The 227384-nt window shown below is 41.0% G+C and overlaps 1 protein-coding gene across 2 annotated transcripts; it reads left to right on the plus strand.

Moving 5' to 3' along the window:
* Window positions 1-7928: 7928 nt before the first annotated feature.
* On the plus strand, window positions 7929-208859 carry rnf180a (ring finger protein 180a). Of its 2 annotated transcripts, XM_063042999.1 has the most exons (9): window positions 7929-8080; window positions 29131-29249; window positions 55035-55159; window positions 57287-57382; window positions 70182-71228; window positions 186365-186590; window positions 192908-193033; window positions 200974-201080; window positions 208447-208859. In XM_063042999.1, exons 5-9 carry the CDS (start codon window positions 70479-70481, stop codon window positions 208684-208686), a joined length of 1449 nt encoding a protein of 482 aa, XP_062899069.1. In that variant the 5' UTR covers window positions 7929-8080; window positions 29131-29249; window positions 55035-55159; window positions 57287-57382; window positions 70182-70478; the 3' UTR covers window positions 208687-208859. The 2 variants fall into 2 exon arrangements, with proteins under 2 accessions (XP_062899069.1, XP_062899070.1); XM_063043000.1 differs by lacking the exon at window positions 70182-71228.
* The last annotated feature ends 18525 nt before the right edge of the window (window positions 208860-227384 follow it).

Raw genomic sequence — 227384 nt, forward strand, 5'->3', positions numbered from 1 at the left:
GCATTGGCCTACATCAACCGTAGTATTGAGTTTAAGAGCCGAGAGATAATGTTGCAGCTATATAGGACCCTGGTTAGATTCTACTTGGAGTACTGTGCTCAGTTCTGGTTGCCTCACTACAGGAAGGACGTGGAAACCATAGAAAGGGTGCAGAGGAGATTTATAAGGATGTTGCTTGGATTGGGGAGCATGCCTTATGAGAATAGGTTGAATGAACTTGGCCTTTTCGCCTTGGAGCAACGGAGGATGAGAGGTGACCTGATAGAGGTGTACAAGATGATGAGAAGCATTGATTGTGTGGATAGTCAGAGGCTTTTTCCCAGGGCTGAAATTGTTAGCACGAGGGCATAATTTTACGGTGCTTGGAAGTAGGTACAGAGGAGATGTCAGGGGTAAGTTTTTTTATGCAGAGTGGTGAGTGCGTGGAATGGGCTGCTGGCGGCGGTGGTGGAGGTAGGAATGATAGGGTCTTTTAAGAGACTCCTGGATAGGTACATGGAGCTCAGAAAAATAGAGGGCTATGGGTAAGCCTAGGTAATTTCTAAAGTAAGGACATGTCCAACATAACTTTGTGGGCTGAAGGGTCTGTATTGTGTTGTAGGGTTTCTGTTTCTATGTTCCATGTTTCCTATGTTCTACATTTCTATAAAAGCATGGATGAAATGCCAAGGCTTTATAAAGCATTGGTCAAGCCGCTCTTGGTGTATTCTGAGCAGTGTCTGAGAAAATGCGTGCTGGATTGGAAAGCGACCAGGGAAGATTCACGAGAATGATCCCGGGAATGTGAGGGTTAAGATTTGAGGAGCATTTGATCACTCTGGGCCTGTAGTTAAGTTTAGAACAATAAGGGGAATCTCATTGAAACCCATCAAATATTGAAAGACCTACAAAAGAGTGGACATGGAGAGGATTTTTCATATAGTGCTGGAGTCTAGGACCAAAAGCCACAGCCTCAGAATAGAAAGATGTCTTTAGAACAGATGAGGAAAATTCATTTAGTCAGAGGGTGTTGATTCTATGGAATTCATTGCCACAGATGCCTGTGGAATCCAAGTCATTGGGTATATTTGAAGCAGATGTTGATTGGTTCTTGATCAGTAAAAGTGTCAAGAATTATGGGGTTGAGAGTAAAAATAAAATCATCCAGAATGGTGTGGTCTTTCATTGATCCTATCATGGTTATTATTCTATTACAGGTTTATTGAGTATGCCCACAAGAAAATGACTCAGGGTTGTATATGGTAACATGGTATATATCTTCCCATTCCATTCCTGTTCATTTTCTCATTAGTGTCACACAATACTGCAACATGCTTTCACTGATGGTGTGGATGTCCATCTGCTTGACAGAGAAGGAGCGACCAATAAACATATGTATGAGTCACACCCAACACTATCTCGCGTGGAGATAGGCTGATTACATGGTTTAGAGTGCAGGGTATCGCTACGGAAGTGCCTTTGACCACAATAATCTCATTTCCTTGCAAAATTTAACCATCCTGTTTTTCATTCTGTCATTCAGTTGAGTCCATTCTGTCACTCAACTGCTCCAGTCGATTGTGGGTGGCATAGGCAAGAGAAGTGATGTTTACACTGTAAAGCTTTCAACAGTTCCAGCATCAACTTGTTTGGAAGGTGTAGGCAGCTGTTATTTGACATCTTCTTGGGGATTCCAAAACTAGGAATAATTCCTATAATTAAAAACTTAGCAACAGCTACAACATCATTTTTGAGTTGGGTAGGCTTTTACCACGAGAAAATAATATACAGTAACCAGCCCATAATTATAGCCCATACATTTAGGTGACTGTATAAACTCCATTTGGAGATATACAAAGGGCTCAGCAGTGGCAGACACCAGTGATGTCTTTCCTCAATTGTGCATTTTTGCAGATGATACAATTTGCTGATACTATTCCTGCTATAGTTGAGGAACCCAAGACGTATTGCTTATCCTCAATTGTACTCATCCCCTTTTACTGACATGCATCAAACTGTGTATAATGTAGGTAAGCCGGGCAAAAAGAGGAGAGCAAAAGAATAACCAGTGGGTTGCGAATAGAGCCGTTGGGAGTCTTGCACACTGTGTTTTAGTCCGTAGAATATTTTCACCCTCTCATACATCACACTGTAATTTTACAAGTTCATCAATAGAATTTTGGAATGGATTGGCTGCCTTGATGCATTGTGCTTATGAGAATCCACTGCTGCCTTGGCAGTGGAATCAGCCCATTTATTACCTTTAGACACTTTGTCATTTCCAAGAGCATGAGCCATACATTTAATGACAGAAACTGCAGAAAGCAACTGAAAGGCATAAAAGAGATCGTCAATTAATTCATCATTCCATACCGGGGTTCCTGAAGAAGAACTCTCAGTCCTAAGGCATAATGTGAGTCTGTGTAAACATAGCACCAGCAATGAGGATGCAAGCCCTGGTCAGACAGACTGACAAATGTCAAATAGGGTGAACATACAGCATATCCACTTAGAACGTTCCATGTTTTAGATCGGAACAAAGACCAAGTCCAGGTTTTGACATGGAATAACCCTAAGATCGGGTTGTGGAAGAGAGGTGCCCTGGAATACTGCCTTGCAGGAGTGCAGCAGGATCCAGTATATGCAAGGATAACTGCCCCAGGGAAAACTGAAAGGATTCCTTTTGCACTGGTGTATATATAGCCTCTGGTGTCCTGGATAAAAGACGATAAACAATTGGTGCCACGTCTTACATTGGGCAGAATCTGAAAAAGTGGATCTGCATCAGGTGGTAACTTTTCACCAATTCCATTTGTCCACTGATTTCCATATCCTATATTCTCTTCCATGTGGCCTTCAGCTCCACCCTAATTCTCCTACACATTGGGGTTAATGTAGAATGGCCAATTCAGCTACCAAATACATTTTAAAAAATTTGGGCAAAAATCAGAAAACCAAGAAATCCAATGGTCATAAGGAGAATGTGTAAACTTCACATAGATTGCATGGGGGTGGTTGGGGGGGGGATGTGTCAGGGTTAAATTTAGGATGACAAAGCAGTGAAACAGCAGCACTACCTGCTGTTTCACCCTTTCTGCCATTAAGCAACATTAAAAGGCATTTTACAATCATCAGCTAATATACCAACAAATCTTTGGGATGCAAGAAGAATCCTGAGCAGCTGAGGTAAACCCACAGTCACAGAGAGAACATGCAAGTTTTTTGTGGACAACACCCAACGACAGGATAAGACCAGGAACCTGGATCAGTGAAACAGCAGCATCAACTGCGATCCCACTATGTTAATAAAAAATAAAAATACATAAAATTAATTAATTAAACCATAATGGATTGAAATAAATAGGCATAAAATATTGAAATGAACTGAATATAAATAAAGTAACCTACAATTTCTTGGCCAATCCTCATCACAAGAATTCCCATTAAGATGAATCGGAACTCTCATTTGGGCTGGTGTAGATTGAAAATATGAACTCCCAAAATAAATGCCAGGTAAAAATTATGCCCCAAGCTCTATAGTTAAACTTTGCTTTTAGAATGGACTAACATACTCGCAGATTGCTCAACCTGCCTCAAACCTATGTAAATCCAGTATTTACATACCTGGGGTGGTTGAGGTAGCTATGTGATGGATATTCATTGTCCTAGGCCAGGGGGCCTTTCTTTTCTTACAAACACAGCTTTCGAAACACTAGCAGCTGACATTTCTAAAGATCAAGGTGTTGTTTCTGAGTAAGTTAAACTTTCAACTAATATTCTTTCTTTAGCTTCTTGTTGCAAACAGGAGCCAGTTTTCAGTTCTTAATGTAACTGGCAAGCATAAATCGGCTTGAAGTTAAAAGGACAATTTTGCAAACAATCACAGTCCATATTGCAGAATTGCTGGCCCACAGCACTGGGCTTATTGCTCAAGAGGTGCAATATAAGACAAAGGATTATTTATGCAAAAACCAGGAATTCTGCAGATGCTGGAAATTCAAGCAACACACGTCAAAGTTGCTGGTGAACGCAGAAGGCCAGGCAGCATCTCTAGGAAGAGGTACAGTCGACATTTCTGGCTGAGACCCTTCGTCAGGACTAACTGAAAGAAGAGCTAGTAAGATTTTTGATGCCTGGCCTACTGCGTTCACCAGCAACTTTGTGTTGCAAAGGGTTATTTAATTGGGTTTGTTTCAAATTAGACAACACTGGCTAAGTTATTTAGTTCAAGGAAACTTGCAGGCCAAATGTAAAATATCGACCTATGTTCATGACACTTCTCACGCTCTTAAACTTTTCGATGATTTTAAGTTCCCTGGCCCCCACCACTTTATTTTCACCATGGATGTCCAGTCCTTATATACTTCCATCCCCCATCAGGAAGGTCTCAAAGCTCTACGCTTCTTTTTGGATTCCAGACCTAATCAGTTCCCCTCTACCACCACTCTGCTCTGTCTAGCGGAATTAGTCCTTACTCTTAATAATTTCTCCTTTTGCTCCTCCCATTTCCTCCACACTAAAGGTGTAGGTATGGGTCCTAGCTATGCCTGCCTTTTTGTTGGGTTTGTGGAACAATCTATGTTCCGTGCCTATTCTGGTATCTGTCCCCCACTTTTCCTTCGCTATATCGACGACTGCATTGGCGCTGCTTCCTGCACGCATGCAGAACTCGTTGACTTTATTAACTTTGCCTCCAACTTTCACCCTGCCCTCAAGTTTACCTGGTCTATTTCCGACACCTCCCTCCCCTTTCTAGATCTTTCTGTCTCTGTCTCTGGAGACAGCTTATCCACTGATGTCTACTATAAGCCTACTGACTCTCACAGCTATCTGGACTATTCCTCTTCTCACCCTGTCTCTTGCAAAAATGCCATCCCCTTCTCGCAATTCCTCCGTCTCCGCCGCATCTGCTCTCAGGATGAGGCTTTTCATTCTAGGACGAGGGAGATGTCTTCATTTTTTAAAGAAAGGGGCTTCCCTTCCTCCACTACCAACTCTGCTCTTAAACGCATCTCCTCCATTTCACGTACATCTGCTCTCACTCCATCCTCCCACCACCCCACTAGGAATAGGGTTCCCTTGGTCCTCACCTACCACCCCACCAGCCTCCGGGTCCAACATATTATTCTCCGTAACTTCCGCCACCTCCAACGGGATCCCACCACTAAGCACATCTTCCCCCCCCCTCTCTGCATTCCGCAGGGATCGCTCCCTACACAACTCCCTTGTCCATTCGTCCCCCCCATCCCTCCCCACTGATCTCCCTCCTGGCACTTATCCGTGTAAGCGGAACAAGTGCTACACATGCCCTTACACTTCCTCCCTTACCACCATTCAGGGCCCCAAACAGTCCTTCCAGGTGAGGCATCACTTCACCTGTGAGTCGACTGGGGTGATATACTGCGTCCGGTGCTCCCGATGTGGCCTTTTATATATTGGTGAGACCCGACGCAGACTGGGAGACCGCTTTGCTGAACATCTACGCTCTGTCCGCCAGAGAAAGCAGGATCTCCCAGTGGCCACACATTTTAATTCCACATCCCATTCCCATTCTGACATGTCTATCCACGGCCTCCTCTACTGTAAAGATGAAGCCACACTCAGGTTGGAGGAACAACACCTTATATTCCGTCTGGGTAGCCTCCAACCTGATGGCATGAACATTGACTTCTCTAACTTCCGCTAGGCCCCACCTCCCCCTCGTACCCCAGCTGTTACTCATTTTTATGCACACATTCTTTCTCTCACTCTCCTTTTTCTCCCTCTGTCCCTCTGAATATACCTCTTGCCCATCCTCTGGGTCACCCCCCCACCCCCCCCATCTTTCTCCCTAGGCCTCCTGTCCCATGATCCTCTTGTATCCCCTTTTGCCTATCACCTGTCCAGCTCTCGGCTCTATCCCTCCCCCTCCTGTCTTCTCCTATCATTTTGCATCTCCCCCTCCCCCTCCAGCTTTCAAATCCCTTACTCACTCTTCCTTCAGTTAGTCCTGACGAAGGGTCTCGGCCTGAAACGTCGACTGCGCCTCTTCCTATAGATGCTGCTTGGCCTGCTGCGTTCACCAGCAACTTTGATGTATGTTGTAAAATATCATGTCGCATATCAAATAGCTGATCTGTCAATGGTTGGAAGGTTTGTACATTCAGTCAGCTTCACAGCATTAATTATGGGAATCTGGAATAGCCTAATTAGCTCTTAGGCTATTTGTGTTCAAATATATCTGAAAGAATATCCTGTGTGAAGACAGTTATGGCTCTTTAGGAATGGTGAAAAACATCAAAAGCATACAGAAACATGAGGTGAACGAGAATCCATTCATTTGCCTTCAATTTCAGCGTCAGTTGACTGGTCTTTTATGTCTTTTTAGTTTATTGAAATTGTGACTGTGTTTTGGAAATACTTTGTTTCAGAAATGGTTCGTAATATGGAAATCATTTATAAGATAGAAATTTTCTGTGAGTTTTAAATATGTTTTAAGAATGTTATTTGGATCTAAATGTGAAAATAAATGAACTGTGTTTAAACTACTTTGTTAGCTGGAAGGATATTCTCTTAGGTGGGGGTGGGCATAGCTCAAATAGTGGGTATTGGCAGGTAAACTTGCCATGGAGGATAAACAGGAAAGTGAACTAGTCTTTGAAGATTGGGTAGTTACAGTATCACTTCCCTTTAGGTGAGGGTACCCATGACTATCTATATCAGATGGTGCTTGAGGTCTTTGTTTGAATTTAGAACTTTGCAGTCAGGAAACCCAATGCCAGGTGAGTGCTGCCAGCTTGTGGGTTTAGAATTCCATTCTGATCTGTTATCATATATTTGGTGATTGCACATTCTCCACATGACCATTTGTCATTTTGCTAATTGCTTTGGTTTCCTCTCGCATCCCAATGTACACTGTTATGGTAATTGGATGCCATAAGTTATCCCTTCATGGGTAAGTGGCAAGTGGATCAAAGGGTTAATGGTCACTTGGGAAGTGATAAGCTGGAGTCATCCGGGGAAATAAGGGAAAATAGGACTGATGGATTTTCTTTGCTAGGAGAATGGTGTGCTTTTGGATTGTAATCAGTAAATAAACTGAATGTCAGAGGTTTCAAGGCAAAAAGAAAAATTTAGCTCAATATTTTTATATGCAGTCAATGTCTCATACATATTCTGCTCTGAAAAGTTATTTAAAAAAATCACAAAACAATGGCCACCTTTAAGTTCAAAGTAAATTTATTATCCAAGTACAAGAATGTCACCATATACAACCCTGAGATTCATTTTCTTGTGGGCATACTCAGTAAATCCTAGAACCATAATAGAATTAAGGAAAGACTACACCCAACAGGACGGACAAACAACCAGAGTGCAAATGGCAACAAACTGCAAGCACAAAGAGAATAATAAATATTAAGAACAAGAGACCTTGAAAGTGAGTGGAAAAAACTCAATAATGGGGCAAGTGAAGTTGAATGAAGTTATCCCCACTGGTTTATGAGCCTGATGGTTGAGGGGTAATAACCGTTCCTGAACTTAGTAGTGTAAAGCCTGAGGCTTCTATACCGTCTTTCCGATGGCAGCAGCGAGAAGAGAACATGACCTAGGACGGTGGGTGCCCCTGAGACGGATATAGTTTATTGCAACAGGAAACTTTTGAGGAATTATTCGAAGCAAAAGATGAGCATATGTTTGTGAAAAAGAATGATGAGAAGTTAAGAAATGCTTGAGCAGAGATGCAGTAAACGTATGTCAGCATTTGTACTGAAAATATTTGTGATGCAAGAACTTTTGTATTAATCGCAGTTTTCCAAAAAGCAAAAAAGAAATGATTTCACACTACTGAAATTAAAAAAAAAAATCTCTTCCTATGTTCCAATGCAATCCAAAGGTTTTTTAAAAAAAATAAATTCACATTATTTTACTGGGTGGAAATGCCAAAAATGTGGTAAGAACGAGAGCTCAGATTCAGGGATGCTTGCTCTGAACAGTGAAGGAGAGGAGAGAAGGAAGTAGAGGTGAAAAAGCTGAAAGGGAAGGAAAGTGAAAACAGCGAAAGGAAGCCAGAGTCGAAGGCGAGGGGAACGCGGGCTCGGGAAACAGGAACCGGAGCTGGACGGTGAGAGGTGTCGGGGTTCGGGAAACGGGAGTCGGAGCGGACGGCGAAAACTGTCGGGCCTTGGGAAAGGGATGCGGACTACGAGGGGTGACGGGGATCGGCGAATGGGAGCCGGGCAACGATGGGTGACGGGGCTCGGGGAATCGGAGCGGGTGCCGGGCGACGAATGGAGCCCGGACTCGGGGCCGCAGACTGTTGATAAGAGGACGGGCCCGAGTGTGGGGAGCGGCTCTGAGCACGGGGATTCCGGGCCCAGTGCGCTGCCCGGTTTCGGAAGCACCACTGTTGCTGACAAGCGAGGGTGTGAGAAGAGCACTGCCCCACTGTCACCCTGTGTGTGTGTGTGTGTGTACCCTCTGCCAAAAACCTGACGGAAGGTGAATGCTGTACACCTGTTATTCTATTACTGTCCTTTCTTCCGGAGGAACATATTTACATTTCCTTGACCTACTTTTGGTCAGCTGTCTTGATAACCCGTGATATGATTTACATTTTGCTAGAGAGCGATGCTCTGGAGTAATTTCATATTTCTTGTAATAGCGTGGTTCAAACGCAGCAAGATGTCATGGTTCCCCACTTACCCATGGATTAACAGACATCCCACCCTGCAGAAACTCATTTCAGGGAGGTAGCATCACCCCCCACGCCCCCTGGACGACCTCCAAGGGTGTATGTATACAGGACATTTGATTATGAAAGAAAACAACAATCTATGCGATCACGTATTGACACTATATATATATATATATATACACACACATACACATATACATACATACACACACACACATTTTTTATATATATATACACACAGACACACACGTATTTCTTGAGTATTTTGTTGGCAGTCTCGATGCTAATATTTAAATGCTAATGCAAATAGCTTTCCTATTTCTTTTGCAAACTTTCCTTGTATTGTGATGTGGCTGGCTTGGCAGATTTGAGCATTTTGCCGGAAGTCTCAACTTCATAGTCTGTGCCAATGAATTTGTTAATTTTGCAAGATATCAGATTCACAAAATTCACAATTGTATATATTATCATGGAGTCTTTTTTTTATTCTATTACAACTTTAAGCAAGTCTACAGGGAGTTTGGCTTCATCACATAGGACATCAATAGAGTAGCTCCTTAGCAGCTAGCCAGCTACTTTAAATAACGTTAGCTATGCTAATGAACGAATGACATCTGTTAAACTCACCTCAACATGTCTTTTGCAGTCATTTAACCCACCATGGGCAATAGAAAAGTCATTGTTGCAAGCAGTGCAGCGAGCAACACTCATTATTTTGACCCCTATTAGGCAGGGGTACACTTTAGTGTAGTCTGGGGTGAAGTACGTTTTATATTTTTTTGGAACACTTTGCCATGGTGCTGCAGGACACTAAACTGAACTGATGGACAATGAAAGAGAGAGAGGGAGGTCAACTGTAAAGCCCGCCCACTGAGAAAACTGATTGGTCTCTCTTTGTGCTAAGTAGACCTATCAGGATTCCCCCTCTCCCCTCTCCCCCTAAAAAATCGGTTTCCGGGATATTGTATATAATTTGTGGGCGTCAGGGTTCCGCTATGGATGTGCGGGAGACTCCCAAAACTTCCGGGAGAGGTGGGATGTCTGGATTAATATGTAATAAGTTGCTCTACTTAACATAAGAACATACGACATAGAAGTAGAATCAGGCCATTCGGCTTATCATGTCTGCTCTACTATTCCATCATGGCTGACTAATTATCCATCTCAATTCTATTCTCCTGCTGTCTCCCTGTAATCTTTGATGCCCTGACTAATCAAGAACCTATCAACCTCCACTTTAAATATACTCAATGATTTCACCCCCAGAGTTGGAATGCAATGAATTCCACAGATTCGCTACTCTCTGCCTAAAGAAATTATTCCTCAACTCTGTTCTAAATGGACGACCCTCTATTCTGAGGTTGTGCCCTCCTGTGGTCGACTCCCCAACAACAGGAAACATCATCTCCACATTCACACTATAATTCAATATACAACAGATTTCAATGAGATCCCTCGTCATTCTATTAAACGCCAGTGAGTAAAAGTCCAGAGCAATCAAATACTCCTCATATGTTAGCCCTTTCATTCCTGGGATCATTCTTATGTACCTCCTCTGGACTCTCTCTATTGCAAGCACATCTTTTCTGAGATAAGGGGTCTAAAACTGTTCACAATACTTCAATTACAGTCTGACCAATGCCTTATAAAGCCTCAGCATTACATCCTTGATTATATATTATAGTTCTCTCGAAATGAATGCTAACATTGCATATACCTTCCTTAACACCAACTTAACCTGTAAGTTAACCTTGACCTCTAATTTTTGAATTTTCTCACGGTTTAGAAAATAGTCTACATTTTTATACCTTGTACCAAAGTGCATGACTATACACACTATTCCATCTGTCACTTCTTTGCCCATTCTCCTAATCTGTCTAAGTCCTTCTGCAGGCTCCCTCATTCCTCAACACTACCAGCCCCTACCTTTGTATCGTCTGCAAAGTAGACCAAAAAGTCATCAATTCTGTCATCCAAATTATTAACACAATAATGTGAGGAAAAAGTGGTCCCAATACCAGCCCCTGCAGAATACCAATAGTCGCTGACAGCCAATTTGAAAAGGCCCATTTTAACATCATTCCTGCCAAACAGCCAATCTTCTATCCATACTAGTATTTTTCCTGTAATACCATGGGCTCTTATATTGTTTAGTGGTCTCATGTATGGCACCTTGTCGAAGGCCTTATGGAAATCCAAGTAACTAACATCCACTGACTCTCCTTTGTCTATCCTGCTTGTTATTTCATCAAAGAATTTCAACAGATTTGTCAGGAAAGATTTCCCCTCAGGAAACCATGCTGACTTTGGCCTATTTTATCATGTGCCTTCAAGTACCCTGAAGCCTCATCCTGAATAATGGACTCCAACATCTTTCCAACCACTGAAGTCAAGCTATTATATGCCCTCTTTTCCTTTTATTTTGTCCTTAACTTCCCTTGTCAGCCACGGATGTGCCATCCTCCTGTTAGAATACTTCTTCTTCGGGATGTGTTTATCTTGCACCTTTTGAATTGCCCCCAGAAATGCCAGCCATTGCTGTTCTGCCATTGTCGCTGCTTGTGTCCCCTTCCAATCAACATTGGTCATCTGCTCTCTCATACCTCTGTAATTCCCTTTACTATAATATTGATACATCAGGAGAGAGCTTCTCCCTCTCAAACTGCAAGGTGAATTCTATCATATTATGATCACTGACTTCTAAGTGTTCTTTTAACTTAAGCTTACTAATCAAATCTGGTTCATTTCACAACACCCAGTCTAGAGTTGCCTTTTCCCCAGTGGCCTCAACCACAAACTGCTCTAAAAAGCCACCTGATAGGCATTCTACAAACTCCCTGTCTTGTGATCCAGCACCAACCTGATTTTCTCAAACTACCTGCATATTGAAATCCCCCATGACCATCATAACATTGCCCTTTTTCATGCTTTTTCTATCTCCTGTTGTAATTTGTACCCCATACTGTTCTTAGGCCTGTGTATAACACCTATCAAGGTCTTTTTTACCCTTGCTGTTTCTTAACTACCCGCAAGGATTCTACATCTTCCAGTCCTGTGAAACCACTTTCTAAGGATTTGATTTCATTTCTTAATCAACAAAACTACCCCACTCCCTGCCTATCTGTCTATCCTTTTGATACAGTGTGTATCCTTAAATGTTAAACTTTGAACTATGATCTTTTTACACCCTCAACTCAGCGATGCTGACATTGTTAAACCTGACGATCTCTAACTGTGCTCCAAGATCATCTGACTTATTCTGTATACTGTGTGCATTTAGATATAACACCTTCAGTCCTGTTCTCATCACCGTTTTCAATTTTGTCTAATATTACACTTCAACTTATCCCACTGAGTGCAATTTTGCCCTATCATCTGCCTGACCTTCCTCACAGTCTCACTACACACTACATCTACTTGTATACAACTGCCTCATCCTCAGCCCTATCACTCTGCTTCCTATCCCCCAGCCAAATTAGTTCAAATCATCCCCAATATCTTTAGCAAACCTGCCCGCAAGGTTATTCATTTCCCTTGAGTTCAGTGTAACTTTTCCTTTGAGTTCGGTGTAACCATTTCTTTTTGTTAAGGTCATACCGTGATCCCAATGATCTTGAAATCTGAGACCCTGCCTCCTACACCAATTCCTCAGCTGCACGTTTATCTGCCTATTCTTATGCTCACTAGCACTTGGCCGACAGGCAGCAATTTAGAGGTTATTATCCCTGAGGTCTACTTTTCAGCTTTCTACCCAACTCCTTATATTCTCTCTTCAGAACCTCATCGCTTTTCCTAACTATGTCATTGGTACCACTATAACATGATTTTCGGCTGTTCATCCTCCTTCTTTAGAATGTTATGGACCCAAACTGAGACATTTGTGACCCTGGCACCTGAGAGGCAACATACCAGCCGGGTGTCTCTCACGTGTACAGAATCTCCTGTCTGCTCCTGTAACTATCACTACTGCACTCCACTTCTCCCTCCTTCCCTTCTGAACCACTGAGCCAGACTCAGAGTATATCAGAAATAAAAATGTAAAAGCTGTAACTCTGAGTTAAAACAGAATCTGCTGGTAATACTCAGTAGGTTGGGCAGCATCTTTGAGTTATTCAGTATGGAAACAGGTCCTTTGGCCCAACTCATCCATACTGACCAAGTTGTCTATCTTAGATGGTTCCTAGGTGTGTGCTTTGTGCTGTGTGTGACTGTTACTGTGTTTTGCACCTTGACCCCAGAGTTTTGTTGTTTCATTTGGCTGTATTCATGAGTAGTCATGTGTGGTCGAATGACAATTAAATTTGAATTTAATTGAATTTGATAGTGGTTGCCAGCGTACATCCACATTTGGTGAGAGAAACCAATTTATCCTTTCAGGTTGATAACTTTTTATCATAACTGGGGAAAATTTGGAAATTAAGCATGTGTTAATCTGCAGAAAAGTGGGAATTAAGAGAGCAGAGGATGGATACAAGTAATAATAGATAGTGCCTATTGGTATCCATTGAGGAAATGTGCCCGAGTTGATCTGCAAGAGGAGTAACATGAGGGGGGCACAGCTTTGATTTTCTCAGTGGGTGACAATTTTACAGGGCACCTGCATTCAGTCTTCAGGAGTGATCCTGAGCTACTGGCCATTCCTAGTCAGGTAATGGTCAGGTTCTGTTTCTAATTTTGTCCATGTCAGAAAATACATAAAAATCACTCAATATGATATCAAATGGCATCAAAAACACAGAAGACTAATCAGAAAGAACATTGCTTAAAGTGGAGAGAGAGAGAGGCAGGAACTAGTTCTGCCATTTATCTTGGATGGTGTGTATGAATGGATGTACATATATCAGACTTTTGAATTTGAAAATATAGGATCTTGTTCAGATATAGGCTTTTCCATATGCTGGGCATTTTAATCCAAGGACAGCCTGTATCACAGTGCCAAAACTGTCTGTCTGCAGCATCCTGCTCTGCTATGATGAGGCCCAATGCAAGCTCGAGGAATAACACCGCATATTCATTGGACATGGAGTCTGATTGGGCTAGAAAACTTCCTCCATCGTAGAGGCATTTGAGGGTAACCAGTAAAATGTTTATCTGAGGAAAACTCCAATAGGCCCGTGCAGTTCATTTACTGACAATGTTTAAAACAGAGATGAATAATTGAATCAAACAAGATGGTGTTAGTGTAGGAAACTGGCAGCGAGGCAGGAAATCAGCTATGATCACACTTAATTGCAGAACAGCCACAAGGGGCCCTTTGGCTAAGTTTCCTTTTCTTAATTTAATCTCTCCTTGACGTATACCTTAAAGCCTAAATTCTATTAAAAGCAATTTTTGTCTGCCACAGTTGCTCTGGAATCTAAGCTGAAATGATTGCAATTTGCCTTTTAAGAGAAGCATAAATTAGATATTTGCTTACTAGCCTATCATTTCAACCCCATCTCTTTCTGAGAAATGACCAGTGCATCGAGACAGAGTTGTACAACAAAGAAAAAAGGCAGCCTTTGGATCTATCGTGTCCATATACAGAAATCCCGCTTGCCCTGATTAGGTCCATATCCATCTATACCTTGCTTCAAGTGTCTGTCTAAATGCAGTGATGGTATCTAATTCCGTCTGCCCTAAGTTTCCAATCTCTCCTGTTCTCTGTGTGAAAATTTAGAAAAAACTTTCCTCTAAAATCCCCTGTAAAACTATTTTCTTTTCCCTTAAACATTACAATTTTGTTACCCCTACCATAACACTGTTTCATTTGGCTGTATTCATGGGTAGTTGAATGACAATGAAAATTAAACTTGAATTTGAATTTGCAAAAGAATTCTGATCCTCTGTCTGATCTATGCCTCTTACATTGCTATATACCTCCATCAGGTCACTCTCCAGCCCCTCTCATTTCAGGGAAAAGAAATCAACATACCCAATCTTCATCTATAGTTAAATTCCTCTGATCCAGGCAACATCCTGGTGAATCTCCTCTCCCCTGCACTCTCTCTAGCAAAACCATATCCCTTCCACACTAAATTTACTTTGCACACAATACTCCAAGTGCAGTTCAACCATGTTTCATGTAAAGTTGTGTCACAGGTAGATAGGGTCATAAAGAAAACTTTAGGCACATTGGCCCTCATAAATATTGAGTGGAGGAGATGGGATGTTATGTTGAAATTGTATAAGACATTAGCGGAGACTTCTGGTAGAGCTCATGGAGTGAAGTCGTGTTCTTGACTCGCTCCATTACCTCTGAGTTTTTCTTATGATCAGCTATATTTTAACTAACCATTAAGGCATCGACTTCTACAATACTTTGAAACAAATTGGGCTCTTTGATAATCGGATGCTTTTAAGGTCTGCTATATCTAAGAATGGAAAAAATGGGAAAGACGGCAAACCTCCGGTTAGACCGATTAAGGTACCGATTTTCCTCCGACTGAACCACCGGTGACTTTGAAAGCTATATCAGATCTAATTCAAAGGGAAATTTCAACCTCTATTACGGAGCTGATTCGTGCGGAAATTTCAATTAATTTCCAGAAAATTGCCGATTCAATCGATAAAATTCAAACATCTATCACGAACATCAGTCGGCTATATCTAATCTTCAAAAATCCACGCAACAAAATGAACTCAAGATGGGAAAAATTGAAGAAACAATTACTATAATGAAGAAAAACTTGACTTTCTGACCTTTAAAAACTCTGACTTAGAATCCAGAATGCGACGGCAGAATCTTCGAATGATTGGTGTGTGTGTTAAGCTGTTGAATCTGACAAGCCTGTGAAGTTTTTTTCTCAACTTTTAAAAGATGCATTTCCTACTGTATTTCCTGACCAACCACTGTTATTGGATCATGTTCACAGAGTTCCATTATACTCGCCTAAGTCAGATAAACCTCGACATGTCATCTTACGTTTTCATTACTTTCAAGACAAGGAGAAACTGTTTCGATTTGTTCAATCTAAAGGTTACATTGATTTTTTTGGATCTTCATTTCGGGTTCGTGGAGGATTTCAGCAAACCAATTCGGGATCAACGGGTTCGTTACAGATCTGTGATGTCGGAACTCTACAAGATGGATTTAAAACCAGCGCTGCTTTACCCAGCACGTCTAAGGATTCGTACGTTGGATGGAGCCCTCCGTTTTTTTTTGAATCTCCATCGGATGCCCAGAGTTATCTGGATCAATTTTCACCTTCAACATCTTAATCGTAATTTTTAACTACCTCCGTTTGATCGGAGGTTGTGAATCTGTCGGCCTTAATTTTTTTTGCCTTGTATGGGCAGAAAAGTTTATTTTTGATTAATTAATATGGTTGCTAATCTTTCTTTCTATCTGCGTCATTCCTTTCTTTTCTGGGTGGTTATTTCCTCAGCGTCATTCTACGTATTTCCTTTGAGGCCTTAAATTTTGTAGTTTTTAAATCTACTTTTTTTGTAAGTTTTCATAACTAGTTTATGTTAATAATTTCATTTCTTTTTTTGTTTATTCATAGGGTCTGGGGTTTGTTGCGGTTTTTATATTTTCTGGCTTTTTCTCTGTTATATTAAGTGTTTGTTTTAATTGATTTACTTTCTTTATTCTTTTACTGTTTTATAACTAGCTGATCTTTTTTATATTTACACTTTTTTTTTAGTGAGCGTCTATCAGAAGTCATGGGGGTAGTTTTAGTGCTTGCTTCTTTCCGGCTGGTCTGTTTTAGATTTAGCCTTGGGATCATGGGGTGAGGTGGTGGGAGGGGCTTCACGTTTTAGTTTTTTTCTTCTTGGGCTATTTACACTATTGAAGTATTGGTTGTGTTCTCCTCCCCGGTATCTCTTGTTTGTTCTGTTCCCTTTCCGGGTTCGTGGGTCGAGCCTATCGTCAATCCTCCTTTTTGCGGGTTGACTTTAGGGTTTATGGAGTCTATTATTAATTTTGTCTCCTGGAATACTAATGGTCTTAACCATCCTATTAAAAGGAAAAAAGTTTTTAAAGTGTTCCGAGACTTAAAACACAAATTCTATTTTTACTAGAGACCCATGTGCGGAGAAGGGACAGACTACGTTTTTTTAAATTCTGGAAGGGACAACAGTTTCATTCGAACTCTAACGCTAAGATTCGAGAGTCTATAAAAATAGAGACGCCCTCAGTTACTTTTATACGACATGATATTATCTCTGATCCGAATGGTAGATTTCTACTGGTTAGTGGTCTACTATTTAATAAAAAGGTAGTTTTGGTTAATGTTTATGCTCCCAATATGGACTGTCTGGAATTTTATAAATCATTATTCAATCAGTTCCCGAATTTTGGGGCGGAGATCTTAATACCTGTTTATCTCCAGCTTTGGACCGTTCGGCTCCTCTACGGACCTTACCTAATAAATCTGCAACTTTGATTAATTCATTCCTCTCTGATTCTGGGTCGACAGACATTTGGCGTTTTTTGCATCCTCAGGAAAAAGATTTTTCTTTTTTTTCACATGTTCACCATTCCTATTCAAGAATTGATTATTTCTTTATTGACTCTCGTCTTATTTCTTCAGTGATTAAATGTGATTATGACTCTATAACCATTTCGGATCATGCTCCACTTAAGCTTTCTATTAAAATTCAGGCCAATACACAAAATAATAGACAATGGCATTTTAATTTGCTGTTGCTTCAGGACTCGGACTTTGTTAACTTTATGAATGAACAGATTGATTTTTTTTTACAATCAACTATACAGAGGATATTTCTGTGAACTTTGGGATACTTTTAAAGCTTATATTCGTGGTCAGATTATCTCGTATTCTGCTGCTTTGAGGAAGAAGCTGAAGCAGGAGGAGTTGGTAATTGTGGACAAGATTAAGGAAATTGATAAGAAATATGTTACAGCTCCCTCTGAGGAGTTATATAAACAAAGAACTGAACTTCAAATGGAACACAGTTTATTACTTTTGTCCTCGATTGTAAACCAATTAAAGAAAACAAGAAGTGAATTTTATGTACACAGTGACAAAATTGGCAAACTGTTGGCTAACCAATTGAAGTCTAATTATGCTAAATCTCGAATTAATCAGATTTATAATCAAAATGATCGACTGATACTTGATCATGCGGGGATTAATCAAACCTTCTTTGATTTTTATTCTTCCTTATATCAATCAGTCTTCCCGAGACTCTAAATATATGAATGATTTTTTAGATAACCTAGATTTCCCTGAGATTTCACAGGATATGTCTTCTATGCTAGATACTCCCATTGCCACTGATGAGATTAAGAATGTTATTTCCTCTATGAACCTGGGGAAAGCTCCTGGCCCTGATGGGTTTACCGCAGAATTTTATAAATGTTTTGCACCTTCATTAATCCCTTGGTTCTGTAGGGTTTTCGAGGCTTCATTGAAACTTGGTAAACTTCCCGAATCTTTCAATAGAGCGTCAATCTCTCTAATATTAAAGAAGGATAAAGATCCTGTTCAATGTGCATCTTATAGACCAATATCTTTATTAAATGTTGATTCTAAAATTTTTTCTAAATTACTAGCAAACAGATTAGAAAAAGTACTTCCTTTTATTATTTCGGAAGACCAAACGGGTTTTATTAAAGGTCGTTACTCTTTTTATAACATTCGCACACTGTTAAATATTGTTTATACCCCCTCACAAAATGTTCCTGAGTGTGATATCTCTTTAGATGCTGAGAAAGCTTTTGATAGAGTAGAATGGCCTTACTTATTTAAGGTGCTTGAAATGTTTAATTTTAGCTCGAAATTTATATCCTGGATCAAACTGTTATATCATTCTCCTGTGGCCTCGGTCCGTACTAACTCTTTAAGCTCACCTTTTTTCCCTCTTTTTCGAGGTACTCGACAAGGTTGTCCTCTTAGTCCTTTATTATTTGATATTGCATTAGAACCTCTTGCAATTGCCATTCGAGAATCTCCAAATATTACTGGGATAACTCGGGGCTTAAAATCCCATAAAATATCACTCTATGCTGATGACTTACTTTTATATATTTCTAATCCTCAAAAATCCATCCCTGCTGTTTTAGATTTATTAGCACAATTTAGTCTTTTTTCAGGTTATAAATTAAATCTTAGTAAGAGTGAACTTTTCCCGATTAATAAACAACTTCCCTTATATCATAACTTTCCGTTTAAATTGATTAATAATTATTTTCATATCTTGGGATTAAAATTACTTGTAAACACAGATTTATTTAAGATTAATTTTTCACCCTTAATTGACCATATTATTCAACTTTCTTCTAAATGGTTTCCATTATATTTAACTTTGATTGGTCGTATTAATGCAGTTAAGATGTTTTTTCTGCCAAAATTTTTATATACATTTCAGGCATTACCGATTTTTGTTCCCAATAAAAACCCGAGACTGGGTAAAATACGTTTACAGAAAGCTAAGAGAGATGGAGGTTTAGCATTACCTAACTTTAGATTCTATTATTGGGCAATTAATATTCGACATATGAAATTTTGGTTACTTGACCAGGATATACTATCCATTCCTAAATGCTAGCAATGGAATTACAATCTGTTCAGGGCTATACACTTGGCTCTATTTTAGGTTCCTCTCTTCCTTTTGATTTGAAACGCCTCAAACAGGTCTCTAACCCGATAGTTAAATATACCTTACGTATTTGGTTTCAATTCAAAAATTTTTTGATCTTAACCAATTTGGGCTAGCGATTCCTATTTTAGGTAACATATTTTTTCCTCCTTCTTTCACAGATCGTGCTTTTCAAATTTGGAAGACTAAGGGTATTTCATGGTTTTTGGATTTATTTTTAGATGGTTCCCTTATGTCTTTTGAACAATTATCTATTAAATATAATTTATCAAGAATACATTTTTTTGGATATCTACAAGTTAGAAATTTCCTAAGTACTATACTTTCTTCCTTTCCAATGCTTCCTCCTACATATATTTTAGATACAATAATTAACCTTAATCCATGTCAGAAAGGTGCATCAGCTATGATTTATAATATTATTATGAAACTTAGGAAAGCTCCATTTGATAAGATTAGGTCAGATTGGGAACAGGAATTGAGTTCTATCATTTCCGAGGATGACTTGGGGCAGATTTTACAATGAGTCAATACTTCCTCTATCTGTGCTAAACATTCCCTAATTCAATTTAAAGTTGTTCATAGAGCACCTATGTCCAAAGATAAATTAGCTCGTTTTTATTCTCATATTAATCCTTTTTGTGATAGATGTCCGGGGCAGATAGCCTCTTTAACTCATATGTTTTGGTCTTGTCCTACTCTGGAAACTTTTTGGAGAGACATTTTTAATATTATCTCAAAGGTATTGAATATAGATATCTCTCCTCACCCTATTACTGCTATCTTTGGATTACCTAAAATTTCCAGTAATCTTTCTCCTTCAGTCCGTAGAATGATTGCATTTCTTACTTTAATGGTGAAAAGATGTATCTTACAACATTGGAAAGAGCTTAATGCTCCAACTACCTTTTTTTGGTTTTCTCAGACGATATTATGCTTGAATTTGGAGAAAATTAGAAGCAATCTCTATGATTCCTCACTTAAATTTGAACAGACCTGGAGATCTTTTATTCAATATTTTCATTTAATGTAATTTTTTTTCTTCTCTTTTTTGCTCCATATTTATATTCCCTTGTTTTTTTTTACTGTTTTTAATGGAGGTCGGGTTTGAGGACGTGATTTTAAGTTCTTTAACTCTACTTGGTTCCAAGTTAGCCCATTGCTTTGCTTTTAGTTTAGTTGCACGGTGTTTTTTTGGGGTTTTTTTTTTCCTTTTCTCTATTGAGATATATATAACCTTATTATGTTATGTTTAAATTACATTGTATCATTTTTTATCTGTATTAATATCTCCTGTAATTTTATTACATTCTAACAGTGTATTAGTGCCTATATGGCTTACCTTTTTGTATACTTATTCAATAAAAAGATTTAAAAAGAAAGAAAGACATTAGCGAGGCCTAATCTGGAGTATTGTGTGCAGTTTTGGTCACCTACCTACAGGAAAAATATAAACAAGGTTGAATCAGTACAGAGAAAATTTACTGGGATGTTGCTGGGTCTAGAGGACCTGAGTTATAAGGAAAGATTGAATAGATTAGGGCTATATTCCTTAGAATGTAGAAGATTGATAGAAGTATACAAAATTGAGGGGTATAGATAGGGTTAACACAAACAGGCTTTTTCCACTGTTGGGTGGTATTAAAACCAGAGCACATGGGTTGAGGGTGAAAGGTGAAGAGTTTAAAGGGAACATGAGGAGAAACTTCTTCACTCAGAGGGTTGTGAGAGTGTAGAAAGAGCTGCCAACACAAGTGATGCAAGTGAGGTTGATTTCAATGTTTAAGAGGTTTGGAAAGCTACATGGATGATAGAGGTATGGAGGGCTATGGTCCTGGTGCAAGCCGATGTGAGTAGGCATGGACTAATGGGCCAAAGGGCCTCTTACTGTGCTGTGCTTCTCTACGATTATGATATCCCAACTTTTTGTGCACGATCGTTGTTGAACTTGAACTTCTATGTTTAATGCTCCAATCTGTGAATGCAAATGTGCCATATGCCGCCTTTACCACCCTATGTTGCTACTTTCCACAAACTATAGACTTGAACCTCAATTAAAAGGAAAAAAATTGTTAGGACCAAAATTGGGCCCTTGAAGACAGAAGCGGGTGAATTCATTATGGGGAACAAGGAGATGGCAGACGAGTTGAACAGGTACTTTGTTTGTATCTTCCCTAGTGAAGGCAGATCCAATCTCCCAGATGTAATAGTGGCCAAAGGACCTAGGGTAATGGATGAATTGAAGGAAATTTATATTAGGCAGGAAATGGTGCTGGATAGGTTGTTGGGTCTGAAGGCTGATAAGTCCCTGGGACCTGGTGGTCTGCATCCCAGGGTACTTAGGGAGGTAGCTTTAGAAATCGTGGACGTATTGGTAATCATTTTCCAATGTTCTATAGATTCAGGATCAGTTCTTGTGGATTGGAGGGTGGCTAATGTTGTCCCTCTCCAAGAAGGGAGGAAGAGAGAAAACAGGGAGTTATAGACCGGTTAGCCTGACATCGGTGGTGGGAAAGATGCTGGAGTCAATTATAAAAGATGAAATTACAACACATCTGGATAGTAGTAATAGGATTGATCTGAGTCAGCTTGGATTTACGAAGGGGAAATTGTGCTTGACTAATCTTCTGGAATTTTTTGAGGATGTAACTATGAAAATGGACAAGGGAGAGCCAGTGGATGTAGTGTACCTGGACTTTCAGAAAGCCTTTGATAAAGTCCCACATAGGAGATTAGTGGGCAAAATTAGCACCCATGGTATTGGGGGCAGAGTACTGACATGGATTGAAAACTGGCTGGCTGACAGAAAACAAAGAGTAGCGATTAATGGGTCCCTTTTAGAATGGCAGGCGGTGACCAGTGGGATACCGCAGGGTTCAGTGCTGGGACCGCAGCTGTTTACAATATGTATTAATGATTTAGATGAGGGAATTAAAAGTAACATTAGCAAATTTGCCGATGACACAAAGCTGGGTGGCAGTGTGAAATGTGAGGAGGATGTTATGAGAATGCAGGGTGACTTGGACAGGCTGGGTGAGTGGGCAGGTGCATGGCACATGCAGTTTAATGTGGATAAATGTGAGGTTATCCACTTTGGTAAGAACAGGAAGGAAGATTAATTATCTAAATGGAGTCAAGTTAGGAAAAGGGGAAGCACAACGAGATCTAGGTGTTCTTGTACATCAGTCACTGAAAGCAAGCATGCAAGTACAGCATGCAGTGAAGAAAGCTAATGGCATGCTGGCCTTCATAACAAAGGGAATTGAACATAAGAGCAAAGAGGTCCTTCTGCAGCTGTACAGGGCCCTGGTGAGACCACACCTGGAGTACTGTGTGCAGTTTTGGTCTCCAAATTTGAAGAAGGACATTTTTGCTGTTGAGGGAGTGCAGCATAGGTTAATTCCCGGGGTGGCGGGACTGTCATATGTCGAAAGCTTGGAGGCACTGGGCTTGTATACTCTGGAATTTAGAAGGCTGAGAGGGGATCTTATTGAAACAGGATTATTAAGGGATTGGACATGCTGGAGGCAGAAAGCATGTTCCCGCTGATGGGTGAGTCCAGAACCAGAGGCCACAGCTTAAGAATTAGGGGTAGGCCATTTAGAACAGAGTTGAGGAAAAACTTTTTCACCCAGAGAGTGGTGGATATATGGAATGCTCTGCCTCAGAAGGCTGTGGAGGCCAAGTCTCTGGATGCTTTCAAAAAAGAGATGGATAGAGCTCTTAAAGATAGCAGAATCAAAGGTTATGGGGATAAGGCAGGAACTAGATACTGATTGTGGATGATCAGCCATGATCAGTGAATGGTGGTGCTGGCTCGAAGGGCTGAATGGCCTACTCCTGCACCTATTGTCTATTGTCTTTCTGCTTATTAACATTCTTGAGTGCCCTACCATTTACCGTGTATAAAGTCACCTTGTCCTTTTCAGGTTTCAATAGTCGCTCTAGACAGCCTTCCTCTGTATCCTTGACATTGCTACCTTTGGCATTAGTTGTAAACTTAATAACAGTACCTCCCACATTCTCTTCCAAGTCACTTAAATTTTACAAATATAATTACAATATATTATAAATTACAAAAGTGGTATAACTCTATTTGGAAACTTCCATCAGAAAAGCATCCTTCCACCATTACCTTTTTCTTCCTATCAACAAACCAATCTTAGATCTAATTAACCAACTGACCTCGGATCCTATGCATCTTAACCTTCTGGACTAGTTTAATATGCAGGACCTAGTCAATTGCCTTACTAAAGTCCATGTTGATAATGCCTATCACATGATATTCATCAGTCTTCATTAGACAGTGAGGTACATCATAGAGTAACCTGGTGCTGCTTGATGTGGAAGGACTAGCAATGTTCAGAAAGCCAGCATTTTAGATTCCTGTTTCTATTCTGGGGTTGTTTGGCCACCTGCTTCCTACATTTTTCAGTTCGCCCAGCCCCTGCTACACCCACCCCCTGTCAACAACTCTGTGCAACTAAATTATTTGAAAATCAGGGCCAATTGAAAATATCAGATGCTGTCTGAAGTTTAGAAGATCATAAGAGTGTTTGATTTATCTGGAAAATTATATACATTAACTTTGACCGGGCTCAGAAGTTTAAGACATCATGAGGTGTAATACCCTGGTTCATATTTTTACTGTTATGCTGTATGTATTTCATTTAGCAGTTCTGTAAGAACAGTCTGTTCTGTTTTCATGCTTGTTCGGATTATTGTTGAAGAAAGAGATGAGGAGAAATGTGTGCCATCCAGTTAGGATGGTCAAGTTAAGTGGAGATTTCCCTGGTGAGGGACACTTAAGGCTTTTGTTTGAGAGGAGATGAAGGAAGATGTAGGAGAGAAGAAGTCGTAGGATTTGACCCGGAGCGGGACCATGATTCGACCAAGCCAGAGGTGTAGACCTCCAGGAGTCCACTTGCAGAATGTGGGGCCACTTGACCTTGTGTTCATGGATTTCCTGTCAATAGAGGCAAATGTCAGCAACATGGGAATGTCTTGGTCATTATGGATCACTACACCAGATTTGCGCAAGCCTTCCCTACCAAGGATCAGAGGATGTCCACTGTGGCCAAAGGGTTATGGGAGAAGTATTTCATTTATAATGGGTTCCCCAGGTGGATACATAGTGATCAGGAACGAGCCCCCACAATGAAACCCCCTGGTTTCCTTGGCTGTGTAGGTGTGGAACCAGGGGATTTCATTGTGGGGACTCGTCCTGAGGTTCCACCTGCATTCTAGGTTCATTTTTCAGCAGCTTTTTGGCTATGGCCATAAATATTTCATTCACGTTCATTGCTGTCTTTGCAGATGTTTCCATGAGTGTGAATGAAATATTTGTGGATGCACAAGCGTATGCAGAAGACAACAGCTTGCCCTTGGTAACATTATATTTTCATTCCTAACTAACATTTAGATGATTACTTCTATGCTAAAATAATTACATTTCTCCAGGAATTTCATGTAAAATCAGAGAGAGCCACTCACCATGTAGATGTAGAACTTGCCAGTTCTTTATCCCACAACGGGTGAGTATACTGCTCTGAAAGAATATTGTTTGGGTGGAGAAGTATGCCAAAGGTTCAAAAGTGTTGGGGCAGGAGTGAGTGAAGTTGCCACTACAAGGGAGGAGGTACTTGAGAAACAAAGATCTGAAGAGAGATAAGTCACCTGGACCAGATGGTCTATGCCCCACCGTTCTGAAGGAGGTAGCAAAATAGATTGTGTAGGCATTAATAATGATCTTTCAAAACTCGATGGATTCTGGCATGGTTTCAGAAACTGGATAATTGCAAATTTTCAAGAAAGGAGAGAGGCAGAAGAAAGGAAATTACAGTCCAGTTAACCTGACCTCAATGATTAGGAAGATGCTGGAGTTGATTGTTAAGGATGTGGTTTTGGAGGCACAAAATAAAATGGGCTGCATTCAGCATAGTTTCTTTGAGGGAAAATTTTGCCTGACATATCAGTTGAAACTCTTTAGAGAAATGACAAGTGGGATGCACAAAGGAGAATCAGTGGATGTTGTGTACTTGGATATTCAAAGGCATTTGATAAGGTATTTCACGTGTGGATGCTTAACAAGTTAAGAGCCCTGATATTACAGGAAAGATACTAGCATGGATAGAGTATTTGCTGATTGACAGGAGGCAAAGAATGGGAATAAAGGGAGCCTTTTTTTCTGGCTGGCTGCCAGTGACTTGTGGTGTTCCACAGGGGTCTGTGTTGGGACCGATTCTTTTTGTATTATGTCAATGATTTGGATGAAGGGATTGACATCTTTGTGGCCAAGTTTGTGGAGGATACAAAGAAAGGTTAAGGGGCAGGTACTGTGGAGGATGGAGAGAGTCTGTAGAAAGACAGATTAGGAGAATGGGCAAAGAAGTGGCAGATGGAATAGAGTGTAGGGAAGTGTATGGTCGTGCACTTTGGTGGTTGGAAATAACATTTTCTAAATGAAGAGAAAATTCAAAAATCTGAGATGCAAAGGTGCTTGAGAATTCTTGTGCAGGGTTCTCTAAAGGTTAATTTGCAGGCGGAGTTAGTGATGAGGAAGGCAAATGCAATGTTAGCATTCATTTTGAGAAGATTAGAATATATTTGCAAGGATGTAATGTTAAGGCTGTGTAAAGCACTGGTGAGGCCTTGTTTGGAGATTTGTGGGCAGTTTTGGGCCCCTTGCTTGAGAAAGGGTGTGCTTATATTGGAGGGGATTTGAGGAGGTTCATGAAAATGATTCTGGGATTGAAAGGCTTATCATCTGAGGAGCACTTGATGGCTTTGAGCTGGTGCTCACTGGAACTCAGAAGAATGAGGGGGATCTCATTGAAACCTGTCGAATGTTGAAAGGCCTTGATGGAGTAGATTTGGAGAGGATGTTTCCTATGGTGGGGGAGTCTAAGACCAGAGGGCACTGCCTCAGATTAGAAGGATGTTCAATGGAGATGATGAGGTATTTCTTTAGCCAAAGAGTGGTGCATCCATGCAGACGGTTGTGGCGACTAAGTCATTGAGTGTATTTAAGGCAGAGGTGGATAGATTCTCGATTAGTCAAGGCATGAAGGGATATGGGGAGATGGCGGGAGATTGCAGTTGAGAGGGAAATGGATCAGTCGTGATGAAATGGCAGAGCAGATTCAATGGGTCAAATGGCCTAGCTCTGCTTTGATATCTTATGGTCCTATGGAAATCTGCCACAAAATAATTCATATCATATTTATGTATATAATGTGCCTTGTATAATTTTGAACTGAAATAATTGCAGGAGTAATTTTGCTATTTTTTAAGAAGCGTGTCAAGTACTCAATATTGGAGAACAAAATTGTGCTACTACAGCTGAGGAGCTAAGTGATAGTAATGTTACAATGTCATACATAAGTATTGAAGCAAACCTTTGGGCAACTGTAAACAGTGCTTTATAAGCCAAAAGTACTTTAATTTATTGGAGATGAGATTTATTCCACAATAATATGACAGCAATCACTGTGAAAAAAATACAGGAGCTGAAATCCTTGACCATGTCACTGTTAGGACTCCTGCATTGGAAGATCGAAGGTGGTCACCCATATTGACAGGCATATAATTTAGAAACCTTGTTGGGGATGAGACAAAGACAGGGCTGAATGCCTGCTGGGAGTCAGAATACAAGTGGTTTAAAAGATTGTTATGCACACAGAATGCTGGAGAAACTCAGCAGGCCAGGCAGTATTGATGGAAAAAAGTACAGTTGATGCTTTCTCCAGTCCTTCTGTAGGGTTTCGGCTGGAAACATCGACTGTACTTTTTTCCCATAGATGCTGCCTGGTCTGCTGAGTTCCTCTAGCATTTTGTGTGTGTTGCTTGGATTTCCAGCATCTGCAGTTTTTCTCTTGTTTGAAAAAGATTGTTATCTTTGTTTTCCACTACAGGGCAAAGTTGCCTTGGGGGTGTCCATATAGACTCAGTTTCAGCTGTACTCCTTTAAGCTTTTTTGGTTATTACTTTCTTAATTACATCCTATTGATTGAGTGCTCAGAAAGCAGGAGCTCTGTAAGTTGCTGGTGGGTGGTTGGGGGAATGTTTTCCCTGGCTCCATTGATGGTTAAAGTGTTCTATGCAATGGGAGGAAATGTAAACAATGAGATAGAGCAGTACAGCACAGTTCAGGCCTTCTGGCTCAGTGTTCTGCCAACTCTTTAACTTATTCTAATACGATGAGTGAATTGTTATTATTTTAGTTGTGTTGGTTGAAGAATAAATATTGGTCAAGGCACTGTAATAATTTCTTACATATATTAAATGTTGCAGGGCCTTTTGTGTCCATCTGAGCAGACAGATAGGATGTCACTGGAAGCAATCCCTCTACATTATTGAAAAACCAGCCAAATGCAGTATGTTAGCTTAGGCTGCAAATTCTTCTAGCAATTGTTAAACAAAATGGACATGTAAGATTTAATTGCAATCAATCATTTGCAGCATTATTTTTGCATGAGAAAAAGTCCCATTACATTAAATGAGCTTGTCACATTTCTTATAAATTATTATTTGTGTATCTTTGAACACAAGACTAGAAGACACAGAAGGAGAATCAGGCCATTCAACCCATTGAGTCTGCTCTGCCATTTGATCATGGCTGATGTATTTTACTTCACAATTTCATTCTCCTGTCTTCTCCCTGTAACCTCTAATGCTCGTACTATTCAAGAATCTATCAGCCTCTGCTTTAAATATACCCATTAACTTGGCCTCCACAACAAACTGTGGCAATGAGTTCCACAGGTTCATCACCCTCCGGTTAAAAAAAATTCCTCCTCATCCCTGTTCTCAAGGGACATCCTTCTATTCAGAGGCTGTATCCTCTGATTCTAGACTCCCCCTCATGTCAGAGAAATAGTCATAGTCATACTTTATTGATCCCCGGGGAAATTGGTTTTCATTACAGTTGCACCATAAATAATTAAGTAGTAATAAAACCATAAATAGTTAAATAGTAACATGTAAATTATGCCCGGAAATAAGTCCAGGACCAGCCTATTGGATCAGGGTGTCTGACCCTCCAAATGCAGCCATTGTGACCATTTAGCATATTTTTCACAATGCAAAAGCAGATTCTAAATTGTACTCAGCTGAATTTCCCACTCACAAATTTTTTCCTCAAGTTTTACAAACAGAAGGCCTCTTATCTTGTATTACCAATTGTTCATAGATCAAGTATTCTCACATATTTACTTAAGTTAGTCTAAGCAACCCTGGAAACTTAAAATAAGAGTCTGTATAAGCTACTATTGGCTACCTACTTTGTATGGGAATGGCAGAAGCATACACACTAGTTAATTTCAGCGTTCACTCTTTTTTCCGCTAATGAAATATTGGATGAATGCCATCTGGCAGATTTATTCATTATTCTTAATAATAAGTTTGTTAACTAAGGCTTTGAAAAGTAGATAATAAAGGGGAAGACAAGTTCTTAAATTATTTGTGTTGGAATACATTTTTTATTGTTAAACATTTTGATAACTTTTAAATGACATCATGTTATAATGGTTTTGAAATGTCCCTAAATATTTAAATTAAATTGGTAGTTTTGACAATCGATAAAGCTGTAGCTTGCACTTTGCCAACTGGCAAAGTTTTCAGGGTCTTTCTAAGGGAGGTCTTCTTCATTCTGGCATTAAAGGCCTTATTAATGCCAAGGTCACTGAATTCCAAGTAGCTTTTGGTTATTAAAATTGTCCCCCTGGATGCAGAACAGGATGCTGTTTCCAGACAGCAGGATCTATTCAGTAAGATTAGTCGTAATGACGAAAAAAGAGGTTGCTATTATTTACATGAATAATAGGTAACAACTTCTTTAAATTGAACATGTACAGCTAACATAGGATTTTGTCATTTCCAGTACATCCACTGATGCCACCACATAACATGTCTCCCTCTCTCCTCAGCTTCAGCTTAAGAAAGGACTGCTCTTCTGACAAAACGGGTCAACCTTCCAATGCAATGACGGAAAATGCCATTTACCTACATACTTCTCACCATCCAGGTCTCCAAGTGAAATTGCCAGGTAAGCTGATGATTTACTTGTACTTCTCATTTATTATACTTTATTTGTTATTTGTGATATAATCTCTTCTGCAATTGGGAGACCAGCTGCAGATTGATTAATTGAAAATGATCTCTATTCAAATCACAGCATAATCTGAAGTTGCCTGTCACTTTAATTCTTTGTTCCTGCTTTCCTGCACTGTTACAGTGAAGTTCAACATATTCTTGATCAGCAGTATTTACTTCATCATTTGAGCAGATTATAGGTTTCCAGACACCACATTTATAATTTTCAGAAAATAATTCTGCTGCTCCCATTCACACCCTTAACATTGATGCTTGTTTTGGCCTTTTGGCATCCTCTTTCATCTTGCAACATCATTCCATTTGAAATTTAATCTATACCACAAACTGCTTTATCACGAAACTGTTGCTCTTTTCTCCTGTTTCCACATTTTCTGTATCTTAAAGCTTGTTTCTGTCTAATCTTTCTTCCTTCTTCCAGCTCTGATTTAAAAAACACACGCACACGCACACGCACACACAGTTTGTCTTCAAAGGACCTGCGTTTTGCCCTAAGCATTTGTAATATTTTCCTACATTCACTCTGCTGTACATTAGTGATTCTGTTGCCCTGATGGCTTAAGGAGTTACAGTTACTTTGTCTTCACACAAGACCTGATTGCTCTGCTGACGGCATCATGCTTTATGGTTTTTGAACCTGCAGAATCCTATTGAAAAGTTATTGTGAACTTTAACAGCATTAGGCCACAATTTCTGATCCATTAGTTAATAATTTTTAGCATTTCCCCTGTATATTGCTTAGAGCAGGCATTTTGCAGTTAAAGAGTATTCCCAGTGTTACCTACAGAATAAAAGCAACATTTGTTGAATCTCTCTCTGAAATCAATAGGTTTCAATCCCTAAAAACCCAGTTACAGGCCTTAGAATGGATAAATTCAATTGCTGAAATTCCCTAATTATCTGAATTGACATATTTTATATAATTGCTAAATACAAGGCTATATACTGTTCACAATTGTCTATGCTCTTAATATGTTAATAATATGCTTTTATAATTGACATTTATAATTTGAGCCATTTGCCCTGTAAAAAAAACTCATGGTAAAGTTGGAAATGTATGAATAGTAATGAACCGTTTATTACATAATAACAACTAAGTTAGCAAGATTGATTAACATGATTATATGGCCCCCCTAAATTGCTTTATCATTAGGCTTAATTAATGTTATATATCTGTTTACCTGTGGACATATTTTTCAGTCTGTGGTCTGACTACATTCAGACAATGGAATAACTTGAAGAATGAAGCGTATTTCATCAAAGTAATTGTTGAAATACTCAGACTCTTGAGAAATACGTTGCTCATGGTTTACAACTCTGCTAAATACATTATGGTTATTTTGCTTTTATATAAATTTAATTCTGGCAAGCATAATAGAATAAGTCCACTATTAAGGAGGCAGCAATGAACATTTAGCATATCATAATATAATCAAGCATTATCAACATGGTTGTACAATACAGAAATTGTGTTTGGGAAAATTGAATAGAGTTATTAGAGGATGTAATGAACAATGTAGATAAAGGTGAACCTGAAGAAGTTGCGTATTTCATTTTTCAGGGTGTAATCACTAAGTTGCCAAATAAAAAGTTACTGCATAAGGTAAGAGATTAGGGCTTTGGTAATGATATACAAGCATGAAAAGATGATTGGTCCTTCCCTTGTTACGTACCCCGTAACTGGGTTGCCAAACCAGCAGAAATGGATCACTCAGTTGGAGTCTGGATTACTAGAACTAAGAAAGTTTTATTAAAGAAACAAGCAACACAGTACTCTAATCAAAAGGATAATAAATGCAACAGTTCAGCCATGATAAACACACATGTACACAGAATTAAGATAACAGGATCAATCAAGCTCTATCATTGTCTAGGGGTAAATAACCAGTTTCAAAGTGACGCAAAGTTCAGTTCAAATTAGTTCAGTTCAGTTCGCAGTAATCGCTGCCGTGGGAGATGGACAGTGGGGGGAAGGAGAGAGAGAGCAAAACGAATGAATATTCAAACGGCTTCCACACAGACCTTCGATATTCTTCGCAGTCAGCTTTAGTGCGAGCCCTTTGTGATGTCATCTGAGGTCACCGACCGTGACCCCTCCGTTTCCAGATACGATCGTTTCTCTGCGGTGAACCTGGCACCCAGGCAAGGGTGGACACACACCAGGTTCCCACCGATCGTACCTTTCCACCCTGTGCGTCTATGGCTTGATCCTGCAACCAGCCGTCCAAAACTTCCCACCGACTTGTGGGAGATGCACCGCTTCCAGGGTCTTGTTACCTCAGGGTGTCGTGTGTGTCTTGCCTTGGCGAACCTGTCCCTTTTTATCCCCCTGTTGGGTTATCGCCTGTCCATCACTTCAAACAGTTCAGGGTTCAAAGGGGGAGCCGATCTTGACAGCTCTCCTTCCGTTAAACTCTCCCATCCCTTCATTAACATCTCCAAATGCTGCTCTATTGTTTTCCTTATCTCTCTCTCTCCTGAAGACAGGTGGCAGACCAACTGCTGATCCCACTGGTGCCAGCACAGGACAGCTAACATCTTAATCTATGTGTATTCTCGTCACACCCTCCACTAGCTTGCAGGTAACTCTTCAGCAACCAGGGTCATGTAAAGCCATGGGAGCAAGTGGTGGTTGGTTGTATGAGCAGCTGGTGCATAGCACAAGACCTGGTTATGCGCCCATTGACGCCGAGCAGACAATCTCTGAAGAGTATTGATAATACCCCTTGTTCTTAAAGGTACTGCCCAGAAGAAGGCAATGGCAAGCTACTTCTGCAGAAAAAATTTCCAAGAACAATCATGGTCATGAGACCATGATTGCCTATGTCATACGACTGGACACAAAATGATGATGATGATGAATATCTAGATAGTATCATGCTACTGGGATCAGTGCTGGGACCTCAACTACTTATAATCTATATAATTGACTTTTCATAGAGTCTACAACACAGCAACAGGCTCTTTGGCCCATCTAGACTGTGCCGAACCATTAATCTGCTTGGAACCATCAACCTGTCCCTGGACCATCGCTCTCCATACCCCTCCCATCCATGTACCTATCCACGTTTCTCTTAAATGTTGAAAGTGAATTCACATCTACCACTTATGCTGGCAGCTCGTTCCTCACTTTCACCACCCTCTGAATGAAGAAGTTCCCCCTCTTGTTCCTTAAGCTTTTCACCTTTCACCCTTAATCCATGACCTCTAGTTCTAGTCTTATCCAACTTCAGTGTGAAAAGCTTACCCTATTTATACCTCTCATTTTTTGTATCTCTATCAAACCTCCCCTCAATCTTCTACATTTTAAAGAATAAACCCTAACCTATTCAACCTTTCTTTATAACTCAGGTCCTCAACACCTGGCAACGTCCTTGTAAATTTTCTCTGCGCTCTTTCAATCTTATTTATATCTTTCCTGTTGGTAGGTGACCAAAACAGCACACAATGCTCCAAATTGGGCCTCTCCAACATCCTGTGCTATTTCAACAGAACATCCCTTCTCCTGTACTCAATACACTGATTTATGACGGCCAATGTACCAAAAACTTCATGACCCTATCAACATGTGACATCGCTTTCAAGGAATTATGGATCCAGTCAGAGAAGCAACCATGTACTGTCAATCTGCAGTTTCTCCCGCGAAGCTTATGTCTAATCTAATTTACTACTTTACGAATGCCAAGCAACTGAACATTCTTCACCAACATCCCATGCAGGAACTTGGTAAGGTTCTTGCTAACATCCATGCAGACAACATTCACTGCCTTGCCTTCATCAACTTTCCTGGTAACTTCCCTCAAAAAACTATAAGATTGATTAGACACGACCTACCATGCACAAAGCCATTTTGACCACCCCTAATCAGTCCCTGTCTATCCAAATGTTTATATATCTCGTCCCTTAGAATACAATACCTTCCAATACTGTAGCCACTAAATTTCTGGCTTATTGTTAGAACCTTTATTAAACAATGGAATAACAGTAGCTATCCTACAATCTTCTGAAACCTTGCACATGGCTAAGGATTTTTAAATATGTCTAAAAAATATATTACAAAAATATATTGGAAAAATGTATTACAAAAATTCCCTCTTCATTTCCTTGGATGCAGCCTAACTTGCTGAATTCCTCAAGCATTTTGTTGCTTTGGATTTCCAGCATTTGCGGAATTTCTTGTGTTTTATACATCTCTGCCACAGACCCTGCAATTTCTGCTGTAGCCTCCCTCAAGGTCCAAGGGAACATATGTCAGGCCCTGGGGAATTATCCATCCTAATTTGCCTCCAGACAGCAAACACCTCCTCCTCTGTAATCCGTACAGGGTCCATAACCTCACTGCTGCTTTGCCTCACTTCTATAGATTCAGAATCAGGTTTATTATCAACGGCATGTGTTATGAAATTTGTTAACTTAGCAGCAGCAGTTCGATGCAATACGTAATATAGAAGATGGAGGAAAGAAAGCAATGATAAAATAATAAATTGGATGTGCGAGGAGAAGAAACTGTTCCTGAATCGCTGAGTGTGTGCCTTGAGGCTTCTGATACCATTAAGGTTGGCCTTTCTCCCATTTAGAATCTTAGTCTGAGGACCTTTTTACCATAATTACCCTGAATTTTTGATGAAAGCACAATGTGTTTTCTGAAATACAAAGGCAGGAATTAAGTAATGAGGAGGCTGCAAAGGGTTTACATGAAGATATGCAAAGGTTAATTGAGTGATCAAAGATCTGGCAACTGGAACATAATGAGAGCAAATGTGAGGATGTCAGGTTTGATGGGATGAATAGAGGTGTTTAACTATAAAGAGGACTCATAATGCTGTTTTCAGAGAAATCTGGATACACTCATAAATAAAACATAAAAAGTTAGCATGCAGATTCATCAGGTTGATTCCTAGTTTGAAGAATACAACACAGGAACAGATCATTTGATCCACAGTGTTGTGCTGAACCAGCTAAAAAGCAAATCAAAAACACCCAAACACTAATCCATCCTACTGACACTATGTCTGTATCCCTCCAGCTTCCTTACATCCATGTGCCTATCCAACATCTTTTAAAAGCCTGTTATGTATTTGCCTCTACCTCCATACGAGGCAGCGCATTCCGGGCATCCACGACTCCCTGAGTAAAAAAACTTACCCCTCACATCCTGCTTGAATCTACCCCTCTCACCTTCGACGCATGCCCTCTGGTATTAGACATTTCAACCATGGGAAACAGATACTCTCTGTCCACTCTATGCCTCTCATAATCTTGTAAACCTCTTTCAGATCTTCCCTCAGCCTCCACTCCAGAGAAAACAACCCAAGTTTATCCAGCCTCTAGTGATAGCATGTGTCCTCTAAACCAAGGGTCCCCAACCTTTTTTGCACTGCGGACCGGTTTAATATTGACAATATTCTTGCGGACTGGCCAACCCCGGGCGGGGGGGTGGGGTGGGTAGGGTTGCCAATGGACAAGAGTAGCAGTCAAATACGTTGTGTTTACTTTGAGAAAGACTACAATGACCATGAAGCCTTGCGCATGCGCCAGTGCGCATGCATATACCTGCCGATTTTTTTTCTACAAATTGTTTTTGACGATTCTGTTCGTGGGGGGGTGGGTGTTGTTAATCATGACTGGAATATAGGTGATAAATGGCTAATAAACTCCATTTCATTTCTAAAAGGGTTTATCTAACAAATTTAATATTAAACACACAGCGCATATTTTCCTCGCATGAATATAGTGATAAGTAAATTAACAGGGGAGGACAGGGGAGCTTGAAGTAGGTGTTGAAGGAACTTCCAGTAGAAGTGGTAGAGGCAGGTTCGATATTATCATTTAAAGAAAAATTGGACGGCTATACAGACAGGAAGGAATGGAGGGTTATGGGCTGAGTGCAGGTCGGTGGGACGAGGTGAGAGTAGCGTTCGGCACGGACTAGAAGGGCTGAGATGGCCTGTTTCCGTGCTGTCATTGTTATATGGTTATATAAGTCAGTAGCATCATAACATTTTAAGTAACATTTGGATATTAAACACACAGCACATATTTTCCCTGTATGAACATATAAAATCATTGCAACACACTAATATCGGTGAATCAGTGGGAGCCCTGGGCTTGTTTCCCTGCAACAAGACGGTCCTATCGAGGGGTGATGGGAGACAGCGATATTCGAAGGGGGTTCCTTATGTTCTGTCTATTCCGCAATTTAGTTTTCGTTGCATTCATTGCAGAGATATGTTGGAAATGGAAGCAATGTTTTCAGTGCTTTCGTGGTTATCTCAGGATATTTAGCCTTGACTTTGATCCGGAATGCCAGCAGAGATGTTATGTCAAACATACTTTTCAGCCCGCCGTCATTTGCAAGCTTGAGGAGTTGATCTCCTTCCCGTGCTGACATGGATGACGTGTGCGTAATGACCTCGCGTGCATTCAAGTTCAACAGTGCGCGTGACAGGGAATGAGGAAAGGTTTCTTCGTGGCCCGGTAGCACATGCTTTGGGGACCGGTACTGGTCCGCGGTCCAGTGGTTGGGGACCGCTGCTCTAAACCAGGCAACATCCTGGTTAACCTCTTCTGCACCCTCTCCAAAACCTTAACATCCTTTCTATAGTGGGGCGGCCAGAACTGTACGCAATACTTCAGATGTGGCCAACCAGAGTTTTATAAAGTTGCAACATAACCTCCAGACTTTTAAACTCATGCCTCGACTAATAAAAGCAAGCATTTCATAAGCCTTCTTAACCACCTTATTGACCTGTGTAGCCACTTTCAAGGAGCTATGAACTTGGAGCCCAAGATCTCTCTGCTCAGCAACACTGTTAAGGACCTTCTAACAGTTTACTGTCTATTTGCATTTGCCCTACCAAGGTGCAACACCTCACATTTATCTAGGTTAAGCTCTATCTGCTGTTTCTCAGCCCATATCTGCAACTGATCTATATCACATTGTATTCTTTCCAGTCTTCTACAGAATTCACAACTCCACCACTCTTGGTATCACCGACAAATTTACGAACCCACCCATCTAAATTTTCATCCAAGTCATTTATACACATCACAAACAGCAGAGGTCTCAGTATAGATCCCTGTGGAACTCCACTAATTGTAGACCTCCAGCATGAATATGTTCCTTCACCTGCTACCCTCTGTCTTCTATGTGCAAGCCAGTTCTGAATCCAGTTGGTTAATTCCCTGCGGATCCCATGCATCTTATCGTCTGGATTAGCCTCCCATGAGGAACTTTGTCAAATTCCTTCTGAAATCCATGTAGACAACATCCACTGTCCTACCCTCATCAACCTCTCTCGTCACCTTGTCTAAAAACTCCAAGTTGGTAAGGCACGATTTGCCACGCTGGCTCTCCCTAATTAGGTCATGAGCTTCCAATTGCTCATATATCCTATCCCTAAGAATTTTCTCCAGCAGTTTTCCTACAACTGACATGAGATTCACGATCTATCGCTCACAGGATTTTCCCTTGTTCCCTTCTTAAATAGAGGGACAACATTAGCCACTCGTCTGTCCTCCAGGACCACGCCTATGAATAGAGAGGACTCAAAGATGCAGGTCAGGGGCCCAGAAATCTCACCTCTTGCCTCCTTCAATAACCTGGGGTAAATCCCATCAGGCCCTGGAGACATACACCTTAAAATTCATTAGGAGGCCCAACACTTCCTCCTCCTTGACACTAAATGCCCTAATGTACGTATACACACAGCATAATTCTCCTGGTCCTCCATATCCTCTTCCTTGGAAAATACTGAAGCAAAATATTCATGAAGTACCTCACTCACGTTCTCTACATCCAACTAAATGTATCCACCCTTTATACTTGTGTGGTTTCACCCTCTCCCTAGTTAGCCTCTTACTCTTGATGTATGTAGAATGCCTTGGGATTCACCTTAATCATACTTGCCAAGGACTTTTCATGCATCCTCCTGGCTTTCCTAATTCCCTTCTTTAGCCCTTTCCTGGCTTCTTTATAGTCCTTGTGTGCTTTGTTTAATCCTAGCTTCCAAACTAATTTAGTCTTCTTGACTAAATTCATCACCACGCTGGATAGCCAAGGTTCGCTTAGCTTTTCATCCCCATCCCTCCTTCTAACAGGAACATACCTTTCCTGTACTCTGTGCAATTGATCTTTAAGCACCCTCCACATGTCTGATGTGGACTTGCCAGAGAAAAAGTGTTCTTAATTAACTCTTCTTAGTTCTTGCCTAATGCCTTGGTAATTTGCTCTACTCCAATTTAAGACTCCCACAAGGACCATACCTATCTTTAGCTATAGCTATCCTGAACGTTACGGAGTTGTGGTCACTGTTCCCTGTTCCCTGTTCACCCACTGAAAGGTCAGTCACCTGGCCAGGCTCATTACCCAAACATCAGCTCCAGTATGGCCCCTCCTCTCATTGGACCATTCACATATTGATTTGAGAAACCTTCCTGGATACCCTTAACAAATTAAGCCCCATCTAACCCCCTTACACTAAGAAGGTCCGAATTTATATTAGGGAAGTTGAAATCCCTAATGACAATAACCCTATATATTTTTACATATTTCCTTAATCTGACTATGTATCTGTTCCTCAATGTCCCAGTGGCTATTACGGGATCTGTAGTTCAATCCCATCTGTGTGATTGCACCCTTCCTATTCCTGAATTCCACCCAATTGGACTCTGTGTCTTAGAATCAGGTTTAATATCACCGGCGTACATTGTGAAATTTTTTTAACTTAGCATCTGTAGTACAATGTCATGCATGATAATATAGACAAATAAGTAAACCAATTATAGTAAATATATATTTTTAAATAGTTAAAAATATTGCAAAAACTGAAATAACAAAAAGTGAGGTAGTGTTCATGGGTTCAATGTCCATTTAGGAATCGGATGGTAGAGGGGAAGAAGCTGTTTCTGAATCACTAAGTGTGTGCCTTCAGGTTTCTGTACCTCCTTTCTGATGGTAACAGTGCGAAAAGGGCATGTCCTGGGTGATGGGGGTCCTTTCTGAGACACTGCACCTTGAAGATATCTTTGATGCTAGGGAGGCATGGGATCACTCTTCCCATGATCCATAAGTTTCGAGGCACTGATTTGTCTACATTGAACACAGTGTGTCCTGGGAGGAAATTATGTTTTATACTTGACCATTTCTGGTGTTCTTGTAGCTGTGTTAAATGCTTCTTGACCCACCATTTCCAAAGCAGGTTTGACATGTATTGGACTTGCTTCTGTCTATAATGAGCGTAAATATCTTCCTTTTGGACTTCTCCTGGTGGGAAGAATGGTTGGGTCTTCTGAAGTAACAGATGGTTGGGTGATGGTACTTCTAAATTATTGGGATTGGAGGATACCTTCGTAATTGGACAACCATTGATAATAGCCTCTGCATCAAGATTCTGTACCTTCATCGTGGAATTGAGGACCATCACACAGATCTGATCAATCTCTCCCATGTCCCTCCATTTTGTGAACAAGCTGGCGGGGGGGGGGTGGGGAGGATTACATTTCACTTAATTCTTTTCTGAAAAAGGACATCAGTAATCTGTGAGTGATTCCACTTCTCAATGGCTCCTCACACCTTGTGCTCAGCTGCAACAATGTTTGACGCATTATCAGAGCACAGTTCACAAACCTGTCCTTGTCTTGCTATAAAGCATCAAAGTGCATTTACAAAGTAATCTGTGTCTAAAGAAGATGCCACTTCAATGTGAACAGCTCGTGTAGCCAGACAGCTAATGACGCTACACCTCTTCACTGTACTCCTTCTACTCTTCACCTCAAAAGGTCCAAAGTAGTCCATGTATAAACGGAGGTTCATCTGGGGTGACCTTGTCCAGAGGTAGATCTGCCATGTGCTGGAATCCTGGAGCTGTGTGCGACTGTCAACAAACCAACAGATTTAGACAGGAGTCTTATAGCTGTACGTGCAGCGAATCTAGTATTTTTGACGCAACCTGGATAGCATATTGTTACGCCCAGCATGTCCCACCTCTTCATCAATCTTTATAGTATTCATTGTAACATTTCTCTTGACTTCCAGATCATCTAGCAGTTCTCCAGAACAATCGGGATTCACAGGCCATTCCTTTTCAGGCTGAAGAAGATAGAGGCCCTGACACTCATGTTTCATTCTTCACCTTCAACCCTCTAGAGGCCACATCTGCTGGATTACTTGAGATGCCTGTGTGATCTTAAGAATTTCTGAAACAAAGGTTCGGAACCTGTGAGTTTAATTTTTGATGTACTTCAGAACAGAAGTACTGTTGGTTCAAAAAACTGTCATGAAACTGCATGTGCAACTCCTTCTTCCACAATGTGTCCATACAGCTTACTATCACAACAGTGGTGAGCTCCATATGAGAGAAGCAAACTGACTTCAACAGAGTTACCACAGAGATCCCCTTGATAAAAGCACTGTGCATCTGAGAGTGTGTGTTGTGCAACATAGGTATGTCACTGCTCCACAGCCATCTTCTCTTGCATTTGTAAAGTGGTGTAACTGAGCAGCACTATCTTCTGCACAATGCAGGGGCTTCAAATGCCTAACAATCTTGAAGTCTTCCAACTGGCAGAGTTCTTTCAGCCAGCTTGTTCAACTCATAGACAACTAATGTTGGTATAGTATCACCTCAGCCAAGCTCTCACTTAGCAGATGGCACCATCGGACTCGAGATGGGACTAACTGTGTAAAGGATCCCCCTTCTGGCAAGTGGTCTATCGTGGATCATGATCTTAAACTTGAAAGTATCAGAATGAATGCACCTTTGGACATTTGTACTCTCTCCACTGAAGGTATATCTTGATCCACATCAAAATTCTCCATGTCTTTCGCTCTTTGCCCTTCTGATATCACAGATAGCACACTATGTCTGTTGCGTATCCACTTTGAGTTGAAAGATGCCTTTAGGACAAATGGGTACAAGGTCATGATAGAGAGACACCACTACTTCCTCAGAGGACACTGACGTAAGTCAGTTATCAACATGGAAGCATTGCAAAACTTTATCCAGCATCTCACAGCTGAATTGCTCTTCATTGCCTTTTGAGCAATTCGTAAGAGTGAAGTTGGCACAGCACGGTGATGAAGTTGCATCAAAGAGATGTACCACCATTCTAAAGTCACCCGTATCTTAGGTGGTTCACCACTGGTTCTTCTCTGATACTGGTTATGACTCCAATTAATAAGCTAGTAAGACTGGTCCCTACAAAATCTGAGCATTAAGTGATATTCCCTGAAAAGTCACTCCACAGTCAAACATAACATGAAGTTTCCCTTTTTATGCGGTGATAAATACCATGATGTGGAATATACCAGACTTCCTCATCACTACGTTCCAGATTCTCTGCTGTCACTCTTTCGGCATAACCTTTGGAGATGACATCCTTCATGAAAGCAGCGCAGTCAGTGTGAAATGACAAATTCTTCTTAAACCTCTTCCTTAGATTTAGAGCATGCTGTTATACAATCTTCCTGTTATTTATCATTCTCAAAGGTAAACTAATCTGGTGGTAGTCTTCAACCAGTTTTGCAGAGTTTGTAACCAGCTCTATGAACCTGTGGTCTTCTCTTGGCAAAACCAGGTTGTTCACCTGACTACATTCAGGGAAGTCTGCATGGAATTGCTGCTGACAAAGCTTCCTCATCTAAGTTCAAAACTGAGATCCTGTTAACTCCCAGCTCAGGCTAAGCACAGAACGCTCCCTTCACCATTATCTCCTTTCAGTGGTCTATTCACAGTCTAACCCAACATTGTTCAGATTACATACGGTCCATTATTAATACTGTGAGTCACTTATAATGGCGCCAATGCTGTAGGCACATTCATCCTAAATTTCTGAATCAACCTTTGGCAAATGGGCATGCTTCAGGTGAGGCCTCCTTGGAGATCCCTCCATCATGGAATGTTCCTTCCAGGGACAGGCAGACTTTCCTGTATACAAATATTAGGTAATTCACAATTTTGTCTAAGCCATCCACTTCCAATCCTGAAACAATGTAACTACTCATGGTGTTCTCTTGACCCTTGGTGTGTAAGAGAATGTGTGTACTTTTTCCTGTGAGGCCCACTGTGCAGAACACTGCTGTACTTCATGAGTAACCACTGTTTTGTTAGCCTTTTTGACTTCATTTGAACTGGAATAATGGGAAGTTTACAACCACGATCGTCATCCCCTGTAAGGCCATTGGATACCAGGGCACTACTCACTGCTGTGTCTGATTCTTTCACTGCTTGTTTTAATTCTGCACCCTTTTTGTCAGAGTGAATATGAAGTATGCTGGGATGCTTGCTACTGCTTACCCTGCATGAAAGATGCTTCCTGCAATCTTTGCTGATGTGTCCAGTACACACGATTTTCTTTTAGAAAGGCAATCTTCGCACTGAGCTCTTTTCTCTAACTGAGGACATAAATCTACTGTGTGTTCACCCTCGCAGAACAGACAAATCCCTTTGGTTTACAAGACCATTTCCCTTCCATTAGTTCCAGGTTCAGTTTTAGCTTTACTTCTCACAACTTAGAATGAAGTTGTGTCTTAGTTTTGTTCATGCCTTTGCTTATTGCAAGTGATGGAGCATCCTGTATATTCGCAAATACTAGATCTGGTGCAATCTTTACTTGCCTTTAAATAAAATCAACAATGTCAGGGAAAATAGTCTTACAGTTATGGTTTTCTTGGAGTTCACAGACCACTGTTCTCCATTTATCCCTAAGCTTGCAGGGAATTTCTTTATGACAATCAACATATTTGCAGGCATGCCCAGCTAACACATATACTGCACTTCTTACATGGCATTACAACAACCTCTAAGATAAAGACTGCAGTCTTGATGAGCTTTGATACCTTCTGATTTGATAGGTACTCAAGAAAAAGACTTTTACATGCAGTTGGATGCAATTTTCTGTTTATTATGAAAATGTTTCTGTAGTAAAGCCTTAGCTCTTTTTTATGTTCAACATGCTAGCAACTTCTGACAAGTTCTCTAGGGCATCCTTTAATGTACTGTTTAAGGAAACAGAGGTAGTCAATATGGCTATCAGTCTTGCCTTCAACACGGTTTTCAAAATCTTTCGTGAATGCATGATGCTATAATGTATCGCCATTAAAGATTTGAATCTCTCTTAGGCAAAGATGAAATGCATTGTTATTGTGCCTTTAAAGTAGTTATTTCATTTTGCTTCCTCATGATATCACGAATACTATTCTGACATTTATTGTCTGAAACAAGAGTGTTTCCATGTTGTAAGTGCATGTCCCTCTGAGCCCCTGAGATAGGTTCAGAATGCCTCATTACAGCAGGCTGAGAATAAACACCCCAAACCACCTCATGGGGATCTTGCTCATGTTTCACAAACATTTGAGGAACAAATAAATCAACATTGACATTGAGTGTGTTTGCTTTTCTCCGTGCCTTTTCAATATAAGAATTGTCACCATCAGACTGTTTTGATAGAGCACTTTTAGCATTTGCCACACATAAAGCCTTTAGCACATTAACTTTGGCTACCTGTGTGACAATTTCTTCCTCTAACTTAAGCTGTTCCCTCCTTCTCTGTAGCTCCATATCAACTAATCATTCCCCTTGCTTCTCCAGCACATGTTTGCCTTCAATAATTGTCGACGTGCCATGAATGAAGCTAAATCAGCCTCTGTTTTAATGCATACAGAGGAGGTAGTAGATACAGAAGATTTTCTTCCTGCAACAGAACTTCAAGCGTCGACATTGGATATACCATCATTCAGTTTCATGTCATCCTGTGGGTCCTCTGCTATATTCGTAGACAAAACATGCCTCAGACTTTGAGAAACATTGTCTGATGGAAAGTGAGACACATATTCACTTGTTGCAGCATCATGACTTTCAATATAACATGTTTAGGACAACCATTGTTTAGCATCCTCTATGAATGCACTACAAAGGCAATCAGTGTTTGGAAAAAAAACATTTGTTCTGTTTTCCCTGCTTGACCTTGGGAAGTAATGAGATTAGTATGTGATGTTGCTTAACTACAGCTTTTCAGAGATTAGTCAAGTCCTCAAGACGAGATTGCACTTGCAAGGCATTTTCTTTATTTCCTGTAAGATCCTTAATTGATGGTATTACGCCTATAATTTTGTTCACATTTGTTTCATGCTCATTTCAAAGACCTTCAATTTGATTAGCCTTATCTTTAGCAAGAAGTTTCACTGCTGTTATGATAGACCCAATTGCAGAGTCACTGACAACAGTTCCATGCTTCAATTTACTCATGTTTCATTTGTTGCAGCACCATGGCCTTCAATGTAACATATTTGGATCAACCACTATTGCGCTACTCGCAATTAACTCTTTATTCTCCCACAGCACATTTGCAAAATGTACCGGTGTATTCCTTTCAATAAACGTAGGCAACAAACAAACTGTTCACACATCTGCAGTGCTTAAACCAGGCCAAGAAACAATATTCAGTTCAAATGTTAGCAATCGGGACAATGCTTCAGCACTCAATAAAACAAACGATGCATTCTCAGGCAAATAGCAACGGTCCCCAATGGACTGGCAGTGCACTATATGAGTCAACAAAAAGCCGTAGATAATCCTACTGCAAACTGCTTGGGCTTCTCAGTGTTGCGATTCCAGTTTCATCAACAGATATGGGGCAATCTTTTGCTGTAAACTGGTGTTTGCTTGGTATAACTTTTTTAATTGACAAAAAAAATGTAGCGGATACTTGACAACAAATCAAACCTGCTGAGAGACTGAATGTGGGAGTTGGCACTATATGAGGCGCTTCCAAAAATACTGAGTCCCAAGTCAAAGTAATGTACATTTGATACTTTATTATGGAACCAGTAAAGACAAATGATCTTTATTAGAAATATTAGAAATAAATGAAATAATGAAATAAGCCTAACTAAGAGAAATTAGTGGTCAACCAAAAAAAGCCCCTTTGGCTCACCCTCCCTTAATTAGACTAAACTGATTAACTAAGACAAAGCGAGAATATGTAACTATACTCATTGCTTCTACTATACCCCAATGCACATGACAAATTATCCATAATAAACGTGCAACACAAAATACAATACAGATAACAGAAAATAGATACATGGCTCTTACAATTTTCTTTCATAGCATTGTGAAGGGAAGGAGTTCCAGAGTTGGGGTTGAATCAGTTCTGAGCATGCTCCTTATGGGGAGGTGCCAAGGAGTCTGAATTTTTCCAGTAGTTATAGGGCTGCTTCAGGGGAGATGACAGAAATAGGAAGAAGCAAAAAAAGTTTGGTGAAATTGACTAATACTGGATTATGAACAAATGTAGTTAGGACAACTGGCAGGAAAATTAGTTAATGGGTTAGTCACTGATACTTAGTTGAAGGAAATTTTTACTGAAGTGCCATAAATCAGAGGTAGCTGAGTTGTCATGGGAAGTGGTGGGGAGACAGGTTGGAGCAAATGTGCATCTTGGCATTCTTGAAGTTATATTAGAGAGGAGGAAAATGAAAGAAGCAAGGATATATCTTTGTGATATAAAAGTAAACATGCAGGATTGAGAAGAAAAGACACAGTGGCTCATCTGGGGTGGTCAGAATTAAAGCAGGTCAGTGCATTTCCACCTACTGGATATTGAACTAAAAGAGGCAGGTAAGATCAAAAATTGATTTTATTATTTCAAAAATCATAGGATCTTTGTTATCATGAAATGGGAGGAACAAAACATCACTGATATAATTAGCTTTTCCAGGCCAGAAAGACTGCTCAGAAATTATTAAAACTTCGTACATTGAAGTGTGACTGAGTTTTAACAGTCAGAAAGGAAATTTCAGGTGTTTTTACAATGAATAATATGCAAAAAGTTAAAGTTCACACTGAATTACTGATTCTATGATTCTGTGTAGATTCAGCCTATGGAAACAGTAGCATCATACCTTGTGGAGGAGCAGACTATCATGGAAAGCAACTTTTGGACTTGTGACATAATGCCACTTTCAGTCTTGCAGAGTAATTATGATGAAAACTTTGATCCAGTATGTTGCTGCCATCTATCACAGATGTATAGGTGGAAAATTTTCCCTGGTCACATGGGGATTATACAGCTGATATAATAAAATCTGTAGATTAATTTCTGCTGTTGAAGTTGTTTAACACAACCAAGTATGAGGACGAGCACTATGGGGATTTGGCATGTGCAACCAAGGGTGAATTTCTGTGCACCGAAGTTTAAATAGTGCATCTTGAATTATTTATATGTTTCAAAGTTTCAAGCTTCATTCATTATCAAAGAAGGTATAAATTATACAACTTTGAGACTTATTTGCTTACAGGCAGCCACAAAAACAAGAAACCCAAAAGAACCCAATTAAAAAAGGAATAAAGACCAACACCCGAAAGGGAAAAAAACACAAATCATGCAAACGTAGAAGTGAACAACAACATTCCAAACCAATATGAGTCCTTAGATTTGTGAACTAGGAGCATAAGAATACATTCTTGGCCCTGAGAAAATTATATCTGAACCCCGTGCCATAAATGATGTTTTGTGCAGTGCCTCAAAACATCATATTAACATGACATAGACCAATTTCACACATTCTTCTATGTAACTTAACAAGATGTATGCTTTTGCAGCATTTACCTTAATGTTATTTCTTTTGGCATTTCCTCACCCAAACGAAGTCAACATCAGTATAACTGCCAAGAAACATAGAACATAGAATAGTACAGCACAGTACAGGCCCTTCGGCCCACAATATTGTGCTGACCTGTCTCGTAGTCTCTTAAACTTCACTAGTGTATCTGCCTCCACCACTGACTCAGGCAGTGCATTCCACACACCAACCACTCTCTGAGTAAAAAACCTTCCTCTAATATCCCTCTTGAACTTCCCACCTCTTAGCTTAAAGCCATGCCCTCTTTTATTGAGCAGTGGTGCCCTGGGGAAGAGGTGCTGGCTATCCACTCTATCTATTTCTCTTATTATCTTGTACACCTCTATCATGTCTCCTCTCATCCTCCTCCTCTCCAAAGAGTAAAGCCCTAGCTCCTAGAAACACACACAAAATGCTGGAGGATCTCAGCAGGCCAGGCAGCATACATGGAAAAGAGTACAGTTGATGTTTCAGGTCGAGACCCCAGCAGGACCTGTCAAAATTGTTTTTTAGCAAGATTTTCAACTGATTCACAATTGGTGCTGTTCAATTGGGGGGGGGGGGTGTGGGGAGGGGGAGAGAGAGAGAGAAGAAGAATGAAAAACAGCCTTTAACCCGACTGAAGGCTCAGTCTGAATGTTAGTTAAATGGTCAAGCACATCTCTCTTGCAGTCACTGGCAGGTGCTATTCAAGATGTTGTCAAAGGTTAATTAGTGTGACCCAGGCTAGGACTTTAGTCACCACACACCCGCAGATTGTTTCAGCAGGTGCCCTCAGAAAGTTAAGTGATTAGAAATGCCTGCAGATATCCTGCCAGAAAAACGAGTTTCTATATTTATCAGATCAGAAATGACTAAAATACTGGAGAAAGACATCTGCCAAAATGTTCCAGTTTCCTCAGTCACAAATCCTCCGTACATTCTGTCTTTCTGACAGAATAGAATTATCAGAGGGAGCACTTCAGTGATTAACCAGTGGGAGGAGGTAGCCATGGGATACCTCAACATTGATCTTGTAAGTCGCTGAAGTCTCATAGCATCAGTTAGACCTCCTCCTGATAGTCATATACTATCCTCCTTCAGCTGATGAAGTAATTCTGGTCCTTATTTAGCACTCATAAGAAGCACTGGAAATAGCAGGAACAGAGAGTGGAGGACTTCCTTATCTTCACTATTTGTGCCACTACTGAGTGAGTTCTGAAGGACGTAACTAGCAGATCAGATTTTTTATTTATTTGGAGATAAGGGGCGGAACAGGCTCTTTCAGCCCAATGAACTGCCGCCTAATCACAGGACAATTTACAATGACCATTTAACCTACAATTGGTATGCCCATGGACTGTGGGAAGAAACTGGAGCATCTGGTGGAAATCCACTCGGTCGCGGGGAGAATGTACAAACTCCTTACAGATGGCGCCAGAATTGAACTCTGAAATCCAACAACCTGAGTGGTAATAGAATTGTGCTAACCGCTATGCTACCATGTCGCCATGGCAACAAAGCGGGCAAACTTACATGACAGCTCAAAGCTGGAGAGTTATGAGGTGCCATTAAGAACAGCAGGAATGTTCTGTATACCAAAGCAATATGTAGGCATAGCATACATCTCAATCTACTACAGCAATCAACGCAGGTGATTAACATCAAGGTAATGTTAGCAGGTGCCTGGGTGCACCATACGGAGGCTTTTCCATCATTACTTGAGAGAAAAAAAGTCACCTGTACTGCACACACATTTGTTAGCAAACAAACATCTGGTTGAACACACACAAAATGCTGGAGGAACTCAGGTCAGGCAGCATCTATGGAAATGCATAAACTGTCGATGTTTTGGGCCGAGATCCTTCATCAGGACTGCTTCAACATCTGGTTTTGTGGTGCTTCAATAACAACCTCACGTTTATTGTTAATAAAACCAAGAAGCTAAATGTTGCCTTCAGAAAGGGGAAGTTGGGTGTCTATGTGCCAACCTTCTTTGTAGGCTCGGAAGCGGAGAGAGTAAGCAGCTTCAAATTCCTGGGTGTTAACATTCGGATGTGCTGTTCTGGGTCCAGCAATCAGATGCAATTAGGAGAAGGCACGCCAGTGCCTCTACTTCCTTCGAAGCTTAAGAGAATTTGGCATATTATCAAATGCTCTCAACAGTTGCACTGTTGAAGGTATTCTGACTGGTTGCATCATCGCCTGGTGCATCAATTCCAGTGCTCAGGAACACAAGCAGCTGCAGACAGTAGTGGACACAGCCTTGCCCATCATGGGCACAGCCCTCTCCATCATTAACAGCATCTATAGGAGGAGCTGTTTCGAGAAGGTGGCATCTATCATCAAGCATCGCAGTCATCGAGGTTATTCCCTCTTCTCACTGCTACTGTCAGGCAGGAGGTACAGAAGCTACTTTACTACAACATATCGGATTCTTGAACTATAAACTCATGTGGTTCTGCAGATGCTGGAAATCCAGAGCAATTCATATGGAGGAACTCAAGATTCAAGATTGTTCAATGTCATTTCCTGAACACGAGTGTAAGAAGAACAAAATAATTGTTACTCCAGATCTGAAGCAGCACAAAATGATACACTAAAGATAAAAAGACAAAAGATAGGGTGCCATGGTATTGTAGTGGTTAGCGTGATGCTATTGCAGCTCAGGATGTTGGAGTTCAGGGTTTAATCCCAAAGTAATCTGTAAGGATTTTGTATGTCCTCCCAATGGGATACATGGGTTTCCTCCCGCTGCTGAAAAGTCTACAGGTTAGTAGGTTAATTGGTCATTGTAAATTGTCCCGTGATTAGGCTAGAGTTAAATAAGGGTTGCTGGCAGTGCAGCTTGAAGGGCCTATTTTGTGCTGTATCTTTAAATAAAAATAAAGAACACAATAATAATAAAAAAACACAAAATAAAAGTACATAAGATAGCTTATATACATTGATTGTATGTCCATAAAGTGACACAAGGCTGTAGATATGCTGACTGACAGGAAATAATAAGGTAGTGGTGGAGTTAGTGGGTGGAGGTGTTGATCATCCTTACTGCTTGGGGAAAGTAACTACTTCTGAGTCTAGTCGTCCTGGTGTGGATGCTACATAGCCTTCCTCCCTGATGGGATTGGGACAAACAGATCATGAGAAAGTTTGTGGGATCCTTCATGATGTTACTGGCCCTTGTCCCGCAGCTTTCCATATATATGTCCTTGATGATGGTGCCGGTGATGGTTTGGGCAGTTTTAACTACTTGTTCTAGGGCCTTCCTGTCCACCACAGTGCAGTTTTCATAGCACTCAGTCATGCAGCTTGTAAGGATGCTCTCCACTCCATATCTGTAGAATGATGTGAGTATGGATGTGCGAAGTCCAGCTCTCTTCAGCCTCCTCAGAAAGAAGAGCTGGTGAGTTTTCCTGACTGTGTGGGATATGTGCTGGGATCATGAAAGGCTGTGTGAGATGTGCACTCCCAGGAGTTTGAAGCTCAGCAGATTAGTCAGCATCAGGGGTATAAACAGTCAACATTTCAGGCTGAGTCCCTTAATCAGGACCGGAAAGCAATGAGGAAGCCAGAACGAACTGACCTGCAGAATGCTAACTCTGCTGAAGCAATGGAACACTACAGACTACCTCTTGCACTATTATGGACTTTTCTCTGATTGTGTTTTTCTTGCATTAATGTCTTTTTTTAAATTACAGTCATTTTTTTCTCTACATTGTCTTGTATATTTAGGTTTCGTGGTGTCTGAACCTATATGCCTGTGAAGTTGCTGAAAGCAAATTTTTATTGTACCTGTACCTCACCGTGTGTGACATGACAATAAACTCGACTTGACTAAGTTGTGCCTGTAGCGTACTGAGAGGTAGAGTCCGAGTCACTATCAGAAATCCTGCTTTAAGATCCTGCTGAGATGTACTGTGTGTGACACTTCTTGTGACTTCTGTAATGCAGCAGTGAGCAGCAAAGCTTTACAGGCAAAGTGGGTAGGGGCATTCAACTCCATTCTTGGGCCCCCTAAAAATGCAGGTATTCATATAAGTGAGCTCATGCCTTCTACAGTCATTTCCTTGGCAACATCCTGCTGTGAGCTGCTGTGAGTTCCTGTGGGAGAAGGAGGCTGCCTCCTTTACATATTGTTCTTCAGCAGACTGTGTGGGTCTCTCTGCCCCTGACAGGGCTCTGCCATTTCTTGCTAAACCCCAAGCAGCTGAAAGAATGGAGATTGTATTATGGCATTACATGTTTAGGACCATCTTGCCAAGATAAGAGCTATGAAGAACGGTGCTATTAATGTGGGAAATTGAACTACTAGCACCTGCTGTTTCTGAAACACAGCAACTTGACACGAGGGATCCAAATAGTGCTGAGTTGGAACTGCCAATAACTAATTTTATCTTTTTTTTTTTAAAGCTTTTGAAACTGTGCCAGGGATATTTGTGAAACCATTATTAACAATGGAAAAATGCTGCAACTGACTAGGTCCAGATTATTAACATAGTAACGATGAATTCATGTATAATAATTGCTCTTTCCATAGACAGATAAATACTGAAAATAATTAAGTTCTGAATTTTATGATACGTTGATGTGTTGGGAATATAATAGAGTTGATAGGGTTGTGGAGTGTATAAGAGTATTATATATTCCATTTTTGTCTTCAAAGTTATTTTGAGCTTATCCCTGACATTATTGTCTTTTAAAAGCCACACTGCTTTAAATAATGGCTTCCCCAGTGATTTTTGACTTCAGTAACATATGTGCATAGGGAACATTGTAGCAAAAGTAAGCCTCGTAATTATAGCAAATCACAAAATATTAATCATAAATATTCTACAAAATATGAATTCCAAGTGTACCATAACTTGTAGTTCGCAATTTTTTTTCACTTTAGATGATGTTATTGGTACGGAAATGTCTCATAAATTCCAACAATATGTATGAGAATTTTTCAGGCATTTCAAATATGTATGTTTTCATCTGGGTTAGAGTAGCCCTGGGAGCAATGAATGACTAAGGGGTAACTCCACTTTCCCCAAAGCTCTGAAAGTCCCCAGTCAGAGCCTCATCACTGGTTGCAGTTTAGAATCATACATCAATAATTTCAGATATGCAGATGACACTGTGTTAATTGCAACTACAGAGGAAGAACTACAAAACTTAATTGATATAATTGTTGAAGAAAGTGCAGAAATGGGTCTATCTATCAATCACAAAAAGACAGAATGTATGGTGATATCCAAAAAGAAGGAGAATCCTATCTGCAGGCTGAAAATAAACGGGAAAACATAAAACAAGTACAGAACTTTTGCTACTTAGGAAGCTGGGTGACATCAGAAGGCAGGTGCGATATAGACATCAAAAGAAGAATAGGGATGGTTAAAGACACCTTTGCGAGAATGAAGAGTATACTGACCAACACTAAACTAGGCATGACAACCTGCCTCAGAGTACTGAAATGTTACGTTTATCCAATTATGTTATATGGATCAGAATGTTGGATGATATCTAGTAATGAGGAAATGAAATGAAGCAGCAGAGATGTGGTTTTTAAGGAGGATGCAAAGAATATCATGGACGAAATGAATATCTAATGAGGATGTCATGAACAGAGCAAGCACAAAAAGAGAAATAATATATGAGATCATGAAAAGGCAACGTAACTTCATTGGACATGTGATTAGGAAAGAGGAGTTAGAATGCATGGTAATTATGGGAAAGATTGAAGGGAAGAAGGCAAGAGGAAGGCAAAGACAAATGATGATGGAGACAGCATCCAGAGAACTGGAAACGAATACCAATGAATTGATCCACTTGACCCGATACAGGAGTGTGTGGGCCATGGCAGTCAAAGCTCAATCTGGGCATGGTACCTGATGATGATGATGATGATGATGATGATGTTTTCATTAAAATTAGTGTTCTGATTTGGTTTAATGCAGTTCAGGATTTTTCATATTTGCAAGTTTCAATTTAAGCTCTGCTCTTTAATTATTTTTAACGACTATTACTTGTATGGTATGGCACAGTAGCGTAATTGTTAGCATAACACTTTAGAGTACCAATGATTAGAAGATCAGAGCTCTGTTCCTGCTGATGTCAGTAAGGGGTTTGTACGTTCTCCCTGTGACTGCTGAGGTTCCTCCGGGTGCTCTAGTTTCCTCCAACATTCTAAAGACATTTGGGTTAGGGTTAGTAAATTGTGGGCATGTTATGTTGGCGCTGGAAGTATGGCAACACTTGTAGGCTGCCCGTAACACGTGCCCGGACTATCTGACCTGAAGATATAGGAGCATAATTCTGCCATTCGGTCCATCGAGTCTGCTTTGTCATACCATCATGGTTGATTTATTATCCCTCTCCACACTATTCTCCTCCCTGTAATCTTTGACACCCTGACTAAGCAAGAGCCTACCAATCTCCACTTTAAATATACCCAATGACTTGGTCTCCACGCCATCTGTGGCATTGACTTCCTCAGCTTCACTACCCTCCTCATCCTCCTTATCTCTATTCAGAGATTTACTCTCTGGTCCTAGATCCTCCCACTATAAGAAACATCCTCTCCATATCCACTTTATCTAGGCATTTCAATATTCAATAGGTTTCAATGAGATCACCCCTTATTTTTCTAAACTCCAGTGAGTACAGGCCCAGGGCTATCAAATGCTTCTCATACATTAACCCTTTAATTCCTGGAATCATATTGGAGAGGACCTCTGGGCCCTCTCCAATGCCAGCACATTTTTTTTTAAATAAGGGCCTAAGTACTCCAAGTACAATACTCCAAGTGCAGTCTGACTAATGCCTTATAAAGCCTCAGCATTACATCCATGCTTTTATATTCTAGTCCTCTTAAAATGGATGCTAACATTGCATTTATTTTCCTTACCACCGACTCAACCTGCAAACTAACCTTTAGGGAATCCTGCACAAGGACACCCAAGTACCTTTGCATCATTGATTTTTGAATTTTCTCCCTGCTTAAAATATAGTCTATGCCTTTATTCCTTTGACCAAAGTGCCTGGCCATACACTTCCCTACACTATATTCCACCTGCCACTTTTTTGCCCATTTTCCCAATCTGTGTAAGTCCTTCTGTAGACTCCCTGCTTCCTCAACACTACCTGCCCCTCCACCTATCTTCGTATCATCCACAGACTTGACCACAAAGTAGTCAGTTCCGTCATCCAAATGATTAATATATAACGTGAAAAGAAGCGGTCCCAACACACACCCTGCAGAGCACCATGTCACCAGCAGCCAATCAGAAAATACCACCTTTATTCGCACTCTTTACCTCTCGCCAGTGAACCAATCTTCTATTCATACCCATTTCTTTCCTGTAATACCATTGGCTCTTGTTAAACAGCCTCTCATGTGTGGCACCTTGTCAAAGGCCTTCTAAATTCCTAGTAAACAATATTCACTGACTCTTCTTTGTCTATCATGCCTGTTATTTCCTCAAAGAATTTGATCAGATTTGTCAGGAAAGATTTCCCCTTCAAGAAACCATGCTGACTTCAGCCTATTTTATCATGTGCCTCCAAGTACCCTGAAACCTCATTCTTAATAATGGATTCCATCATCTTCCCAACCATTGAAGTTATTTCATTGAAACTATAGACTAACTGCCATATTACTTCCTTATCTTCTGCTTCCCACTCTTGTTAAAGAGTGGAGTGACATTTGTAATGCACCAGTCCTCTAGAACCATTCCAGAATCTATTAATTCTTGAAAGATCATTAATAATGCCTCCACAATCTGTTCAGATACCTCCTTCAGTACCCTGGGGTGTAGTCCTTGTGGTCCTGGTGACTTACTTACCTTAAGACCATTCAGCTGCCTAAGCACCTTCTCCTTAGTAATGGCAACTACATACACTTCTGCCCTCTAAAACTCTCGAATTTCTGGCATACCGTTGGTATCTTTCATAGAGAATATTGAAGCAAAATACTTAGTAGGTTCATCCGCCATTTCTTTGTATTTGTTCCCCTAATACTACGTCTCCAGTGTCATTTTTCAGCAGTTCAATATCTACTGTCACCTCTCTTCCGCTCTTTATTTAACTGAAAAAAACTTATGGTAAGATGAAGGGTGTTGGCCCAAAACGTCGACTGTACTCTTCCATAGATGCTGCCTGGCCTGCTGGGTTCCTCCTGCATTTTGCGTGTGTTGCTTGGATTTCCAGCATCTGTAGATTTTCTCTTGTTTGTGATTGGTATCCTTCTTGATATTATTGGCTAGCTTACCTTCATATTTCATCTTTTCTCTCTTTATTGCTTTTTCGTTGCCTGCTGTTGGTTTTTAAAAGTTTCCCAATCCTCTAATTTCCCAATGTTTGTTATATTATATGTGCTCTAATTTCCTTCGTGCTGTTTTTGACTTGCTTCGTCAGCCACGGTTGCATCATCCTCCCTTTAGAATACTTCTTCATCCTTGGGATGTATCTATCCTGACCTTCTGAATTGCCCCCAGAAACTCCAGCCACTGCTGTTCTGCCACACCTCTGCTTGTGTCCCTTTGGCTAGCTCCTCTCAGATGCCTAATTCCCTTTCTCTACATCTTCTTCCTCTCAAACAGCAGGGTGAATTCTATCATATTGTAATCACTGCCTACTAGAGGTTCCTTTGTCTTAAACTCCCTACCCAAATTGGGTTGATTACACAACACCCAATTCAGAATTGCCTTTACCCTAATGGGCTCAACCACAATCTTGTCTAAAAAACCCATCCCTTAAGCGTTCTACAAATTCCCTCTTAGGACCAAGCACGAAATCTACCTTCATTTTGAAATATCTCATGACTATCATAACATTGCCTTCTTTATATGCAATTTCTATCTCCCATTGTAATTTGTATCCCACATCCTTCCTACTGTTTGGGGGCCTGTATATAACTCCCATCAGGGTCTTTTTACCCTGGCAGTTTCTTAACTCTATCCACAAGGATTCTACATCTTCCAGTTGTATGTCACTTCTTTCTGAGGATTTTATATCTTTTTTTTTACCAATTACTGTGTTGGTCGTTAATACAAACGTAACATTTCACTGTATTGTTTTGATATATATGTGACAAATAAGGTTAATCCTTGTTTCATGCACATTCTCTTATAGACATATGAGGATCCACTGAGAATTCAGAAATGGAAGGTATACTACGTTGCTGGAAATGCCGAAGATTTGTATTGAACGCTGATAGTTTGTCCCTTCCACAGGGGATACAAAAATCAAAAATGCAGGTATTGTTCATGTTTGATCATTTTCTTGACATAAATGCTACATTTCTTAATTTTGTGGAATAAACATAGTTCTAGAAACTCAAGTTTCAATGTTGAGCGATTTTTCTACCTTTTTGTACCTCAGCCATTCATTTCACTCAAGCTTGAAATCAGTAGGGTTTTGGATAAAGGCGAATGGAGATAGAACAAGAAAATGCTGTTGAGGTGGGAAATCAGCCACGACCTTGTTGAATATTGAAGCCAATTAAAGAACGAATTGGCCTCCTCCTGCTCTCATTTCTTATGAAGCTGCGTAGGTGCAAGAATTAACAGTGGGTTAGCACCTTTGTGTTTGTTATCAGAATTGAGTTAGATTTAACATAGTTATGGAAGAGGACAGTAATGGGATAAGGGTAATGTTTCTAAATTGGGGTAAGGCCGATTTTATTCACCTAAGAATTGATTTACCAAAAGTAGGTTGAAATCAAATACTTAAAGACAAATTATTCTTGAAGCAATAGGAGATATTCAAGGTGTTTATTCCCACAGAAACAAAGCTCGGGGTTGTCAAATCAAGAGTACCTTGGATGACAAAGTACATTCAAGATACAATTGATCAAAATAGGGAAAGAGCATATCACAAAGCCTGGAAGAGTATTAAAATCATGACAGAGAAATTAGAAAAGCAACAAAACATATTGGAATACATAGGTATTGTCAATGAATCAAACAAGTCCAAAGATCTATTATAAATGCTTAAAGAGCAAGAATAAAACTAAGGAATGAGTAGAACTTGTTAAGGATCTAAAAGGTAACTTAAAAAGACAGAGGTGAAGTACGTGGGTAAGCTTCTTAATGATTTTTTTCTGTCAGAAGAAGGAAGATGATGCCAAAGAATAGGTGTTAAAATATAAGGTAAGATAAACATGGTAAAGAAGTAGGTATTAAAACAAAATTTCATTTTTGAAAGTAGGTAAAATACCAGCGCTGGATTAAATACAGCCCAGGTTGTCTAAAAAAAAGCAGGGAAGTAAGGTGCAAGATACTGGCTACAACTTATCAGATCTGGTGCCAAGCTGGAGAACGCTACTGTTGTACTATTATTCAAAATGGGAGGAAAGGATAAACCAAGTACTTGCAGTCCAAATAATTATAGTTGGGCAGAAAAAATAGCAAATGGAGTTTAATCCACAAAGGCATTTGGCAAGGTGAAAAAAAGCAATTGGATAACATATAAATGGGGAAAAAAACAGAGTGATGTGAGGGAAAAGAGGATTGTTGAATGCTTTATTAAGATTTAAGAAGAGGTTGCTGGGTTGTATCTATGAATGAAGAATGGATAAACTAACATTGTTTCCTTTGGAAGAGAAGAAACCACGGGGAGACATAATTGAGATACATAAAAATTACGAAGGGTCTGGATAGACTAGTATTTCCTTTAACAGAGTGGCACAAAAATAGACAACATAAAGTTAAAATAATTATTAGTAGGATCAGAGATCAGCTGAGAGGGAGTACAAGTAATCCGGAGGACTCTGGGACTGCTGTTTGGGAAAAAAATGATCAAGGATAATTCCTCATTGCATTTAAAAAGTACTTGGATGTGTACTTGAAGATCCATGACCTCCAATCAAAGAACTAAGTGCTTGTATGTGGATTTTGGCTGTTTTACAACAAACATAGATAGTATAGGCTAAGTAGCAGCCTTCCATGATTTAAGATTCTATGTTTAATACCAACTCATCTTGCTGAGTTCCTGGAGTATCTGATTCTTCAGTCCTGCTTTCAGCAGTTTTAGAACTGCTGTCCATTTCTACTCTGTAGCAGACAAGCATTTTCTAATTTCATTTCAATTTCTTCCCTTCCCTCCCTCCCCTATTCACCATGTTAGAACACGTTTTTGTCTTCAAGTTGTTCCTTTTCACATTCGTGGGTTTGCAGCTGTCTCTTTAGTTTTCAAAACCACAGGTGGAGAGGTGAGGAGAGAAAATATTATCAGTTCCAGTCCTAATTACATAACATATGACAGACAGAATATGTTATAGATTCTTAAAACTGCTGTTTGATATGCATTTTCTCCACTTCTTTATTGTGATGTGGCTTGAATGATCTTTATTATTTTATAGATCTAATTGTTCTTTATTTTAGGATGCTGCTGAGGAATCAACCGGACAAATCAACTGTACAGTATGGCATGTAAAGTTAGAGTCTATTCCAGAGTGGATTCAAAAAGAAATAGAAAAGGTAAATAATTCTAGAATGAAAATGGCAAGTGTTGCAAAAGTCACAGAACACTCAGCATTTGGGGAATTGGTTCCTGCTTTGGGCTGAACAATCATCGGAAATGGGTTTGTATACTTCAAAGTAAGGTTGTCATAGCTGGGAGAGGTAGTGGGGATAAGCTCCCACCACCTATTAAATGCTCCCAATAAAGTGCGTTTCAAATAGCCTCTGACAACCAAGTCCAGCTCCTGACCTTCACGTGTAGTTTAACTATGCCCAGTGGAACCGTTTCTATTGACAAGTCAAAGGGCAAAGGCAGGTTACTGGTGCTTTAAAACCAGTTGTTATGGGTAGATGGGGCTCATCAGCTGTGGTTGGCAGCTAATCTAGGAGAAGGAAAACTCTGATCTCAAACCTTTGCTCCCTTCCACCCCTGGGAAAGGCTTCAGGAGTAAACCATGAGGAAAATTCCTGAGCTGGAGTCCCTAAGGCAGTCTTACATTGAACTCAACGCTGACTGGCAACCCCTGTGGTGCTTTTGATGTATCGGCCTGTGTCGAACTGTATTGGTCTCTGTTCTGCCTTTGGATTCATCGGCTGGGTGGAGAGAGGGAGCCTGCTGCATAGGCAACAGCTTGCTCTCCATATCGTACTACCGCAGCTGTGTACTAGCTTGTGTATCACGAAGTCAGCTAGGGCACAACATCCATGGTCAACTCTGACCAATGGAGGGCCTCTCATTGAGTTAAATCTAACAATTCAAGTGCCATTTTTACAAAATTGAAGTAACAAGAAATTGAATAGAGCAAGCAAAATTTCTGAATTTTGTAGTCAGTTTTATTTACTGCTCTACTGTAAAGTGTAAGATATGCATATATGCAAGCACAAGCAAAAGCATATCAACTATTATATTTTGGTTGTATTACACTTCAACTACAATAACACACTAACTATGAATTGAGCGTTTAGAATGCTTTTCAGCTTTAAATTAGAATACGGTCAAATTTACCAGAATTGTACTTGATTCAGCAAAAATGAATTGAAAACAGCTTCTTAAGTAAGAGTAATTTCTGGAGGGCTTGATGAGAATTCAGTCAAATAAGTCCTCAACAAACAGAATCCCAAATCTAGATGCCATGGTTGTTGAGGTACATACAATGTTAGGTTAAGGCAATAAAGAGAGGATAATATACAATTTAGAGAGTTCAAAACTGTGGAAAACATGGAAGAGTCTTGAGCGTGCTGAGGAGAAATTTTAAAGCGATTCTATTAGTATTTGCAGGTGTATAAAGAAAGTGAACAAAAGGATCAGGTTTTATTAGAGATCAAATCAGGAGACAATGTGTGGCTCCAATATAGATGTTTATTTTTAAATAAATGCTTTGCATTCTTTCTTCAGAAAGAGAAAGACGATTATGACATTCATTTTTAAAGAGAAAGAAAATTAATCTAAGTAGTAAACATTATGGAATAATGATTTATTAAGGGTTCCAGGATTTTTAAGAGTGGCTAGGTTGCTAAACCAGTATATAGCATATTCCAAGTTCTTTAAAAGAAGTGGAAAACATTTGGAAGGCTATGTGTAGGATTTTTAAAATCTCTTTGGTTATAATCTTTGTACTGAGGGACTGTTATTTAAAAAGGGAAAAGGCGATGACTTGTTTTCCTTCAGAGTGAGGTCAATAGAATGGTACAGCATAGGAACAGACTCTTCAGCCTACATTAATTTATTAACTAGTAGGAAGATCGGAGGGGTGTTAAGAAATGTTTTCTTCAGCCAAAAAACAGTGAAAGTCTGGCTCCAGACGGAGAAATGTGTGAGACCATAAAGCAATCCATCTGTGTTACTGAAGATATGTACTTCAAAACTAACTGTGCTTCTAGCCATAGATTTCCTTCACAGTAATGTCCACATGACAATTGCTAAGTTACATAAGAGCCACAGAAATAGAACAAATCAGTGCATCCAGTTATCAATTATCAGTCTGTTCTTATTTACCAACAAAATGACAATAGGTGCTGTTGATAGTGCTATTCGGTAACACTACTTGCCAATAACTTGTTCACCAATAACTTGTTCACCAATGCCCAATACAAATTTTCCCAGGACCATTCAGTAGCTGACCTTGCTATAGCTTTAATCCAAACATGTTCGAAAGGGATAAATCTCAGAGTTGATGTGAGATTGATTGCCTGTGAAATTAAGGCAGCGTTTGACAAAGTGTGGTTTCAAGAAATCCTGGTAAAATTGAAATCAATGGGCATAGAAGAGAAAACATTCTAGTCCAAAAATAAATTGCTGTAAATGTCCATAGAGAACTCTCCAAATATTGGAAAGAAATCTTTCAGTTATTGGAGATCAATTATCAAGTCTCAGGACTTATTTTCTGGGGTTCCTCGGGAAGTCTCCTATATTCAGGATATTCAGCAGCTTCAAAGGTGACTTTATATTAAAGGGTTAGAAGTGGGGTTGTCCACTGTTGATTGGATATTGTTCAGTTCCATTCACATTTCCACAAATATCAAGCTGTCTCTAGCTATGTGCCACAAAATCGAGATTTTATTCAGTTATGAGGTAATACAAATGCCACAGAAGTGCCTAGCAATGACCGTCTCAAACAACAGAGAGCCTGATATTCAATGGTATGAGACCCTTTGACTAGAAAGCCAGACAACAGGCGGTTCACCAGAAACAGTGTAATAACTGACTCAACAACAACACCTTGAGGGCAATTAGGGATGAGCAATAAATGCTAATGATACACAAATTGAGAAAAATAACAACTCTACACCTTAATCTGACCTTAGATTGATTTTTAGTTGGCTGACCAGAACGGGCATAAGTGCTGTAAATTTTCATGATTCTAAAACACTGACTTCATCTATTAGTTGCAACAGGCCAAAGGGAGTGATGATAATACAGCTTCAGATGGTACTTTCTCCTTGATTCATTGAAGAACACTGCACTCTGGCATGAAAGAACAATTTAATGATGTTGTCATAATGCAAGATATTAACACAGAATCCTTACTATTATTGCTAGTAATGATATTCATGAACCATACACTTAAAGACTGCCTGAGACTACATGTTGCAGTTCAGCTCAGTTGTGTATCTTTTTATAAATTGTTAATAGTGGCTGACATTTTATTCTGCAGTTAAAATCCTTCACTTGGAATTCTAGAGAACGAATCTCATACTTAATGTTGTGCTTATGTGTATTGAACAATTAAATCCATAGAGTCGTAGAGTTAAGCAATGCAGAAAGTCTCTTTAGTCCACTAAGTCCAACCATCAAGCACCCATTTCCATTAATCCTATGCTTATCCCTTTTTATTCCCTTCAACACTGCCCAGGCATTGCCACTCACCTACATACTAGTGATCATTTACAGTGTCCAATTAGTCCACTAACCATTATGTCTTTGGGATATGGGAGGAAATTGGAACACAGGAAGAACGCGTGTTCTTCACAAAGCACCTGAGGTCAGGATTGAACTGGATTACTGGAACTGTGAGGCAACAGCTCTGCTGGCTGTGTAACTGCAGCAAGATAAAAACAGAATTTAAAAGCATTAAAATTTAAATACCTCAAGTACAGTTTTGCTTATGTTTACAACCACCGAGTTATCCGTTAGATTGATAATTTCAGTTGCAGTTTGGTCATATAAATAAGGCTCTGCCACGTAAGAACTGATGAAGATAGTATTAAATTTAGAATACTATAACACAGAAACAGGCCCTTCAGCCCATCTAGTCCATACCAACTTCATCTGCCTCGTCCCATCGAACTGTACCCGACACTGTATCTAAAAATGTAAAAGAGAGGTGAGGGTGGATATTGGACCACTGAAAAACAACGCTGGAGAGGTGGTAATTGGGGAACCATGAAATAGCCAATGAACTGAATAAGTGCGTGGCATCAGTCTTCACCGTGGAAGACGCTAGCAGAATGGTGTAAGTTCCAGGTGTCAGGGGGCATGAAGTCTGTGAAGTTACCGTAACCAGAGAGAAGGTTCTTGGGAAACTAAAAGGTCTTAAGATAGATAAGTCACCTGGCCAGATGATGTTAACCCCAGAGTTCTGAAAGAAGGTGGCTGAGGAGATCTTCCAAGAATCATTAGATTCTGGAATGGTTCCAGAAGATGGGAAATTTACAAATGTCACTCCAGTCTTCAAGAACCGAGATGGGCAGAAGAAACGACACTATAGGCCAGTTAGTCTGATCTCAGTGGTTGGGAAGATGTTGGAGTCGATTATTAAGGATGAGATCTCAGGGTATTTGTAGACACATGATAAAATAGGCCATAGTGAGCATGGTTTTCTCAAGGGAAAATCTTGCCTGAGAAATCTGTTGAAATTCCTTGAAGTAACAAGCAGGATAGACTAAGGAGAATCGGTTGGTGTTATGTACTTGGATTTTCAAAAGGCCTTTGACAAAGTGCCACACATGAGGCTGCTTAACAAGCTATGAGCCCATGGTATTCCAGGAAAGAGTGGGAATAAAGGGGGCCTTTTCTGACTGGCTGCTGGTGACTAGTGGTGTTCCACAAGGGACTGTGTTGAGACTGATTCTTTTTACATTATATGTCAATGATTTGGATGATGGAATTGATGGCTTTATTGCATAGTTTACAGATGATATGAAGATAGGTGGAGGGGCAAGTAGTTTTGAGGAAGTAGAGAGGCTACTGACTGACAGAATAGGAGAATGGGCAAGGAAATGGCAGATGGAATACAGTGTCAGGAAGTGTATGGTCACACACTTTGATAGAAGAAAGGAAAGGGTTGACTACTTTCTAAATGGAGAGAAAATACAAAAAACTGAGGTGCAAAGGGACTTGGGAGTCATTGTGCAGGATTCCCTAAAGGTTAATTTGCAGGTTGAGTTAGTGGCGGGGGGGAGGGGAGAAGGCAAATGAATGTGCCTTCATTTCCAGAGGACGAGAATATAAAAGCAAGGATGTAATGTTGAAGCTTTATAAACCACCGGTGAGGCCTCATTTAGAGTATCATGAGCAGGTTTGGTTTCCTTATCTTAAAAAGCATGTGCTGAAACTGGAGAAAGTTCAAAGGTTGTTCACAAAAATGATTTTAGGATTGAATGGCTTGTCGTATGAAGAGTGGTTGATGGCTCTGGGCCCAGATTCACTAGAATTCAGAAGAATGGGGGGTGACCTCATTGAAACCTATCAAATGGTGAAAGGCCTTAACAGAGTGGATGTGGAGAGGATGTTTCCTATGGTGACAGAGCCTCAGACTAGAAGGGCATCCTTTTAGAATGGAGATGAGGAGGAATTTCTTTAGCCCGAGAGTGGTGAATCTGTGGAATTCTTTGCCACATGCAGCTGTGGACGCCAAGTCTTTATGCATATTTAAAGCAGAGGTTGATAGGTTCTTGATTGGTCAGGGGATTAAGGGATAAGACTATAAGATATAGGAGCAGAATTTGGTCATTCATCCCATTGAGTCTGCTCTGCCGTTTCATCATGGATGATCCTGGATCCCATTCAACCCCATACACCTGCCTTCTCACCATATCACTTGATGCCTCGCTCAGGAATATATCAAATTTTGCTTGGAATATATCAAATTTTGCTTTGAATATACCCATGTACTTGGCCCCCACCACAGACTGTGGCAGAGCATTCCACAAATTCACCACTCTTTGGCTATCTTTTCTACTTCTGTTCTAAAAGGTCACCCCTCAATTTTGAAGCTGTGCCCTCTAGTTCTGGATACCCCACCAGAGGAAGCATCCTCTCCACATCCACCTTATCTAGTCTGTTCAACATTCAGTAGGTTTCAATGCGATCCCCATATATTCTTCTAAATTCTAGTGAGCACAGTCCCAAGGTTTCCAAACACTCCTCATATGCTAACCCAGAATCATCCTCATGAACCCCCTCTGGAGTCTTTCCAATGACAATACATCCTTTCTGAGATAGGAGGCCCAAAATTGTTGATAATACTCCAAGTGCGGCCTGACTAGTGTCTTATAAAGTTTCAGCATTATCTCCTTGTTCTTATATTCTCTTCCCCTTGAAATAAATGTCAACATCGCATTTTCCTTCTTTACCACAGACTCAAACTGTAAATTACCCTTCTGGGAGTCTTGCACAAGGACTCCAAAGACCTCTGATGTTTGAATTTTCTTCCATCTTAGATCCTAGTCTGCACTATATTTCCTTTTACCAAACCTTATCATACATTTCCCAACACTGTATTCCATCTGCTACATTTTTGCCCATTCTTCCAATTTGTCTAAGTCCTGCTGTAATCAATCACATTGCTTCCTTATCACTTCCTACCCCTCCACTTATCTTAATATCATCCACAACCTTTGCCACAAAGCCATCAATCTGTTATCCAAATCATTGACAAACAATGTGAAAAATAGCAGTCCCTTCTTACCACCTCGAGAATTCTGACAGGTTTGTCAGGCAAGATTTCTCTTTACAGAAACCATGCTGACTTTGACTTATCATTAGGCTCCAAGTACCCTGAAACCTCATCCTTAATAATGGACGCTTATACTTTACCAACCACTGAGGTCAGGGGAGCAGGTCTATTATTTCCTCCTTTGTTTTCCTCCCTTCGTAAAGAGTGGAGTGACATTTGCAATTTTCTAGTCCCCCGGGACCATGCCAGAATCAAGTGATTCTTGAAAGATCAGTATCAGAATCAGGTTTATTATCACCAGCATGTGTTGTGAAATTTATTAACTTAGCAGCAGCAGTTCAATGCAATACATAATATAGAAGAAGAAGAAAAAATTTATTATTATTAAATAAGTAAATCAATTAAAATGTACATATATTGAATAGATTAAAAATTGTGCAAAAACAGAAATAATATATATAAAAAAGTGAGGTGGTGTTTAAGGGTTCAATGTCAATGGCAGAGGGGAAGAAGCTGTTCCTGAATTGCTGAATTTGTGCCTTCAGGTTTCTGTACCTCCTACCTGATGGTAACAGTGAGAAAAGGGCATGCCCTACGTGCTGGAGGTCCTTAATAATAGATGCTGCCTTTCTGAGACACAGCTCCTTGAAGATGTCCTGGCTACTTTGTAGGCTAGTATCCAAGATGGAGCTGACTAAATTTACAACGCTCTGCAGCTTCTTTTGGTCCTGTGCAGTAGCCCCTCCATACCGGACAATGATGCAGCCTGTCAGATTGCTGTCCACAATACAGCTATTGAAGTTCTTGAGTGCAAACACGAGGAAATCTGCAGATGCTGGAAATTCAAGCAACATACATCAAAGGTGCTGGTGAACACAGCAGGCCAGGCATCATCTCTAGGAAGAGGTACAGTTGACGTTTCGGGCCGAGACTCACCAGAAACTTTGATGTGTGTTGCTTGAAGTTTTTGAGTGTATTTGTTGACATACAAAATCTCTTCAAACTCCTAGTGAAGTATAGTCGCTGTTTTGCCTTCTTTATAGCTGCATCGAAATGTTGGGACGAGGTTAGGTCCTCAGAAATCTTGACACCCAGGAACTTGAAACTGCTCACTCTTTCCACTTCTGATCCCTCTATGAGGATTGGTATGTTTTCCTTTGTCTTACCCTTCCTGAAGTCCACAATGAGCTCTTTCGTCTTACTGACATTGAGTATAAGGTTGTTGCTGCGACGCCACTCCACTGGTTGGCATATCTCACTCCTGTATGCCCTCTCGTCTCCATCTGAGATTCTACCTACAATGGTGGTATCATCAGCAAATTTATCGATTATATTTGAGCTATGCCTAGCCACACAGTCATGGGTATATAGAGATTAGACCAGTGGGCTAAGCACACACTCCTGAGGTGCACCAGTGTTGATTGTCAGTGAGGAGGAGATGTTATCACCAATCCGAACTGATTGTGGTCTTCCGATTAGGAAGTTGAGGATCCAATTGCAGAGGGAGGTACAGAGGCCCAGGTTCTGTAACTTCTCAATCAGGACTGTGGGAATGATGGTATTAAATGCTGAGCTATAGTCGATGAACAGCATCCTGACACATGTGTTTGTGTTGTCCAGGTGGACTAAGGCCATGTGAAGAGCCATTGAGATTGCATCTGCCATTGACCTATTGTGGTGATAGATCATGACCAACACATCTGTTAGCTCTTCAGCATCCTCTTGTAGGACTCTGGGATGTAGTCCATCTGGTCCAGGTGACTTATCCACCTTAAGACCTTTCAGTTTGTCTACCACTTTTTCCTTTGTAATAGCAATGACACTCATGAACCTCTGGCAGACTGCTAGTGTCTTCCACAGTGAATACTGAAGCAAAGTACTTATTAAGTTCATCTACCATTTCTTTATCCTCCATTACCACCTCAACAGCATCATTTTCTAGTGGTTCAGTATCAACTCTCACCTTCCTTTTATTCTTTATATAACTGAAAAAAACTTTTAGTATCCTGCTTTATATTATCAGCTAGTTTGCCCTCAAATTTCAGCTTTTCTCTTCTTATAGCTTTTTAGTTGTCTTTTGTAGGATGATAAAAGCTTCCCAATCATCCAACTTCCCCACTCACTTCTGCTTCCTTATATGTCCTTTCTTTGGCTTTTATGCAGTCCTTAACTTCCCTCGTTAGCCATGGTTACCTAGCTCTGCCGTTTGAGAACTGTGACATACAGTATTTGTCTTCTGTGACATACAGTTTTTATCCTGCACCGTGTGAACTATTCCCAGAAGCTTCAGGCACCTCTGTTCTACTGTCATCCCAGTCAGTATCCCACTCCAATCCACCTGGGCAAGCTCCTCTCTCATGCCTCTGTAATTCCCTTTATTCTATTGCCATACTGATACATGGTAGTTATGCTTCTCTCTCTCAAACCTTATTGAATTCAATCATATTGTCATCACTGTCTCCTAGGGGTTCCTTAATATTCAGCTGACTAATAAAATCTGGATTATTACACAACACTTAATCTAAGATAGCCTTTGCCCTAGTAGGCTCAAGCACAAGCTGCTCTAAAAAGTCATCTCATAGGCATTCAACAAACTCCCTCTCTTGTGATCTGACACCAACCAGATTTTCCGAATGGCCATGCATATTGAATACTCCCATTACAAATGTGACATCACCCTTATTACATGCTTTTTCCAGCTCCCTTTGCAATCTCAATCCCACATCTTGGCTGCTATTTAGAGGCCTATATTGATTCCCACAATGGTTTTTTTTTTACCCTTGTGGTCTCTTAACTCTTCCCACAAAGATACAAGGAAAAGGCAGAAGGTTGGGGCTGAGAGGAAAATTGAATCAGCCATGATGAAATGGTGGAGCAGACTCGATGAGCCAAATGGCCTAATTTTGTTCCTATATCTTATGGTCTTATGGAAATCTACTGCAAAATAATTCATACCATATTTATATATATATAATGTGCTTTCCCTCCAAGCCCTCTCATCCATTTACCTATCAAAATTTTTCTTTCTCCTCAGCTTGAGTGAGACTAGACCTAGAGATCATGTGTTAAGGGTGAAAGGTGAAGAGTTTAAGGGGAAGATGAAGGGAAACTTCTTCACTCAGAGGGTCGTGAGAGTGTGGAAGGAGCTACCAGTGCAAGAGGTGCATGCAAGCTCGATTTCAATGCTTAAGCGAAGTTTGCATCAGTACATGTTGGCGGGGGTTTGGACAACTATGGTCTGAGTGCAGGTCCATAGGACTAGGCAACTTAAATGATGTGGCACGAACTAGATGGGCTGAAGGGCCTAGTTTATGTGATGTACTTTTTTATGACTATATGACTTTATCTATGAAGAGGAACCAACGGTCGGCATTTCGGGTGATCATCAGGAGTGGAAAGGAAGGGGACAGAACCCAGAATAAGAAGTTGGGGTGAAGGTGTGGAGGGAAAAGGACACAGCATCTGCAGAATCTCTTGTGTTTATGTCGCAGTGCTGAAGCACAGCGTATGGGGCTGGGGGAGAAAAGTCTCCATTGCTTGTTTCCCAGTATATACACTTTGAGTGCAGAGGCACACCATTGGAGAGGGATTATCTTCCTCAGTAGCCCTGAAAGGGTATTTGGACAGCTTTTTGAACTTAAGTTTGAAACACTTAAGTAGAATCCAGTAAATAAGTAGAGCAGTAGATAAAATCTTGTCTGTTTAATGGTTTTTCGATGCTAAATTTAAAAAAAATAATTTGCAATGTTTAGCAATGAAAATGGACCAGAAAAAGATGTTAATGTATCAGCAGGAGACCACTAAAGTGATTAAATTGCATATTTTAACTGAAGTAGAAAGTACTAATTTTGTTATTCTTAGATTTGCCTTCTTTGTTATGTTTATTTTAGTAACTAAAGAAGGACTCCTAACTTGTAGTTCTGTTCTAACTTTTAGCATTATAGGTTCTTTCATTAACTCTCCACTGAGTACTAATTTCTACAGCAGTAAATAATTATTTTTCTTGACTACCGAACTTTTGCTGTGTTATGTTCAGCATATAATTTGTATAAGAATTTGAACATGTCAGTTGTGTTCTTCCATGACTGAAGAGGTTTCAGCATCTTTAGTCACGGATTAGTTTTTACTTTGCCATGAATTTATTAGCCATAAAAAATTACCTGATCATCTCTTTTATTGCCACAATATGCTAAATGCCAGCCTTTTGATTTTTGACTGAGGTAAGCCCTCTATTTCAATTCATTACCAAAAAATAGTCACCTTACCTTATTTAATGCCTGTTCCATGCAAGCCAGTTAAGATTCTGCTGTAGCCAGATTGCAGATACTCTTGTTCGATTTGATTTTTTTTTAAAGGATGAATCATCTTATTCTACCAGCACATCAGTGAACTTGCATTTGAGAATCCTAGTGAGATCATATGGATAATTAAATGAAATATGCAAGCTCAGTCCTATGCTATGATTTGGCAAAGTGGACTATGTAAACTGCATTAAAAAAACTATCAATGATTTGCTCATCCTTTCTGATATGTGAACTACATTTTGGTAAGGAATCTAGTAAACAGGAGTTGCCTGTTTTTTTTTGTGGAATAAAACAACAAATCTTTTTGGAATATTAAATATTCTATGCCTTTGGACAGAGAGAGTTGACAGGGAAGGACTTGATTTGAGTTGAACCTCAATTTGCCAGATTGACTTGAACTCCTGCCAAACATTGTAACTAATTTAAGACTTAGCAGTGTGTCCTAAACTACTATATTATAAATTACTTCAACTGTTTATTAGCCTGTGCTACTAAGATGAAACAGACAGTTGATTGGAAGCTGCTGAGCACCAATAATTGGCATCTCTCTCTCTCTTACCAGATTCGGCTACCTTATCAGTCTTGTATTGTGGCTGAAGTTAAAACAAAATCTGAAGCTTTTTAAATTTGCTCTTTCTTAGAGTGATTCTCCCCCTCTGGTCTTGAACTTCCTTTTCCTGGACCACAGATGCAATTGCTGACAGGAATTTTTACTGCTTATGTAAATTATCTGGGTTGAGATCTTTGTGAGTTTAGCACAAAGATCACCATTTGATACTCATGAGAAAAAATATAATTCAAATAGTTTTATTATAATAACACTAAAAGTAGAACTAGAGTGAATCAAGGGGCTTCTTGAGTGCTGTATATTCCATTTAATATGATCATGATCATTCTCCAATTATGTATCTTCTCCTGATCCCCATGACAAAAATTAAGCCTTGATTCAAAAAGTCTGTTAATCTTGGACCTGAAGGTACTTGACAGCTATCGTGCTTAGGGATAGAAACTTTCAGAGTCACAAATCGCTGCATGAGGAAATTGCTCCTCATCGTCGTATTAAATGGATGAGACTAAGTTTGTGATTGTATTGTCTTCATGAGTCTTTCACACATTGAGAAATGATGATTATATTCATGTTACATGATGTAACTGGAAGTAGCTATTTCTCTGGTCTTACTCCTTTTACTCCTTCATTCTCCTTTTGTGCACAGTGCCGATACTGTTTTAAAAACAATTGACTGAATTTTCATTTATAATCAAAATGTAATGATTATTGATTTTTAAGTTTCTTGCATTATTTATAACATGAACTCATACTCAATGTTCATTAAATGGTGTTGCTACTCATCACTTTCAGGAGATTATTCACTCCATAAATTGTTTTGTCTTTACTAAACTTGCAATGTGCATTTTAGTAAAACAAATCTGTATAACGGTAAAATTACTATTTAGATTGGAGCAGGATCCAAATTAGAATACTTTAAAATAAGATATGCAGAAAATCTACACCCACTATAATCAAAATATAATTGTTGCCATTTTTAAACAAATAATGACTTTTTTCAGTATGAAATGAATGGAACATAAACTGTTTGCTTTGACTAATTAACAATAATCCTCAAAATGTTTAACATTTTTTCTACTGTATTCTGAAATAGCGATGGAACATCTATTCAGCATTTTAATTTTTGGGTATTTTGAGCTGGAAAACAGCTTCCTTTTTAGTACTCATAGGTTGTGGTTTTGAGATCTTTTTGATAGTTCAGCCATACTTTTATCAGTGGTCTGTGATCATAAAGCTATTTATGTTCTTAACTGTTAAAGGCATTATTATAGATTATGCTTTTTGGCATAAAACAGTGGGAATTTTCAGGCACAACTGAATAATATGTATTTTCTAAAGTCTGCTTCTCTGATGCGCTGTAAACCCACACAATCTGCCAAATCAGGTGCCTCAGCATGCAGTTATGTGGGCTTTTCTGTGTAGTACTAGATTGCACATGACACACAGAAAGAAAAGCTGACCTTATGATTTGTATGAAATAGTTGATGTGGTCACTTTCCCGCTTTTTTTAATTACAATGACCAGTGTTGTTTATTTCTTTTCTATAGTCATGGTGGACAATTGGGAAACTGAACTGCCAGCACTGAGGGGCCCGTCTAGGGGAATTTAATTTTGTTTGCCCTGCCAAATGCCCTTGTGGGCAGACAGTGACTGTTCATATCTGCAAGCGTCGGACTGACTATGAACCGCTACGTTTAATCAGAACCACTGAGTCTGCAGAGGTGAAATCCTTGCAGAAAATACAATATATACACATACTAGAACCTGTGGAGAAGTTGGAGCATGGGTCAAAAAATAGTTTGTTCCACTACAGGCAAAAAGAATTTTTACATCATTTGAAAAAGATGGATCATGAACAAGGGACTGATGCCCTTTGCCTGGAGGCAAGATCACACAACAGAGGAATTGTAGAAGTTGACAGCAACTTCAAAGCAGCTTATCCACAGCCATGCTCTTCTGCTTCACAGCCAGTGAGAGCCAGATGTGCAGTGAAAGGTTTTCACAAAAAGTCTTTCAGTCTGGATTTTAACAGCATAAGCTCAAAGGATGTGTCAGTTAGTTCTGCTGGCATTCATGGATTATGTCCACGATCTTCTTCTTGTGGCCTTATAATGAATCACATAGATGAGGCTTCTAATCCGATACAGCAGATTTCGGTGTCAGAAGATACTAAACTGCAACTGCTTGCAAGAGAAGAATCAAATGGATCTCTCTTTCCTAATCGATACATTAAAGAGTCTGATTTTGTGTTGAACCCTCAGTCATTCCATGATCATCCAGTTGATGAAGAAAACATCGATCCTGGTCCATCTGTGCCAAGACACTGTAGGAACAAAGCTGCTCATGTATCCACCACTGTTAGAGGTTGGTCCCCTGACTCAAGTACTGAAACAAGTGATGCAGAAGAGAGGGGGGAAGGACATGAAGCTGGAACAAACAATCCCTGTGATGATCCTGCGCCGTGCATTCCCTTATTTTCCTCTGTAGATGAGAGACCCTTGAGTAAAAGAGAGAGAAATAAACTTAAGAGTTTGAAGAGGAAACAGCGGAAGTGGCAGCGATGGCATCAGAGCAAATTGAAGGAACAAAAACAGGTCAGTGCTTGAAAGCCTGAGACAGCCTACATACAGTAATGTTAATATCAGAAAGTCAGGTTAAAATTGGGAACTACTCAGTAAAAAATAAGGAATATCATTTAAAATATAATCTGCATTTAAATTAGAATCAAAGAGTCAGTGATTGCTTAAGAAGAGCACAACTTAGGCACCAAAAATCCCAAGTTATAAAACAACAATTGTTTTTAGATCAAAGCAATATTAACAGTGTATTCTTCAGGGTTTCATATTGGAGCTGCTATTATTTATGATATATATTAATGATGGACATTACTGTTAAATAAAATTTGTAGTTTACACAAAATACGTTAGCAATGATGAGGATACTAACTAGAGTTGACATTACAGATGAACTGGTGAAGTGTGAATGCATGTTAATGCAGACAAGTGTGAACTGAAGAAAGGGGGGAAACCAACTAGACTAAATAGTAAAATTGCAGAAACCAACAGGCTTGGGTGCAAATGTATGCAAATATTTGAAGATGGTTGGTCAGATTATGTAAGTGAATAGGAATTGGAATTGCTTTATTATTGTGACGTGTGCCAATATATAGTAAAAAGTTTTTTTCTTGCAAAGTGATCAAATCATTACACAATGCATTGAGGAAGAACAAGGAAATGCAATAACACGATGCAAAACAAAGTGAAACAGCTAAAGAGAAAGTGCAGTGTGGGTAAATAATAAGGTGCGAGTTCATAATGAGGTAGATTGTGTGGTCAAAAGTCCATTTATTACATTAGAGAACTAATTAATTGTTTGAAAAAAAAGGAACTAGTGCTCTCCCAGCTTATATGATGAATAAACTCTTCTCGGGCTTCCAGCCGGGGACAGGTATCGATTTTAACTAACGTTTCAATGACAAACTCTGCCATGGAGTAGAAACTATCTATGAGTCTGGTGGTAAGTGCTTTTATATTTTCTGCCAGATGGAAGGGGGAGATGAAAGAGTATCTGGGGTGGATGAGGTCGTCGTTTATGCTAGCTGCATTACTAAGGCAGTGAGAAGTTATAGGCTAGAGTCTTTGGCGGGAAGGTTGGTTTCCATGATGTGCTGAGCACTGTCCACAACTCTGAAGTTTCTTGTGGTCATGACAGAGTAGTTACTATAATGAGCTATGATATATTTGAATAGGATGCTTACTATGGTGCATTGCTAAAAATTGGTAAAGTTCGATGGGAAAATGCCAAATTTCTTTGGCCTCCTGAGGAAGTGGAGGCATCGCTGTGCTTTGTTGGCTATGACATCTACGTGGTTGGACCAGGACAGACTGTTGGTGATGCTCACTCCTAGGAACTTGAAACTCTCACCCTCTCAACTTCAATGCATAAGGGTTTGGGGTGTCACACACAAAATGCAAAAGTAAAGTGTTATAAGATACTATGAGGACCATAACTAAACTACTTTACATTGGTCATTGGATTTTAGGAAGGATGTCAAGGCCCCTAGAAAGGATTTTCTGAAATGTTTCTGGGTTTGGGTATTTTGGATACAAGGAAAGGGAAGAGAGAATGGTATTTTTTGAAGAGAAGGAGATTTGATAGAAATGTACAAGTTCTTGATAGGATGATTATGGAGAACCTGTTCTCAGTGGACTCCAAAAGGCATAGCAATAAAGTTATTATCAAAATGTCTAGGGTATTAAGGGGAGACTAGAATTTGACACTAAATAACAATAATCTGTTAGTGTAGTAGATGCAGATTGCAGGACAAATATTTGAAGTTTAAAGGGCTATTGAGAAAGAATTGGAAAGTGGAATTGACTAAATTGTTCTGGTATAAGCCAGTATAATTTAGGTGGATTGAATGGTTTGAACTTTACTGCTTCCGTGATTCCAAAACCTATAATAGAAAAATGAAATTGTTTCTTAAAAAAGCTGGATTTTGATGGTGTTAAAACTTAAAATAGTATCTAATTTGCAATGATTAGACAACAATTGAGGGTATATTTAGTGTCTTCACAATTTTTGAAAGTAATTTCTGCTCTTGTAAAATAAACATAAAAATGCTCTATAATTTTAAATGCTGAATATCAGGTAGGTAAAAAAAACAGTGAGGTATATAAAGATAAAAATTCATTTGGTGGAAAAAGGGATGACAGCGAATTCTCCAGTGTCATTCTGAAGGGTTGAATAAATGGCAAAAGCACTTAATGAATTGTGTCCAGCTTCAAACCCAGATTTCAGGAATTCAGATGGCTCCTCTCTGGTAGATCTGGTTCAAGATGGAACTGCTGAAACAGTCTTGTGAACCTTAATGTTATGTTAATGAAACAGAAAAATAGAAACATAGAAACAGAGAAAACCTACAGCACAATACAGGCCTTTCGACCCACAATGCTGTGCCGAACATGTACTTACTTTACAAATTACCTAGGATTACCCATAGCTATTTTCCTAAGCTCCATGTACCTATCCAGGAGTCTCTTAAAAGACTCTGTTGTATCCGCCTCCACCGCTGCCGCCGACAGCCCATTCCATATACTCACCTCTCTCTGTATAAAAAAACTTAGCCCTGACATCTCCTCTGTAACTACTTCCAAGCACCTTAAAACTGTGCCTTCTCGTGTTAGCCATTTCAGCTCTGGGAAAAAGCCTCTGACTAGCCACATGATCAATGCCTCTCATCATCTTATACGCCCCTATCAGGTCACCTCTCATCCTCTGCCACTCCAAAGAGAAAAGGCCAAGTTCACTCAACCTGTTCTCATAAGGCATGCTCCCCAATCCAGGCAACATACTTGTTAATTTCCTCTGCACCCTTTCTACAGTTTCCACATCCTTCCTGTAGTGAAGTGACCAGAACTGAGCACAGTACTCCAAGTGGAATCGGACCAGGGTCCTGTATGGCTGTAACATTACCTCGGCTCTTAAACTCAATTCTTCGGTGGATGAAGGCCGATGCACCATATGCCTTCTTAACCACAGAGTCAACCTGCGCAGCAGCTTTGAGCGTCCTATAGACACAGTCCCCAAGATCCCTCTGATCCTCCACACTGCTAAGAATCTTACCATTAATACTATATTTTTATAAAAACCCGAGACTGGGTAAAATACATTTACAGAAAGCTAAGAGAGATGGAGGCTTAGCATTACCTAATTTTAGATTTTATTATTGGGCAATTAATATTCGACCTATGAAATTCTGGTTACTTGACCAGGATATACTATCCATTCCTAAATGGGTAGCATTGGAATTACAATCTGTTCAGGGTTATACACTTGGCTCTATTTTAGGTTCCTCTCTTCCTTTTGATTTGAAACGCCTTAAACAGGTGTCTAACCCGATAGTTAAATATACCTTACGTATTTGGTTTCAATTCAGAAAGTTTTTTGATCTTAATCAATTTGGGTTAGCGATTCCTATTTTAGGTAACATATTTTTTCCTCCCTCTTTTACGGATCGTGCTTTTCAAATTTGGAAGACTAAGGGTATTTCACGGTTTTTGGATTTATTTTTAGATGGTTCCCTTATGTCTTTTGAACAATTATCTAATAAATATAACTTATCAAGAATACATTTTTTTGGATATCTACAAGTTAGAAATTTCCGAAGTACTATACTTTCTTCCTTTCCAATGCTTCCTCCTACATACATTTTAGATACTGTAATTAACCTTAATCCATGTCAGAAAGGTGCATCGGCTATGATTTATAATATTATTATGAAACTTAGGAAAGCTCCATTTGATAAGATTAGGGTAGATTGGGAACAGGAATTGGGGTTTATCATTTCTGTGGATGACTGGGGGCAGATTTTACAATTAGTCAATACTTCCTCTATCTGTGCTAAACATTCCCTAATTCAATTTAAAGTTGTTCATAGAGCACATATGTCCAAAGATAAATTAGCGCGCTTTTATTCTCATATTAATCCTTTTTGTGATAGATGTCCGGGGCAGATAGCCTCTTTAACTCATATGTTTTGGTCTTGCCCTACTCTGGAAACTTTTTGGAGAGACATTTTTAATATTATCTCCAAGGTATTGAATATAGATATCTCTCCTCACCCTATTACTGCTATCTTTGGACTACCTAAAATTTCCAGTAATCTTTCCCCTTCAGCCCGTAGAATGATTGCATTTCTTACTTTGATGGCGAAAAGATGTATCTTACAACATTGGAAAGAGCTTAATGCTCCATCTACCTTTTTTTGGTTTTCTCAGACGATATTATGCTTGAATTTGGAGAAAATTAGAAGCAATCTTTATGACTCCTCATTTAAATTTGAACGGACCTGGAGATCTTTTATTCAATATTTTCATTTAATGTAATATATACCCTTCTTGTTTTTTTTTACTGTTTTTAATGGAGGTCGGGATTGAGGACGTGATTTTAAGCTTTTTAACTCTGTTTGGTTTCAAGTTAGCCCATTGCTTTGCTTTGCTTTTAGTTAGTTGCACGGTGAGTTTTTTTTGGGGTTTTTTTTTCCTTTTCTCTATTGATATATATATATAAAAATTAGTATACTATTATGTTACCTTGGTATGTTATGTTTAAATTACATTGTTCATAGTATTTTTTTTGTATTAATATCTTCTGTAATTTTATTATATTCTAACAGTGTATTAGTGCCTATATGGCTTACCTTTTTGTATACTTATTCAATAAAAAGATTTAAAAAGAAAGAATACTATATTTTGCCATCATATTTGACCTACCAAAATAAACCACCTCACACTTATCTGGGTTGAATTCTATCTGCCACTTCTCAGCCCAGTTTTGTATGCTATCGATGTCCCGCTGTAACCTCTGACAGCCCTCCACACTATCCACAACACCCCCAACCTTTGTGTCATCAGCAAATTTACGAACCCATCCCTCCACTTCCTCATCCAGGTCATTTATAAAAATCACAAAGAGAAGGGGTCCCAGAACAGATCCCTGAGGCACACCACTGGTCACTGACCTCTATGCAGAATATAACCCACCTATAACCACTCTTTGCCTTCTGTGAGCAAGCCAGTTCTGGATCCACAAAGCAATGTTCCCTTGGATCCCATGCCTCCTTACTTTCTCAATAAGCCTTGCATTGGTTACCTTATCAAATAACTTGCTGAAATCCATATGCACTACATTTCCTGCTCTACTTTCATCAACGTGTTTAGTCACATCATCAAAAAATTCGATCAGGCTCGTAAGGCACAACTTGCCTTTGACAAAACCACGCTGACTATTCCTAATCATATTATGCCTCTCCAAATATTCATGAATCCTGCCTCTCAAGATCTTTTCTGTCAACTTACCAAGCACTGAGTAAGACTCACTGGTCTAGAATTTCCTGGGCTATCTCTACTCCCTTTCTTGAATAAGGGAACAACATCTGCAACCCTCCAATCCTCTGGAACCTCTACCATCTCCATTGACGATGCAAAGATCATTAAAGATCATTGCTAGAGACTCAGCAATCTGCCAGAGGCTCAGCAATCTTGAATGACCTCCAGGTTCCTCTCCAAGTTGCACACTGTCCTTACTTAGAAATATATGAGAAGCATCCCTTTACTTGCTACTTTTATGCCCTGAAACACTCTACTTAACAACACAGTGATGGTAATTTTATTAGAAGGAATGTAGCTTTTCAAGAAGGTGTCACACCATCAGGTTTTCAAAGACAACTAGTTAACACTAGTTTTATCAAGTAATGATTTTACCTGTAAATGAATACTAAATGTAAATGTACATAAATGAAGTGGTGAATACAGCCCAGTCCATCATGGGTAAAGCCCTCCTCTCCATTGAGCACATCTACACAGAGTATTGTTACAGGAAAACAGCATCTATCATCAGGGACTCCCACCACCCAGGTCATGCTTTCTTCTTGCTGCTGCCATCAGGAAGAAGGTACATGAGCCTCAGAACCCACACCACCAGGTTCAGGAACAGTTATTACTCCACAACCATCAGACTCTTGAACCAAAAGGGATAACTTCATTCATCTTCACTTGCCCCATCACTGAACTGTTCCCTCAACCTGTGGACTCACTTTTGTAGACTCTTCATCTCATGTTCTCATTAATTATTGCTTATTTATTTATTATTATTCTTTCTTTCTTTTTGTATTTGCACAGTTGTTATATTTTGCCCACTGATTGAACTCTCAAGGTTGTGCAGTCTTCCACTGATTCTGTTATAATTATTATTCTATTATGGCTTTATTGAGTATGTCTGCAAGAAAATGAATCTTAGTGTTTTATATGTACTTTGATATTAAATTTACTTTGAACTCTGAATAAAAGAAAGCAGAGAAACTTGTTGAAAGGTGAAGCATATCTTTACAGTGAATTGAAGACTATTTAGTTTTGGAAATTAGTTAAGCAGAGCCATGATCTGTAAGTGCTAGAACATATATCAGAGGATGTATTTGGGTTGGCCATTGTTGAGTGAGCAGTGAGGAATGAGCAGAAAGATGTATCCAGGTTGGAATCCAAGTAGAGCCAATGGGATCTGCACCACAGTATTCTGCCGATGAAGACTGAGCTCCGTGACAATAGTGCTAAGCAGGTGAACAATATTGATCTAGGCACTGCTATTGCTGCTGTACTGAGGTGAAGAATAGTTTCTAGTAACCAAATAACCTCACTAGTGCATCTTTGAAATATGTGAGGAAGCTGGAGACCTAGTGGAAACTCTCTAGGCCTTGGGGAGAATGTGTACATCTGACGTCTGAGTAGAACCCATGTCCTTGGAACTATGAGTAGCAAACTCAATTATTGAGCAACCATTCCACCCATTCAGAACCAAGGGGTGAGCACATCACCAAGATCCTAGATGTTGCTTTAGTAATCAGGCCATTAATGTCAATTAACCTCCTAGATAGTCTGGTGGTGACATTTTTGAAGATCAGGGCTGGTGAAGGAGCTTTGGTGGTTGCATCTGATTGTTTCCCACCATGGCATGACAATTTTCCTCAAATGACATAAGATTGTACTTCCGGAAAAGGGTTAGATAACTCATATGGTTGTATACAATAAAGTACAGTGGAAATAAAACAGTTAATAAAAACCACTTGGGAGCCAAGAGAGGGTTACAAGATTGATTAAACGCCGACTGATGCAGGGCTACAACCTATGGAAGCAGATGGTTAACGTGACCAGGGTTTCAGCAGGGGCGGGCTATGACAGTTGGGATTGTGTAGGAATCTGTTCTCATCCCTTGCTGTTTCTGGTATTTAGTGAAGAAATTAAGAGTTAAAAGCAGGGGTCAAGATCTAAAATAGTTAACTCTGTTGATAGTGAGGAAAAAAAGTTATAGAAGAAAATTTTTAAAAAACTCCCGATGCCATTTACTGCATACTTTTCACTTGTATTTGACTTCTGAAAGTGCAACACCTTCACAGTTAACCTGTTTAAACTCTATCTGCCTTTTCTCTGCCCATGTTTCCAATTAATCTATATACTTCTGTGTCCTTTGACATCTCTTTCAATATCGTGAACTCCTCCAATTTATGAGAAACCTGTAACCTTCCAAACCAACCAATCTACATTTATGTCCAAATGAATTGCATGTGTCACACACAACAGACATCCCAGCACTGATCCCTACAGAACAGCACAGGCACAGAGTGCCAGTCAGAATCCATAACAGTGGTTGCTCCTTTATTATTTCACAGCTCTATCCAAAATAATGGGATTGCTCCACTGGGAGACAAAACTGACCAGGAAGCGAAATAACAACTTTCTGTGTCATAGTACATATGTAAGGCAGTAAGGGCCTGGAACTTACTGCCTAGGAGAGTGGTAGACACAAAAGCTCCCACTGCATTTAGCAAATAGTTAGGTTGCATTCTTAAAAACTGTGATCTGCAGGGCCACAACCCAAATCCAGAACCTGTGGACTCACTTTCAAGGCCTCTACAACTCATGTTCTCGGTATTATTTTTTTTTGCATTTGCACAGTTTGTCTTTTTTGCACATTGAATTGTAAGTCTGTGTGTGGTTTTCCATTGATTCTGTTGTATTTTTGTTCTACTGTGAATGTCTGCCATGAAATGAATGTCAGGGTAGGATATGGTGACATATACATTGATAATAAATTTACTTCGAACTTTGAATTTTGACCTTGTTTTGGAAGATGGCATTATTTATGAATAGTGCACACATCAGTGGCAGAATGGCTCCAGAAGTGTTGTATGCTATGACCTGAAGACTTCTGTGATTATCATCTATTAAAAGCCGTTATTTGCTTTTCCAACCTTGGCACTTTACAGCCAATAGTATACTCAGTGTAATTGCTCTTGTAATGTAGAAAACAGCAGTTGGTTTGGATAAGTGAATTGTTAATGACCAAATGACTTGTTTTAGTGGGAGATAACCTTTCCTTATCTACTAAAGAAGCTGTACTTTCATAACAAAAAGGGAAGGGAAAAATAGCAGATAGGGGAGATCAAAAGTAATTCAAACATGTTAACTCTGGTTAACTTAGCTAGTTTTAGTTGGTTTGTATAAGTCCATACAACGATGAACTTTTTTTCTCTTGGTGGCACATGAAACATTACAAATTATTATATATTATTGGAAGTTGCAAAACTTCCCGTGTATGGCAGCATAATGTGAATCATCCGACCATGAAGTACATTGTCTAAATATATGGTAAGTTTAAGAAAGCCAGGCTTTAATTGTGTGTTGATCCCTGCAGTGCTGTATACCATTTTTGTACCCTGCTTCAAACTGCAAAAATACAAATTTCTGTTTGGAAGCAACATGCTGCGAGCTTGCCTTTGCACATGGTTTGATTAGTTATCATCAAATTCGTAATAATGTAAGTATAATGATAGCAATAAAACTAACATGGTACTGTAAGAAAAGAGAGTAGAGAAATGCTAGACATCTGGAATAAAATGCCACTGATAGATTGCACAAGTAAGCATGAAAGAAAAGAAAAATGCAAGTTAGCATTTTACTTATAATCTTTATATCTGAATTTTTTATCCAGAAATAAAGCAAATATTGTGAAGCCTTTTTATTTATATTTGAAATTTACATACAGCCTGTGGTCTGCAACTATGTTTCTAAGGTAAGTAGTATGCTGGCCTTTATTATGAGAGGATTTGAATTAGAACCATTAGGAAATATTTTTGCTTTTATTTAGTGCTTTGGTCACACCACACTTAGGGTTTTGTGTGCAGTGTTAGTTCTAATCCAAGTTCAAGTTTATTGTCATCTGACTGTCCATGTACTGTATACAACCAAACAAAACCTCATTCCTCTGGACCACAGTGCACCCACACAACGTATATCAAGCTGCACTTAAACCAAAATATTTTACTATAAATAAGTCAATAAAATATAATTCAAATATACTGCATGTAGTAAAGTGCAGCACAGGTAAACAGTAAACAGGTCGTTGTTTCAGTGAAGAGACCTTGGTGGTGGCAGGGTGTTCATTAGTCTTACAGCCCGAGGGCAGAAGTTGTTATCTAGTCTGGTAGTCCAAGTCCTGGTGCTTTTTTTTTTAATCTCCTTCCTGATGTTAGTGGATCAAGAGATTGTGGAATGGGTGGTTGGGATCCTCAAAAATGATTTGTGTTATTCATCTGCAATGTTCTCGGTAAATGTCACAAATAGGCGTGGGGGAGACCCCAGTGATCCTCTTGGCTGTTTTTAATGTCCTTGGTAGGGTCTTGTGGTCAGATGCCTTGCAGCTTCCGTACCACATAATGATGCAGCCAAACAGGACACACTTGATGGTGCTTCTGTAAAAAGTTGTTAGAATGGGGATGGGGACAGTTGCATACTGTTGCACACTGTAATATCATCAGTGAACTTGATGCGGTTTGAGCTGAATCAGGCAGTGCATTCGTGAGTCAGTAGCAGGCTGAGCACACAACCCTGGGCAGCACCAATGGTCAGTGTGATGGAGCTTGAGATGTTGCTGCAACTCTGACTGACTGGAGTCTTTCCTTTAAGAAGATCTAGTTATAGAGAGGAGTGCTGAGTCTCAATGAGGACAGCTTACCCATCAGTCTTGGAGTGATGATCATGTTAAACACCAGGCTGAAGTCGATGAACAACTTCCTGGGGTACAAGGCATCGGTTTCTTGGTGGGAGAGGAAGAAGTAGATGGCCAAGGCTATGGCAATATCAGTGGACTGCTTTGAAGGGTAAGCAAACTGGAAGAAGTCCAATGTAGCTGGAATGTGGGAGTTCATACAATCTATTGTCAGCGACTTAAAGCACTTCATGACTGTTAAAGTCATTGCCACTGGGCGGTAATCATTTAGGCCAGTGGTCCTCAACCTCTGGGCCACGAAGCATGCAGGGGTGCAGCGGTAGCCGGAGTGCACCCAGCACATCTTTAAGAAAAAAGCCAAAATAAGCAAGCTAATTAATTAGGTGCCACCCGGCATGTAAATGTTGGCCCAGATCAGAGGCGATTGCCGATTTCACTTGCTCTACGCGATGTTCACTCCTCTTTCCAGGGTGCTGGAGCCTTTAGCTGTTCCATTGTTTGGTCAATTTAAACGCCAGCCCAGACAGGCTGAAAAGACAGGGCTGTCAGGATCGAGGTGACATGTTGAATCTACACAAACTCCTAATAAAGTATAGGCGCTGCCGTGCTTTCTTTGTAATGACAGTTATGTGCTGGTCCCACGACAGATCCTCTGACATTTTTCAGAGAGAGAAACGTTGATCCTTAATGCCGAAGAATTTAAAGTTATTGACCCTCTCCATCTCAGTTCCTCTAATGAAGACTGGCTTCTGGGTGGCACCTAATTAATAAGTTTGTTTATTTCGGCTTTTTTCTTAAGGATGTGCTGGGTGTGCTCCAGCTACTGCTGCACCCCTGCATGCCCCGTGGCCTGGTATCGGTCCGCGGCCCGGAGGTTGGAGACCACTGATTTAGGCCATTTACTGTTGCCCTTCCTGGCACCAAAATGACGGTGGTCATCTTGAAGCCTGTAAGGACAGTGAACTGTTTCACAGAGATATTAAAGATATCCATTCGGACCTCTGTTAATTGGACTGCTCAGTCCCTTAGCACCTGAGCAGATATGTTGTCTGGCCTTGTAGCTTAGCATGCATTTACCATGGCTGATGATGCCATAGCCTCGGCCATCTACTTCAGTTGCAGCCGGATATGGTGCCTGTTCCTCAGGAAGAGAGAGGCTTTCCTTGATGTCACAGTTGTCAATTGGTCAAATCATGCATAGAACGCATTCAGCATATCAGGAACGAAGGATTTTCTGTGTGTGCTCATGCTTTGTTAGTCTCCACACACTGCAGCAAAAAATTTACTTGAAAAGTTCCAGTGATGAATGCTGCATAAAGGAAGATTTAGTGAACAAATCTCTATTCTCTGGAGTTTAGTAGAATGAAAAGAAATCTCATTGAAATTTGCACAATTCTTAGTTTGGAGTGGAGGGATGTGTGGTTATGTTGTTCCCCTAACTGAGGAATCTAGGAACATGGGACAAAGATTCACAATAAAGGGTAGGCTCTTTAGCACTGAGATGAGGAAAACATTCTTTTCTCAAAGGTTAGTGAAAATTTGACTTCTGAGACTCTCTACTCAATAGTGCTGTGGTCTCAGTCATTGTGGACATAAAGGAAATCGAGGGTTATGGGCCTGGTGCTGAAAAATGGTAGGGAGGTAGAAGATCAGCCATGGTCTTGATGAATGACAGACAAGGCTCAAAGGGCCAGATGGACTTCTTCCGTATATGTTTCTTACATATTGTTAGGCTGCTTCCAAACAAAGTGTTTCAGATAGAGTCTGATAATTACAAAAGCTCTAGCATAACTTATCTTTTGTATTCCAAAGAATTCACTGTAGCTGCTTTCAAATTTTAATGATTTGCATTCCTGCATACCCAAATCTTTGCTTCCGTGTTGTTCTGTCATTTTAATGTTTCTTTTGGAATTCCAGACAAATTATTGCACACTTAGACATGTCAAACTCTACCTACCTTGTAAAAAGTGCTTTCCTGGCATAAATGACGAATAAACTCTTTGTAGGCTTCCAGCCGGGTACTGGTATCAATTTTAACCAACATTTCGATGACTATCCCAAATGTCTTCAGCAGGGCTGATACTTGGGCCATCAATGACTTCCTTTACCAAGTGGTCCCAGATAAAGATTGCAGTTTGTCATTGAAATGTCAGTTAAAATCGATACCTGTACCCGGCTGAAAGCTCAAGCAGTGTTTATTCATCTGCCTCCCTTAGCTTGCCACCCTCAAGCAATGGTTCCATTCCCCTTTGCAGCTTCCTACTCTGATATGGGCTGTCATTTTTTCTTTTAACTGAGAATTGTCTATAAAGTTTGAAAATGTTGTAAATAGTGCGGGATGGGGAATCAAGCCACTGTGTACAGTATATCAGGCCAGACAGATTGAATTTCATTCATTAGCAGCTTTAAATTAATTGACGTTCAGTATTTGAAGCTCTTAATAATTTAAGAACTTTTTATCAAATGTTTAACTGACAGAATAATGATGCATTTTATGCTTGATTTTCTATTGCAACATAAACAATGTTCAAAGTCATATTTCAGATGTTACGAATGGTCAAAAAGTTAAATATTTATGTTACATGTAAGATTAGCATAAAGTTTATTACACAACCTTAACAGAGCTTTGATATTCTGTGTGATGGAAAATAATGCTTTACTTATTCATTGTTTTCGGAATCTTAAAATAAAACAATCAGTTTTCTTTTCTTTTCAGATACTTGTAAAATTTGAAAAGCATATTAATAGAGCTTATTCACATCTTTAGGTGCTTTTCTCAGTTTACTTTGAATGGAGACATAAAATCAAAAGTGGTCAATGTGGACTCAAAATAGATAAACCTTCGATCAGAGGAATAGTACAGAACTGAGTATGGCAATAAATTACAAAAAAGTGAGCACATGAACTTCTATTCTTTTTACCATTGCAAAGCTTTGATTCAAGCCACCTTCACTTTTACTCTGCTGAGCAGGAGATAGATGGGAGCTACAAGGAGTTAGTCATCCTGAGGCTGCAGGATTTAGGTAAGTGGGTGACTGTCAGGGAAGGGATGGGAAGAGCTCAGATAGTAGAGAGCACCCCTGTGGCCATCCCCCCAGTAATCGTTATCTCATTGAGCAGGGTGACCTGACACAGGATGGCCACGGCGATCAGGTCTCTGGCACTGAGCCTGGTTCCGTGGTGCAGAAGGGAGAGAAGAAGATGAGGAATGAGGTAGTCATAGAGGATTCCATAGTGAGGGGAACAGATAGGAGATTCTGACAGCCTGATAGAGACACCTGCATGGTGTGTTGTCTCCCAGGTGCCAGGGTGTGGGATGTCTTGGATCGGGTGCAGAGTTTTCTGAAGGGAGAGGATGAACAGCCAGAAGTTTTGGTACACGTTGGTACCAATGACGTAGGTAGAAAAAGGGCGGAGGTCCTGATGAGAGAATTCAGGGAGTTAGGTAGAAAGCTGAAAGGCAGGACCTCTAGGGTAGTAAGCTCAAGATTGCTGCCTGTGCCATGTGCTAGCGAGTGCAAGAATAGCATGATCAGGCGTATTAATGTGTGGCTGAGAGACTGGTGTAGGAGACAGGGTTTCAGATTCCTGGATCACTGAGGCCTCTTCTGAGGGAGGTACGACCTGTACAAAAAGAACAGGTTACACCTGAACCCAAAGGGTCCAATATCCTAGCGGACATATTTAATAGAGCTGTTAGGGAGGGTTTAAACTAATTTGGCAGGGGTTGGGAACCAGAATGATAGGGTTGAGGAAGGGGAAATCAGAAATAAATCAAAGATAGTGTGTAACAGAGATTATAAAAAGAACAGGCAGAAGGTGAGGGTGTTTCTCTATTATGGGCGGTAGGGTTTAAGGGTTGGCACAACATCGTGGGTTGAAGGGCCTGTACTGTGCTGTACTGTTCTATGTTAATCACAGCCAGTGGCATGAGTTACAGGGCAATAGAGGTGTGGTACAGTTAAAACAGAAAGCAACAAATACTGGACTGAAAGTGTTATATTTCAATGCATGCAGCATAAGGAATAAAATGGACAATCTTGAAATTCAGCTACAGATTGGCAATTATGACGTTGTGGCCATCTCTGAAACTTGGCTAAAGGATAGCTGAATGTCCAAGGCTATAGGGTGTTTCGGAAAGATAGGTTAGTAGGCAGAGGGGGTGGTGTGGCTCTGTGTATAAGAAATAATATTAAGTCATTAGAAAGAGATGACATAGGATTGGAAGGTGTAAAGTCACTATGGGTTGAGTCAAGAAATAGCAAGGATAAAAGGACCCCAATGGCAGTTGTATACAGGCCTCCAAACAGCAGCCAGGATGTAGATTACAAATTATGGCAGGAGATAGAAAAGGCATGTCAGAAAGGCAATGTCATGATGATCGTTGGAGATTTTAACATGAAAGTGGATTGGGAAAACCAGGACCTCAAGAGAGAGAATTTGTAGAATGTCTAAGGGATAACTTTTTAGAACAGCTGGTTGTTGAGCCCATTAGGGGATCAGCTGTGCTGGATTGGATGTTGTGCAATGATCCGGAGGTGATAAGAGAACTTGAGGTTAAGGAATCCTTAGGGAACAGTGATCACAATATGATCGAGTTCACATTGAAATTTGAGAGGGAAAAAATAAAATCCAATGTGTTGGTATTTCAATGGAATAAAGGAAACTACAGTGGTACGAGAGGGGAACTGGCCAAAGTTGACTGGAAAGGGATACTAGCAGAAAGGACAGCTGAGCAGCAATGTCTGGAGTTTCTGCGAAAAATGATGGAAGTGCAAGACAGATATATTCCAAATCGGAAGAAATTTTCGAATGGAAGAAGGACACTGCCGAGGCTGACAAGTGAAGTTAAAGCCAAAGTAAAAGCACGATAGGGGGCATACAAGGAAACCAAAGCTAGTGAGAAGTTAGAGGATTGGGAAGCTGTTAAAAACTTGCAGAAGGAAACTAAGAAGGTCATTAGGAAGGAAAAGATGAATTATGAAAGGAAGCTGGTGATGAATATCAAAGAAAATACGAAAAGCTTTTTTAAGTATATAAAGGGTAAAAGAGAGTTGAGGGTAGGTACAGGACCAACAAAAAATGATTCTGGAGATATTGTAATGAGAGACGCAGAGATGGCAGAGGAACTGACTGCATATTTTGCAATAGTCTCCACAGTGGAAGACATCTGCAGTATACCGGACATTCAAGAGTGTCAGGGAAGTGAAGTGTGTGCAGTGAAAATTACGACTGAGAAGGTGAGAAGCTTAGTGGTCTGAGGGTGGATAAATCTCCTGGACCTGATGGAATGCACCCTCGGGTTCTGAAGGAAGTAGCTGGAAAGATTGTGGAGGCACTAACAATGATCTTTCAAGAATGGATAGATTCTGGCATTGTACCAGAAGACTGGAAAATTGCAAATGTTACTCTGCTATTTAAGAAGGGTGGGAGGCAGCAGAAAGGAAGCTATAGACCTGTTAGCCTGACATCAGTGGTTGGGAAGTTGTCAGAATTGATTGTTAGATCACAAGATCACAAGACAAAGGAGCAGAAGTAGGCCATTTGGCCCATCGAATCTGCTCCGCAGCTCCTTCATGAGCTAGACTATTCCCCCACCTAGTTCTAATTTCCGGCTTTTTCCCCATATTCCTTTGATACCCTGCCTAATTAGTTACCTGTCAATCTCCTCCTTAAACACCCTCAATGATCGGGCCTCCACAGCTGCATATGGCAACGAATTCCACAAATCCATGACCCTCTGGCTAAAAAAAATTCTCCTCATCTCTGTTTTAACTGGGTACCCTCTAATTCTAAGACTATGGCCTCTTGTCCTGGACTCACCCACCAAGGGAAACAACCTTTCCACATCTACTCTGTCCAACCCTTTCAACATTCGAAATGTTTCTATTAGATCCCCTTTCATTCTTCTATACTCTAGTGAATACAATCCAAGAGCCGACAAACGCTCCTCATATGTTAGCCCCTGCATTCCAGGAATCATCGTCGTAAATCTTCTCTGAACTCCCTCCAATATCAGTACATCCTTTCTAAGATAGGGGGCCCAAAACTGCACACAGTATTCCAAATGAGGTCTCACTAATGCCCCATAGAGCCTCATCAACACCTCCTTACTCTTATACACTATTCCTCTTGAAATGAGATGCCAACATAGCATTCACTTTCCTTACCGCCGATCCAACTTGGTGGTTAACCTTTAGGGTATCCTGCACGGGACTCCCAAGTCCCTTTGCACTTGCGATTTTTGAATTTTCTCCCCATCTAAATAATAATCTGCCCGATTATTTCTTCTTCCGAAATGTACAACCGTACATTTGTCAAAGTTGTATCTCATCTGCCATTTCTTTGCCCACTCTCCTAAACTGACTAAGTCTCTCTGCAACCTTTCTGTTTCTTCAACATTTCCTGCTCCTCCACCTATCTTGGTGTCATCCGCAAACTTAGCCACAAAACCATTTAATCCATAGTCCAAATCATCGATATACATCGTTAAAAAGAAACGGCCCCAACACTGACCCCTGCGGAACACCACTAGTAACCGGCAACCAATCAGAATAGGATCCCTTTATTCCCACCCTTTGCTTTCTGCCTATCAGCCAATGCTCCACCCATTTCAATATCTTTCCTATAATTCCATGGGCTCTCATCTTATTAAGCAGCCTCATATGCGGTACCTTATCGAAGGCCTTTTGAAAATCCAAATACACAACATCCACAGCCTCTCCCTTGTCAATCTTATTGGAGATTACCTCAAAAAAATTCCAATAGGTTGGTGAGACAGGATCTTCCCTTCATGAAACCATGCTGGCTTCGGCCTATCTTGTCATGCACCTCGAGGTGTTTCATAACCTCGTCCTTGAGGATTGACTCCAATATCTTTCCAACTACCGAAGTCAGACTAATAGGTCTGTAATTTTCTTTTTACTGCCTCCTTCTTTTCTCAAATAACGGAACTACATTTGCGACCTTCCAGTCCTCTGGAACCATGCCAGAGTCTATTGATTCCTGGAAGATCATTTCCAATGCTTTCACAATCTCCAAAGCCACCTCCTTCAGAATCCTTGGGTGCACCTCATCCGGACCGGGAGACTTATCTATTCTTAGTCCACTTAGCTTCCCAAGCACTTTTTCTCTAGTTATCTTGACTGTACCTAATTCTATTCCCTGATACCTCTGGCTATCAGGTATATTGCTCATGTCTTCCACTGTGAAGACTGATGCAAAATACTCATTCAGTTCCTCCGCCATCTCTTTGTTATCCATTATAATTTCTCCAGCATCATGTTCAATCGGTCCCGTATCTACCCTCGTCACTCTTTTACTCTTCATATATTTAAAAAAACCCTTAGTATCCTTTTTTATGTTAATCGCCAACTTCCTTTCATAATTCATCTTTTCTTTCCTAATGACTTTTAGTTTCCTTCTGTAAGTTTTAAAAATTCTTCCAGTCCTCATTTTCCCACTAATTTTTGCTTCCTTGTACGCCGTTTCTTTTGCTTTTATTTTTGCCTTAACCTCTCTCGTTAGCCACATTTGTGCCATTTTTCCATTCATGATTTTCTTTTTTCTTGGAATATATTTTTCCTGCATTTTCCTTATTTCTTGTATGAATTACGTCCAATTCTGCTCTGCCGTCCCTCCATTTAGCTTACTTTTCCAATCGACTTGGGCCAGTTCCTCTCTCATACCACTGTAATTTCCCCTGTTCCACTGAAATATCGATACACCTGATACCAGCTTCTCCTTTTCAAATTTGAAACTGAACTCAATCATATTATGATCACTACTTCCAAGGGGTTCCTTTACCTCCAGCTCCCTAATCGCCTCAGGTTCGTTACACAGCACCCAATCCAAAACAGCCGGTCCCCTGGTGGGCTTCTGGACAAGCGGCTCCAAAAAGCCATCCTGTAGGCATTCTACAAACTCCCTCTAGGATGGGATGAGATTACAGAGGATCTGGAGGTGCATGACAAGATAGGCCAAATGGTTTCCTGAAAGGAAAATCCTGCCTGACTAACCTACTGCAATTTTTTGAGGAAATTACAAGCAGGGTTGACAAAGGAGATGTAGTAGATGTTGTGTACTTGGATTTTCAGAAGGCCTTTGACAAGGTGCCGCACATGAGGCTGCTTAGCAAGATAAGATCCCATGGAATTACAGGAGAGTTACAAGCATGGGTGGAGCATTGGCTGATCGGCAGAAAACAGAGAGTGCAAATAAAGGGATCCTATTCTGGCTGGTTACCAGTGCAGCTCCACAGGGGTCGGTGTCAGGACCACTGCTTTTTATGACGTATGTCAGTGATTTGGACTATGGGATTAATGGATTTGTGGCTAAATTTGCCGATGATACAAAGATAGGTGGAGGAGCGGGTAGTGTTGAGGAAACAGAGAGCCTGCAGAGAGACTAAAGATAGTTTAGGGGAATGGGTAAAGAAGTGGCAAATAAAATACAATGTTGGAAAGTATATGGTCATGCACTTTGGTGGAAGAAATAAATGGGCAGACTATTATTTAGATGGGGAGAGAATTCAAAATGCACAGATGCAAAGGGACTTGGAAGTCCTTGTGCAGGATGCCCTAAAGGTTAACCTCCAGGTTGAGTCGGTGGTGAAGAAGGCAATGTTGGCATTCATTTCTGGAGGTATAGAATATAAGAGCAGGGATGTGATGTTGAGGCTCGTGAAACCACACTTGGAGTATCGTGTGTAGTTTTGGGCTCCTTATTTTAGAAAGGATATACAGACATTGGAGAGGGTTCAGAAAAGATTCATGAGAATGATTCCAGGAATGAAAGGGTTACCGTGTGAGGAACATCCGGCAGTTCTTGGGCTGTATTCCCTAGAGTTCAGGAGAATGAGGGGGGATCTCATAGAAACATAAGGCATTTCTTTGTATTGTGAGTGCCTGCAAGAAAATGAATCTCTATGTTGTATATTGTATGCAGACTTTGATAATAATTTTGAACTTTGATGAATTTCTGTTTCTCCTTTTGATTTTATTGATGTAGTAATTATTTTGTTTCTTCAGACAATAAAGCAGAGGTCTGGTCAGGACCAGGTACATATAGAGGCAGCAACATAACCTTTAGACCTTAATATAATCTATGGTTTTCTAGAAATAGTGGGTCTGTGGTGCTGGTATTGATGTCAGCAGTGTTCTTGATAAATTACTATGATGTGTACTAATACCAAAATGTATTGGTCTCATTATTGTAGGTCAGAAGTCACATAGGCCAGATACACAGGGCTGGGTTTGGTTCAAATAGATTACAATTAATACATAGTAAACCACAGTGCCCTGTCTGAGTTTCTCAACACACAAATTTGTATAAGAGCTATTCATTTAATGCTGGTTTTAAGCAATATCACTGTGAGGCCAGGGCTGGGTTGGACTAAATGTGTTCCTGTTCTGATCCGAGCTAGCTACCAAAATGCTGGAGTGTTATGAGCAAGAGTTTGAGATGAAATTGTGTATTTTCAGGTAGGTGATGCAGCAATTGGTAGGGCTTCAGTCAGTCTAAGTGCACCTGGGGTTTGGGACATAACTCTGGCCGATGGTTATTTCAAGATCAAATATAAAACACCTTTTTTACTGTATATTTCAATGAAATCAACTTTCCTAAACAAAAAATAAATGAAAGCCTACAGAATTTTTAGAGGGACTGACAGGGAAGATGTTTCGAATTGTGAAGGAATCCAGAACTTAAGAGTCACACTCTCAGAATGAGAGTTGCAAATGTAATGAGGGGAAATTTGTCCATTCAGAGGGTAGTGAATCTTTTGAATTATCTACATCAAAGAGGTGTTCTTGCATTCTGAATATTTTTGCAAGTCAAAGGAAGCAGTGAAATGCAGAACATCAGCTGTAATCCCATTGTTAAGTTCATAAATGACAGAACAGAGGTGGGGCTCACCTGCAATGATAAGATGGCCTACAGAGAGGAGGTGGAAGAGCTTGAGGCCTGATACCAAGCAATTAATTTCTTCCTCAATGTCAACAAGACAATGGCGATGGTTATCGACTTCACGAGAACTCCCACCACTCACACCCCTCTTTACATTGGGAGGACAGCAGTGGAAATTGTGAGCAGTTTCAAACTCTTAGGATTGCACAACTCGCACAACCTCTCATGGTCCCAGAACACATTACACACAATCACAAGCACCTCTACTTTCTCAGGAAACTGAAGAGAGTTAGATTATGCAGATCTACACTCATAATTCTGCAGATGCTCAGCAGAGAGCATCCTAACATGCTGCATCACTGCATGGTATGGAAACTGCACTATAGCAACTAGGAAGGCTGTGCAACTGCTAGCCACAACTGCCCAATGCATCACTGGCTTCAGTCTCCCTGCCATCAAGGACATACTGTATATACAGAAAGGTGCCAGTAAAAGGCCAGTAACGTCATGAAGGATCCCACCCACCCTGCTCATCAACTGTTTGTCCCAACCCTATCAGGGAGGAGGGTATGTAGCATCCACACCAGTACCACCAGACTCAAAAACAGTTACTTTCTCCAAGCAATACAGCTGATCAATACCTCCACCCACTAACCCACCCATCCACACTCACCGCCACCACTACCTTATCATCCCCAGTCAGCCACCTTATGTCTAAACACTGCTGTACCTCGTGTTACTTTATGGACAGACAATCAATCCATGTATACAAGCTATCTTATGTAGTTATACTTGTGTTTTTATTACATTTTTTACTATATTGTGTTTTTCTCTGTGCTACATCAGATCTGTAGCACCTCTGGTGGGGGAACATGTCGCGTCCTTTTCAGGGCAGTTAGTCCACCTTTGGTCCCCACCTGGCACTCAGCTCTCACCTGTGGCTCCCCGTAGCTGTTTGCATGCGACAGTGGCAACACCCCGGGCAACGGCTTCGACAAGCCGGCTAAACCAGGTGAGGGTAGCCGATGGGTCTCAAACCCTCGGTGAGATAGGGAGTTGTCTTTCCCAGCATGTGAAGACAGACTCCGGTGGATTGAGCAGACGAGACCTGTGGAAGGTCCAACGGTCAAGAAGGCGGTCTCTGCAAGCGTTGTGGAACGTGTAGAGCAGGACAAGACACAGAAGATGTCCTGGTCATCCACTGCGCCTAGTCCCATCTCCAGCTGTCTAGACTCTGTCTTGCCACTGGATCCAGATGGGAATTGGGAAGAGAGAGTGAGGCTGACGCTGCGCAACTCTCCCTCACTTAAATCCAAATCACGCGCTAGTCTCGACACCATCGTAATGGTGTCGAGGTCCTCATTGACGTCAACGATGGACGAACAACCAACCAACCAACCAACATCAAATCCAGAGTAACAATTATTTTGTTCTCCTTTACACTCGTGTACTGGACATTACATTGAACAATCATAGATGGAGTGGCAGAGCAGGCTTGGGAGACAGAATGGCCTCCACCAGCTCCTAGCTCTTATGGTCATATGTTGCCAGCCTTGCAGCTTATGGGGAAAAGATTTCACTGTATCTGGGCAGTTTTATTCCACTTTAGCTCTCACTAGTTTATTTGATGTTATGTTGCAAACTTTAATGTCACAGAAAAAATGTCAAAAAATTATTATTGAACTTTCTCATTTATAGCTAATCCATGCTCATTAGGATCTCAATTAAAAATCATTTTGGATACGGTGTGAAGACAGTTTTGCCAGGAAGTTACCTTTAAGAAACTTGTTTAAGGCTAATAATGTTTTAATAAAACATACTGGTAATGTAAGTACATTACTTGATTAATAAATTTGTCTGAAATTTGTGTCTTTTACTTTAGGAAACAAATCATGTTTTCCTTTAAATAAGTTTGTATATGTTTAGAGGGGATTGAAAGCAAACATTATTCTTTACAATTGATGTTTGAAAGGAATGGTTTGATGTTAAACTCCATCTTTGAAGAATTAAGTGTTACATGAAATGACAAGCTCTACTGTACAATTACTTGACAGGAATGGGAATCATCATTAATCCCAGAGTACAGACAAGTGAGCATTTACTTCTATCCTAACAGGAATTGCAAGGCTAGAAATGATCGATAATAGTATCAACTGTGAATTTATCAATCACATTCGCAAGTCTGCTCTTCTAATAAAGTTCTTAACTGGAATAAAAAGTCAGAATAATAATAGTGGAAGAATATGAACACATTAAGTAGTTATCCAATAATTTTTTTCATCAGACATTGTTAGCTTTTACCATGAAATAATTGATATCTGTTTTAATAAGGTATGTGCTGTAGAGCACATCAAAAGCATAAGTCCAGGTTCAGGTTTTTGAACGTAGTGTTAGGAAGATTTGTGACCCAGAAACATATCACTATTCCACCTCCTTTACTGGATTTAAATTGTAGAACTCCCTACCCAATTTGCACCATTGGAGAAGCTGTACCAGGACAAAGTGCCGCTCACTCCCACCTTCACCAGGCCAATCTGGGATACTGGCCTTGCCAGTTGCCCAAATCCTGAATAGATGGATAATTTGATATTTCTAAGCATCTATAGTGTGACAGAATAGTAAAACTGCATAGTAAAGTTGTTCACAATGATTTTGCAAAGATCATCAGTGATGCCCATAAACCAAAAAGTCAAACACAGAACCTCATGGTCAAACTGAATTTTGTAATGTGCTTTAGTCATCCTCACACCATGCTGGTGGCTAACAATATCACATTTCCATGGAGAATTAATTTTAATTTCTTTAAATTGCATGACTTTGAGTGATATTCTGGGTCCATCAAGTACACATGGTGAGTTGGAGAATATAGTGTGTTACAACATTTGGAAATGATATCAGCATTGCATTCAGTAAATAGAGCAAATTCTGGTTTTACCTAAAGTTTTTACTGGTGCTAGCTATTGATAATGCTGGTCAATCTTTTATGCATAGAATCAGAAATATTATTGATTCATTTTCTAATGGTTGTGAGTAGACTGATTGGGCAATAATTAGATGCAATGGATTAGTCCTGCCTTTTGTGAACAGAACATATTTGGGTAAATGGCACTGTACGGAAACAACCTAATTGTTGGTGTGGTTTGTACTGGAGCACGAATCTTCAGCACTGCACTGTTGTTAATTCTCATAGCTTTTGTTGTACCTGGTGCTGTCAACTATTTCTTGGTATCACATGGTCATTATGGATATTGATGTTTTTGGAATCTTCTCTTCCTGTTAATTGTCCAATACCATCAACATCTAGATGTGGTCAGACACAGCATTTCATTCTGATCTGTTTGTTATGAGATTCCTTAGCTTTGACTATCATATTTAAATAGGGATCCTCGATCTGAAGCATTGAATTTGTTCGTCTCCCCACAGATGGGTAAAGATGGCTGATTTCCTCCCCTCCAAGGCCATTTCTGAATCCGTTTATATTGCAATCTGATACTTTCATGGTTATTGTTACTGTAGATTTTTTCCAAAATCCAGATTATTGAACTCAATTTAAAATCCACATGTGCCATGTTAAGTTTTGAACACTGGATAGTTAATCCAGGCATCTGAATGTCTAGCCTAGTCTGGTAGGAAATGGTTTAAATAGTTCTTGTTGATTTACAGACTCCCTAATGCTTTAACTTCTAGATCCAGGGAAGAATAGAGTAGCAAAGCTAAACATACACAAAAGCCTTTCCCGAATTCTTAATGAGATTGCAGCTGCTGGTACTCTTCAACACTGGCCCAGACAGGCTATATGAGATCCAAGTGGGTACATTTCATGGTCTCGGAAATTCAGCTACGGGGAGGGCAAGGACAAAGTTGAGATACGAGAAGGATATCCAGGCTTAATGTTCTTCTTGATTTCCTGTAAAAAAATATATATATTCCAAGGGATCCACTGGACTGCCAGAATAATTTGAAGACGTGTTACAATTTCTACATCAGCTCATTCATTCATTGAGCCATTTTAACTCAGCTTGATGAGGTGTGAAACATTATATTGGTTACTTTTTATTGGCTAAATCAAGTGAAGTTTTAGAGAGCAAGCATTTAATAATTTGTTAAAACGTGATACATTTACATTTTAATGTTTAATCAGACTGATCATTTGTTATGCCTTGAATATGTAGGATACATGCAATGAAACATTGGTTCAGCATTACAATTCTGAAGGGTGCTGCTATTGAAGATACAATATGCCTCAGCTGCTGGACAGCTAGAACTAGTTGTGTCGATTATACTGTGCTGATAGCATCTAAATTATTTATTGGTTCTTGCCTGTAAAGTAAATTACAAATGTATTTGCAGTTGGTACCCTGATGGAATGATATTGCAAAGTGCACGGATGAGTAATCCGAGTTATATTATGGTTGTTATTGGTATGCTATTTCCTTTTTCACCCTATGGGACTTAGTTCTTTTGGCTAATACAATACTCTTACACACCAAACAACTGAACATTATCAAAATCCCTTTAGCTAAATGGAATCTAGTTCATAGTATACAGTTCAATTCTGATCCTTGTGACCAGGTAAGGAAAGATGTACCATAATTCATGAGGCTGCCCCTTTTGCAGGACTCTGTCCAGAAAAGCAAGTTTGGAATTTCTAGGTATTGAGCCAACTCTTGTTTATACAAGAAGCATTTAAGAATATTTGTTACTGCAGACCACCATTGTATTTTCATCTGAAGATCAAGCGTTTCTGGAAGCGAGCAATAAAACCCACATGAACTTCTTATTTTGTGCCCTTTCTCAGTTTTAAAGGGACTGTGGAAAACAAGTGTCAGAAATAGAGACCATCCATTCAGAGTAATATATAATCTATTAAATAAATATTTCACATTCTTGCATGCTGATATTCAAACTTAAAGTAAAGCTTGATATTCTTCAAAATTAACTGAGTAGAATTTCTCCCTTTGGGGATCAACTGAAAAAGGTTTATGAAGTCAGTTTTTAGTCTTCACATATTAATAAGAGATCATGGCTGCAAAATTCAGCTCTGTCGCACCTATTATATCACCACGTTATCTGCAGAGTTGCCATATTAGATCCAAATTTTGAAAGGTAGGTTGATGAAGTTGTCAATTAACGCTAAATTAGAAGTCAGTGCTGCAGCTGTACCATAAGACCATAAGATATAGGGGTGGAATTAGATCATTTGGCCTATCAGGTCTGCTCTATCATTTCATCATGGTAATCCATTTTTTCTTCTCAGCCCCAATCTCCTGCTTTCTCCCATATCCCTTCATGCCCTGACCAATCAAGGATCTGTCAACCTCTGCCTTAACTATGCATAAAGTCTGGGCCTCCACATTTGCTTGTGGAAATGGATTCCATATATTTACTAGTGTCTGGCTAAAGAAGTACCTCCTCATCTCAGTTCTAAAAGGACACCGCTCTATTCCAACCTTAGAAAACATCCTCTGCACATCCACTCTATTAAGATCTTTCACCATTCAATATGTTTCAATGAGGGCATCCCTCATTCTTCTGAATTCCAGTGAATACAGGCCCAGAAGCATCAAATGTTCTTAATATGACGACCCGTTTAATCCTGTAATCATTTTTGTGAACCTGCTTTGAACCCTCTCCAGTTTCAGCACATCCTTTCCAAGATAAGGGGCCCAAAACTGCTCACAATACTCCAAGTGAGACCTCACCAGTGCTTTATAAAATCTCAACATTACATATTTGCTTTTGTATTCTAGTCCTCTTGAAATGAATGCTAACATCACATTTGCCTTCCTCACCTCAGACTCAACCTGCAAATTAACATTTAGGGAATCCTGCACAAGGTTTCCCAAATCCCTTTTCATCTCAGATTTTTGTATTTTCTCTCCATTTAGACAATAGTCAACCCTTTCATTTCTTCTAGCAAAGTGAATGACCATACACTTTCCGGCACTGTCTTCCATCAACCATTTCTTTGCCCATTCTCCTAATCTGTCCAAGTCATTCTGTAGCCTCTCTACTTCCTCAAAACTACCTGCCCCTCCACCAATATTAGTATTGTCTGCAAACCTTGCGACAAAGCCATTAATTCCATCATCCAAATAACATAAAAGAGTTGGTCCCAACACAGAACCCTGTGGAACACCACTAGTCATCGGCAGCCAACCGGGAAAAATTCCCTTTATTCCCACTCTCTGCCTCCTACCAATCAACCACTGCTTTATCAATGCCAGAATCTTTCCTATAATACCATAAGCTTGTAGCTTGTTAAGCAGCCTCATGTGTGGCACTTTGTCAAAGACCTTCTGAAAATCCAAATGCACAACATCAACTGATTCTCCTTTGTCTACCCTACTCGTTATTTCTTCAAAGAATTTCAACAGATTTGTTAGGTAAGATTTTCTCTTGAGAAAACTATGCTGACTACAGCCTTTTTTATCATATGCCTCCAAGTAACCCAAAACCAAATCCTGAACAACCAACTCCAACATCTTTCCAACCACCAAGTTCAGACTAACTGGCCTATAGTTCCCTTTCTTCTGCTGCTCTCCCTTCTTGAAGAGTGGCGTGACATTTGCAACTTTCCAGTCTTCTGGAACCATTCTAGAATCTATTGATTCTTGAAAAATCATTACTAATGCCTTCCAAGGCACAAATCCATGGTCTCACGAGACAAATGGATGCCTATATTACTAATGCCTCCACAATCTCTTCAGCCATCTCTTTCAGAACCCTGGGTGTACACTATCTGTTCCAGGTGACTTATCTACCTTCAGACCTTCAGTTTCTTGAGAACCTTCTCCCTAGTAATGGTAAGTTCACACACTTAATGACCCTGACACCTGGAACTTGCAGCATACTGCTCGTGTCTTCCACCGTGAAGACTGATGTGAAAATACTTATTCAGTTCACCTGCCATTTCCTTCTCTCTCATTACTACCTCCCCAGCATCATTTTCCAGCAGACTGATATCTATTCTCACCCCTCTTTTACAAAGAATGTATCTGAAGAAACCTTTGGTATCCTCTTTAATATTATTGGCTAGCTTACTTTTATATTCTGTCTTTACCTTCTTAATGACTTTTTATTTTCCTTCTGTTGGTATTTAAAATCTTCCCAATCCTCTAACTTCCAAAAGCTAGAAACTCCTCCCTTGGAAATAGGCACCAACCTGATTTTACCGATCTACCTGCGCATTGAAGTTCCCCATGACTATTGTAATATTGCCATTTTGGCATGCATTTTCTAATTCCCATTGTAATTTGTAGACCGGGGTCCCTAACCTTTTTCACACTGCGGACCGGTTTCATATTGACAATATTCTTGCGGACTGGCCGACCGGGGGAGGGGAGGGCGGGGTAGGGTTGCCAACGGACAAGAGTAGCAGTCAAATATGTTGGGTTTACCCCAAAAGACTACAATGACCATGAAGCCTCGTGCAGGCACCAGTGCGCATGCGTGACTTTACGTGCTGATTTCCCCCCCCCCCCACAAATCGTTTTTTGGCGATTCTGTTCGGGGAGGGGGTGTTAATCACGACCGGAATATAGGTGATGTGGCTAATACACTCAATTTTGTTTCTAAAAGGGTTTATCTAACGAATTTAATATTAAACACACAGCGCGTATTTTCCTCGCATAAATATAGTGATAAGTCAATTATCAGGGGAGGATAGGGGAGCTTGAAGTAAGTGTTGAACGAACTTCCAGTAGAAGTGGTAGAGGCAGGTTCGAGAAAAATTGGATAGGTATATGGACAGGAAAGGAATGGAGTGTTATGGGCTGAGTGCAGATCGGTGGGATTAGGTGAGAGTAGCGTTCGGCACGGACTAGAAGGGCAGAGATCGCCTGCTTCCGTGTTGTAATTGTTATATGGTTATATAAGTCAATAGCATCATAACATTTTAAGTAACGTTTGGATATTAAACACGCAGCACATATTTTCCCCGTATGAACATATAAAATCATTGCAACGCACCAATATCGCTGAATCAGTGGGAGCCCTGGGCTTGTTTCCCTGCAACACAGTCCCATCGAGGGGTGATGGGAAACAGTGATACTCAAACGGCGTTCCTTATGTCCAGTCTATTCCGCAGTTTAGGTTTCGTTGCATTCTTTGCAGAGATATGTTGGAAATGGAAGCAACGTTTTCAGTGCTTTCGTGGCTATCTCAGGATATTTAGCCTTGATTTTGGTCCAGAATGCCGGCAGAGATGTTAAGTCAAACATACTTTCAGCCCGCAGTCATTTGCAAGTTCGAGGAGTTGATCTTGTTCCCGCGCTGAAATGGATGACGCACGGGTAAAGACCTTGCATGCGTAATGGCTCAACAGTGGGCTTGGCAGGGAATGAGGAAAGGTGCAGCTGACCCATATCGCCAAATTATATCGTTTCCTCGCGGCCCGGTAGCACATGCTTTGCGGCCCGGTACTGGTCCGTGGCCCGGTGGTTGGGGACCGCTGTTGTAGACCACATCCTTACTACTGTTTGGGAGTCTGTATATAACTCCCATCAGGGTCTTTTTATCCTTGCAGTTCCTTTATCCTCAATGATTCCCAGTTCATTGGCTATATTTAAGAGGGAGTTAGATATGGCCCTTGTGGCTACCGGGGTCAGGGGTATGGAGGGAAGGCTGGGGCGGGGTTCTGAGTTGGATGATCGCCATGATCATAATAAATGGCAGTGCAGGCTCGAAGGGCTGAATGGCCTACTCCTGCACCTATTTTCTATGATTCAAACCTTCCGACCCTACATCACCTCTGCCTAATGATTTAACTTCATTTTTACCAGCAGAGCGACGCCACTCCCTCTGCCTTCCTGCCTACCTTTTTGATACAATGTGTGTCCTTGAACATTAAGCTCTTAGCTATAATCTTCTTTCAGCTATGATTCAGTGATGCCTACAACATCATACTTGCCAATCTGTAACTGTCCTATAAGTTCATTGACCTTTTTACCAAACTCTGCGCATTCAAATATAACACCTTTAGTCCTGTATTTGCTCATTTAAATTTTTGTCCGCCTTTTATGTTGCAACATTCTGTTGACTGTAATCTTGCCCTATCATCAGCCTCTCCTTACTAGGAGTCTTGCTGCATGTTGCCTCTGTTTGTAACCCAACTACCTCATCTTCAGCACTATCACTTTGCATCCCATCCCCCTGCCAAATTAGTTTAAACCCACCTGAACAACTCTAGCCAACCTGCCCGTAAAGATATTGGACCCCTCGGATTCAGGTATAACCCATCCCTTTTGTATAGGTCATGCTTTCCCCAGAAGAGATCCCAATGGTCCATAAATCTGAACTCATGCCTCCTGCACCAGTTCTGAGCCAGGCATTCACCTGCCAAACCATCCAGTTCTTACCATCACTGGCACGGGGCACAGGCAGCAATCCAGGTATTACTACCCTGGAGGTCCTGTTTCTCAGCTTTCTACCTAGCTCCCTAAAATCTGTCCTCAGGACCTTCTCACCTTGTCTACCTATGTCATTGGTGCCAATGTGCACCAAGACATCTGGCTGTTCACCCTCGCCCTTGAGAATGCCATGGGCACGATCCGAGACATCCTTGATCCTGGCATCAGGGAGGCAACACACTATCCAGATGTCTCTATCACGTCCACAGAACCTCATCTCTGTTCCTCTGACTAAGGAATCTCCTATCAACACTGCAGTCCTCTTCATCTCTCTGCTCTTCTGAGCCACACACCAGATTCAGTGTCAGAGACCTGGTCACTATGGCTCCCTCTGGTAGGTTGTCCTCCTCAATAGTATCTAAAGTTATACTTGTTATTGAAGGGAGTGGCCTGTGCATTTCTCCTTCTTCCCCGATGTCAGCAAGTTACCTGTCTCCTGCAACCTAGGGGTGCCTATCTCGCTGTAGCTCCTGTCTATCACCTCCTCATTCTCCTGTACGAGTCGAAGGTCATTGAGCTGCAGCTCCTGTTCCTTAATATGTTCTCTCAGGAGCTGTAGCTCAGTACATTAGACACTAGACACTAGAATACTACAGCACAGTACAGGCCCTTCGGCCCTTGATGTTGTGCCAACCCATATATTCCTAAAAAAAAGGTACTAGACCCACACTACCCCGTAACCCTCTATTTTTCTTTCATCCATGTGCCTGTCCAAGAGGCTCTTAAATACCCCTAATGTTTTAGCCTCCACCACCATCCCTGGCAAGTCATTCCAGGCACCCACAGCCCTCTGTGTAAAAAAACTTACCCCTGATGTCTCCCCTAAACTTCCCTCCCTTAACTTTGTAGATATGCCCTCTGGTGTTTGCTATTCGTGCCCTGGGAAACAGTTACTGGCTATCCATCCTACCTATGCCTCTGATAATCTTTTAGACCTCTATCAAGTCCCCTCTCAATCTTCTACACTCCAAAGAGAAAAATCCCAGCTCTGCTAACCTTGCTTCATAAGACTTGTTTTTCAATCCAGGCAAAATCCTGGTAAATCTCCTCTGCACCCTCTCTATAGCTTCCACATCCTTCCTATAATGAGGTGACCAGAACTGAACACAATACTCTAAGTGTGGTCTCACCAGAGATTTGTAGAGGTGGTGCAGATGTGTTTATCTGGGAGACCAGAGGTCTCGCAGACCTCCCACATCTCATATGCGGTTGAAAGTACTGGCCTGGGAGCCATTCTCACTATACTATGCATTAATAGATGAGGAGTGAACAAATATAAACACATAGAGAGTAACTTACAAGACAATCTACCTCTGATCTTATCTGAGCCTGATAAGCCAAAGCCACTCTAAAGGCTGGCACAAACACATTCTTATATTCATATAATTGATTAAACTTTCAGCAACAAGAAAGACCCACATCCCCACCTGCTCTCTTCTGCCCACTAACAATATATCAAATGATCATTTACTGCAGGTTAAGCACCCCTTATCCAAAAATCCAAAACCAAAAACCTTCAAAATCAAAATTTTTTTCAGTGCTGACATGACACCACAAATGGAAAATTCCACAGATTTCTGGGATGGTTCTCATGCAATGAACTGGTCTCTGTGCGCCACACACAGTTCTGAGAAGTGATCTCACACGCTCTGAGTGGGGCCCTACTGGTGCCAGTTTATTTGCAGCAGGTCCTCATAGCCAGACTGTGTATTACTCACGGTGACTACTGTGTGATTTGTACTTATTCTCGGTTCTCTGCTGTGAAGATGATTAAGAATGCCAGAAAGACCTGTAGTTACCCCTATGGGTAATAGTGAAAAGAAGAAGAGGAAGCATTTGTGTTTATTTATAACACAGTAAGTTAAGTTGTTGGAAAAACTTGACAGAGTGTAAATGTGAAGCATCTCACAGAGGAATATGGTCTTGGAATGACCACCATTTATGACCTGAAGAAACAGAAGGACACAAGTATCCAGAAAGTAATGACAGAAATTATTGAAAAATAGAATTCTGCATAAAAGTGAAAAATGAAGATCTTGAATGTGTATTGAGAGAGTGGATTCATCAATGTCAGAGTGAACATATGCCGCCTAGTGGTATACCGATCATGAAGCAAGCAAAGATCTAATACGACAAACTGAAAATTGATTGTAATTGTGAATATTCAGCCGGCTGTTTGCAGATATTTAAGAAAAAGATATGGCATTAAATTTTAAAGATAAAGTGTCTGTTGATCTTGAAGCAGCAGTGAAATGCATTGAGGAGTATGCCAAGGTCATTGCTGACGATGTCAATAATGTAAATGGACTTCATCCTCAACCTGTAATTATATGATTTAAAGTTGCTAAACTTCAGAGTTCTAGTGTAGTAGGTGCTGAGAGACTTCAAAGCTCTGGGTCATGAGCGCAGTAATACAACAAATTTCCCTTGGGCAATGCAACATTAGTGGGAGAATGAGCATTGTGCATGCAGAGCAGTGTCTTGAAGGAAGAAGGAGGCATTTGAGGGGTAGAGGTTTCCCGGGAGGAGGGCATATCTGCCCAGGATGTTCAAAGACAAATTCACTAATGCGTGCCTTTTTGGGAATAATGTCATTGAGTTGTACAGGATGGAAATTGGCTGTTTTTTATGTTATGGATCAAGTGCCTTTCTGACCTAATTCCATTTTTCCAGCGTCTGGTCCATGCTGTTTCAAGTGCTCCTCTAAATACTTACAAAGTGTTGTGAGAGTGGCTGCCTCTGCTACTTCCTCTGGCAGTATGTTCCAGATTTCAACCACTCTCTAAGGTTAAAAAACACCACCTTATGTTCATCAGACAAGAGGGGCTGGCCAGACACGTGACATTTTACAGAAAGCAAACAAAACCTCTAACTATTCTATTAATCATACTTTTTCTGGACTATGATTGCTGCAATCTGCAACCTGTAATTTCCCTTTGGAAGTTGTGCTTTAGAACTGTCTGTGCACCCTGGCACTTTTGCAGTACCCTGAGTGATTCAGAAAACTGGACTCTCAAGAATGCAGGCACAGCCATGGAGACCATTGCTGGAGCGGACTTGGGGCTGGATTGAAACCTCGGGCTAGATCAAAGAGGGGGAGCCCAGACCCGAGAGTAGAAAATGCACTGATGTTTAGCTGATTTAAGTGCCAAGCCAGATTAAAAAGATCAAGGTGTCAAGGCCGAGGGCAAAGGATGAACTAGTGCTCAGCTTACTATTCCAAGAAGCTTTACTCGCCTCTGTGCTGAACCGGCTCCATGGCCAAGGCTTGTAGCTGTTGGACTCCTAGATCAGCTGCAGCACTGCTGTCTCCATGGCTGTGGATTCACTTTCGGGGACACTGCTGTTTATGTTCTGTTATTTGTTCACTGTTTATTGTTTGCATGATTTGTTCTTTTTTTTTGCACATTGGGTGTTGATGGTCTTTAATATATGGTGGTTTATGATGGGCTGTGTCGTGTTTGGTGGCTGCCTGCAAGTAGATGAGTCTCAAAGTTGTATGTGGGACACACACATTGATGATAAAGTGTATTTTGAAAGTTGATCTCTAAAATCTTAAGTTCTTCTGGTCATAAGTTCTTCTGCTAAGGAAAACATTTTTCACGGCCTGTACAAACTACAGTATGTTCCTCGATTTTGTGTATCTCAGTCTGGTCCCCCTCAGTTTTCAACACATGAGAAAACAAACACAGCCTTGCAAGCCTCTCTTCATATCGTAAGCTCTCCATTCCATTCTGCCAAGTCTACTCTGCAGACCTTCAGTGCAATCATACCCTTCCTGAAGTATAATGACTAGAATGTCACATAGTAATCTAACTGTGGCCTAACAAATATCTTTACAAAGTTACACCATAATTTCCCAGCTCTTTTATTCTATACCAAGCTCTTAAGTGGAAATATCCTTTCCTAACCACTAAGGCTTCTCGATTACTCATTACTTCCTTGAGTCCTACCATTCCTTCTGTATATCTTAGCCTAATTAGTCCATTCAAACTGCATCACCTCACGTTGCTCATCTTAACAGTTGATCAATATAATTCCATAGATGAACACTGTCTTCCTCACTACTAATGACACCACCAATTTACAAACTTACTAATTATTACTTTGATACAGTCCTGATCTTTGGTGCTGTTTGTGTGGGGTTGCACATCCTCCCTTTGACCACATGAATTTCCTTTAGATGCTCTAATATCCTCCCACATCCCAAAGACATCCTAACATAATAATTGACTACTGTAAGTAACCTAGATTTGTGGCAGGAGAATTGAAGAGGAAGTTGGGAAGGGGAGAGAGAATAGGCTACAGGGAAGGAAGTGTGGGTGTGAGATCGATGGGAAAGTTGGGATAGACTCAGTGGAGCCGTTGGCCAACTGAATTGTCAAAAAATAGAGGAACAGCCAGGGTCTCAGTGGTAAACCACTGATCATTGGTTTCTAATTACATAACGCAAAATATAGCTATTGATTGCCTCCCGTAACCAAGCCACTTTCAAATCCAGTGTGCCAAGTTGAACTGGATCCCTGGATTCTTACCTTTTCCACCACATTCCCAAGAGGGAGCTTATTGGAGGTGTTAGTGCAACTCATATTGCCATCATTAACCACACTATCCTCAGCAACACACCAGGTCACCCTCTTGAAAAGTTCAATCAAGTTAACTAGACAGGATCTCCCTTCAACAAAGCCAAGTGATTAACCCCGATCAATTCCCAGCTCCGTAGCTTAATCCATGCCTCAGAACTTTTTCCAATAATTTCCCTACTACTAATGCTCACTGACTTGTAATTTCCTGCTCTTTCCCACTGACTTCCTTGATTAAATGACTATATATATACTGCTCTTCGGTTACCTGGCAACTCTGCTGTGACAAAAGATTGGAAAATTTCAGTCTGAATCTCAGAAATCTCCTCCCTTGCCTCCCATAGCAGCCTATGATGTATCTCATCAAGTCCTGGAGATTTATCCACTTTAAAATTCACAAATTCAGCTCATACATCCTCTTTTTCTGTTGCAATTTATTAGAGAATCCCAGGTCCCCTTGCTTGGACTACAATGTCCGCCTCCTTCACAGTGAAGATTCCTGGCTGTCTGCATAGATCATCTCTTTGGTCTCTGATAGGCCATATGTTTTCTCCATTACCCTTAAAATTCATATATTAAAGGTGTGAAATATCTACATTTCTGTAAGAAGTTTCTCAGAGAAATAGAAGGAAGCCACCTGCTCCAATCCTTCCTCTCAACTTTGCCATTAATTCAGTTCAGTGTGGCCATGGTGCAGCAAGTTGAGTGAGAAATATAGCATTTCTAATAATGCAGCAATTTCATGGTTGAAAAATTTTCACTTGACAAAGCAATTAAAAGTTACAGAACAAAGATAGGTGGATTTAAGAAACTGATCACTGAACAGCTTGACAGCCAATTGGATTGTTCATATGTTCTTAAACTATTGTTACATATCCTTTATCTAAAGGTTAACTTGCAGGCTGAGTCAGTGGTGAGGAAGGCAAATGCCATGTTAGTATTAATTTGAAGACGTGTAGAATACAAGAGCAAGGATGTGATGCTGAGGGTTTATAAGGCATTGGTGAGGCCTCACCTTGAGTATTGTGAACAGTTTTGGGCCCTTCATCTTAGAAAAGATGTGCTGGCATTGGAGAGATTCAGAGGAGGTTCACAAGGGGGATTCCAGGAATGAAAGGGTTATCATATGAGGAATGTTTGATGGCTCTGGGTCTGTACTCACTGGAATTCAGAAGGATGACAGGGGATCTCACTGAAACCTTTTGAATGTTGAAAGGCCTAGACAGAGTAGATGTGGAAAGAAAGTTCCCCATGGTGGGGGAGTCTAGGACAAGAGGGCACAGCCTCAGGATAGAGGGGTGCCCTTTCAAAACAGAGATGCAGAGAAATTTCTTTAACCAAAGGGTGGTAAATTTGTGGAATTTGTTGCCACATGCAGCAGTGGAGGCCAGGTCGTTGGGTATATATAAGACAGAGATTGATAGGTTCTTGATTGGACATGTCATCAAAGGTTACAGGGAGAAGGCTGGGAACTGGGGTTAAGGAAGAGAAGCAAAAAGGTTCAGCCATGATTGAATGGTGGAGCAGACTAGATGGGTCAGATGGCCCAATTCTGCTCCTGTGTCTTATGGTCTTTAGAGGTCAAACACAAGTCATTTTTAAATTGTATGAAGCATAACTTTCATCATGGTTTGTTTACATCTGGTCACAAAACCACTGTGATACTACCTTTTGATACAAAAGAGTGTCATAACTTGAATTAAGTTCACTAATGTATGAATATATTTGCCTGAGCACATGAACTTCACCTTGCAACCAAAAGCCAGTAGATAGATTTCAGCTGCACAGCATGATCACTTCAAGAATGTCCAGTACTTCTTTAAAATAAATAATACGTTCAGTGTCTTTGGAGTTTATTGCTGGCTGATGATGTTTGCTTGTCATGAACATTATCTTCACAGTACATTACCTTCTACAGTGCTTCCTAAAAAGTTGAATACACAATTTAGGTGTATTCACTAATGCAGCACTAAAGGGAATGTTGTTGGGAGAAAATACATACATAGCTTATTTAGTTTAAAAAAAAGATAAAGTTTGGGATATTTTACTTTGCACTCTAATGGAAGTTCTTTTAATTCAGTAATCAGTTGGTTGAATCAAACTGCACCACCAGAAATAAGCAAGTGTTTTATTGTTTTAGTTCGAAGGACTGCAATTAATCACATGTCCAGTAATAGTCTTTTTTAAATTATTCCAATCATATGACAGGGAACAAAAATGGAAAATTTGCTGCAGTGATACTTTGGGAAATAAATCAGTCTGATTTTTATTTTTCTGTGCTGTATTTGTGGAAGTACTTTATCACAAGTTAGAAACATCTGTGTTTAAATATAAACAATTGATAAAAACCTAATATCCAAATTAACTCTATAATAGTCTCCCTAAATATTTAATAAAGTTCATCAAAAGCTGAAAGAAGTTGTGCCATCGCCTTGAACAAACTGGTGAACTGCATCAAAAGTGTGAATTTCAGCTAGGATTCTATTTTACATTGTTAATGCAATATTAGCTATCTCCCTATAACCATGGATAATTTGAGAAAATTCCTGCAATTGTTTTTCTTTTATTTATTTTTTCACAGGATATAGACATTGTTGACAATGCCAACATTTTTGCCTATCCCTGATTTCCCCTCATCCGATGAGACATTTAAGAGTCAGCCATGTTGGTGGCTCTGGAGTCATACATAGACCGGGTAAGGATAGTGTGACAAGAATACACATAAATTAAGATGTTTGCTGGCCTGGGATAGCACCAGTGGCATCAGCAGTTGGTCTGCCACCTGTCCTCAGGGGAGGGAGAGATAAGGAACACAATGAAGCAGCATTTGGAGATGTTAATGAAGGAGCCATCAGTCTGGGTATTGTCAAGATCGGCTCCCCCTTTGAACCCTGAACTGTTTGAAGTGATGGACAGGCGATCTGGAGATGTGTAATGAAGGGACGGGAGAGAGAGCTGTCTAGAGCGGCTCTCCCTTTGAACCCTGAACTGTTTGAAGTGATGGATAGGTAATACCCCAGCAGGGGGATAAAAAGGGACAGGCTCGCTAAGGCGGGACACACACACGACACCCTGAGGTAACGAGACCCTGGAAGCGGTGTGCCTCTCACAAGTCTGTGGGAAGCTCTTAGACGGCTGATCGCGGGATCAGCCTTAGACGCACAGGGTGGAAAGGTACGATCAGCGGGAACCTGGTGTGTGTCCGCCCTTGCTTGGGTGCTGGGTTCACTGCAGAGGATCGACCGCATCTGGAGGAGGGGTCACAGTCGGTGACCTCAGGTGACATCACAAAGGACCCGCCCGAAAGCTGCTTGTGAGCAATATCGCAGGTCTGTGAGTGGAAGCCGTTTCGAATGATCAGTCGTTTACCCAGTTACGGGGTACGTAACAATAGCAAACTTCCTTCCCTGATGCAAAGTAGTTTTTTTTAAAATGACAGTCCAGGAACATCAATGTCATAATTTCTGATGGTAGCTTTTTGCTTCAGATGTATTTAATTACTTAAATTTAAACTCTTCAGCTGTTTTGGTGAGATCTGAATTTGTTTCTCAGGATCACTGATGCAAGCATCTCTATGCTAATTGAACCACAATGATACAGCACCCTGCATCTCCTTGTTCAAAACTCTTTTGAAGTATGAAATTATAAAGAAGTTTAAAATTGTATTGCAAAGATATAAATAATTAGAACCCATGTGGCACAGATGAAGAAGAATGAGGGGAGACCTCACAGAAACATTTCGAATGTTAAAAGGCATGGACAGAGTGGATGTGGCAAAGTTGTTTCCCATGATAGGGGAGTCTAGTACGAGAGGGCACGGCTTAAGGGTTGAAGGGCGCCCATTCAGAACAGAAATGCGAAGAAATTTTTTTAGTCAGAGGGTGGTGAATCTATGGAATTTGTTGCCACGGGCAACAGTGGAGGCCAAGTCATTGGGTGTATTTAAGGCAGAGATTGATAGGTATCTGAGTAGCCAGGGCATCAAAGGTTATGGTGAGAAGGCGAGGGAGTGGGACTAAATAGGAGAAAATGGATCAGCTCATGATAAAATAGCGGAGCAGACACGATGGGCCGAATGGCCTACTTCTGCCCCTCTGTCTTATGGTCTTATGGTCTAATATTTAATATATATTAATATAATTTAGACAAAATTAAACATCATTAGTGTGCATCTTAATTAATGGCTGCACAACTATAGTTGTAAAATGCTTTCTATTGAACAGCAACTATTTTCACAACTATTTCTAGACGTGTATTTGTTAAACAAAGGAAACACAATAAGCTGATTTAGGTACAAAAAGCAGGCACCATTGCATGTAAGTGCTCAGTAAAATCTAAAAGCCATTGAAAAATACCATCTGTTTGATTGATCTTCAATTTTTAAAGGATATACCTAACAGATTATACTAACAAACCAATTGATGCATGTTACATTAGTTTTGGACTCTTGGGATTGCAGTTGAAATAATGAACTATGAACTGGCTGTGGACAAAAACAAAATATGAATAAATGTCTCTTTTATAGATAGCAAGGTGCAATTAGTGAAGTTCTGCAAGAATCGATTTTTGGGTTCAACTATTTGCAATCTGTATCAATGATTAGGAAGAGAAGGCCAATTTAATGTATCTAAAGCTACTCATGTTATAAAACTGCTGTGAACATAAAAAGACTGTAAAGAGAAGTAAAATCATACTGATTAGGCAAGGTGGTATATGGACTAAACCTACTTTGTTAGAATGAGTAATAAAGCAGAGTAGCTTTTAAAAGATGAGACACTAATAAATGCTTCTGTCCTTGTACAGTACATGAGTCACATGCAGGTGCAGCATGTTCATTAAGAATTAATTAACAATTAGGAAGATAAATGGAACATTTGCCTGTAGCGTATGAGACTTGGAGGTTAAGAATAAGGAAGCCTTGCCACAAATAGGCTTTAATGGGACCACACTTGAGGAAAAAAATTAGTCTCTTTATACGTTTGTACTAGTAAGGATGTATTAGTCTTAGAATCCACCTCACTAGATTACGGGTATCCCATGTGACCCAACCTTCCAGATCAGCCTCCTATGCAGGACTTTGTCAAAGGCATTACCAAAGAGTGTATAGACAACATCCCTAACTTCATCTATCCGATAGTTACTGCTTCAAAAAATTCCAAAACATTCATCAGACATATTTCCCACACACAAAATCATGCAATTTCTGATCAGCCCTTAAGTATCCAAGTGATGGTAGATCTTATCCCCCTGAATTCCCTCCAGTAACTTGCTACAACTGAAGTCAGGCTCACAGCCTATAGTTACCTTGCTACCCTTCTTGAACAATGCAACAAAATTAGCCACCCTCCAGTCTTCTAGAACTTCACCTGTGGCTAATGATAAAGCAAATATCTCTACAAGGATGTCCAAAAATTCTTTCCTGACCTCACAACTTACCACCCACATTTCTATGGCATCCATGATATTTTCTTCAGTAAACACAGAGGAGAAATAGACATCAAAAATCTCAGCTATCCCCTGCAGATCCAGACATGGACGGCTTTGATGACTTAGTCTGCCCCTAGTCACCCAGGAGAATGCCACAATTTCTGCCGTCATTTGTCTTTTGATTATTTTAAATTAAATTAAAACCTAGGTATCACATTAAGCACTATTTTACTTTCAACGCTCCCCAACATAATCCAAAGAAGTTGTCTCTAACTTTACTAGTAAACTATAAAAGCAGTGAAAATATTCATCTGTTTCTATTTACCAATCGGTTGCTTCTCCTATCATACTTTGGATGGTGAGATCTGTCACAGTTCTGTTTCTGGTCTCTGAGGTTAGTTGGCTCCATCCCTGGTTCACTGCTGCTGGGCCATGCTGCTGTTCTCACTGCCTTTCACCTTGGCTGCTTTCTGCTCCCCTCGTAGCTCCTTTTCCCCTTACTGCATTCACTTTAACACTTTGAGATTGTTGGACAGGCTAAATGCTGAGATTTTCAATTTACCCTTCCTAAAACCGAAAAATTCTCAAATAAAGGAGCATAAAAGGTTGGGCATTTATGGCTAGGATGAGGAGAACTCAGGAACCTTTGAAGTTTTCTGTCTGAGAGGCATGAGGATATAAGTTTGAAAGCATATTTATAATGAAGATTATTACATTTTTGGGGTCTTAAAAGAAATTGTGGTAAGGAACGAAAATTGAGTTATTGTAGAAAAATTAGTGTAATAGTTTCCTGAGCTTTTATTGAATACAGTGTTAGTCTGATGGACATTATGATCAATTCCTGTGTTTGTTTTAAATATTTGTACTGCTTATTATTTAACAACTCAAGGTAGAACAAGAAAACCTTTTGGACTTCAGATTGTTGCTTCCTAATTTATAATTCATTAGATAATTAGACAGCTTTTAAGACATTTTTATAGCTGGAGAAGGTGAAAATTGAAAAGGTTAAGGTTTTAATCCATTGCAGTAAGTTGTGAAAAAACCAATTATACGAGAAAACAGTACAATGAGACAGCTTTGGCACAATTAAAAAAACAAGCAAGAAAAAGCTTCCGTGTCAATAATTTAGAACTGATGAGAGACCAGAGATGAAAACCTCATCAGCAAAGTTGATGTATTTGGAATTAAGGAGATAACACTGGTGAGGATACATATTTTGACTGAACAGACAGAGAATGATGTCAAATGATTGTTTTTCAGACGGGGGAAGCATATTGCTATCTTCAAGGTTTGAAAATGATAAGTTTTATTCATGTGGTCATTGCTGGCAAGTCAAGCAGTGGATTGAAATAACTGCTGTTCTTGAGACCTAGTGCAGCCCCATATTGCGGTCTGAAGTCATGTATAGCTAGATAGATATCATTTTCTGAAGAATATTAACCAGATGGATCACCAAACCCAGATTATTATTGTAAATTTCAGATATATTGAATAAATTGTATTTAAATTTCCCAGCTGACTATATGGGATTTAAATGTGCCTAAACTTCTTAGTCTACGTCGCTTGGTAACTAATGCAGTAATGTGACCATTGTTATCATACAACATGATATGAAAAAAATTGCAGGTGCTGAAAATCTAGAATAAAAACAAAATGTGTTAGAAATATTCAGCAAGTCAGAACTCATCTATGGAGAGAGAAACATTATTGACATGTGAGATCAAAGTGTGCAATTGGCTTTCCTCTTTGCAGATATAGATTGATATGCTAAGTACTTCTAGTATTGCATGTCTTTATTCCATTATATTAAACTCAGAAATCAAACAACCTAATCGAGCTTAGGGGAGTGAGATGTGATCTTATAGAGGTGCATTGAATTATGAAAGGCCAATCTGAGTTTATGGTCATATGCATGGGTACAGTACATGTGTACAGTACATAGGTGCAGTGAAAGTAGATTGTAGAGCAGGGAACTAAGCATGAAGCATTGAGATGCCCCTGGTTGATGGTCAGCAAGGAGGAGATGTTGTTACCATTCCCTACTATTTGAGGTCTGCTGATGAGGACTACAGAGGGAAGTACGGAGGGCCAGATCTTAAAGCTTGATAATAAGTTTGGATGGGATGAAATTTACTAGAAATCACCAAGCTTAGGCAGCTAGAATTACTGTATGTGTTGAAACTGAAAGAGCTTGATCTTCACAGAGCACAAAAGGTTAAGAAGAGATTTCATGGAGTTACTTCAAACCATTAATGATTTTACAAAATTAAGTATGGAGAAATAATTTTATATAGTTAATTGCTGTGATCTGGTATGCACAGCCTTGAATAATGGTGGGAGCAGATTCAAAATAATATTGGATAAAAGCTTGAAAGGAAAGATGAATCAGCAGATTCTTTCAAAGGTTGAAGGAAACTGCTATACTGCTTTCTTCAAAGCTCGTAGGTAAACACAGGACTCAGAGACTTAATAAACATTGAAGGGACCGGTGAAGTGGGAAATACAATGGAAGAAAAATGAATGTAGAAACTTAACAAGCATGAGGAAATCTGCAGATGCTGGAATTTCAAGCAACACACATAAAAGTTGCTGGTGAACGCAGCAGGCCACGCAGCATCTCCAGGAAGAGGTACAGTCGATGTTTCGGGCCGAGACCCTTCGTCAGGACTAACTGAAAGAAGAGCTAGTAAGAGATTTGAAAGTGGGAGGGGGAGGGGGAGATCCAAAATGATAGGAGAAGACAGGAGCGGGAGGGATGGAGCCAAGAGCTGGACAGGTGATTGGCAAAAGGGATATGAGAGGATCATGGGACAGGAGGCCTAGGGAGAAAGAAAGGGGGAGGGGTAAAGTCCAGAGGATGGGCAAGGAGTATAGTGAGAGGGACAGAGGGAGAAAAAGGAGAGAGAGAAAAAAAGAATATATATATATAAAATAAATAAATAACAGATGGGGTACAACAAGCATATCAATGCAAGTAGATTCCATCAATATTAGACCATTCTATAATTCCAAGAATGAAGCAAAATAACAAAAGACAAAAACTGTAGCAAAAGGGAGGCTGAGGAAGATTGGAAGCTCAAAGGTAAAATCAAATAAAAGCTGTCAAGCACTGCACTAAAATTTGTAAAGGATAAAGAGAAATGTGATAGGAATCTCTCAGAAATATAGAAGTCTTGTTCATACTTGGGATTTACAGTGCATTGAGCTAATTAACATTGTGGTGAAATGGTACATTTGTAAACTGCTGTGTTCTATATTCTAACACACTTTTCACCAAATGTGGTTGAGGTGTCAGAATTGACAGTTCAAAAATCTTTATGCCATTTTTAAAATGCTGTCTCTATCTTTCCATATCAGTTAAATTAGCTGCAGTGGGATGTTTCTGGAAGATTAATCACCATGGTTGTTTTATGGTGCAGAGTGTAGCTATGCTCCATGACTTCATTTTTACATCAAGGAAAATATTAAGTTATTGTTTATTCACATTGATAGATGGGCTGTTGTGTTATTTCAGAATCTGTCTAAATTCTAGTGCCTTAAATAAAATGGGCTGGCTTGAATGTCATGAAATTTTCAATTTAAAAGGAAATATTTTTACAAACTTGCTTGCTTGTCCTAGAAATCAACCATTCCACATAGAATTGTTTACCATTCTGTTTACTGTTAGCATTTGGCTTTAATGAGGTCACATCAGAATAATGAAAAAAAGACGTAAAATTTGTTGCTGGAACAGTGTTGATAAAGTGAAACTAAAGAAATCTCAGCCATGTAAATTATATCATAACTTTAAAGAGGAAAAAATGTTTCATTTCAAACCATTACTTACAAGTAATATCAGTATGATATTAAAGAATTCCCATGTTTATGCCAAACATGTCATTTATCTCATGCTAATGTTGCAAATAAATAGGTTAGATTACTTGGAACATAGAACAAAGAACAATACAGCACAGTACGGGCCCTTAGGCCCATGATGTTGTGCTGACCTATTTAAACCTACTCTATGATAAATCTAACCCTTCCCTCCCTCACAGCCTGTAACCCTCCATTTCATGTACCCATCTAATAGTCTCTTAAATGTGTCAGCCTCAACCATCTTCCCTGACACTGCATTCTTGGGACTTTCCACTCTCCCTGTAAAAAAAAAACTACCTCTAACTTATCCCCTAAACATTCTTCTACTCTCGTTGAAAGGATGTCCATTGGTATTATCCATTGTTACCCGGGGGAAAGGCGCTAGTTGTCCACTCTATCTATGCTGCTTATAATCTGATACGCATCAATCAAGTTGCCTCTCATCCACATTCACTCCTTAAAAGAAAGCCCTACCTTGCTCAAGCTTTCCGTATAGGACTTGTTCTCTAATCCTGCAGCATCCTGGTAAATCTCCTCTACACCCTCTCTCAAGCTTTCGTATCTTTCTGATAATGAGGCAACCAAAACTGAACACAATAATTGAAGTGTGGTCTAAGCAGAGCTTTATAGAGCTTCAAGATTACAGCTGTTGAACTAAATCACCTGATTAATGAAGGCCAACACACCATACACCTTACCCAGCTACTAGCTTGCAGGGTAACTTTGAGGTACCTATGGACGTCGACTGCAAGATCTTTCTGTTCCTCCACACTGTTAAGAATCCCGCCATTAACCATGTACTCTGCCTTCAAGTTTGACCGTACAAAATGAAACACTTGTCCAAATTGAACTCCATCAGTCACTTCTCAACCAAGTTCTGCATCCTTTGTGTGTCTTGTATCCTACCGCAACCTTCTACACTGCTCACAAACTACCCAGGAGCACCCTACCAAATTTCATGTCATCTGCAAACTTGCTAACACACCTTTCTACTTCCTCATCAAAATGATTTACAAAAAATCACAAAGAACACAGTTCCTGGAACAGATCCTTGAGGAACACTAGTCACAGACCTCCATGCAGAATATGCTCCACCTATGACCATCCACTGGGCTAGCCAATTTCAAATCCTCTATAAACAATGGTTTCACATGACTTGGATACTTTTTCCAACGGTCTAAATATTTTAAAGTCCTAAGACTGGAGAAATTGATGGTTAGCACAACGCTATTACAGCTCAAAGTTTGGAGTTCAATCCCGGCATCATCTGTAAGTAGTTTCTGTATGTCCTACCTGTAGACTGCTACCGTTTGCCCCAGGTGCTCCTGGTTTCTCCCGTAGGCCAAAGTAGTACTGGGTAGGTTAGTGGTCATTGGAAATTGTCCCATGATTGGGTGAGGGTTAAACTGGGGTTGTCAGGTGTTGCTGGATAGTGTGGTTTGAATGACCACAACTGCCTATTCCACGCTGTATCTCTAAATAAATGAATGAATAAATAAATAAGTATTCCTGCCAAAGGGTTTCAGCCCGTATCATCAACAGTACTCTTTTCCACAGATGCTACCAGGCCTGCTGAGTCCCTCCAGCATTTTGTGTGTGTTGCTTAAATAAACATTACCGAGTTTTTATAAGTTAAAAAGAAAATAGTACACATTTTAGGTAAATGTTGCAAAATCAGACTGCAAAGTGGGATTAGTAATTCGCTCTCACCTTCTCTTTGCATTCTGCAGTGTTACTGCATTCACTTTTACCTTGGAGTGTTTACCCCATTATTCTTCACACTGGCTGTCAACGCTGTGATGATCAGCAGGATGTGTCCTTCTGCTAAGCAGAATATTTCTTTGCTACACAATTCCATTCCTATCTTGTGGCAACAACAATTTGACACAAAGAAGAAAGCACTGACTTTTTTTTAAAATTCAAGAGTAGTATTGTGTCACTAATATTAATGGTAAAAAAAACCTTATATTTCACATTTAGTGAAATTTATTCTGTTGAATGAAATCCATTCAATATGTTGCCTCTTGATGCCCTAGTTCAACAATGCATGTATGCATAGTTCAAAGTAGTGTCACAACACAGCATCCTTCATAATTTAAGAGAAGCCTTTGCACTCTCCATGTAGTATGAGAATTTTTAACTCTGGGGACTCCATTAATTTTTGCTGCAATTGTGTTGAAAACTAGCAGAATCACAGGATTCAGTAGCTACAGCTATGGAAACTGGGCAACATATTAGAAGCAAATCAAATGAACAGATCACATACAACATTACAGCACAGTACAGCCCCTCGGCCCATGATGTCTTTTAATGTCTATAAAATATGTTTTTTAATGTCTATAACGTCAATCTAACCCTTTCCTCCAGCAGAGCCTCCCACTTTACTATCACCAATGTGCCTATCAAAGACATTCTTAAATGTCCCTAATGTATCTGCCCCTTCCACAACCCCTGAAGGGTGTTTCATGCAATCACCACTTTCTGTGTTAAAAAAATAAATTACCTCTGATATGCCCTCTTTACTTTTCTCCATGCACCTTAAAATTATGCCCCTCTGTATTGGCCACTTCCACCCTGGGAAGAAATCTCTGACTATCCACTCAATCTATGCTTTTCTCCAGCTTGCACAATCTTTCCTCATAAAACATGCTCCCTAATCCAGACAGCAGGCTGGTGAATCTCCTTCACACTCTCTCTAACACCTGTACATTCTTTCTATAATGAGGCAACCAGAACTGAACACAAAATTCCAAGTGTGGTCTAACTGGGATTTTATAGAGCTGCAACATTCCCTTTCAATCCTGGAATTCTTCTTGTGAATCTTCTCTGGGCCCTCTCCAAAGCCAACACATCTTTTCTTAGATAAGGGGCCCAAAACTGCTCGCAATACTCCAAATACATTCTGAACAATACCTTATAAAGTCTTAGCATCACACTCTTGCTCTTATATTCTAGTCTTCTCGAAATGAATGCTTACATTGCATTTGCCTTCCTCACCACCAACTCAACCTGCAAGTTAACCTTTAGGGAATCCTGCACGGAACACTCCCAAGTCCTTTGTACCTCAGATTTTTGAATTTTCTTCCTATTTAGGAAATAGTCTAAGCCTTTATTTCTTCTTGCAAAGTGCGTAAACATACACTTCCATACACTATATTCCATCTGCCACTTTGTCGATGATCGTGCCTAAAGCTTAGTATTTCAGCAGGAACAGATTCTACTACTGAGATCTTGTTATATTTTAGTTGCGATATGGCCTTTGTGATATCCTATTGGTTAGAAACAACAGTGAAATGGGCCCAGGAAGGTTGCTGTGGGATAGAGTCATTGGTGCTTAAAATAAGGGTTAACAACTTTACAGTAGAACTGGTTTTGATGATCAATGTGTGTGGAATGGGCTGCCGGTGACGGTGCTGGAGGCGGGTGTGATAGGGTCTTTTAAGAGACTCCTGGATAGGTACATAGAGGGCTATGGGTAACCCTAGGTAATTTCTGTGACATGTTCGTCACAGCTTTGTGGGTTGGAGGGCCATATTGTGCTGTAGGTTTTCTATGTTTCTATGAAATGCTACCTTTCTTCTTTGTTCTATATCATCTGCCTGATCCAATTAAAATTTCCAGCATGTTCTGCTTTTATTTTGGGTGTACAGTGTTTATACTTTATATCTATTTTGAGATACAAACCCTTCCAGTCCAATGACTTGTGCTGCCCAATTACATTCATGTGACCAATTCACCTACTAGCCCATACATATTTGAAATGTGGGAGGAAACCAGAGAACCCAGAGAAAACCCACACAGTCGCAGGAAAAACGTTCCAACTCCTTATAGATAGTGGCAGGAATTGAACCCAAGTTGCTGGTGGTGTAATAACATAGTGCAAACCACTATATTACCATGCCCCTCATTACAGTTTTCTGTGTTCTTTTCCAATTGAAATCCAATGGTTTTGAATTGCCCCATTATTAGTATTGTCATCAACTGGAAGTACATCTTCACAATGAATATTTACTTTAGAAAGGGTTCAGAGGAGATTTACAAGGATGTTGTCTGGATTGGGGAGCATGCCTTATGAGAATAGGTTGAGGGAATTTGGCCTTTTCTCCTTGGAGTGACGGAGGATGAAAGGTGACCTGATAGAGGTGTATAAGATGATGAGAGGCATTGATCATATGGATAGTCAGAGGCTTTTTCCCAGGGCTGAAATGGCTAGCATGAGAGGGCACAGTTTTAAGGTGCTTGGAAGTAGATACAGAGGAGACGTCAGGGGTAAGTTTTTTTACGCAGAGAGTGGTGAATGCATGGAATGGGCTGCCGGCAATGATGGTGGAGATGGATACGATAGGGTCTTTTAAGAGACTCCTGGATAGGTACATGGAGCTTAGAAAAATAGTGGACTATGTGTAACCCTCGGTAATTTCTAAATTAAGTACATGTTTGGCATAGCTTTGTGGGCCAAAGGGCTTTTATTGTGCTGTAGTTTTTCTTTTTTTTGGCGTGTGCCTGCGTGCATGCAAGTCTGCGCGTGTGTCTGTGCGTGTGTGTGCGTGTGTCTGCATCTGCGTGTGCGTCGGTGCGTGTGCGTCTGTGCGTGTGCATCTGCGTGTGCATCTGCGTGTGCATCTGTGCGTGCATCTGTGCGTGTGCGTCTGCATGTGCGTCTGTGCGTGTGCATCTGCATGTGCGTCTGTGCGTGTGCGTCTGCATGTGCGCCTGTGCGTGTGCGTCTGTGCGTGTGCGTCTGCGTGTGCCTGCGTGTGCGTCTGTGCGTGTGCATCTGCATGTGCGTCTGTGCGTGCGTCTGTGCGTGCGCATCTGTGCGTGCGCGTCTGTGCGTGTGTGTGCGTGTGTGTCTGCATCTGCGTGTGCGTCTGTGTGTGTGCGTGTGCATCTGTGTGTGCGTCTGTGCGTGCACATCTGCATGTGCGTGTGCGTCTGTGCGTGTGCATCTGCGTGTGCGTCTGTGCGTGTGCGTCTGTGCGTGTGCATCTGCATGTGTGTCTGTGCGTGTGCATCTGCGTGTGCGTCTGCATGTGCGTCTGTGCGTGTGTCTGTGTGTGCGTGTGCGTCTGCATCTGCATGTGCGTCTGTGCATGTGCGTCTGCATGTGCGTCTGTGCGTGTGTCTGTGCGTGTGTGTGCGTGTGCATCTGCATGTGCGTCTGTGCGTGTGTGTCTGTGCGTGTGCATGTGCGTCTGTGCGTGCGCGTCTGTGCGTGTGCGTCTGTGCGTGTGCATCTGTGCATCTGCATGTGCGTCTGTGCATGTGCGTCTGCGTGTGCGTCTGTGCGTGTGCGTCTGCGCATGTGCATCTGCATGTGCGTCTGCGTGTGCATCTGCGTGTGCGTCTGTGCGTGTGCGTCTGTGCATGTGCATCTGCATGTGCATCTGCATGTGCGTCTGTGCAAGTGCGTCTGTGCGTGCATCTGCGTGTGCGTGTGTGCGTCTGCGTGTGCGTCTGTGCGTGTGCGTCTGTGCATGTGCATCTGCATGTGCGTCTGTGCATGTGCATCTGTGCAAGTGCGTCTGTGCGTGCATCTGCATGTGCGTCTGTGCATGTGCATCTGTGCAAGTGCGTCTGTGCGTGCATCTGCATGTGCGTCTGTGCGTGTGTGTGCGTGTGCATCTGCATGTGCGTCTGTGCGTGTCTGTGCGTGTGCGTCTGCATCTGCATGTGCGTCTGTGCGTGTGCATCTGCGTGTGCGTCTGTGCATGTGCATCTGCATGTGCGTCTGTGCGTGTGTGTACGTGTGCGTCTGCATCTGCATGTGCGTCTGTGCGTGTGCATCTGCGTGTGCGTCTGTGCATGTGCGTCTGTGCATGTGCGTCTGTGCAAGTGCGTCTGTGCGTGCATCTGCGTGAGCGTCTGTGCATGTGCGTCTGTGCATGTGCATCTGCGTGTGCGTCTGTGCGTGTGCGTCTGTGCATGTGCATCTGCATGTGCGTCTGTGCGTGCATCTGCATGTGCGTCTGTGCGTGTGTGTACGTGTGCGTCTGCATGTGCGTCTGTGCGTGTGCATCTGCGTGTGCGTCTGTGCATGTGCGTCTGTGCATGTGCGTCTGTGCAAGTGCGTCTGTGCGTGCATCTGCGTGAGCGTCTGTGCATGTGCGTCTGTGCATGTGCATCTGCGTGTGCGTCTGTGCGTGTGCGTCTGTGCATGTGCATCTGCATGTGCGTCTGTGCGTGCATCTGCATGTGCGTCTGTGCGTGTGCGTGCGTGTGCATCTGCATGTGCGTCTGCGTGTGCGTCTGTGCGTGTCTGTGCGTGTGTGTGCGTCTGCATCTGCATGTGCGTCTGCATGTGCGTCTGTGCGTGTGCATCTGCGTGTGTGTCTGTGTGCGTCTGCATCTGCGTGTGCGTCTGTGCGTGTCTGTGCGTGTGTGTGCAGGTGCGTCTGCATCTGCATGTGCGTCTGTGCATGTGCGTCTGTGCGTGTGCATCTGCATGTGCGTCTGTGCGTGTGCGTCTGTGCGTGCATCTGCATGTGCGTCTGTGCGTGCATCTGCATGTGCGTCTGTGCGTGTGCATCTGCACGTGTGTGCGTGTGTGTGCATGTGCGTCTGCATCTGCGTGTGCGTCTGTGCGTGTGCGTCTGCAGGTGCGTCTGCGCATGTGTCTGTGCGTGGGCGTCTGCATCTGTGCGTGTGCGTATCTGCGTGTGCGTCTGTGTGTCTGCATCTGCGTGTGCGTCTGTGCGTGTGCATCTGTGCGTGTGCATCTGCGCGTGTGTGTGTGTGCGTGTGCGTCTGCATCTGCATGTGCGTCTGCGTGTGCGTCTGTGCGTGTCTGTGCGTGTGTGTGCGTCTGCATCTGCATGTGCGTGTGCGTCTGCATGTGCGTCTGTGCGTGTGCATCTGCGTGTGTGTCTGTGTGCGTCTGCATCTGCGTGTGCGTCTGTGCGTGTCTGTGCGTGTGTGTGCAGGTGCGTCTGCATCTGCATGTGCGTCTGTGCATGTGCGTCTGTGCGTGTGCATCTGCATGTGCGTCTGTGCGTGTGCGTCTGTGCGTGCATCTGCATGTGCGTCTGTGCGTGCATCTGCATGTGCGTCTGTGCGTGTGCATCTGCGCGTGTGTGCGTGTGTGTGCATGTGCGTCTGCATCTGCATGTGCGTCTGTGCGTGTGCGTCTGCAGGTGCGTCTGCGCATGTGTCTGTGCGTGGGCGTCTGCATCTGTGCGTGTGCGTATCTGCGTGTGCGTCTGTGTGTCTGCATCTGCGTGTGCGTCTGTGCGTGTGCATCTGTGCGTGTGCATCTGCGCGTGTGTGTGTGTGCGTGTGCGTCTGCATCTGCATGTGCGTCTGTGCGTGTGCGTCTGCATGTGCGTCTGTGCGTGTGCATCTGCGCGTGTCTGTGCGTGTGTGTGCGTGTGCGTCTGCATCTGTGCGTGTGCCTGTGCATCTGTGCATCTGCATCTGCGTGTGCGTCTGTGCGTGTGTGTGCATGTGCATCTGCATCTGCATGTGCGTCTGTGCGTGTGCATCTGCGTGCGTGTCTGTGCGTGTGTGTGCGTGTGCGTCTGCATCTGCATGTGCGTCTGTGCATGTGCGTCTGTGCGTGTGCATCTGCATGTGCGTCTGTGCGTGCATCTGCATGTGCGTCTGTGCGTGTGCATCTGCAGGTGCGTCTCTGCATGTGCGTCTGCATGTGCATCTGCATGTGCGTCTGTGCGTGTGCATCTGCGCGTGTGTGCGTGTGTGTGCATGTGCGTCTGCATCTGCATGTGAGTCTGTGTGTGTGCATCTGCATGTGCGTCTGTGCGTGTGCGTCTGCAGGTGCGTCTGCGCGTGTGTCTGTGCATGTGCGTCTGTGTGTCTGCATCTGCATGTGCGTCTGTGCGTGTGCGTCTGTGCGTGTGCATCTGTGCGTGTGCATCTGCATGTGCGTCTGCGTGTGCGCGTCTGCGCGTGTGCGTCTGTGCCTCTGCGTCTGTGCGTGTGCATCTGTGCATGTGTGTGCGTGTGCGTCTGCGTGTGCGTCTGTGTGTGTGTGTCTGCGTCTGTGCGTGTGCGTCTGTGCGTGTGCATCTGCGTGTGCATCTGCGTGTGCGTCTGTGCGTGTGCATCTGCGTGTGCGTCTGCGTGTGCGTGTGTGCGTGTGCGTCTGTGCGTGTGCATCTGCGTGTGCGTCTGCGTGTGCGTCTGTGCGTCTGCATCTGCGTGTGCGTGTGTGCGTCTGCGTGTGCGTCTGCATCTGCGTCTGCGTCTGTGCGTGTGCATCTGCGTGTGCGTCTGTGCGTGTGCGTCTGTGCGTGTGCATCTGCGTGTGCATCTGTGCGTGTGCATCTGTGCATCTGCATGTGCGTGTGCGTCTGTGCATCTGCGTGTGCGTGTGCGTCTGTGCATCTGCATGTGCGTCTGTGCGTGTGCATCTGCGTGTGCGTCTGTGCGTGTGCGTCTGTGCATCTGCGTGTGCATGTGCGTGTGCGTCTGTGCGTGTGCATCTGCGTGTGCGTCTGCGTGTGCGTCTGTGCGTGTGCGTGTGCGTCTGTGCGTGTGCATCTGCGTGTGCGTCTGCGTGTGCGTCTGTGCGTCTGCATCTGCGTGTGCGTCTGTGCGTGTGCGTCTGCGTGTGCGTCTGTGCGTCTGCATCTGCGTCTGCGTCTGTGCGTGTGCATCTGCGTGTGTGCATCTGCGTGTGCGCGTCTGTGCGTGTGCATCTGTGCGTGTGCGTCTGCGTGTGCGTCTGTGTGTGTGTGTCTGCGTCCGTGCGTCTGCATCTGTGTGTGTGCATCTGCGTGTGCGTATCTGCGTGTGCATCTGTGCGTGTGCATCTGTGTGTGCGTCTGTGCGTGTGCATCTGTGCGTGTGCGTCTGTGCGTGTGCATCTGCGTGTGCGTCTGTGCGTGTGCGTCTGTGCGTGTGCATCTGCGTGTGCGTCTGTGCGTGTGCGTCTGTGCGTGTGCATCTGCGTGTGCGTCTGTGCGTGTGTGTCTGTGCGTGTGCATCTGCGTGTGCATGTGCGTGTGCGTCTGTGCGTTTGCATCTGCGTGTGCGTCTGTGCGTGTGCGTCTGCATGTGCGTCTGTGCGTCTGCGTGTGCGTCTGTGCGTGTGCATCTGTGTGTGCGTCTGCGTGTGCGTCTGTGCGTCTGCATCTGCATGTGCGTCTGTGCATCTGCGTGTGCGTCTGTGCGTGTGCATCTGTGCATGTGCGTGTGCGTCTGTGCGTCTGCGTGTGCGTCTGTGCGTGTGCATCTGTGTGTGCGTCTGCGTGTGCGTCTGTGCGTGTGCGTCTGCATGTGCGTCTGTGCATCTGCGTGTGCGTCTGTGCGTGTGCATCTGTGCATGTGCGTGTGCGTCTGTGCATCTGCGTGTGCGTCTGTGAGTGTGCATGTGCGTGTGCATCTGCGTGTGCGTCTGTGCATCTGCGTGTGCATGTGCGTGTGTGCGTGGTCATCTGTGCGTGTGCGTCTGCGTGTGCGTCTGTGCGTCTGCATCTGCGTGTGCGTCTGTGCGTGTGCATCTGTGCATCTGCGTGTGCGTGTGCGTCTGTGCATCTGCGTGTGCGTCTGTGCGTGTGCATGTGCGTGTGCATCTGCGTGTGCGTCTGTGCATCTGCGTGTGCGTCTGTGCGTGTGCGTCTGTGCGTGTGCATCTGCGTGTGCGTCTGTGCGTGTGCGTCTGTGCGTGTGCATCTGCCTGTGCGTCTGCGTGTGCATCTGTGCGTGTGCGTCTGTGCGTGTGCATTTGCGTGTGCATCTGTGCGTGTGCATCTGCGTGTGCGTCTGTGCGTGTGCATCTGCCTGTGCGTCTGCGTGTGCATCTGTGCGTGTGCATTTGCGTGTGCATCTGTGCGTGTGCGTCTGCGTGTGCGTCTGTGCGTGTGCATCTGCGTGTGCGTCTGCGTGTGCATCTGTGCGTGTGCATCTGCGTGTGCGTCTGTGCGTGTGCATCTGCCTGTGCGTCTGCGTGTGCATCTGTGCGTGTGCATTTGCGTGTGCGTCTGCGTGTGCATCTGCGTGTGCGTCTGTGCCTGTGCATCTGTGCGTGTGCTTCTGCGTGTGCGTCTGTGCGTGTGCATCTGCGTGTGCGTCTGTGCATGTGCGTGCGTGCGTCGATGATGATGTCTTTTTCATGGCCTCTACAAGGCGCAGAGCGAGAGAGAGACTGTGTGGCGCGCCACTCCCCACACAAACATTTTCACAGCACCCCTCCCCTTTATTCCACAAGGTCGAGTCACGACCTGGACACTCAACCTGACACGGACGGAAAGCGCACTCGGGAGCGGACCCAACTGTTCTCGAACCTGGGAACCTCCACTCCCGGTTCCAGCGCCGATGTCACTGTGCCACCAACCACCCCGTGCTGTGGTTTTTCTATGTTTCTATGATCCTAGTTGCAGCAACAAAGATCTGTTGAGCTATTTTGACTGTCTATAGCCAAACCTAAAATGTAGGCAATGTTGCAAATATTCATTGGGTTGAGCAGCATCTATGGAGAGTCATCAATCTGACCTGCTGTGTTTTCCTGGTGTGGCAAAGGCTTCGGACTGGCAATCCAAAGGCTTAGGACCAAGTTGAGTAATATAGCACTACCAGTGACAGGATAAAAGCAATGGGAATTGTAGAAACATCTACTTGTGTTATAGAAGCTACATATAAATTATGCAGAAATAGGTCTGAATTTGAAGATTCGTCACTCTTCCTCTAACCAAGATTATCTGATTAAAAGTAGCACATTTACTCACTTGGGATAACTGTCTTATAATAGGATGTTAATTGAAAAGATGTGTATTTTATGTTTTAGAATTAGAAGTTATTGAGGACATGCATTTACAGAAAATTAAGAGCTTTGCACACATTGAATTTTTTAAAAAATATATTACCATAAAATCATAAAATTTGTGTAGCAACAGGAGTAGCATGCATGTTAAAGATTTCTTGCCATTCAGACAAATTTTCCAAAGAAGTTCCCATGGACCTAACTCTCCGGCCTTAATAACTTTTGGGTTTTCAGCTGAAGGTTTTGTCTGAGTTTCCATCAGTTTCCTAAAAATTTGAATTAAACGGTGTTTTCAAATGAAATGCAACCTACAGGAGAGATGGAAGGTCAGTGGTGATCTCAGTAAGGAAGAGTAGGGTCAGCATTTAGAAGGACTTACAAAGGACTGAAAGACAAAGCGGCAGGGAAAGAAGGCATGGAGCTTTGTGTTTAGGAGTTCTTAAATCACTAATCTCATAATTAGTGGGGAAGGATACTATGGGGTGTATGGGTTTTACACCAATACCCTTACAAACAGCAATGGCTTGGCTTCACTATCCAAATATGCCTTACTGCGGTGGGAATTGAACCCGGGTTAGTTGCACTAGAAAGCATTGTGCTAACCACTCCTCTACCGTGCTACTAGTTCCAACACTAAATTGATTGTCATCAAAAAAAATCTGTAAGTTGGCAAGTTCTCACTTCATACACTAAGTTGGATCATGTGCAAATCCTAATGGCAGCTAAATGAAATACTGTTAGCTGCACATCTTTGCCATGCTGACGACTGAAAGGGCTGTCAAACCTTGAAGGAACTCTCTCCATAGCAGCTACAGACCAACTGATTGGATCTGTGGGATTTGGGAAGATGGGCACTGAAGGAAGAAAAGCTGCAGCCTTACTGCTTGGGGAAGGTAACTGTTTTTGAGCCTAGTTGTCCTGTTGTAATGTCTGGAGGGCCTATAGGGGCATTGATGGGAGTGGAACAATCAGTCCACAAGCAGGGTGGATGGGATCATTCAAGATATTGCTGGCCTTTTACCTGCACCTTTCTCTTTATATGTCCTTGATGATGAGTAGGCTGGTGCCAGTGATGGACTGGGCAGTATTGACCACCCCGTTATAGAGCCTTGTTGCCTGCACAGTGCAGCATGTTAGGATGCTCTCTACTGCACATCTGTAAAAGGTCATGAGAATTGATGTATATTGTCCAGCTCTCCTCAGCCTCCTCAGAAAGTGAGGCGTTGATAAGTGTGAATAGTATGAGGTATCCTGAGGTCGATAACCACCTCCTTGTCTTGTTGACATTGAAGAGGTCATTTTCCTACCACCAGGTCTTGAGCTCTTCTACCTCTTCTCAGTAGGCTGACATGGTTGTTGGTGATGAACCCCACCACTCAAGGGAATCATTGTCCAGTCTAATCTTTCATATCATTTTTGTGACCTTGTAAGGAATAACATTTAGGGAGTACCTGTTTGAGTAAGGGTTTCTGCTAACGCTGCACCTTCAGCTGGTAAATTATGTAATCTTAGCTGAGGTTACTTTTGCCAATTATCGAAAGTGATTGGGCTAAAAATATCTCAGTAGGTTCAATAGGTTCAATTTAATGTCAGAGAAATGTATAAAATATACATCCTGAAATTCTTTTTCTTATGATTTGTCTAGTTTACTTCTGGAACTGATACCAACCCCCTAGTGAACAGTTAATCCCATCAATCTATTAAAGTTAATAACTCCTTCTGATATATGGGGCCAACAGTCTATTGATGGATACAACTCTCATCCAGTCATTTGGATGAGGCTATTCCCCATCCTGGTCCTTCCAACAATACTCCCCACTCCTTGAATAACCACCCATCCTCCAAGCCCTGGATCTCAGCAGCTACACTACCTGGAATCTGGAACCTAATCCACACCCTTCACTGAACCTTCCCTGGACAGTTTCAGGAGATTCTTTGGCTGTTCAAACAACATTGCTCATGTTTCTCTTGCAGCCAATATATTAAACTCCTCTATCACTGCCCTTGGACACATACTGACACACCAGCTGCAGAGAGGTGAGATACATTCAGAAGGGAGTGGCTCACTTCTGGGAATCTGTCACGTGTTCCCATCTCCAATAATAGTAAAATCCTGGAGGGAGGTTCAGGCACAGATTGTAATTCAAAGAATCCTGTAAGTTCATCAGGCAAGCAACAGCTATTCAAAAAAACAACTTGGCCATTATCAGCAAAGATTTGTTTGGGTCCAATCTGGTGCTTGCTTCTTGGTGCTTAGCCTTAGGCCTGAACACAGGAGAGATCCTGAATCTTTGAAAACTGACTCCACGGTGCTCTTGCAGGTGAGTGAAGGGAGCCATGAAAGAGGGGGTAATAAATGAAGGGTAAAGTGCACTGGAGCATGTGGGTGAGAGGTGTGAGAGAGGGGGAGAGGGAAGTTGAAAGTGAGTGAATGGAGGGAACATAGAAGTGCATCAAGATGGAGGGGGAGATTAATAGAAGAAAGAGAACAGGTAATTATGTGGTCATGTGTGGCTGTGTTCAGGAGAGCACACTCTTTAATTATCTTGGACCTCACTGGCATTGGAGGAGGTTCTCACTCTGTCAAATAAGATTGATAGCTGGTGAGCTGTGGCCATCCCACATTGAAAGAATTCACATAACCAAGGTGAAAACAAATCATACTTGACCCAGAGGGATTGCCTCATTTGACAGACCATCTGAAGTGCTGGGCAATTGATATCCACATCAAGGATTTGGAGTTGAAAGAGAGCGTTGATCATTATTGGAAGAGTTCTTGCATATGAAATAAATTTGCAGCCCCTTCTCAGAAATACTTTACTGATATGATAGGTTTTAATTGCAACAGCGGTGACCTCGTATTTTGGAGGGTTTGCATTTCTAGAAAATTGCCCGTATCATGATTTACTGGAATGCCACCCGCCTTTCCTTTTGAGCCCCGTGTTATAAGTGGACATACATTCCTATGGAGTGTTTCTGCCTCATATTAAACAATTTTATCTGCGATGACAAAATGACTTGCTTTCACTACCCTACAGTTGAGGCCAACATTAGACTTGAGGAGATGGACAAGATTTGTGGGTCAGTAAAGGGGTTAGGAATTGGGGATATCAGGAAAAGTGATGGAATTCAAGAATTGGGGTGCATGAGACAGATGTGTCGGAGTTCAGGAGGATAATGCATTAAAGCACAATGACTTAGAGGAAGAGGTTACTTTAAGAAGCCATAGCTACTGCACCTCCCCACAATGCAGCACGTTGGAGAAGATGCCTTGCAAAGAGTATGGCAGCACCGCACTCAGACATCTAATCATATCTCCTAAGATTCAAGAGAATGTTGCAAAGGGAGATAGCTGTGACTGCCAGCCGAATTGAAGCTGTGACATCATGTCCAAATCTTATTGCTCTGCAATACTGAGTGACTAAAATTAAGAATTGAATGTTTTATTTCTTTCACATTTAAGATTGTTTTTTCCCCCGATATTCTATAAAACCAAGTTCTATTCTGCATCTGAAGTTTTTGGGTCATGATTTGTGAATTCTATAAGTGTAAATTTGTTACCAGGAAGGCTGTGATGTGAGGGGATGCCTGTACTGAAAACACAGCTTCTGAACTCGATGTTGATAGAACCTGATAATAATAATAAGCTGCTTTCCAATTTTATTACTAGTCATTGTGTAAGATGCTCCTCAGCTGCCCTTGATATAGCAAGAAGCATGCCTTGCTTTTCACATTCTTTTGCCAAACAGAGCATCAGTACCATAGCTAGTTTTCTCAGTACATGTAACATCTTCGCTCCACCATGTGCCATCTGCTCTTCCACTTCTGGCATACTTTGCTCTAAAATCACAGGCAGGCACTACATGTTGTGCTTTGAAACCTACAAAATTCTGTTGCTTGCCTCACCCTTTCCAAAATATCTCCGAAAGCCTCATATCTCCAGGCCTTCAGAGCTTCTATAATTTCCTTCCCATTTACTCTTCAGTATGTTCTGTATTTCTGTGAAATACTTTTGGATTTTTGTTGGATTTTGTGAAGGTTCTACAATTTTAAGCATAACATAAATATATGTGTAACCCTCAGGTTCAGCCAGCGGCGTTAGTCTGGGGAAGGCAGTCTCTGGCCCCATCAAACATGTGAAATCTGAGGTGCAAAACCTCTTGTTTGTGTGGATGCTGTGTGATCTGTTCCCCTGTTACAAATCAGTACCATGAAATAACAGACAGTACATCATACGCAATTAAACGATTTAGCTTTATAATTCTCAATTTGACGAAAGGGTTAGTAAAGAAAAACAAAAAGAAAAGGGCCATTTTAATGAAACAGTCTAATGTGCACAAGTTGGAGCTGATGGTTTCCCTTCCGTTGGTCCTCCATCAATTTCCCCAGGCGTCATCGACTTCCAGCCCCACTCCAAGTCCACACTGCCCTGCTGTCTACGACCTCTCCTTTCTGGTGTCTTCTCTCTTCATTTCTTGCCAAACAAAACGCCCAGATCACTTTGTTCACAGGCACACAACAAGAAAAAAACACTCCCTTCATTGGACGGTGCAGATTCCAAAGCCCCCGTTATCTCTAGCCATAACCCAAACACTGCTGCTACAGAAAAAACATTACATTAGCAGTGAAACCTTTCCCAGAGCGTTACACTCTCCCCCCACCAAATTTAGTCATGTCCTCAATATATTGAGATAATTTGCCAACTCTTCCTGCAAAGCACAAAGTCCAGGTGTATAAGGCAGTGACTTAGCTCCCCAAAGCGGTAGATGCCACACTCTATTCCCCTGGTGCTACATAGGCCAGCCTATCCGGTGGTCTCCTGATTCTTTGAGACCTCCCTACCCCTCATCTACTTCTTCATATTCCGACACTACCGGGGATATTTCTGGTCTACCTGGCGAGGCCTCTCCCTGGTCTATCACTCATGCCCTCCTGCAACTCTGACCCCTCTGTCCCTTGGCTAAGCCCCACTTCATCCCTTGCAGGGTCCCACTGAAACCCAGGCTGTCCCCTGACAGTCCACCCAATTTCACCTGACTCAGTGTGAGATGGGTTAGGAATCTCTTCCTCAATCGGTGGGGAGTGAGCAAAAGGCAGCATATACCACACCCACATTTCCTCATCCTTTGAATGATTATCCCACCCAGGGGCGGGGGCCGGTCTAATCTGAGGTAAGTGTGAAGTGGTTCAACACAGATAAGTGTGAAGTGGTTCATTTTGGTAGGTCAAATATGATGGCAGTGTGGAGGATCAGAGAAATCTTGGGGTCTGAGTCCATAGGACACACAAAGCTGCTACGCAGGTTGACTCTGTGACTAAGAAGGTATACAGTGCATTGGCCTTCATCAATCATGGGATTGAGTTTAGGAGCCAAGAGGTAATGTTGCAGCTATATAGGACCCTGGTCAGACCCCACTTAGAGTACTGTGCTCATTTCCGGTTGCCTCACTACAGACTGTAAAGGATGTGGAAACCATAGAAAGGGTGCAAAGGAGATTTACAAGGATGTTGCCTGCATTGGGGTGCATGCCTTATGAGAATAGGTTAAGTGAACTTGGCCTTTTCTCCTTGATGCGACAGAGGATGAGAGGTGACCACGATAGAGGTGTATAAAATGATGAGAGGCATTGATCGTATGGATAGTCAGAGGCTTTTTCCCAGGGCTGAAGTGTCTAGCATGAGAGGGCACAGTTTTAAGGTGCTTGGAAGCAGGTACAGAGGAGATGTCAGGGTTAAGTTTTTTCACGCAGAGAGTGGTGAGAGCGTGGAATGGGCTGCCAGTGACGGTGGTGGAGGCGGATACAGTAGGGTCTTTTAAGAGACTCCTGGATAGGTACATGGAGCTTAGAAAAATAGAGGACTATGGGTAACCCTAGGTAATTTCTGAGGTAAGGATATGTTTGGCACAGCTTTATTGGCCGAAAGTTCTGTATTGTGCTGTAGGTTTTCTGTTTCTATCTCTCCTGCTGTTGGTCCTTCTGTTGCCCCTCGTCGCTGCAGAGTCTTCCTGCTAGGTGTGGGCTCCAGGTCGGGCTCTGGGTCAACCTGCGCCTCTTGTTCCAGAGGCAGAAGGTGGTTCCAGTGGAGAATCTTGACAGGCCAATTCCCATCCTCTGGTTTCACCCAGAAAACTGGTACGTTTGGCATCTGACTCTCCACTACATAGGGCGTAGCCGCCCAGTGGTCAGCCAACTTATGCTTCCCAGGTGGCCCCAAATTCCTTCTGAGGAGTCGTTCTCCCAGCATGTTGGTAAAACCTAACCTTTTGATCATACCTCCTCTTATTTCCTTGATTCTACTTGGCAACCGCGACCACAGCTAATTCATAAGCCCTTTTCAGTTCCCTTCTCATATCAGACATATCGTTCAGATAAGTCTTTGGTGTTAGGTCTTCCTCGTCAGTCCTAAAACAAAGGTCGATGGGTAAACTTGCCTCGTGCCCAAACATCAATATGACGAGTACCCAGCAGCTTCATCTCGGGTACTGTTGTAGAGGTGGACCAGCTGTCCAATATGTTGACTCCACCTGCTCTTCTCGCTGATCTTCGAGGTTCCGAGCATGTCTAACAAAGTCTGATTAAACTTCTCGGGCTGGGAATCACCCTGTGGGTGATAAGGCATAGTCCTCGACCTCAACTCTGAGCATGCCCAGTAACTCATGTATGACCCTCTCTCGAAATCTCATCCCTAATCACTACGTATCTGTCTGGGGAGGCCATAATAAATTAAATACTTCAACCATAATACCTTGGCCAGCCTGGATGACCTCTGATCCTTGGTAGGGAAAGCTTGCGCATATCTGATGTAGTGATCTGTAATGACCGAGACATTCACCATGTTGCTGGCATCTGGCTCAGTTGAGAGGAAATCCATACACACCAGGTCAAGGGGCCCCACACTCTGCAAGTGGGACAAGGGAGCTGCCCTCATAGGCAGTGTCTTCCTGCGTATGGATCAAATGCATGACCAGCAGTATTCTTTGACCTCTGGCTTCTTTCAGGGCCAGTAGAACCGATCTCTGAGCAATCCATAGGTTTTCTCAACCTCCAAATGTCCAGCATCATCATGAAGTGACTAAAACACAATCCTCCGATACTTCTCGGGCAGAACCAGCTGGGAACACTGAGGCTGGTCCGGGGGCAACATGACCTGGTATAGGATCTGGCTCCTCAACTCCAATCTGCGCCATTCTCTCAGTAATGGAGGCACCGCAGCGTGTTTCATCTTCTCCGGTTGGGCCACGTCTCCCTTTTCAACTGCTGGCCAAATGGTACTGATGCCTGGGTCATCTCGCTGAGCAGCTGCCACTACCGCAGGACTCAATTCTGGTAATTGGTTTGTCTTCAGAGCAGTCAGGTTACAGTAAACTTGTGGAATGGCATCATCAGAAGCTCCCAAATGATCTACTGCTCGATTTCTCACTTGCCTTCTGTCTGCCTTCACCGTGATGGCAAACAGGCACATGACCTTCACTCCTGGGGCAGGAACACTCTCGCAGTCCCCATCCCTTTCCCAGTCCCTCATGTGCACGTCAGGACAAAGCATCAGCATCATTGTTCCTACTTCCCAGCTGGTACTTCAGGCTGAAATCATAGGCAGACAATGCCGCCAACCATTGATGGCCTTTGGCATCCAGTTTCACCGAGGTCAGAATTTCTCTGAGAAGTTAGGGAATTGTTGTTTGTCCTCACCTCAAACTTGGCACCATAGAGGTAGTCACTCAACTTATCCACCACAGCCCGCTTTAATACCAGAAGCTCCAACTTGGGCGTGGGATAGTTTTTCTCAGAGGGTGACAGGTCTCAACCCATTGCCCTGTTCCTGATACAGGACACTCCCTAAGCCCTCTCTGCTGGCATCCATATGCAGTACATATGGCAGCAACTTCACGTTTCACATCCCACCTTGGTTCAAAAGGCTCTGAAGGGCTAAGATACTGTTTACCCTCCTCTCCTTTTGGCCTCTTCCCTTTCTTCCCCAAGGGAGGGTAACCACATAAAGGCTGATTTAAAGGGTGACTCACTTTCGTGTAGCCCTTCATGAGCCTCCAATAGTAACCACAGAAGCCGAGGAACGAGTTCAAAGCACTTACAGTCTGGGGCCTTGGCTATGTGGTCTCCACATCTATCTTAGACGAATTTGTAACTACTCCTTGCCGTGAGACTATGTGCCCAACATAGCTGACAGACATCTTGCAGAATTGGCATTAGTCCAGGGAAGGTTTTAACCCTTCAGCTTTCAGGTGACCCAGCACCTTCAGCAGCCTCGCTTCATGTTCCTCCAAGGTGGACCCAAATGCTATGAGGTCATCCAGATACACCAATACCTCAAACAAATTCATATCCCCCACCGTTTTCTCCATAACACACTGGAAGGTTGCAGGGGCTCCCGATGTGCCCTGGGGCATCCTTTCGAACTGGAAGATTCCCAGTGGACGTATAAAATGTTGTCTGCTCTTTGTCAGCTTCACTCATGGGGAACTGTTAATATCCATGCCTCAAGTCCAGCACACTGAACCACTTCACACCACTCAGACAGACCAGCACATCTTCAACCCTTGGGACCATATACTGGTCGGGGACGGTGTGCCTGTTCAGACTCCTATAGTCCACACACATCTGTACCTCCCCATTCTTCTTCCTGGCCACTACTATTGGGGATGCATAGGGGCTTCTGGACTCAGTGATGACCCCAGCTTCCTTCAACTTACACAAATGCTACTGGACATCTTCCACCTCTGCAGGGGCCAGTTGCTGCGACCTCTCTCTGAATGGGGTGTCCTCAAATGCTCTTGGAACAACCCACATCAAACTCATCAGTAGAAAAGGCACCTTCCAATTTCAACGTCTTCTCTATCAACCTCTTCTTCCAACCTACAGGTACCGGGGAGTCCCCAAAGTTGAATGACTCAGCAGTCAACTTTTGCCCCTTTGCAGAGGGTTTATCCCTGGCTTGTTTCACCGGGACGCTAGACATTACTGTCACCAGGGGCATCCCCCGCTTGAAGGTGACCTCCCTCTTTGCAGTGTTCCTGACAATCACTGCCATGCTGTTCACAATTTGGAGAGGTATAATATGATTAGGAATAGCCAGCATGGCTTTGTCAAGGGCAGATTGTGCCTTACGAGCCTGATTGAATTCTTTGAGAAGGTAGAGCAGTAGGTGTAGTGTATATAGATTTCAGCAAGGCGATTGATAAGGTACCCCATGCAAGGCTTATTGAGAAAGTAAGGAGGCATGGGATCCAAGGGGACATTACTTTGTGGATGCAGAACTGGCTTGCCCACAGAAGGCAAAGAGTGGTTGTAGACTGGTCATATTCTGCATGGAGGTCGGTGACTAGTGGAGTACCTCAGGGATCTGTTCTGGGGCCCTTACTCTTTGTGATTTTTATAAGTGATCTGGATGAGGAAGTAGACAGATGGGTTAGTAAATTTGCTGATGACACAAAGGTTGGGGGTGTTGTGGATAGTGTGGAGGGCTGTCAGAGGTTACAGCGGGACATCGATAGGATGCAAAACTGGGCTGAGAAGTGGCAGATGGAGTTCAACCCAGATAAGTGTGAAGTGGTTCATTTTGGTAGGTCAAATATGATGGCAGAATATAGTATTAATGGTAAGACTCTTGGCGGTGTGGAGGATCAGAGGGATCTTGGGGTCCGAGTCCATAGGACGCTCAAAGCAGCTGCGCAGGTTGACTCTGTGGTTAAGAAGGTGTACGGTGTATTGGCCTTCATCAATCGTGGAATTGAATTTAGGAGCGGAGAGGTAGTGTTGCAGCCATATAGGACGCTGGTCAGTCCCCACTTGGAGTACTGTGCTCAGTTCTGGTCACCTCACTACAGGAAGGACGTGGAAGCCATAGAAAGGGTGCAGAGGAGATTTACAAGGATGTTGCCTGGATTGGGGAGCATGCCTTATGAGAATAGGTTGAGTGAACTTGGCCTTTTCTCCTTGGAGTGACAGAGGATGAGAGGTGACCTGATAGAGGTGTATAAGATGATGAAAGGCATTGATGGTGTGGATAGTCAGAGGCTTTTTCCCAGAGCTGAAATGGTTGCCACAAGAGGACACAGGTTTAAGATGCTGGAGAGTAGGTACAGAGGAGATGTCAGGGGTAGGTTTTTTACTTGGAGAGCAGTGAGTGCGTGGAATGGGCTGCCGGCAACGGTGGTGGAGGCAGATATGATAGGGTCTTTTAAGAGACTTTTGGGTACATGGAGCTTAGAAGAATAGTGGGCTATAGGTAAGCCTAGTAATTTCTAAGGTAGGGACATGTTCGGCACAACTTTGTGGGCCGAAGGGCCTGTATTGTGCTGTAGGTTTTCTACGTTTCTATGTACAACCAAGGGCTTCTGCAGTTCGAGCCTCACTAGTACCCCAGCAGGTAAACCAAACTCCTCGTGGTCTTCCGGAGTGTCTAAACTTAGTATCCGGCCCAATGCAGCCATGCACTTCCTCAAAAGCAGCTCAAATACTGGGTGCACGGACAAAGTTACCAGAAAGCTTTCCCCAGCCTTCTCCTTGCAGGCTCCCATGAGCCTCCTCACAAGAGGAGTGTTGGTCCCCAGCAGAATTGAAACGTTGCCCTTCTCAGCGGGGTCCAGACAAACCATCGCTAATGTATCAAGGACCTCAGCCACTCCCACATCGGCCTCCAAAAACTCCAGCTTCACTGACAGATAATCATCGTATAATAATCACCCGCACTAAGATCCCAGATCTTCAGTGCACAGAGTGGCGTCAGTGCTAAATGCATCAGATACCGGTTGTAAAATGACTATTACAGCAAAGTGACCTGCGACCCTATGACGAGTATGGCTTTAGCATAAATACCCTTTATCCATAGCGAATCACTGGAGCTTGACCCCACTAAGCCTTCAGGAATAGAGTCTTTTGCTTTCAAGGGTCCCCCCCCCCCCAGGACACCAGGCTGTTCCCTCACATGGTCTCCTTTTTGTTTCCCGACGTCTCTCTCTGCTTAGGTACCTGGGGGCTCACACTCCAAGGGGTTTCCCGTCATTCACACTCCTGCCTGAAGTGCCCCTCTTCACCACAGTTATAACAGACAATACTGCCCGCTCACCTTCTCGTGGAACCCTGGCCACCAGCAGCCCTCTGCGTAGTCCGTCCCCTTAGGGGGTCTACCTCTCTATCAGTTTCATCAACCGGGGTGGGGGGGGGGCACACCCGCCGATAACAACTGGGACATTTCAGTTCTTAACTCGGCTACGACCTCCTGTACCACTCCCTGGGTTGGGCTATCCGTGGTTACTTCAACACAAGGGCTACTGTACCCTGCTGATGCACCTCCAATGCGTTCTCCTCCTCCCGTACTTACATAAGAAATAAGAGCAGGTATAGGCCATCTAGCCCACCAAGCCTGCCCTGCCATTCAGTAAGATCATGGCTGATCCGTCCGTAAACTCAGCTCCATCTCCCTGCCTTTTCCCCATAACCCTGAATTCCCCTACTACGTAAAAATCTATCTAACAGTATCTTAAATATATTTACTGAAGAAGCCTCAACTGCTTCCCTGGGCAGAGAATCCCACAGATTCACCACTCTCTGGGGAAAACCAGTTTCTTCTCATCTCCATCCTAAATCTTCTCCCATGAATCTTGAGGCAATGTCCCCTAGTTCTAGTCTTACCTTTTACTTTATACACACCCCATTTCCAGAAAAGTTGGGATATTTTCCAAAATGCAACAAAAACAAAAATCTGTGACATATTAATTCACGTGAACCTTTACTTAACTGACAAAAGTACAAAGAAAAGGTTTTCAATAGTTTTACTGACCAATTTAATTGTATTTTGTAAACATACACAAATTTAGAATTTGATGGCTGCAACACACTCAACAAAAGTTGGGACAGAGGCATGTTTACCATTGTGTTACATCACCTTTCCTTTTAATAACACTTTTTAATCGTTTTGGAACTGAGGATACTAATTGTAGTAGATTTGCAATTGGAAATTTTGTCCATTCTTGCTTGATATAAGACTTCAGCTGCTCAATAGTCCGTGGTCTCCATTGTCTGATTCTCCTCTTCATGATGCGCCATACATTTTCAATAGGAGATAGATCTGGACTGGCAGCAGGCCAGTCAAGCACACGCACTCTGTGTCTACAAAGTCAAGCTGTTGTAGCCCGTGCAGAATGTGGTCTGGCATTGTCCTGCTGAAATAAGCATAGACGTCCCGGGAAGAGACTCCGCCTTGATGGCAACATATGTCTCTCTAAAATCCTAATATACGCCTCAGAGTCAATGGTACCTTCACATACATGCAACTCACCCATGCCATGGGCACTGATGCACCCCCATACCATCACAGATGCTGGCTTTTGCACCTTTCGCCGATAACAATTTGGATGGTCGTTTTCATCTTTGGCACGAAGAACTCAACGCCCATTTTTTCCAAAAACTAACTGAAATGTGGACTCATCTGACCACAGCACACAGATCCACAGTCTTTGGGTCCATCTGACATGAGTTCAGGCCCAGAGAATTCGCTGGCGTTTCTGCATAGAGCTGATGTATGGCTTCCTCCTTGCGTAATACAGTTTCAAGTTGCATTTCTGGATGCAGCGACGGACTGTGTTGAGTGACAATGGTTTTCCGAAGTACTCCCGAGCCCAGGTGGCTATAATTGGCACAGTAGCATGACGGTTTATTAGGCAGTTCCGCCTGAGGGCTCGAAGATCACGCGCATTCAACAGTGGTTTCCGATCTTGCCCTTTACGCACTGAGATGTCTCTGAATTCTCTGAATCTTTTCACAATATTATGTACTGTAGATGTTGAAAGACCTAAATTTTCTGCAATCTTGCGTTGAGAAATGTTCCTTTTGAACTGACTAACAATTCTCTCATGAATTTTGACACAAAGAGGTGAACCACGGCTCATCCTTGCTTGCAAAGACTGAGCGTTTGATGGATGCTACTTTTATACCCAGTCATGATACCTCACCTGCTACCAGTTAGCCTGCTTAATGTGGAGTCTTCCAAACTGGTGTTTCTTGAATATTCTGTGCACTTTTCAATCTTATTTTAACTCTGTCCCAACTTTTGTTGAGTGTGTTGCAGCCATCAAATTCTAAATTTGTGTATATTTACAAAATACAATTAAGTTGGTCAGTAAAACTATTGAAAAACTTTTCTTTGTACTTTTGTCAGTTAAATAAAGGTTCACGTGAATTAACATATCACAGATTTTTGTTTTTATTGCATTTTGGAAAATATCTCAACTTTTCTGGAAATGGGGTTTGTACTTTATTGAAGCCAAACAATTGGTACTAGAACGTACAATCATCACAGCGATATTTGATTCTGTGCTTCCCACTCCCTGGATTACAAATATTAAATATTAAAAATATTTAAAATGGTTAGAATTAGTAAATATTAAAAAATTAAATTATAAATCATAAATAGAAAATAGAAAAATGGAAAGAAAGGTAGTGCAAGAAAACCGAGAGGCAGGTCCAGATATTTGGAGGGTACGGCCCAGATCCGGGTCAGGATCCGTTCAGCAGTCTTATCAGAGTTGGAAAGAAGCTGTTCCCAAATCTGGCCGTACGAGTCTTCAAGCTCCTGAACCTTCTCCCAGAGGGAAGAGGGACGAAAAGTGTGTTGGCTGGGTGGGTGGTGTCCTTGATTATCCTGGCAGCACTGCTCCAACAGCGTGTGATGTAAAGTGAGTCCACGGACGGAAGATTGGTTTGTATGATATGCTGCACCGTGTTCACGATCTTCTGCAGCTTCTTTCGGTCTTGGACAGGACAACTTCCATACCAGCTTGTGATGCACCCTAGAAGAATGCTTTCTACGGTGCATCTATAAAAATTAGTGAGGGTTTTAGGGGACAGGCCAAATTTCTTTAGTTTTCTCAGGTAGTAAAGGCGTTGATGGGCCTTCTTGGCAGTGAACTCTGCTTGGCTGGACCAAGTCAGGTCATTTGTGATATTGACCCTGAGGAACTTAAAGCTTTTGACCTGTTCCACTTGTACACCACTGATGTAAATTGGGTCGTGCGGTCCGCTACTCCTTCTGAAGTCAACAACCAACTCCTTCGTCCTGCTGATGTTGAGAGATAGGTTATTGTCTTCGCACCCAAACTCATCATTAGTGGAGATACGGCCTACAATTGTTGTGTCATCAGCAAACTTATATATTGAGTTTGATGGAAACTTGGCTCCACAATCATGGGTGTACAGTGAGTACAGCAGGGGACTGAGTACACAGCCTTGTGGGGCACCGGTGCTCAGGGTGATTGTAGAGGAGAGCTTGTCCCCTATTTTTACAGCCTGGGTCCTGTCTGTGAGGAAGTTGAAGATCCAGCTGCAGATCTGAGTGCTAAGGCCCAGGTTCCGATGTCAATGGAAGCAACTTTCCTACTTCTATCTTATCTATCCCTTTCAAAATTTTGTATGTTTCTATAAGGTCCCCTCTCATTCTTATGAATTCCAGAGAGTATAATCCCAGGCGACTCAATTTCTCCTCATAGGTTAACCCCTTCATCTCTGGAATCAACCTGTTGAACCTCCTCTGCACTGCCTCCAAAGCCAGTATATCCTTCCTCAAGTATGGAGATCAAAGGGCCTACTGCAACGATGGAGCCTCGGACTCAGGTTGGATCTCCTTCGGTAGAACAGGGAGCAATGGCGGTGGCAGAGGTTGCTCCGAAGAAGATAACGGAATTGCGCATGCGCAAATCGACACAGCGCAAACTACAAGAACCGACACCCACTGCAATTGAAAATGACTCAGAGTCAGAACTGGATTCTGCAGAGAACACAGATGAAGAAGAGGAGGAAGAATTGGAAGTGAGTGGAAGTAAAGGAGATGATAGAGACATAAGAGAGGCTGTATTGCAATCAACGGCTGAATTAAGGAAAGTAAGAGAAGAGCTTAGAGACACGAAGAGATGCTATAATAAAGTTATGGAAAGACAGGACAAAATGGAAAAGAAGCTTCAGAAGATGGAAAGAGAAATGGGGCTTATGAATGATAGAGTGGAAAAAACAGAAAATGATTTGCTTGTCTGGAACTCGGAAAGAAACCGACTCTTGGAGAAAGTGGACATGTTGGAAAATTTCAGTAGACATAATAATATAAAAATTGTTGGTCTTACAGAAGGTATGGAAGGAGAAAAGCCAATAGAATTTTTTCAAAGATGGATCCCGGAGGTTTTGCAAATGGGAGAGGAGGCTCGATCAATTGAAATTGAGCGGGCACATAGAGCTTTAAGACCAAAACCAAAAGATGACCAATATCCACGATCGATTTTAATAAACTTCTTAAGATTTCAAGACAAGGAAAGGATTCTACAGGTGGCTGTTCGGGCTGCCAAAGATAGAAAAGGGCCATTGATAATTAAAGGGAAAAGAGTTTTTTTCTACCCTGATATAAGTTACGAACTTTTGAAGAAAAGGAAGAAGTTTAATCCAGTGAAAAAAACCCTATGGGAGCATGGTTATCAATTTATACTCCGTTATCCTGCAACTTTGAAGATTTTTTTGTCTGGTGGAGAAAAAAGATTTTTTGATGACTACCAGAAAGCAGAGCAGTTTGTGCAAGATTCTCTGAATATTCACCAGATACAAGAACAAACTCAGGAGAGCGAGATAGAATGAAGATGAAGACTGGGTTTAAGAATGGATTTGTTGGATTTTTGAAGCTGGATGAAAGTATAAATATAGTATTAATTATATGAGGGGGGTAAGAAAGGTTAATACTGGAGGAAAATTAGCTGGGAATAATAATACTAATTTTGTATATATATATATAACTTTTTTTGTTGCGGGGGAGCTGGAAGAAGCACTGATCGATTGCTACGTTAATCATGTGTGCAAGCGTGGCTTTTGCCGCGACCCGTAAAATGGAGGGGGGTAGTGTTGTGTATCTCTTCATTCACAACATTAGTGGGGGAAGTATTTTGTTTTTTCTTTTTTTTTCTTTTTTTTTTCTTTTTGCCTGGAAGGTTGGGGGGGGGAACACATAGCATCATGGTGAAGTTTAAAGTGATTCCCCAAGGAACTATGAGAGTTGAGAAGATAAGTAATGTTTTAGATTGGAGTAACTTTGTTAAGAATAATGACTAATTTATTGAATTTTTTGAGTTTTAATGTTAATGGGCTTAATGGACCAGTGAAAAGAAAAAGAATCTTAACATATATTAAAAAAATGAAGATAGATTTAGCTTTTTTACAGGAAACGCACCCAACAGAAACAGAACATCAGAAACTAAAGAGAGATCGGGTGGGTAATGTTGTTGCGGCCTCATTTAATTCAAAAGCGAGGGGAGTAGCAATTTTGATCAATAAAACGTTACCAATTAGGATACAAAATGTAATAACTGATTCTGCGGGGAGATATGTGATTATACATTGTCAACTTTTTTCCAAACTATGGACTTTTATGAATATTTATGCACCAAATGAAAATGATGCAAAATTCATACAAGAAACTTTTTTGAATTTGGCGGATGCACATGAAAAAATATTAATTGGAGGCGACTTCAATTTTTGCTTAGACCCAGTCTTAGATAGATCAACCAAGGCTGTTATAAAATTGAAGGTAGTAAATCTAACTTTATCATTGATGAAAGATTTAAATTTGATTGATATATGGAGAAGAATCAATCCTAAAGAAAGAGACTATTCGTTCTATTCCCATAGACATAAAACTTATTCAAGGATAGATTTTTTTCTATTATCAATGCATATTCAACACAGAGTGAAAAATATGGAATATAAGGCAAGAATATTATCAGATCATTCTCCTTTATTAATGACAATAATAATGGCTGATAAGGAAGAAGTGGCTTATAGATGGAGATTTAATTCAATATTATTAAAACGTCAAGATTTTTGTGATTTTATGAAAAAGCAGATTCAATTTTTTTTGGATACAAATTTTCATTCAGTGGAGGATAAATTTATATTATGGGATGCGATGAAAGCATATCTTAGGGGACAGATAATAAGTTATACGTCTAGAATTAAGAAAGAATATATAGAAACATAGAAACATAGAAAATAGGTGCAGGAGTAGGCCATTCGGCCCTTCGAGCCTGCACCGCCATTTATTATGATCATGGCTGATCATCCAACTCAGAACCCAGCCTTCCCTCCATACCCCCTGACCCCTGTAGCCACAAGGGCCATATCTAACTTCCTTTTAAACATAGCTAATGAACTGGCCTCAACAGTTTGCTGTGGCAGAGAATTCCACAGATTCACCACTCTCTGTGTGAAGAAGTTTTTCCTAACCTCGGTCCTAAAAGGCTTCCCCTCTATCCTCAAACTGTGACCCCTCGTTCTAGACCTCCCCAACATCGGGAACAATCTTCCTGCATCTAGCCTGTCCAATCCCTTTAGGATCTTATACGTTTCAATCAGATCCCCCCTCAATCTTCTAAATTCCAACGAGTACAAGCCCAGTTCATCCAGTCTTTCTTCATATGAAAGACCTGCCATCCCAGGAATCAATCTGGTGAACCTTCTTTGTACTCCCTCTATGGCAAAGATGTCTTTCCTCAGATTAGGGGACCAAAACTGCACACAATACTCCAGGTGTGGTCTCACCAAGGCCTTGTACAACTGCAGTAGTACCTCCCTGCTCCTGTACTCGAATCCTCTCGCTATAAATGCCAGCATACCGTTCGCCTTTTTCACCGCCTGCTGTACCTGCATGCCCACTTTCAATGACTGGTGTATAATGACACCCAGGTCTCGTTGCACCTCCCCTTTTCCTAATCTGGCAGAACTAGATCTATTGGAAAAAGAGATTACAAGAGTAGAAAAAGAATCACAAAGATATATGTCAGAAGAAAAACGAAGACAACTTGTTAATAAGAAGTTACAATATAATACACTTCAGACATATAGAACGGAAAAAGCAATTATAAGATCTAAACAAAGGTATTAGGTGAGAGAGCACATAAAATTCTTGCCTGGCAGTTGAAAACAGAACAAGCTTCCAAAACAATAAATGCAATTAGAACAAGGGCAAATAAAATATCTTATAAACCTCTTGAAATAAATGAAACCTTTAAAAATTTTTATTCTGAATTATATCAATCAGAATCTCAAAACGATGTTAATGAGATAGAAAGGTTTTTATCACAAGTTTCTCTTCCAAAATTGAATTTGGAAGAACAGAGGGGATTAGATATGCCTTTTACATTAAAAGAAGTTGAAGAAGCTTTAGGATCACTTCAAAGTAATAAATCTCCAGGAGAAGATGGTTTTCCACCTGAATTTTATAAAAAATTTAAAGATTTATTATTTCCTCTTTTTATGGAACTAATACGTCAAGCAGAAAAAATACATAAACTTCCAGAATCTTTTTCAACAGTGATTGTAATAGTATTGCCAAAAAAGGACAGAGATCCTATGAAACCAACATCATACAGGCCTATTTCTTTATTGAATACGGATTATAAAATAATAGCAAAAATTTTATCGAATAGATTATCTAAATATTTACCAAAATTAATACATATGGATCAAACAGGATTTATTAAAAATAGACAACTGGCAGATAATGTAACTCGGCTACTCAGTATAATTCATTTGGCACAAAAAAGGGATGAGAAGAGTATAGTAGTAGCTTTCGATGCAGAAAAAGCATTTGATAGATTACAATGGGATTTTTTATTTAAAGTATTAGAAAAATATGGGTTAGGAACATCTTTTATAAATTGGATTAAAACTTTAAATTCTAACCCTAAAGCTAAAGTAGTGACAAACTCTCAAATTTCAACACCATTTCAGCTAAAAAGGTCAACTAGACAAGGTTGTCCACTATCACCTGCTCTATTTGTATTGGCGATAGAGCCATTAGCAGAACTAATTAGATTGGATCCAGATATTATGGGTTTTAGAGTTAACCAAGAGGAATATAAAATTAATCTTTTTGCTGATGATGTTTTGATCTATTTAACAAACCCACAACATTCATTGCATAAATTATCTTCTAGATTGGATGAATATGGGAAGGTATCAGGTTACAAAATAAACTGGGATAAAAGTGAAATTTTGTCTCTTACTAAAGGAGACTATAGTCAATGTCGATTAGTAACCCAATTTAGATGGCCGGTAAATGGTATAAAGTATTTAGGTATAAGATTTGATAGTGATGTAAAGAATTTATATAAATTTAATTATTTACCACTATTGAAAAAAATTCAAGAAGATCTTGACAAATGGATGATACTACCAATAACATTAGTAGGTAGAGTCAATGTTGTAAAAATGAATATATTTCCGAGATTACAGTATTTGTTTCAAACATTACCAATACAATTGCCACAGAAATTTTTTCAAGAGTTAAATAAATCTGTGAGAAAATTTCTTTGGAAAGGTAAAATGTCAAGAATATCATTGGAAAAACTGACATGTAAATTTAGGTTAGGAGGGTTACAACTTCCAAACTTTAAAAATTACTATAAAGCAAATCAACTTAGATTTATTGCATCTTTTTTCGATGATCAAAAACCAGCATGGATTAAAATAGAATTAGACAAGATAGGAGAAAATAAACCTGAAGGTTTTATATATAAATGGGAATCTAAATGGATACGGGAAAAGAAAGAATCTCCTATATTAACACACTTGATTGATCTGTGGAATAAGATAAATGTTGATAAGGAAACACAGAAATCTCTATTAGCAAGGAGACCTTTGTTTCAAAACAGACTTATTCCTTTTACAATGGACAATCAACTTTTATATAATTGGTACCAAAAAGGGATTACATTTATAGGAGATTGTTTTGAGCGAGGTATATTGATGTCATTTGAACAATTAAAGGATAAATATAAAATATCTAATAATACTTTCTTTTGCTACTTTCAGTTAAGGGCTTACTTAATAGGTAAGCTGGGTCAAACAATGTTTTTGCCAGAAGCTAATGAAATTGAAATTTTAATTCAAAAAGGGAAAATTAAAAAATTTATTTCTTGTATATATAATTTGATTCAAGAACAGACAATTAAACAAGGAACCCATAAGTCAAAGCAAAAATGGGAAACAGATCTGAATATTAATATTGATGAAATAAATTGGTCAAGACTTTGTCTGGACAGTATGACAAATACAATAAATGTTCGACTTAGATTAGTACAATATAATTTTTTACACCAATTATATATTACACCACAAAAAATAAATAGATTAAATTCAAATCTATCTGATAAATGTTTTCGGTGTAATCAAGAAATTGGTACTTTTTTACATTCTACTTGGTCTTGTTCTAAAATTCAACCCTTTTGGATAAATTTAAGAGTCTTATTGGAACAAATTACTGGAATTCAACTTCCACATAACCCTGTATTATTTCTATTAGGTGATATTGAAGGGATAAAACCGAAACTTAAATTGAATAAATATCAGAAAGAATTTATAAAAATTGCATTGGCAGTAGCTAAGAAGACTGTAGCAGTTACTTGGAAATCTGATTCGTATTTAAGTATGGATCGTTGGAATAATGAAATGGCTAGTTCTATTCCACTTGAAAAAATTACTTATAATTTAAGAGATAATTATCTAACATGCTTGAATATTTGGCGCCCTTATTTACAAAAGATAGGATGTCATATTTAAGTGCTCCAACAAAGAATTTGGTTACTTGGGGAAAATAACGAATAATTATACCAAATTTATTTTGAATCCCATGGAGCATGTGGAAACCTTCTAATACCCAGGCGGCTCTTTTTTTTTCTCTTTCTTTCTTTCAGGTAGGACTATATATGGGGGGGGAGGGTTAAGGGAGGGGGGGTGGGTAGATTTTATCTTTTCATGTATTCTTTTTGAAAACTCAATAAAAATTATATAAAAAAAAGTATGGAGATCAGAACTGCACACAGTACTGCAGGTGCAGCCTCACCAGTACCCTATATAGTTGCAGATGACCTCCCTGCTCTCGAATTCAATCCCTCTAGCAATGAAGGCCAACATTCCATATGCCTTCGTAATAACCTGTTGTACCTGCAAGCCAACTTTTTGTGATTCATGCACAAGCACGCCCAAGTCCCTCTGCACAACAGCATGCTGCAAGCTTTCACTATTTAATTAATAACCTGCTGTTCTATTATTTCTTCCAAAGTGGATGATCTCGCATTTACCAATGTTGTATTCCATCTGCCAGACCTTGGCCCACTCACTTATCCTATCTATATCCCTCTGCAGACTTTCCACATCCTCTGTACAATTTGCTTTTCCACTCAGTTTAGTGTCATCAGCAAATTTTGCTACGCTACACTCAGTTCCCTCTTCCAAATCATCAATGTAAATGGTAAACAGTTGCGGGCCCAGCCCCAACCCCTGCGGCACCCCACTCACCACTGACTGCCAACCAGAGAAACACCCATGTATACCAACTCCCTGCTTTCTATTGGTTAACCAATCCACTATCCATGCCAATACACTTCTTCCGACTCCATGCATCCGTATCTTATTTATAAGTCTCTTGTGTGGCACCTTATCGAACGCCTTCTGGAAATCCAAGTATACGACATCCACCTGTTCCCCTCTATCCACTGCACTCATTATGTCCTCAAAGAACTCCAGTCGCTTTGTCAAACAGGACCTGCCCTTTCTGAATCCATGCTGCGTCTGTCTAATGGAACCACCCCTTTCTAAATGTTTTGCTGTTTCTTCCTTAATGACAGCTTCAGGCATTTTCCCAACTACAGATGTTAAGCTAACTGGCCTATAGTTGCCCGTCTTTTGCCTACATCCTTTTTTAAAAAGTGGTGTCTTGCTGTCATTTGCTGTCTTCCTATCTGCCAGGAGCTGCCCAGAGTCCAGAGAATTTTGGTAAATGATTACCAATGCATCTACTGTAACCTCCACCAATTTCTTCAGCACCCTGGGATGCATCCTATCAGGACCAGGGGACTTATCCACTTTCAGGCCCTCTAGTTTATTCATCACTATCTCTTTAGTGACAGTGATTTTATCGAGGTCCTCACCTCCCATTTCATCCATAACATTATTCTTTGGCATATAATGGGTGACTTCAATCTACATATAGACTGGGTGAACCAAATTGGTAAAGGTGCTGAGGAAGAGGATTTCTTGGAATGTATGCGGGATGGTTTTTTGAACCAACATGTCGAGGAACCAACTAGAGAGCAGGCTATTCTGGACTGGGTTTTGAGCAATGAGGAAGGGTTGATTAGCGATCTTGCCGTGAGAGGCCCCTTGGGTAAGAGTGACCATAATATGGTGGAATTCTTCATTAAGATGGAGAGTGACATAGTTAATTCAGAAACAAAGGTTCTGAACTTAAAGAGGGGTAACTTTGAAGGTATGAGACGTGAATTAGCTAAGATAGACTGGCAAATTACACTTAAAGGATTGACGGTGGATATGCAATGGCATGCATTTAAAGGTTGCATGGATGAACTACAACAATTGTTCATCCCAGTTTGGCAAAAGAATAAATCAAGGAAGGTAGTGCACCTGTGGCTGACAAGAGAAATTAGGGATAGTATCAATTCCAAAGAAGAAGCATACAAATTAGCCAGAGAAAGTGGCTCACCTGAGGACTGGGAGAAATTCAGAGTTCAGCAGAGGAGGACAAAGGGCTTAATTAGGAAGGGAAAAAAAGATTATGAGAGAAAACTGGCAGGGAACATAAAAATGGACTGTAAAAGCTTTTATAGATATGTAAAAAGGAAAAGACTGATAAAGACAAATGTCGGTCCCCTGCAGACAGAAACAGGTGAATTGATTATGGGGAGCAAGGACATGGCAGACCAATTGAATAATTACTTTGGTTCTGTCTTCACTCAGGAGGACATAAATAATCTTTCAGAAATAGTAATGGACAGAGGGTCCAGTGAGATGGAGGAACTGAGCGAAATACATGTTAGTAGGGAAGTGGTGTTAGGTAAATTGAAGGGATTGAAGGCAGATAAATCCCCAGGGCCAGATGGTCTGCATCCTAGAGTGCTTAAGGAAGTAGCCCAAGAAATAGTGGATGCATTAGTGATAATTTTTCAAAACTCGTTAGATTCTGGACTAGTTCCTGAGGATTGGAGGGTGGCTAATGTAACCCCACTTTTTAAAAAAGGAGGAAGAGAGAAACCGGGGAATTATAGACCAGTTAGCCTAACGTCGGTGGTGGGGAAACTGCTGGAGTCAGTTATCAAGGATGTGATAACAGCACAGATGGAAAGCGGTGAAACGATCGGACAAAGTCAGCATGAATTTGTGAAAGGAAAATCATGTCTGACGAATCTCATAGAATTTTTTGAGGATGTAACTAGTAGAGTGGATAGGGGAGAACCAGTGGATGTGGTATATTTGGATTTTCAAAAGGCTTTTGACAAGGTCCCACACAGGAGATTAGTGTGCAAACTTAAAGCACACGGTATTGGGGGTAAGGTATTGGTGTGGGTGGAGAATTGGTTAGCAGACGGGAAGCAAAGAGTGGGAATAAACGGGACCTTTTCAGAATGGCAGGCGGTGACTAGTGGGGTACCGCGAGGCTCAGTGCTGGGACCCCAGTTGTTTACAATATATATTAATGACTTGGATGAGGGAATTAAATGCAACATCTCCAAGTTTGCGGATGACACGAAGCTGGGTGGCAGTGTTAGCAGTTAGGAGGATGCTAAGAGGATGCAGGGTGACTTGGATAGGTTGGGTGAGTGGGCAAATTCATGGCAGATGCAATTTAATGTGGATAAATGTGAAGTTATCCACTTTGGTGGCAAAAATAGGAAAACAGATTATTATCTGAATGGTGGCCGATTAGGAAAAGGGGAGGTGCAACGAGACCTGGGTGTCATTATACACCAGTCATTGAAAATGGGCATGCAGGTACAGCAGGCGGTGAAAAAGGCGAATGGTATGCTGGCATTTATAGCGAGAGGATTCGAGTACAGGAGCAGGGAGGTACTACTGCAGTTGTACAAGGCGTTGGTGAGACCACACCTGGAGTATTGTGTGCAGTTTTGGTCCCCTAATCTGAGGAAAGACATCTTTGCCATAGAGGGAGTACAAAGAAGGTTCACCAGATTGATTCCTGGGATGGCAGGACTTTCATATGAAGAAAGACTGGATGAACTGGGCTTGTACTCGTTGGAATTTAGAAGATTGAGGGGGGATCTGATTGAAACGTCTAAGATCCTAAAGGGATTGGACAGGCTAGATGCAGGAAGATTGTTCCCGATGTTGGGGAAGTCCAGAACGAGGGGCCACAGTTTGAGGATAGAGGGGAAGCCTTTTAGGACCGAGATTAGGAAAAACTTCTTCACACAGAGAGTGGTGAATCTGTGGAATTCTCTGCCACAGGAAACTGTTGAGGCCAGTTCATTGGCTATATTTAAGAGGGAGTTAGATATGGCCCTTGTGGCTATGGGGGTCGGGGGTATGGAGGGAAGGCTGGGGCGGGGTTCTGAGTTGGATGATCAGCCATGATCATAATAAATGGCGGTGCAGGCTCGAAGGGCCGAATGGCCTACTCCTGCACCTATTTTCTATGTTACTATGTTTCTATCTACATTAGACGGTCCTCCACCATGAAGAATGACACAGAATAGTTGTTCAATGCCTCAGCCATTTCCTTATCACCCAATATCAATTTCCCCTTATCATCTTCCAAGGGACCTACATTGACTTTAGCCACCCTCTTCCACTTTATATATTTATAAAAACTTTTGCTATCTGTTTTTATATTTTGTGCTAATTTACTTTCATACTCTATCTTCCCTTTCCTTATTTCTTGTTTAGTTGTTCTTTGTTGCTTTTTAAAGTTTTCCCAATCTTCCGGTCTCCCACTACTCTTTGCGACTTTGTAAATGAGCTTTTAATTTGATACTATCTTTTATTTCCTTAGTTATCCAAAGCTGACTCTCCCCACACTCACTGTCCTTACTTTTGACTGAATATACTTTTGTTGAGCACTGTGAAAAACCTCTTTGAAAGTATTCCACTGTTCGTCAACTGTCCTACCAAATAGCCTGTGCTCCCAATCCACATTAGCCAACTTCTCCCTCATCCTGTTGTAGTCTTCCTTGTTCAAGCATAATACACTAGTTTTAGATCTAACTATTCCATCCTCCATCTGTATGCAAAATTCAATCATACCATGATCACCCTTTCCAAGAGGATGCCTGACTACAAGATCGTTAATCTTACCTGTCTCATCGCACAGGACTAGATCTAAGATAGTATTTTCCCTTGTAGGTTCACTAACATGCTGCTCAAGAAAGCCATCACAGGTGCATTCTGTGAAGTCCTCCTCAAGACTTCCTTGACCAACCTGATTCATCCAATCTATGTGCAAGTTAAAATCCCCCATGACAACTGCCATTCCGTTCTTACAAGCCTCAGTTATTTCTTGGTTAATTGCCTCTGCCACTGCAATATTTTTATTAGGTGGCTTATAGACAACTCCCACCAGTGATTTTTCCCTTTACTGTTCTTAATCTCTACCCAGATGGACTCAACATTCTGCTCCGTCGATCTTATACCGTCTCTCACAGAATCACCCTGATCTCATCCTTAATTAAGAGTGCCACCCCACCTCCTTTGCCTTCCTGCCTATCTTTCCGTATTACCTGATACCCTTGGATATTTAATTCCCAGTCATCTCCACCTTGCAACCAGGTTTCTGTAATGGCCACTAAATCATATGCCTTGGTACTGATCTGTGCCACAAGTTCACTAACCTTGTTTCTAATACTATGGGCATTTAGATAAAGTGCCCTTATATTCATTGTCCTTTTGGAATCTAGTGACCCATGCAATTTTTGCTTTTTACTTTTGTGCACTCTACTCTTTTTTTAATTATTTATTTTATTTTTATTTATTACAAACAAAAAACATTAAAAAATACAGCACGTCCACAAAAACCACAACCATAACAAAATCAAATTAAATATCGAGTAGCAAAAGGGAGAAAAATATAAAGGCAAAAGTAAACATACACAGCAGAGGTGCACCACACCAAAAACCTCAGTCCTCCCCCCATGAGAAAGTCCAATACAGGGCCCCATATCCTTTCAAAGATGTCCCCTCTGTCCTCATTACATTTGGAGAGACTGAGACTATGTAAAGTATTTGCCAGTTCTCTCAGCCACTGATCGCCGAGTCCATTTTCCACATTTGCAGGATTAACTTCTTAGCAATCACCGTTCCAAATAATACAGCCATTTTTTCATACATATTGGCTGAAGATAGGAAGCTTGTTGCTCCAAGGATGGCTATGAGCAGGTCTGGTTCCCACCGCTTCCCAAAAGCCTCAGAGAAACAGTGAAAAATACTTTTCCAGTATGCATAAAGCTTACAACATGACCAGAATGAATGTGACAAGTTACTGTTCACAGATTTACATTTATTACAAACTGGTGAAACATCAGGGTAGAAACTGTGCAACTTTTCTTTGGAATAATGGAGCCTATGTATTGTTTTAAACTGTATGTGTCTGACATTGACCGAACAATCATGTATACTCTTTAAACACTCATCCCAGACCTCCTCTGTCAGTTCTATACCCAATTCACCCACCCATGCCTGTTTAAAACCTGCAGTGTTCACCAGAGCTCCATTATGTAGGATCTGATAAATATAGGATACCGCACTACGAGTAACAGGATCAAATTTATTTATTGCCTCCAGGGACTCATGCTTGTCTAAAACTTCAAAGTTAGGTATATATTTCCTAACATAATCTCGAATTTGTAAATATCTAAAAAAAACTAGATGCAGGGATATTGTAAACTGCTTGTAACTGCACAAATGAGGCAAAGTTTCCATTAATATATAGGTCACCTACACTACAGGTGCCTCTCTATTTCCAGGTAGAAGAAACAGTATCATTCAGGCCAGGCAAAAAGGAATGATTGTCACAAATCAGAGTGTCAATGTAAGTTTTTGGGGCCTTAATGTGTAGTTGAATCTGCTTCCAAATTCTTACAGTGCTGCCAACCACGAAGCTGTTACTAAAATGTGACTTATTAACTGCAGTGGGGCTATTAAGGAGAGCTGGTAAGGAAGTCTTCTTACAAAGCATTTGCTCTATGAGTAACCATGTTGGGCACGAGTCTGAGGTAGAGGGTGGGCCTTTTTCCACCATGCAAGAATGGATAGGTGGGCAGCCCAGTAATATATTTTAACTTTTGGTAGGGCAAAACCACCTGCTTCCTTGGGCTTTGACAAGTGTTTTTTAGTAATTCTAATGGCTTTATAATTCCAAATGAAGGGTATAATAATTGAATTCAATTGCTTAAAATACGACGGAGGAATAAAACATGGAATTGACTGGAAAAGATGAAGAAATCGTGGCAGTACAATCATCTTAATTCCGTTAACCCTCCCCACCAAAGGAATTGGAAGGGTTTTCCAAAAGTCAATATTGCGTTTAACCTGCTCAACTTTGTTTCGCCAATTCACTTGCAAAAGGTCATCTAGGTTTTTTGTAATAGTCACACCAAGATAGGAAAAATTATCATAAGTTATTTTAAAGGGAATGGACTGTAAATACGCTGTATTAACCACTGCAGTGACTGGCATTAGTTCACTCTTATCCCAATTAATAGAGAAACCTGAGAAACTACCAAAATTATTAATTAGCATCAGAAGGGCGGGTATTGATGTTTGTGGGCTGGAGATATATAAAAGGACATTGTCAGCAAACATCATATATGGCCATTCCACTTGGTCAAATGCACGTTGCGCATCTAATGAAATGACTACAGCCTCTTCTGTATGTTTTGTATATAAAATATTGAAACGACGACGCAGATTAAAATACATATGTCTACCTGGCATAAAGCCAGTTTGATCTGGATGAATAATAGAACAAGTGCATTCTTTTAACCTGTTGGCCAGGACTTTTCCAAGAATTTTGTTTTCAATGGGCAGCAGCAAAATGGGGCGATATGATGAAACCATCACGGGATCATGGCCTGGTTTTGGAATCAGAGAAACAATAGCTTTACATAATGTGGGTGGCAATCTGGAAGCTATCCTAGAATGATTCAACATTCATAAGAGCAGAGGTGACAATTTTGGACCAAATACTTCGAAGAATTCCATGCTAAAACCATCTGGACCCGCTGCCTTATTATTGGGGAGGGAAGAGATGGCCTTCTTGATCTCACCTAGGCTTATATCAGCATCAAGTGTATTTACTGAATCTGTTGACAGCGTGGGCAGATTCAGATTATCAAAAAATGGTTCCATAGCTTCAACGTCCAGACCGCCTTGTGATTGGTAAACATTAGCACAGAACTCCACAAAACACTTATTAGTTTTTTCCGGATCCATCCATAAAAAGCCATCTTTTGCCTTTATAAGATGTATGGCCCTGGAGGCCTGCATCTGTCTTAACTGACGGGCTAATAACTTATGGGGCTTTTCACCAAGCTCAAAATACCTCTGTCTGACTTGTGTCTGTAGTTTTGAAACACTCTTGGACATTATAGAATTATACCGTAAGGCAGTAATCTTATTAAGTAATTCTGCTTCTTAGTTTATTTTGTAAGAAGCTTCCAGATTTGCCAACTGATCATCTATTTCAGTTAACCTTTTCTTGAATCTTCTTTTTTCTGCTGTCTCATATGCTATTATGCAACCTCTAATAACCGCCTTCATGGCCTCCCAAAGAGTGGATTCATCAACACCGCCCACATCATTGGTGCTTAAGTATAGATCTATCTTATCTGAAAGATAAGAGCAAAAATCCTTATCCTTTAGCAAAGTATTATTTAAACACCAACTATATTCACCTCTTTTGTAGTTCAATTTGAGTATAAGGGAGATCGGAGTATGATCCGATATAAGTATATTATGGTAAGTGCAACCGACTACTGATGAGACCAATTTCAAATCTAACAGAAAATAATCAATCCTAGAGTAGGATTTATGTACTGTGGAGAAACATGAAAAATCCTTCTTCGTGGGAGTAAGAACCCTCCAAATACCCCTTGCCCATCCTCTGGGTTTCCCCCACTCCCCGTTTTCTTTCTCCCTGGGCCTCCTGTCCCATGATCCTCTCATATCCCTTTGCCAATCACCTCTCCAGCTCCTGGCTCCATCCCTCCCCCTCCTGTCTTCTCCTATCACTTTGGATCTCCCCCTCCCACTTTCAAATTTCTTACTAGCTCTTCTTTCAGTTAGTCCTGACGAAGGGTCTCAGCCCGAAACGTTGACTGTACCTCTTCCTAGAGATACTGCCTGGCCTGCTGCGTTCACCAGCAACTTTGATGTGTGTTGCTTGAATTTCCAGCATCTGCAGAATTCCTCGTGTTTCCAAATATCCACTATGTTATACGATTACATGAGATTATTAAGTGTTACACTATTTTTAAGTGAACAAGCTTGGGGACGTTGTCTATCTAGGAGGGAATTGAAGATGCAATTAAAGTCTCTACCTACAATTATGTTAAAGTCAGACAGATTAGGCATGGCTTTAAAGAGGTTCTGAAAAAAAATTGGATTATCAAAGTTGGGCCCGTACACATTCACTAGTGTCAATAGTATAGAATTTAATATTCCACTTACTATTACATATCTGCCCCTCAGGTCAGTGATAGTTTGTGTGTGAATAAACGGTATGGTTTTTAAAATTTGGATTGCAACACCTCTTGTTTTAGTACTAAAATTCGACTGGTAGACCTGAGATGCCCAGGAGGGACAAAGCACTTTCACTGCTGCTTTCTTAATGTGTGTTTCTTGGAGAAAACAAATATCAACTTTGAGTGTATGAAGATGTGCGTACACCTTCCCTCTCTTCAGTGGACTATTCATCCCCTGTACATTCCAGCTGACAAGTTTAGTCTCACCAATGCTGTGCATATGTGAATTAGATGTCATATCTGCAGCTTAACAAAAAAATATGCTGTATGGTCGTGGCATAACACAAACTGTAACTCGAACAAATAGATGTGCTGTAACAACCCCTTGAGAAACACAAAAAAACCCTCCCAAAAATAAAAAAAAAACACACCAGGAGTAGTACTTCCATACCCCTAACCCAGAGTCAAAGCTATATCCAAGAGACAACACATGGCCCGGAATAGCGAGATAACTACCCATACTCACTAAACACGGGAGAAACACCTCTTCACAAATACACTATGAAATGTAAGAATAAACAACAACAATCAGTCCTCACCCACATCTTAGTGCGAGCTTATTTTTCAGTTCCTCATGCACTGAACATAATGAACAGTCTCCAGATGAAGCTGCTACCGATCAACGACAAATCCAGTAACCCAGGGTTAATCCATTTTTGGGTTGATACAGTGTCCGAATGCCAATCTTTAACTCCTGGGCTCAGGAACTCCTCCGCTATGGCTGCAGTGCTGTATGTACTGGTGGTATTGTTAACTGTAACCACAAACCTCACTGGATACTGGAATCCACACCTAATTTTCCTGGCTTTGCATTTCTCCTTAATGTGCTGAAAATCCTGCCATTTCCTCATGGTAGCCGAGGTTAAATCCAAGTAAATGAACACCGGACGCCCGTCATATAGCAGTGGAGTTCTCTCCTTGGACAACCATAGCACCAGCTCTTCAACCTGGTAGTGGTGTAGCCTCGCAATAATAGCTCTTGGCCTACCATTCTTAGCAGGTGCTAGGCTCCGTGGGCACGGTCCACTTCAATCGGCTGGTGGAAATATTCTTCCCCCAGCAATTTCGGAAGCAGCATGGCTACAAATTCTATTGGCTTATTGTTTTCGGCTTTCTCCTGAACCCCGATAATGTGAATGTTTTGATGGCGAGACCGAGCTTCGGGGTCATCCACCTTAGCCTGTAGCTGCGTGTTTTGGGATATTGGCTTTCAAGTCACCTCTCCAACTCTTCGATTCACCTCTCATATGATTTGGCAGTATCCTCCATTAAAGAAACACACTTACTGACTTCGGTTAGAGCCACTGTTAGGTTCATGATTGACTTATTATGCTCTGCATGTCTCCCATCTACCAAACTGTACAGCTTGTTTACCGCCACAAGGACTTCTTCAATGGTAGTTGGGACCAGGGCACTAACAGCATTAGCTTTAGCTTCTCCTGGGCCCGCTAGCTTTGCGGAACCCTCGCCAGATTCTTCTCCTGTGCCCTTTTCTTGTTTCTTCCTTTTACCTGGCTTCATCATTTCGTTCAGCCCATTACAGCTCACTTCAGTCACCTAAAAAATAAGAGTTAACTGCTATTTGGGTGAGGCAAAAGGTGTAGGTAGGCGCAGCTCCCGGGACACACGTCTACTCCATACCAAGACCCCACGTGACCCCCTTTATGCACTCTACTCTTACTTTTTTCTTCACTAATTCTAGCTTTGTTGTAGACCGTCCGGATGGTACTGGTCCCAACAGAAGCGGTTCCAATGTCCCAAGAATCTGAAACCCTCCCTCCTGCACCACTGCTCAAGCCACATATTCATTCTAGCTATCCTGCTATTCCAACTTTGGCTAGCACGTGGCACCGGTAATAATCCTGAGATTATTACCTTTGAGGTCCTACTCGTTAACTTATCTCCTTGCTCCCTAAACTCAGCTTGTAGGACCTCATCCTGCTTTCTTCCTATATCGTTAGTACCTACATGCACTATGACAGCTGGCTGCTCACCCTCCCCTTTCAGAATGCCCTGCAGCCTCTCCGAGACGTCTCTGACCCTTGCACCCGGGAGCAACACACCATACGGGAGTCCCGTTTGCGGCCACAAAAGCTCCTCTCTATTCCCCTTACCATGGAATCCCTTACCACAACAGCTCCGCCACTCTTTTTCTTGCCCTCTTGCACAGCAGAGCCACCCTTGGTGCCATGATCCTGGCTACTGCTGCCTTCACCTGATGAGCCAACTCCCCCAACAGACTCCAAAGCGGTATATCTGCTTTTGAGGGAGATGACCGCAGGAGACTCCTGTACTACCTTCCTGTTGGTCACCCATTCCCTATCTTTCCTTAGATCCTTAAACTGCGGTGTGGCCAACTCACTAAATGTGCTATCCACAACATTCTCAGCATCTTGGATGCTCCAAAGTGAGTCCATGCGCAGCCCCAGTGCCACCATGCAGTCTACCAGGAGCTGCAACTGGACACACTTCCTGCATGTGTAGTCTTCAGGGACACTGTCAGCCTTCCTGAGTTCCCTCATGTCACAGGAGGAGCGTGGCACGGGTCTGAGCTCACCTGCCGTGACAGAGCAACGGATGTTAGCGGAAGAGGACCATGGGAGAAAGGGAAGAGTCTGCTGGGGGAGTCGAAGGCCGTTATCTGTGATTCTCTGCGAATCAGTTCTTCGCCAAAGCCCTGTCACTCTGCTACCCTCTTACTCCTCTGCCCACTCCATATGGCGGTTTTCTTTTTAAACTCTTCCCACTCTGTACTGGCTGATGTCACGCGCCTGTGCAGTCTTGCCTCTCTTTACCCTGTGCAGTAAAATGCCTTCTCTCTGAATATCCTTTCAGACATTCCACTCACAGCCTTCTTGCTTCGAATTTAAAACCTTCTCTGATCAGCTCAACAAATGAGGGAGGGGGTGTGCCTTATGATTCCAAGCGATCAGGTCCTGGGACTGGGCGCCCTTTGCTATTTAGTCCATCCTTAACTGATCCACCTCAGCCGCCTGAATGGCTTCCTTCTGCGCCACAAGCAATTTAGCTGCCTCTCTAGCCAAAAGATGTAGACAGAAAGCTTCTCCCCCTTCTCCTGATGCATGTTCTGAAACCCCGTCATGAGCTCCATTCGGCTTCCTGTTGTGCCAAATGCATTTTCCAGAGCCTGCATGTAAGCGGCAGCAGTAGCAAGGGGGTGCCAGGTCACGGCTCTCACAATCTCAGCAGCCCACCCCTTCAAACTCTCAACCAATCTCTGTCTCTTTACATCATCAGAGCACTGCCACTCATCTAATAACTGAGAGGTCTGCTCTCCTGAAGTCTCATACCCCTCTTCCTCCTCGGGAGTGGGCTTTATTCCAGAGAATATTCTTAGCTTCCGATAACTAGGACCCTCTGCCTGCACACTAGGCCATTTATTCGCCAGAGAGGTAACTCAGAACTCTTGCTCTTCCCTCGGGAACAAGGGCTAATTAGACATTCCAAATCCGACCACTCCTTCCCCTCACTTGTCAGAAACGAGACAACCCTATCTTTGAAGTCTCCGCCCCCAGCTGCAAGAGACTTGACATGCGATTTGGGCTGCTCCGCTACACTCTCCTCCTCCCACAGAGTATGGACAGCCTACGGCCCCTCCTTACCTGGGGCCCCAATAGTACCAGGCAGTTCCACTACCATTACATCAGCGCTAGTCTGAACTAAAACAAGGTTTGTGCCCGCCGTTTTAGCAAACCTCCTTCGTAATCGTAACTTTGCTGACAGCTTTAACAATACTCAAAAGTCGAATTAGCAACTCATCCAGAGTATGAATATGTACCCAATTCAACATGCACGCATTCTTTACTGGTAACCCTGTGGATGCACACCACTGCTCAACCCCGGAGGCATCCATACTAGCACAGACTTAAACACACAACCCACTGGTTCAATGCCCAGGGAAAACACACAGCATCCAACGAAATCAATCCCGGATGAACTCCCACAATTGTAAACCTCAGCTTCGGTCAGCGGCATTAGTCTAGAGGAGATCGTCTCTGGCCCCACCAAACATGTGAGATCTGAGGTGCAAAACCTCTTGTTTGTGTGGATGCTGTGTGATCTGTTCCCCCGTTACAAATCAGTACCATGAAATAACAGACAGAACATCATACGCAATTAAACGATTTAGCTTTATAATTCTTAATTTGACGAAAGGGTTGGTAAAGAAAAACAAAAAGAAAAAGGCCATTTTAATGAAACAGTCTAATGTGCACAAGTTGGAGCTGATGGCTTCCCTTCCGTTGGTCCTCCATCGATTTCCCCGGGCGTCATCGACTCCTGGCCCCACTCCAAGTCCACACTGTCCTGCTGTCTACGACCTCTCCTTTCTGGTATCTTCTCTCTTCAGTTCTTGCCAAACAAAACACCCAGATCACCCTGTTCTGAGGCACACAACAAGAAAAAAACACTCCCTTCATTGGACGGTGCACATTCCAAAGCCCCTGTTATCTCTAGCCATAACCCAAACACTGCTGCTACAGAAAAAACATTACATTAGGAATGAAACCTTTCCTAGGGTGTTACATATGAAAAACTGAAGCGACTCTCCTAATGATTTATACTGCTCTTCTCATCAACACAGTAATATCGCTAACGTAAGCACCCCTGGTCTAAATGTTTACTGTTTTTGTTTTTTTTTTCTTTTTTTTTTTGGAAAATGGAGAATTAACACAAGTAAAGGAAAATATTTGGGAAAAGGATAAAACATGATATAATTAAGTAAATAAGTACATAAGGATTGGATGATTATGTTTGGGGGTAGGATCAAACATGAACAAGTTAGGATATAAACACCTACAATGGTAGTTACATAGACTTGCATACAATATCTTAGACCAGAAAGAAATGGTCCAGAAGAGATATATGGAAATTATTATTAATCCACTATTATTACTATTTTTCTTAACTAATATCATTAGTTAGCCTAATAGAGTAGAATTTCAACTGCACATAATTATCTATTTAAGTGTCTAATTTCTTTTTATATCATCTTAATGTGTACTTAGGAATGTATAAATAATTATAGATTTATACATATATAAAAAAATGGAAAAGGTTATACATGTGAAAAAAGTTCATGATACTTGTGAATTCCTTATCCAAATAAAAATTAAAAATTTAAAAAAAAGAAAAACTGAAACAGGAGTATGCCTGTTCCACCATTCAGTGAGATCATGGATTATCTCAGCAGCACTTTCCCGCACTAACCCCATATGCTTTCCTATCTAAAGCCTAGACACAGAAATATTCAAATTTAATATCACGCATCAGACAATAATGTAAAGTTCAATAGTTAACACTGTAATGAACCAAAACATGTCTTTTTAAGAAAGAGTGAACAAGTTATAAAGTAAAGACTTGCCAAGCATTTTTAATTAGGGAAATGCAAGTAAACTAAGGGTCATGGTACAGAACTGCACTGAAAATAGAGAAGTGTGTAAGAAACATTATGTTAGCCATTCATTAATTAAGTGAAAATTAATCCTAAAGGCATGTGAGAGGAGATGTGACATGGAAGACATATTCATGTGTTTTCTAGGGAATGAAAAGGTGTTAAAGGAAAGGGAAATACTTCACACAGAAAGCTTGCCGTTCAGACTTGTAACAAATTAAAATAAATAAAATTTTCTGTATCCCGTTATAAGTCACAGAAGAAATTAATAAATCAATCACTGCATTGTAGAAAAAGTGGATATGTACCCTGACTTATACTATTTGAATTAACTTATGAATATAAAGTGAATATATGAATATAAATTATTATATATTTATCACTGTACAAGTTAACCTATGACTATAGAGTGAATATATAAATGGAAATCACAGCCCTAGAAGAAATGCAGGAGATGACCCTTAAGGATGAACTGCTAGAAGAATACCTCAGACAGCAGGCAGGGGACATACAAATGGAAGTGGGTGAAGCAGAGCTAGTGGCCCAGAGGCCATGGCAAGACAAGCCACTGCACGGGATCTACCATCGCCAGATATCAGAGGTGGTTGACATTAGAAAGTCCTACCAATGGCTGGAAATGACAGGGCTGAGGGACAGCACAGAGGTGCTGCTCATGGTTGCACAAGAACAGACACTGAGCGCGAGAGAAATAGAAGCAGGGGTCTATCACACCAGACAAGATTCAAGATGCAGACTGTGCGTAGAATCTGCTGAAACCATCCAGCTCATAGTTGCAGGGTGCAAGATGCAGACAGGGACAGCATACGCAGCAGCGCAATCAAGTTGCAGGAATTGTGTACAGGAAGATCTGCGCTGAACATGGATTGGACACTCCAAGTTCCAAATGGCAAACACCCGAGAAGGCAGTGGAGAATGACAGAGCTGAGACCCTGTGGGACTCCAAATACAGACTGATACTCAGGTAGTGGCCAACCAACCAACCAGACATAGTAATATTGGACAAGGAGCAGAAGAAGGCAATGTTAATAGATGTGGCAATCCCAAATAACAGTAACATCAGCAAGAAAGAATATGAGAAGCTGGAGAAATGCTAGGGCTTGAAGGAGCAAATAGAAAGGATGTGGAAGGTTAAAGCCAGAGTAATTCTGGTGGTGACAGGAGCACTTGGAGCTGAGACACCTGTACTGGGAATGAGGCTCCAACAAATCCTGAGAACAACGTCTGAGATCTTGGTCCAGAAGAGCACCCTGCTAGGAACAGCAATGATACTGTGCCAAATCCTCAAGCTCCCAGGCCTCTGGTAGAGGACCCAAGATTGAGGGAAAAATACACATACACACCACCCACAGGGGGGGGGTGGTGGTGAGAAAAATAAATAAATAAACATAGTAAGCAAATAAATTGCCTTAGTTGACAAACACTGCAATGAGAGAGGTAATTTCAGAGCAAAGGTAAAGATAAGAACTATACAGCATGACCATAGCAGTGATTTCAACGGAGTAGATGCAGAAGTTGTCACATAAAGCCACCTTTTCTAGCACTGTTCGGAGCCCAACCTACCAATGGCAGATTGTGACAATTCTCACCAAGCCCTCATTACTTATTCACCTTTATACCTACTATAATATATCTAACCGCTCCACCATTTTAATCTTAATGTGCTCTAGAATTTCATCTTCCCAAATGAAACCTCTAAGTACAATGTCTTTCTTTTTCATGAACACAGGTAAAAAATGTGTGCCTCAGCCTCTGGCTGCCTGTTGTGAGGTCTTCAGTATGCAGTATTCCCAGTAAGATGCTTGTCACCTTTTTATTTCTATGTTCTACCAATTTGACCTCACTTGGAGAACCTTCTATAAGACATCCTCCCTCAGCAGTGCTGTGCACACAACGGGAAGTCAAACTGTGGTTTCAGGGCATCAGCATAACGCAGAGATTTGGGGCTTGAGCTGGAACAAATTGGAGGAAATCAGGCAATTAGAAAGCTAGGTTGGTGAATGATGAAGTGGATGGGGGAGATGTTAGTAAGAATGGTGAGCCTGATGATGGGTGGAGAACATATTCATGTCTAGGAAGAGAGGACTGTCCCTAAGGAGAGAAGGTAAATAAGTGAATCTAATCTCAGTTTACTGTAGGTTGGGACTGCTCAAGGGAAGATGCTATTAACATATGGTTGCTCCTAGCATGCCCAGTGGCACCTCAGAACATATAAGGTACATCAGGATGATCACGTACACTGCCAAGGCATAGCAGACTATAGACCAAATGCTCATTAGTGACATCAGTATATGAAAGTCAGCAATAATATGATAGGTCACTGCACCTGTTTCTGAGCTGTATGACTCTAAATCAATTTCCTGAAAAACAATTAGTGAAATTGAAAATATTTAGAATGTTACCATTGCAATCTGCATACAGAATCATGCAGTAAAATGGGACCTGTTCAGTTCTTGTATGAATATGAATACAGAGCTCCCAGATGGCATGCCTTTGCTCTGCAGATCACTAAAAAGCTGCCCAGATGAGAGTAGACGAGGGAGACAAGGGAGCACAATGACTTCCTTTGCATGAGCATGCCATCATCTTCATCCGCAGCATGCAATCATCTTCCCTGATCAACCCACTTTTGCAAATGTCCAATCCCATTGTGAGGTGTGGGCTTATCAATGAAGTAGAGACTACAGCCTGTGGCTCGAATATGAATTGTACATAAATTCTGTAATGACTGATAAAATAGCAAGTAATAAGGTTTCAAAGATCCTGAGCTTTGAAAACAGAAGCTGACAAACGCTGTGTGCAAGTTATCAGTCAGAGCAGAGACTTTTAGACACTTAGCAATCTCGAAACAATGCGTTTCTAAGTTTTTTTTCTTGTTGGCTTTCAATGAAGGACTTCGGCTGCACCCCTGTTTGAGCCAGCAGTAAGAAGGAACATGCAGTGAATGACCTGTGGTGTCATTAGATTCGTAAGTAAAACCAAGAAAATATCAGTTGCACTAAAATGAATTACGCCCAGCTATATCCATGCAATTTCCTGATGGGCACAATTTCACCAAGAAATAGTTGCCAGCACACTCTCCCCCAAATAAATTGTTTTTATAAATTCAAGCCTTCAGTTTGTAGGTTCAAATATTTAAGGATTTTCTTTGGTGTTTCTTTGTTTGCTGTTTTAACCTGTGTCTCTACTGTTGTAACAGGAAAAGAATGCTATTGAGCATTCATATGGTAATAAAATGATTTCTTAGAAAATTAAAAGTTCGCACAGGAATACTAGGCACTTTTTTGAAGACTGATCCTCACCTTGGGTAAATGTTATAAATCCCAATTAAGATTATTTTTACTTACTAATTAAAAAAAACTGTTGTTTGGAATATGATAGTTCAGGGAAATGTAATATATATAAAACAGCTTGCCAGTCCTGAGCTGATCTGTGCATGTGAAAATAACATCCGTACTGTGATGAATTCCTAGAATAGCACAATGCAATTTTATCTATGGGAGCAGAAACATAACAGTATAGACATCTCACAGTGTTAATGATATCTCATTGGAAGGTTTCTATATTGGGAACCCCCAGGTTGGTGTAAACAAAAGTCCTTTTACCAGATTTGGACAAGAATGTCAACATAATTGCTTAATCTTGGTAAAACTTTGCAGAGAACACATTTATATTGGAATGGATCTCTATTTGATTCAAGTTTAACATGTGTAATCATTGATTAACCAAATACTGAAGATAAAATTGAAGAACAAAATTCCACCTTCAAGGCTCCAATGTATTATTTTATCACATTTATGTAGGAAGTCACTAGCAAAATGTTTTCACTTCACTTCTTCTGCCAGCATGAAGCTGCAATGTAATGTGCATTAAATGTAGCAGAAAACTCCCTTCATACAGAGTGTACAAGTGTATTTGTTTTCCCTTGATGGCACTTGAACTTTAACTAATACATGATTATGAGATGAAACTAGTATGTGCAGTATCGGTAATAAATGTACCAATTGATCTTCTTTTTAAGTTTATTCTTTGCTGAATAGGTAGAGGCAATTTGCAAATTTGCAGATGGAATGGTTTCAAGTATTTTAACACATGAACTGGTATGACTGATAAACATTAATTATAAATTAGCATCCTGGAGATCTAGAACTAACTGGTGGTGATAAACAATGTCTATGTCAGTTAATAAAATCAACTTACTAGTTGGTCCAGAAATCTATTTTGTATGAAAAATGTACCAAAGTGAAATTGTATGGGGTTCCAGTGTTATTGGTACATGATTTTCATGCATGCCCTCTTCTCTCATCATCTGTTTGTACATTTTTCACTTTAGATCACCTCCAAATTTCTTCACATTGGAGTGGAACTAATGGGAAACTATTCAGCCAAGGTCACTCCTTCCTCAGTCATTGGGTTGCAATTCGTATATCACCTTGCTTTTGTCTGCAAGTTATTGTTGATTTGTTCCTGTACCTTATGAGAAAATGAAATTTTCAACAAAAATATAAAAACAAAGGTCCTGTACTAATCACCATAACCCCACCCTGCCCCAAAGAACATCTCCTTCTGACGTTAAAGGCCCATGACAAAACTTTGGAAAAAATGTGCTACTTCACATACCTCAGCAGCCATGTCATGACAAGAGCAAGTAACAGTGTTGAAATCCACCACTGCTTCCAATTCACCAACATAGCCTTTAGCAAAAGAGGAGTGTTTGAAGATCAATTCAAGGCTGGCACAAAGACCATAGTGCAATGATCCCTGTCTTTTTGTACACTTTGACACATGGACTACATCTAGAAATACCACCGATATTGACTCCACCGAATCATCCAAATCCATTGGTAAGATGAACAAAAATCATCCACAGTCCTCTGCCAAGGCACCTTCCCTGGCATTAAGATCCTAATTACACTCTGTCAAGTCTGATTGGCAGATCAAGGATTTGTAGTGGCAAAGGATTGTCAGCAAGTCACGTGTATCTAGAATATTCTCAAAGCCTCTTAAAAATGAAAAAATGCTCGCGATTCGTGAGAATCTCTTGTCATTTAACAATCACTGCAGGAAAGGAGCAGCTGATGTAGCACTAGAAATTACAAGTTTGTTGCGTAACACACGGACACTGAGTAAAATTGGTGAAAGGTGCACACCGTCTCCCATTCTGCTCACCTATAAATAACATTAACACCTCCGGAACCTTCCATGAAAGAGCCCGTGGTTCCCAAGTTGGCCTCATCTGTCACCTCAGAATCCACAAATCTTAAGAAATCCCTAGAGGCTGGCTGAGTAAAAGATTTCAGATACATGTTGAATATTTTGTACATTTGTTAATATACAAAATATATCCTGTTCCTGTGTTGTGCTCTTTTATGTTCCATACCAAAGACTTGACCATGCCCTGGAAGTGGAGCTATCCTACTCAATGAAGGAAGAATGTACAATCTCAATGCAACTGCTACCTCAGAAGGTCGGATCCTGCCGCTTTGCCGGCAGAACTTCAGAGATGAGATCAATAATTGTAAGTCGGTGAGTAAGGCAGGCCGAGGGAGAAGGTACTCAATGAGCTAGCTCCTCAGAGGAACAGCTCTGTTCATGGTAGGAAAATGAAGGCTGATGAGTCTATGGCATTGTTTGGTTTACTTGGAATCCTGTCTGAGTTGCATTAAGGAAAGGCGGGTTCCAAGCATGGTGGCACCCAACTAGTCCAGGTAGTGCACAATGACTGAAGATCTTTTACAATACAGAACAAAAAAGTACAGTACAGGAACGGGCCTTTTGGCCCACAGTGTTGTACTGAAACAGCTAAAAAGCAAAATACAATCACCCAAACACTAATCCCTCCTACCTACATCATGTCCATATCCCTCTCTCTCCCTTCCATCCATGTGCCTATCCAAAAGTCTCTTAAAAGCCTCTAATGTATTTACCTCTACCACCATACCAAGCAGTGCATTCCAGGCATCTATGACTCTGAGTTTAAAAAAAACTTATCACTCATGTTCCCCTTGAACCTACCCCCTCTCACCTTCAATGCATCCCCCCCATTACTAGACATTTCAACCCTGGAAAATAGATACACTCTGCCCACTCGTTTCTATGCCTCCAACACTCCCCTCATGATAGCATATGCCCTCTAAACCAGGCAACGTTGTGGTAAACCTCTTCTGCACCCTCTCCAAAGCCTCAACATCTTTCCTATAGTGGGGCGGCCAGAACTGTATGCAATACTCCAGATGTGGAGTACACAATACTCCGGATGTCCAGAACTGTATACAATACTCCAGGTGTGGAGTACACAATACTCCAGATGTCCAGAACTGTACACAATACTCTGGATGTAGAGTACACAATACTCCAGATGTCCAGAACTGTATACAATACTCCAGGTGTGGAGTACACAATACTCCAGATGTCCAGAACTGTACACAATACTCTGGATGTAGAGTACACAATACTCCAGATGTCCAGAACTGTATACAATACTCCAGATGTGGAGTACGCAATACTCTGGATGTAGAGTACACAATACTCCAGATGTCCAGAACTGTACACAATACTCCAGATGTGGAGTACACAATACTCCAGATGTCCAGAACTGTATACAATACTCCAAGTGTGGAGTGCACAATACTACAAATGTTCAGAACTGTATACAATACTCCAGATGTGGAGTACACAATACTCCAGATGTCCAGAACTGTACTCAATACTCTAGATGTGGCCTGACCAGAGTTTTATATAGTTGCAATATAATCTCCTGACTTTTTAACTCATGCTTCCATAAACCTCCTTACCCACCTTATATGTAGCCATTTTCAAGGAGCTATGAACTTGGATCCTAAGATTTCTCTGCTCAGCAGTACTTGTAAGGACCTTGCCCTTAACCGTGTACTCTCTCCTTGCATTTGCCCAACTGACGTGCAACACCTCATATTTATCTGGGTTAAACTCCATCTGCCAATTCTCAGTCCATATCTGCAACTGATCTGTATGACACTGTATTCTTCACCAGTCTTTTACACTATGCACAGCTCCAACAATCTTGGTATCATCCACCCATCTACATTTTCATCCAAGTCATTTATATACAACACAAACAGGAAAGGTCCCAGCACAGATCCCTGTGGAGCTCCACTAATTAAAACCCCCCAGCTCGAATAAGTCCCTTCAACTACTAATATCTGTCTTCTGCATGCAAGCCAGTTCTGAATCCAAACAACCAATTCACCGAGCCTCCCATGCATCTTAATCTTCTGGATTAGCCTCCCATGAGGCACAAGTCCATGTAGACAATATCCACTGCCCTACCCCATCAATCACTCCTGTTACCTTGTCAAAAAACTCAATCAAATTGGTAAGGCACTATCTGCCACGCACAAAGCCATGCTGGCTCTCCCTAATTAGGTCATGGGTTTTCAAATGTTCATATATCCTGTCCCTAAGAATTTTCTCCAGGAATTTCCCTACAATTGACCTGAGACTTACCAATCTATAGTTCCAGAATTTTCCCTTATTTGCTTCTTAAATAGAGGTACAACGTTAGCCACTCACCAGTCCTCCAGGACCTCACCTAGAGAAGACAAAAAGATACAGGTCAAGGGCCCAGTAATCTCGTCTCTTGCCTCCTTCAATAACCTGGGGACATATCCACCTTAATACTCATTAGGTAACCCAACACTTCCTCCTCCTTGACCTCTAAACACCCAAAAATATTTATACACTCAGCACTAACCTCCTAGTCCTCCATATCCTTTTCTTTGGTAAATACTGAAGCAAAGTACTCATTAAGTACCTCACTCACATTTTCTACACCCCCTTTATCCTTGAGTGTTCTTGCCCTCTCCCTAGTTATCCTCTTACTCTTGATGTATGTATAGAATGCTTTGGAATTCACCTTAATCCTACTTGCCAAGGACTTTGCATGGTCCCTCCTGGCTTTCCTAGTTCCCTTCTTTAGTTGTTTTCTGTCTTCTTTATACTCATGTGTTTCGTTTGATCCTAATGTCCAAAGCTTTATATACTTTTCCTCCTTTTTTTTATTTTTATTTTTATTGAAGGAATGACACAATACAGAATATATAATGGATTACATTTTCCTCCATTTTGCTTTAGTATCGTACCCCCAAAACAAACCTCCCCCCCACCACCCGCCCTCCCCGAACATATCATGGCAGCTAATATATCTACAATACAACAATTCACAAATACAAGTACAGACATTTCACAACCGTACCCCCACACTACTTCAATACGACAGCTCATACACATCTGCAACATGTCAGATGATCCAAAATACACTCATATTTACAATTCATCAACCACCCTGTGAGGTAAATTATAAGTGTGTTAAATGGGAGGCAACTTCCTAAGTACAATCAAATGCCCTCAACTAGTAGGTAATTCCTTAAGACTCCCAAAATATGATAAGAAAGGTCCCCATTTCGAATAGAACTTTTTCACAGACCCCCTCAAAGTGAATTTAATCTTTTCTAATTTCAGAAAAAACATTACATCTTCTAACCAAGCAGCAGCAGTTGGGGGAGTGGCAGATTTCCAAACCAGCAAAATTCTCCTACGGGCCAATAGTGATGTAAATGCAATGATATCCGACTGGCTTGCATTTAAACCCAAATCATCATCTGCCACACCAAATACAGCTATAAGCGGGCAAGGTCTCAGTGTCACCCCCAAAACCTCACTGATAATTTTAAAAACCAGTGCCCAATAGTCATCAAGCCGAGGGCATGACCAAAATGCATGTATTAAACCAGCCGGAGAGAAGGAACACCTGTCACAGCCAGCGTCTGTCCCAGGGTATATGTCTACCAGTCTGGCTTTACTTAAATGTACCCTGTGTAAAACTTTGAATTGTATGAGCCCCAGTCTAGCACATGATGATGAGAAATGAACCCTATTCAATACTTTTGCCCAATATTCTTCCGCAAGGTCCATACCGAGGTCGTCCTCCCACCTACTCTTAGTTTTGTTTAGATCTTGAACTCCAGCTGAGACATCAGCTGAGAGTATAGTTCAGAAATCATCCCTTTATTGTTAAAGCTAAGAGTGTATTTTTCCCATAACATAGCAGGTGGTAGAACAGGAAAAGAGGGAAATTTTTCCTTGACAAAGTGGCGAATCTGCAGGTATTTTAAAAAATGATTATGCGGAAGGCCATACTTACCGCGCAGGTTATCAAAACTATCAAATATGTTATCAGTATACAAATCCTTAATGCGCATAAGACTGTTCAAACCCCATTGTCTAAAAGCTGAATCGAATGTGGAGGGAGGAAATAAATGGTTTTTATGAATGGGGCCCAAAACTGAAGCTGATATGAACTTATAGTGGCAGTGAAATTGATTAAAAATTTTGAGGATGGAGAGTATGACTGGGTTAGATGTGAATTGAGAGGATTTCAATGGTAAGGAAGAATACACCAAAGCTGGGAGAGACGAGGAGTGGCAAGACCATGACTCAAGCAGGCACCAGATTATATCTGGCCGGTGAAGCCAAAATAATACTTTTTGAATGTTCGATGCCCAGTAATAATGAATAAGGCTGGGAAGACCCATTCCACCTACTTCCACCATTCTTTGAAGAATGCGCTTATTAACCCTTGGGACCTTATTTTCCCAAATAAAGGAGGTTATAGCTTGATCAACTGATTTAAAAAATGACTTAGATAAGAAAACTGGCAAACACTGAAACAAATAAAGAAATCTAGGAAGTATAGTCATTTTCACTGATTGAATTCTCCCAGCTATAGTAAGGGGTAAACTGCGCCATCTCTCGAAATCAGCCTTCATTTGGCTAACCTGAGGCTTGTAGTTAACTTCAAACAGAGATGTAAAAGAGCGAGTAATATGTATTCCTAGGTATACAAAACCATCTTGAGATAAAGGAAAGGGCAAGGATTCCTTTCGGATCTGTAGGGCCAAGTTATTAATGGGAAAGCATTTGCTTTTTTGAAAGTTCAGTTTATAGCCAGAGAAGGCTCCAAATTAACCTAATAATGACACAATAGCAGGACTACTACCTAATAGGGTCGCTAACATAAAGTAAGAGGTCATCAGCATATAGGGAAACACGGTGTTCTATGTCCCCTCTTCTAACACCTTGAAATAATGTAGTTGACTTAATTGCAATAGAAAGAGGCTCAATTGCAATTGCAAAAAGAAGAGGGGACAGTGGGCAGCCTTGGTGAGTGCCACGTGTTAATGGGAAATAGTCAGATCGAAAATAATTTGTCTGTATACACACTAAAGGCGAGTGGTATAATAGCTTAACCCAAGCTATAAATATTCTGCCAAATCCAAATTTCTCCAAAACACTAAATAAGTATACCCATTCCACTCTATCAAATGCCTTCTCCGCGTCCAAGGCGATAACAACCTCTGGACTTGGAGAATCACTCGGTGAATAAACCACATCAGCCAGTCGACGGATATTAAAAAAAGAATAGCGATTTTTAATAAAACCTGTTTGATCATCTGAAATTATCTTGGGAAGGGGATGTTCTAAATGACATGCAAGCACTTTAGCCAAAATTTTCACATCTACATTCAAAAGTGAGATGGGGCGATATGATCCACATTGAGTCGGGTCCTTGTCCTTTTTAAGAAGTAGTGAAATAGCTGCCTGTGAAAGAGAAGGGGGTAAGGAGCCATTCTCCAAAGATTCCTGAAACACTTCTAGAAGGACCGGTGTGAGCTTATCAAATTTCTTATAAAATTCTGTTGGATAACCATCAGGACCTGGGGACTTACCACTCTGCATAGCCATAATGGCATTATTAATCTCTTCCTGCCCAAGAGCCCAATCTAGGTTCTCCACTTCCTCCGGTTCAAGAGTTGGTATTTCCAAATTATCTAAAAAACGTTCCATATTTGTTTTATCTGAGGGGAACTCTGAGGCATACAGAGAGGAATAAAAAGTTGCAAAGATGTTATTAATCTCTTTTGGATTGCTTGTCAAGTTCTGGTGCATGTCTCTTACCTGGAGAATAAGTCGTGATGCAGCTTGACGTTTCAACTGATGAGCCATAAGCCGGCTCGCCTTGTTACCGTATTCATAATAGAGGCCACGTGTCTTAAGAATTAATTGTTCTGATAGGTTTGTAGATAGAAGATTAAACTTCGCTTGCAAATCAACCCGGCTTTTGTATAATTCCGCAGTGGGTACCTCAGAGTATTTTCAATCCAGGTCCCAAATAGATTTCAATAACACTTGCATTTTCTTCCTATGCTCTTTATTGGCATATGAAGTATAAGATATTATTTGACCCCTCAAGTAAGCTTTTAAAGTTTCCCAAAGTAAAGAGTACGATACCGACTCAGTTTTGTTAGTCTCGAAGACTGTGTCAATGTTAGCCGATATATAACTACAAAATTTCTCATTAGAAAGCAAAAAGGGGTTAAGTCTCCACAGAGGCCGTTCTCTAACGTTTAAAGGAAAACATAGGTCCAGTTTCACGAGCGAGTGATCAGATATAACTATTGCAGTGTATTCAATTTGTCTAATCATAAGTATCAAGAAATTATCTATAAAGAAATAGTCTAGTCTGGAATAGGAGTGGTGAACATGAGAGAAGAAAGAGAATTGCCTAACTGATGGATTCAAAAATCTCCAAGGATCCATATAACCATTTTGTTGCATAAACATCGAGAAGGCCTTTGCCATACCGGAAAATGTTCCCCTAGGGCAAGACCTATCAATCAGTGGGTCAATAGCACAGTTCAAAGCTCCGGAAAAGATTAGTTTATGTGTATTCAGGTTAGGTATTAATGACAAAATCTTATTTGCAAATTGGACATCATCCCAATTAGGAGTATAAACATTTACCAAAATAACAGGTACCTGAAAGAGAGAGCCAGAGACTATAATAAAGCGACCATTAGGGTCACTGATTACATCAGATGGTGTGAACTGCATTCTTTTGGTGATTAATATTGCCACCCCCCTGGACCTACTATTAAATCTGGAATGAAAAACCTGACTAATCCATGCTTTACGAAGTCTATTATGGTCCTCCACTCTTAAATGTGTCTCTTGTAGAAACAGTATATCTGCTTTTAATTGTTTCAGATGAGAGAAAACTTTAGCTCTTTTAACCGGACCATTGAGCCCCTTTACATTCCAAGAAATAAACCTCACAGGGTGGCCTCCATCAGCTGCACTCACATCAACCATACCAAAAGGCACACAGGGCTTACAATCCAAAACAGTGCGAGGGTATAAGTTGCACACAATAACGCACAATGAAAAGAAAGTCTGATCAATCCGTAACACACAAAAGAATAAACTGCCATGGTAATCCCCCACCCCTTTACACAAACAGAAAAACCCAATTAACCCCCGAAACCTAGATCTACCTCCCCAATTGAGGATGATCGCAGGCAGTACCCAACAAAAAACTTCCAGGGCATTCCCCAAACAACCCAACTTTCAATCCAATCTAGGGTGGCTCCCCTCCTTAAAATTTATCCTATCACTTATACTACCTTTAATATAACATATAGGCTAAAGATGACACAGGTCGAGCTAAGCATTAAGAAGAAAAAAAAAACACTGGGCAACTTAAACACCCGAGATATAAATCCCAAATATTTACATTTTGCTGGTTGAAAGTTTTTGTTAATCAGTTTCGGCAGCATAGCAGTTCGACCCGATCGCGTTCCACAAATTAAACTGGAAAAAATGAACAAAGAAGTGGATTGTGAAAATTAACAGTTTGCTTCGGCATGAGACCCCTTCAATGCTGCACGAATAACCTAAAAAAAAGTCATTGCTCTTCTCGTTCTTCTTCTCCCCAGCGCGAATGGTAAAACTCTTTGGCCGCCTCTGGTGTATCGAAATAATGCTTTTTACCTTCATGCATGACCCGGAGCTGGGCAGGATACAAGAGGCCGAACCTGACCCCTTTCCCGTAAAGCAGGGATTTCACCTCCTTGAAAGCTGCTCGTTTTTTACCCAGCTCCACACTAAAATCTTCATAAAAAAACACGCGGTGTCGCGGAAATACAGCTCCTGCTTCCGTCTGTTGATGATGCGTTGCTTATCTTGAAAGGAGTGAAAGAAAACCAAGACTTGGTCTCGTTTGCTTGGCTCCAGAGACACCGGATGGTTTACGTCTGACTCGGTGAGCACGCGAAAGTTCGAGAGGACTTGGGAAAAAATCTGTCCCCAGCACTTCGTCAAAAAACTCGGTCATAAATTTAACAGGGTCCGAACCTTCCAAATTTTCAGGAATGCCGACCACTCTCAAATTAGATCTCCGCGACCGATTTTCGAGGTCATCTAGCTTTCCCTTCAAAAATGCGTATTCCCTCTGCAACGCTGCAACGGCGGCTTCGGCGCTCACCAGCCGGTCACTGTAATCATTCAGGCCGTCTTCAACCCCACGAATGCGTTCGGCGTGTGTCTCATAAGCAGACATAATTTGTTCCATGGTAGCAGTCACTGGTGATAAAGCATCTTCAAGTTCTCTTTTTAGGGCAGAATGCACCGCTTGCGTCATGTCAGAAATAAGTACTAAACGAAGCCTCTCCAAGTCATCGGGTAGGGCAGGTCCGGGTCCAGGTCCAGCAGCGTGCAACGGCGCCATTACTGTAACATCCGCCTTCTTGCTCGAGGCTTCGCTATCTTTTTCCCCAGTTTTACTTCGAAGGTACATTCTACTTGCCATTTCAATGTCCAGCTATGTCCCGCGTTGTTCACAATGGTAAATATCCAGTTATCTCGAGCATACGGCAAAGATAAACAGGTAGATTTTCAATAAAAATCGGGAGCCACACTCACACGCAACAACTCACTCCATACTCGACCTTGGAAGTCCATACTTTTCCTTCTTAACTGGATTCATTACCTCTCCGGACATTCAAGGTTCCCTTCTCTCTCCGTCCCCGTCGTTCCTTACAATAGGAACATACCTTTCCTGCACTCTGTGTAATTGATCTTTCACCACCTAAATGATGGTCAGTTACTATCAACACTTACAAACTTGACAATGATTTACAGTTGATGTCACTCTTCATAACAAAGGGAAAATGCATGAGTGTTGCACAGAATGCTTGGACTTCTGCTCTTTGCTGATGTTTTGCGGGTATCATTGCATTCCAGCAGTCACTTTACCAGATACTCTGCCCCAAAGTGATGGTGATAGATTCCATGGAGAATGAATTGGCCACTCTCTCTTGTTGACAGTGTTCATGCTCCCTGCATTGCCTTTCCAATACTAACCTCACAATTGCCTGTCAGTAATGAGTACAATCTGCTACCACTCATAGTAAAACCAAGCTGTCCATTTCACTTTTAAAAGCTATCTCAGCATTCACAAGATCACAAGACAAAGGAGCAGAAGTAGGCCATTCGGCCCATCGAGTCTGCTCCGCAGCTCCCCGATGAGCTAAACTATTCACCCATCTAGTTCCAATTTCCAGCTTTTTCCCCATATCCCTTGATACCCTGACTAATTAGATACCTGTCAATCTCCTCCTTAAACTCCCTCAATGATCGGGCCTCCACAGCCATATGTGGCAACGAATTCCACAAATCCACGACCCTCTGGCTAAAAAAATTTCTCCTCATCTCTGTTTTAACTGTACCCTCTAGTTCTAAGACTATGGCCTCTTGTCCTGGACTCACCCACCAAGGGAAACAACCTTTCCACATCTACTCTGTTCAACCCTTTCAACATTCGAAACGTTTCTATGAAATCCCCTCTCATTCTTCTATACTCTAATGAATACAATCCAAGAGCCGACAGACGCTCCTCATATTAGCCCCTGCATTCCAGGAATCATCCTCGTAAATCTTCTCTGAACTCTCTCCAACATCAGTATATCCTTTCTAAGATAGGGGGCCCAAAACTGCACACAGTATTCCAAGTGAGGACTCACTAATGCCCCATAGAGCCTCATCAACACCTCCTTACTCTTATACGCTATTCCTCTTGAAATGAATGCCAACATAGCATTCGCTTTCCTTACCGCCATTCCAACTTGGTGGTTAACCTTTAGGGTATCCTGCACGGGACTCCCAAGTCCCTTTGCACTTGCGATTTGTGAATTTTCTCCCCATCTAAATAATAATCTGCCCGATTATTTCTTCTTCCGAAATGTACAACCGTACATTTGTCAAAGTTGTATCTCATCTGCCATTTCTTTGCCCACCCTCCTAAACTGACTAAGTCTCTCTGCAACCTTTCTGTTTCTTCAACATTTCCTGCTCCTCCACCTATCTTGGTGTCATCCGCAAACTTGGCCACAAAACCATTTAATCCATAATCCAAATCATCGATATACATCGTAAAAAGAAGCGGCCCCAACACCGACCCCTGCGGAACACCACTAGTAACCGGCAACCAATCAGAATAGGATCCCTTTATTCCCACCCTTTGCTTTCTGCCTATCAGCCAATGCTCCACCCATTTCAATATCTTTCCTATAATTCCATGGGCTCTCATCTTATTCAGCAGCCTCATATGCGGCACCTTGTCAAAGGCCTTTTGAAAATCCAAATACACAACATCCACAGCCTCTCCCTTGTCAATCTTATTCGAGATTATCTCAAAAAATTCCAATAAGTTGGTAAGGCAGGATCTTCCCTTCATGAAACCATGCTGGCTTTGGCCTATCTTGTCATGCACCTCGAGGTATTTCATAACCTCGTCCTTGAGGATTGACTCCAATATCTTTCCAACCACCGATGTCAGACTGATAGGTCTGTAATTTTCTTTTTGCTGCCCCCTTCCTTTCTTAAATAGCGGAACAACATTTGCGACCTTCCAGTCCTCCGGAACCACGCCAGAGTCTATTGATTCCTGGAAGATCATTTCCAATCCTTTCACAATCTCCAAAGCCACCTCCTTCAGAACCCTTGGGTGCACCTCATCTGGGCCGGGAGACTTATCTATTCTTAGTCCACTTAGCTTCCCAAGCACTTTCTCTCTAGTTATCTTGACTGTACCTAATTCTATTCCCTGATACCTCTGGCTATCAGGTATATTGCTCATGTCTTCCACTGTGAAGACTGATGCAAAATACTCATTCAGTTCCTCCGCCATCTCTTTGTTATCTATTATAATTACTCCAGCATCATTTTCAATCGGTCCCATATCTACCCTTGTCACTCTTTTACTCTTCATATATTTAAAAAAACTCTTAGTATCCTTTTTTATGTTAATCGCCAACTTCCTTTCATAATTCATCTTTTCTTTCCTAATGACTTTCTTAGTTTCTTTCTGTAAGTTTTTAAAGGTCTTCCAGTCCTCATTTTCCCCACTAATTTTTGCTTCCTTGTACGCCGTTTCTTTTGCTTTTATTTTTGCCTTAACCTCTCTCGTTAGCCACATTTGTGCCATTTTTCCATTCATGATTTTCTTTTTTCTTGGAATATATTTTTCCTGCATTTTCCTTATTTCTTGTAGGAATTTCATCCAATTCTGCTCTGCCATCCCTCCATTTAGTTTACTTTTCCAATTGACTTGGGCCAGTTCCTCTCTCATACCACTGTATTTTCCCCTGTTCCACTGAAATATCGATACACCTGATACCAGCTTCTCCTTTTCAAATTTGAAACTGAACTCAATCATATTATGATCACTACTTCCAAGAGGTTCCTTTACCTCCAGCTCCCTAATCGCCTCAGGTTCGTTACACAGCACCCAATCCAAAACAGCCGGTCCCCTGGTGGGCTTCTGGATAAGTTGCTCCAAAAAGCCATCCTGTAGGCATTCTACAAACTCCGTCTCCTGAGATCCATTACCTTCCTGACTTTCCCAATCCACCTTCATATTAAAATCCCCCATAATTATCTTGACGTTGTCCTTCTGACACGCTTTTTCTATTTCCAGCTGCAACTTGTAGTCCACATCCCAACTGCTGTTTGGAGGCCTGTATATAACTGCTATTAGTATCTTTTTACCCTTGCCATTTCTTAATTCTACCCATAAGGATTCTACCTCTTCTGATCCTATGTCCCTTCTTTCTATTGATTTGATATCATTGCTTACCATCAGGGCCACACCACCCCCTTTACCTACCTTCCTATCCTTCCTGTACACTGTGTATCCTGGGATATTCAGCTCCCAATCACATCCATCATTCAGCCATGACTCGGTGATGGCCACAATGTCATACCTTTTAACCTGCAGCTGTGCAGCAAGGTCATCCACTTTATTTCTAATGCTGCGTGCATTTAAGTACAGTACATTTAGATCGGTACCTGTTGCCACTTGTGCTTATTTCTATTTTGCAGCAAATTATCCTGTATATTCACCGGCCTGTCCTTCTTGCCATCTTTGCTGCACAGTGTTTTTGACTTATTTCTATTTTCCTCTTCCTCGATCCTAACACCTTGGTTTCCTTCCCCTTGCCAACTTAGTTTAAACCCTCCCTAACAGCTATATTAAACAATCCCACCAGGATATTAGTGCCTTTTGAGTTCAGGTGTAATCCATCTTTTTTGTACAAGTCATACCTTCCCCAAAATAGATCCCAATGATTCAAGAATTTGAAACCCTGCCCCCTGCACCAGTTACTTAGCCACACATTCATCCGCTTAATTTTGCTATTCTTACTATCATTAGCGTGCAGCTCAGGCAGCAGTCCTGATATTATTACTCTGGAGGTCCAGCTTTTCAATTTTCTTCCTAGCTCCCAGTAATCTTTCTTCAGGACCTCCTCTCTTTTTCTGTCTATGTCATTGGTACTAACATGTACCAAGACTTCCGGCTGCTCGCCCTCTCTCCTCAGAATACTCTGGACTTGATCTGAGACATCCCGTACCTTGGCACCAGGGAGGCAACACACCATCTGGGTATCCTTGTCCGGCTTGCAGAATCTCTTGTCCGTCCCCCTTACGATGGAGTCCCCTATAACTACCACATTTCTTCTTGCTCTCTTGATTTTGGCACTGGGCAGAATGCTAGAGTCTCGTTCACTGTGGTCCTCCTCTGTCAGGTCTGTCTCTTCAACAGAATCCAAAATGATATATTCTTGGGAATAACCGCCACCGGCTGGTGGCAATACGATGGAAGGACTGCAGTGGCGAATAAGACACACAAAGGCTCATGAAGACAAAATGAAGACAAGACACCAGGGTTGTTTCTCTTGATTAAAGATACAAAATGTTAATTTCCTTAATTCTGACTTTAATGCTTTGTGCAAAAACTAGTATTGGTTTGATCATTAAAGAGGGGTTACGATATGTGTCTTTTATGGAAGACAGATATCGTGTTATTCATTGGTATGACATCATTTGATGTTATGGCTTAATCAGAATTTGTTGCTGATCCTGATTTACCTTAAAGGATGATAGGTCACAACTTTTCTGTATTCTTTTGGGAACTGGACATTGCTAACAAGAATGGCATTTATTGCCCATCGGAATTGATGGTGTGGAGGTCTAGATGACCTCCTGATCAACAGTGACTCTCGGGTTTTTGATTGTGGGGGGAACTCAATGATGATAAATTTCAGATTGACAAATCTCTGCCTCCACTGCCTTAAGAAGTCTTAGAAGCATTTATCCTCAGAATGTTTAAGTGTGGAATACCTACTCCAATAAACTATTCCTTTCTTTCTTTTTAAATCTTTTTATTGAGTAAGTATACAAAAAAGGTAAGCCATATAAACATTAATACAATGTTAAAGTATAATAAAATTCCAAAAGATAACAATACCAAAAAGAAAATACTACAAACAATGTAATTTAAGCATAAGAAACCAAGATAACATAATAGTATACTAGATTTTATATATATCAATGGAAAAAAAAGAAAAAAAAACCCCCAAAAAAAACCCACCGTGCAACTAACTAAAAGCAAAGCAAAGCAATGGGCTAACTTGAAACCAAACAGAGTTAAACTTAAAATCACGTCCTCAATCCCGACCTCCATTAAAACAGTGAAAAAAAACAAGAAGGGTAAATATTACATTAAATGAAAATATCGAACAAAAGGTCCCCAAATCTGTTCAAATTTAAATGAAGAATCATAAAGGTTACTTCTAATTTTCTCCAGATTCAAACATAAAATCGTCTGAGAAAACCAAAAAAAGGTAGTTGGAGCATTAAGCTCTTTCCAATGTTGTAAAATACATCTTTTCGCCATACATTTCAAGAATACATTTTTTTAGATATTTACAAGTTAGAAATTTCCTAAGTACTATACTTTCTTCCTTTCCAATGCTTCCTCCTATATATATTTTAGATTCGATAATTAACCTTAATCCATGTCAGAAAGGTGCATCGGCTATGATTTATAATATTATTATGAAACTTAGGAAAGCTCCATTTGATAAGATTAGGGTAGATTGGGAACAGGAATTGGGGCTTACCATTTCTGTGGATGATTGGGGGCAGATTTTACAATTAGTTAATACTTCTTCTATTTGTGCTAAACATTCCCTAATTCAATTTAAAGTGGTGCATAGAGCACATATGTCCAAAGATAAGTTAGCGCGTTTTTACTCGCATATTAATCCTTTCTGTGATAGATGTTCGGGGCAGATAGCCTCTTTAACTCATATGTTTTGGTCTTGCCCTACTTTGGAAACTTTTTGGAGAGATATTTTCAATATTATTTCTAAGGTATTAAATATAGATATCTCTCCTCACCCTATTACTGCTATCTTTGGACTACCTAAAATTTCTAGTAATCTTTCCCCTTCAGCCCGTAGAATGATTGCATTTCTTACTTTAATGGCGAAAAGATGTATTTCCAATAAACTATTCCAATATCTTTAAAAAAGCAACTTTCACCTAAAGATTCAACAAATGTTCCTCCAAGAATTCTAGTAACAGTATCTGGCAGTGAGCTCAGCTCCAAATGACTCCCCTGGCAACTGCAAGTAATTGATCCCTTTAAATAGCTCCAGTGCAATGATTGTACTAGTTGTTCAGACCTGCTTTTCTGTATGCGGCTCTTACTGAGTGCTAATTTCATCAACATGAAGCAAATTCACAAGGGAAGCCTTAAGTGGGCATTGCATAAGGTTTGATTTCTCCCCTGCATGCTTTATGTGCTTTCTGCATTAGCCCACTTGGTGTACAGGATCAAAAGTGCATTATGTACTATTATGTAAGGATGCTCTATCTACACCTCAAGTCGAACATGTAGATCATAAAATAACCATGTTTCTGGGTTTAATGTGTTTTGTTGCTAATAATACTCAACTCTGCTTTGTGCATAAATCTCTACCACATTTTACGACTATTAATTACTAAAAAAACATTTCTACATGGCACTGTGTAGCCTCCCTTCTGTTAATTGGGCCTTAAGAGTGTTCTTAGCTGGAGGTTTGTGCCTTCAGGGAACTGACTTCTGATAACCCAATCTCATTTCATTTAGGAAAAGAGCCTTTTTGCCTGAACTAATTTGAACCAGAAAAGACAGGCTGTAAACTGTTTTAGTGCTAAATTTGAGGTTAATTCCCTTGGCTGAAAAGTGGCAATTACTGTCCTTCTACGTACAAATTATTAGGAATAACAGTTTATCTAAAGCATGATTATAACCTTAGCACACTTTTCATCCTGAAATAAAATGAAGATTGGTAGTGTTGTAGATACTGTAGAAAGTTGTCGTAGGTTACAACAGGACATGACAGGATGAAGAGCTGGGCTGAGAAGTGGCAGATGGAGTTCAATTTGAAAAGATGTGAAATGATATGCTTTGGAAGGTCGGAATTGAAGGCAGAGTACAAGGTGAATGGCAGGATTCTTAGCAGTGTGGAGGAAGAGAGGGATCTTGGGCTCCACGTCCATACACCCTGCAAAGTTGCCATGCAAGTTGATAGGATGGTTAAGAAGGTGTATGGTGTGTTGGTATTGTGTTCAGTACTGGTCACTTCATTATAAGAAGGAGGTGGAAGCTTTAGGGAGGGAGCCAAGGACATTTACCAGAATGCTGCCGAGATTAGAGAACATGTTTTTTGAGGAACAGTTGAGTGAGCTAGAGCTATTCTGTTTGGAGTAAAGGAGGATAAGAATCCTCTTGTGAAGTCTTGACCTAAAATATTGACTTTTTAGTTCTCTCCATAGATGTTGCCTGACCTGCTGAGTTCCTCCAGCATTTTGTGTGTTGAGAATTACAGATGACTTGAGAGAGGTGTATAAGTTGATAAGCATAAATAGAGTGGACAGCCCTACCTTTTAACCAGGGAAAAAGTGGCTAGTATGAGGAGGCATAATTTTAAGGTGATTGGATGAAAGTATAGAGGGTGATGTCAGAGGTAGGTTTTTGTCACAGAGATTGGTGAGTGCGTGGAACACACTGCTGGGGATGGCGGTAGACTCTTAGATAGGCACAGGATGAAAGAAAAATGGAGGGCTATGTAGAAGAGAAGATTCTGTTGATTTTGGAGTATGTTAAAGATCAGCTCCACATTGTGGAGAGAAGAGACTGTACTGTGCTATTCTGTTCTGTGTTCTATAAGGCAAGATTTCATTGCTGCTCTGATAATGTGGAGCGAGAGAAATGGCTTTTGCCCCATGAACTGAAACTAGGAGGTCTAGAATCCTCCAATGAAGAATACATTCCCAGTCATACCTTTCACCAAATCAACCTCCAAAACTATTGATGTCTGCCTTAAGCTTTCATCTCCCTTTTAGCAAGATGTTTGTACAATTCCCTTTATTAGCTGAGACTTAGAACATATCAAGTCAAGTCAAGTCAAGTCACTTTTTATTGTCATTTCGACTATAGCTGCTGGTACGGTACACAGTAAAAACGAGACAACGTTTTTCAGGACCATGGTGCTATATGAACAATACAAAAACTACACTGAACTACGTAAAACAACACAAAACTACACTGGAATACAGACCTACCCAGGACTGCATAAAGTGCACAAAACAGTGCAGGCATTACAATAAATAATAAACAAGACATTATGCACAGTGGAGAGCAGTAGGTTGGTGTCAGTCCAGAATCTGGGTATTGAGGGGTCTGATGACATGGGGGAAGAAACTGTTACATAGTCTGGTCGTGAGAGCCCATATACTTCGGTGCCTTCTGCCAGATGGCAGGAGGGAGAAGCGTTTGTAATGAGGGGTGCGTGGGGTCCTTCATAATGCTGTTTGCTTTATGGATGCAGCATGTGGTGTAAACGTCTGTAATGGCGGGAAGAGAGACCCCGATGATCTTCTCAGCTGACCTCACTATCTGCTGCAGGGTCTTGTGATCCGAGATGGTGCAATTTCCGAACCAGGCAGTGATGCAGCTGCTCAGGATGCTCTCAATACAACCTCTGTAGAATGCGGTGAGGATGGGGGGTGGGAGATGGACTTTTCTCAGCCTTCGCAGAAAGTAGAGATGCTGCTGGGCTTTCTTTGCTATGGAGCTGGTGTTGAGGGACCAGGTGAGATTCTCTGCCAGGTGAACACCAAGAAATTTGGTGCTCTTAACGATCTCTACGGAGGAGTCGTCGATTATCAGTGGAGAGTGGTCGTTCCGTGTCCTCCTGAAGTCAACAACCATTTCTTTTGTTTTGTCCACATTCAGAGACAGGGTTGTTGGCTCTGCACCAGTCTGTTAGCCGCTGCACCTCCTCTCTGTATGCTGACTCGTCGTTCTTGCTGATCAGACCCACCACGGCTGTGTCATTGGCGAACTTGATGATGTGATTTGAGCTGTGTGTTGCAGCACAGTCGTGGGTCAGCAGAGTGAACAGCAGTGGACTGAGCACACAGCCCTGGGGGGCCCCCGTGCTCAGTGTGATGGTGTTGGAGATGCTGCTCCTGATCCGGACTGACTGAGGTCTCCCAGTCAGGAAGTCTAGGATCCAGTTGTAGAGGGAGGTGTTCAGGCCCAGTAGGCTCAGCTTTCCAATCAGTTTCTGAGGAATGATTGTGTTGAATGCTGAACTGAAGTCTATGAACAGCATTTGAACATACGTGTCTTTTTTGTTCAGGTGGCTTAGGGCCAGGTGGAGGGTGATGGCAATGGCATCGTCTGTTGAACAGTTGGGACAGTACACGAACTGCAGGGGGTCCAGTGAGGGGGGCAGCAGGGTCTTGATGTGCCTCATGACGAGTCTGTTGAAACACTTCATGTTGATGGATGTGAGTGCGACGGGATGATAGTCGTTGAGGCAGGACACTGAAGACTTCTTTGGCACGGGGACAATGGTGGCGGCCTTGAAGCATGTAGGAACGACGGCACTGCTCAGGGAGATGTTGACAATGTCAGTGAGAATCTCAGTTAGCCGGTCTGTACATCCTCTAAGCACTCTGCCAGGAATATTGTCTGGTTCAGCAGCCTTCTGTGGGTTGACCCTACACAGGGTTCTCCTCACATCGGCCACGATAAGACACAGCACCTGGTTGTTTGGAGGAGGGGTGGTCTTCCTCGCCGCCACGTCATTTTCCGCCTCAAAACGAGCGTAGAAGTTATTCAATGCATCTGGGAGGGAGGCATCACCAGCACAGGCAGGTGGTGTTGTCTTGTAATTGGTGATGGCCTGAATGCCCTTCCACATGTGCCGCGTGTCGCTGCTGTCCTGGAAGTGGCTCTGGATTCACTGGGCATGTGCATGCTTTGCCTCTCTGATGGCCCGGGACAGTTTGGCCCTCGCTGTTGTTAGGGCTGCCTGGTCACCTGTTTTGAAGGCAGACTCTCGGGTCCTCAGCAGCGCACGCACCTTCGCGGTCATTCATGGCTTCTGGTTAGCACATGTAGTGATGGCCTTGGCTACAGTGACGTCATCGATGCACTTGCTGATGTAGCTAGTCACTGATGCCATGTTCTCCTCTAAGTTAGTAGAGTCGCCATCGGTTGCAGCCTCCCTGAACATGTGCCAGTCAGTGTGCTCAAAGCAGTCTTGAAGAGCAGAGATGGCTCCTGCTGGCCAGGTTTTCACCTGCTTCTGAACTGGTCTGGAGCGCCTGAGGAGCGGTCTCTATGCTGGGATTAGCATAACAGAGATGTGGTCTGAGTAACTGAGGTGGGGGCGGGGCTCTGCTGGTACACGTCGGGAGTGTTTGTGTAAACAAGGTCCAACGCCTTCTCCCCTCTCATCGCAAAGTCCATGGTCTGATGGAATCTGGGGAGCACTGACTTAAGGTTTGCGTGGTTGAAATCTCCGGCGACAATAAAGAGTCCATCAGGGTGTGCGTTCTGCAGTTCGCTAATAGCCCCATACAGTTCACAGAGTGCCTCCTTAGCATTAGCGCTGGGGGGAATGTAGACACCGACATCAGCAGGAAGTTATATTAATATTAGACTGCAGGATAGATCACAACTACCATACTGTTTATAGGTCTGCCATCACATTGCAAGAAGTGCTAGCAAGCAAGAGGGCACAGAAGAGATTTATAAGAATATTGCTCACAGAACTGGAGCTGTGAGAAACATTAAAAGGCTGGCTCTTCTTTGATACAGAAGTTGCTGAGGGATGATTTAATTAAAAAGTATAAAAATATAATGGACATGGACAGAATAACAGATAGGTCATTAATCAGAGGGCATACATGTAAAGCAGTTGCAGAAGAATTAGAGAGTTATTTTCTGTCACTCACTGGGTATTTGGAACTTGCTCCCTGAAAGAATGGTAAAGATTAGAACCTTTGCATTTAAAAATTCTAGATGTCAGGGAACGATTGGGATGAGATATTCCAATAGGCCAAAAGATTGTGAAACAGATTAGGTCAGATAGTTCACCTTTGGCCACCACAGTGACAACAACCGCCTTTTATGCTTGAAAGTTTATTTTTGTCATCGCTCTGTGCTGCACAACTCAGCCACTATACACTCAGTGGCTATGTTATTAGGTACGCCTACTCATTAATACTAACATTTAATCAGTCAATTATGTGGCGGCAACTCAGTGCATAAAAGCTTGCAGGAATGGTCAAGAGGTTCAGCTGTAGTTCAGACCAAATCATCAGAATGGGGAAGAAATGTGATCTCAGTGACTTTGACCATGAAATGATTGTTGGTGCCAGACGAGGTGGTTTGAGTATCTCAGAAACTGCTGATCTCCTGGGATTTTCACACACAACAGTCTCTGAAGTTTACAGAGAATAGTGTGATAAACAAAAAACATCCAGTGAGTGGCAGTTCCTTTCAAGGGCATCTGCACAGAATGCTGTCGTAGGAAAGCATCATCCATCATCAAAGACCTCACCATCCAGGCCTCTCTCTTTTCTCATTACTGCCGTCAGGAAGAAGGTACCAGGTTGAAGAACAGTTAGTACCCCTAAACCATCACGCTCTTGAATCAAAGGGGATAACCACTCAACTTCATTCTCACAGTAACTGAATTGTTCCCACAACCTATTGACTCACTTTCAACGACTCTTGATCTCATATTCTCAATATTTATTGCTTATTTATTTATTGTTATTTCTTTTTTCACTCCCTTTCTTTGTATTTGTAGTTTATATTTTTTGGGGGCTATTAGTTGTTGGCCATTCTGTTGGGTGCAGTCTTTCATTGATTCTATTGTGTTTCTTGTATTTACTGTGATTGTGTGCAAGAAAATTAATCTCAGGGTTGTGTGTTGTGACATACATGTACTTTGGTAATAAAGTTACTTTGAACTTTCAGCTTTGTGGATGAAAAGACCTTGTTAATAAGAGGTCAGAGGAGATTGGTCAGACTACTTAAGCTGACAGGAAGACAACAGTAACTCAAATAACCAAGTGTTACAGTAGTGGTGTGTAGAAGAGCATCTCTGAACACACAACCCATCGCACCTTGAAGTAGATAGGCTACAGCAGCAGAAAACCACACCCGATTCCACTCCTGTTTCTAATAAAGTGGCCACAGTTTGTATATGTCAAAGAGTTCCTATACACAAGGCAGATCAGTCAGAATCTGCCTTGTGCGTAGGGGATCTTCTTCATTGAACAAGTTTAAATTTTCTTCATTGAATAATTTCCCAGCATCTGATAGGAATAACCTCGTCAATCAAAATGGCATACCAAAGATAAAGCATTTTCTAGCCTGATTCTGGATTTGCTCCATATTTTCTGTTGTGCACATGGTTGCAATAAGTACTTGGTTTATGGGAGTTTGACCTCGTCATCAGGAGGTGGTCATTTTGATTTTTCAATCAACTAACAAAGCAAAATAATTTAGCCCAGATCACCTGCTTAGCTAAATGCTTCTTTATATAAAGCAAGTCTACTGTACTATGCCTGGTAATTTTATTTTTGATAGAATGTTATTTAGCTAACCTTTTCTATGTGTGCTCAGGAAAATGTAGATTCTGAGTTTAAAAGAAAATGTTTTGTTTTCAGGCTTCCAGTTCAAATCTGACCACTTCAGATGATGATGAAATTAAGTGGGAAAAGGAAGGCTACATCTGTGCCGTTTGTCTGGATATTTTCTTCAGTCCTTACATGTGCTACCCATGTCATCACATCTTTTGTGAACCGTGTCTTCGGAGCCTTGCAAAAGACAACCCTACAAGTACGCCATGCCCTTTGTGTCGTACCATCATCACAAGAGTGTTTTTTCAAACAGGTACACAAATATAAGGATATGGATAGGTCTTCTGTGACAAAAAGATTTTGATAAATACTTGCATGCCAATATCACAACCATTTAAATCATGGAAAATAGCTTAAATGTTGGTTTGCAGCCTTTCTGTCAAAGTAGGTGGAAGAAGCCCACAGAGAATTTTTTTGCCTTACACTGTATAGTCTGCAAGAGAATCTTTTCTTTCTTATGTCCCTAAAATTGAACGGATATTCACGTTGAGAATCTTCTGGTCTGATCCATCAGTGGAAGTATATTGTATGAGTACATGTATTTATGGTTCCTATTTGCCAGAATATTCAGGCAAAAAAAGGTTAAAGAATTCAAATATATTAAAGAATTTGGAAATATTAGAATAATCTGAAACTACCATGTTAGTTATGAGTTTATAGAACCAATTGACAAGCAACTTGATTTGATCCATCACAAATGACAATAATTTTAGTGGATTTTTAAATCAGCTTTGTTTGAGGAGACTGAAAATAATAATGACACCATCATGTAGCAGTGGAAGGCAGATAAAACTTCCTCCAACAGGTGGTTGTTTAACCCCCTCTCCATCACTGAACATACCATAAATTGGATTAATTTAAGCCGAAGAATTGCTGGAAAAGAGAGAAGCAAGAACAGAGGAAATATCTGATTTTGGTATACCATGATTTCAAAAGCCAAGCACCCTGTTCATGTTGAATAAGTACTACTTGTCTCATGTCCCTGTACAAAGTAAAAGCTATTGAATTAACAAGAGAGTTTGTAGACATGTTGTGACAGTTTAGTTGCACTCCACATTCACAGTAATCAGCCAAAACAAATTTATTTGTTCACTGATTTGCTTGAGCACAGACAAGGAAGACACCCACATACAGAACTCTAAGTTGATTTAATGATCACAATTCTGTAGTGATTTTTATACTCTGGGAATTACTAATGCACCTTCTATCATCCAGTTCTAAGGTTACAAATCATAGAAGAGCATTTGTTTGACCAATGTACAAGGCATTTAGTTAGCACATCTTGTATCTAAGATAAAACCTTGCCTCTGGTCAGTATCGCATCATAGCAAGCACCCCTTTGATTGAATCAATCAATATCACATCCTTCTAAAGATAGTTTGTAAACAACAGGCTTGCCTTTAATAGCCACATTTACTAATTTATCAATCTATATTTCAGCTGGTGCTCAGTTGTGTTAACAGAACAATGACCCTTTTCTGCATTCCTGCAAAGGTTACCCTAGGAGTAAGCTTATAATTTCTTTCATATCTTTTACATCCTGCAGGTAGTTCATAGCCTGCCTACACAAAGCCAAAAGAACAATTGTCTCTCCATTTATGTCCATTTGTATTGTCATGGATTACTTCAAGGGCTGCAACAATCCTCTGACCTCATTAGAGAACATTCCTGTGAGCTATTTGTTTGCTATTATTTTTACTTCCCCAGGTCTGATAGTTTAATAGAGCAGGAATATTTGTTTTGTTACAACATGCTTCATACCGTAAAATATTATTCCCACCAGAATACAGAATACTCACTTCTCTTCAGCTACATGTGTGTACCTTGCAATCCATGACTGCGGTGGGAAGAGGAGAGGGTGAAGGATTTTCAATTTCATTGTCATCTGTGAGGAAGATTTCTTCAGTCTGAAAAATATATTTTAATATTAACTCTGTTACTGAATAACTTCTGAAGGTTTACATAAGATTAAAAATATCTTTTTAATCTTAAAAGGGCAGCACAGTAGCATAGAGGTTAGTGCAATTGTTTGACAGTGCCAGCAATCACTGATTGAAGTTCCCACCACTGTCTGCAAAGAGTTTGAACATCTGCTTGACTACATGGGTTTCCTCCGGGTGCTCTGCTTTCCTCCAATATTACAAAGATGTACGGGTTGGGGTTAGTAGGTTGGAGGCATGCTATGTTGGTACCAGAAACATGGTGATACTTGCCATTCTGCCCAGCACAATGCTCACTGATTGGATTTGACACAATCAAAGCATTTCACCATATGTTTTAATGTACATGTGACAAGTAAATTTAATCTAATCTAAAAGGTAATTTAATCCAAAATGACATGTATTTAAACTTTTGAATGAATATCTGCCATAGGTTCTTCCTTGATTGTAGCATTTTCATTTGAATTTTAATTCCTTGCAAAATAAACATTCACAACATCTGCACTTGAAGATTTGCCATGATTGACAAATAGTGATTGAAGGGGCTTCTTTAAGTTATGGAATTATCAGCATTCCACTGTTTATTTCCATCATAATACAAGTACCCAACTAGCTTTGAGGGCTGTTCTCGTTGTTCCATCTGCTAGTTCTTTGCCTATTCTCCCAACCTGTCAGCTCCTTTTGCAGACTCTTTATATTACGTGCCCCTTCACCTATCTTTGTATTGTCCACAAACTTGGCCACGAAGCCATCAATTCCACCATCCAAATCATTGACATATAATATGAAAAGAAGTGGACCCAGCACCGACCACTGCAGCACACCAGTAATCACTAACAGTCAGTTAGGAAGGGCCCTCTTTATTCCCACTCATTGCCCTTTGTCAGTCAGCCAATCTTCTACCCACGCTAGTATCTTTCCTGTAATACAATGGGTTCCTATCTGGTTTAGCAGCCTCAGGTGTGGCACATTGTCAAATGCCTACTGAAAATCCAAGTACACTACATCCACCCACTCTCCTTTGTTTATCCTGCGTTTTATTTTCTCAAAGAATTTCAACAGATTTTGTCAGGTATGATTTCTCCATGCTGACCTGCATATTTTATCATGTGCTCCGAAACCTCATCCCTAATAATGGACAATCACTGAAATCAGGCTAACTGGCCTATAATCTCCTATCTTTTGTCTCCCTCACTTCCTAAAGAGCGGAGTTACATTTGCAATTTTCCAGTCCTCTGGAACCATTCCAGAATCGAGTGATTCTTGAAAGATAATTACTAATATCTCTCCACCCTGGGGTGTAGTCAATCTAGTCCAGGTGACTTATTCACCTTCAGGTCTTTCAGCTTCTCAAGCACCCTTTTCTTATTAAGGGCGACTATGTTCATCTCCGCCCCTGACGCTCTTGAATTTCTGGCACGTTGCTGGTATCTTCCAGAGTGAAGACTGATGCAAAATCAGTTAACAAAGTGGAAAGGAGCAGGGCAGTCCTTTTTGCACAAGTAGTACGGGAAGTATCCATGGAACTAGTCAAGTGATCATGGGAACAAGTCACTGCAAAAAATGAAACTGCAAGATCAGGAAGGTGGTGCTGCAGAGAAGTGCAGTCAAGGTTATGGAAGGTTATCAAATCCCATTATCATTGCCGATTAACTGGGCTCTGAAATTTTGCACCCATTCCTCAATCACACCCTATTTACTTGTGCACAGAGCAACAGTATGGCCCCTGTCACCACACTGTTCTGAAGTCTGAACAGAGAAATGCCATTTTTATTATATAGAATTGACCAACACGGATAATGACCATTTGGTAAACTGTGCGAGTTCAAATTCCTTGTTTGCAAGATTAATCACCATTCTTATGACTGACGTTAAAAAATCATTAGAAATTACAAGCAATCAAGTGATGATACTTAGAAGTTACAACATACATCAAAGTTGCTGGTGAACGCAGCAGGCCAGGCAGCATCTATAGGAAGAAGCGCAGTCGACGTTTCAGGCCGAGTAGTCCTGACGAAGGGTCTCGGCCTGAAACGTCGACTGCGCCTCTTCCTATAGATGCTGCCTGGCCTGCTGCGTTCACCAGCAACTTTGATGTATGTTGCTTGAATTTCCAGCATCTGCAGAATTCCTGTTGTTATACTTAGAAGTTAGTTAAGTAATTGTCCCTTATCTTGCCCCAGTAAGCCAAATGGTTCTGCCCCCCTGCTGTGCAAAGAGAAGCTATGCTCTTAAAGGCGTTCCTTAATAAGACCTTACTTGCCTGGTTATCTTAACCCTTGACTTGCCACAGCTTTCACACCATCTCACAACAATTGTTCCATTAACCTTATCAATCACTCCTAATTTCATGTTTTAAATCATACTCGTCATTAGAATATGGTAACATAAATGCTAGTTTGATTTTCTTCTGCATTTGCCATTTGTGGTCAAATGAATCCTAAAATGATTAGCAAGAGGAGGATAGTATGAAAAGAACTAGAAGAAAGTAGATGCATATAAAATGAAAAGTTGCATTTGGGAATTGGGTATTGCTGATGTGACCCTCATTTAAAGGATATTTCCAATGACCTTTAAGTACATGATGGGGAGCAGCTTTCTTGACTCCTTGCACTTTTTTAAGGAAAGGTCCTCCCACAATGCTCTTAGGTAGGTAGATCCGGGATTTTGATCTAATGTGATTGGAGGAACCTATATATATATCTCCAGGTCCAGATAATGTGTGACTTGGAAGTGATTTTGGAGGTCATAGGTTCAGCCAGATGTTGTTGTAAAAGCCATGGGAAGTTGCTTATGGAGGGATGGAATAGGCAAGATAATGAATAGATTGACAATCAAGAAGGTTGGACCTAAATAAATGGATATGTACAATAGACAGCCAATACCTTGAAAATGCTTAGCCTTCACATTAAAAGAAAATTACCTAACTGTGATGCCAATTGTGGTATAGCGATAGGCCGCGAGTACCTTGGGTAACAAAAATAGCAAGAACTTTTCTTTTTTATATATTAAATTGACTTCTCCCCACTTGAAAGACCTGAATGCTGGTTTTGTATGGTTTTAAATTGGCCAATCCAAACTGTTCATTCTTCATGTATACTACTGCATGAGGAGTATAGATGAAGAATGCATATTTAACCATGTTGTCCACCTTGTCTTCTCTCAATGTTACTAACACATTCAACTTCAGCGAAAAGTCAGTAGTTGATATTGGGAGTGTGAACTATGGCCAGATTTCTTTTCAGTTGATCAGGATGTTGACTCTTACTGCTAGGACAAACTGCAGATTAAACTTGAGCTTCACAACTCCCAGCTGTTTACTGCCTTAATCTTCTCAGACAATGAGAATGCCGTAAAAGAAAATAAAGCTATTTTGCCAATCACACCCATTCCTTCACAACATTGTTGCAAAGCTAAACAACAGCCTGGATGAAACTCTGAGACATTTCCCTCCCTCTCATTTGGAATGTGGCTTCCCTTCAACATACAGGTACTGACAACAGCAAAACTGAGCTGAGGACTCAGTGATATTTTAATTAGCACTCTATTTACTTCAGAGGTTGACATGTGACTAGTGGTGCTCTGCAGGGGTCAGTGTTGGGATCACTTCTTCTCACATTATATGTTAATAATTTGGATGACAGAATTGATGGCGTTGTGGCCGTGTTTGCTGATGATACAAATTTTAGGTTGGGGGGCGGCAGGTAGTGTTGAGAAAGTAGGGAGAATGCAGAAGGACTTAGACATTAGGAGAGTGGGTAAAGAAGAAGCATATGGAATACAGTGTAGGAAAGTATTTAGTCAGGCACTTTGGTAGAAGATGTAAAGGTGTAGACTATTTTCCAAATGGGGAGCAAATTCAGAAATCGGAGGTGCAGAGGGACTCAGTTCTCGTGCAGGATTCATTAAAAGTCTTGCAGGTTGAGTTGGTGACATGGAAGGTAAATGTAATGTTAGCATAATTTTGAAAGGATTGAAATATAAAAGCAAGGATAAAATACTGTGACTTTATAAGACATTGGTCAGACCGCACTTGGAGTATTGCGAGCCATTTCGGGCCCCTTCTCTGAGAAGGGATGTGCTTGTATTGGAGAGGGTTCTGATAGGTACACAAGAATGATCCTGGAAATAAAAGGGTTAACATATGAGGAGTATTTAATGTCTCTGAGCCTGTACTCCCTGGAGTTTCGAAGAATGAGGGGAATTATATTGGAACTTATTGAATATTGAAAGGTTTAGATAGATTGGACATGGAGAGGATGTTTCTTCTAGTAAGGGAGGCTAGGACCAAAAGGCACATCCTCAAAGTGGAAGGATGAATCTATAGGATAGAGATGAAGAGGGTTTTCTGTAGCCAGAGGGTGGTGAATACGTGGAATTCATTGTCACAGACAGCTGTGGAGGCCAGGTCATTGGACATATTTAAAGTGGAGATTGACAGGTTCTTGATTAGTAAGGGTGTCACAAGTTATGGGGAGAAGGCAGGAGAATGGTGTTGAGAGGGATAGTAAATCATCTATGATGGAACTGATGGACTGAATGGCCTAATTCTGCTCCGATGTTTTATGTTCTCATGTAACTTTTAATTAACAGAAATTGTTAACATTCTTTAATCTTCCCTGCTTTCCAGAGTTGAATAACACCATGAAAAGTTTATTCTCTGAGGAGTATATAGCCAGAAGACAAAGCTTTCAAAAAGCAAGCTGTGCAAAATGGCCATTGCCTAGCTGCAGGAGACTGATCAAAGTCTTGGGAGGTAACAAAATACTTCGGTAGTTCACATTTTTCTGCACAACAACTGAGTTCATAAGCACTGTTTAGATCCAGTTTCTCCAGGTTTATTTTGAAAAGTTAAAGCATGAAAAGAAATATGTCCGTATTAATGAAAAAAAAATGTTTCTTTGCATTATGATTTTAAGATCAAATGAACAGGTTGTTGACAACAGACATACTACAACATCATGACCACTTTTAATGTAATAAAGCAGGAACAATTCTGTTTTTCTGAGTTAGTAAAATAAATTGTAGATATTTATTACAAAAAAATAAAGCAAGTTTAATTCAGAAAAATTCATTCACAAATCCTCTTAACTGCTAGACTCTATTCTCCAATTAACTACTCCATCCCTTTTCCTGATCTCTATCTGAAGCGGAACCAATCTAGTTCCATGAATGATGTTGCTTCAGACCACATCATTCTACTACTCTACCACTAGTTTAACATCTATAACGTCTGCAGATTTTGCCCCTGAAACAATTGGAAACTTCATCAGTATGTTATAAGTAGATTTAATTATTCCCGCACACGTCTAACTGTCCTTCCTTGTCCGATGCTCCATAAGCCTGAGATCATCCAAAACTGTGTAGACCTTGTCCTAACATGCACCATCTGCTCTCCGATTTGTGGGCTCCCAGTTAAGCAATACTTTACAATTCTCAATCTCTAGCAAGGTCTTCTCACTGCCTCTATAATCTCCTCCATCCCTGTAACCTCGTGATGCATTTCTGATTATTTAATTCTGGCTTTGAAACCAATGCCAACTTTACTTATTCCACCATTGCACAGCATCCAACTTTTCAGAAATGAAGACATTAGCAAGAACATATTGTAATTTCTATCTATAATATTTAACAGCATTACCATCTTAGTACCCCACCATTAACAACCTGAGGTCACCCTTGACAAGAGACCTACAGAGTTGGGCTACCATGGCTACATGAGTGGGCCATATGCTGTGCTGTCCTAGTAAATCAGCTCCAGAATCTTCAAAGCTCTTGCAACATCTACAAGGCTCAGGGCAAGAGATGATGGGAAAATCTTGCACTTGCCTGGATGACTGCAGTTGCAAAAATGGTGGTGAACCTTGATACCATCAAGAGCAAGACAACCTGCTGTAATGGCACACCACCCTCTCTTGTTCAGTCCCTCCAACTTGCACAGAGTGGCTTCAATGTGTGCTATGTAAAAATGAAGTGTAGTTACTCAGCTAAGGTACAGCTATAGCATCTTCGGAACTTGAAATCTCTGCCACCAAAAGGCAGGCACGTGAGAACACAGTTATCGGCAAGATGACTGCCAAATCACAAACCACCTTGACTTGAAAATATATGCCTTCATTGTCACTGGACAGTCCAAGCACTGTAGAAATAGCTTTGCCAGAAGGTCATGCAATTCATGAAGGCCACTCATCACCATCTTCTCAGCAGCAAAAAAAATACTTCCCTTATAAATGATGGTTTGGTTTGGTTTATTATCATACTGCAAGGGTGTTTTAAACTACATTTGACAGTGATGGGAACTAGGGTGCCAGAACAGATAGTAGAGAGGCTGTAGAGACAGACGTTCTTAAGACCTCAGACAAAGTCAGGATCAAAAGATTGAGCATAATGCGATTTATGTTCTCAGCTGCATCTATTTCAATGCAAGAAATATTGTAGGAAAGGCAGATGAGCTCAGGGCATAGATCAACACATGGAATTATGACATTGTAGCCATTAGTGAGACTTGGTTGCAGGGGGGACAGGACTGACAGCTGCATGTTCTGGGGTTCTGTTGTTTTAGATGTGAGAGAGTAGGAGTAGGAGGGATTAAAGGTGGGGGGGGTGATATTACTAGTCACGGAAAATATCATGGTGGTGCTCAGTCAGAATGTACTGAAGAACTCATCTAGTGAGGCTTTATCAGTGATTATAACTTTCCACATATTACTGGGACTCCCATACTGTAAAAAAAGTAGATGGGATAGAGTTTGTTAAATGTGTTCAGGAAAGTTTCCTTAATCAGTACATTGAAGTCCCAATGAGAGGGTCTGCAGTACTTGATCTCCTATTAGGGAATGAGACACAAGCAGTCGTTCTCCACAAACTCATTCATTTGGCTGAACGTGTTCTCATATTGACCCATTTTCCCTTCAATTCCACGTAGTCTATCCAGATCAAAGTTATAGCTCTGGGAGCTCACATGGGCCTATGCTATGCTGGCCTTTGTGTCAGATGCATGGAATAATTTTCATTCCAGCCCCAGAAGGGCCCTCCTCTACACCTGTTTTTCATAGAGTCATAGAGAACTACAGCACAGAAACAGGCCGTTGGGCCCATCTAGTTCATGAACCCTTGAAACATTCAGACCCCAAGAACTTCACTTTCTTGATCTGTCAAGCAAATGTAAACTTTATTAATAGACAATAATGTTCAGAACTTAAGGCTAATTTGCACTGTCAAATAGCAGCTAGCCTTTGTGATGGAGGTGCCAGATATGACAATGAAGTATGTCAGTAGATCCTGATGACAGCAGGACCTCCAAACAGTTGCTGAGATATGAACTACAAATTGCAACAGGAAATAGAAGAGGTGTGTCAAAAGGACAATATTATATTAGTCATGAGAGATTTTAACATGTAGGTAGATTAGGAAAATCAGGTTGGTAACAGATCTCAAGAGAGTGAGTTCATTGAATGCCTTTGAGATGGCTTTTTAAAGCAGTTGTTGAGTCTACTAGGGATCAGCTGTACTGGATTGGGTGTTATGTAATGAACTGGAGGCGATTAAGGAGCTTAAAGTAAAGGAACCCTTAGGAACCAGTGATCACAATACGATTGAGTTCAATTTGAAATTTGATGGGGAGGAAGTAAAGTCTGACGTAGCCGTGTTTCAATGGAGTAAAGGAAATTACAGTGGTATGAGAGGAACAGACCAAAATACATTGGAAGAAGATGCTGGCAGGGATGACAGCAGAGCAGCAATGGCATGCGTTTCTGGGAAAATTGAGGAAGGTATAGGATATATGTATTACAAAAACAAAGAAATACTCAAATGGCAAAATAGTACAACGGTGGCTGACAAGGGAAGTCAAAGCTAACGTAAAAGCGAAAGAGAAGGCTTACAACAATGCAAAAATTAGCAGGAAGATAGGGAATTGAGAAGCTTTTAAAAACCTACCGAAAGCAACTAAAAGAATCTTTAGGAGGGAAATGATGAAATATGAAAGCATGCTGGCAAACAATATCAAGGTGAATAGAAAAAGCTTTTTCAAGTATATGATAAATAAAAGAGGGAGGAGAGTAGATATAGGACCAGTAGGAAATGATGCAGGAGAAATAATAACAGGGGACAAGGAGATGGCAGATGAACTAAATGAATATTTTGCATCATTCTTCACTGTGGAAGACACTAACAGTGTGCCAGGTATTGAAGGATATGAGGGATGAGAAGTGAGTGCAGTTACTATTACAAGAGAGAGGGTCCTCAAAAAGCTGAAAGACCTAAAGGTACACAAGTTATCGGGACCAGGTGAGCTGCACCCTAGGGTTCTGAAAGAGGCAGCAGTAGAGATAGTGGAAGCATTAATGATCTTTCAAGAATCATTAGACTCTGGCATGGTTCTGGTGGACTGAAAAATTGCAAATGTCATTTTACTCTTTAAGAAAGGAGGGAGGCAGCGGAAAAGAAATTATAGACCAGTTAGCCTAACTTCAGTGGTTGGAAGGATGTTGGAGTCAGTTGTTAAGGATGAGGTTATGGAGTACTTGGTGGCACAGGACAAGGCAGTACAAAATCAACATGGTTTCCTTCAGGGAAAATCTTGCCTGACAAACCTGTTGGAATTCTTGGAGGAGATTACAAGTAGGATAGATAAAGGGGATGCAGTGGATGTTGTATATTTGGATTTTCAGAAGGCATTTGACAAGGTGCCAGACATGAGGCAGCTTACCAAGTTAAGAGCCCATGGTATTACAGGAAATTTACTAGCATGGTTAGAGCATTGGCTGATTGGTAGGAGGCAGTGAGTGGGAATAAAAGGATCCTTTTCTGGCTGGCTGCCAGTTACTAGTGGTGTTCTGCAGGGGTCAGTGTTGGGACCACTTCTTTTAATGCTGTATATCAATGATTTAGATGATGGAATGGATGGGTTTGTTGCCAAGTTTGCAGATGATATGAAGATTTGTAGAGGGGCAGGTAGTGCAGACAAAAATGGAAGGCTCCAGAAGAACTTAGACAGAGGAAGAGAATGGGCAAATGAAATACAATGTTGGAAAATGCATGGTCATGCACTTTGGTAGAAGAAATAAATGTGCAGACTATTTTCTAAACAGAGAGAAACTCCAAATTTCTGAGATGCAAAGGGACTTAGGAGTCCCTGTGCAGAACACCCTAAAAGTTAACTTGCAGGTTGAGTCAGTGATGAGGAAGGCAAATGCAATGTTAGCAATAATTTCAGGAGGCCTAGATATCCGATGCAGAAGCTTTACAAGGCACTGGTGAGGTCTCACCTTGAATATTATGAACAGTTTTGGTCTCCTTATCTAAGAAAAGATGTGCTGGCATTGGAGAGGATTCAGAGAAGGTTCACAAGGATGATGTGGAACGTTTGATAACTCTGGGGCTGTATTCATTGGAGTTTAGAAGGATGAAGGGGATCTCATTGAAACGTTTCGAATGTCGAAAGGCCTAGACTGAATAGATGTGGAAAGGATGTTTCCGACAGTGGGGGAGTCTAGAACAAGAGGGCACAGCCTCAAGATAGAGGAGCGTCCATTTAGAACAAAGATGCGGAGAAATTTCTTTAGCTAGAGGGTGGTGGGTTAGTGGAATTTGTTACCAAACGGGTGTATTTAAGGTGGAGATTGATAGGTTTTTGATTGGCCATGGCATCAACCATTACAGGGAGAAGGCCAGGGAGTGAAGCTGAAGTGGGGGGGGGGGCGGTGGCGGGGAAGGATCAGCCATTATTCGAATGATGGAGCAGTCTCAAAGGGCCAAATGGCTTAATTCTGCTCCTATGTCTTATGGTCTTATAGAAGAGAGTTGAGAGGTATCCCAGTGTAGATGGCAGAGTAGAATGTATAAAATGTTTTTTCTAGATGCATTTCGTACTTAAATATTTTATTTGATTATTATTTTCATAAAAATTACAGTAAAGAGCCAACAAAATTATAGGAGAATCCGGTATCCATGAAATGTAAAAAAAACATACTAAAATAATTTGTAAATGATTGGTTTCATTAACATGACATTACATGACATATGTCTGTAACTTATTCAATTCTGTTCTTTTGAATTAAAGTGTCGCAATGCCAATGTATACAATTTTGTTTTGAATTTCATTCAATTGGTTAGTAGTGTCAGAGTGAAAAAACTCTACTCAAATGCTCAGTAGTTCTAATAGCCACAGTGAGCTGCCTTCTTGAAATGCTGCAGCCCTTATAATGAAGGTACTCTCCTAATGCTGTATGGTAGGATATTTCAGGCTTTAGACCAAGTGTCAATGAAGGATGAATTACTCCAAGTCAACATAGTGTCCTGGAAGACAACCCGGTGGTGTTCTATGCACTTCATGCCTATGGTGATGATATCACAGTTTTGGGAGCTGTTGCAGAGTAGCCTGAGCAGATAACTGGGATGTATGCATGCTACACATTGTGCCACAGTATTGTAGTGAAAGGAATGAATATTTAGTGTAGTAGATGGTACTATTTAGTCAGGATTTCAAGGATAGGAAAAGTGTGATACATTTCCAAGTAAAGATTACATGTCTTACGGGCAATCTTGCAGATTGGGGTTGCAATGCACTTCTTTTGTTTGGCTTTTTTGTTAGAGAACATAGGTTTGGGATGTGCTATAAAAATGCTTCAGAAAGTTGCAGCTCTCTACTTTGTAGATTGTACAGCTACCGTTGATTGTCAGTTTCCATGCTGTCATCTTTTATAGACCATTTATCTCAAAGGTTCAAAGATCCAATTTAATGTCAGAGAAATGTATACAATATACATCTTGAAATGCTTTTTCTTCGCAAACATCCACAAAAACAGAGAAGTGCCTCAAAGAATGAATGACAGATAAACATAAGAACCCCATAGTCCCCCCCAGGTCCCCTCCCTCCTGCGCGTAAGCGGCATCGAGCAACAATTACCCCCTCCCACCACCAGCAAAAAAACGCAAGCATCGATACCACCACTGAGCACTGAGCGTGAGTAAAGCAATAACAAAGACACAGACTTGCAGTTACCCCAAAGACTTCGTGTTTCATCCGGCATTCGACATACCGCAGATTCTCTCTCCCTAATAAGGGAGAAGGAGGTGTCTCTGTTTTTTCCCCCAGCAAGCGGGGAGACATAACAAACAACTCACTGGTTTACGGCGTTAAAAGTCTGTTATGTCACTTTTTTCGAGCGATGTGCCTGAAGATCGCAAAGTTCCCGGGTCTTTGGGCCCATAGCAGATATCCCGACTCCCCCGACGACACATGGGTCTCCTGCTGTGACACCGAACCTCGATCCGCCCATCTCCAGAGCCCCGAAATCTTAGGCTTCCGAATTCGAGCCAGACTCTCAGGCCAAACCCTTGGCGTGCCGAATAACAGCCAGCCCTGAAACGCCGAGAACGGGTCCCATTCCTGCAAAGACCCAGAGTCACCGTGTAACTCCAGGTCAGGGTCTTCAAAAGAACCCTGAAAGGAAAAAATAAAGATATTAAAGATGGAAATAGAAGATGCAAGCAAAGGAGTTGCCATTTAGTGTCATCTTAATTTTGCTCCACCTCCCGTATCAAGAGTTTATGTCACACATGGTGCTGAAGTTGGCAATAAATATATTTTTATGCATCACAATACAAAGGCTGTTTTTATCAGCTACAAGTTACAGAATGTTGTAATATCCAGGAGGTTTATATTTTGATGCATAGAGTACAAGCTCATTAATACACATTGTAATCTCTGGCCTCTTCTTTGGCACATAGCTGGAAGGTGCATGTTAATGTGGTTCTTAAGTTAGCTAAAAACATAAGGCCGCAAGAGTTTGATGCCCACGAATTTGATTCATAAGATTCTATGAACTATGTAGAAATGCTTTCTGTATATTTTAAATGAACTTAAATATTTTGCATACCATTCTGCATTGCAACATATTTTGAAAATAAATATTATGAAGGATCAAATAATTTGTACCTTGGAATGAATGAAGCATATCTGATGTGAAAATGCTCATTGGCTATAGGTTTATGATCATCATGCCTGTCAAGGTAGAGTGTCAAGCTTTGTTTTGTATGTTATCCATACAGGTTATTTCATAACAGTAGTTCATTGAGGTATGCAAGGGAAAAGCAATGACAGAATGCAGAATAGAGTTACATTTACCAATTAAGTGCAGTATAGGAAAACAAAAGGAAAATCCACAATAAGTTAGATTAGAGTCCATCTTAACATACAAGAGGTCTGTTCAATGACTTCATAGCAGCAGGATAGAAGCTATCCTTGAAACTGGCGGCACGAGCTTTCAGGCTTTTGTACCTTCTGCCTAATGGGAGAGAGAAGAAGAGAGAATGTCCAAAGTCAGAGGCATTTTTGATTATCCTGCTGCTTCTCTAAGACAGTGAAAAGTGAAGGCAGAGTGGATGGAGGGGAAGCTATTTTTCCTGTCTTTTCTGCTTTTATTTAACGATCTAACAATGTTAATGCTTTTCTTCAATAATTTCAATTATAGATTGAAAAGAAACAATAATTGAAAGTTAATCCACAAAGAGATCATGTGGTTTACTGAGTGCACTCTGATTATGTGTTAAGAGGAAAAAGATCCTTTTTGTAGCTTTATAAGTGTCTATTACTTTAAGGCTTACACAACTCTGTTCTTTAATGTACGAGATACTGGTTGTCATTTGCTGCAGAGTACTGAGCCATAGTTAATAATATCGTCTTCCTCATAGGTTTTCGAAGACGTCCGGATCCTGTTGCAAGAAGACAATTCCCTCATGGTGCCTACAGGCTGGATTTTGAAGATGACAATCGTGGCTGGAGATTTGACATGGACATGGTTATCATTTATATTTATTCTGTTAACTGGATCATTGGATTCATTATATTTTGCTTTCTTTGCTACTTTTTCTTTCCATCCTTTTAAATTATTAGGGCTTTGATAACATGATAATAATTCAAGCACAGAATGTTGAATAAGTTTAGAAGAAATTGCCTGATATATTGCATATTAAAAATTGTCCAGAAATATGATGAAGATGCTTTTGAAGAAATAAGTTAGCAATATTCTTTCCAGCTGCAGTTATCTCGTGTAATTGTAACTCAGCTCTACAGAGTATAGCCAATGCAATTTTATTTGTTTCCATGAGATTGAGCGCTATCTAAACTTAGTTTAAAAACTTAATTATAACCATCTCATAATATGATTTATTTATGCAATTTATGAGACTTTTGGTATTTTGTTTCCACCTCCAAGAAGATATTGTGGACAAGGATTAATACTGGCACTAACTGGGGATAATGCAGAATACATTCTGTATAAAGCAAGAACTACACGTGGTTTCAGAAAGTACTGTATCTTAAGCATTTGCTTTCATTGGTTCAAACACACTCTTCAAAGTTAGTGTGACACTTTGAGTAGAATATTGATAATTTTCAAATAACTTGAACAAAAATTGTAGAATACTAGAGCCAATTTAAAATTACATTTTATACAAGTTTTAGTGTAATACTTAATTTTGTAGAGTTGATTAATAATGAATGTTAGCAATTTGAATTTATCACCATCTTGGACAACTGTTTCCTATCCTTATTTTGATTTTTCCACTAATTGTAATTACTAAAGGCTTGAAAAAAAAATCCTCAATTATTATGTAACAAACGTGGTATTCCTCTGTGTCATTTTGATAGCAGTAGGAATAATGAGGCCGATTTTGTACAGGATGTACATAATTATATTATTTTATATATATATCCGTCTCCTTCAGGACTGGTGATTCCTCATGGATCTGTGTGAAAAAAGTTACTGAGAAAAGTACAACAACTGATGAAGTTAGGCATAGATTACCTTAAAATATGACTGTTTGCTTCTGGCATTACAAAAAATACTCCTTGATTGACAAGTGGGGAAACCTAGCACCATCGTTATGTGTCAAAGGTGCACTGGCCAGTATTGAATCTTCAGACACATGTTGTCTTAGATACAGCAATGTCTGTTTGCTTGCTTCACTGGTGCCACCCTGTCACTCCAATGAATTTCTGGGTTTCTTAGTTTTATATGGAGTGCAGGCATATTGAGCTCTTGTTTTGGTCTCCTCTTACTCCATGTAATATTTTACCTTTTACAGAACTCTGTTACTTTTTTTTTAAATCATGTAGCATCAGATGGAGTATTATTTATTTGGAATACTGATTGACTTTTTGGATGGACGTACCTTTTGAAAGTTCATTTGCTGTCAGTAAGCTGAGGAGGGAGGAATTGTCCCAAGTGATGATTCGAGGAAGTCCCTTGGGGTGTTTATTGCCAGTTACCCCAGTAGCTGAGATCAGAGATCCTACCAGAGCTATGAAAAATAGTATATCCTTTAGAATCAATATGGTTACAAATATGCATTAACTAAAGGTCCGCACTCAAGCAGTACAAAAATGTCAGGATTACTTACATTTGTTTATGATGCCTTGGTAGAGAGAGTATGACAAGAATTTTATGTGTGTATTATATTTTGAAGATGAGCCTTCCCAAGTTATGAGTTTTGGATTTTCCTGGCAGCCCAATCGGGGGGAGAGGGGGTAGAGAGAGAAAAAAAATCATAGGTCCATGAGTGAGATTTAAAAAGGAGCGTTCACGGGCTTTCGCCGTTTTTCCGACAGTCCATTCAAATTGCAATTAATTTCATTCATAAAAATAAGGCAGTGGTAAGTGGAGCGACCATTGTGTGAGTGGACCAGTGTTAGAATGCAGAGGTTTTGGCTCATTAGGTTTCAGCGAAAATAGGCTTGAAGTTAAGCATCTGGTAAATTTCTTCTTCTTCGTTCTTCATCCATTAGTACATAGTTGGAGCAGTAAAAGTGGCTCATGGGCTGTGTGTGTTCTTTGTGTGAGATGTGGGAACCTGGGAGACCACCAACCTCCCAGATAACCATGCCTGCAAGAAAACATGTTAAGGAACTGGAGCTGCAGCTCAATGACCTTCAGTTCATAGGGGAAACTGAAGGGGTAGTAGATTGGAGCTACTGGGAGGTAGTCACCCCTAAGTTGCAAGAGGCAGGTATCTGCATGACTGTCAGAATAGGGAAAGGAAATGGCAACTGTTCCCCTCAATAATAAGCATACTGCTTTGGATACTGTGGGCGGATGACCTACCAGAGGGAAGCTACAGTGACAATGACTCTGACACTGAGTCTGGCCCTGTTGCTCAGAAGGACAGGAGGGAAGAAGAGGACTCCAGTAGCGATAGGGGATTACCTACTTAGAGGAGTAGACATGAGATTATGTGGATGCGATAGACACACCTAGATGGTATGTTGCCTCCCAGGTGCAGGGTCAGGGACTTTCTAAAGAAGAAAGGGTGAGCAGCCAGAAGTCTTGGTACATAATCGCACCAATTACAAGGGAAGAGGTCCTGAAGAGAAAATTTAGGGAGCTAGGTAGAAAGCTAAAAAGTGGGACTTCCAGAGTAGTAATCCCTGGATTGCTGCCTGTGCCACATGCCTGTGAGCATAAGAATAGGATGACTTGGCAGGTGAACGCATGGCTGAGCAACTGGTGCAGAGGGCAGGGTTTCAGATTTCTGGATCATTGGAGTCTGTTCTGGGGAAGGTAGTACCTGAACAAATGGGACGGATTACACCTGAAACCGAGGGGGACAAATATCCTTGTGGGCCAATTGGGTAGAATGTTTGGGGAGTGCTTAAACTAATTTGGCAGGAGGAGAGGAAACTGCGTGATAGGCTGAGGATGTAGGCAGTTAGTATAGAAGCAGAGGCATTGTGCGATGAGACTGTGAGGAAGGACAGGCAGATGCTGAGGTAAAATTGTAGTGAGTGGGATTAATTGCAGTGTAATGGACAAAATTGAAAAGGGTGACAGATACAGGACTGAAGGTGTTATATTTGAATACATGCAATATGTGGAATAAGGTAGATGATCCTGTAGCTCATTTCAAGATTGGCAAGTATGACATTGTGGGCTGAAAGAGGATTGTAGTTGGGAGCTCAACATCCAAGGATACTCCTTGTATTGAAAGGACAGGCAGGTAGCCCGAGGAGGTGGAGTGGCTCTGTTGGTAAAACATGAAATCAAATCCTTTGGAAGAGTTGACTAGGATCGGAAGATATAGATTCGTTGTGGGTAGGGTTAAGGACCTGCAAGAGTAAAAAGACCTTGATGGGAGTTAAATATAGGCTTATGAACAATAGCCAGGATGTGGGCTAGAATTTACCATGGGAGATAGAAAATGCATGTCAAAAGGGCAATGCTACTATAGTCATGAGGAATTTCAATGTTCAGGTAGATTGAGAAAATCAGTTTGGTGCTGATTTTGGATCCTAAGAGAGAATCTGGAGTATGCATATGAAATAGATTTTTAGAGGAACATGTGGTTGAGCCCACTAAGGGATCAGCTATTCTGGATTGGGTGTTATGTTATGAAAGTGATTTGATTAGGGAGCTTAAGATAAAGGAGCCATTAGGAGGCTGTGATCATAATATGATAGAACTTACCCTGCCATTTGAGAGGGAGAAACTAAAATCAAATGTATCAGTATTATAGTGGAGTAACAGGAATTATAGTGGCATGAGAGAGGAGCAGGCCAAAGCTGACTGAAAGGAGACATTAGCAGGGATGACAGCAGAGCAGCAATGGCTGGAGTTTCTGGGAGCAATTCAGAAGGCGTAGAATAGATACATCCCAAAGCAAGAGTAGTATTCTCAAAGCAGGATGACACAATTGAGGTTGACAAGGGAAGTCAAAGTCAAGAGAAAAGCAAAAGAAAGGGTATGTAATAGAGCAAAAATTTGAGTGGAAAGCTAGAGGACTGGGACCTTTTAAAAACTAACAGAAGGTAACTAAACATACCATAAGGAGTGAAAAGATGAAATGTGAAGGTAAGCTAGCCAATAATATCAAAGAGGAGACCAAAGGTTTTTTTCAGATATATAGAGAGTAAAAAGGACGCAAGAGAAGAAATTGAACTGATGGAAAATGACACTTGAGAAATAGTAATGAGGGACAAGGAAATGGCAGATGAACTCAATAAGCATTTTGCATCAGTCTGCTCTGTGGGAGACACTAGATGTATGCCAGAAGTTCAAGAGTGTCAGGGGGCAGGTGTGAGTGCAGTTGCTATTACTAGGGAGCAAGTGCTCGGGAAGCTGAAAGGTTTGAAGGTAGACAAGTCACCGGGAGCAGATGGACTACACCCCAGGATTCTGAAAGAGGTACTGTAGCTGAAGCGATTATGGAGGCATTAGTAATGATCTTTCAAGAATTGCTAAATTCTGGCATGGCTCTGGAGGACTGGAAAATTGCAAATGTCACTTCACTCTTCAAGTAGGGAGAGGGTCAAGATAAGGATATTATAGACCAGTTAGCATGACCTCAGTGATTGGGAAGATTTTGGAGTGAACAGTTAAGGCTAAGTTTTCAAAGCACTTGGAAGTACAAGATAAAATAGGCCAAAGTCAGCATGGTCTCCATAAGGAAAGATCTTGACTGACAAATCTGTTGGAATTCTTTGAGGAAATAACAATAGGATAGACAGAGGAGAACCATTGCAGGTTCTGTACTTGGATTTTCAGAAGGCCTTTGACAAAGTGTCAAACATCAGGTCAAACAGGTAAGATACTAGTATTGATCGAGCATTGGCTGATTGGCCAGAAGCAAAGATTGGGAATAAAGGGAGCCTTTTCTGAATGGCTGTCAGTGACTATTGGTGTTCTGCAGGGGCCAATGTTGCAGCCACTTTTTTTTAAAGTTGTATGTCAACTTTGAATGATGGAATTGATGGCTTTGTGGCCAAGTTTGCAGACAATACAAAGGTTGGTGGAGGAGCAGGTAGTGTTGAGGAAGCAGGTAGGCTGCAGAAGGATTTAGACAGGTTAGGAGAATTGGCAAAGAAGTGGCAGATGGAATACAATGTCAGGAAGTGTTTAGTTTAATAGAAGAAATAAAAGTGTAGACTATTTTCTAAACAGGGAGAAAATTCAAAAATCTGAGGTAGAGAGGGACTTGGAAATCGTTGTGCAAGATTCCCTAAATTTAACTTGCAGGTCGAGTTGGTGGTGAGGAAGGTAAATGCAATATTGGCATTCATTTTGAAAGGACTAGAATATAAAAAACAAGGATGTAATGCTTCTGGAGTATTGTGAGCAGTTTTGGGCCCCTTATCTAAGAAAGGATGTGCTGACATTGGAGATGGTTCAAAGGAGGTTCACGAAAATGATTACAGGAATGGAAGGCTTATCATATAATGAATGTTTGATGGATCTGGGTCTATACTCACTGAAATTTTGAAGAATAGGGGGGCGGGATCTCATTGAAACCTATCAAATGTTGAAAGGCCTTGATAGAGTGGATGTCAAGAGAACGTTCCCTATGGTGCGGGGCTAAGATGAGAAGGGACAGCCTCAGAATAGAGTGATGTCCATTTAGAATGGAGATGAGGAATTTCTTTCACCAGATGGTGGTGAATCTGTGGAGTTCGTTGCCATAGGCAGCTGTGAAGGCTGCGTTATTGGGTGTATTTAAGGCAAAGGTGGATAAATTCTTGATAAGTCAGGGTGTAAAATGTTACAGGGAGAAGACAGGTAAATAGGGTTGTAGGGAAATGGATCAGCTGTGATCAAAAGGCGGAGCAGACTCAATGGGCCAAATGGCTTAATTCTGCTCTTATGTTTTGTGGCCGTATGGCCTTGTGTATGTATAGATGCAATGGAGAAAGCAAATTTATGTGAAGGCTTGTTGCAGTTGAGAATTGTGTCCAAAACATGTTGACAAGTACCATGTGATATACAATCTTGACCCAAGATGCACAATAGCAGTAATTCTCTTTTCAAGTTCCTTTAAATGTGTCATCTTTTTATGCTTCCCAGATTCTGAAGGTAAATCACACTGCACTAAGTTGGACTACCGTTTCTTACCAAGAAAGGGCAGTGTTGTTAGTTTACTGTGAACATGTGGATATGGTGTAGGATGCCCTTCATTGCCAAATATAGTAACCCTTGTCACACTCTCCATCACTCTTTTGGACGTTCCTCAAACATAGACTTAATGTGGTGAATATTCAATCACACCCGCAAAATGTATTCTATTTTGTCACCACATTGGGTTTCCGTTCACTTGATTTACGCCCAGTAGTTCATTCTACCCACTCATCGCACACGCATATGCTCAGCAGCCTTGCCCTTTATACAAAAATAAGCCATGCTGCTGGCAATGAATAATAAGCTAAAGGCTCTAAGGATCTAACTGAATTAGTCAGTCGGACAGAAAAGCAACAAAAAGAATTCCACACACAAAAGATCCTGGGGGATCTCTGTAAGTCAAGTAGCATCTATGGAGAAGCATAAACAGTTGCCGATTTGTGCCGAGGCCCTTCATCAGGGATTTAAATAGAGCGTTTAAAAATGTGAAATAATGCATTTTAGGCTAGAAAAATAAAATGTAGGAGAATATAGAATAAAAGTTAGAATACCTAGTAACAAATGGACACTGGTGTATAGATCCCTAAATACAGCAAGACACTGAATATGAAATAATTTCCTTAATTTCCCAAGACATGTGAGAGCACAAGAGTCATGCCAGAATTGTACAAAACATGAATAAAGGCAAAGTTAAAGTTACAACATCAAACCTTGTTTACGTCATTGCATAAATGATATCAAAGCACCGGAATGGGTAGAGCAAATGTTCCTGCTGCTGGAGAGTTGCAGCTGTGAATGCAGTTCGATTTTTTTTCCCAGTTAGAGGGTATGTTCCTCAGTTACAATTATTTGGCAAAACTGGATAATTTTGAAAAATGAAATAAAAACTTAAGGCAAACAAGTGGAATTTTGATTTCAATTGAAAATTTTTGAAATTTGCAACTAAACTGGCAATGATGCCAAGTAACATCCATAAATTCAGTTAACTGTTGCTATCCATATTTTTAATAATGTATTTCCTCAACTAATCTTATATGGATACTTACAGCATGGAAGCAAGTCATTCAGCAGCCCACATCCACCCCAACTAGTGGGCACCCATCTGCACTGATCCCATCTCCCAGAACTCAGATCATACCCAGCATCACATGCTTATCTATAGAGTTGTTAAATGCTTTCAATGACCACACTTTAACCACTCTCTGGGTGAAAAGGTCTCATCATATCCACTGTGATTCTGTTAACCCTTAACCTAAATGTATATTGTCTTGTTTTGCCTTAGGTTACCCAATCACATCGCTATTACAAGATATTCTGCAAATGCTGGAAATCCAGAGTAACACAGCTAAAATGCTGGAGGAACTCAGCAGAAGAGGCAGCAAGACAAAGGAATGAACGGTTGACATTTTGGATGAGACCATTCATCAGTTCTTGGCTAGATGCTGCCTGGCCTGCTGCGTTCACCAGCAACTTTGATGTGTGTTGGTTGATAGTCTGTGCATTTTATAGGATGGAATTTTAAAGTAAAGTACATGATTTAGAAGTTAAAACTTTTCCAACACGAATTTCAATGGTGTAACAAATAAAAAGCTAACATAAATGAACCTTCATTGGTGCTTTTCAGTTATTATTAATAAAAGTAAAAAATACATGTCCTAGTTATTAGAAAAGATTGGTTAAGTTGGAAGGTTTTCTTTTTAGAATCAGTGTACATTAAGGAAAAGATATATTGAAGTGTTGAGTCTGTTCCCTCAGCTGGAGGTGTAGATTTAATGTGATGGAGTCTGTAGAAGGTAATTGAAGTATTTTCACCCTGTGGGGATGGGGATTGGGATCTGCAACTGTAACTGCATTTAAGGAGTATAGAAACAGAAATCTTCAATGTATTGAAGAAATGTTGAATGAGTATTTGAAGCACTGTGAACTAGAGGGATAAATACCAAGAACATGCAAATTAGATGAGTGGAAGCACAGACACGAGGTTATCAGTGTTTCCTCGTCATAAATTTCTATGATTCCATAAATTTCATTTTTAAGTCCTGAACAATAGTATACATCTGTTAGGTCATATTGCTGCCCCCATGCTTCATGTTCATTGTGGTTGTAACTTAATTTTGGTTCAAGAAAGTTGCATAATAGTAAAGGCATCCAGCCAAGACGGGTACCTGGCCTGTACTATAAAGCTATGATGATCAACGGGTTGGAGTGTTGACTGAGATCGTTCACCTCTCGCTTCGGCAGTCTGAGATACCCACCTGCTTCAAGCAGGCTTCAATTACACTGGTGCCCAAGAAGAATGTGGTGACCTGCCTCAATAATTATCCTACAGTAGCACTTACATTCACAATGATGAAATGATTTGAAAGATTGTTGATAAATTATATGGACTCCTGCCTGAGAGGTGACTTGGATGCCCTCCAATTTGTCTATCAGAGCAACAGGTCCACAGCAGATGCCATCTCATTAGCTCTTCTCTCAACCCTGGAACATCTGAACAGCAAAGATGCATACATCAGGATACTCTTTATCAACTACAGCTCAGTAGTCAACACCGTCATCCCCTCAAAACTAATCGATAAGTTTCAAGACTTTGGTCTCAATACCTCTTTGTACAATTGGATTGTCAATTTCCCTACTTGCAGACCCCAATCAGTTTGGATTGGCAACAACATCTCCTCCACAATCTCCATCAGTACAGGTGCACCACAAGGCTTTGTGCTTAGCCCCCTGTACTACTCACCTTACATTTATGACTATGTGTTTATGCACCACTCCAATGCCATGTTTAAGTTTGCTGACAACAGCACTGTTGTAGACCAAATCAAAGGTGTGATGAATCAGCACAAAGGATGGTGATTGAAAATTTGGCTGAGTGGTGCCACAGCAATAACCTCTAACTCAATGTCAGCAAGACCATGGAACTGATTATTGACTCCAGGAGAAGGAAACCAGAGGTCCATAAGTTAGTCCTCATTGGAGGATCAGAGGTGGAGAGGGTCAGCAATTTTAATTTCCTCAGTGTTATTTTGGAGGACCTGTCTTGGGCCAAGCACGCAAGTGCAATTATGAAGAAAGTATGGCAGCACCTCTACTTTAGAAGTTCAAGATTTGGCATGACATCTAAAACTTTAACAAACTTCAATAGGTGTATATTGACTGGCTGCACCATGGCCTGGTATGGAAATAGCACTGCTCTTGAATGGAAAATGCTACATAAAGTAGTACAGCCCAGTCCATCATGGGTAAAGCCCCCCGCCCCCCCCCCCGAGTGTATCTACTCAAAATGTTGTCACAGGAAAGCAGCATCCATCATCAGAGACCCACACCAGCCAGGATATGCTCTCTGCTCGCTACTGCCTTCAGGCAGGTAGTACAGGTGTCTCAGAACTTACACAACCGGGTTCAGGAATAGTTATTATCCCCTCAACTATCAGGTACTTGAACCAAAGTGGATAACTTCTCTCAACTTCACTTGCTCCATCAGTGAATTCTTTTCACAACCTATGGACTCACTTTCAAGAACTCCTCATCTCATGATCTCTCAATTTATTGCTTATTTATTATTACTATTTCTTTCTTTTTGTGTTTACACAGCTTGCAGCTTTTGCACACAGATTGGTATGGTCTTTCATCGATTCTGCTATAGTTATTATTTCTATTATGGATTTATTGAGTATGCCTGCTTGTATATAGTGACATACATGTACTTCAACAATAAATTTACTTTGAACTTAAAAGTCCATAAAACAATATGGAAAACTCCCTGTTGGATGCCTTTCCAAAGTCTGGTTAATTTTATTGACTCAAGTATCTTTTATTAGAGTTAGGAGAAGTTTTTTTAGTCCTTAACATTTATTGACCTTAATTGGAGTCTACACTAGATAGAAATGCACTGCTTAGAAACTGAAAGTAGCTCAATTGAAATTCCTTGAATTAAATTAGTAACTTTAATTTTTATACTTTTTTTTCAACAGACCTCCACTTTATGATCCTGAAGTTAGCATTATTTCATTGCTAACTTGTGGTATATAATTCAAGTAAAAAAAGTGAAAACCCATCTAACAATCATGCTGTCTGAAACAGCAATGGAAATACTTCTATTGAAGCATTATTTCCTCATGGACCTGTAAACATACCCCTTCCAGTAATTAAATTTACGCTTCAACCATGGAGGTGTCCTGTGTACATTTGCTTCTCGTTAATGTTCCAAATGTTCACAAATTTTAATCATGCTTGCAAATATAATCTAAATATAGATGTTAATGTGGTATTTTTCAGTTCCTTTATCTAAATTACTTAATATTTTCATTGCTGATAATAAAAAAAATAACTAAAATTACTGGGCTCAGTACAAACACAGTCTTATGACTCAAACATACTTTTATTTTACTCGCGCACAAGGACAATAACATGGCCACTGTCACCAACACTGTTCTGAAGCCGGGACAGAAAACTTCTAATTTTATACAAAATTGGTTTATCATTTACAGATATTAACCATTGGGTAAGTCGTACATGTTTGAATTCCTTATTTGCAAGATCAATTGTCATACACAGTAGAGATGTTAAAAGTCAATGGAAGCTACAAGCTGACATCTTAAAGTTATAAAGCAATTGTCCCTTAGTTGTTGGGTGTACAGTGCCTTGTAGAAGTTTTCAGCCACCAACACTTTGTTCACATAAATGAGCATTATAACTAGGAATTTTGATCAATTTAATTGAGAATATTTATTTGTGAATCACGTGCTCCTTTTTTTCCCCACAGTAGAGCCCAAAGAACAGGTAAAATTGTAAAGCATGAAAAACTGAATTGTTAGCAGTTCAAAAGTATTCATCCCCTTTGCTCAGTACTTGGTTGACCATCGCTTGCAGCTATTACAGCCGGTAGTCTTTATGGATAAGTCGTTACTAGCTTTGCACAATGTGATGTAGCAAAATTTGTCCATTCCTTCCTGCAAAATTGCTCAAGCCGCACCAGGTTAGTTGGGGAGCGGCAGTTTACAGCAATCTTGAGGTCTTGCCAGAGATGTTCGATAAGCTTAAAGTCTGAACTCTGAATGGGCCACTCAAGGATAGCAATTTTCTTCATTTGAAACCATTCAATGTTTGCTTTGGCAATGTGCATTGTCTTGTTGCCCTGCTGAAAGACAAACTTCCTCCCCAGTTTAAGCTTTCTGGTAGATGCTGCTGAGTTTTTATCCAGGATCTCTCAATATTTAGCAGCATTCATCTTCCCATCAATCCTGACCAGATTTTGAGTCCCTGCTGCTGAAAAGCATCGTCATAGCATGATGCTACCCCCATCATACTTTACAGTAAGAATGGTGTTATATGGCTGATGTGCAGTATTAGATTTACACCAGATGTACTGCTTAGTGTTGAGGCCAATAAGTTCCACTTTTGTCTTTACTGACCATAATTCTTTCTTCCCTATCTTTACAGTATCTTCTAAGTGACACTTCGCAAAATCTTTATGGGCAAGAATATGCTTTTTTTTAAGCCAGGGCTCTTCCTTGCCACACTTCCATAAATGTCCTTTTTGTGCATAGGCATCCGTTAGTCTCGTGAAACCATGGATTTGCGCCTTGGAAGGTTTCTGGGCAAGATTGTATAGAAGACCGGCAGTTGCCTATGCTGCAAGTCTCCTCTCTCCACGCCATCGATGTTGTCAAAGGGAAGGGCACTAGGGCCAATACAGCTTGGCACCAGTGTCATCGCAGAGCAATGTGTGGTTAAGTGCCTTGCTCAAGGACACAACACGCTGCCTCAGCTGAGGCTCAGACTAGCAACCTTCAGACCACTAGACCAACGCCTTAACCACTTGGCCATGCGCCTTAGAGATTGTGAAATAATGAACTTCATCTCCAGTTGCAGCCACTGACTCCTGCAGCACTTACAAGTGCCATTCTTCTCTGGTGACTAAGTTTAGAGGGGCAGCCTGATCTAGGCAGATGGATGTGGCTTCACATTTTTCCACGTTTTCATGATGGACTGCACTGAGCTCCAAGGTATGTTCAGTGCCTTTGAGATGGTCTTGTATCCTTCTCCAGACTTGTGCTTCTCTATCGTCATTTCCCCAACTTGTCTTGCTCTTTGGTCTTCATTTTGGTTTGGTCTATTGAATATCTACCATACTGTTGGACCATACAGATAGAGGGGTTATTTATTCAGGTGATCCTCCAATTTTCTACATCAACAAATTGAGTGAGCTGGTAAGGTAATATACAAACTGCACCTAAGGAATGTTAGCATAGTATTTACAACCTCAATATTTTGATTTTTAATTTTTAGTAAATTGTTGACAGGTTTTGCAATTTTTCTTTTGATTTGTCATGATGTACAGTGTTTTGTAGATTAGTTCAAAATCCTGCTTCAATACATTTTAAATTCAGAAAATGAGACAGTAAAATGTGAAAATAGCTGTGGGACCTGAATACTTTTTCCAAGGCATTGTATTTCACATCCTTCCCTTACTCCTCCCTCATCCATAACTGTCACTCCCTACTGTGTAAAGGGAAGCTGTGTTCTTCGAGGTTGATTACACACTGCCGCAGTCCTTCTCACCTACCCGCAATAAGCAAATTTGGCTCTGTTGGTCTCACTTCAAAGATCTCCCTCATCTGTGTTTGGCTACACATTGCCGCGGTCATCCTTGCCCAAATGTTTTTAACCCTTGCTTTACTACAACTTCCATAATATATTTATGTAGCTGTCAAAGTGTAAGAATTGATGAAAAAATAATTTGTTACATTGACATACAGTGCAAGATAAAATGGCCAAAGTGTTATTCCTTCTTATTCAGTAATATAGTAATATTTTCTAAGCATTAGAGAAACACAGTGTGTTAAAACAGAGAAAGTAGGAGTAACTATTTGACTTCTCAGACTTACTGCACAATTAAACAAGATCATTGTTTAGCATCCCCTTCAGGACCTATCCTGCTTTGGCATTAGGAAATACTGTATATAAATCACCTCCTTTAATATATGTAATGACTTACCTCCACTGCCTTCTGTAGTAAAGAAATGCACTGGTTCGCTACCCTCTGTGTTAAGAAATTCTCCTGAATTCACTTCAAATGATACACATTGATTCTTGAGGCTATGGCTCTGTATATATACTCTCTTTTGAACCTAATACTGTCACACTTTTTCCTTTCAGAAGTCATGATTAAGCCCTCTCAAATGTTATTTTTGTGCCAGGCAGCAATGAATAATTGTTGTAATTCATTTACGCATTCAATAAATATTATCCATAAATAATAATAATAGTAAGTTCTTTATTGCTCCCGTGGGAAATTATTTTGTTACAGCAGTAACATTTAAAAACACACTTAGCAATAATAATAAATATAATAATAATAAAGTACAGAATAATAACATACACAATAATAATTTACCAATGTAAATTATTAATTTACCTATCCACCATCAACCCATCTAGTAAACTTTTCCAATCATAGTCAATTTTCATGCCTAAGCTCCCTGTAAGTTTGTTTCCTCAGATTTAGGAACCTATTTTCCGAATGTATGACTAATTGCTCCATCTTAATTAAGAATTCTATCATGCTATGATTGTGCTTACCCAAAGAACCATGCAGAACAAGGTGGCTGTGTGTGAAATCATGGGTTACCACTACTTGTCTGTCTGTCTGTCTGTATCTTGTTTTACGGCGGTTGGCATCCAGCTTAATGGTGCATTACCGCCACCCTCTGCTCCAGAATGTGCACTAGACATACATTCTAAATCCCTTCACCCAATCACACACACACACACACACAAACCTACACTTCACCCTCCCATCTTTGACCATCCTAGTATCCTATTCCTGTTTATTCGTCATATTCTATAAAAAAAACCCCTGTACCCCTTAAAAATGCTAAAAATACCCGGACTTGTGCTCTCTCACCCATGCCCAGCAACCCTTTTAATGTGAATTCTTGCATCCCCAACTACCACTACTTGTCATGAGCAGTGCCAGATTTTAAAAGCAAACAGGGCCAATCAGGACTTCCCACTGAGTTTTAGATTGATTGGGTTATTAGGTAATTGACAAGAGCCAATTTAAAAAAAAGTTAAGCTTAAGTAGAGTGACCATAGTGCGAGTGGAGTACTGAGGCTTTGGCTGAAACAACTTAGGATAATGCTTTAAACTAAAGAGTGAGCTGCGGATGGGTTTAACAGTTTGGAAAAATATGGATACAGTAAAAGAGGAGAGTGCAAGAGATGTTACTGAAGTCTCAGAATAAATAGTAAGACAAGAAGTTTAGAAAAGGACAAGAATTTAACTTGAGGCAGTAAGTAGACAAAATTGACATTGTGGACATCACAGAGCCATGGTTGAAGGAAAATCACAGTCAAGAGTTTAACATCCATAGATACACATTGTATGAAAGGACAGGTAGGTCTGAAGAATGGGTGCTGTGGCTTTGCTGATAAAAATGGAATTAAATCCTTAGCAAGAAGTGACATAGGATGAGGAAAAGTAGAATCCTTATGGGTAAAGTTAAAAACAGGAAGTTAAAAGACTCTGATGTGCGTTATACACAGACCTCTGAACAGTAGCCAGGATGTGGGGTACAAATTGCAAATGGAGATAGAAAAGGCATGTAAAAAGGGAAAGGTTATGATGGTCATGGGGATTTCAATATGCAGGTTGAGTGGGATAACCAAATTGGTGCCGGATCCCATAAGAAGAAATTTGTAAAACGTCTACAAGATGGCTTTATAAAACAGCTTGTGGTTGAGCCCACTAGGGAAAAGGCAATTCTGGATTGGGTGTTGTGTAATAAGACCATAAGATATAGGAGCAAAATTAGGCTATTTAGCCCATCAAGTCTGCTCCACCATTTCATCATGGCTCCACCTGCCCTCTCACCATATCCCTTGATGCCCTGACCAATAAGGAAACTATCAACTTCACTTTGAATATACCCACGGTAATATTCTCAGATACATATCTTCATTAGCCCTGTCAAGTAATTGCAGTAGAAATATTCAGATAAATCATTTTAAAATGGAATAGGTAAAATATCAAAAAATCCTATCAAAGGACAATATAGACAAGTCAAAGACATAAAGGAGGAACAGTTACACAAGCTAAAGTTTAAATATTGTGGAGTAAGGGCAGCCTGAGGGACTTTAAAGGTTAAAAAAAAGGGCATAGCAAAGAATGATAAGAGTTGCACTTAATCACATTTACAACAAGGAGGAAAACAGACAATAAAAAGTGAACACGAGGAATTCTGCAGATGCTAGAAATTCAAGCAACACACATCAAAAGTGAAACCCCTTTTTACTAAGCATCTCTCGCTAACAGCCACTGGACTCAGATGTGGGAAAACCACCCTTTTTCAGACTCCGATTGTCTAGGATAGATATGACCTGAATCCCGCCAAACCCGTGAGGTTGGGGTGTTTCACCCACCTGAACCTCAATTTGTGTGAATGCTGTGTAACTTATTGCTCCTATGCAATTGCCTGTCTGCAAGAAATAACAAACCGTACACTGCATACAATTATAAAGTATATTTAAGAATGTTAACTTAACCAAACCATTATTAAAGAAAAGAAAAAAGGGCCCATCATAATTAAGCAGTCAAATATGCACAAAAGTTGGAGCTCATCTTGCAGTTTCCTTTAACTCATGTGCTGGAGTGCTGGACCCTCAGTCTGCATGAAGGCATACACCACCTTCCAAATGTCGCTCGAAATCCATCTTGAACAAACAGGCTCTCCCACAGGAGTACCGGTCCTTCCTCCGTGAAACCATGCATCTGCACAAAGCACCCTGTGCAATGGGGACTGCATCCTCAGCCAACTTGCCTTCTGTATTCTCAAAGCTCCCGCTAAAAAGACCTCAACCCACACCAGTGTCTGTCACAAAAACTTCTCCGCTCAGCATTCTCAAAAACCTTCTCCCAATTCCACCATCCTGATTGGCTGACACCATATTCCTAAGTTGAACAACAAAGCCCTTTATCTTAGCTCAAACCCAAACAGGCTGAAAGGAGAATAGACTGCACATACAGAGCTGCTAAAATAAAACACCTACAGCATAGCAGTAAATATCTTAACCAAGGCATTACACTGTCCCCCACAAAAAATAGTCATGGCCTCATGACTTTGAAACTTATCAAACCATCATTAATAACACAGTTTTCAAAGGAATTTTGTGATGTCATTATCTCTAATCTACTTGTAAGTGGTAGATCCGTATGTTACTAGGGGGATAGATGCAACAACCTGTTTCCCCAGTGCGTCATAGGCCAGCCTACCTGGAGGTGTCCTGACTCTCTAGCTACTCCTCCGGGACATAACATGACAGGGTTAGACTGGGTGTATCACACGGTTCCTCCTTTCTGCTCATCATCCTGTTTAGGAGGAACTTGCCCCTTCTCAAAAGCAGCTCTGAACACAAGGTTTTCAAAAGGTTCTCTTCATTTCTCTCCTTGCATGCTCCCAGGAGCTTTCTTACAATGGCAGTATTTGTTTCACAAGGATGGAATCTCCACCCTTTTCGGATGGATCTGGGCAGACCAACACTGGTGTGTCAATAGTCTCAGTTACTCTGCTGTCTGCTTCCAGAAACTCCAACTTTAATGGCAAGTAACTGTGGTATGGGTACTTATCAGTTCCAAGCCCCTGAATCTCAAGCACACTGAGTGGTGTCAATGGTAAATGCATCAAATACCAATTGTCAAAGGATCTATAAAGCCAAGTAACTTGAGGAATAGTGTTTTGTACTTTAGTATTTCCCTTGATACACTGATAGGAATGTATCCTCTCCGAAACACCAGCCTGTTCCTTTACTGGGTCCCTTCGTAGTTTTGCCTCTTTTCTTCTCTGTTTGATTAATTTACTTTCCAAAGCTTTTCCTGTCCTTCACACTCTCGTTTGAAATGTCCATTTTCACCACAGATGTAACAGAAAATACCGGTCAGGTCCCTCATCAAGGGACCCTGCTCAGTAGCAGCCGTCACCTTGGTATATACCACTAGTGGGTCCAGCCTTGTCACGTTTGGTGGCAGCACCAACTGATATCATCTGAAATACCTCAATCCTCAGATCTTTTGCGACATCTGCAAACCTCCGCTTGTGTGGCATCAGGGGTTGCTTTAACAACAGAGGCTACTACCGAGGACTTTGCCCTGCTGACAGAGGCCTCCCCCTCTAACTTCTCTGATAAGTCAGTAAAAGATGGAGGAGGGCGCATCTTGCAGGTGATTTGAATATGTAAGTAATATCATCGTGTAACAACGCGCCCTTCACAAATAGCTCCATCCTCAAGCAATTTCTCTCAGCCAGTTGAATGCCCCCTTTTAGCTTCTCCAACCTGAAAATGTAGGCAGACAACTTCTCTCCTTCCTCCTGAAATGTGTGCCTAAACTTCATCCCAAGATTGGCTGCACTTCCAACAGTGCCAAAAGCATCTTCCAGAGCTTGCAGATGTGGGTAATGGATTTTATGCCTTGAGGAACCTCACAGCCACTGGCCCTTTTAAGCTCTCTACCAGTCTCTGTTTTCTCATATTATCTGAGCACGGCCATTCATTCAGAGATGTCTGCTCAGCCCTAACCTCATATTCTTCTTCCCCATCGCGTGTGGGTTTGACCCCAGAGAACACTCCCAGCCTACAATAACCTTGGATCTCCACAGATATACTTCTGCATTTATCAACCAGTGATGTAATAGCCAAAACAAGCTCAGAATTTAAATCAGCAACTGAAGGACTCATTAGACCTAAAACATTAGACAACTCCTTCCCCTCACTCTGTAGAAATGAGAGCAATTTTTCTTTTAAATTTTTTCCACCTCAGCTACAGGAAACTCAACTTCCAATTCAGCACCCATGCCTGCACTCCCCTCTTCTCTTAAAGTATGGATGGTCCATGGCCCTGCTTCCCCCTGGATCGCAATGGTATCAGGCAGATGCACTCCCATCACACCACTGCTACTCTGAACTAAAACGACATCTTTGCTGACCATTTGGTCAAACTGCCGTTCCATGATCTTAACTTTCCCTAATACTTTAACGGTACTTTAAACCCTAATCAACAATTCATCCGGTCTGTACATATCCACCCCGCTCAGAACACAAGCGTTAGTTATGGGCAATCTCGTTGAATCGCACCAACACTTAATCCCTGCAGCATCCATAACCACGTATCTTAATCACTTTCCTGGCCAATAGTTTAACACAGGTTTACAAAAGGTTTAGGGTGAAAGTATTTGCAACTTGGGAGGAACAAGAGAGGGCAATTCAAAGAAACAATGAAGAACCGTTTGTGGAATTGTAAAGGATTTAGGTAGTTGGAACGGTAAGAGATTAGTGAAACCGTGACAATGAACTAGTTGAATGATGATGAGTAAGATAAGTAAGATGATGGGGTGGTGCTGTAACCATAACCTTGCACTCAACATCAGTAAGTCTAAGGCGGGCAAACTCGCACAAGTCCTCCTTGAAGGGTCTGCAGTGAAAAGGGTGAGCACCTTCAAGCTCCTGGGTTTGACATCTCAGAGAATCTATCCTGGGGCCAGTACATAGATGCAACTCTAAAGAAAGTATGCCAACATTTCTACTTCATTAGAGGTTTAAGGAAATTTGTATGTCATCAAACATTTTACAAAGTTCTACATGTATACAGTGGAAAGCATTCTGACTGGTTGCATCATGGCCTAGAATGAGTAGTGGACTTAATCAGTTTTAATTCAGCTCCTCACCATCCCCCTCCCCCTCCCACCACCACCACAAATATTGAGGTCTTCTGCAAGAGACAATATCTCAGGAAGGCAGCATCCATCGTCAGCAAGACCCATCATCCCAGCCATGTCCTCTTCTCAATGCTGCCATCTAGCAGGAGGTACAGGAGCCTGAAGGTCCACACCTCAAAGTTCAACAACAACTTCTTTCTCACTATCTTAAAATGCCCTAAAAATCCTGTAAACTACCTCAGACTACTTTGTGTTTCCCTTTCTCAATCTTGTACTAATGTTATGTTTATTTCACACATGTCTAAGTTATGCATAATCTGTATCAATTTATGTTAACCTAGGTTTGCCTGTCTTGTAATGTTCTGTGCTGCTGCTGCAAAAAAACTAATTTTCACTGCATTTATATCTTGCCTATGACCACAACTAACCTTAACTTGAATTATTCCATCCAAAGAAAGTGAGAGGATACGAATTCTGAAAAGTAATCCTTTAATAGAAGGAAGTTAAACAAATATGAATGTGTTTTGTGAGGTTCATTTCAAATTTGTCTATTAATTTGCTACTATCTTTGTTTCAACTTAGGAATAATGCTCATTTTAGCATCCAAGATATCTTGAGTTGTGCTATCAATCAAAATCTATTATCAAAATATAATCTAATAACATGTGCATGTTGCCTGGAACACCAGGCACCGTTTTGTCCAGTATTTTCTCCTATAACATTAAGATAGTTGTAGCCATTATTCTAACATAAATTTCAGAACTCAGAAGTGGGAATACTGGACACAAAGATTAGCCACCCCAACATGGAAGTACAACTAAGCAATAAGTTTCCTAAAAATTAACACAGTACAACAACAATCTGCAGTCTAATGTATACTTCCATTTCTTGAAATTCTAAGAGGCCTGTCCCAAAGTTCATTAATTCAATACCCCAATACCCGCTTTAAACTTTACATTATCCTTCAAGGTTTTTGTACTTCAGTTAATGCTTTGAAGTTGTTAATGAAGTTGGTAATAAAAAAATTATTCCTGCCTCTTGGAGATAAAGTAATTTTACAACTTGTAAGTTAACTGAAAACTGGGAACAAGAAAACGAAGTAGATGTTGAAGAAAGTGGAAGAAAGAGGGATCAGAAGTGGAAAGAATGAGCAGTTTCAATTTCCTGGGTATGATCATCTCTGAGCATCTATCCTGGGCCAAACATATTGATGCAATTACAAAGAAGGCACAACAACGGCTATACTTCATTAGGAGCTTAAGGACAATGGGTATGTCACCAAAGACACTCGGAAATTTCTACAGATATACCATGAAGAGCATTCTAACTAGTTACATCACTGTCACACACACTCAGCATTTCAGGAACAGCTTCTTCCCCTCCGCATTCAGATTTCAGAATGGACAATGAATCCATGAGCACTACCTCACTATATTTTTGCTCTCTCTTTTTGCACTAATTATTTAATTTATTTTATATATACACTTCTTATTGTAACTTATAGTTTTTCATTACCATGTATTGCAATGCTGCAAAACAACAAATTTCATGACATATGCCTATGATATTAAACCTGATTCTGATTCTGAAATTCACTTAAGTTATTTTGGCTTTGTAAAACAGTACTGAAATGGGAATGCTACACATTCTTTTTAAAAATTATTTTGTACTTATTCCTTTAAAACAATCAAGTCTTTATCAATATGAATATAGGAAAAATATTAGTTCACAAAATAATTTAAAAACAATAAATTAGGATGCAACTGGATTACTAAACCCTTAAAAATTAGCCTAGTCTTTAATAATATATTGTGATAGTGTAAACAGCAGTCGACCTTGCATTGTCCTCCTCACATACAGTACATATGGAGTTTAAATTGGGAGAGACATTCCACAGGCTATCAACAATCTGTCAGAGCGATACACAATCATTTCACACTGAAAATCAGTCAGACTGTCCATCACAGTCCGGGGTAAGTCTTATCTCACCACCAGAATACACCAACAAGAGGTGGAGGAACAGGAGGTTACCCATAAAAGGGAGGAGCCCTTGGAAGCCTCAACCTTGATTCCAGACCTTATGATATCTCAAGGTAACCTCCACATTATGAACCTTCTATCATCTCTCAGACAACAAATCAATACTCTTCCATGTTGAGTAACACATAGTGGAAGCACAAAGCTACCTCACCCAGAATAAATTCTATGTCTTTCACCAAGAGTACGTCATTGATCAAGCTGTTTGAGTTACAAAGTAAAGAAAAGCCAGCCAAGCTCTGTGGCAAATACCTCAGCAAACCAATAAAAAGGGATGAATCTACTTGACCTCACCTTCACCAATCTACCTAGGGCAGATCACCTGGCTACGAAAGAAACGATGAAAGTGACCACCAAACAGTCCTTGCGCAAAGTACCATCTTCATATTGAAGACACTCTCTGCTCTGTTGTGTACTAAATGGAATGAACTCAGAGAGATCTGGCAGCTCAGAACTGGACTCCCATGGGATGTTGTAGGCCATCTGCAGAAATGTACACTATCAAAATCTGCAAAGTCATGGATGGCTCAGCCTCTCCCTTACTCTACCATTACTCTCAAGCCAGGACTTAAGCCTGGTTCATTCAGGCATGCATGCAAAAGAGGACACTGGTCAGCACGGATGTGGTAGGCTGAGTAACTGATCTCCATGCTATAAGACCATATGATTGTATGAGTCATATTTGCACAAAAGAAATTGGTTATCGGTGATTAATCATCTCATCCCCAGGATATCAGTGCAGGAACTTAATATAGAACATAGACTATTACAGCACAGTACAGGCCCTTCAGCCCACAATGTTGTGCCGACCCTCAAACCCTGCCTCCCATATAACCCCCCTAAAGGCAATGTCTTAGGCCTAATATCCTGGGGTCATTATTGACCAAAAACTTAACTAGGCCAGCTACATAAATACCATGGTTACAGGAGCAAGTGGGAAGCTGGGTAAACTAGTTAATAAATAAGCCCCTGGCACAACAAAGACTCCTACTATCTACAAGGTACAAGGCAGGCCATCAGCAGCCATCTTACTATAAACAGATTTTGCTCCCAGTAACAGTCAAGATGACATCTTTGATTTGCATACACATCATTCTGAATGAGCAGTATAACACACTCATCAAACAAGTATCCAAAGTATTATTTGAATGAGTAATCAACTCTGCCATGCATTAGTCCTCTATCTTTCCAAGAAGCTCCATTTCCAAATCTAAAGTAAAAACATCAGTTTAACAGCAATTATATTTGCAACATGGCCTTCATGTGGCAAAACATCCTTAGAAGCTTCACAGGAAAACTATCAAACACAAACTGATGCAGAACCAGATTAGAGATAATGGGATGAATAGGCAAAAATTTACAAGGCATAAAGATTGTTGCATAGATTGACTAAGCACTATGAGCTCTGGAAACTGAACATACAGCTGTCAATATTTATGAGATTAAATACTGGGAATATCAAGAAATCACAATCAGTAGAACACAGAACTGCCAAAGAATTAGAGGGCAGAGACAGATAACAGAAAACAAGAGGGGAAAGAAAAACACAAATGACTTTTAAAATAAGTGTAGCAATTTAAAAATCAAGGTGTGACCTAATCAGGTTGATCAAATGAGGGGATAGTGGGTAATGGGCTTGGAGTAAATTAGCAGGTGTGCAGAAGAGTTCTGAATGACTTTCAAATTTATGTAAAGTGAATTAAGGCAGCAGAGTCAAAATATAATGCCTCTAAGTTTTGCAATGGCGCTGCTTCCTGCACTCATGTTGAGCTCGTCAATTTTATCTATTTTGCCTCTTTCACCCTGCCCTTAAATTCATTTGGTCCATCTCTGATACCTCCCTCCCCTTTCTTGATCTCTCCGTTTCCATCTCTGGAGACGAACAGTCAACCTAAGTCCTGTAAAATGCTATTTCTTTTTCTCAGTTTCTTCGCCCCCACTGAAACTGTTCCCAGGACATGGTTTTCCCTTCCAGGACACCTGAGATGTTCTCCTTCAAAGAACAGGATTTCCCTTCCTGCACCATTGATGCTGTCCTCCACCACATCACCATTTCCTGAATATCCATGCTCACCCCATCTTCCTGCCATCTTGGGAGTTCCTCTTTTCTTTACCTACCACCCCATCAGCCTCAGCATCCAACATATTATACTCCACAACTTGCATCATCTGCAAAGGGATCCTATCACTAAACATATATTCACCTACACCCCCCTCCGCTTTCCACAGGGATTGCTCTTTCTGCAATTTCCCTATCCATTTGTCATTCCCCACTAACTTCCCTTTCGGCGCTTATCCCTCATCTCCATTCAAAGTCCCAAACAGTCCTTCTAGATGAGGCAACACTTCACTTGCGGATCTGCTGGAGTCGTCTATTGTGTCTAGTGCTCCTAATGTGGCCTCATCTACATTGGTGAGACCCGTGGTAAATTGGGGTACCGCTTTGTTGAGCACCTCTGCTCCATATACTACAAGCAGAACTTCCCTGAGGCCAAATATTTTAATCCCATTCCTGTTCCAACATGTCGGTTTATGGCCTCCTAATGTGACAAGATGAGGCCACCCTCTGGGTGGAGGAGCTACACCTTATATTCTGTCTGGGTAGATTTCAACCTGATAGCATGAATATTTATTTCTCCTTCCGGTAAAAAAAAACTTTCTCTATTCCCCATTCTGACCTCTTGCCTCTTCTCACCTGCCTATTACTTCCCCCTGGGTCCCCTCCTCCTTCCCTTTCTCCCTGGTCCACTCTATCAGATTCTTTCTTCCCCAGCCCTGATCTTTCCCACCCACCTGGCTTCACCTATCACCTTCCAGCTAACCTCCTTCCCCTCCCCACCCCACATCTTTTTATTCCAGCATCTTCTGTCTTCCTTTTCAGCCCGTTAAAAAGGTCTTGGCCCGAAATGCCGTTTGTTCGTTTCCATAGATGCTGCTGTACCTTCTGAGATCCTCCAGCCTTTTGTATGTTGCTTTAAATTTTTTGATGTCCTTTTACCTTTACCATTTCCTTCTCTTTCTTCCCATGGAATACCATTGGCAGGATTAAAATGGTCTAGTTTCACCATTCTTATGGCATAGAGTGGCAATTTGGGCCATCAGCACAGGCTGACTCTCAAAGCAATCCAATTATAATTTTCCCTTACCTATTCCTTGTAACTTGTCCTTTCTTGAGCACCAATCATTTCCACCGTGGTTCTCCCATCAGCCACCTAAACTAAGGATAATGACAGATACCAATTATCTTATCAACAAGCGGTGTTTGGGATCAGGAAGGAAATCAGAGCACCTGGGGAAACACAGTCCCAGGGTGAATGTGCAAACTCCTCACAGCCTTTTGAGTCTGACCTCCAGAATTCACTTATCTTTAGTCTACCGCTATAATGTTGAGATAGGAATTTTCATCTAGAGGATCACAATTCAGGTATCATTAAAGAAGACCATCTAATGTTCCAACTCATTGTCAAGGAAATAAATATTTGCACCCCATCTTAATCATGATTCCTGGAGTTTCATAATCATTCATTTTCCCAATAAGTTAATGTGGACTTCATGGATGTTTTCATTTTATTTCAGGCAATTCCAGCTACATTCAGTCAATGTAACTGACACACTTTTCCATCAGAGCTGAGCCAAAATCAATTACTTCCTTTCCCTCTACTGAAACACACATTGCACTAAGTATGCATTATACACCATGGTTATAAAGCACTTTTAGTTGGGAATAGAATACGGGTCTATTAATTGAAGGACTACTAAGAAACAAAAGTTCTAACTGATAAGAGATCTGTCTGAAAGATCCAGACTTTAGTAGACGCTTGCTGCTGTCTTTCTGACTGTTCTCTAATTTACAAGTAGTTAAATAACAGGCATATCTACAGTTTTCCAGCAGTTACACTGAGCAATCGATCAGCTTTCCACTTCAATACAGGTACAATCACAAAAGGAACGGGCAAAATTTTAAGTCGTAAATATTTTGAATCAATTTATTTAATTGTCTTAAGTGTTTTACAGTGTTGTAGATTTTGTTTTTTAAATTTCAGAATTTATCAATACTAGGATTAATTATCAACACTATTGAATGTTCGTGGATTTACCATTTTGATGTCTGAACACTCAGAAAGCTTGGAAACATGGGCTGTGCTGGTTGCCAAAGCTGTTTTGTGGATAGTGTTTGTTGCATGCAAACAATGAAACAATGGATGTGGCTCAATAATCAGGTGAGAGCAGATTTATGAATCAAACATCTGTTCAAATATATTCTCCAGGCAAATGCAAATCTAATAAATAAGAAATAGTTAACAGGTGTGGTACTGCTTCCAGTAAATCTAGGCCAATACCTATCCATCGTCTACTCAAGATGATGGGTAGCTACTAGGCCTGCCTAATAAATTCACGTTTGTCAATGTCAGTGCCTTTTACATCTATGAACAAGTAAAACATAGTGCTTCTGAAAATTAAAATGCATGACACTTATTGAATGAGTTTTAAGTTATGCTGCTTTATGAATCTTGACTAGCTTTGCCCTATGTAGAGGGTTGGGGGCTGGATATGTATAATAGATACCTACAATATATGAAAAGAAATAGTTCACATTGTGGGTCAGTGCCTGGTTTTTCAACAGAAAAATATCTGTATTCTTCTATTTCTATTTATGAAATTAAATGGTTTGGCACAGGCTAGATCAGTGGTCCCCAACCTCTGGGCCGCAGACCAATACATTGCCGCGAAGAATGCAGCGGTGCAGCGGTAGCCCGAACGCACCCAGCACATCTTTAAGAAAAAAGCCGAAATAAACAAGCTAATTAAGTAGGTGCCCATTTACCCAATACCGGGCAGCACCTAGTTAATTAACTTGTTTATTTTGGCTTTTTTCTTAAAGATGTGCTGGGTGAGTTCCGGCTACCGCTGCACTGTGGCATTCTTCGCGGCAATGTATCAGTCTGTGGCCCAAAGGTTGGGGACCACTGACCTAGATGAATCAAAGGGCCTACTTCTGTGCTGTAGTTTTCAAGACCCAAAATAGAAACTGACTGAGCAGGACGTACACATATGAAAATTTACATTGTATTATAAAACTAAAATATTTTGATGAACATGACAGTGAGCATTTCCTCATCTTTTGTTCTATGAAAATTTATTGATCTGTTTTTGTCTAAATTCCCAATCTGGTTTGCTTATCTTTTGACTTTTCCTATTTTTTTTAAGATGGCTGCTTTACTGAATTTGATAACTCTGCAGTGAATGGTGATACAAGTGGATGTTATCCATTTGTTTTCTGTACTAGCTGAATATTTATTTTGTTGATTCAAGATTAAGTAAATTGTGCCCGCTCCATATCTTTACCAATTACACAGAGTGCCAGATATATCTCACTTAACATTTCAGCTACAAGTCAGGCCAAATACAGTATGTGCGAGTATGTTTAAGACATGGAAAAATAATGTTTCCAAATTTACTGAAAGCTATG

The sequence above is a fragment of the Mobula hypostoma genome, chromosome 3 (genome assembly GCF_963921235.1).
Source record: "Mobula hypostoma chromosome 3, sMobHyp1.1, whole genome shotgun sequence".
NCBI classification, from domain to species: Eukaryota; Metazoa; Chordata; class Chondrichthyes; order Myliobatiformes; family Myliobatidae; genus Mobula; species Mobula hypostoma.

Excerpts from the sequence above, each read along its gene's own strand:
- rnf180a (XM_063042999.1), top strand. The coding sequence starts at position 70,479 with ATGGATCATGAACAAGGGACTGATGCCCTTTGCCTGGAGGCAAGATCA. Across the intron at positions 186,591-192,907 it reads AAGAGTGTTTTTTCAAACAG|AGTTGAATAACACCATGAAA; the intron begins GTACACAAATAT and ends CCTGCTTTCCAG. Across the intron at positions 201,081-208,446 it reads GGAGATTTGACATGGACATG|GTTACCCAATCACATCGCTA; the intron begins GTTATCATTTAT and ends GTTTTGCCTTAG.